Source organism: Malaya genurostris, chromosome 2, assembly GCF_030247185.1.
Source record: "Malaya genurostris strain Urasoe2022 chromosome 2, Malgen_1.1, whole genome shotgun sequence".
Classification (NCBI taxonomy): domain Eukaryota; kingdom Metazoa; phylum Arthropoda; class Insecta; order Diptera; family Culicidae; genus Malaya; species Malaya genurostris.
The window spans coordinates 279,689,251-279,977,608 of NC_080571.1; the positions used below are offsets into that span (position 1 = coordinate 279,689,251).

At 37.7% G+C, this 288,358-nt stretch overlaps 4 protein-coding genes and 1 non-coding gene across 12 annotated transcripts; 2 read left to right on the forward strand and 3 right to left on the reverse strand.

Moving 5' to 3' along the window:
- Nucleotides 1-18,426: 18,426 nt before the first annotated feature.
- On the reverse strand, nucleotides 18,427-21,608 carry LOC131430263 (translation factor GUF1 homolog, mitochondrial). Of its 2 annotated transcripts, none has more exons than XM_058595082.1 (4): nucleotides 21,280-21,608; nucleotides 20,492-20,591; nucleotides 18,669-20,433; nucleotides 18,427-18,609 (listed from the first exon to the last, which is right to left on the reverse strand). In XM_058595082.1, the coding sequence occupies exons 2-4, from the start codon at nucleotides 20,545-20,547 to the stop codon at nucleotides 18,484-18,486; spliced, it is 1,947 nt and encodes a 648-aa protein (XP_058451065.1). In that variant the 5' UTR covers nucleotides 20,548-20,591; nucleotides 21,280-21,608; the 3' UTR covers nucleotides 18,427-18,483. The 2 variants fall into 2 exon arrangements, with proteins under 2 accessions (XP_058451065.1, XP_058451064.1); XM_058595081.1 differs by having other exon boundaries at nucleotides 20,492-20,612.
- Nucleotides 21,609-32,578: 10,970 nt separating this feature from the next.
- LOC131430264 (protein MON2 homolog) lies at nucleotides 32,579-68,837 on the reverse strand. The gene is made up of 8 exons (XM_058595083.1): nucleotides 67,975-68,837; nucleotides 41,735-44,494; nucleotides 41,245-41,670; nucleotides 40,474-41,168; nucleotides 40,032-40,409; nucleotides 34,317-34,799; nucleotides 34,179-34,261; nucleotides 32,579-34,120 (listed from the first exon to the last, which is right to left on the reverse strand). The coding sequence occupies exons 1-8, from the start codon at nucleotides 68,092-68,094 to the stop codon at nucleotides 33,894-33,896; spliced, it is 5,172 nt and encodes a 1,723-aa protein (XP_058451066.1). The 5' UTR covers nucleotides 68,095-68,837; the 3' UTR covers nucleotides 32,579-33,893.
- A 4,805-nt stretch (nucleotides 68,838-73,642) lies between these two features.
- Nucleotides 73,643-75,463, forward strand: LOC131430265 (DNA polymerase delta subunit 3). The gene is made up of 4 exons (XM_058595085.1): nucleotides 73,643-73,872; nucleotides 73,937-74,226; nucleotides 74,283-75,142; nucleotides 75,199-75,463. The coding sequence occupies exons 1-4, from the start codon at nucleotides 73,804-73,806 to the stop codon at nucleotides 75,420-75,422; spliced, it is 1,443 nt and encodes a 480-aa protein (XP_058451068.1). The 5' UTR covers nucleotides 73,643-73,803; the 3' UTR covers nucleotides 75,423-75,463.
- A 5,648-nt stretch (nucleotides 75,464-81,111) lies between these two features.
- On the reverse strand, nucleotides 81,112-206,853 carry LOC131430266 (uncharacterized). Of its 7 annotated transcripts, none has more exons than XM_058595090.1 (11): nucleotides 206,790-206,853; nucleotides 205,775-205,933; nucleotides 92,050-92,309; nucleotides 85,453-86,113; nucleotides 85,006-85,392; nucleotides 84,459-84,949; nucleotides 84,263-84,398; nucleotides 82,522-84,201; nucleotides 82,310-82,456; nucleotides 82,090-82,246; nucleotides 81,112-82,019 (listed from the first exon to the last, which is right to left on the reverse strand). In XM_058595090.1, the coding sequence occupies exons 2-11, from the start codon at nucleotides 205,807-205,809 to the stop codon at nucleotides 81,753-81,755; spliced, it is 4,221 nt and encodes a 1,406-aa protein (XP_058451073.1). In that variant the 5' UTR covers nucleotides 205,810-205,933; nucleotides 206,790-206,853; the 3' UTR covers nucleotides 81,112-81,752. The 7 variants fall into 7 exon arrangements, with proteins under 7 accessions (XP_058451073.1, XP_058451074.1, XP_058451070.1 ...); XM_058595091.1 differs by having other exon boundaries at nucleotides 206,766-206,846; XM_058595087.1 differs by lacking the exon at nucleotides 206,790-206,853 and adding an exon at nucleotides 206,441-206,752.
- On the forward strand, nucleotides 192,655-192,793 carry LOC131433368 (U4 spliceosomal RNA). Its single transcript, XR_009230178.1, has one exon. It is a non-coding gene; the product is annotated as a U4 spliceosomal RNA (small nuclear RNA).
- Nucleotides 206,854-288,358: the final 81,505 nt, after the last annotated feature.

Below are 288,358 nucleotides of genomic sequence, written 5' to 3' on the forward strand. Positions count from 1 at the left end.
ATCTGTCAATTGATATGATTTTTAAACAATACGACAAACGTACAAAATATATCAAATCAACATATATAACGATGCATTAGAATAAATATTTTTAATGCTAATATGTTTATGAAAACCCATGATGCTATCGGTAATTACCTTCAAATAAAAAGAAAGGCAAAGTCGATAGCAATAAAGCTTTCGACCATTTCTTATCGAGTTTAGTCGTTTTCGAGCTCGATTGTTTTGGTTTCATAATACCAAAACTACGATAATCTAATACCTCTTCGAGTGAAGTCGAACGCAGCTCGATGATCGAGTTTGAATCGAGAACCATAATACGAAACATGGTCGATTCGAAAAAATTTGAATCGAATCGAGATACATAATGCCACCCCAGATTTAAAGCGTGAAATAGCCCTCTAGAACAGCCTAAAACCCACTGGCATCAGCCCTGTAGTACCCAGTAGAAATTATCAACGAACATTTCATAAAAAAACCTAATTACTTTAATTATTCGCGTTCTCATTTAGTGTGTAATCCGTGAAAGGAAACCATCCCTGACGGATAGATGCTTTGATGTAATGAGAAAGTTAGCTCATTCACTAGGGATGGGTATCGAGAGGTAAAGTATCGATACTTGATATCGCGATACCGTTTTGTAATTTCAGGTATCGGTATCGATACTATAGGAAGAAGTATCGATCGGTATCGATCGAAAATGCAAGCTAGGCCGATTTTGATTAAACTAGTCTTCAAATAATGACCTCCCCAAAAATCCAAAACGCTGATGATTAGTTTTGAGATCCTTTGTTCACCTTTTGAGTTACAAACAATTTCAGTTATTTGAGAATATCTTTTGCAATTGATCAAGAACTCTTTTTTATATTTCAATACCTCGCGAGAATACCTTTCCAACGAGATATAGATGAGTTTTATCAAACAAGTTCGCGCTTGCGGAGTTATTAAAAACGGTATCATCTCACTTCTTAGTTGATTGAGTCTGTTTCTTCTATGAAAACCAAAATTCGTTATCCAAACTGGATAAGAACACTCATTGAAAGTGAAAGTGAAAGACGTCAAACGACAACTTTTGTCGCACATTTTCCTACTGGCTAATGAAAATAGGCGTACGGATGGTACTGAGGTCCCCAATACTGAAGTATTTTTTTGCTAATTGATATTAATGAGGAAACTGATGGCAAATCGATTCCCATGTATGCAGAGGGTTGCAAGTTCTTGGTACCTGGTTTCTGTTAAAAAAAACTTAATTCAAATTATATGTTTTAATAGTTAGGTCGATTATTTTAAATTATATGCTCTTACAGAACTTCGATACATACTTACATCAGAAATCATTCGAACAATGGGAATGATCTTACTAAGAGTTGTACACTTTTCTTTGGACATTTCTTTGGTTGCCAGACAGAATGGGCGCTTTTGGTGTCGCTGGTTGCTCTTTGATTGACTATTAGAGTGGGATCTAGATAATGTTTACTTTAAGCTAGTATCGACAGGTATCGACCATGAAAATATCGATACCACGCGATACCACTTTGCACGGTATCGATCCTAAAAAATCGATACTTTAGGCTTAAGTATCGATACCTTGAAGTATCGCAGTATCGATACCCATCCCTATCATTCACTCGTGTAAGCTTGGACAACACAGTCGTACATACGCAATTCCAAGAATTAAATAAAAAACAAAATGGATACCGATCAAGAAAATGATTACGACAATGGCGCAGTCGGTAAATTGCTTAGGTAGGTATAAAGTGTACTTGATGAAATATGTTTTATATGAACTGGGTGAATTTTGAAAGTTCTTTGATAAAATGGCGGTGTTATAGATAACTTTGATTATTCAACTTTTAGACGGAAGGGCTAACAGTTTTTTCCAACAAAAGAGAATATTCGATTCTTAGACGAAAGGTCTAATGAGTCATTTTAATAAAACAGTACAATAATGTCACTAATGTGAATGATAATCCCGAATAAAAAATATTGTAGAAAAACAATACGATTTACTGTTACAAAACCTGCCACAATTTTGATTTAACCATTGAAAAATATTTTAATGTATTGTTATACACTATCCAATTAAATGTGAACATGCTTTTTACAATAGAATGTATAAGTTGTTAAGTATCGTTACAATTCAAATCATAAAATTTTCTCATACATGTTTTCTTGGAAAACAATCAAATGTACAGTTTGCATATTCTTTGAAACACCACGTGTACAATAAATTCGATTGTAGAATCGTAGAAACAATATATTGAATCGTTGGAAATGAAAAAAATCTTGTCACGATACAATAAAATATATTGTAAGCCATAGATCTAGTTGTGAATCAATTGTTTTTGCTGTAAAATCAATGGTTTATTTTTTTACGGGATTCCCGACGGAAGGGCGGAGAATATATTGAAATCTAAAAAACAGCTTTTAATATACAAGTTACTCATAAGGATTGAATTGAATTAAATAGGAACAGCAGCAATGCTCAAGGTAGTTAGCAAACTATCATTAAAACAAAATGACTGTCAAATAACTATGGCTTACTGAAATGTTCATTTCTATATTATGTTACATAGTTAAGGAACTTTCAGACTTCACCCAATGTTACGGATAATATAAATTGTCGAAGTTGTATAACGCTGAAAACGCTTATTTAGAGCTGCACACTTTTGCAAGATTGCACCTAGAAAACGCAAACTGTTACGAAAGCTTTCCAAATCTAAAGCAGAATTATTGAAAGAGTTAGAAAAGGAGAGAAATCGGAGTGCAGTTTTAGTTGGAAAATTAAAAAGGATTCGAGAAAAGAGAAATAAATCCAGGGCATATGCTGAAAGTTTAGCTACCAGATCAGATGTCGAGGACAATTTCAGTAGCGGAGCAGGACCGTCTAATACTCTACGAGAGGAGCATTCGTCAACATTGGAAGGCTCTCGATTTGTTTCTTCAATCAATCATTTATCTGTGTCATCGGTAAACATTCCGGAATGCAAACCTCCAGAAGGAGATGAAATTCACAGACATAACTACGAAATGTGGAAAGATCTGCTGTTGGATTCGTTGTCTCTATCTGGCATCGTAGATGAGAGAACTAAGTTCATTATTTTCAAACTAAAGGCTGGTACCAAACTTCTCGAGATTTTTCGAAATACTAAATCGACTCCGTTAGCACCAAATGCTGAATCATTTAAAGATAAAAAGCCTATTATGGCTCAGCATCCGATATCATGTTACAACGTAGGAAGTTAGCATTGATGACACAGTTGGAAGGAGAAACTGATTTAAGTTCCATCACCAGAGTAGGAACAATAGCACGTCTCTGTAATTTTGAAGAATGAAAAGAGTTATAGAAATCGTTGCTGCCGTGGCAGGACACGCCAAGAGTAAGGATGTTCGTGTTGCAGCACTTAAGATACTCAACCGTGGCGGTACATTTATCGAGCTCATTGATGAGATTCGTCAAATCGAAGCGGTGTGTATCAACGGGTCAAATCAGCGATATGAAGGTGAACCAGACGAATCCAAGCGAAACCCTTTTCATCCAGGACAGCGAAGACTTTCAAAACGTACCTTTGCTGGTAGCAAAGTCGGGCTCGACAATCGCTTTAAAAAATCCATACAACCATCTGAGCAAAAATGCTGGCGATGCTTCAGCTATTATCACACTCAATCAGATTGTCCCGCTAAAGACAAAGCCTGCAGAAATTGCGGTCGTATGGGCCATTTCCAAAGAGCGTGCCGGTCCAAAGCAGCCGCCCCATCATCGACAAATCAATTGTTGCCCGCAGCACCGACTGAATCGCAACGAATCTCAGCTGTAGAAGAGGCTGAAAGTGTATAACCAGTTCACGATGTGGGTGCTTAAATATGACCTTGATGAACAAAGACACGAAAGATATTTTCTCCACGTAATACTTTTCTTTTAGTAGTACCAAAGACATCATATTAACAAGATATCCAGCTCTCACATTTCCCGAACAAATAATTGGCAACATCCTTTTTTGCGAGTATGTCGCCCTCAGGTGAGTCCGCATCGAATCTCATACATAGAAGTAGGGGAGAGAAATGTCAAATTCGTGCGCGCCAAAATAGCAGGGCTGCGCACCCATACAATTGACATGACATGTTGAATGAGACGCCGGGCGATGGCGTTGCTGAACTGAAGATTGAGATCGCTCCAAGCTGACAGGGTCTGGTAGTACTTACTTCTTTATTTTGAAAATTATTTACCGAAATTCTTTAATAAGAGTGAATCGCAAAGATGCCAGGTCATTTTTTCAAAAATCTGTGATCGAACCCAAAACCTGCCTGTGAAAATCTGTGACCGTTTTCCGTACCCCTACAGCAATTCAAAATCAAATTTGGCGAGCAAAAAAAAAATTTATTCAATTTATTCAATAATCTGTGAAAATCTGTGATCATTTTCAAAAATCGGTGAAAATCTGTGTCCGTTTTAAAATCTGTGCAGAAAACTCAAAATCTGTGAAACACAGATTAATCTGTGAACCTGACATCCCTGGTGAATCGTTTTCTTCTCTTTTGATCAGAGATGCCAGGTAAAAATTTCAAATATCTGCAGACAGCGTCTGTAAATCTAAAAAAAATCTGCAGTCAGCAAGTATGTCTTGCTGGCAGCAATTTCTCTATAAAGTATGACACGCAAAACTAACTTGGCGAGCAAAAAAAAAAGGTCTCGGAAATTTCAAAAGTCTGGAAATATAGACGAAAGTCTGCTAGAATTTCAAATGTCTGCAATAGTCTGCGAGAATTTCAAAAGTCTGCACAACAAAAAATGTCTGCAGCACTATACCCCAAATCTGCAGATTTACAGACAAATCTGCAGACCTGGCATCTCTGCTTTTGATAATAATTACGTCAAATCATAGATCATGGTGTGTTCACTATGACGTTGCCAGTTCGATTATAAGATTAGGGAATTCGAACTTCATCCTAGTAGTAGTTTTTCTAGTCCATGTTGATTAAAACTGAAACTGAACTGTCATATACCAAGGACTGATATTATAAAGAAAATATATGTTAATATGCGAATAAAAGATTCTGAACATGTTCGTGTCTTTGTTCTTTACTACTTAATAAAAAAAAAGTTTTACAAATAAATAGCCAAAACATCGCGATTATTCGAAAGAGAGTGATATTCTTGTTGTGCCAATTAGAGACTTTCTTAAAGGGGTTCCGTCCGACCAAAGCTCCTACTGGGTCGCTACCATTAAAATGCAGCGGATGGGCTGATCTTATGTGAAGTTGCCGGCAAGAGATGTCAATTTCTGATCGATTCGGGTGCACAGGTAAACACGCTTACGGAGGATCTCTTCAAAATGTTAATTGCTGATAAAAACTATAGGGAAAACGTGTACAATATTCAAGATGGTTCTAACTGTTCGGTTCGAGCATATGCAGCTACCGTAAACACGACAGTGCTAGCCACTTTTGAAGCAACTTTGTTCGTCAGTGATGACAGACCTGTATACATAGAAAAGTTCTATGTTGTGAAAGAATTTCGTTCGCTATTGAGTAGAACTACATCTAATAGGTATTTTATCCTAATGCTGGGTCTTAGCGTTCCAGTAAATTCTACAATTAGTATGGATAGCATAGCTATGGTTACAGGAGTTCAGAATAAGTCTTACGTAGATTCTATCACTAAGTCAGAAGTTTTTCCGAAGTTTAATGTACCCCCTGTTAGAATTTCATACAACAAGGATGAAGTTCCATGTAGAAATATTTTTGTCAATGTTCCTCATGCTCTGAAACCATTGGTGAAACAAAAACCAAAGCAATTGGCAGAAACAGGAATAATTGAAAGTGTTACTAGCGACATGGATACATCATTCTGTTCTTCCATGCTGGTTGTACTAAAAGGAAAAAATGACATCCAGTTGGTTATCGATTTGCGGGGACCAAATCGATATATAAACAGAACACCCTTTCCGAAACCAACATTATAAAAAATCTTAGTTGAACTCAATGGCGCGACCTGGTTCTCTACTATAGATTTATCTAACGCTTTCTTTCACATCGAGCTACATAAAGATTCCAGACACTTAACAAATTTCTTCACGGAATTCGGCATGTACAGATTCGTCAGATTGCATTTGGTCTTTGCAATGTGTCGGAATCCTCCATTTTTTTCTTATTGCAATACCAAATTGCAAATACACCACCACTTCTTTCAACTTTAACTAATGTCGTTTTCGTTTTTAAATTGCACTACACCGGTGTAGCGAAAGCTGCACCTAAACCGTTCGTTTTTACCAATTGCACTACACCAGTGCTACACTGTTTCTGCACCGATACCACTGGTGTAGCACTCATCAAAAGTTTGGTGTAGCTCTGTGCAATGGAATCGTTAATTGTAGTCAATGGTTACTGTTTATGTTTTCGTCATTTTTGTTCGTTTATTCATGCCTCAGTGTAGCACTGCACCGGTGTAGTGCAAATTAAAAACGAAAACGCCATAAGAAACTGACTCGCAAAACCGTTGTTCAGAAAATTTCAAAATTTCCATGCCTACCTAGATTGAATCAATTGAATGGTTAGAAATTTTCAAATTTTCGTGCCTTCCTAGATTGAATCAATTGAATGGTTAGAAATTTTCAAATTTCCATGCCTTCCTAGATTGAGTTATGATCCGTTTCTTTTTTTATTTTGTTTTTGATTGTTCATGTATCATTCGGCTCTAATTGCATTATTATTTCCATCAGTTCTTATGTCTACATATGCCTCTACCTCTACTCTTGATTTTTTTTTTGTTTCTTTTTTTTGCAAAAGGAAATTATATATCCAGAAACAATGATCACTAGTTCGATTTCAAAGAAAACAATTCACAGTGTGAAAATAAAATATGGTAATAATATACCGAGCCATGTTTTGCTCTGATGTTTACATGCATTGCTCCTATCCTATAACATTATTATTGAAATTATAAATAACATAAAGTTTAGAATTTATGAATCAAGCAAAAATCAATTCTATCACATTTTTTTCAGTTTAAATAGTTTTATAATCATTTTAAATGCTCTCTAGCTAATGTATAATTTTTCGTTTCAATATTCTTTAAATCATTGGCCCTATGCGGCTCGGAAAAATTCACTGGGTAGCTACAACACATTTGCACTAGTATTAATCACTCTACCTATTCACGAGTGGATTGGACGATGTCAGTCTTGTGTTAAGCCAAGCAGAGATGTCAGGTTCACAGATTTTCAATGTAGCACATATTTTGAAATTGCACAGATTTTTGAAAGCGATTACATACCAGAACCGCCATACAAAATCTGTTTTTTGAAATAAAAATCTTCTCACCCTTTGTGACGAACGAACATCAAATTCTGTGAAAACCTAAATGTATAAGAAAATCTGTGACAGAACCTGTTTAGCAAGAATTATTGAATAATATCTGTAGTTTAACAGAGAAATCTGTGCATATGGTAACACTGTCACTGACAGGTAAGGAGCAACGTTGCCAGGTATATCGATTTATCGGTATTTATACCAGAGATGCCATTTATACAGATATATCTGTATTATACAGATTTTTACATGGGCATACAGATTTCATACAGAATACAGATTTTATACAGATTCTTTAAATTCAATACAGATATATACAGATTTCACAAAAAGTAGGAGAAAATAAATTAAACTTTTTTGGCTGAGTTCTTTTTGGTATGAGTGGCGAGAAAGAAGTGTCATAATCAATGGGCGAATCATAAATTGATCAAAAAATATTAACATTAAGTTGTTATTTGATTATAAGCCCTTAAATATAACGATAATAATAGTTGAAACTTAGACAAATTTAAATCGAGCATCACGAAACATAATTGCAAGACTAAGAGTTGGATGACATGACTTAAGGTTGAACGTTAAGCGCAGAAATCCCACGTGAGCTTACGAAGTCAACATTTTGAAAGTATATGCAATAGAAATTATGTTATGTTAATTCCGATTGTTGGAGGATTTCGATTTGATTGTGAATACCAGCCCGTTGATAAGGCTGTAGAGCTCCAGCAAGTGCTATCGTAGTCAACATCTGGAGCATTTGGTGGGCAATCAGAGCGCTCAGAATATGATAAACAAACAATAGCGCATTTCAAATCGAGTAGTCTTAATTTCCTTATCGTAGTGTTGATGTTCTGATCGATAATTTGTAAGGGAGTATGGTAAAGGGTACTGAAAAAAGTAGTGATATACAATTTTTTGTTAGCCATTCTTCATCATTGTTTTGGCCTTTGCAGAAGGATGTTGACCAAAGTTACATGACTTCCTAGCAGGGAGTTGGTGAATACAGATATATACAGATTTTTTATTCCGAGCAATACAGATTTTACATGAAAATATCTGGCATCTCTGATTTATACAGATATTTGACCTCAATACCGCAATACAGATATTTACTTCCAAAATACCGATAATTCACGAATCGTACATATTGTACAGTTTTGCTCACCAAAATGAGCATTGGTGACATTTCCGTGAACTTATGTTGACGAGATTCTGATACCGATATGGTACATATAGCTTTTTGCACCGAATACAGATTTTTTGGGAAAAATGACCTGGCAACACTGGTAAGGAGTCTGTAAAAATCTAGTCTTTAATTTTCAAGACAAGGCACACACCAGGTCCACTGCAGAGATGTCAGATCTGCAGATATTTCTGTAAATCTGCAGATTTCGCACATAGTGCTGCAGACATTTTTTTTTGTTGGGCAGACTTTTGAAAATCGTCATTTTAGTCATTTTAGCGTACCATACTTTATAGAGAAATTGCTGCCAGCAAGACATATACTTGCTGACTTTTACAACCCTGTCTGAAGATATTTGAAATTTTTACCTGGCATCTCTGGTCCACTGTCAGTGGAAACAGATTGTTGAAAAAAAAATGACCAGGCATCCACGGAACCAAGAAGTTTCACAGCACAACTGGATTGGTAAAAATAAAGGTTAGCAGTAAAAAAAAAAACAAATAATTTCAAGTTTTAACATTCTTGTCTGTTTATGATCTTTTTTTTTACTTTATTTCATCATAGTATGATGATTTTATTTACTACATAACCTAGGACGGAACATATTTCGTTTACACAACAATGGGCACTGGAAGATTATTCAACAGTGTTTTAAAGTCGTTTGTAGAATCTAATCCTCAAGCTGGATGCTATAATTTGCACGTTTTGTAATACGATAATAACTTCATGCCACAAGTATTGTTAAAAACATCTGTTGTTACCTTATTTCAAAAAATTTATTTCTAGGCGAAATCCGATAATTATTTTCTATTCGCGAAGAGATCGAAATTAAAACGGCAAATTGCCAAATGGGACAATCAGTTACAGATTCACGTCTAGAGAACACGAACATCGTACAAAGCAAACTCATTACTTAATTGACATATTCTTTGCTGGAAGTTTGGTAAGTATTATTCATATTATTAATGATATTAGTGAATCGACATTAGGTAAAAACTGTTGGTAAACTAAAGTTGTTTATATTTTACAATAAGTTACCGTGTATCTTCCCATGGTGTAACTTATTTTTATGTCATATTTGAAGCATCAAAACTACACTATTGAAATATGTTGTACATAAACATATCTTTGTATCTCTCTGGTTTCTTAATTTTACGATGAGGTCTTGTTTCAGTTGTTTCTTCTATTTTATTGCTATTTGTTAAACTCTTACTGTCTTGTGCAATGTATAGGGAATCATTTAGTTTCGGAGCTCGTTTAATATCTTGCACGTTACGAGCATATTGAACACCGCGTTCGCTCCTAATGACAACTTTAGCTCCATCTCTCACTAGAACAGTAAATCGTTCAGTGGAGAAGTTAGGATCTATTTTATTTTTTTTAGGAACCGCCATAAGTACAACATCTCCCGACTTTATATCTGACGGCTTTGCTCCTCTTCGAACGTCTGCATACTTCTTACTTTGAAGATTCGTTGTTGCATCTCTTTCTTGAATATCTTCACGATCCACCGTTTTGAGTTTAGATTCCCAGAGTGCTGGAAACATTCCCCTGTATTTTCGTCCTACCATCAGCTCAAATGGTGTAATGCCAAGTCTAGCATGAGGTTTCATTGTGTTGTGAAAATGCACATAATCTTGCAGTGCTATTCGCCAACTGACTCCATCTATTTTGTTTTTGATTGTTCATGTATCATTCGGTTCTAATTGCATTATTAATTCCATCAGTTCTTATGTCTACACAATGCTCCAGATATCTTCCAGGAGACCCTGCAAAGGCAGATACTGGGTGATTGCAAAGGTGTAAAAAAAGAGAGGATGAGTTCAATTCATTAAGATGTGAGACATTAAGGACAATTAAAAAATTGGATTACTACAAAACTACAGATAGACTGAATTGTTTGTTGATGCATCACCTGTAGGTCTAGGAGCTGTCTTAGTACAGTATGATGAATCTGGAGCTGCTCGTATAATTGCGTGTGCGTCTAAAGTGCTTACGTTAACTGAAAAAAGTAATCTCATTCACTTAAGGAAGCTCTGGCGGTCGTTTGGGGTGTGGAAAGGTTCTCATTTTACTTGTTGAGCAGATCTTTTGTAGTTCGGACTGATGCAGAAGCGAATGAGTACATATTTAATTCTTATCATCGCCTAGGCAAACGAGCCATTTCTCGAGCAGAGGCGTGGGCACTTCGCTTACAGCCCTGTGATTTTGTAATGAGGCAAGTGCCAGGTGAGCAGAATATTGCTGATGCTCTATCGCGGTTAATCAAGGAAACACAAACACCACCACCGTTTGAAGAGGAGGATGAGAATCATTTTCTGTTTGCTCTAGATGTAGGATTTATGGACATCTCATGGGAAGAAATAGAACGCCACTCTGATGACGATGAAGAACTCCAACAGGTTCGAAAAGCTATAGCGTGTGGACATTGGCCTGTCGAACTAACAAGATTTGAAGTACAAAAAGACAATCTTCATGTGGTCGTCAAATGGTGAGATAACTAAGTCCTCACAAGTCCCTATCTCATGCCTCCCCGAGCGTCTATGATGACATTTGGTCAATAGAACGGCGTCGACTGGGTGCTATCGCCTTCTGCGTTAGTAGCAGAATGAGAGGGTGCGAAATGGCTTGTAGGTTGAAGCCCATCCTAAAGTGCAGTGTTTATCATAGTATATTACAACATATAATTCTGTTGTTTATAACATCATGTATTATTATCATTTTTATTATTATTATTATTATTATTATTATTAGAAGAACGTAACTTACACTGCGACATTAACTGTTATATTGTATCATAGCATATTATTTCATATATTATCGTCTTACACTATTTTATGTTATTATATACTATGTTGTATGGTATTATACTGCATTGCATTATATCATATTATATTGTATTATATTATATTATGTTATATTGTATCGCATTATGTTGTATTATATTATATTATATTATAGGGTTTATTATGAGTAGTACTACGTACCTCTGCGCAAAATAAAAATTTGTTTTCCTTATAAGTTATCATTTCAAAGTAACTTTTAACTAAATATCAAGGTCGTACCAAGGTGAGCTTGGTCATCACTGGTTCCAGTTTCATGCCTACACTGTGTCTGTGGTGACAATTGGTCGATGGAATGCGTTGATGGCAGAATGAGAGGATGAGAAATGACATATATATTGAAGTAATATAATATCATAGCATATCGCAACATATCATTTTATTCATTCTATTATTTAATATATAATTCATTGTACTATATTATATTGTTTTTTATCATTATTTTCATTATTATATTTATTGTTATTATTATTAATTTGTCATCAACAATAATAACATATATTATTTTTATAGATGTGGATATTATTATTGTTATTAGAAGAGAAATATTCTACCAAATACAAATTATAAATTTTCAAGGACACATTTTGCATCGTGCGGATACACTGTCAGAGTGACAATTATTGATGTCGGAAATTTCGAATTACTCGATTATTGAATAATCGAATATAATTTTGAAACTAATCGATTGAAATTTATTCGATTACTCGATTATTCATTCGATTATTACTATGCAATTTTTTAATTTATTCGATTAGCTCAATAATCGAATATTAATTTTAAGGTAATCGATTAAATATTACGAGATTATCTAGATTATTAATCGATTACTCGATTAATCGATCGATATTACGACATCCCTAGTGACAATGTACTTTAACGAGTTTTCTATAAAACTAGCAACACTGAAGGATAAGAACAAGTTCACCATTGAGGTTTCTATGCCCGATGAAAAATTAACGGCGGCCCTAGTGAAAAATGGGAGGCCAATACGTTTCCTGATGAAAACAAAACAATATGTAAAAGCGATTCACACGTAGCATCAGGCGCCTATAACCGGCATGGAACGGTCACGGAACAACAACATTAATTGTAAGCAATTCATATGGAGGGACACTGCGTCAAGTTCACGGAACATATTAACGTCGGGCACGTGTGCAATATTCCGCTAAAAAAATTAATATATTAATCTTTACGTCGACCGAAGTTGAATGATCGACTGAATCGTGTTTAAGGCATGCGTTTCCTGATGAAAACAAACCAATCTAGTTTGCATTTGTGATTGTAAGTGAGCTGTCAGAAAGCCTAATAGTTACTGTTTATTATAGTGAAAAATAAATAAACAAACAGTTTTTATCTGATAATCAAGATCACAAGCGAAATGTAAGTTAAACAATAATCTAGAATGGTTAAGCCACCATGCATATACTTTTAGCTGTATTGATATTTGTAGATTCGTGGGTGTTTGTGTTCATTTTTCATCTTTGGTGCTAGTGCCGGTGATATTTAGACTGATTGTTGCAGTTTAATACAGCAACGATTGGCATATTGTCGCAAAACGGAAATGTAGAGGCGCTGCTTGCTTAGAGGTGATACTCTCAGCAAGAGCTGTCAAATCGGTAGGAAAATTTCTAATTACTCCACCTTTTCAACAATTTCTTATGAAAACGGGCAAATTCATTTGAAAGATCATAGTAGAAGTTGAAGAAAAAGTTTTTACTCTGAGGTGGTAATGTTGATCTTAGTTCATTGTGCGAAATCAACCCTTTATTCAGAATAGAGCATTAAACTTGGTTTGATACCATTTTTCAAATGTTTGGAAATAACAAATAAAGTATCCAAAATAAATAGTACTCGATCGCTATACATTCTAGTACTTGAGAAATCAACATTATACTGGTTTCTGTTTAAAAAAAAGGTTGATCCGAAAAAAACTAACCTTACCCAATTTCACACATTTCTGAAGATTTTCCATGTTTAATCGTAGTTTACACTAAAAAAGTAGTAGTAATAACTTTGAAATCGATTTTCTTCTACTCCGAGTGTACTTTTATTGCTGATATCTATTTGTACTATTGAATAAACGATAAAAATGTTGCAAATCACTACTGCCGATATGAAAATTTCCGAAAGAATCCTCCTTTTCTTGGTTCCATTTTTCATTGGCAGGTGTCGCTATCGGTAAATCAGCTTTGCGACAATGTGCCAATAAACATAAACAAACAAGTTTGTTTTGCACCGTAGCCCACATTTTCAAACTATCGCAATGAAAGGGAGTAATTTGCTAGGCTTACTTGTTCAGGCTGTGAACCAAACATTGGCGGTTCGTTTGTATGGGACTTAGGGGTGTTATTATTTGTATTTGATTCTACTTCCTGCAGTATTGCGAAGATAGAAGAGCATAACTAACACCACAGACTAACAGACATGACAGTATGAGTAAATTCTTATAAAAATAATTTTTCGTGATGCACTAGTTCCACCTATATTGTACTGCGCGAACTATTTACTATCGGTACACCCCTTGTGTTATGTAAAAGTTAATTTACTAGTTGGTTCCCCCTCGTTTGTCAACACCGATCAGCTGCTTGCAGGGATGCCTGATTTCATCATAATATTTGGAAATGAATCGTCACAGTAAATTATTATATTACGTTAATAATATATTAAACTTTTTAGCGATGTTGGAAGGTAACCATTTATTTTTCTCAACATTGTTCATCTAGACTATTTTTTATTGTGTTGGTAATTTTCACCCGAAATTAAGTGGCGGCAGATCAGAAGCAAGTAAATATTGCCACTAAACGGGTTCGATTTTGTATTGCGTTGAAGGATGAGAGGTAGGCACAATTTTGTATATAGTTTTGGCAATATGTATTAAATCTGTATCCTGCATGAAATTCGCATACAAATGCAAATACATATCAATACATTACAGGTTACATTCTGTATAAATGGCAACTCTGTTGGTAAATGAAAAAAATAAACACAGTCTAGATGACAGACAGGATGTTTTTGATAGGGTAACGTGGCGCCATCATGACACATGTGAGTACTGTCCCAAATAAAGGAATATTCGAAATGACAGTTAAAATGATTGAAGAATCTAATTTGAGTGTCCTGTCTGTTAGTCTGTGCTAACACTCTACATTAACTGTTATTTTATATATTGTTTTATAATATATTATATTGTACGACATTGTATTATATTATATTAAATTAAAATAACTATATTATATTATGTTATATTATTTTGTAATCTATTATATCATTTTATGTTATATAATTTCATTACACTATGTTTCATTGTATTTATCAATATAAAACATTTTGCACGGGGGCGTAAAGGGGAGGGAGCATCAGGGCATCGGACGAATTGAAGACTGGACGAGGGATTGTAGATAGCCAGCCCAAGTCACTTGAAGGAAACTTGTTTCCTTCTGAAGGTTTGAAATGAGTCTGACGCGCCCTCCTCAAACAAACCATCAGGTGGGTTCAAGCATGTATAGCGATATGCTTCATCCATGCACTGAATATTATGGTTGGAAGAGCATCTTTTATTCCCGCGGAATACGAGTAAGTGACTCTACTTACATATCCGCCCAACCCTTTTTGTTCGCTTTTCGGTAACAGCTATAGTAAGATGGTGAATGGATGAGTCATATCGTGGCTAATGTAAGTCTACCCGCATCCACTGGCAAGTCCTTGAACTGATTGTGGCTTCACTACACATCACATCACAAAAGACAATCTTCATGTACTAGGATCTCTTGTTTTCAAAAACGATAAGTCAATACTACCAATCGGATTACGACTAAAAGTGATGCAGTTAGCTCATTCCGGTCATGCGGGAGAATCAGCAATGAAAAGAAATCTTCGTGAGTTTGTCTGGTGGCCAAGAATGGCTTCAGATGCTATAAGATTTGTCAAACAATGTAAGACTTGTGCTATGTTATACAGAAAGAATCCTTCAGTTCCACTGTCGAGTCGTGAATTGCCAGATGGACCGTGACAAATAATACAGATTGATTTTCTTTCCATTCCTGCATATGGTACAGGACACTTCCTTGTTGTAGTAGATACGTATTCTAGGTACCTGTCAATAGTACAAATGAGGCTGACAGACGCGGAAAGTACCAATGCTGCTCTATGTGAAGTGTTTAAAACCTGGAATGTCCGAAAATTATTCAAAGCGACAATGGATCCCCTTTTCAAAGTCAAACCTTTATAAAGTTTTGGGAAGAAAAATGAGTGCGAGTTAGAAAATCCATTCCTCTCTGCCCACAAACGAATGGATTGGTGGAACACAATCAAGGAATAATAAAAACTATTGCTGGATCAAAGATTGACGGCACAAACTGGAAAGTGGTCCTACAACGCTATGTACACCACCATAACACGATAATACCTCATTCCAGGCTGCTTGTCACCACTTTTGAGTAAATGACAGGATCGAAGTTTCGTGGTACGTTTCCAAGTCTCTGGGACGGTACTTATAATGAATTGGACAGGATTGATATAAAAGAGAGTGATGCTCAATCTAAATTATTAAGCAAAAAACATGCAGATTCAACCAGAGCAACAAAGAATTCCTATATTAGGGTTGGTGATAAAGTGCTAATTTTGCAGCACAGGTCGATTCAAAATTTTTCCTCAGAGCAATATACCGTCGTTTCAAGAACCGGAGCAAAAATCGTGGTAATAAGCGGCAACGGGGTACAATACACACGAAATGTAAACGACGTTAAAAAGGTCCCTGATGAGTCATTTACTTCTGATATTATTGATTCAGCATGAATTACCGATACAGTTCAAATTCAGAAACCTGACTCGTGTTCATCAGATACGCCGGATGAGAATCCAAAATCACAAACCAGAGCCCTTCGCCGTAGAGATAAAATCAAGAAACCATCTAAGTTTGACGATAAATTTGTTTATTTTGTTTTTAATTAGAGTAGAGGACGAGGATAATGTAGTACCCAGTAGAAATTATCAATGAACATTTCATTAAAAAACAAAACCTAATTACTATAATTATTCACGTTTTCATTTAGTGTGTAATCCGTGAAAGGAAACCATCCCTGACGGATGGATGCTTTGATGCAGGGATGCCAGGTTCACAAATTAACCTGTGCTTCACAGATTTTCAATTTTCTGCACAGATTTAAAAAATGACACAGATTTGCACAGATTTCGGAAAATGATCACAGATTTTCACAGATTTTTGAAATCGAGCAGAGTTTAGCACCAAAAAGTACAAAGCGGTTGAAGAAAAAGGTACAGAGCGTGTTGGTAGTGAGACCTTTTTTTTGCTCACCAAATTGATTTTGATCTGCTATTATTATACGGAAAACGGGCACAGATTTTCACAGACAGGTTTTTGGCCTGATCACAGATTTTTGAAAAAATGACCTGGCATCCTTGCTCTGATGTACATGAGAAAGTTAGCTCATTAGCGGCCCTTACACGTGACAATATTATTGTCAATCCAAAGTATTGTCAATACCGTGAATCCAATTGGCATGGTAACTTGAGTCCGCGTTTTTCGAAAAAATCAAGCGTTTGGAGCTTTAAATATTGCAACTGAATATTGTAACATTCAGAGAAAAGGTCATTGTACATATTTAACTGTTTCCTCTCTGGAGAGAAAGTATTGTAGGATTGATGAGCAGTTTTGATTTTTTGACAATATTTTCGTCAATCCAATGAAGTTTCCACTACACGATCAAAAGTATTGTCAATACTCCTTGTATTGACAATAATATTGTCTCGTGTAAGGGCAGCTATTCACTCTAGAGTGCCTATAACCTGAGTGACGACATCTCATCCGTAAAGCTGGCAACAATTAAAAACATTCCATTGGCTTTACATTGAATTGACAGGTCGTTTGCTCGTTTGGAACTGGTAGCTGTCATTCCAAACGAACAGCTGTCGCCACTCTGATTATAGTCCCTCTAATTCACTCGTGTAAGCTTGGACAACACAGTCGTATATAGGGATGTCGGAATTTTAGAATTACTCGATTATTTGATAATCGAGTATAATTTTGAAACTAATCGATTGAAATTTATTCGTTTATCTGGGTTATTAATCGATTATTCGATTATTCGTTTGATTATTACTATGGGATTTTTTAAATTATTCGATTAGCTCAAAAATCGAATATTAGTTTTAAGCTACTCGATTATTTGGGTTATTAATCGATTAATCGATCGATTTTATGACATCCCTAGTCGTACATACGCAATTCCAAGAATTAAATAAAAAAAACAAAATGGAGATCGATCAAGAAAATGATTACGACCAGGGATGTCAGGTTCACAGATTAATCTGTGTTTCACAGATTTTGAATTTTCGGCACAGATTTTAAAACTGACACAGATTTCCCAGATTTCTGAAAATGATCACAGATTTTCACAGATTCTTGAATAAATAACAGATTTTCACCGATTTTGGAAATCGAGCACAGTTTAGCACCAAAAACTACAGCGCGGTTGAGGAAAAAGGTACAGAGCGTGTTGGTTGTGAGATCTTTTTTTTTTGCTCACCAAATTGATTTTGAACTGCTATTGGGGTACGGAAAACGGTCACAAATTTTCACAGACAGATTTTGGGTTCGATCACAGATTTTTTAAAAAATGACCTGGCATCCCTGATTACGACAAGCCCTCAAATGTAATTTTTGTTCATAGGGATCGGCAAAATTACGAAACCCTTTTTGCTATACAACTATTGTAAATAATACATCTCATTCCAATAATCGATACGTTCGCAGAGCAGGCTTGTTGTAACCCCAACAGCAAGAGATTGTTGGAGTTTTGCGATCATAGTTTTTCTAATTACTCCTCGTACGGAAAATTGAGTTCTGTCTGTTGCGCAATTATCTTTTTCGTTTGCTTTCGAGCGGTGTCAAACTAGTCATTTTTTATGCCCTCATACCTATATGTTCCGTGGGTAGCTCTAACTCCAATGTCACATGCCAAACCGTAATCTCAAGCATTCGTGCCCAATGAAAATTCAAGGCCAGCTCTCGAATTCCATTCGAGTATTCAGGCCATTATTTCACAAGTTCAAAGAAATAAAATTCAAAAACAAAAATCCGATTTTGCCACTGTATATTTACAGATAATCTAACGTAAAACGTCGTAGGTAAGACTATCGCTTTAGCACGTTGATGAACGTGTCCTTCGGAACGTTTATATTCGCTATGGAACGCATCTTCTTTTTGCCATCCGATTGCTGCTTAAGCAACTTCATTCTACGAGTTACATCACCACCGTACTGAAACGATAAGAAATGATTAGTCGTGATTTTTAACTTAATCAATGTCCTTCACCCACCAGTTTCGCCGTCACATCCTTCCGGTAGGCTTTCAGTGTTTCGCGGGCTACAACCTTCCCGTTAACGACTGCTTGTATAGCGATTTGCACCATTTGTCTAGGGATCATTTCTTTCAGTTTCAACACCAGCTCTCTGGCATGCAGATGTGCCTTGCTGATGTGAACGACGGAGCACAGTTCTTCCACCAACTGTCCGTTCAGTAGAACATCCATCCGTACCAAAGCGCTAGCAACGTAACCATGGTCTTCGTAGTCGAAACTGGCATAACCGGAGCTGATTGACTTGAGCTGGTCATGAAAATCCAGAACAATCTCATTCAACGGCATCAGATAGGTGGTCATAACACGATCGTTGTCAATGTTGATGGACGTCTTTTGGATGGCCCGTCGTTCCACGCACAATCCAATGATGGGTCCGGTGCAGTCCGTGGGCGCAATAATCGTTCCTAGCACAAACGGTTCATAGTACTCCTCAACTAGTGACTTCTCCGGAAACAAAGCAGGGTTGCTGACATGAATTATTTCGTTTCCTCCATGTGCGGCGATTATTTTGGCACCTTTCAATTTAATCTTGTATGTAACGGAAGGAGCGGTCAGAATTGGTTCGGCATCGTACTCCTGCTGAAGCCTCTGACTGAATACATCCAAATGCAGTAACCCAAGAAATCCCAATCGCCAGCCTTGACCTAGAGCAGGACTAGAATCAGGAGTTACGGTCACAGCCGAATCGTTAAGCATCAGTTTTTCAATGGCACCTTTAAGATAAGGATGCTGCGATTGGTCAGAAGGATAAACTCCAGCAAACACCATTGGTTGCTGTGGTTTGAATCCTGGCAAAGCCTCACATGTTTTGTCTTTCTTTAAAAAGAGTGTGTCGCCAATGTTAGACTCCTTACTGGTTCTCATGTTGCATCCCAGCAAGCCAACTTGACCGGCAACCAATCGACCAACTTGCTCCTCACCAGGCCGTAGCAGAGCTAAACTTCTCACTTCATATGCTTTACCAGTATGGCAGGAAGCAATTTCTTGTCCTATGCAAACACTCCCATCTTTTACGTAAACTAAATTCAATGCACCTCGATATCGGTCAAACCAACTATCGAAAATCAACGCCCGTAAATTTGCATCTCTCCTGGCATCCGGCGCTGGAAGTCTCTTGACTATAGCTTGCAAAACTGCCTCACATCCCGTACCAAGTTTAGCGGAAATCCTCAATATCTCTTCCGGGTCAATTTCAAACAGTGTGAACAATTCTTGTGCCACAGCCTCAGGCCTGGCATTTTTCAAATCTATTTTATTCAACACCGGGACTATCACCAGTTGCTTCGATTTGGCCAAATGGAAATTGGCAACCGTTTGCGCTTGTACACCTTCGTTCGCATCAACGAGAAGAATGACACCGTCACAGGCCGAAAGTGATCGCGAAACTTCATTTGAGAAATCCACATGACCCGGAGTGTCGATCAGATTCAAAAGGTAACTCTCACCGTCGTGTTTATACAAGAGCGATGCCGTTTGTGCTTTCACCGTGATACCTCGTTCCTTTTCGACCTGAAGACTATCCAAAACCTGCTTGTTTCCCGCTCTCGCTGATATACAACCAGTCAACTCCAATAACCGATCAGCCAGAGTACTCTTGCCATGATCTACGTGGGCAATTATGCTGAAATTACGAATTCGGGACACTAAGATCTGATCGTAGTCGACGCTATCTGAGTGCAACCGGACGGATATACTCAAATGCCGAACGATAGTTTGAGTTTTCCTGAAATTGTATCAACAAATGCACCTAAGGTCGTCATAAAAACTAATGTTCTACGTACCTGCACCCAAGGCGAATATGGAAAAATGCTGTTTTAATTCGTGAAAGAGAAATCATTTTTGGAATTTATTGTCTTTGCTCGGATAAAAGATACATTTTAGCTTTGAAGCGATAAATTAAAACTAAAACCAACACGCTCATTCAATGTTACTCTCAAGTGAGCTATTTGTACTCACTTTTGTTTATTTAGTGCAAATGTCAAAAAGTGAGTAATATTGATGTACAAGACTGAGTAACTTTTACTCAGTTTCTAAATTGACAACAAGTTTTACTCACAGGACTTTGAAAACGTTGCGTGAAAATTTACGTTCAATGATTTTTGAAGAAAGGAAATTTGAAAAAAATGGAGCAGGTTGGAGCCAAGGTAAATTAATACTATCGAAAATTAAAAGGTAATATTATTGTACCTCCTAATCCTTATAATGATTGAAGTTTTTCGTTGCCACATTTGTGCAATCTTCGTTCCAGGATACGTGAGGGAATTTAGAGAACATTTTCAACTTTCTATGAAAAAACTACAAAATGTAAATGAGGGAATTGAGAAAATATTTAAAAAATGTTGCATTTTTTTATTTTACACGCAGTATCGATTATAATAAAGAATTCTTTAGATAATTCGAATGATAGTGTTTAACATTTACTCACCCGAGCTAATTTTCCCATTTATAGCACTGAGTAAATGTTACTCAGATTTTGACAACTACAGTATTCACTCAAAAGTGAGTAAAGAAGCTTCACTCACTATAGAGTAGTTCCACTTTTAACGAAAGTGAGTGAAATTGTACTCACTTTAGAGTAACATTGAACGAGCGTGAATGACTGCGTGAATCTTCTTCTTCTTCTTCTTCCTTTCTGGTTGGCGTCACCTCACTTGAGATGACGCCGAATTGATGGCACAGCAACTAAGGCTATATTGCCAGTTAATTTTCGTTTATAGTCCAGTGGACTTTCTTTTCACTTGACTACAAGCGAAAATCTCGCTGTGTGGCTGCGTCGAATCGTCAAAGTACGGCTGAAAATCCTTTCTTTCTTGCGAAATACTCGAATTTTCCCCGGACTAACACGATGCAACGTGCTCACCCGTTGAGAGTTTCACCGGAAGTGGACTGCGTGAATCAATCGGTACCGTAAGCACAGTTACATGTTTTGTAAATATTCTAACAGCAACATGTGTCAAAGTCAGCTGTTTACACGCTCGTTCAATGTTACTCTAAAGTGAGTACAATTTCACTCAATTTTGTTAAAGGTGGAACTATTCTATAGTGAGTAAAGCTTGTTAACTCATTTTTGAGTAAATATGGTATTTGTCAAATTCTGATTCACATTTACTCAGTGCTACAAATGATAAAATTAGCTCAAGTGAGTAAATATTACTCAATATCATTCGAATTGAATAAGGGATTCGAATAAGGAATTCTTTGCTTTAAACAAATACTGACTTACTTCTATCCCACGAATGAAGGAAGCCGCAACCTATTCATCGGTCATTGGAAAGGATCTGTTTGCCTTCCTCCAAAAATAGTCTAGATGAACATCGTTGAGTCAAAAAAATTGTTACCTTCCAACATCTCGAAAAAGTTAAATATATTATCAACGTAATCCAATAATTTATTGTGACGATTCATTTTCAAATATTTTGATGAAATCAGGCATCCCTGCAAGCAGCTGATAGGTGTTGACAAACGAGGGGAAACCAACTAGTAAAAAAACTTTTACATAACACAAGGGGTGTACAGATAGTAAATAGTTCGCGCAGTACAATATAGGTGGAACTAGTGCATCACGAAAAAATATTTTTATAAGAATTTACTCACACTGTCATGTCTGTTAGTCTGTACTTCCACCACCGACAAAGGGAAAAGTACAGTGAACGTAGATTTTCACACAACGTTTTCAACGCTCTGTGCACGCTTAAAAATAGTTACTCAAAAATGAGTAAGATCTCACTCATCTACAGAAAAAGTGGAACAACTCTAATTTAGAGTAACTCCGAAGTTACTCAAATTTGAGTTCTTCCACTGGAAACGATATTTGGGTAAAATCTACTCATTTACTGAGTAATACTTTATTCGTACATGTACAAAAACAGAGTAACTATCACTCAAATTTTGTGTGAAATTTTATTTCACATATACCAAATTTGCAAAAAAATTGCTCCTTTTCTGAGTGTATTGTATTAAAATGTTAAATAATTGAACTCAATACTATATCAAGTGGTGGTCACTTGGAGTAGTGTGTTATGCTCAGGCACCAATCATACACTTATTCCTCATAAATGACATTTGAGCATATTCGTTTCCATTTTAAAGCACAACACGAAGCTGATCATTCCGGTTTTTGCAGACACAACACCGTTTGTGTTGATCGACTCACCCTCGAAATACGCGTCTCACTAACAAAAAATACAACCTGTTGCTACAAATGGTTATTGCAACTTTTAGACTTATCGCGAATGCGAATAGTAACTATAAAACGAGATTTTGCGTTAAACTCAAATTTAGAGTAGGAGTTACTTAATATCATTGATGATAACTACTCAATTTTTGACGTTTCCATGTATCATTTGAAAATGAGTAACTAGTACTCAAACTTTGAGTAACTTTTTCTAAGCGTGTGAGTAAAACTTGTTGTCAATTTAGAAACTGAGTCGAACTTACTCATTCTTCTAAATCAATATTACTCACTTTTTGACATTTGAACTAAATAAGCAAAAGTGAGTACAAATTACTCACTTAAGAGTAGCATTGAATGAGCGTGTACTATAGTTAGCTACCCTCTTAGAAAAAAAAAACGTTGAACGGTGGTCCTTCATTGGTCCAATACGTTGGATCATTGGTCCAATGGAAGTCCAATCAATCGTTTAACGGGAGGCCAACACGGGACCTTCGTTTGCCGATTTTGAAACAGACCGTTGAACCGAATGCCATTTTTTTTCGTTCAACAAACCCGGCAGACAGAGGTCCATTGTTGAGCCATTTTTAACATGAGGAGTTGGGGCTCCTTGGACTAGTTTTACTGCAAAATTTCTGAAGTTTTTTCTACTTATTGTTTAAACTAACAATACATACCTGCATAATACTTCTACTTCACGTAGAATAACAACAAATTTTCTTTGTATGTAAAGGTAACACTTAATTTTCACACTATTTTTGCAAGACAAAAAAAAACAACAAACCGTTCCAGCAAATTGAACGAATATTTCGTGCAATATGTCGTTCAACAAGCGCTCAAAGACCAACAAAATTGAACGGCCTGCTAAGAGGGTATTATAGCTTGAAAGAGTTTCCGGCAGCCGGCAGGATTTGGACTAGACGCCGCCCACTTGCACGCGGCGGGCGGATTTTCCCCCATACGGCTGGCTATTGAGGTTTCTATGCCCGGTGAAAAATGAATGGCGGCCCTACTAAAAATGGGTGGCCAACACGTTTCCTGATGAAAACAAAACAATATGTAAAAGCGATTCACACGCAGCATCAAGCGACTATTACCTGCATGAAACAATTACGGAACAACAACATTAATTGTAAGCAATTCATATGAAAGGACACTACGTCAAGTTCACGGAACATTTTAACGTCGGATACGTGAGCAATATTCGGCTAAAAAAAATTAAATTAATCTGGACGTCGACTGAAGTTGATTGATCGTCTGAATTGTGTTTAATGCATGCGTTTCCTGATGAAAACAAACCAATCTCATTTGCATTTGTGGTTGTAAGTGAGCTGTCAGAGAGCCTAATGTCTGCCAGCCATTTTTGCCGGAATTCTGCCAGAATTCCGGCAAAAGTCTGGCAACAATTTCGCCTAGCGGTTATTACGGGTCTTTTTCTGTCGGATTCTCGCCATACAAGATTGACAGAACCGTTTTGAATCGGTTCTACATTTTTAGCGTCTTGGTTCTATTTTTTCATTTAAAAGTACATATGAAAGGCAATAAGTTATTGTCCTTCATATATACTAATTATGGAAAATGTTATTGTCAATAACATTGCTTTCTCACTACCAAACATACCCATAGTTTAATCTTATTTACCTCGTCTCAAGCTTCGTTTCATGCGGGATTGACGAATATCAAATGAAGTCGAATAAAAAAATAAGGAGGAGGAAAATAAACAAGCCACGTACGGCGAGATAATGACGCAATTTTGCTTGGACAATTTTGACAGCAGCCAGAATGCAGCCAGCCTTCTGCCGGTTGCCAGAATTCCTAACAAGCGGGCGGAGGCGGCAATGCAGTGATAGCGGAATTGTGTAATTCGTTTACCAGTAATGTCTTGAGAACTCTTCTGCTTTAATTTAGTTTATTTTAGACCCAGGAATTTTATCAAAAATGGGTAACCCATCATCAAAACTGGTAGTTTTCTGATGTGTCCGATTTTTTTTTCAGATAAAATTTTATTGGGCTCATTTGCTTTAGCTTAACGTGGTCGATTGTCTGGTTGTTATGGAGAGAGAGGCCCGAAGGGAACCTATGAGTTGGGACCAGGCATCACAATACTCGACACACATCCAAAACAAAACCCGTGTCCGATTTTGTTATATTAACAACTTCCAACATACCAGTTTAATAAAAGTTTTTTTTGTTTGATAGTAACACAGATAACAGATATACAGGCTCGAACTAATTTTTTCAAATCCTTTGTAAATTTGTAAATTGCTATACGTTGGAAACACTACTGCCACCTATTCGACTATTCACCGCGACCATTACAAACGTTCCAATACGTTCCGCAATGATAACAAAATCCTCCTACCTGTTGAACAAATATTCCAACTAAAACAATTTTAACACTTCCCTAAACAAGTTTATTTCCATGTCGAATAAATCACACGATCGGAATAAAACAAAAACAAACTTGTCATTTTAACCAACAGCCAAACAAAAATCTAGCGTTAAGTGAACTGCCTATACTCGCATATTAGTCCCATATCGATTTTCGCCAATATTGAGTTAGCTTGAGGAATGAAATATATCCTCAATATACTCTCAGAAATTGCAATAACAAATTTTTTCAGTGAAATGTGAAAAAATATCAACTCATGTCTGTCCCATATGCAAAGTATCCGCATATCAGTCCCATTCAGTGCAAATTTCAATAATTTAATTTGTTGCAATATTTGAATAGCAAAGATGTAAAAGCAAAGTCTTGGCTTTACATTCCTTTTGTGGAATTTGGCCTTTCTGTTTCAACAGACTTCGCAGCCGATTCTTAGTGTACAGAATCATTGCATGGCTAGTACTATGGATCCTACTGACACTAAGAACCCTTCCAGGTCGGGGCTCGAACATACGACAACTGGCTTGTAAGACCAGCGTCCTATGCACTGAACCGACAACCCGGGACATAGCAAAGATGTATTACCGATATTTCATGTAATAATATAATAACAGTAATAGGTAGCACAATAAATCAAAAATTCGGAAATAAAATTTTAATCGTCTTTTTCTCGACATGCCGATTTTCCATATGGAACTAATATGCAAGTATGTACAGTGAAATTGCAAGTATTGCACCCAAAATTGTGTCTCATGAGAAAGCGGAACCCAAATCGTGGTGGCACCAAATACAAATAATAATACCCCTAAGTCCCATACAAACAAACCGCCAATGTTTGGTTCACAGCCTGAACAAGTAAGCCTAGCAAATTACTCCCTTTTGTTGCGATAGTTTGAAAATGTGGAAGGAGATCGTTTCTAGCAAGGCTTTATGCTAGTTGCTACGGCGCAAAACAAGTTTGTTTGTTCATGTTTTCCGTTGCTGTATTGCAACAAATTCAAAGGTACACTCCAGCTTATCGATGGATGAAGAATTGCGATATATTTTGGCAGTGATGGGACTTTATTTCATAAACGGGCCTTGGTGTGGAACATGGGTACGATTCGTATACGTACCACGGAAACAGCGATTAACGCTCTACACGATAAAATAAAAGTTAAAAGAGAAACAAATGCAAGCTGTGTATGCGTTTTCCCAATAGTCACTCATCTATAGTCCAATCCACGTGCGAATGTGTTGGTGTGGCTATTCTCAGCAGTTGAAAGGTTAATGCTAGTGTGAGTGTGTCGAAATAACCCAGTGAATTTTGTCGAGCCGCATCGTGCCAATTATTGAAGACATATATGCAATAAAAAACACTGCAATGCCAAGAGAACAGTTGAGAAAGACATAAAATCGTTCATGAAACTCTATACCACGTAATGGTACTGTCTTCTACTTGGTTCATTAGTCCATAGCTTACGAAATTCTATATGCATTTTTCGCAGTGTATGATTATGAGTCAAAAATGTTTTTCCTCAGTGTAAAATTGAACCCACAACAAACTTTGACTTCGGCTCGCACACATTCCAATTTCGTATATGAATAGATCTGCGCAATCTGCATCGGTGTGAGTAACTAAGACGTCAAATTGCTCAATGCGTGACCCAGACAAATTGATTATACACGCTTAAAAATAGTTACTCAAAAATGAGTAAGATCTCACTCATCTACAAAAAAAGTGGAACAACTCTAATTTAGAGTAACTCCGAAGTTACTCAAATTTGAGTTCTTCTACTGGAAACGATATTTGGGTAAAATCTACTCATTTACTGAGTAATACTTTATTTGTACATGTACCAAAAATAGAGTAACTATCACTCAAATTTTGAGTGAAATTTGATTTCACATATACCAAATTTGCAAAAAAATTGCTCCTTTTCTGAGTGTATTGTATTAAAATATTAAGTAATTGAACTCAATACTATATAAAGTGGTGGTTGCTTGGAGTAGTGTGTCAATCGCAAATTAACATACATGTCAGTTATGCTCAGGCACCAATCATACACTTATTCCTCAGAAATGACATTTGAGCATATTCGGTTTCATGCTAAAGCACAACACGGAGTTTATCATTCCGGTTTTTGCAGACACAACACCGTTTGTGTTGAGCGACTCACCCTCGAAATACGCGATCTCACTAACAAAATATACAACCTGCTGCTACAAATAGTTATTACAACTTTTAGACTGATCTTGCGAATAAAAAAAAACGAGTTATTGCGTTAAACTCAAATTTAAAGTAGGAGTTACTCAATATCATTGATGATAACTACTCAATTTTTGACGTTTCCATGTATCATTTGAAAATGAGTAACTAGTACTCAAACTTTGAGTAACTTTTTCTAAGCGTGTAGCCCGAACGGTGGCAGACACAGCAGTTTTTCTCTCACGATGGATGAACTTATTAATTGAATTATTTTTTATTAGTATTATGACGTAAAGGTTCCCCGCATTTAGCAGTTGTTGGAAAAATTCCTACTTCTCTGACGGGAGTGATTTGCAATGAGAAAAACCACCCATCTGACACCGGCATGTGAGCACCAGCCATTTGAAAGTATACCGATTACGTTGAGCCCCTCGCGTTTCGAGCCCCAAACACTGCGATGTTTTGATACTCATCGCGACTCTCAAATTGTAAAAATTATCTCCACTTGATGTCCCAAAACACTGTCTGCTGTATTTTAGGTAAACCGACAAGTTATTGGGAGAGAGTCGACAAAAAATTCACTAATTTTCGTGCACTAAACAAGGTAAACGCGTATAACAAATGTATTACTGTTTGATTGTTTACGTTGCAATCAGCAGATTTTGAAGTTTCGATTTTGATCTCTTCAAGATGGCGTCGTGACAGGGGGCCGAGAAAAACGGATGGCTACCATAACGATTCGATGAACTTGTTCTTACCCTTCAGTGTTGCTAGTTTTATAGAAAACTCGTTAAAGTACATTGTCACTCTGACAGTGTATCATGACAGTGTACCGCACGATGCAAAATGTCCTTGAAAATTTGTCGAAGTATTCCGTATTATAATTTGTATTTGGTGGCACCTCGTGTCAATCGTGGTGACATCTGCAAATGTTTTGCCTAGCAGATTGAGAAAATTTAACACACAGTTCATAAGCGAGCCTGTATATCTGTTTTCTGTGACCTAGTTAAGATAGTCGTTGATTAGATAGGATTGGTATTCATTCCTTAGATTAGAATTGGTATTCATTCCAATGTTGCCAGGTATACCGAATTATCGGTATTTATACAGATATTTGACCTCTATACCGCAATACAGATATGTACTCCCAAAATACCGATAATTCACGAATCGTACAGATAAATACCGGTTTTCGTTGATAGCATGGAGAGACAGGAGAAAAGGTTGGTACGAGACCTTTTTTTGCTCACCAAAATGAGCTTTGGTGACATTTCCGAGAAGTTATGTTGACGAGATTCAGATACCGATTTGGTTCAGATAGATTTTTGCGTCGAATACAAACGCTCATTTATTCATTCCGCGGTATTCACTATCGGATTACTCGAATTTGAGATTGTGAGAAACTGATGGCTCTTGGAAGAAGCTTTGACGAACCAGGCTGAAAGTCTCTTAAATAATAAAAAAAATTATTCTAAACTATTGAAAGAGTTCCATTTTGGAGTAGAGTGACCCTTATTTCCGGTACTTCTGACTTACGGACACAGAATCCGGGGACTAACGTGCCTTTATCAAAACAGACGAACGGTAACCGTCTCGGTGATGAAAACAAAGTACAGTCAGTCGCAAAATCGAGTGCACACATACAGTTCCAAATTCCAAAGTTCCATACAGTTTTAAATGGCATTAATTATAGTTTGATAATAACTCTATTTCTTTTTCATACGAATAGCGATCAAAAGAAGAATAATAACAATGGAATTTATTAGAAATTCGTTATACGAAAGCAAAGATTTTGATGCTGATCTTGCAAAATTGAGTGAACAGTCAACTTATTGTTAATAAAAACAAGTTTGAATGTCGCTAGTCATAAAAAAATCTTATTAAGTATTTGGTGTGTGTCCCTTTGGTATGTATCACGGTTTGTAAACGACGCGGCATCGATTCCACCAGATTTTTGGACACTGTTAGTGGAATATTCTCCCAAATTTTTTGAATTGCCGTTTTGAGGTTTTTCTTATTTGTTGGGTAACATTTTTTAGTCTGTTCTTCACCTCACACCACCAATACTCAAAAGGATTCAAATCAGTTGATTGTTTCGGCACATTATAGAGCAACCACTTGCTGGAAGCAATAACCCTGTGATAATTTCAATTTTTCCACCGAAGGTTGAAGATTGCGTTTTATTATGTTTAGATTTTTCGAATTCCCTTCGAATTTCCATTTTTTATGATTTTGAATACTGTAGAATGTGGTCTTCATATGATTGCTGTAATTTCCACAATTTTCCACGACAGCAAAGACCTGAGTTCGCGTGGTAATATCCGTTTTCTTTCTTTTCATAGCCATTTCGATTCTTTTTTTTCTTTTTTTGTATGATTGGAACGGTTACAATGACCATACATCCAGCGGTTTCGTTTATAGTCACATGGACTTTACTAATTTTGACTACCGATGGTACCTCGTGGCGTCGCACCGCCAAGCCACTTCAGCACGAAAAAACTTTCTTTCTTCTCTCGAATTACTCGAATTTCTAACGCACTATCCGCGAATCAACGTGCTTACACGTTGAGAGCTCCACCGGAAGTGGTCATTTCGATTAAAACAGTTTATTTGCAATTAACAATGAATTTGATCACTGACCTAGCAGCTGACCAGGGATGTCAGGTCATTTTTTCCAAAATCTGTAATCAAACCAAAAACCTGTCTGTGAAAATCTGTGCCCGTTTTCTGTATCATAATAGCAGATCAAAATCAATTTGGTGAGCAAAAAAGAGATCTCACCACAAACGAGATTCCAGACATGACAGTCACGATCTTTTTTGGCGCACATCTACGGTACTCCGTGAAACTGGCACCAATGGTGATAAATTGGTTGCCCTGCTGAGTTCCCATCATACATCCATAATGCAAATGTCAAACCGTGAGTACTCTTTCGATTCGGTAGCTCATTTGTATATATTGAGATTTTATGGCACACTTTGGTTGAAATGATAACAATGCAATTAACCAAGCGGTGAGTGCGGTCATTTCAGAAGGTACCGGGAACGAACCACATTTTTTAAAAATATTTATAAGCACGTACATGTCTTTATTATCTATCTTTGGTCTCACTACCAACATGCTCATTGCTCTGTACCTTTTTCCTCAACCGCTCTGTACTGTTTGGTGCTAAACTGTACTCGATTTCAAAAATCTGTGATTTATTCCAGAATCTGTGAGAATCTGTGATCATTTTCAGAAATCTGTGAAAATCTGTCATTTTTTAAATCTGTGCAGAAAATTGAAAATCTGTGAATCACAGATTAATCTGTGAACCTGGCATCCCATCAGCTGACAGATGTTAATGTATGACACTGATATAAAACACCTCGAAAATTTTTTTCGATTAACAAATGTATAGAATAGAATATGTTGAAGACATGAGTGTGCAGGTGCACTCAATTTTGCTACATTGAAAACGGCTCATTTATCATATTTTCGATATTATAAAAATACTTAGAAACATTTGGCATACTTTGTATGTACACATTTTAAGCTGAGAAATATATTTATTGTACTCCATCACAAATTTCCATTCATAGTGATATTTGTCTTGGAAATGTTGGAAAAAGTATGAATTATCAGGTGTGTGCACTCAATTTTGCGATAGACTGTATAGTATAGTACAGGAAACAATAAGACGATAGATAAGACCAAGGTCAATTCGGTACTAACATGTGATTAAACATATCGTACGATAGGCTTTTAAGAATGTTACAAAATATCCCAATCTAAGAAATTATGCACAATATGCTTGAATGCCATGTTTAAAACTCGAGTAATGAGCATTATTTATCGTAATTTTCAAAAGGACCTATCGCACGATATGCCTCAATCTCATCACCGGATTGTTATTAACTTCAGCAAGAGCAATATTCGACCTTTAGTGAATAAAATTGAATTCTTTAAAAAATTTACCTCGACATTGAAATCTTTCAAAAGCTATAGTTGAATAACGCCATATACATATTGTTCTTTCCCAAAAACAAAGCGAAAATAAGTAAATTCGAGGTGTCAAATAACAAAGCCGTTGAGTTGAGTATAACAATACCAACTTTAACATACACATGTACTGCCGTTCTTCTCATAATTATCCCATATTCTATAGGATTCCCTCTAGATATGGGATAATTATGCGTGGAACGGCAATATACGTGAAGGACAATGACATTGATGTGTGCATGCGTGATCTTGCCCCGTATTTCAAAGGTTTCTGGATACAAAGCCGCACGGTGATGTTCCCTCCATCGAAAAGGAATTGAAGAGGTTTTTTTTTTCTGGCGTACGCAATGGCACTCGGGTGTGAGATTTAATCATTCTTACTTGGTTATCAATAGCGAAAGAACCAATGACAATCGCTGATCACAAACGAGGGTCAACGGTCTACATGACAATACTGTCTGAAACCTATCTGTAGTATATTACCCTATATAATATAACCCGGACAGCAAGTATTCCTTACTCACCGTGTAGCGACAATCTGACAGGGACATTCATGAATACGATGCGTAGGCGGAAGCAGACCCTGTCAGCTTGGAGCGAAATCAATCTTCAGTTCAGCAACGCCATCGCACGGTGTCACATTCAACATATCACGTCAATTGTATGGGTGCGCAGTGCTGCTATTTTGGCGCGCACGAATTTGACATTTCTCTCCCCTACTTCTGTGTACGAGATTCGATGCGGATTCGCTTGAGGGCGCCATGCTCGCAAAGCAATGTTGGTGCCAATGATTTGTTCGGGAAATGTGAGAGCTGGATATCTTGTTAATATGATGTCTTTGGCGGAAGGAAGATTGCTTGAGAGAGTGCAGACGCTCTGTTACACTATCCGTTTCAGTAAGCCCTGCGAGAAATAGGACAAACGAAAACATTTCTTTGTTGACTCCAAGTACGTTTGAAATAAAATTTTATTTCAAGATATGTCACGAAATACATATATAGAAGTCAACTTTCCGTAATACAAAAACCCAAGTGGTTTTGCTTTGATAAATCACTCTACCTTCATAAAAAATCATACACTTTCATAAAAAACAGTTTACTCAAAGCAGTGATATTTTCGATAGTTGATCTAAACATATAGGATAATTATGCATAAGAACCGTTTTATTCTCAGAGAAGCCCTCATTCAATATAAATTCGTTTCCTTTTTTTATTGTATCCGCGGTTCTCAGTGCGTCTGGTTTTTAGTTTAAGTTTTTTCCCTACAAGGTGTCTGTGTGTGTTCTGTTTCATTCTCACAGGAGTGCCAATGAACTTTAGTACCTCAAATATGATACTCAATTGCGTGCTAAAATACGATTACAATTCGGTTTTAGTAGTACTACGCCTTCTTCATTTGAATTCGTTTTGTAACTCTGGGATTTGCGAAAAGATTTGTAGTGCTTTTGGGCTTACTCAGCAGCCTACCTCAACAGTAGAAGGAACAGAAGATTGATTCGTTTTCCGCGATTGAACGTAATGTCCTACAAGGGTTACTTTTATTTTGATGTATTTTAAAAACGAACGATTTTAGTAGAATTTATATTTAGATTAACACAACCAGTATGTTTGTGAATATTATCTTTTGATTATTTGATCTTAAAAAGTTCATACCTATCATGGACCAGTTTTAAAATGGATTCGCAATTTTTTCCTAGGAGAATCGAACGACTGAACAAGAAATAACTGTAGTAATGTAAGTTTACTGGGCATCCAAAATGTCTATGAACATGAAATAAAAGTTCCGCAAATGCGTATTCAGGATTTCAATAGGAAGTCTAAACGTTATTGTTGGCACTATTACTGCTAATAAGTGGAATTGTTTACTACGGCAACAGATTACGCTGCAAAACTACGCTGTTCGATTTATAAGAATAATAGGATACTAATGCTTCTGAATACTATTGAAATACATATCCTATTGTTTCCCTCAGAAACTATCATAGTGGCGGGGTGAAAGTTATAAGATTTGCCGGTTTGTTTTTGTAGAAGAAAACGAAATCGAATTTTGGTGATGATGAACGAACGATTTTTAGTTGAAGTTATTATTTGCCTACATCGAAATCAGACAAAAAGGAAGGAATCAATCACAATTTTTGCATTCTAACATTTTGCACATGAGTTTCCTACAAAGTAAGTGTTCTAATTCTAAAATTTTTTTACGATAAGAGTTATCAAGCTGACATTCAACCAGTAAAAATATAAATAATTTATGTTTATACAAATACATATCATTCCTGTCTCGCAACGGAGCGCGGGTTGATTCAGTATGTTTTACTGTAGTATTGCGGAAAATGAAGCATTCCGTTCGGTAACGGACTTTGTCGCGAGGACGCGAGCTTCAAAATACTATCTTCGCCAGCAGACCGGAGTCGTACAGTAGTAAAAAGTAAAAACTTCCGGCCGGAAAGGAAACTAGCTAACAGTGGCTGATGCCGTTGCTGTTAACCAGCACGTTGTTGTTGGTCGGAGAGGATGAACTGCTGCTGCTGTTGTTGTTGGTTGCCGATTGCGGAGGCCGCAGCAAATCACAATACTGAAGAAGTGCCTCCCGAAGCGAGCGGGAAACCTCGGCGGACGATGTTGTGGTACATTCCACCAGGTATGGATAAAGGCCGATCAGCTGTTCCCAGGCGGTTGTGCCGACTGTTGATGGAAAGGGAAATTTGAAATGTTACAGGAAGGGTGATGTTAACTGAAGTACCTTTCGCAGGTGGTGCTTTTTTCATTGATATCACAAGGGTAGCGACAGCCTTTAGCACAAATGATATCTCGGACAGTCGATATCTGAAAATGAATTATATTTCTGGTTAAAAGAATTCTCGAAGGTTCTCGAACATACCTTGGCAGAGGAAATTTTCCACTCAATCGCTCGTCGTCGTTGAACTTCCGCAGAACCTCTTCAAAGCGATGCAACAGTGCCGTGATGGCCAATCGTCCTGCGATGCCACCTTCGTTCACTCCACCAGCGAGAGTCGTAGCAGTCGCGTCGGAGTTGTTGTTCGTTTTATTGCTTCCTAGATCGGGTCCAACTCCAATTACCCCATCGTCCAGCAAAGAAAACTGCAATAGTGTTTCGAAGCAGGTCTTTGCGAACTCCTCTCTTAGCTTCAGTTCCGTCTCACACCCTGCGAACGGGGTACTGCCCGTAGTCGCCGAATGGATAGAGCCTTTGTTCAGCAAAACCACAGCATCCAGGATGAACTGCTGGGGAATTTCGTGACTGTAGGGAAGCATCTCATCTCGTATCAGTTCGATCACCTGACAATCGATCGTTTCGTCGAGCACCAGCTCGTCCAGACCGCGATCCTCCACCACACAAACACTGTGCGAATAAGATAGGTTTACGTACATTTATTTATTTATTTATAATCAACAGACACAACATGGATTCAATGATAATTCCTAATAATATAGAACAATTTTTTAAATTTTTTTTTATTTCTAAGTTTCGCCTTCGTCTCATTTGCGCTTTAGCAGTTCATATTGACAAAACGTCAAAATATATACTAAAGACGTGCTTAATCCACCTAGCAGTGCGATGATACTTTTTTTTATCAATCCGCATGTGTTTTTTGCATGTATATTTTTCGGCGTTTTAGTTCTCATGACATTATTTCAATGACTGTCATTTTAAGCGGGCAATTTGAGATTTTCATCACTCATTACCCTGTAATGTCGAAGCTGAAAATTAGATAGAATTTGCATCTAAACGCGTGATAATCAACTGAACATTCCATGAAATGTCGAAGTAAGTTCCACTTTAGAGTTTACGGTAATTTAAGGTACTTCCAGAGCCGGTAGTCAGGAACCAGCATAACCCAAACCGATGGCCATATGACGAATAAATTGCAATAGTTCGACTTTAACGCTTTTCGGGATTGTCATCTTCTATATCGGCTTGAATTTTAAAAATTCATCATCCTGTAATTCCAGAATCGGAAGTCAGAATTGGATAGAATTAATTAATTTAGTTTTTGTCGATATGGATTTTTTTGAGAAAACGATTGAGATTTGAGAAACGATTCGATACTGGATTCAGAAATCGGTGTAGTCGAAGTTAGATAAATTCACCTGAGTAGCTGTGTAGTTTACTTTTCTTTCAACATGTTTGAAAATTAGTGTAGACATCTTTAACAAATCGTAGTGCGAATTGAATCCGAATCGAAAACTGGATACCACTAAAACTGATTTAAGTTTATCGACTATCCAAATCTGCAAACCCGATAAACCTGATTAATTCTCGGTTAACTTTTCAAAAGGGCGCATAAGCAAGTGACAGTTTCTCTTTGTTTACTTTCTCTGCTATTAATTACCAAGCGGTTTCCACGTTTATCACTCAACTCTTTGCATGAAATGATACCCGAAACTTTCGACTTTCAAACACAATATTGATATCAAAGAAAATCGTTTTAATCACATCACAATAATCGAAAGAGAGAGTGATTAAAGAGAAACTGTCACTTGCTTATACGCCCTAATGAAAAATCAACCGAGAATTTATGTGAAATAAACATTTTTATATCAATCACCCTGTATCCCCTAAACCGGAAGTTGGATCTGACTGAAGAGCAAGATGTTTAATAGGATCTTAAAACTTTTCATTTGAATCTTAGGTGATTCTTAGTTTTAATTTGAATCTTAGATCGGTTCAGCCATCTACGAGATAAATGAGTTACATTATTTTAATTTCGTTTCACATATCATACTGTAGATCCGGAACCAGAAGTCGGATCCAAACTTAATTCAGGAACCTTGTGTGGCAGCAAATTGAATGAAATTATTTATCACACGCATTTGCTGATCTTGACGAACTGATTCGAATGGTATATGGGTGTTATGTTCTTCCAGCATTTATTGCTGTAAGTAGTTTAAATCGATATAATTAAGGAATTGCTTTCAACTTGAAAATTCTGCCATCATCTGATTTACTTATGTCATATTCGAATGATTATGTTGCCAAAAACGAACCGTGCTAAAATCGATCCGAGGCAAAATGTCATGAAAAAGGATGCTGTACACAGTCTTTTTGGTACTTAGAAACAATTGTATAAAAAATCGTGTTCTACGTTGCTCCCAAACATTGCTTTGTCATACAATGCACAAAACTCCTACTGCAGGAATAGGGGGAAAAGTCGCTTACACAGAAATATCGATATCTCCGTTAAAAATGGACGGAATTAAACAATCTATATCTTGTTGGATAGCTTTTACCGTGCGGAAGTCTAAAAACATATTCTGTTTTCAAGGTCAATTGTGACAAATATTGTCAAAAAACTGAAAATTTTGACATAAAACTTCGTATAACTCAAAAAGTATACATTCGGTCTCAAAACCATTCTGAGTGACGGGGAGACCTTTCATTTGCGACTAGTTTGATCAAATTCGGTCCAGCCATCTCTGAGATCTCGACCTCTTTGTTGACAACACACATACAGACACACACGGACATTTGCTCAGTTCGTCGAGCTGAATCGATTGGTATATGACATTTGGCCCTACGGAAAATTTTTAAAATATGCACTCGGCCTCGGAAATTTTTTCTAGATTTTAAGCGATTTCTATTATCATTGAATATATATATATATATATATATATATATATATATATATATATATATATATATATATATATATATATATATATATATATATATATATATATATATATATATATATATATATATATATATATATATATATATATATAAAGGTAAAAATTCATTAAAAGGCACACACATTTGCTCAGTTCGTCGAGTTGAATCGATTGATATATGACACTCGGCCCTCTAAGCAATCTAATCTGCATCCAGGATCTTGATTATAGGCCTGGACTACGGAACTAAACTTCCAAAATAAATTCTGGATTTAAATCTGAATTTTGAAACTGAAACCTGGAGCTTAAATTGAGGTTCAGACCTGAGTCGGCAATTGATGGGGCAAATTGATGCCAAAAGCCTTAGAATTGCATGAAACGTGAAAATTAGTGTCAAGTCGAAAAAAAAATTTTTTTTTGAAAAAATCGACTTTCTGGGACATCTAAAGTCCCAGATACTCGATTTTTTTCAAATTTTTTTTTTTCAAGATGACACTAAATCTCAACGTTTCATGCAGTTCTAAGACGTTTGGCATCAAAAAAAATTTCGATTTCCGAAATCTCATGTATGGTGATTTTTCAAGAATGAAAATTTTGAAACCTTAACCGCCGGGTAGCATCTCTTACCCATATCCGATTTAGTTCAAATTTTTCATGGGGACTTTTTTCAAAGTGCCTAAACTTTTGAGTACTACCGCTTTACGAAATTAAAGGTGATCCCAAAATATTGGCACCCTTATATGCATTAGAGCGGTAAAAAAAGTTTTGTCGGTTACGTCACTTATTCCATCATATTTCCGGAATCAAAAGTCACAGCCATATTATTTTCGAACTTGATCAATGGCCCAATAGTAGCTTTCAAACGAGCCTAAGTTTGTTAAAATCGGTTTAGCCATCTTTGATAAAATTGAGCGTTAAAAAAATCATTAAAAGGCACACACACACACACACACACACACACACACACACACACACACACACACACACACACACACACACACACACACACACACACACACACACACACACACACACACACACACACAGAGACATTTTCCGATTTCGTCGAACTGAGTCGAGTTGTACATTCCTTTGGTGGTGGAATTTTTCTTTTCTGTTTCAACACAGACTTCGCAGCCGACTCTTAGAATACTGAATCATTGCATTGCTACTACGATCCTACTGACACTATGAATCGTTCCAGGTAGGGGCTCGAGAACATATGACCACCAGCGCCCTATGCATTGAACCGTCAACCCGAGGTAAATGGTACTCGTCGCGATTTTAGTGCTTTCCAAGCGGAAGATTGGCTTTGACTGAATTATGGGGCGCCTTTTCAAAATTCGCCCTGTGGTATTTCACATGGATAGAACTTAATCGTGAATATCCCTGGTTGTACTTAACGCATCAACATCATTCCTGCTACATTCCATCAAAATATAATTAACAATTTGTAATTAAGCTTTCAACAGTGTGAGAAAACCATAATTACAAACTTTTGATTACAATGAGGAAAACTCGCCACACTTAATTGCCTTTTTCGCACTCGATCTATGGTTTTGAGCTAGTCTCAGTCCCGATATTCAACTGTACGAGTATAGGAGGTAAACCATAATAAAAAATCGATCATTTCTTTTTGTGCGTTAGACGGAACTAGACATCGTGTTGAGGAACTTACACCAACAGCAGCAAAAACAGACCTTCTGCACTCAGGTCGCGCTTTTTGGACGTCGTGGCGAGCAGTTGCCTTCTCAACCAGTAGTGAAAAACAATAACAGATTGTCAGTAATCACATTTATCCTCTGAATACAGAATCTGGAATCGGGAACTGAATTTTGAATTGGATTCTGGAACTGAATTCTGAACTTAATTTCAGATTTAGAATTCAGGTAAAGAATTCTATGTCAGAGCTTAGTTCCAGAATACAGGTCCAGAATTGAAAACTAAGACTCTGGAACTGACTCCTTATTCGGGATTCTAGATTTTTTGAACTGATTTTCGAGTAGATTTGGGTTCCATAATTTATGTTCGGAATTCGAACCAAGAAATCTGATTCAGAAATTCAGTTTCATAAATCTGGTACAAAATTCATAATATGACTGGGGTACAGAACTAAACTTAAGATCTGAACTCGGAACCTGAATGTTGGTTCTGACCTTTAACCCAGAATTAAAATCCTGAATTCTGTTTTAGAATCGACTTGAATTCAGTTTCGTAATCTAATTCCAAATTTCAGATTTAGTATTTTAAACCTACATGCTGGAACTAAATTCGGAACTAAAATTTAGGAACTAGATTTTGGAACTGATTGCAGTTCTTCAATTCTGGTTCGAAATTCGAGTCGTGCTAGAATTGAATTCGGTACTTGGATTCGGAAAATGCGTTAAGGTCCGAAATTTTGAAACTAAATTCAAAAAATGATTTCCAAATCTAAATTCTCAACCTGAATTTTGCAACAGAATTCGGAGCATACATCAGGAATTTAGTCCTTGAATTCGATTCCTAATTCCAAAATACTGATACAGAACTTGGGTTCTGGTGTAGATAAATGAATGATAACAAAAAGTAATCAAAAGTTGTTAACATCGAATAAACTCCACGAAGCGTTTCTTTTTAGAACCATTGAAATATTCTTAAAGTACCATGCGAAGTTTTCCTCTTCAGTTTGTATGTGAATATATATGAATATTTTTTAAACTCGTTTGTTCTGCGTTATTTAATTGTGTGGTAGAATATGTTTATCGACAATAAGTCAAACTTTATTATAGATGTACCGTTACAATTCTGGAAGCGAAGCAGTAAAAGTTGCAAAATTTACGCAAACATTAGATGACTGTTGATGAACGATTCTAGATATAGGAATGTGTAAAAGAATCTTGTAAATTTTGTTCGTATTCACGTCCTCCAATTATGGCTGTGAATTTGTTTTCGCTCGTCACGCTATAAAACAGTATTCACTTACCTTTTCGGGAACAGAAACTGATCCAACGTGTCCGACAAATCTTTCCACAAAGGTGCGAACGGTTTGGGATGCTTCCGAGCCACCGGTAGGCCGGTATGCAGCACAGTCATTAAACTGGAAATTGCCAGCTTCCAGGTACTGGCCGACATACAGTTGTACTTCAGTGACAGTGGCAGGTGTAGCGCTTTGATGATTTCATGTAGAATCTGACCTTCGATGACCGTTTCGTCGGCTGCCGTTCGCTGGTACAGCTTGACCGCAACCGTTAGTGCTTTCTCTCCGAAAGGAATGTAGTTCATGCTGACCCATTCGACTCCGTTACTAGTCGGTAGCTGATGAGCAGTTCCGCCGCTACCGGAACGGGTGGATTTGATAGGCCTACAATAAAAAGAAGTTGGTTTCGAAATGATTTTCGAAAATTAGACCGATTCTGTTTGCAAACCTTGTCTCAACACGATCGAAAGATGGCGGTACGCAGGCAAACTTACTAAAGCTCAACAACTGTTTGAAGATGGCTGATATCATGTGTTTCAAGTTGGTTCCATCTTTACCGCCTCCGATTGCTTCTTTCTGCAACAGCTCCATACAGTCCAGAACACCGTCGTGCAGCGGAGTCAGCAGAGAATCGGAAATAGTGGACATTATGTAGGGCGTCGAATCACTGTGAACTGGTACAGCCACGGCATTCATCAGTACCGTACACAACTGGGTCAGGTCCTTGTTAGTGAAGCGCGTTCGAATGTGCTGAAACAAAGCCGGAAAGATTTGCACCAACGCCGTCAAAAACGCCTGACTCGGTATGTAGATGTCATCTCCTCCTCTATCCGGCCCGTCCGTGGACAACGAAGGTGGCTTGGTGCTTTCGGCTCCTATGGTCAACCAGACTCGCCAGGCTACGTTCCAGATGTCAATTTCTTCGTTAGCTGTCTTTTCAGAATTTTTCGTCGTTTTGATTGATGATTCATCCGTCGGAGGCAAAGGTCGATTGTACAGAATTTCCTGGAATGATTTCAGTGCTGCTAGCGAAACTTCATTGCTTTTGCTAAGGGCAGAGTTTTCAATGAACTCCAACAACAGAGCCCAGGCTCGCGGGAAATCTCCCAACATCTGAAGCAGGGTACGTTTGGTGTTAAAAACCTACCGGAAATAAAAGGGGCAGAGTTACAATCAATAAACATATAAACAACGAATAACACTGGGTCGCGTTTCTCACCCGGGACACACCGGACAGCGTCAGAACCTGCGTTTCGGCCCACTGCTTCTGTGCCGTGTTTCGCGAATGGTGGATCAGTATGTTACCGCTGGTGTCCACCTTTTCGTTGCTTGCACAGCTGGACAGGGCCCGCACCTTGTCCAACAGTGGAAACAGCACCTGCCAGAGAACCGCCTGCCAGGTGGGCGGATTCAGTAAATTTCCGTGGGCGGAAATTGTCGAAAACAGAGTCTGCCCAGCCGACTTGCGGACCGCTGGTCTCGGATCGACGCACAGATCGCCGAGCCGCGCGTACAAACACATCCACAGACGATCGAAGTGGGGCATGTTGAGCGTCCCGGGGAAGTCCGGCAATACCGACGTGTCGTCGCAAACCGTTTGCGACAGTTTCTCCTGATTTTGATTGAAGTAGTCGGAGATGTTCCACTGAAACGATTGAAGCTTGTTGGCAACATTGACTTAAAAATGGTTATGCTGACCGGAAACTTACCATCAAACCAACTGCAGTCAGCGAGATATTCAACTCTTGTGTTTGCGATCCGAATTTGGCAGCCGTATTTACGCACAGTGGCAAACAGCGCCAGGGCATTACGGGTAGGAAATCGGTAACCACAAGTTGTAGACATTGAAAGGCAATTCGGATGAGGGCTTCGCCATGATGATCGTTAACGGCACCGATGATTCCCAAAACGAGAGGCCAACCATGGGACAGGGTTTCGCCGGCACCGTTCAGCACTTGTAGAACACACTCCAGTTGCCGTTGGCGAACGTCACCGTGCGGAACGGAGGAAAATTCCGACAATGGTCCCAGCAGTAAAGTCTGCAGCTTGAGGTTTTCCTTCAAAGGTTTCTCGTATTTGTACTGCAGGGCAGCTTTCACCAGATACGTAATGGCTTCGACGCCCCATTCTCGCATTCGGATATGAGGATGTTGACAAATTTCCAGCAAGTGGTTGGTCAGTGGTCGCCAGAGGACTTCGATGCGTGACAGATTGACCAGTCCGGTCTCGAGCAGCTTTGCAACGGCAAACAACGAAGGTTCACGGTTGTTGTAGGCCAGTTCCATGGCTTCGTGGGATAGCTTACAAAGAGCATCGATCAGATGGTGTAAGGCGACATCGTCCAAGTACTGACTGGACTCAAACAGTTGACTCAGCATCTGCGACAGAACCGGAAGATCTGTCATCACCTGAGTGATTGAGTTGGCATCGGTCGGAGGTTTCTGAACCGCCTGTAGGCTGCCTCCGGTCGATGGTTTCAATCCCAAGATCCAAGCCAGATGTTGAAGAGTTGTCAGTACGATGTGCCACGAGCTACCGAGAATTCCTCCATGGCAATGAGCCAAATGAAGAACTGATCTCATACATTGGAGATTTTTGGCAGTCAACAGAACAGGACCCTGATGTGCACCAACTGGAAGTGATGACGTCGGTAGGGGCGTACCGACGGCAACCACCGGATGTCGCTGCTGTTGCTGCTGATCGGCATCCCCGTATGATCCCAGGAACACGTTTCCCATATCCTGGCTGCCACCACGAGAGTGACTCTTGAACTGGCTGCCCTGGTAGTTGACGTTCAGCACCGATAAGGCATAGTGTGGAGGAAGCGATGCTCGACAGAGCGCCGTTATGAAGGCATCCCGTGGAGTGTGCAGTTCCAGTAGACCGCAAAGTGCGGCATAGTTCTGAATGGCCTTGAGTACATTTTCCGTCGTGGATTCATCGGTGGCTGCATCAATTAGGGGTCCAAGGGCCGACAGCAGTCCCAACCAACTGGAATAGATCAGCTGAATATGCAGCGCCTTATCATCTTCGGTTACGCGTTTTCTGTAGGGGATTGGGTTTTCCACTCCCAGCTGCGACGGTCCTTGTATCGACAGAGAGATTGATCGTACTATGTCGAGCAGGCAAGCGTACGCAACCGAAATCCCATAGCCATCCGGAATCGGAGGTGGTTCCATTTTGTCCAACATTTCCAAGAACATCGATTTGGATTGTCCAGCAGGGAACGTGACAACCAGCGGAAGGAATACACCACGAAACAGAAAGCCCGGTTGTGGTGAAATGCCTGGTCCAACTGGAAGTCCTCCAATTAAAGCTGCCGGTTGGCCTTGAGTTCCACCAACGGAACTATTCAACAGCGGCGTGTTGATGAACAAACTCTGCACGTAGGTTCCGAGAGAATTTATGATGTCCTGGAAAATGTTGGTGGCATGATCTTTCAGGTCGTAGCAACGGCAAAACGAAATCAGCAGTTCCGGTTGAATGGTCATTTTGTGGAGCACTTCCAGTGCCAGAGATCGTTGCCAGGCTGGTTTATCGGGGTCTAAAAATTTCACAATCAGCGACAGAAATATCTCGCACTCCGTAACCAGTAAGCTATGATACTTTTGAATTAGAATTGAAACCACCCTCAGCAGTCGCATGCTGATAGGAAAGTACGGTTTATCATGGGGAGCCGTCGTTTGGGCATTCTGTGGTGCCATCGTTCGGTACTTGATGTTCGGTGAAAACAGCTTAATGACTAAAGCACAGACGCGTTCCTTCAGTAGGAACGAAAATTCCGGGTTCTTGTAGAACACCGACGTATACTGAGTTAGGACAGACTCTAGCAGCTCCAGTCCGAAGGTGCGTGTCATTTCGGTCATCCCGAGCAGCCAGTAGGGTTGATCCGCGTTGACAAGCTGAACTAAATCCTGAAACAATAGATAAGCATCTGCCGCACACGGGCGCAATCCTTTCGGGGCAACACCCGTGGCCAATTTGAGCTCTTCTAAATTCACTTCTCGTTTTTCATCCTGATTGGCCTCAGCCTCGCCTTCTTCGGCGACTACCCTCTCGAATACGAGAGAAACCAACTGCCGCACAGTCGCTCCTGCCGTGTTAATAGTCGTTGAATCCTTGGTAAAATGTAACCTAAAGCACAGAACCAACGTCTTTGCCAGCGTTTCCCCGTGGACTACGGTGTTGGTGGTCAGAAGCAGAGTGACGCTTTGTAAAATTTTCACCTCTTCGGTTCCATTTTCCATCAGCATCCACAGGGTATCGGTGATGTAGCGTGCTCCTTTCTGATCCACAACCTGCTGAGTTATCAGACGTTGCATCATCCCGAGGCAAACCTTGATGATTTTGATATCCTTCGACTCGCAGCCCTGCACCAGCGGATACAGGATCTGGTTTACCACGTAGTGAACCGGAGTCTGGGGGTTGGCGGCAGCCGCTTTCAGCTTCAGTATAGCTTCCTCACATGACTGCAAAGAGAATTGACGAGAAAAATCTGGGTCAGCGAAGTATTGTTCGGTGCCGGTGGTAAATTAGCATATGCAAAGATATTAAAAAAGGGGGCAACCGACACGTGACAGCATTTCAGATTTGATTACTGTGATACAGGTTGATGCAAATATGCGCGGTTATATGGCAGAATTTTTAAATTTCCCCCGGAAAAAAAATAATCACCACTCACCAACAAAAGCCGGCACATGAATAATAAATATTCTCAATTTCAAAGTTTGCCAAGTGTGAAATATTAATGCCGTCAACTTTCACCACGTGCAGCAGCATCATCATCATCAAGCACCGGCTTCCCCGGTGTCGGTGTTGGAATTTTGCAACGGGGCGCTACTGATTCTTGCGATTTACTTGACGGGGGTTTGCAGCAGCTCCGGTTCGGGAAAGCATTCATGGGGAGGGGAAATGGTATCAACAAACGCACCTGATTCCCTGTCGATTAATAGAAAAGCAAAGTGTCGTGGGCCGTGGTGATTTTTACCAACCCCGATCCGTGGATGAAAGACCCCGTCATACACCCGGGTCGGTCGGTGCTGTCGGTTAGTAGGGGAGAAATACCGGTGTGAACATTTCAGAGCACACGTAAGCAGCAAATTTGCTTGCAAGCAGGGGACAGGAAACGTTTAAGGAACGATGTGAGTGGTGGGTGTTTGCGAAACCGTAAATTGAATGCCCCAGAGATTAAATCACGGTCGGGTGCCGGCGGTCCTGCAGCGGAGCATAGCTGCAAAATGGGCGCAAACAAAATGTAGACAGATTTTCACGCATCATCTATTAATTATTTCGCATATTTGCTAATTAACGTAATAAAGTTCAATTGATCCGTCGTAAAAGAACCAAAACGAGTCTGGTTCCGTCCCCTAGTAAGAGGTCGATGTCGACTGCAATTGTTGAAAATCATAACCATCCATCTTCAGCGGTATGTGGTAGGCACTAACAGCCGAGCATAATCTGATTTAATATTAACGATTAGTGGTGCCACTGTGAGGGTCGTAAACAGTAATGATAATTATATTAATTAACATTAAAACGATTTCAATTGTGGTGCGAACCCAGGTTACGGATAATGAATGTCATTTATTCAAACCAAACATAAAGTTTCTAGAGTATATAAATTTGATATGAACTTTATTTATTTTGCCAGGGAACGAGGAACAAATTGTGATAAATAGAAGAATGGAAGCATGTTTCAATCCACCTAGTGGTGTATCATATCCAGAGATGCCAGGTAAAAATTTCAAATATCTGCAGACAGGGTCTGTAAATCTGAAAAAAAATCTGCAGTCAGAAGTATTTCTCTATAAAATATGACACGCAAAACTGACTTGGCGAGCAAAAAAAAAAAAAAAAGGTCCCGGAAATTTCAAAAGTCTGTAAATATAGACGAAAGTCTGTGAGAATTTCAAAAATCTGCAAAAGTCTGCGAGAATTTCAAAAGTCTGTAAAAGTCTGCACAGCAAAAAATGTCTGCAGCACTATACCCTAGAGTGCCTATAACCAGAGTGACGACATCTCATCCGTAATGTTGGCAACAATTCAAAACATTCCATTAGCTTTACATTGAATTGACAGGTCGTTTGCTCGTTTGGAACTGGTAGCTGTCATTCCAAACGAACAGCTGTCGCCACTCTGATTATAGTCACTCTACTATACCCCAAATCTGCAGATTTACAGACAAATCTGCAGACCTGGCATCTCTGATCATATCACTCATATTTTCACCAGGTCTATCGATATTAGAGATGCCAGGTAAAACATTCAAAAATCTTAAGACTTAAGGGTTGCAAATGTCTGTATATCCGAAAAAATATGCAGTCAGCAAGTATGACTTGCTGGCAGGCATTTCTCTATAAAGTATGATACGGTAAACTGATTTGACGAGCCAAAAAAAAAAGGTCGCGACAATTTCAAAAGTCTGTAAATTTTGACGAAAGTCTGCGAAAACCTCGATTTTCAAAAGTTTGCACAACAAAAAATGCCAGCAGCACTATGTACGAAATCTGCAGATTTACAGACAAATCTGCAGATCTGGCTTCTCTGATCGGTATGAAGTTTGCGTTAAGTTACAAAAGTCTCGATAATGAACGTTTGGTGTGAACGAGCCTTAATTTTGTTTGGTTTGGTTGGTACACTGATAAAAATTCATATTGTAAACAGCACTTCAATTTAATATGCATTTTCATTTCTATATATAACCAAAGCGATTTCTGTTAAGATTTCATGTGCAAATTCACTAAAATGCGAGATTAGATTATTTTTCATTTAGTTTTCATGTCTTTTCCTTTGGATGTGATGTGTTTTGCTATTGAATCGAACTACATGTGGTCAAAAACACCACATTTTCTAGTGGAAATGAGTACAGCACAAATGTATGGGCAAAACACTTGATTCGGTAAACTGTGCTTCAATTGAAAGCTATGAGGAAAACAATGTGACATTTGTATGAAATTCATATAGAATCTATAGGTAACGATATACCCTCTAGTTTTGATGTGCATTTTATATAGGGTAACAGAGGTATTTTGGCCCACTTTAGGATCGATTTTATTTTGGCCCACTTTGTAAAAATATCCAACAAATGTTGTAATATCTTTGAAAAATCCTTCCGCAATAGGTAATTTAATGTTATTAGCTTCAAACTGATGCAACATGGGTTACCTAAGATCGATTGAATCCATAAAGTTTGTTAGGTGGGCCAAAATATATGAACTGGCCAAAATACCTCTGTTACCCTAAATGTTGCATGATTTCCACTAAATATCAACAGTTTACACTGATTTTATGAGTTAAGTGTATATTTTGATGAATTTCATGTGTTCTACAAGTAGTGACAGTTCATATGCTTTGTACACACTTAATTTTTTTAGCTGAGTCTCGGCAAAAAAATGCCGAGATTCGCACAGCCGAGTAATCAGCAATCATCTCGGCAAAAATAAAATTACTGAGTGTCTCGGCATCCTAAAATTTGACAAACGTCAAATATTGCCGAAATCGTCAGTATAATGGCGTTTTCGTTTTTAATTTGCACTACACCGGTGCAGTGCTACACTGAGGCATGAATAAACGAACAAAAATGACGAAAACATAAACAGTAACCATTGACTACAATAAACGATTCCATTGCACAGAGCTACACCAAACTTTTGATGAGTGCTACACCAGTGGTATCGGTGCAGAAAAAGTGTAGCACTGGTGTAGTGCAATTGGTAAAAACGAACGGTTTAGGTGCAGCTTTCGCAACACCGGTGTAGTGCAATTTAAAAACGAAAACGACATAAGATTTACTGTTTGCTCAGTGAAACGTTCACTGAATATTCGGCAATCCAATAAAACGAAAAAATGAAAAAAATAAATTACCGAATCATCAGTAATTAAAAATCTAGTCAATTAATTTTGTTTGTATTTATTCAGGATAAAAAATTCATTTTATTAACACTTAAAGGAGGCTTACAAATTGGTTGCAAGTAGTGCTTAAAGCCTACCTGAAAACATGTAGCATAAATAAAAAGCCACCTTGAGTCGAGCTGGAAATATGAAAATTAAAATATATATTGATTTTTGGCTTACAAAAATGTTCAATATTTAATGATGCATATACGGTATTGTTCAAAAAATAAACTTACTTTGATCTATTGAATTATTCCATGCATTGGGTTATTTTTTCGCCTATCCCCCACAGTTTTGTCTCGAGGACGCTTTGAGCCCCGTGTTGGGTGTTTTTCCCTTAAAATCGCGAGTGCTCTGATAAAGTCGCTTTTTTAAAGCGAAACATGTCACTATATTTATTCGATATTTTTACTTGCAAGTGGTTCCACGCTTCTTCCCATTTTTTCACTCGAGAATTTCATTAGAAAATAATCGCACAATTCGAAGCGAAAATGTAACGCGGCAATAAATGACAGCTGTCGTGCTGAATCTCGGCATCAGCTAGCGCATATTCCGAAATCTCGGCAAACGTCTCTGCTGATGTCGGCATATCTGTTGTTTACTGATAAATTCAGCAAGCAATTATGCCAAATTTCGGCAAAGTGAAGCATTTTACCGAAAAATCAGTGAATGCATTTAACGAAGTTCAGAAACATGCGTATTGATTACTGAGCAATCAGCAAATTTACGTGTTGTTGATCAGTTTCGGCATTTTATTATGCCGAGCTCAAGAAATGGTTTTAAGTGTGTACTTGATGCACTTAGAGTGCAAATTATTTTCAGTGTATGACATCTGCCAAACATGTTTATACCCCGTTTACACTTCTGCTGGCTGCCAGCATGCTTACAACATAATGTAAACGCTTGCCAGCTGCTGGTTGTTGCCAGCATGAAAATTTCTGAACGTTCTGAATTTCATGCTGGTGAAGAAATTCAAGACGGCGACGGAATGAAAATATTGAACATTTCGTACGTTTTTCATGTTTTTCTCAGTTGAAAGCATTCGTTCGTATGAAGAGGTTCAATATCAAAACTAGGAATGTTGATTTAAATATTTAGAAGACATATTTCATTGTTTTAAACCAGTGCGTAAGTTCCATTTCTACACTGCGGATGCATTCGGTGGGCTCCACACAAAAAGAAAAGAGCACTTCTTCTCAGTGTCCATTAGAGAAACTTGTGTGTGAGTGTGTGCTTGTGTTAAAGGTAGCTGGTGCGAGAGAACCACATTCTCTTCGCTCTCACGTGCTCTCACCTAAATACACCTAAGTGATCACTGGCGCTATGAAAATCTTGCAAGGAAAAACGAAAATTACTCCACGCTTTTTCTACACAAACCGTACACCAGAGTGCTCACCGACGTGTACACCTCTGTGAAAATATCCGCATCCACCTCAGAGAATTTGATAGCTCTGCTCTAGCACTTTGGTGCGATTCAGTGCTAGAGGTAAAAGAAAATAAATACGCGCACTCACTTTATACAACAATGGTGTACATATGTAAAAGAGAAGAGCTCTCGTTGAAGTTGTCAGTGCGCGGGGAGAAATTTCGCTTGCTCTTCGTCACACAGAAGAGATGGACATATTTGGTTGTAATAGATGTTTTTCTAGACCCCAACGTTTTTGTTTCATATTTTTGGTGGTTGTTTAAGGAGTGTATCGATAATAAGCTATCCACAATTTTTTCTTTTAAATTATGATAAAGAACGATATTTTATTCAAACTAAAAATTCATCCTTTATTGTACCAGGGTAAACTTGAGCATAATGAAAACAAGTGTTGCATCGCATTGCATCATTGTTCGGAAGCGATGTCCGTGTTGCATCGCATTTTTTGGACGCTTGAGCCCAAATTTTGTTGAACTCCTGCATGTTCCCAGCTGCCTTACCAGTCTTCTTGAAGACCCTCGTCACGATTGCCCAGTAACGTTCGATGGGTCGAAGCTGAGGGCAATTTGATGGATTGATATTTTTCCGAACGAAATTTATACCCTTTTCCGCAAGCCAATTGAGAGTGGTTTTGGCATAGTGAGCTGACGCTAAATCCGGCCAAAACAGTGGAGGTGCACTATGCTCCTTATATAAAGGCAGCAATCTCTTCTGGAGACACTCACATCGATAGATTTCTGCATTTATAGTGCCGGTAGTGTAAAAATAGTTTACTTCAAACCACAGAAACATATTTCTTGCCATACCAGTACCTTTCAATCGAATTTCTCCCGCTTGAATCGACTTGTCCTTATCGCTCACATCCTCCCCAACGACGACAGTAAAGTATTGTGGACCTGGAAGGGTTTTTGAGTCCTTCTTTACATAAGACTCATCATCCATCAAAACGCATGCATCCGGACACGGCGAAAGACGGGAATACAATTTCCCCCAAGTAACAATTTTTGTTACGCTAGCTTGTTTGTGACTAGTTTGCAACTAGATATTTGAGTGATTGTTACTATCATCTCACCACTTGCATGACTCAAAAAGCGCAGTTTCTACTAGTTGTTAAGTCGGCTAAAAATAAGTTGTCGCTACGTTGTAATGTCATACTGAAAGAACTTATCTTTTCATAACTTGAAAATAACTTGTTTTCAAGTAAACTAGTTGAAACTTAGTCACCATCGACATTATAAACATTGAATGCATACAGAACACTTTTCTATCATCAATAAAAAAGCAGAAGAGTACTTTAAATCACAAACTTGATACAAGGTGCAAATTTCACAACGATTTTGAAACTGTCGAGCGGAATTAAATTTTACTCAACTGTTTTTTATGCGCCTCCAATCAAAATCTGTTCATAAAGATATAAAAAATAAACAGCAAAATAACACTATGTTCAGAATGCTCAAAATTATTCCAAGTAGAGTGATTTCTCATCATTTTAAATTCATATATCATGAGAATTATAATATTATCACAATCGATGTTCAATCCCTATATTATTTTCTTCGTATTTATGACAGTGCATAGAACAAAAATGACTATTCTGCCTTTCACTATTTTCGGCAAAAAGTAGTTTTGAAACAAGTAATATCCTGGTTTTAATTATGTTTCATACACTTCTTGAGACTCCATATTGTGTTCGCCATATTCAGGCCAACAAAGGTTGTTTTGTTTGCATTTTCGTTACCATAACGTTGGGAAAACCTACCGATAACTATCAGAATCAATGAAGAAATTATATGTTATAATCTTATAGTATCTAAGTTATTACTACATCAATTCACAGTAACGATTTACATATACGCTTACGTATTTATAATGGTTTCGCAACGGAAAATAAACCTTTTTTCAACTAGTAGCTAAAAACATAGCTGTAAGTAAAGATATGTTAGAATCAAGTAACGATAACTTACAAATGATAGTTAGTTTAATGTTTACGTTATAAAGAAACACTGCTGTCACCTTGTTTTAACCAGTATAACATAAAACACATATTCGTGCTCTTGTTGCAACATAGTTTGGACTTTGTCGTATCAGAACTAGTTGTGGATTGCTACTTGGGCCGGGCCCTTGTTGCTGCTCGCTTCTTCTGTTCTACACTTTGATTCGAGATTTTTTGTTTCTTGTAGGTCTTCAGGTGATTTCGCCTCTTGATACGCTGGATCATTCCAATACTCGTTCCTGATTGTTTTTACCAAATCACATATTGACACATTGATTTGTTCTTCATGATTCAAAAGTTCCAGTGATAACTATCGCAAATTAAACGCGGGGTTGTACAAATCCTACGTTATGCGGGTTCAAACTGATCTTCGTCGGAATCCCAAACATTTCTGGACTTTTGTAAACTCGAAACGTAAATGCTCATCAATTCCTTCAAAAGTTTGTCTCGATGGTGTTGAATCCAGGTCATCCTTGGAGTCATGTGATCTGTTTGCAAAGTTCTTTGCTTCGGTGTTTGCAGAAAAAACAGCCTCCGGTATCAATGCGGAGACCGCCGCGGTGGATGTTCCTGAGAATTTAGTGCACATTGACACATTTTTGGTTACTTCCGATATGATTGTTGCCGCAGCGAAGAAGTTGAAACGATCGTTCTCTGCCGGACCAGATGGCATACCTGCAGCGGTGTACAGTCATTGCGCTTCTGCTTTAGCCGATCCTTTGTGCACTATATTTAACAAATCATTTGAGCAAGGTATTTTTCCGATGACTTGGAAGCAGTCTTTCATGTTTCCTGTATACAAGAGCGGTGATCGTACAAATGTTAGAAATTATCGAGGCATAACCAATTTATCAGCTGCATCTACATAAACTGTTCGAAATAATTGTGAGCACTGAGGTACTTTTTCGTACTAAAAATTACATCTCTACTGATCAGCATGGATTTATGCCAGGTCGTTCCGTCAGCACGAATCTCTTAGATTTCACTTCCAGTTGTTTTTCTAGTTTGGAGAATAAAGTACAAATTGATGCAGTATACACTGATCTGAAAGCAGCTTTCGACCGAATTGACCACCGAATACTCTTGTGCAAGATGTTGCGGCTGGGCGCCACACAAAAGTTTACTGACTGGCTACGCTCTTACTTATGTGGTAGAGTCCTGCGAATTAAGCTCGGCTCTTGTGTATCATCTTCGTTCTCAAATTTATCAGGAGTTCCTCAAGGCAGCAATATGGGTCCACTTTTGTTTTTGCTGTTCTTCAACGATGCTGTTTCGGTGCTCGGAGTTGGCTGCAGATTAGTATATGCCGATGATTTGAAATTATATCTTGAAGTTCGCTCTATTGACGACTGCATCCAGCTTCAAAAACTTCTAGATACATTTGTCGCCTGGTGTCGTAGAAACTGGTTGATTGTCAGCATTTCAAAATGCCAGGTCATAACGTTTCACCGAATACTGAACCCAATTCGATTCGACTATGCAATTGATGGACAAACGCTCCAGACACAAACTCGACTCACCGAAGATTTTGTCTCAACTCGATTTTCGTGCTTCACAACGATCACTGCGCTCTTCCAGTTTATTTCAGCCGAGATTTCATCGAACGACGTTCGGGTATTACGAACCGATAACATCATGCTTGAGGACATTTGGCACCGTTGAAGACCTTTTTGAATTTGATGAACCATCACACAAATTCGTGCAGAAAGTACAGCGATCTACAATTTTATGACTTGACTAAACCAATTCATTAAGACTATTTTATTGTCAGATGAATAAATTTAATAATAAATAAATAAATAAATAAATTAGAGATACCACTTTCTGGTCTAGTTTCGGGTTGAAAGAACCAGGTTTTCTGCCTCTTCCTGATAGCTCATTCAAGGAATAGCGTTCCCTAAACTTATTAATAATTCCAATTTAATTGGTCTACGTGGTTTATGAACGGTCCCTAACATCGACTATAATAAGTTGAGCAATAATAACAATAACAGCAGTTACAACAACAACATCAACAACGACGATGATAAAATGATCGAAGATGAGAGGATTTGATCTTTAATCAGAGATGCAAGGTCTGCAGATTTGTCTGTAAATCTGGCGATTTGGGTTATAGTGCTGCAGACATTTTTAGTTGTGCAGACTTTTGAAATTCTCGCAGACCTATTATCACAGACTAACAGACAGGACACTCAAATTAGATTCTTTAACCATATAAACGGTCATTTCGAATATTCCTTTATTTGGGACAGTACTCACATGTGTCATGATGGCACCACGTTACCCTATCAAAAACATTCTGTCTGTCATCTAGACTGTGTTTATTTTTTTCATTTACCAACCGAGTTGCCATTCATACAGAATTACCTGTAATGTATTGATTTGTATACCCCCATGCGAATTTCATGCAGGATACAGATTAATTACATATTGCCAAAACTATATACAGAATTGTGCCTACTTCTCATCCTACAACGCAATAAAAAATCGAACCCGTTTTGTTACAATATTTACTTGCTTCTGGTCTGCCGTCACTTAATTTCGGGTGAAAATTACCAACACAATCAAAAATAGTCTAGATGAACAACGTTAAGTAAAATAAATGTTTACCTTCCAACATCGCTAAAAAAGTTAAATATATTATCAACGTAATCCAAAAATTTATTGTGACGATTCATTTTCAAATATTTCGATGAAATCAGGCAACCCTGCAAGCAGCTGATCGGTGTTGACAAACGAGGGGAAACCAACTAGTAAAAAACCTTTATGTAACACAAGGGGTGTACAGATAGTAGATAGTTCGCGCAGTACAATATAGGTGGAACTAGTGCATAACGAAAAATTATTTTTATAAGAATTTACTCATACTGTCATGTCTGTTAGTCTGTGCTATTATCGCAGACTTTCGTCTATATTTACAGACTTTTGAAATTTCCGCGACCTTTTTTTTTTGTTTGCTCGCCAAGTCAGTTTTGCGTGTCATACTTTATAGAGAAATTGCTGCCAGCAAGACATACTTGCTGACTGCAGATTTTTTTTTTCAGATTTACAGACCCTGTTGAATATTTTTGATATTTTTTACCTGGCATCTCTGTCTTTAATGCTTACTGGAAAGCGATGAGAATACCTCTCTCTCTCTCTCTCTCTCTCTCTCTCTCTCTCTCTCTCTCTCTCTCTCTTAAAAAAGCGGATTACAACAAGAGCCAGTAAAAACCTTTTTAATCCACCTAGTGGTGTAACATTATTACTTACATTTACAAAAATATAACTAGAAGATTCTGCCAAGAGCTTTTTTTTTGAAACTTGAATAAAAAAGATTTTTCATCGTGAAGTCACAAATGAACAAGCATTCGTACTTGACAGTTCAGCGGTACTGTTTATAAACAAGCGTATACAATCATCTTTACTTCCGGTGAAACTCTCAACGAGTGAGCACGTTGTATCGTGTTAGTCCGGAGAAAAGTCGAGTATTTCGCAAGAAAGAAAGGATTTTTATCCGTACTTTGACGACTCGACGCAGCCACACAGCGAGAATTTCGTTTGTAGTCCAGTGGAAAGAAATTCCATTGGACTATAAACGAAAATTTACTGACAATATAGCCTAAGTTGCTGTGCCATCAATCGGTGTCATCTCAAGTAAGGTGATGCCAACCAAAAAGAAGAAGAAGAAGAAATAATCTTCTTTACACTTTGCAACTAGTCACTTTTATTTAATAAATCTCAAAAACAAACCGTATCCAATCGTGAAAAAATAAAAAAAAAAATTTAGGCGATATGGGCCATAAATGATCTCATCCAATTTGTCAAACAGTACTGCTGAACTACCAAAAATTTTTCATCCGATTGAGGTTAGCAGCGACAATAAAAAACCTAATAAGAAACTTTCTTTGGGTATTAACCTTTCCAGTTTTTAAACAGTTATGTCAATTTAGGGGTTAGTCAAATTTTGTGCTAGGGCACATAACCGTTTTTATTATAATAAGTTATGTCAAGCTAATTAGAATTTTTCGTCATTCTGCATCTTCGCACTAAATGCACTAAACTCACTATACCTTATAGTTCTGGGGCCGGAAGTCGAACCCGGATGGAGTTAAACAGCAACTAATGAGACTATAGAAACATTCATTTGAGCCTAAGTTTGTGGAAATCGATCAAATCATCTGTGAGAAAATTGAGTGAGTTTCGTTTTAGAGTTTTTAATCACTATTTCCGGTACTTCCGAAACCGGGAACTGGGAACCAATATAGCCGAAGTCGATTCATTTAGTAAGTAACTAATATAGACTACCAATTAAATAAGTTTTGAGTCAAACCTAGAAGAATTTTACTCTGTTTCGCACCATCGCTCTAAAAAAGGTGTGCAATTTCAAACACACTTTACCCTATGAACACTTGATGAAATTCAATAGTATCCCATGAGATTTTATATAATGAGTGACATTATTTGACACATACTCACAGACTTAGACCTTCTGGGCCAATGTTCACTAGTCAATTTTTCAAGTGATTGCATGAACTTTCTATCATGATTTTGTGATAATACCAACGAGTATACACATTGAATAAAAGATTCATAGATTTACACATTTTTCACTTGAAAAATATAGATTTAAATGTGGCAACCATTTACGCTATACGAAATCGAACAAAGTACGCTTCGAACGAAGCCGGTGGTATTTTCTTCTTCCGTACCAGCACGTATCGACGCGTACCGGTTTTGCATCGTCATTTTGAATGACTATTTTAATGTTTTGACACTCATCGCTCTACAATTTCGGAACCGGAAGCCGAATCTGGATGAAATTGTACCGTATCTTTTAAGACAATGAAAGCTTTGATTTGAATCATGATTTGTGAAAATCGGTTTAACCATTACTGAGAAATCAAAGAGTTCTGTTTTAGAAGCATTTCTTGATTATTACTTATGCTTTCGGAAAGGGGAAACCGGGAACTGATAGTCCCAAAGCAGTTTTATATATCCACTAACTAACAATGTCTGCCAACTAGATGAATTTACCAGTAAGTTTTATAAAAATTTGCACCTCGTTTTGCCATCACTTGTGAAAACATACTCATGCAAATGAAAGTTTTTCACTTATCGCGCTGTAATACCGGAATCGGAGGTTGGATCTGGATCAACTTTTGGGGACTTTTTATTTGCATCTTAGTTTGTGAAAATCGTTTAACGAATTTCCGAGAAAATCAAGTGCGCATTTTATCAAAGATTTGCACATACTACCTTGGAATTCCGGAACCGGAAGTCGGATCAAAATGAATTCAACAGCAAACTATGGGACTATAAGACCGTTCATTTGAAGCTAAGTTCATGAAATCAATTTAGCCATCTTCGAGATAAGTGAGTGCAAAAAAATGTTACACTCATACAGACATTTTGCGCACCCTCCGGGCCTCGGTTCAAAATCGGTTTTCACAGTCATTGCATAACCTTTTTATATGAGAATTAAAAAATAAAAAAAATATTGTGTTTTTTTTTAACAACGGCTGCGTTACTGCAAAAAAAAACGTTTTTCAGTTGTTTTACATTTATGTTGCATTACACCAATACAAGAACATAAATAATAAATAAAGCACAACTGTTTAAATTTTTACATAACAAAATTTCATAGATGTTATTCCTAAACGGAGAAGTAAAATTGATGTTTCAAACAAAAACCAGTGAATCGTATCTAACAAGGCAATCTCCTTTGTTCAATGTATCAAACGTCATGTTCTAGTGGTTAGGACCCATCAACTATTCTAGAGAAATGTATCGACAAAATAAAGCATACAAAAAAAAACTGTTGTTATAATCTTGGCGCCAGGGGATGAGATCCTTCGAAAGGGTAAAACCGAACGGACGACGAGCTCTCAGTCTCGGGAAGTAAAAAGTGCCACAATCCCACAATTCGTCTGGTGAACTGTAAAGTGCTGCGAAACTTTTGTCGGAAACGAATAAATATAATCACATTAGTTTGTGCTTTTCTTCGACGAAACACGGATTTTTCATCTGCAACATTTCAATCCGAACCGCAACAGCCCGTAATGTTGGATGTGTTGGAATGTTTGTGCAAGTTTGTTCAGTTGGTTGCCTCTCAAAGGCGTCATCATCTTCAGGAGCAGGAACAGCAAAAAAAAGAACACGAAACACATGTCTTCTCTATTCATATTTGTTTGAAAGATTGTTTGCTTACGATGTTGTTATTCAAAGGCAAGCCTTTCGGAAACGGTGGAAGGATTCAGCTTGATGGAAATTGAGCAGTAAGACGAGATCCGGTGTCATTTATCTAACATATATTTCAGATTTCGTGGCAGACAATCGCATTTTTATTCTACACACGGAAACCATCGCGATTTCAAAACTGATAATACTTAATATATTATTCTGAGTAGTATAAACTTTTAAATTGTTTTTTTTTCTAGTTTAATGCAGTTATCTAAATTGTAACTAATAATGTGTAATAATACCTGTATATTATAGGTCTCTTGTTCTGAATATTAAATTTATTCAAGTGTCTGTTGCAGAAACCTTTGCGCAATAAGTGTAGATGTAAATCTTATTGACACATTTTGTCTTAAAGTAAACTGGACATTTTGAAAAATTAGAACAACAAATCTCATTTCATTTAGAATTGTCTTCTTTCGCTTCGATGAAATGATTTGCACGACTTAACAAATTTTCTAATGACGATTTTGGGTGTGTAGTCAGTCGGCATGTCTCGGAAGATGTCGATACTAGCTTTTTGAATGACCGGAATGTCAACATATCGTTCTACCGACAATGACGTTTTCTGAAAATATAAAAATCAAGCAAATAAGGGGAAGTTTCTGTCCTTTGTCGATACTGAGTGGAAACATATATTGGAGAAGCCAAATGAATGAAAAACTAACAGAAAAGATGATTTATTGGAAAATGATACGCTCAGAGACAGGACTCGAACCTGCGTTCTCATGCATTCCGTGCATACGCGATACCATTTCGCCACCCTGAACCTTGTTATAGACGCAGTTCTAAAACGCAGTTAGACATGGGTAGAACGTACATCGAACATGGTCTACATCCTGGCCGTCACCCGACCGATACCATACATCCAAACATCTTCTCTGTCCATCAAACATTAGTGTTCTTGCTTTATACCTATTATTTCGCTCAAGCACTGAGTAGGAGAGTGTATTTATATTCGCTTGTCACCTTCTTTACTGGTTCCGGCCGCTGGCTGGACATGGTAGCGCGTATGCACGAAATGCATAAGAACGCAGCTTCGAGTGCTGTCTCTGAGCGTATCTTTTTCCTATAAACCATCTTTTCTGTTAGTTTTTCATTCATTTGGCTTATCCAATATATGTTTCCACTCAGTCATTGCAAAAAAAACTGAACTTAGTTATGGTGCCATTACGTCAAACAAATTAAAATTAAATCGTTGACTATTTTTGTTTTAACATCCAACATTTCAACGGTTTGCGTCTCTTTAGGGAAAACAAAAAAAACCGGTTATCGTTACTGTCTTTTGTTCGGGCAAACTTCTACCGTCATCAAAGCCAAAGTTTTGATTTTTTGTTTGCTAACATTTTAAATGTGTAATTCTGTCACTATTTTATACCAGATTCACCAGCGATGCCAGATTGTAGTTCATTTCCGTAGATTGGCATTTTGGTCAAAAGTTCTCGCGGTAGATAGCGTCAGACAAAACTAGTTCTCCGTTGATAAGTTCAAATTTCCGTAGAAAAAATCCAAATTCCAAATTAGATTTTGTCTACGAACCAGTAGGTCTGTAAAAAATGTTCGGATCCCTAGATCCGTAGATCTGACATCGCTGCTATTCACATCTACTTATTGTCGTTGCAGCCCAAAGATGTCAGGTAAAAATTTCAAATATCTTCAGACAGGGTTGCAAAAGTCTGTAAATCCGAAGACATGTCTGCGGTCTTCAATTTCTCTATAAAGTATGATTCACAAAACTGGATTGGCGAGCAAAAAAAAAAATTAAAAAACAGCGACAATAGATGTAAATTATGACAAAAGTCTGCGTAAAGCTCCATTTTCAAAAGTCTGCCACAACAAATGTCTGCAGCACTATATAAGAAATCTGCAGGTTTGCAGACCAATCAGCAAACCGGGGATGCTAGGTCATTTTTTCAAAAATCTGTGATCAATATAAAAACCTGTCTGTGCAAAATCCCGTATGTTTCCCGTACCATAGTTGCTGATTGGAATCATTTGGTGAGCAAAAGTAGTACTTTTTGGTACTAAACTGTGATCGATTTCTGTGATAATTTTCAGCAATCTGTGAAAATCTGTGCCATTTTTCAAATCTATATATAAAGTTCAAAATCTGTGAAACACCGATTAATCTGTGAGCCTGGCATTCCTGCAGAAGACCTGACATCTCTGCTGCAGCCCTAACGTCAGTTGAACTGTCATTTCGACAGTCCCACGACAGAAGGGCCTTACTGCAAATGACAATTTCTCTTTGCTTACTTTTTCTTTATATTATATTGGAAACTTTGGATAAATAGCAGTAATGGCTTCGTAATAATCAAAAGAGAAAGTGAACAAAGAGAGGCTCTCATTTGCAGTTAGGCCCTTTTATCGTGGGACTATCGATTTCCCGTTAACCACGTTCCACGCCGGTGATAGTTACCTGATGCCACGTATGAACCGCTCTTAAATATTGTTTTGTTTTCATCAGGAAATATATTGGCCACCCATTTTTCACTAGGGTCGCAGTTCATTTTTCACCGGGCATAGAAACCTCAATCTGGTGTCAACATTTCATAAGGTGACATAAACCAATGAGAGTTTCTTTTCGTTTACTTTCTCTTTTGTTAATATCTCCTTAATTTTCAAGTGTACTTACAAAATATTCGTATAAAATGAAAGACAATATTCCCATGATTCTAACAGTACCAAATATGTTATTACATTCGTATAATAACGCAGACATAGTCAAAAGAGAAAGTAAACAAAAAGAATCTGTCAATTGTTTTTTTGCCCTTTGGAAATGTTGACGTCGAATTCGTCAATTTGATAAAACCATGTTACATCATACATTTTTTGTGGTCTAGACTATGAACCACGTTCTTTTACAGAAATGAATAAGTTTTCTGGCATCCACTATCGGAGCTAATATTGTGGTTTTCAGAGGGGCATAGAATGCGACGGAATCGCCGCAGAACAACGAAATAATGATCGTCAGAAATACAGGTGCCAGGTTGAAGATTTGCATGTGAATTTGCCGATTTCTTTTGTAAGCAGTCTCTGCAATTTTGCAAACTTTTTACAGGTTTTTGAAACTTTCATATAAAACCGCCAAATTTACAGACTATCGAAATTGCGTTGGGCTTCTTGTTAGTTTTTTCTCGTCATACTTAAAAAATTTAACAATTGCATTGGAGGATTTCCAATATGCAGACTTGAAAATTTTACCTGGTATCTCTGCCAGAAGTTGAACAGTTATTTTAACCCCTTTGCTGTCTATTGTACTGAAGTTCATAGCATTTTTATATCAAGCATTAGAGAGAATAGAGAAATAAATTGTCTGTGATGGATTAGAGGCGACTACAGATTTAAAAGGTAAGATTAGAGGCGACTACAGATTTAAAAGGCTCTAGCGACAAGAATTGTTTATTTTGTACACTAAAAGTATCAAGAATCTGTCAAAGACGACTGAATTTTTAGAGTAGACGATTTACAAAGTTTTAGGTAGTATTGATAATGTTTCGAATGAAGCACGAGATTTTGAAGACAGAGACGTTGATTAATACCACGTGTCGTTGTGTAATTAGGGTAACAGAGGTATTTTGACCAATTCAAATATTTTGGCCCACCTAACAAACTCTACGGATTTAACCGATGTAAGTTAATCCATGTTGCATCAATTTGAAGCTAATCACATTAAATGACTTCTGAATAAGAATTTAATTTCTAAATTCAATTTTAGAATTAATTTTTCGAATTCAGATTCAAAATTCGCAGCTCGGGTTCTGGAAATAGACTTTGGAACTGGATATGGGCGCGGAATTCAAGCTCTGAACTCAGTTCTAAAATTAAATTGGGAATCTGAGTCCTAAAAATGAGTTCAATTTCAGAACTCTAGAAATAAATGTATGAACTGAATACTTGACCTGAATTCTGATCCTGAATTTGGCAACTGGATTTTTAATCAGTCCTACTTTAGCTCTTGGTTCCGAATGTAGTTCCAGGTTCCAAATTTAGTTAGTACCAGTTACTAAATAGGTTATGCAAAATAGTACTCAACAGTTGCAAACATTGGATAAATTCCACTGTTCTTTTTAGAACCATTTAAATATTCCCAAAGAATTACGCCAAATTTTCCTCCACTAACTGTATGGTGCTATGATGTTTTTCTCATATAGCTCATATTTTCTTTAATATTACTAAGAGATTCTTCAAAAAACTTTTATTTGAATATCGAATAGAAACAAACAATTTTGTTTGGGCCAACATTGGCATAACCTTTTCAATTTTTAACAGTTATGACCCAAGTTAATAGAAGTTCTTCGTTTTGTGCATTTTCGCTTTCAATTACGGTTAAATTAAATTAAAATTTTAAACACATCTCATCCGGTTGTTCCGGATACTGGAAATAATATCAAAACAGAGCTCAAAAGCAGTCTATTTTTATATAGGTTGACCCTTTGATTAGAGTCTAAGTTTGTAAAAATCGAGTTAGATGTTTCAGAAAAATATGAAGAGAGTTCCGGGTTTTAGTTTTCGACCACTATTTCCGGAACTTCCGGAACCGGGGGCTGGAAATTTAGAAGCATTTTTACGTTTTTTGCATTATCGCTGCAAATGACAGGTTGCAATTTCATAGCCACTACCCTGTATTTCCAGAACCGGAAGCCGGATCAGGATAAAATTCTACATAAAACTTTTCATTGAAATCTGAATTTGCAAAGATCGGTCTAACCTCTGGTTTCTGAGAAATTGGAGTGATTTCCGGTTTGCACTTTCCCGATACCTCCGGAACCAGGAACGATTATCCGATATACCCAAAATCAACGTCATCAGCTACTTTTTTTATTTGCGTACTCGACGAACTGAGTTGAATGGTATATGACACTCGGCCCTAGCCTTTCTATATAAGAAGGGCAAAACTACAGTCTGTTCCACCAGAAAGAATGCACGAATATTTCGAATGAGGTGATAGTCTTTACAGTTCAATACAGTGAAAATGTTTCAACGCAATCAGCTGGTTAACAATGCCTTTGAGAATGACCTGTCATCTTCGAGGCATGTCGTTTTCGACGAGGTTCCCAGCGTAACAATTGAAAAAAAACACCAAATCTTACAAACTTTCTAAAATAACTGCTTGAAACTGGGAACAAATTTTCTTGCAAGTTGGTTTTTCGCAAACCCTGTCAGCTTGGAGCGAAATCAATCTTCAGTTCAGCAACGCCATCCCATGACAACACATTCAATACAATACGTTGTATGAGTGCGCAGGGCTGCTATTTTGGCGCGCACGAATTTGACATTTCTCTCCCCTACTTCTATGTACGAGATTCGATGCGGACTCGCCTGAGGGCGCCATGCTCGCAGAAAAGAACGTTCCCAATGATTTGTTCGGGAAATGTGAAAGCTGGATATCTTGTTAATATGATGTCTTTGCTTTTCGTTATATTATGTGAAGTGATAGGAAGATACTGAGAATAAACATTACGAATTGTGGCTGTTGGAATACTGAATTAAAATTTGCGAGCCATCTTTCAATTCCTTGATTTTTGCAACCGAGCTGAGTTGCGCAATCCTAATAACGACGATAGTTTGCAGTTTGAATTTCTATAAAAAAAACATTATTAAGTTTAAAATTAAAAATATATCTTTCTATAACCCATCGATACTGAGCATCTTATCTTATTTGTGAAAGTTGTAAAATTCGTAGCAATGGGAGCTCATTTCTCATTTTTTTTTATTTCCGACTTCGTAATAATACTAATGTCGTTTTCGCTTGATAACCAAACCTAACCCAGTTTCCGCCCTAACTGCTGTCAAACCGTTTGTTTGTAGCTAGTTTCGAACCTAGTTTCAACGTTGTTGAACTGAAAATTGAGTCAGTTTCGAACCTGATGGTTATATCAGGTTTGCTAAAACCCCCGTTGCTAAGTGCGAAATCAACACAGTTTCGCGAAAAGTGTTTGTTTGAAGAAACTATCCTGGGTCAGTTTCAGTTTTCTCAAGCGAAAACGACATAAGTATATACCTCAACGACGTTAACTGATTTTACCAAAACTTGACATTTATGAAAAAAAAACTGCAAGGATCAGCCCCATGGGATTGTTCGAGCTATTGATGTGGAACAAGTTTGATACGCGGTTTTTTTACGAGGATTTCCGAAGCTACGCTGTTTTATATGCAGATTGCAGAATTTACGCGGTGCGTATCTCCCGAGCAACAAAAGACCTCAGTGTATTAAGAACCAACATCGAACACGCGAACCCGCACTCTGTTTGCCTTGTATCCGACCGTAATGTAATTATGTAATTACCGAAATTACATTAATAGCCTAAATATATGCAATTATACCTACGTGCATACTAGCGTAACGGATTTCGATATTTAAGCTTCTTTTCGCCAAGCTTGTATTCAAATTTTGTATGCATGCAGTCATTTTTATAGCGTTCAGTTCTCTACCATTACTACCATTCTGCGATTTCGATAATGAATCGAGTTAATCTTTTTTTAATTAGAAATTAATCTTAAGCACCTAAAATTTACCCTGAGATTCTTGCAAAGCGAAATAACAAATAATTTCATCCAAACTCGCATGACACAAGATCAAAGCAAACCAATTAAAGCTTCAAGTCGTTTTATGGCACATTTTGTCTTGCTGTCTAGCAACAACCTACCTCTAGCATGCTACACGTAGGACTAAAACGTTAGTTATAATTTAGCTTATATTTATAGATTCGCGTGATACCAATAGCTTCGCTTTTGCATCGATTGACCAATCAGAGCAATGCTTCCCCATTGATGTATCGCGTACTCCTTCAAAACCGTCGTCTATGGCAGGGAAATCCGGTATGCCGGAGATTTTTAGCAGACAAAATATGACATTGGTAGCTATTAATCAAAATTTCAATCATACATAATTGAAAATACGTGTCTTGATACATTCAAATCGAAATTCGGAAATATTTCCAATCAAATGATGAAATAATATTAACAATTGATGCAAAATTGGCTAAGCTGTAAGTGTTTAAAACCTGACCACATTTTTACGTTTATTTTTCTTGAGTTTCTAATTTGCACCCCTGTATAGAAAACAAAGATGTGTTCCACATCAAAATTCAGAAACGAAGACAGTTTGAACTTCAAAGAAATCGTCGACTGCGAGGCAAACCTCGCACTCGTTAGATATGTTCTATCAAGGAAGAAGCGGATACAAGAGTATGGACACCTATAAAAAGACGACCTAAGATCGAGAAATATGTATACAGTTCGTTCGATTCTGGAGACATGAGAAGGTATTTTTATGATCAAACAAATCAAAACTATTGACATTTCCGACGGCTCACTTACAACCACAAATCAGCCTTTTTTTCAAGGAAAGGTGAATCTAACATTGACAGCAAATGGAGAAAAACATCGATGAATGTTTCGACATTGGTTTCGAATCGTATTTAGAAATTATCGTATATTCTCAGATCAATTTATGATTAGTCGATGAATTGTTAGTTTGTCTTCAAAAGGCATGCAAATTTTACCACTTTACTTCTATATCCATTGGATAAATCAACAAAAAGAGTTTCGCCCTTTTCGATTTGTTTACTTTTATGCTTCCTGTGTGAATTATACAGATACGCTCTTGCGCATTTTTTGTGAAATTGACTGGTTTTCGCGACTTAGACAAATCTGCAGGTAATTTTATCGTCTCATTTACTATTTCCAGTGGTAAAAGGTTCAGAAACCATCTAAAATAAAGAAAATAATAGTTTCGCCCTTCCTTACTAACAATTGAAGAATCGTCCTGTTTGCATCAATTAATTTTTAAGTACGAATCAGACGATCAGTCAGTTTCCGTCAACGTTAACGAGACTTCACTTTTAATTTTGATAAGTTTATAACCTTCATTATTGAAACGAATACACATTTCGGACGTAAAAACGTTCCGCGAGGTTGACATAGTGTTTTAACAAGTTTTACAAACAGCTCCTTTCCATTACCATTGCTTGCTTGTAACGGTCACCTGATATAACGTGTGAATCGCACTTTAGCCGAATGACATGTCAGCTGTTTTTCAAAGAAGGACGTATCTTACAAAAGTAAACAAATCGAGGTTCTCTCTCCTACCAATAAATGCTTCAAAATCCTGCAATTTTGTCTGAAAATTCGTATTCTACAAAAATCTCAATCTTAGTAATACAAAGAGCTATAAAAGGCGAAACTGTCATTCCATTTGTTTACGCAAGTTTCGCCCTCCGTGTTCCATGCCAACAAACAGGGCGATACTTCAATTGCTAGTAAGGAAGGGCGAAACTATTTATTTTCTTTATTTTAGATGGTTACCGAACCTTTTATTACTGGAAATAGTAAAAGAAACAATAAAACTACTCACAGATTTGTCTTAGTAGCGAAAACCAGCCAATTTCATGAAAAGTGCGCAAGGGCGTATCTTTATAATTCACACAGGAAGTATAAAAGTAAACAAATCGAAAAAGGGCGAAACTCTTTTTATGTTGATTTATTCAGTGGATATAGAAGGAAAGTGGTAACATTTGCGTGCCTTTTGAAGATAAACTAACAATTCATCGACTAATCATAAATTGATCAGAGAATATACGATAATTTCTAAACACGATTTGAAACCAAAGTCGAAACATTCATCGATGATTTTCTCCATTTGCTGTCAATGTTAGATTCGCCGTTCTTTGAAAAACAGCTGATGTGGTGTTTGTTTCCATCACGAAACGCCATATGGTTTTCTCTCTTATTATAATTATTTACCACAAGGGTATAGAATCAACATAATTAGGCTCTCTGACAGCTCACTTACAACCACAAATGCAAATGAGATTGGTTTGTTTTCATCAGGAAACGCATGCATTAAACACGATTTAGACGATCAATCAACTTCCGTCGACGTCCAGATTATTTTTATAAATTTTTTTAGCCGAATATTGCTCACGTATCCGACGTTAAAATGTTCCGTGAACTTGACGTAGTATCCTTTCATATGAATTGCTCACAATTAATGTTGTTGTTCCGTAATCGTTCCATGCAGGTGATAGTCGCTTGATGCTGCGTGTGAATCGCTTTTACATATTGTTTTGTTTTCATCAGGAAACGTGTTGGCCACCCATTTTTCAGTAGGGCCGCCGTTCATTTTTCACCGGGCATAGAAACCTCAATATTGCATGCCTACTTTCAGGCTAGATCGCCTCTAAGCATAATTAAAATCGCATTTAAGAGAAAATTTTGAGAAAAATGACCTACAACCAGAGTTGCCAGGTTATTTTTTCAAAAATCTGTCAAAACTCAAAAATTTATCTGGATTTGTCTGGGTCTACTACATACAAGGAAATTTTTGCTGGCTTCATTTTCGATGAGCAAAAGAAACGGTCTCCCACCTATCGTAAAGATGGCAAAACCGTAAAAATCTAGCAAGATCTGACAAAATATAGGAAAATTTTGAATATCTGGGAAAATTTTGAAAATCTGGCAGAAGATCTGGTTAGTTTGAGTGTCTGTCGAAACGAGAAATATCTGGCATTTGCCAGACAAATCTGGCAACCTGGCAACGCTGCCTACAACGATTCATTATTTAATAGTTGACCGGCCTTGGGGATGATAGGAAAGAAATTCCAGTCAAAATTGAAGGCTTCCGTCATGAAGGCAATTTTTTCGCAGTTTTGCAATTGTTCAGAAATGTGATAATCGAACAATTCAATAAACTGATATGTAATTATACTAATCACACTAGCCGGAAAGCAAAAATGCTGATAAATCATGTACACATGCAGAGCACTGTAAAAATTATCTTCGTTCATCTGTGATCTGCTTTTCGTCCAAATGTATTGGCGGTGTCAATGAATTATGGTTCAGTTTACTCAACAACGAAAGGCATCGGATGGTCGATTTTTGTCAATATAACTGTTATATCAGCAAAATTCATATTACCTTTTGCTAAAGTATCGACCGCATCTGGCAAAAAATAAGTGCTAAAAAAATTGGATTTGCAAAGTACTCAATTAGTATGTCTGGCTTCCAGAAAACCGATCCGATTTTGAGCTGACAAGGCTCATAAAACGACAATACTTTTTTGTCATGGTCATTTGCAATCCTTTATCGTTCGATACGGTGGTGTGGTGAATCGTGGTATGAGAAGCGAACGAGGAAATTTGTCCTTCGGGCAATTTAGTCATTCAGCAAGAAAACTGCAAGCTATTCAGCGACTACTGAAGGGAAATCGTTGAGTGGCAAATCGACGGATATTGATTCCAATTTTTGAAATCTAATGGAACCCACTTCAGTCTTCTGGCAGCAATAAAAATTACAGTTCGAACGAGCTGTGCTACGTGACGCCACAATGAGCAACCTTATCAGAACAATCGAACGGGACATGGGTGTACAAAAAAATTGAAGACTAGTTCCTACCATTTGCTCCCCTTACTCACCTCTTTGATCTGAGGATATTTTTTCTTCGTTTCCAGCGACAGAATGCGAAAATCATTTTGCAACGTTTCCAGAAACTTTTGCGCCGCCTCGTTGTCTGTGGTTCCGCTCACGAAAGACATCTTTCCCAGATTGTGGTTTTGTTTTGCGTTACGGAGCTCAAACAATCCTTTCACGAAAAACCACAATTAAGCCATACAAACTATAGCCAGCCTTACGTAAGATTATGCCTCTAGCGACGATAAAACTTTATCAGTATCTATATTCGTTGTGAAGGGTTCTTTTTTTCTATCTAACAGCATGCACTGTTTCACCGGGGGTGAAGTCACATCACTGATAAGATTTTCCTTTTTCTACCACTTTGAACAAACACTTCGTGCTGCTGCGATACGTTTCACAATCCGCAGTGCATTGTTTTTTGTTTCTCTCTATCGATATTTACGATGACACGTCAGTGCAAAACATTTCTGCAAATAGCGAGCTGCACGTTGAAAAACCAAAATGTAAATTTTATGCAAAGTAGGCCAGATCTCAGTCGTTCCAGTAGATCGAATCAACAAAACACAGTAGCAATTTATTCTGTTTTTGTTCAAATCTTTTGCAATCACAATTCACGCAATGAACGAGGATTTTCACTGCACTTGCAAATGGGAGAAAAAAAAAACTCTTCACTTAGGGGGCACTTGGACTATCGTTTATGACGACACTGTCACTGGAAAACATTGTCTGACTGTCCGAGATATGTTTCCGTGCACACCTGAACCGAACCGAATGGAAACTGGAAGTGTATTTTCATCCCATGCAGATTTTTTCGGCAATTTTTCACCCAAATCCAGACGTACTGCTTCAGTGACGACTGAACTGACGTTGATGATTGATGATGATGTCGATTTGCTTTTGTGGTAATCATTCGTTGCAACATTGCAACACACAGAATGTCAGTAGTGAACTGTCAGTGTGGAATTCAATACCACACAAAAGATTTCGCTGTGGGGGGAAGGAATCAGATGCATTTTAAATAAAAAATAGCAAATCCGTCACGCTAAATAATTGGGAAAACTATGAGCTTTGATTTAATTCCTTTTTGTCGTGAATACGACTTACTTTACTATGGGGCGCCTTTTAAAAATTAGCATATGGAAGAATAAGCAGAACTTAATCGTGATCGTATTAATAGCGGCCCTTACACGAGCATTAAAATGTCATTTTAAATGATGACTAAGTAATGATGTATTTCAAATTTGTTAGAAATCTCGTCATTAGTGCACCATTACACGTTCATTAAAATGATATTATTTTTTAGTAATTGTTATATCAGCTTTCAGATGATTATTTCTTTCAGTGCATATTCGATTTAGAACTTATTTCCTGAACATAAATTAATGTAACTAGTATGAATTTACAGTGTGCTTTGACACACTCACACTATGTTAATTTATAAGCATAAAACTATTTGGAAATAGATGAGCTGGCTCAGTTTTAGTTTGACTTCCAACTTACTTACAGTTTTTGTATTTCATTCAGACGAAAGCCTTACCACAGCTATTCCATTCCTGTGAAGACGTTATAAGTGGCGACGAGAAAAAGTTCAGGTGCACGTGATTTTGTTGGCTGATATTAGGCACGTGGCATCAAGGTTAAAGGGCGGTGTCTTCATTTTGTCTTGGAGGAAACGGGTTCCCCAGCAGCCCGTGTAAAAGTAAAAAAAACGTCACCGTGTGTTAAGAACTTTTTTTGGATTGACCAGTTTCGTGGGTTACAACAATTCTTGTTGGAAACGTCGTTGTGCTGGCGCATCGCACCCAAATACGAATAGACATGAGTAATAAGGCAATGAGACCGAATGTGGTTATTTCCAATTCGGATTTGAAACCAACGATGGAAAAAAGACAGGATGATAGCGAAGAGGAATTTAAGGGATTCGTGGAGGAGGATATAGGAAGAGGCATCAAAAGAAGACTAGAAGAGGTGAACTCACCTATTCGCCAAACTCGGCGATCGAAACGAATAAAGACGAAAAGGATGAACGAAGATTTTGTATATTGATTTCGCTGGATATAAGGTCAATATTAATATTTGTTAATATCTATTGCCTTAAGCAAACATTTAAGTTTAAGACTAAAAGGAAACTGTCGATTTATGTCGATCTCGAATTTACAGTTTTGTAGTTCAGGCAAATTATTGAATTTTATTTTAAGGGAAAAGAGCTGTAATCTCAGCTTTCAGATGATTATTTCTTTCAGTGCATATTCGATTTAGAACTTATTTCCTGAACATAAATTAATGTAACTATTATGAATTTACAGTGTGCTTTGACACACTCACACTATGTTAATTTATAAGCATAAAACTATTTGGAAATAGATGAGCTGGCTCAGTTTTAGTTTGACTTCCAACTTACTTACAGTTTCTGTATTTCATTCAGACGAAAGCCTTACCACAGCTATTCCATTCCTGTGAAGACGTTATAGTAATGACATTTTTAATGACTCGTGTAAGGGCCGCTAATGGCAGCAACATAATTCTTTCACTATTTCATCAAAAATATGATCAGGAATTTAGGATAATATTTTGAACAGTGTGAGATAACCACAAACAACTCAAAAATTAAGTTTTCTGAAAATTTTCAAACAACGCGGAAAACTCTTTACTTTTGCTTGGGTTTTTCGCGCAAGGACGACGATTTTGAGGTAGTCACGCACATATCTTCAACTGAACGTTATAAAAGGGAAACCGTGGTCGAAAATCGATCATTTCTTTCTGTGCGTTGGATGAAAGCAGACGTCGGGGCGAGAAGACGCATTCAAACAGCGACATCGGAGAGCGCACCTTCTGCGTGGTTAAAACCCTCAAACGCTCAGGCAGCGATGTCAGATCTACGGAAATCTCCGTAGATCTACGGATTCGACCATTTTCTACGGATCTACGGATCCGTAGACAAAATCTACGGAAATTAGATTTTTTCTACGGAAATCTACGGAAATCTAAATTTATCAACGGAGATCTACGGAAACTAGAGCAAAAAAAAAAAGGTTTTCACCGTGAGAGTTTCTGAGAAAAATGCCAATCTACGGAAATGACACTACTACTATCTGGCATCGCTGCGCTCAGGTCGTAGTTCTCATTTGCCTTCCGGTCGCCAAGGCGAGAAGACGCATTAAACCAGTTTTGCATCATTTGGCACTGCGAGCGGATGTGTCGGTTTGTACGCAAAGCTAGTTTCAATTCAAGCAAGAACGATTGCATCAGCTGCTGGTGCTTTGCATTGAAGAGAAAACAAGAAACGAAAGTGGACAGCATTATATAAAATCTGCCGTTCTAATGACTCTAAATGTTATTTGAAGAACTATTAAGATTACTTCTTTGCAAATCGAAAGTAAAAATCATCAGTTTAGTGAAATCCAAGACAATTTGATTTGCTTCGTGCACTTTTCGCTGTGCGAAAATCGTTCGAGAAAAATGTTCCGAACTGTGCTGAATATCGTAGATAATTCCACAATTTGGTCCTTCGAAAAGGCAGAAATGAATCCTGTACAGCATCATGATAGTTTCTTTCAATGAAATATGCAAATCAGAAATGAGATAATCGACGTCAAAAATCGTTGAAAATTTTAGTTATGAAAAGGGGGAAAGTTTTGCAATTCACACAATCGATCAACTATCAATTCGTATTCAAAAGTGTAGAGAAATCGTGTCAGTTTTATTCGTATTCAAGACATCCAGTTATGTCTCTGACGTTGCACACCCGTACTTTTTTTTAATTCGATGAATCAACGATTTATAAGTTATTCTTTTAAAAGTATGCAAATTTTTCGTCTGCGCTTCTATTTGAACTGATTTATATCAATAAAATTTCATTATTTTTCGATTTGTTTAGTTTTATGCTACTTGCGAGAATTGTAAAGGTACGCCCCTATGTAATTTTTGTGAAATTGATTGGTTTTCGCGATTAAGACAAATCTACGGGTAATTATATTGTCTAAATTATTACATCCTAAACTGAACAGTTCCGAAACCATCTAGAATTATGAAGAAGAAATAGTTTCGTCCTTTCGTAATAGCATTTGAAATGTCGCTCTGTTTGTTGGCATGGAACATGAAGGGCGAAACTTACGAAAGCAAATGGAATTATGAGTCTCGCTCTTGATAGTTCTTTCTATAACTAAAATTTATATATCTGTAGAATCAATATTTGTTTGAACTCGAAGTAATTATCAGCAGGAAAAAAAATTATTTTGCTTACGCTGTTCTTCCTAAAAAAACACAGCTGAATTTTAGGTAAATGTTTTTATATACTTGTAGAATACTTCTACTTCGGGTAGAGAAACAACATAATTTTCCTTTCAAATGGGGAAAACACCTAATTTTTACACTATTTTTGAAAGAAAAAAGCAACAAAAAAACGTTTCAACAAACTGAAAAAGTCGACAGTCCCAACAATTTTGTGGATTTTTATATGTTTTCTGGTTTTACCGCCTCATTTGGACGTCAAATGCGTTCTGCATCATCGGTGTCTCTACGACCACGTTTGAAGTCAGCAAACCAACGATTTATTATTGTTTCTGATGGAGGGGAGTCTCCAAAACACTTTTCACACCATCAAGGAGCAGTGTAAAAATTGTTCTGAAAATAACAAAAGTAACATCACTCTTAGCACAAAAACTCACAAACTAATCAATATAATGTTATGACATCTCAACAGCATTCTTTCAAAGGTTAGTATTAACTGAAAAAAGGTGACTGCAATAAAGCCTAGCTCCATCTATGTGCTAGGCCCGGGACTTTTCAGCCCTTGTGTTAGACGAATAAAATGAATTTCGATCATATATTATGAATTAATCTCAAAATCCTTGAATGCTCGGATAGAATTTACTAGATTTGACAACAGCACTCAACCACAGAAAACAAATATCCAAGTAGAGATTTGATTTCAATGTGTGTAAGAAATTCAACGGTTGTTTGGCAAAGTGATCACCATGTAGCAATTCGCCTATAGTGGCACTTCGAGCAGCCCATCAATTACTTATTGGTTCTTGCGTTCGGCCTTACATGCAATGGTAATTCATGCGGGCAATATCGCACAATCGATAATTATAAACTGCTTTACACAGCTTTTTCAAAGAAGTTTGTACTGACTCAAGTGGTGAACTCAATTAATCATTCTGAAAATTTCACAGAACATTTTCAACTAAATTTCAATGACCAGATGGATTTTTCGATATTCATTAACGTTTTAAACAAAGACTTTGATTTGAATCGGGAATATATGAAAAAAACATACGTATTAACCTTACTGTCCTCAGCCCTTAAATCAACATATGATCAAAATAGATAGAGATGGGTAGTGCTATCACATTCGCATGCGGTTTGCATGAATAGCAAAGAATTCGAAAAATATGTTGATTTTTTCTTGGAATCAAAAAAAGGTAGTTTTTCGTAAGGAATCCACAAATTACCAGGAAGGTCAAATAATTGTTTATTTTTTATAGCTCAATGAAGCTTTATATACCTGATATGCCGGTCCTAAATTCATAAGAAGGTTGAAATCTATCTATTCAGATTCTTCCCCCGACGTGTTAATTAAAAGTACTCAGTTCTTCAGCATGTATTCAGTTCCGTGTACTTGTTTAAGAAAAATTCCCGCGAAACAAACGTGATCCACACATCAAATTGAGTTGTCAAACATGTTTTTGTACGATAGCTGCGAGTGCGAAATATTCTCGAAATAATTTTCCGAATTATATTGCTCATACTATTACATATTACGTTTAGTTGAACCTAGTTATATCTTTCTCAGTTGAGACGAGTTTGCAAATTCGTATTTCGTGAAAATGGAGCCAGTATTAGAAAAAACCTGCATGGAGGAAATCAGTCATACAGTTCTAGATTCTCAACAAAAGGTTTGCTATTGCCAAACTGTTCTGCAATTCCGCCACTTTGTTTATCCTACTTTTCAATTCGCAGATGTCTGTTCGAACGATATCCAATAACTATGGGCTGAACTTCGCGGAAGCGGTTGCAATCTTGCAGAAATGGATCGAAAAAAATGCCAATAAGACAAAACTCATAAAGGAATTCATTGTTCGTGGTATTGATTCTCAGAAGGGATGTGCCTTTATTACTGTGGCTAGTGAGAGGAAACTTAAAAGTATCCAATCCAAAGCCAAACAGGTTAACAACTCACTCTACTCAGTGGAAGTCGCTTCGGAATCGTCGCGAAAAATAACAGTTCCTGAAGACCAAGAATTCAAAGTGTATGTTATCGACGATTATATTCCTTTAATCTTTACTAAAATATTATTTATTGCAGAATTAATCTTCCTTTGGAGACGGATAAGCGAAACATCAAAACGTTCGTCCCCGCTGAACTTCCTCCGGCCACGATTAAGAAAGAACCAAAGTCAAAGATGAATTCTATGTTTACGGCTGGACCATCTAAATCTGTTACAAAACAGGAGCCTCCTAAACCGACGATCAAGGAAGAGAAGCAAAGCTCTCCACCGACAACGGCAAAGAAACAGGAATCAACACAATCGTCCTCTCCGAAGAAATCACCAACAAAAGGTTCTCCCAGTAAGAAGAAAGATGCCAAAAAGCCGGTTACAGGAAAAGCTTCCATTGCTTCATTTTTCTCCAACAAGCCGGCTTCTTCGAAACCAGCTGCAGCTTCAACAGTGACAGTGAAAGAAGAAAAAGTTTCACCAACGGAGAAATTAACAGAGGAGAAGAAACTCAATGGTAATGGTCATCAGGACGAGTCACTGCGTTGGAAAAGGATGATTTCGGATGAGTCGGATGATGATGATGTGGTGCCAAATACGCCACAAGACAAGAAGGAGCACAAGAAAGGCGGAAGTGTGAAGAAACCGTTAACATTCAAAAAAACTGCAGCGAACAAGAAGGGAGCCAACCCAAGCAAAAAATCTAGAATCTTGCAAATCGAAGATTCTAGTGAAGACGAAGCCGATGAAAAAAATCTCGAAGAGCCGAAAGAGCGAGAGATCCAGTTTGATATTGGAATATCGCAGGATGTGGATATGAAGGAAGATGAGGTAACGAATACGAGTCCCGTGAAGACATCAGAGAATGATTCGAACGAAACACAACGGAAAAAGGCTAAGGTTAAGAAATTAGTCACAAAGACGTTCCAAGATGAAGAGGGTTATTTGAGTGAGTATAATTCTAGTTTTGTAATTTTACAGACTGGCAATTTTGTTATATTCTAGTTACCGAAAAAGTCTACGAAATGGTTTCCGCCTCGGAGGACGAAGCAGATGATGTGTCTAACAACAATGCCGCCACGAGGAAAGATGTTCCGAAAGAATCTTTACCAAATGGTAGAAGCGATAAAAAGCATAGCAAAGCAACAGATGAAAAGGTTGGTAAGGCTACACCACCCACACCTAAAACTAAGCAAGGCTCGATTATGAGTTTTTTCTCTAAAAAATAATTGTGGTTGAATATCTTTAAAATAAAAAAAAAGTACATACACATGCATCGTTTTATTGATACTACAATCGAGTGCTGCAGAAGATCTCTTCAAACAAAGTATGTATGATCTATTCGCAAGGTTAGAATCCGCATGTTTCTCTTTTTATAACAAAAAAAAGTCGAAAATATGTTGATAAAGTTCCAGGGTTGACGCCAAAAACAACCGCAGATCATCACATTTCCTCTTACATACTTTTTTACTTACCATGTCTTGAAAGTGGTGCTACGTAAATGATTCACCCAATCTGCATTATCCAATTCCATTGCTTTCAATTAAACACCTGAAGTTTGATTACCAAATTTTAGTCGTCGGGTTTATCTTGCTCAGATGATAAATGGGCACTTCCGGGTAACTTTTCTATTCGGGTTCTAGCTATATTTGAGCTCTCGTACGGTGATAGCCGGGTTCTTTTAGACGTCGCGCTTGGTTTTGGAGTCCGCTTCAGCATCCGATTTGAGTTTTCTCAAATATATTATATATCAATATACAATCACTCTTACGATGGACATCACAGTAACACTGCGGTGGCAAGAAAGTAGGGAAGTTTTTAATTACTCCACCTTCTTAACGATTTCCTATAAAAACGAGCAAGTTCATTCAAAAAATCATAGGAGAAGTGTAAGAAAAAGTTTGTACTCTGAGGTGATAATGTTGATCTTGATTTATTGTGCAAAAACTAACGTTTATTTAGAATTGAGCAGTATGCTTGGTTCCATACCATTCTTCGAATGCCCGGAAATAACAAATAAAATATCTAAAATAGATGGTACTCGATTGCTAAACATTCTAGTACTCGAGAAATCATTATTGCACTGGTTTCTGTTTAAAAAAATGCTGGTCCAAAAAAACGCAACCGAAAACCCAACTTCATACATTTCTGAAGATTTTCCATGTTTAATCGTAGTTTACACTAAAAAAAGTAGTAGTATAATTATTTTGAAATCGATTATCTTCTACTCCGAGTTTGTTTTCATTGCTGATATCTGTTAGTACTATTAAATAAACAAAAAAATCCTTGCAAAACACTACTGCCGATTTGAAAATTTTCGGGAGAATCCTTCTTTCCCTGGTTTCATTTTTGTCGTGAATACGACTTACTTTACTATGGGGCGCCTTTTCAAAATTTACCCTCTGAGAGAGTGATAAGTTTTTGATCGTGAATATCTCTTGTTGTATCTAACGTATCAACATAATTTTTGCTACATTCCATCGGAAATATGATCACAATTTTATGATAAAATATTCAGTTGTGTAACACAATCTCAAATAATTCAAAATTAAACTTTTCTGAAATGTTTGGTATAAACGAGTATCAAAGAGGATAATTCATAAGGCGCGTTTGCCTTTCTCGTATTTTGAAAGCTCATAGCTCAGTGATCTGTGAAAGGATTTATATAATCTAACTACCAATAGAATCGAAATTTTTCAACTTAAACGTGTATAGCAACAGCGTTGAAGTATTTCAATAGTACACTATTGAATAACCTGTCTCATTTGACCCATGTCAACACCAGCCAATCAGAACGCGTTCTGAGAAAAAGAACAAAATACAGCCTGAGAAAGAGAACAAAAACAGTGCTTAATATCTTAGTAAGTTCCACAATTTGGTCCTTCTGAAAGGCAGGAATGAATCCCGTATAGCATCCTGATAGTTTCTTTCAATGAAATGAAAATCCGAAATGAAATAATCGAAATTAAAATTCTGTATGCGGCTATTTTTATAGCCGTTAGAACCGCCCATTAGTGAAAAAACTTCAAACGAAATCACGTAAAAAGAAACTTCTTTACAAAAATTGGATCAGTTTGGATTCTATCGCCACTGCGAGCAGATGTATTGTGTGTCGTTTGCAAAGCTAGTTTCACTTCCGACAAGAGCGATTACGTCACAGCTGCCAGTCGTTTGCATTCGTGAAAAAACAACGAGAAGAGGACAACGGTGGGGAACATCACACAAAATCAGCCGTTCTAATGGCTCTAAAAGTTTTCTAAAAAACTATGAGCATTTCTTCTTAACAAATCGAAGGTAAATATTCTCAGTTTAGTGCAAATCTAGAACAGTTTGATTAGATTTGTGCACTTTTCGCTGTGTGAAATTTACAGTAATCGAGATCAAGTCTTCTTTGATTTTGCAAAAAATGTGAAAAAGGAGAATGCTTGCATAATTCATACAATTGATCAACTAATCGATTTATTCGGAAGTGTGAAGGAACATGTCAGTTGTTTTCGTATTCACGACATCCAGTTATGTCTCTGACATTATCCACCCGCCTTTTCATTGGCAGTTTTCGATTTTGCTACAATGTGCCAACACACTACAAATCTTTTTATGCCCATGTGACAGCTTTTTCAATCAGTAAACTGAATCAAACAACCCTAAGGGCATGTTCAGGAGTGTTCCAGTTCTAGATGCATAATTATTGTCAGTTTTAAAATTTAAATCTGAAAATTGTAACAAGAAAAACTGGCATCCCCAGCAGCGTTTTACTCTTGTTTCGAAAATACAAAAAATAGAACGGCAGCGTATATCAGTTTTAAATTTGACAGTAGAACTGTAAGAATAAATAAAACAAAAACGATTTGCTGGAGATACGTTGTTCCAGTTTTAGTTCTATTATATATCGCCCATATAAAACTTCCAGCCGCTGAACGTGCTCTAATTATATGAAACAAGAGAGAATACATTGTTATATGAAAAATTTCTATTGAAATAAATGTATGTGATATTTACTTTTAATCTATGTAAATGAAAAAAAAACAGAACTAAACAAGTTCATATTAAGTCCAGAATTTTGTCAACAATTTCAGTAAAAAAGAACACCATTTTATTACATTTGAATGTGAAGACGATAAGTTTAATTCTAAAGGGTGATTTTTTGCTGGTATCTTTTTGACAACACAGTTTTTGAAAGATCATGCATGAATCGTTTCTTGTGTCAATGTCAAATCTGTTAAGTTTGGTTTATAATTTAATGATGTATCGGCTTACAATGTCTAACATTTGGTGAATAGGCGCTGGCAAAATTGGAGCAAGATCCACTTTTTCATCGAAAAATTGTGTTCAACGACGAAGCTCATTTCTGGTTGAATGGATACGTGAATGCGTCGTTTTTCCGTATAAGGCTTGACTGTCAGACCGTCTAACTGCCTAACGTCTGCCAGTGGGCAGAATATGACTGGCAGCCCATCTGGTTTACGGCTGCCATCATGATTTCACCTCATCGGTTCTGAGCAGCGATGTCAGATCTACGGAAATCTCCGTAGATCTACGGATTCGAACATTTTCTACGGATCTACGGATCTACGGAAATTTGATCTACGGATCTACGGAAATTTGATTTTTTTCTACGGAAATCTACGGAAATTACAATTAATCAACGGAGAACTACGGAAACTAGTTTTGTCTGGCGAGCAAAAAAAGCTTTTCACCGTGAGAGCTTCCGAGAAAAATGCCAATCTACGGAAATGACACTACTAGTATCTGGCATCGCTGGTTCTGAGGGAAACCATACTGCTGACAGCCTCAGTGACCATAACCGCATGTGAAGATGTCGGCTCCCTGTCACGACGCCATCTTGAAGAGATCAAAATCGAAACTTCAAAATCAGCTGATTGCAACGTAAACAATCAAACAGTAATACATTTGTTATACGCGTTTACCTTGTTTAGTGCACGAAAATTAGTGAATTTTTTGTCGACTCTCTCCCAATAACTTGTCGGTTTACCTAAAATACAGCAGACAGTGTTTTGGGACATCAAGTGGAGATAATTTTTACAATTTGAGAGTCGCGATGAGTATCAAAACATCGCAGTGTTTGGGGCTCGAAACGCGAGGGGCTCAACGTAATCGGTATACTTTCAAATGGCTGGTGCTCACATGCCGGTGTCAGATGGGTGAAAGATGTGCGTTCTTTTCCTTATTTTTTTCAGGAAATTTATTTTAGATCGAAAAAAATGAACTAATTTCAGTCCTAAGGCTTTACTTATTTATTATTTTTCATCTGGAAAATACCTCTATCCTGTTTCAAAACTTTTCATTGATTCCACTCGCTCGATGCCAGTGTTTTGCCTTGAAATTTGATCAATGGAACAGTTTTTTAAAGTTTGCACTGTTATTTGTTAATTTGATACTCGGAAAAGAGAAAGGGGAGCAAAATAGATGATGCGAATTGCCCCGAAAATGCATTTTTTTTCGTGCTGTGCAAATCAACGAAACACAGTGCTTGCTTGATGTGCTGATTGCTGATGTTTTGATTGCTTGACTGCACGAAAAGTGGCCATGATGTGACACTCCACGAGTGTTTTCAGTCAGCGAAACCGCGCAGATGACTAGATGACGGGCGAATGTTTTGTGTCATTTTGGCATTGACAGTCGTCATTCAATCGGTCCTGGCAGCCGTCTGTTGTCCATGGTATACAAAACGCTATGCGGGTTCTCGGGAAAACGATCGATTATAACCACATGAAGATCTCACAGGAATCCAGTATCGTGAAAGTGCTGAATCGATTCGACATAAAAAGTTGCAATTCTACGAAGACACCAATGGAAACAATCTTACCGAGAGCCTGATGTTCATCATGTTTTGTTCTAGACTAAACATTTGTTAGTTTGTGGGTCACCTCAGTCATTTCCAACCGAAATCGTTAACCGTTCATTGGAATGCGTCGAAAAGCGGAGGAAGGAAGGCCAAAGGAGTATCGGGCCATTTCAACGCCTCCAGTAGTTTCGACGAATGCCATTTCGCCGGAGGTCTTTTTACCGAATGCTATTTCGTCGAACGTCATTTTGCCGAAAAGAAAGCTTCCAATACATTATATTATTAATTAAAAAACTTCAAATTCTGGCTATACATAAAAAACATTTCTGTTTTTATATTTCCTAGATAATTGATGTGACGCAGCGGATCAGGATCATTTCGACGAAAGCCATTTCACCAAAAGTGTCAATTCGCAGAGCCTTAATTGTCTTAATATTGTAGTTGGAGTTGATTCAAAATAAAGACAAATGAATATTTAAATTATTTTATAAATTCATTTTTCCGTGTTTAATTCAGAAAGTCTACTCTTTTGAATATTTTTTCAGATTGCTTTATTGGCTACTAAGGACCAAAGCATTATCTATAAGATTTTGTAGTTTACTAATAAATATTGTGATGTATTCGAACCACATAACCGAAGTTCAGATGGCCGTTGAAGATATGAGATATTTTATAAGTACAATTGTAGGTGAGCAAAACAGGCGTAAACACTATCATCTTTCATTTGTTCATTTCTATTTCAAATCAGTTCCAATTATGATATTAAGGCAATTGTACGATTCGGCAAAATGGCGTTCGGCGAAATGGTCCTTTCGGTGAAATGGCCTTGTCGGCGAAACGGCTTCCGACGAAATGATACTGACCCGTAGTGAAGTACAAGAATGTGGCCCATATATGAGAGGAGGAAGTATGAGTCTGGTGTGCAGATTCTAATCTTGTGGACCGAAAATCGATCAGCGGTTTCAGTTTAAAAATCTTTGGATGTGCTGTATCTTGGAGTGGCACGAAACTATCCTCGGTCGGTCGCTGTCATCAATTGAAGCCGAGTATTTTACTCTCAGAACGGCAGCAGCAGAATCGGTATGGATAGCTAGATATTAGAACTTAAGCGATTGAGTTTTCATCATAAATACATTTATTTTAAATTTTGTTCCGTTCTTCTCAAACACTATCGTAAAGTCACTACAACTCTTGCACATCCCAACCGGTGAACGCAGTTTCCACATTGGAGGATTTTTCGTTACTGGGGCCTTAAAAACTTTTCATCTCTGTGTCCTAAGCCTAATGGTAGTTCTAAAAGTTTACTTACATACGTTAGGAATATCACTAATTATTTTTTTCACATTTACGTTCGTTGCTCGTTGATTTCTTCTGTACCGAAATGGTATTCTGCAGTTTACTATACTTAAAATGTTCGCTCATTAAGTTTTTAGTCAAGTTTATATTGGAATGATCGTCTTTAACTAGCTATAACCGAGGTTTGAATAGGTAATGTATCTGAGACGATCAGGGGAAAAGCTGGTTTGTACTACACTCTAATATTTACAATAAACATAGATCACTGAAATGATTTCTCCATCTAGAATGCTACTAATACGTTTAAGAGTAAAATTATTTAAAAAAAACAGAATCATTCTAAAGGCAGTTTGAGAGTCAGAAAAAAAGTAACGGATATATCAAAATATCGTAAAAGTTAGTAATATGGCCGCTCAATATGTACAACTTTAAGAATATGGTAGTACCGGGAATAGGTTTAACCGATGAACTGCGTCAAATCGGGAAATTGGAAGCCCTGGAAGGTGAGCGGAATTGCAGACTGCTGCTGAACGACTCGCGAACGTGAGACTCGCTGTGGTTGCTGGCGCAAGTTAATCGGAATTTGCCGTCCTTGGGCGTTGCCACCGTTCTGGAGCACCAGGCCACACTGAGCACTGCACACGTCATCTCGCAGTATCACGTCACGAGGCCATTCCCGGGCTAATTGAGCACAATCGGTAATACGCAGCGATGCACATTGTGGCTAAAATAAGCATTAAAATAAATGTTCGGGTGAAATGTTGTGAAATAGTGAACGAAAAGTTTCTACTTACGCCTTCGTTTGTACAGATACAGCTGGTGCAGGGCGAAGGGAACGCAGAATCACCAACGTTGACTTGTTTTCCGCCGATATGGCAACCCTGAATAATATTTTCCCGCCAAGCACTGAGATCGATTTGTTGCATGGAACTGCACGGTACACGTGGATTACTGAGAATAAAGGTTAGAATGAGTTACAATTGGTCAGAGATATTGAATTTTTTCGAATCTTACAGGAAGTTGCTCGGTAGATCGAAAGCCGCACGCTGCATGTCTCCTTGAATGTCCAAATTCTCGCAAAGGATTCTGGACAGTGTAGTCTTGCGAATCTCAGCTAGTTGAGCTTCCGTGAATTTTACAACTGGGTCATCGGTTTCATACCTAAAATAAAAACGAGTTCATTCAATTAGATAATTTGGAGATTAATTTTCATTGACGAAACTAACCAGAAGCGATCGCACTTTCGCACTTGTCGGAACTGGATGGCTATGATACACGCAAATGTAGGACCAACCAGACCACCTTGTAACGGCCGTTCGGACATTCCACCGGGGAACAGATCGATATCGTCAACGCTGTTGTAGATTCGTTTCAACCGTGCAATAACCTCCGGTGGCATTTCACGACTCAGATCTTCCCAGTTTTGGGCACGCTTCAAATTGCAGAGCGCTCGGTAGTTATTGTACGCAGGAATGCCATGATCCCGAGCACGCTGAATGTTCAATGCAACCAGATCAATACCGGAGAATGGAATACGACGATCCTCGAAAAGATGGTTGGTAACTTCGCCGGTGATGAATTGATCCAGGGTCTCCATTGGTGTTGCTACCAGACCTCGGGCAATTTCATCCATCAGACCTGGTTGTTGACTGAATAGATCCATCTTGAAGAATCCATCTCTAAGCAGAATTGGAGGATCGATAGGTTGATGTTGAGGACTAAGCCGGGGAATGTGTGGCCGTAGCAGTGAGTGCCCGATGCGGAAGGCAGCAGATGCAAACTCGCTGACAATGGCTGGATTACACGTTGGGTTGTAGTCTTTGTAGTATCCTTGCGGTAGCAGCTTGAGACCGTACAAATTCACGGCGTTCCAGCTAAGGATTCGCGGTAGGAATTCGTTGAATGTAATGTGTTGGTTTTGCGCAATCACAATGCGACGAGCGTGCTCGTACAGCTGATCACCATTCCAGTGTGGATTGACACCTCGTAGTCCTTCGACGATTCGATTATGCTCACGTAGGAACAGCGTATGGATGACGGTAAGACCCGGTTGTTCCGATGCTCGACCGTCACCGGCTGCGAAGCAGTATCCGCTTGCTGATTTACACTCTGGATGAATGGGAGTCTGGGGAAGCATTTCCTTTCCGCGAATCGGATGAATGGTAGAGTTCAGACGACCGGAGAATCCACGTAGACCCTTTCCAATGCAGCCATTTTCACCGTAAATTTGAGATCCATCCAGGAAGGCTGTGTTCTGATTGATCTGTTCACGTGGGCCTAAGGTTTGCTGTCCCGGAAGGGATCGCATGAAGGGGAAGCATAGCCGTTCGCCACTGGTCACATTCAGTTCCGGATAAAAATGATCTCTTGGTGGGATCGGAATCGGGTGGCATTCTGGGTGAACCGTTCGGGGCGAATCGCATGATCGACAGCTGGGAATCGACTCATGAAAACCTTTGTGGATAGGAGTCATGGTTAGATCGTGATCCAAGAATTGGGCGTACTGCATAACCATCAACGAATAGCGAGTATGTAGATTCGAAATGTCAGGGTGAATCAAAGAAGATATCGTTCGCGGGTTTGGTAGGGGTCCACCGGCGATGGATATGGAACGGGGCTGCGAGATTCCATCATCATAAACTGGCGGCAGCAAACGGGCAAATACTGTTAGTGATTGTCCCAGCTCAGGACTTCTGAGGTTGTTACAATGACCGGTTAGGGTACGGAACGGTGTCGTTGTGTCACACGGAGCTTCCAGATTTTCACACTGTGGCTCCAAATTTATTGGAGAGATCGATCCGGTGATGAATTGGTTAACATCGATGCTCTGTAAGGCGTTATTGAAGTCATCTCCGCCGAATGCTCCAAGATTGTTGTCGAATATTTGACGTTTGCGACGACGAATGCTGAAAGGTTTGATGATTTAAGAGATACAGCTTAGACAAATTTTATTGTATAAATACTTACGAGTGCAATGTGCCTAGAATTTCGTTGGATGCCAGCTCAAATAGTAAGGAAGTGTTGGCAATGATCAGTGCGTTTTTGTTGGCTTTACTGAAAGAAGCAGCTGTTCCGGCAGGGGACTTGGCATCGATTCCGCCCTCTGAAAAACAAAATCCGGTCTTAATATTCTTTCATCTCTCCCTAGAACTAATCAGCTTACGTTTACTCCAAGCTTCGTACTCGAACTTTTTTCGCTCGTTCAACTGATCCTTTGCTTTATCGATTGCCTCTTTGATCACTGCAGCGTCCAATTCAGCGAGCTCCGGTGGTGCTGGTGTTTGTGTTGCAATGACTTCTTCGACTTTCTCGGTCGTCTCGGAACGCCAAGCGGTAACATCTAGTCCCGAGAGTTGATCACAATTTAGCCGGGCATTTAGGTATGGGTCCTCACGGATGAACGCCTTAGGTTGTGCTTTGGAAACTCCGTTAGCTTCACATAGAAGTCCCGATAGAGTGATTCGGCGAATGGCTTGAAGCTGCGGAAGGTTCAACGATGACGGTGGCAGATCATTTTCATACCAGAAGCGATCACTGCTGCGCAGGTTTGCAAACTGGATTGCCAACAAACAGGTTATCGTAGGCCCAAACACCGTACCCAAGGTGGCAGTTTCCGAAAGTCCGCCAATCAACAGATCGATGTCTTCAGCATCTCTGAAAATATGAAACATCAAAATGGTTGCCTTTTGAAAACCATCGTTTATACTAACTGATAGATGTTTTCCAAAGCTTTCCTCTTGGTAGGAGACAAACCAAAGTACTCCATGTCATCGAAAGTCAGTTTCGAACCGTACGGTATTCCGAAGCGCTTCTCGCATAGATTGAGAGCCTTGTGGTAGGACGGAATGCCATGATCGCGTCCTCGCTGAATAGCTAGCGAGATCGGTGTCCACTCGTCGTTGAAGCTGGCGTGATCAGGAACAAACGTTTGTTGCATAGCCGGACTCGAAATTAAAATTTCCGCTGAGGCCGATTCGTTGTACATATCCGGTGGTAGCATAGTTAGGAAAGCAGGAATCGCTCCGACTGCGATTTCATTGAACACACCGCCTCGGTTGCCAGAGTAATAGCCACTGTAGTGTTTACCGCCTACGAGTCTGAGAAATGGAAGATACACCGTTATAGCATAGCCCTATACCAATGTTCATTTGGATTACCTTAGGTCAGAACTGCTGACGATTTCGCTACCGAGAACGATGGGCAGGAACTCGTTGTAGGTTATGTGCTGAACTTCCGCTATAACAGCTCGGCGAGCTTCGTAGAACAGCGTTGTGTCACTCCATTCTGCATTCAATTTGTACATTTCGTCAGCAATTCGGTTGTGTTCTTTAAGCAGTATCGTATGTAACGCCCCGATTGCCCCAGGTTCATTACACCGGAGACATGCTTTTATGTCAACTTTTCCGGTCGAAAATGTCCTAAGTGCAAGAATTTCCTTCTCCGTCGTTCCGTACAGTCCAGACCCATCTAGGAAGCCGGAAGCGGCATTCATTTGATTCCGATGATCGAACTGACAGGATCCGGGATCATGCGACGGAATAGATCTTTTGTACTCCTTACAGCCGGCTCCGGTCCGAACGTAGCACTGAATGATCTCATCGGTTGCAGTAGATGAATCGTTCCGGCAGCAACGGAACGACGAGTATGGTGACAGTATCTGGACTAGATCGTACGCCAGGAGCTGTCCCCAGGCGGGTAACATTGCGGTAACGTGCGGATGAATTGCATTCACCGGAATCGAACGTTGCAATTGCTCGATTATGCTGTCCGGTGTCGGTAGGGCATGGGAACCGACCGAGGTACGAGGTTTGATGCGACCTGAGAATAAAAGTAGTTTGGATTAGACGAAAGAATTTATTTGCTATTGTAGCTTTGTTACACTGTTTGGGACATACTGTGACTGTTAAATAAACTCCAAATTCAACGAGGGGTAAGTTCTTGTATCAAAGGTTTGAACGGGTCTATCACCATGTGCTTCAAAATAACCCCAATCGAAATTTTTAGAAGCAGTGTAACGATGTACGTTTTAGTTTGTAATGACGTAAGTTGCTATAAACATAGTTTTACTTGTTTCAGTACTCAACGATATGCATATTGGAGAAACACTAATGAATGAAAAGTTCGAAATGAAAGCTTGTAACGGGTGGCAACTAAAATTTTGGAATTTTTTCGAGGCCTGTATGCTTAACAACAAACGAGCTGAGAGAGAAAGAAGAGTGTGTATGTGTTAGCTCTCTCTCTTCTCTTTCTGCTAGTATTTTCTGTTTTGTTTATGCTTGCTCATTTTTGCTCAAAATGCCGTCGAAACAAGAAGTATTTCGCGAGCGCGTTGTACAGTTCTACGAACTGCACAGAAATCTCGGCAAAAAGTATACGGTACAACATTTTAAAAGCAAAAATGTTGCGGCTTCGACAATTACAATATCCTAAGATCCCCAATAACTGCTCGCAAGAAAGTTAGTGGAAGACCAGCTAAAATTATGGACCCGGCAGGACCGTCGTTCTCTTTCTCGTGCCTTCAACAACAAGGATTCACTGAGGCAACGGGATGCCTCAAGAAAGTTCAATTGTTCTCACCAGTACATCTACAAAACATTGAAAAGAGTCGGAATAAAGTGCCGAAAGAAGACACGAGCACCGGAATATACTGACGCACAGATTTCAACGCTGAAGCACAGACTAACAGACATGACAGTATGAGTAAATTCTTATAAAAATTATTTTTCGTGATGCACTAGTTCCACCTATATTGTACTGCGCGAACTATTTACTATCGGTACACCCCTTGTGCAATGTAAAAGTTTTTTACTAGTTGGTTTTCCCTCGTTTGTCAACATCGATCAGCTGCTTGCAGTGATGCCTGATTTCATCATAATATTTGAAAATGAATCGTCACAATAAATTTCTGGATTACGTTGATAATATATTTAACTTTTTTAGCGATGTTAGAAGATAACCATTTATTTTTCTCAACGTTGTTCATCTAGACTATTTTTGATTGTTTTGGTAATTTTCACCCGAAATTAAGTGGCGGCAGATCAGAAGCAAGTAAATATTGTAACAAAACGGGTTCGATTTTGTATTGCGTTGGAGGATGAGAAGTAGGCACAATTCTGTATATAGTTTTGGCAATATGTATTAAATCTATTAATTAAAATTCGCATGGACGTATTAATTAAAATTCGCATCGACGTATACAAATCAATACATTACAGGTAATTCTGTATGAATGGCAACCCTGTTGGTAAATAAAAAAATAAACACAGACTAGATGACAAACAGTATGTTTTTGATAGGGTAACGTGGCGCCATCATGACATATGCGAGTACTGTCCCAACTAAAGGAATATTCGAAATGACCGTTAAAATGATTAAAGAATCTAATTTGAGTGTCCTGTCTGTTAGTCTGTGGCTGAAGTCCCAATGCCGCTGGTTGATCAAAAATTATTCCGGAAAAGGTTTTGTTTTGGACGACGAAAGTTATTTCCTTTTTTCAAAGACGTAGATTCCCGGAAACTATCGATACTATTCAATGGATAGTTCTATTGCACCTCCGAACTTGAAATATAAGTTTAAACAGAAGTTCGAACAGAAGGTGATGTATATTGCCATTTCCGAGAAAGGTATTTCTAAGCCATGGTTCAAACCCTCTGGTTTGCAATTAACCAAGATGTGTACCAGAACGAATGTTTGAAGAAAATTTTGATCCCGTTTCTTCAAAAACATCATGCTGATGGACAATACGTGTTTCGGTCGGATAAAACTTCATCGCAGTACGCCAAAAAAAAAACACAATCGTTCCTGAATACCCATTCGATCCCATTTGTACCCAAAAACCACAACACGACAAATCAGCCTCAGTGTCGCTCAATCGAAGATTTCTTTGGGGTTTTGTGCTCCTTGGTGTACAAAAATAACTGGAGAGCCACGAATGGCAAACAGTTGATTGGTAGAATCAAGAAATGCATTCGCAAAGTTGACATGAAGGCCGTACAACGCTGTTTACTTACAATCACAAAGAATAATATATTGTTTTACACAGTTAGATTTTCAAATCAAATAAACCTAACGAACAAAGGCACCGATGCTAACACGAGAAAAAATTTATCGTTGCTGACTTCAAACGGGTTTGTTTTCGACCTTCGATTCTAAAAATTGAAACTTTGCCCAAAAAGAAAATACACCTCGATCTAAATCAAGTTCATCTGCTTCAACTGAATAAAACTTATAGTGTTAAATACGGTCATTTATACTTGAAGTACAGAGCTATTGTATTCGCCAAAGACAACTCGGTCGAACATAAAAACATCAAGCATAACATAATAGAATATTCGAAAAAAGGTGTCCCAAAAATTGGCTTTCGGTATACTGAATGGCGTATGTTTGTTATGCATGCGCTTAAAGAAGTCTATCTCTACCTGCTTGTGCAATCTTCGGTTCGGACACAAGGATCCTACTGATCACCTACGACAATCAATAGATTATATATCGAAATTGTCACTCACTACGGTATGCACTGGCTGATCCTAAAATTGTCACGTATTTTCAATAAAACAATCCAATCCAACAGCCTTATCGTGGTTTGTTTACTGTCTCATTTGTGATCGACAGCATTCGAAACAAACGAGGAGAGACGAAGCATTTTTGTCTTTTATTTCAACAGAAGAGAGTATCAATGCCAACGCCACTCGTTACTCTACGACAAGATGAAACCAAAATATCCTCTGTAGCTATTTTTACCTGGAGCTGTTAGAGGAATATATTCAATAGTTGCACTATTTATGTACAATTTAATTCCACTATTTCACTGTCACGTTATTACACTTTCACAAAGTCACTATACTTTAATGGGTACTAGAAAATATTGGAAGAGACAATTTCGTTGGGTACTAGAAATTATTGGAAGAGACACGGGCTAGACCGGACACGTGGTTAAACCCGACAGCTTAAATGTCTTATAAACCTGCTATTATTTCGATTCATGGATGACTTTGTAAGCAGGAATCGCTCCGACTGCGAAATTTATTTTTCTGGGTACGTACCTGGCCATATGTAATTCGTTTTTTTTCAGAAGAAAGTCATATCTGCTTCGGAGTGAATAAATCATTCAAGGACTCTAATTCTATTGAAGTGAACATTGAAAAAATAACTACTAGAATATAAGGTTCGAATCCGTTAATTTTCATCTCGACAATGCTCGGTCTTTTGTTGCTAGTCAAAAACTATTTGGATAAGTTTTGTAGTTCGACAACAACTTGTTTCGATTTATGTATTTCGATTCTAATTTCCCCCTACCGAGGAACTGAAACATTGGTGAGAACAACCAGTGTTAATTGAAGTTTTTCGTTTCGAATGTTAGAGGTCACTGAGAATATGCGTACATTTATATGATTCTGCATACGTATTTTTTTTTCAGTTGACAGTAACCTTAAAAAGTACACAAGTACGCGCATTTGCGACGCATTATTTTATTGAAAGAAAAGGGCACAAGATTTCGATGAATATCCTGGATCTGTGAATAATCACGAAAACGGAGAATTGCAAGCATTGTATGATGGGGATCCAAACCAATCGCATCAATAATTGGCCGACACACTATATCCATTATCGCTGTTAAACGTTTTCTCGATCGAAAACACGGTAAATTTACATATGGGAGAATGTCGCATATTTTGACGAACAACACTTAGAATAACAATTTGTTATAGTTTTTTTTAATGAAAGGTGGAATAAATTCGAAGAAAGGTCTAGCTAACGTCCCTTGTTCGAAGCAAACATCGTTTCAATCTCGGTGGTAGAAAAAAAGTAAAGAAAGAATACAGTGAAGGAAATAATTTTTCGATCTGGAGATGAGTAAACCTGAAAAATTACAGGCAACGATAGTGACTTTTTCGTTAAGGTCAATGATTATTGACTTTAAAATAATAGTATTCGAACGTTAAAATTTTGTTGAAATTTTGTTAAAGAGAAAAGGAGCCTCGGCATATAAAAGGTACAAGAACTGCAGTTGAACAAATCGGATAATACAATTTATGTGCAGTTCACGAGGGAACACCGCGAATGCGTGTGCTTGATATTCCTCCATGACTTAGCGATAGCTTCATTCAAATACAAATGACGCAATTCAACTAGGTTCTTTCCATCGAGAGAGGAGTATAGTGGAACTTTTTCCCTTGCGTACCGAACTGGATTCGTGTATTACGTATGCGTTGTTGTGTTCAATTCCTGCTTACTTGTATTCCAAAATCAGAAGACACAAATTCAAATCGTTGATCACATTCAAGAATCAACTGACAATATACCAGTGCTGTCAAAAACCTTTCTATTTTGATGGACTTTGCAAGATGTTGGATAAAAGAACAGCCCAAGGACACCGAAAAATTTCCAATACCGGCTTCAAGTAGCCCCAGCGCTTCCGTGATGAGAATTGACAACAATAAAATACTACAACAAGTCACGTCCACTTCTTTTTCTTCTTTCTTTTGGTTGACGTCACCTCACTTGAGATGACGCCGATTGATAAAAATAGGCTTTACTTCCATATAATTTTCGTTTCTTTGCACTGGACTACAAGCGAAAATCTCGCTGTGTGGATTCGTTGAGTAGCCAAAGTACGGATAAAAAACCTTTTTCTCGCAAAATACCTGCCTTTTCACCGCACTTACACGATACAATATGCTCACCCGAGAGAGTCACCGGAAGTTGTTACGTCCACTTCGGCTAACAACGTCCAACTTATACTGATGTTATGACCAACACAAACTAACTAAGAAAGTGGAACAGTAATGTAAACAACAACAACGACGACGAACCAATGGACAAAGGCGTAATTAGCTAACCAATAGCCACACAAGTTTCACTGAACAGTAAAGAAACTGCTTTTCCACCAAAGAAAAGGGTATCCAAGAGACCAGGTTTGTTGTGATTTCGATTACACACAAAAATTATATCATATGCTTTTAACTTTTTACCCTCCGGTTAAGGACCACAGAGGTTTAAACCAGGGTTAAGAAATTGACAAAACATAACAAATGACTTTTTCAGTACACAAAACAATTTGAGATGTATAATGAACACAATTATTTAATTTCAACAATACCTTTAGATTGTCTAATCCCATCGTTAGTTCTTTACATTAGACATTTTACCAGAATGCTATTTTTGTGTGCTTGATAGCATTCTTGAAATATAAATTTTACAAGAAAAAAAAACGCGTACATACATTGTAATGAAAGTAAATATGAGGCATTCGAAATTTAAAATTCGATCTGGTAATTGCCAATATTTAAGAACATCTAAAGGCTAGCATGAGTATTGCTTTCTGTTTGAACTATTTGGATGGTTGTGTCACAGGAAACCTCGAATCGGATTGATTGTTTCTTTAAAAACAGGAATTATTTGCTTCGATTTCGAATAGCGCTTTCGGATGTAATCAATGCGTAACCGCTTTCCGTAGATCTTAGACAGCCAGAACTGTCCTCCAGTAGCCCAAAGCCTGACAGGCTTACCTTTTCGATCACGTAGTCAATCGTAGTCTGCCGTGGCTTGTAAACTCAATATACTCCATTGTGGATTAACTTGATCAAGTGTGTGTTGACAATCTTCAGTTTATTCGGCTAACTGCTAACTAACCCATAACTTTTGAACAATACCCCGCATTCTAATGTAATTCGATAACAGTTTTGTACAGTCAGTTTTGGTTTATAATTTAGCTAATCGAGATTGGATCATCATGTTCAAAGTGCATAACTCACCATCGGCATAGTCTGGCTCCAGCAACCGCAAGAACGGGTCCCCTCGAGCACCCCAGTAGCGATGGTTGAAGTTGTTGCACTCGCCGGAGGCGGACCGGAACTTGCTCGGCGGACAGGGCAATGGATGGGCCGGCTGGCATTTGGTCTGACCGGGAATCTGAGTCCGCTCCAGTAGCAGAGCGGCACGGGCTCTTTCCTTCAGTTCGGCACCATGTGTGCTGTGCTGGTAACCAATCGTGACCAGTATGACTAGAAATATACTGCGAAGAAAAAAGAGAGGGAGAGAGAAACAGAAAAAAGAACGATTGAAGATGGTCAACAGGGTGATTCTAGATAAGGCGAAAACATATTTCGTATGCGAGACGGTACAAATCCGGTTGGCAGATTTTCGGAGATGCCAAAACAAGTTTCAGCATCCAGGCAAACAAGCAAACGACTGTGATGTTGGATTACGTTGTTTTTTTTTAATGGAATCCATAAGCGGATTCCGTGTCTATCAAAAACTAATTTGTCTCACAATAATAGTTCTAGGAATGCAAATCTTTAGGATTGACATAACTTATCTTGTCCGAATGTCAGTCGAAACTCGAACATGGAATCCTAGTCACGCTGGTCAACAATTGAGCAGTTAGTTTAAATAATTAATTATAGAAGACAGCGATTGCTACCACACTGTGGATCCGCAAATTGCTGTTACTTCGGAGGAACTGCACCTGAATGGGGGACAGGTCATAGCAGTTATTCGATGGAACTTGATTTGTCACCAATCGACGATTCGATTCGTGGTAGCGGCACCGTTGCCAGTAGAACGTGATTCGCTTGATTTGATAAGGCTGCAAGTGCTGATTTACGGTTCGTCTCATGGCTCATCGTTTGTGTGTTTGTGTTGTTTATAGTATTCGGTTGGAGGAATCCGGTTCTGATGGTGCCGCTCATCAGGCCATATTTGCATTGGAGGGGTTGCTTCGAGAAGGGAAGGTCAAATTTTTTCGCGATGATTTTTGCTTTATGATCAGCACTTAGATATTCGTTATGGGTCTGAGCCGTTTTATGCGACAGGCGCGGGTCTAAGAACTCTGACCGTCGATCGAAAGGTTACGTTTTAGTAAAAAAAATTAATCTTCACGACTGCAGTAGCTTATAGAATTACAAAAAGGCTGATAACCATCGATCTGAGTTCAATTGTCCGAATATTTGGCATTTTACCCGTGTTTGTTATTCGAGTCTCTCACATTTAGAATTATGATGACGATTGCAAATTATCAGTGTTATAAATCACCGGGAGTCGGAAATGTGGCAAAAAGTCTAGCTAATAAAAACTGATGAAGCGTTAATTAGAAATTCCACCGGGGGTTTTCGCAGGTTACTCAGAGGTGATATCAGAATCGAATCGATGGAATAAACATCGAGCAACTTATGACGTGGAACTAAAACTTGTTCCTTGGTGTTTCCTTCTGTTTAGTAGCCATTTAGATAAGATGATGGTTGCCAACCCAGATGCATCTCTCGTCCGGGAGCAATTTTTTATGGGAAAAATGACCCAGTACAGGAAAGCGAGAAGGTTCAGATTCAATTCTGACTGATAATTCATCCCAAACAAGTAATTTTTCAAAGTAAAGATTAAAAAAGAAGCAAAAGGCCACGTTTCAGGATTGGCCGATTTTAAAAATTCGAATTTGAGAGGCTTTCTGACTTTATGTGCGGGGTTGGGAATCGAACTCAGGAGGGCTGCATGAAAGACATCGACTATCCCATCACGCTATACCCGACCTCCTCTACAAGGATTATGAAAATATATTAAATTTTGTAATTTGGAAAAGTCATGGAGAATTTCGAACCACTTCGTAAACCAAGACAATTGGAACAAATATTCATGTAAAACGTTAATAAGAAACAAAAATATCGATGATGTTTTTTTCGGAGCGCAGTTTCTGATTGATCATGTTTTGCAACTACCTCGGATTGGCCGTGCAAGGCATAGGGCACTGGTCTTACAAGACAGTTGTCGTATGTTCGAGCACCGTCCTGAAAGCATTCTTAGTGTCAGTAGAATAGTAACATCAGCCTTGCAATGAATTGACTGCGAAGTCTGTTGAAACAAAACGTCAAATTCTACAAAAGGAATGTAATACCAAAGCTAGGTCTTTATTTGATTTTTTCGTGTCTGATACTGAAGACGAACATGAGTACTGAGTATACCATTATTATTGGGAGATCAATTATGCGTGGGAGATGCTCATTGTTTTCCCCTAGTGAGTTGACTCTGTTCTAAACAATTTTTCAGCTCATGGATTATCTGCTGGTTGATGAAAACTTGACTTGAAATGTGAGTTTTGATTCCGCATTGAAACGGAAACCTCACTTATTGACATAGTGCGTGATCTTTACTTACAGAACTAAGACATTGCCCGAGTCAAAAATGAACTAAATCGCTGTAAAAGAAATAAATTCCATTTGATTCCACTATTTTAAATAATATTTACAATTTTACCACTTAAGCCACGAAATGGTAACAGATACAGATAGTAGTACAGGGTGCTCCATCTTTTATGTCGGTAGGTAAACGATGAATAACTTTCGAATTTACCAACCGAGCGATTAGATCAGATATGTTTTGGAAACTGTAATTCAGTAGAAATTCGCCATGGATCGCTCCACACCTAAACAACGCGTTGAAATAGTGACACTTTACATCGAAAACAGTCTTTCCATTGTGTTCGCTCAACGTGCATATCGGAAAAAAATATCGCGGCAAAAGGCACCACCTGACAATCACATGATTTAAGGCTCCCCCCACTGCTGCATTTTTTTCCGATTGATCAAATTTCAATACTGGAATCCCATTATGATGGTTTGAAAGGAATATTTTTGCTTCATAATTTCCAAGACCGAAATATTTACAAATTCATATCAAGTTCGTCGGATTATTGACAAGCTCTTCATGATAATTGTGTATATTGCCAGAGCCAGAGCCAGAGCCAGGGCCAGAGCCAGAGCCAGAGCCAGAGCCAGAGCCAGAGCCAGAGCCAGAGCCAGAGCCAGAGCCAGAGCCAGAGCCAGAGCCAGAGCCAGAGCCAGAGCCAGAGCCAGAGCCAGAGCCAGAGCCAGAGCCAGAGCCAGAGCCAGAGCCAGAGCCAGAGCCAGAGCCAGAGCCAGAGCCAGAGCCAGAGCCAGAGCCAGAGCCAGAGCCAGAGCCAGAGCCAGAGCCAGAGCCAGAGCCAGAGCCAGAGCCAGAGCCAGAGCCAGAGCCAGAGCCAGAGCCAGAGCCAGAGCCAGAGCCAGAGCCAGAGCCAGAGCCAGAGCCAGAGCCAGAGCCAGAGCCAGAGCCAGAGCCAGAGCCAGAGCCAGAGCCAGAGCCAGAGCCAGAGCCAGAGCCAGAGCCAGAGCCAGAGCCAGAGCCAGAGCCAGAGCCAGAGCCAGAGCCAGAGCCAGAGCCAGAGCCAGAGCCAGAGCCAGAGCCAGAGCCAGAGCCAGAGCCAGAGCCAGAGCCAGAGCCAGAGCCAGAGCCAGAGCCAGAGCCAGAGCCAGAGCCAGAGCCAGGGCCAGGGCCAGAGCCAGAGCCAGAGCCAGAGCCAGAGCCAGAGCCAGAGCCAGAGCCAGAGCCAGAGCCAGAGCCAGAGCCAGAGCCAGCGCCAGAGCCAGAGCCAGAGCCAGCGCCAGAGCCAGAGCCAGAGTCAGAAGCCAGAGCCAGAGTCAGAAGTCAGAAGCCAGAGCCAGAGCCAAAGCCACGGTCGTCATGGGTGGGAATCCAAACAAATAGTGAGATTCATGTTTTATGTTCAACTATTCAATACAGTTGAAATTGTTTCAATCGAAAAAGTAGATATTTACATTATATCTGCATTAATAATGCGCAATTCCTTCATCACCTGTCAGATGCTAGAAGAGTCTAATAATCGCTCTTTTCAGATTTATAGTAGCATTTCGAAAATGTTTGTAACTCTATTGCATTTAATCATTTTCTTTATTTCGATTTTTAAAGCTGAAATAATGTTAGGTTCAAATGCGTCATGATTACTTGGGTATTTCGCAAATAATTAATAAAATATTTTCTTTCATGGCAAATCGGCAATTTGCACATTGACTTTGTACGTCGTTCGCAGTGCTCACTCTGGTGTGGGGAAAAATACGGCGGGATTTATTTTGTGCATATTGTGTTCAGTGGATTTGCATTGAATTTGAGATAATTATTCGTATTGACATTAATCCGGTTATATCTCTGACATTACTCACCCGCCTTTATTAAATTAACAGTTGAAAGATATACAGTTCTATAAAATCTTGTGATTTCACAACTTATAAGATGCACATAAATGGAGCGTCGTATTTCACACAAAAACATGTTTCAAGAACATGTAAAATTGTGTGATTTGAAAATTACATGGCTTGAAATAGAATGAAATAAAAAACAAAAGATCATAGGCAACAGCGCGACATACCTCTGTACCAAGTTATATTATTTGTACATCCTGAATCCGGGAAATATCACATGTTGTTTACATATAAGAAATCCAACATTCGATTTTTAAGAAATACCCGAGCATTTATTCTACCTGCATTGGAAAAGACGAAAAATACCTCAGTGCATCTCAGAGTAAACAGAAAACCGTAAAATGTATTACGTAATTACGAAACAATGTACAAGTACTTTCTCCGTACGACGACAGACTATGTAACCACGTCGAAGGTTCCTTCCTACCAAAAACTCGTTCAGATCCGTGAGCCCTCTCAGCTCTTTTATGCAGCGTAGGCGCCACCACCACCACCGTTAACAACAACAACAGATGATAATATCACACTGAGAAAAGAACCATAGTAACCGCAACCTGTTTTTCATTGTCATTTCAACTATACGCTAAAATGGTAGCAAAGAGCATGATATATGACTATTCACCATCTGTATTGTATAAATTACTAGACAACAAAGACTACGACTTGACTAAACTATTCGTATTTATGACTTTTCTGGCATGGTCATACTGACAATGGTAGTCATCTCAAATATAAGAACAAATAGTTAAACTCACAATTTCTAGTAAGGTGAAATTGCTCTTGAGCCTTGATCTATGAGAAGCGAAATAGTTATTGCTACCATGTGAATATGTTCACAGTATAATAATGTTACCATAAATAGATACACGGTTTGATAGACGATTATGAAGTTTGAAAACACTATTCATGTAGTCCATATCAACAGAATTTATGTAGTAATCACATTATCGTGTATTTATTTTAACCGACTATGTATTTCATTTGTGCTGACTATACAAATTGTCAATAAACGAATGTTCTATGTTTTTGTCACATAAAGTTACAATATAACAGAAAATTTCGTACGTGGACAACACATCAGTGGTTGATATGAAAAAAAATATTTTATATGATAACTTTGTGTAATTTGGTAGGTCTTGCAGGTGAGTAAAGTTTGTAGCCTCACTAGTTTCCGTAATTGAAAATCAATTTTGCAAACATTTTTCCGGCAACGGCTACGTTTTCCAGTGAAATCAACGTCTCGTATACGATTTATTATTCATTATCGGTCACTGTAGAAACAACATCCAACATATCGCAGATGGGTAACGAGGTTTACATCTGGACTTGGCTATTAATTTCTTTCATGCTGCTCATTCCTGCTTCAGGAAAAAATCCACCGGACATCAGAGCCTTTGATCAACTGCTGCTACCGAACAATGCTCCTCAGTGTCTACGTTGCTATTCAACATTTCACTAGTCATGTCATCATTTAATATGATGTGAAAATAAAATAAAATTCCATGAAACTATTTTGTTGTTCTTGTTCTAGAATTCAAATTCATAAAACTTTTTAACATTAGCTCATGTTTTGCTGATCTTCAGCATTGTTGAATCAACCACTGCCTTTAGTTTCGAAATAACTAGAAGTGAAATGTTAAAAATACCATGGCTCTGGTTATAGCGAAAACTACAATGTAAATAAAGATTCGGTCATGGTTAGCCTAACCATCTCAATCGTATTAGTTATTCATACAATATACTGTTCAATATTACTATTCTAGAACCGATACCATTTATAGTAAACATGAACTTGACTATTGTTGAAATCATCTGATTTAATAGTCGGCTGAAAACCACTATACTCCCATGGTCAGGTTGGCCCTCTATATAGTAACTGTTACCATAATATTTTTCTGAGTGCAGATATAGATTCACGACCCTCAGACAGCATGTTGTTGCTTTTCTTCCTGGCCGCTTGCGGGCGTTTGTCTGCGCAATATGATGTAAAGTACAGTGAAACCCCATTAATTTGGAAACCATTTTTTTATTTAAAAAAAAAAACAAGTGCTTATTATGCGTTTCGGTTGTGCCCAGAAAGATTCGATCCGAAAAAATCCGTTTGGCCGCAATCGGATGTAAGAGCGATTGAAAACCGGTCTTTGTCTGAGGATGTTGATTCAAGCTCAAGAAGGTGGTTTACGAAACTCGTAGCCGGTTTACGGATCACGACAAGCAAAGAACCAATGAATTTCAATATCGGATACCCGTTAAGACCGTTGCGGGCTGCTGTTGTACGTAACCAAAAACTAAAACCCTATCAACCAGCGCCATAAATTTCTCGACTAGACCTGTCCTGCAAAATGCGAGCTAACTATTACCTCACCGGAAGACCTGACACCAAAATTTGACCAACATAAATATTACAGCATCACTTTCGCTGATGTACCTTCGGAAACTGCTGGTTCAAGGCGACATCGGCAAGGATTGCCGGCGGCAGGCGATGACGTGACAATAAATGGTCGTTTCCTTTAAGCAGGGCCTACTTACTGGTGAAATAACTTTCATCTGGGAACCGGTTCGGCGTCGTTGGATCGGTGGTACATGCAACTGTTCACTCGTTTTGGCATGTATGCTAACAAGAGGATCTCCAATGGGTAAGGTGGTTATTTTACCGATTGTTGCGTGTGTAGGAGAATTGGGGCAAACGTGAACGTTGTGGTTATTCAAATTTAATGAAGATTGAATATGAAGCTCATTAAACCGTAGTGGAAAATGAACATTCTCTTATGAATAAGAAAATTGTCATGCAAAAATTCCTGAATAAATAAATCGGAATGAATTCGGAAGTTATTCAATACAACAAGCGATTCCGAATGAAATCTAACCACCGAGCTGAATATCATTGCGTTCTTCCAACCGGATCAGCTTGGCTGCTAGAAGGTCGGCTAAAGGCTGCCAGTGGAAAAAAATTGACTGGCAGCCATTCTGGTGTCCGGCTGCCTACCGCTGCCAGATATACACCTCACACGATACAATCGTTTCCACCCAGATCGGTCATGTTAGCCGTCTGGTGCCCTTCAGCTACTTCAAAGAACAAACCTACTAGAACCCCTACTAATTCCGTCGAGTTTTTCAGTATTCTTGTGAGCTTGTTTGCAAGCAATCCAGAAAAATTCCTCTAAATATAATTGCATGCTCAAATTCTTATGATTCCGATAATAATTTCAAGTGATCTGACAGCTATCTAGACACCAATTATTTCATTTTTCGGTTACTAGATCAGGCAGCAACACCTATATTGCTATGATTCCTTCAAGCAAAGATGCCGTTTGGGTAGATTAATTGCTTAATACCGATTTTATACAGATTTCCTAAATTTAATACAGATTCATATAGATTTCACAAAAACGAGGAAAGAAATAAATTTATTTTTTTTATATGTACACAAATTTGAACTGTTACAGTCATTACATTATAAAAATTTATTGTCAGGCTGAGAGATATATGATCTGACTTGAGGTTGCGTATCAACCGCTGAAGTCCTATGCCTATGATTATGAAATCCTAGATTAGTATATGGAATTGAGATTCAATTGTTTCCCATTGATGATAAAAAAATTACAAATGTATGTCTCTGTATTTTTTTGAAAGCGATGTAGTGAGATATGAAGATGTCAAACATTAGTGCTTATTGAATTTCACTTACTAGAACGAAATCATTTCATTGCAAAACAATCGTTTCATAAGTGAGTGCAGATAGATTCAGATTTTCTATGAAAAAATATGTTTCATCTCTGCCTTCGAGGAATCACGTTGCAACTATTGATTTTTTAATATCTAACACTGCTTGAAACACTGACAGCCAATCCATCAAAAGATAAATTTCTTGTAGTTTCAATTGTTCTTATTCCACATTATTTCATACCATTCTAAAGGGTGATTTTTTGCTGGTACCTTTTTGGCAACACTGTTTTTGACAGATCACGCGTGAATCGTGTCTTGTGTCATTGTTAAACTGGTGTAATTGGAGGAAGATAAACTTTTTCAACTCATTTCTGGTATACGTCAATAAGCAAAACTGCCGCATTTTCCATAGTTTTCATTTATGGACTGGAAAATTCGTAAAATTTTTCGAAACTCGTAGATCTACGAAGATTTGCTTATATCCAGCATCGGCGGCGTACGTCGCTTCAATTCATGACGAAAGTAAAAATTCAATAGCATTTGAAACGTCAATGTCAAATTTGACCCGAATTTCAGACCGATAACTGCCAAATTCTAGATTATTGTAACATTATTGTTTATCGTGCAGGATCCAAGCTCTAGCCTTGCAATTGTCTTATACACTTACAAGTCGGTTGTTAAGTCTGTTATAATAGAATTCTTAGTAACGGTGTTACGAACAAAAATTTGTCAATTTTAACTTGAAATTTTTTTCTCATCGTGCAATAATAAAACCAGCACAACCCTAATTTTCAAGGGCCTAATTTTCTAACGGATTGAAAAATAAGCTACACACCTAGAGAAAAGACACTGCTATTGCGAATTTTTCTAGAGCTATAGTTTGAAAAAAAATATGTTCAAATCTTTGGCATTTGTAATTTTTCGGCAGGAAAATATTGAAAAATAAGCTACACACCTAGAAAAAATCGTGTAAATTTACGTCTTCTGTGACCGGCATATATGAGCGTCAAAAAATAACTCAATTTTATAGTAACTATAACTTATATTCAATTCTTTCTGCATACTTTTAAGTGCAAAAACATGTAAATATAGACGTTTGCTTGAAATACGGGCGTATATTTATATCATTCTTGTAAAATTCAGTCGTTTCACGGATTACGCTCTATGAATTGTGTCATATGTAGATTTGTGTCATCTGTAAATTTCATAATTTTTTGCTGTGTAGAGTCGAAGTACTTTCGTCCTATGCATCCGCCGTCGGGACGATTCAATCCTGCTATATCTTTATATCAAGAAAACAATTGGTTAAATCTATCAGGTGTACAACTTTGCTTCCGCCGTTTTCCGATAGGTGGCTGTACCGGCTGAGGCTGGTTAAAATACATAGATGATAATGCCTAACAAATAGATGATAGATGATAATGCCTAACAAATTGTCATCGCCGTTTGAGTGACAGTTGTTCTTGTTTTCGTATTATTTACGTTCGAAAATGTCTGTTTATGTGCCCAATTCTCGCCATTTGCGGGAAGTTTTACTTTTCTGTTACAATTCGAAAAAAAATGCAACTGAAGCGCATCGAATGCTTTCAGAAACTTACCGTGATGCTGCTCTGAGTAAAAGAACGTGTCGGGAGTGGTTTCAACGTTTTGAAAATGGTGGCGATTTGATTGTGGAAGAGAAAAAACCTTCAAAGATGAATAACAATTTACTACAAGCTCTTAAAACCGGGTGAAACCATCACAGGAGATCGCTACCGAACGCAACTGATGCGCCTTAGTCGCGCGCTAAAAGAAAAGCGGCCACAGTATCAAGAGCGACATGGCTAAGCCATCCTGCAACACGACAATGCTCGGCCTCACGTCGCAAAAGTGGTCAAAAAGTACCTGGAAACGCTGAAAGGAGAAGTCTTGCTCCACCCGCCGTATTCCCCAGATGTCGCCCTTTCTGACTTCCACTTATTCCGTTCGATGGCACATGGCCTGGCAGATCAACATTTTCAATCCTTCGAAGAGTTGGAAAAATGGATTGCTTCATGGATAGCGTCAAAAAAGAACTCCTTTTTTCGAGCCGGGATCCGAAAATTTCCGGAAAGATGGGAAAAAGTTGTCGCTAGCGACGGACAATACTTTGAATAATACATCTGTAAGCACTTTTTCGCAACAAAGTTTTAAATTTTGGAGAAAAAAAAACGGCGGAAGCAAAGTTGTAAACCTAATATCTATGATCTATTATTTGTGTTATGATACAACAAAATTTACTATTCGAATGGACCATATTAAGTTTATTTCTTAAAAACCAGAGCAATTTTTTTCCGTGTGAATAAACATCATATCTCTTACGCGGATAAAGTTTGTGCGTGTTTTGAAAGTAAAATTTGATATGCTCCTTCCATTCCATAGGGGGTTGAAAACAATCCAAGCATATGTATTGATAATTTATAATATTTATGAAAATTGCATATCATTACATAGCACATTTTTTGACAAAACAATTATTTGATGCAGAGTTTTTGACCGGACTGATGAAGCACCAAAACATACTAATTAAAATACTCGGGGTTCGATGTGGTTTTCGAATAATTTTCAAGTGTTTGAAAACGACCATAAAACGAAATAAAGTAGTACCAAAAATTACCTTGCAAATTAATTTAAAAGAAATCATTTCATTCCTAAAAATAAATAAAAATATGTAATTATAACAAACAAAAGCGTAAGCTGAAATAGCTAAATTTAAATTAATTTATTTCAACTAAAAAGTGCTTAAATGTGCTCAAAATAATTTAACTTAAACCAGAATTCGTTCATTTGAAATTAATTTTTCAATATCAACCCAGATTGTCACTATTTCAATAAAAAAAATCGTTGTTTGAAACCCTAATTTGGATATTTTTACAATATTTTTCTCTGCGTGTATAAGAAATTACAGTGAGGTGTGTGTAGCATGTAAGTGATTCTTACATTTATTCTTCTGTAGCGAAAATATTGTAGCAAAATTTTGCTTGCGTATCGCGAAAGCCTGAGCTACTCACACGCAAAGTTGGCGAAATTGTTAAATGTGGTTAAGTCAACTGTCACCAACGTAATTAAGGTGTTCAATGACAGCTCGAAGGCTTGAATCGCCAGGAGGAAACTGAAACCAGAGGCCGCAAAAACCGTCAGATAGAGTGACCAGTTGCTTCAAATAGAACCCCAACATCTCTAGGCCCAAGATGTCGCAAGCAGGCTACGAGTGCCGTCTACAGCCATATATCGAGTTCAAACGACTGCCGATTAATATAAATGTGATGACTCCATATCGTGACGATAATCAAAACCAGTCGGTCAGAGTACGGCCGTGGAAGCTGTACATAAAGATGCTGTCGATTGCGGGGTATAATATGATGAACGTCAAACAGCTTCCGGGATAGGAATACTGTACGGAGACTAGAAGGGGAAATATGGTAGAGACTATAAAACTAATTAGGATGTAAAAGTTCGCAATGAAATTTCTCCTGTGATAGGCCATTTCTCGTTGTGGTGATATTTACATCGCGACCAAAAAAATTATGTGCAGGAGAGCTTGCCAAAATGGTCTGTGGCCTTTTTTAGCAAATACAAATGTTCTGTTCTGTATTGGTAGGATTAGGCATCTAGCCGTTATAGAAATGAGAAAGGCAAAAAAGCGTCGGGGGTAATTATATTTTTGAAATAATATCTAGTGAATATTTAAAGTATTCTCATGTTGTTACAATACTATTTTGAAAGCTATTGAAACCCAAATTTTAAATTTGATTGTACGTTATTGTTTACACCTGTTGCAAAAAAGTATAGTTAATCGAATTAAAAATCAACGGCCAATTTTTTTAAGATACAATTAGGTAATCACCCGCCACTAACTCATGTCATTTCGTGGTAGTTGAGGTTTCAGAAAATCGTTAAAAAAAACAAATAAAACAATTTGTTTTATTACAACCGATCACGGCTCCTACTTTTGGGACCGAACTGATCCGATCGGCATCGTAACACCGTCAAGTGGCATTTGATCGTAACTTTGATCACACAGACCAACAATTCACATGCCGGTCACATCGGTTCAGACACTTCTTTTGCCCGTGCGTAGTTCGAATACCGCAGTAGCCAACCATACCAGGAGTCTGGCCTACTAACCTGCATGTTTTGGTGCGCACATGTTCCACCGACCGACCGACCGACCGACCGCACCTTCCGTCAGTCTAAGTTTGACGGTTTTGCGAGGAGATTCCACGCAACCTTGCCGATCGCGAATTTTACGATCGGTACGTCATCGACGAATGCAACACGCGGTTGCTCGTACTTACTTTGTTTACGTGATAGTTTTGCAATGTGCTACCAGGTATCTTTGCGTACTGCTACTACTATTACTACCACTATTACCACGATAGCAACCACTACACCCACGAACTAAACTGTTTGAACCGGAACCGAACTCGGCAAAGCCGGCGTTTTCGCACCTTCTGCTACATGATAGTTATCCTCGTCGCACACTTACTCACTGAGAGAGCAGGTCGAGGCCCGATAGCAGATTGTTGTTGAGTAACATTTTTCGTCGTCACGTAATTTTTAGCGTGCTGCGTTCCGTCAATTGATCTGCTCTTGCTTTACAAACTGTGAGTTAATCTTCGAGCGGCGAGTGGCGCTCAAATCTGACAGTTGCGTACGCGTTTTTTAGTACAATGATTAATGAGTAGTTCAATTTCGACGGAATTGATCGTTGTGTGCGCACAATAAATCAACCGGTAGTTAGAAACCGGAGACTTTCAGTCTGTGTTGGAATGTTTATTTTTAACATTGATTACTAATTTGTTTATTTGTTTATATGATTGGATGACATTTGAAAACTGATTTTATTGCATCTAATAAATATGAATGAGACTCAGCGGTTTATCTAAAAAATGCATTCTATACAAAAATAGTCCAAATATCAATTTGGTCATCTACAGCCGATACGGAAATTTGGGGCGATTATTAAATATTCAAACCAAATTCAAAAGCTAAGGAAATCCATCCAAATGAGGTCAATACATAAGACTTTGTTTTGCCTACATTCGAACCGTAGACCCGGTATTAAGCCTTTCCCCCTTCAGTGCATCGAGGTTTCCTTTCCTAGACAAAGCCAGCACTGGTGGTGAGTTCGTTGGGGTTTGACACTAGTCACTACAGGCACGCATGTGGCCTCCATCCATCGATGATGCATCTTCGCGCATTTCAAAGTGATGATAGAAGAAGGCGTTTTATCTCTTGTTCTTTATTTATGAAGTGCGCATACGTTACCGGAGTGGAAGATCGTCTCGAAAGCCGGCAATTTATGTTGTTTTTTTGTGTGTGCTGCGTTTGTGAGCCCCCCCCCCCCACTCGAATGCCAACTGGTTTAGCCTCGGAACTGTCGGCAAAAGTCTGTATGATTTATTGGCAATGTGACTCCGGTTGATGGCGGCGGCGGGAAGGCCTTCACGTTCCGCACAGCTATGAAACGTTTCGGTATTTGCGGTTAATGTTGGGATCAGCGAATGGATATTCTAACATATTTTGCTATGGTAGATGATCTAGGCTGAGATCGAGCTAATTGTAAGATTTAAAAAAATGCAAATGTTGGATGAAGTCATACTGTCGGAATGGGACTTAATAGGACATCTTTAACGCTTCAGGTTCGTAGGTATTCCGTCAAGGCTATGTCAGTTAATTATTCGTACAGATGGGGTGCTCTGTACTAAAGTATAAAAAGTAAAACTATTTGATTACACTGGAACCTCAATCTATGCGCAAAATCGGGGGTGTGTTAAATAAAACATCGTGTTATTTTAAATTTTTCGCACAAAAAAAGTTTATTGATGTGGAACACATCTTTATTTTCTATATAGGGGTGCAAATTAGAAACTTAAGGAAAAATACACGTAGAAATGTGGTCAGGTTTTAAACACTTACAGCTCAGTATATTTTATATGTATGCAAGCTTGGATGAAATTCCATGTTATGTCGTTTCGCCTGAGAAATTGACAACTACCCCAGAGTAAATTCTGAGTGCTTAAGATTAATTTCTAATTTATATCAGATGAACTCGATTGATAATGAGAAAAAGTTTATCGCTTTAACCGAAATCGCAGAACGGTAGAGAAACTTAACGCTATAAAAATAACTGCTTGGATACATAACTAGAACACAAATTTGGCGAAGAGAAGCTTTAATATAAAAATCCTTATCGCAAGTATGTACAAAGATATAATTGCATACATTTGGGATATTGGTGTAATTTCGTCGGCTATAAAACAAACAATGTTCGGTGTTGGTTCCTAATCAAGATCAATCTAGGCAGACTCTCGTGCAATTGCGGATTCAAAAGTGTGACGATTGATTGAACTGTTTGATTGTAGATCATTAGAAAGTTTGGTTGCCTTGTTCCACATCAATGGCTCGAACAACCCCATGGGGTTGATCCTTGTAGTTTTTTCAATTCAATTCGATTTTAGTATAAATAACTTGAAAAATCTTACCACGTCCATACGCAATAGCATCTTAGACCATCTGAGTATATTCTGATACTAAGAAGATCCGTAAGAGATATTCCAAGACCCAATAAAAAACTTGGAATATTGTCTTTATGGATACTATACTGTTCCACAGCAAGAACTACAACGGCTAATGTTTATTTTTTGATTGCTGATTATATTGTTAGAACTACACATTGCTTACTTGTCTATTTATAGCTATTCAAGGTATGTTTTCAGTAGTCCAAGAACATCAGTGAAAACACATCTTAAGATCAAGCAATCCGCAGCTTATGTATAATTGTACAATACTGTTTATAGTCGTGAAGCTACATACTGCTTATTTGTCCTTTTTGAGATGATCCAGTCTTTTAAGAACTTCAGTGAAAACAAGTCTTGGGATCTGCACGAGCAATCCGCAGTTTTTGTATGATTTTCCGATTCTGCTCTCAGTCATGGAGCAACATATTGCTCACTAGTCAACGCCGGTGGAGTTTTCTTCTTCTTTAGTACCAGCACGTATCGACGTGTACCAATTTTGCATCGTCATTTTGAATCATGATTTGAATGTTTTGACACTCATCGCACTATAATTTCGGAACCGGAAGTCGGATCTGGATGAAATTTCACAGTATATTTAAAGACAATGAGAGTTTTCATTTGAATCATGATTCGTGGAAATCGGTTTAACCGTTGCTAAGAATTCGAAGTGAGTTCCGTTTTGGGAGTTTTTCTTCACTATTATCGGTGCTTTCGGAAGCGGAAACCGAGGACTACTAGTCACAAAGTAGTTTAATATATTCACTAACTAACAAGATCTAACAATTAGATTAATTTAGCAGTAAATTTTATAAAAATATATAAAATATATACCGGATGTCGGATCCGGATCAACTTTTCGGAGACTTTTTAAAAAATTCTTTGACCTTTTATTTGCTTCTTAGATTGTGCAAATCGGTTAGGAAATTTCCGAGAAAATTGAGTTCGCATGTTTTCATAAATTTGCACATATTATCTTCTAATTCCGGAACCGGAAGTCAGATCCAAATAAAATTCAGGAAAATTGTATGAGGCTATAAGACCTTTTATTTAAATCTAAGTTTTTTCGGTTCAGCCATCTCTGGGAAACGTGTGTGACAATTTTTTCCTTTTTTTTATGCAAATCACCCTGTAATTCCGGAACCGGAAGTCAGTTCGGGATAAAATTTAATAGCAGTCAGAGCAGAGCATCTTCTAAAAGCCTCCTAGTTTTAAGTGGTATCACGAGTATAGACCGTGAACAATAAGTTCGTTAATGCACTCTGGTTCTGGTAATTGAATATGATACCACGAGTATGAACCACAAAAAGACACCAATGTCATCGGTAACGTAGGTATCCCTTAAGGACTATATAGTGCTCATTGGTCGCAAACCATGAAAACCGTTAAAAAGTTATACAATTTACTTTTTCAAACACAAAACTTCAATTTTACAATATTCGCATATTTTTCCTAAGATTTATAAACATTTTTTGACAACTTATTAAAGTTATTAAAAAAATGTATTTTTTTGTTATACAAAAAAATATGTATTTTTTTGAAGAAATTCGAAAATAATCGATTTTTTGATTCATGCTAACGGAATGGAGAACGATTCCTCCAAATATTACGAAATTCTAAGAGATCGTATATCACTTTCTCATGGAATTGCTGCATAAATACAATATTCCTTCATTATGCCAAAACTTTTTATGCAATTTTTGCGTAAATTAAATCGAAAATCGCGTTATTTGAAATATAACGCGTTAAAAAAGTAGAGCAAATTTAGTATAAATTAAGGTTGCATAAATTGAAGTTTTAGTGTTTCTGTTTCTGAGACTGATACAAAAGCAATAGGATCAGTGAAAAGGTTTTGCAATTTTTTCGTGATTAGGTTTAAATTTATGCTATGGACGTGTCGAGTATGTATTCCACGCTCATCAACTATTGCTCGCTGGACACACACTCATGTAAAGACTGAACATCAATAATAAAACTTTCTAAGTATGAGTTCGAATTAGGTGTGCCTGGTTTGGAAACAGTACCAGCGCACTGTCAAATTAAAAAAAAAAGATGCCTTTCTCATATATATAATATTGTGGTATTCTATTCAAAAATTTTCTCTCCGATTTTTCAAAGAAACCAAGGAACTGTTTGTGCATTAACTAGTATAACATACAGAATGAAACAGTGCTTTGCTTGCGTAGAAAACAAAGTGGGTTCAATATTATATGCACTTCCTGCACCGGAGCCCGGTGTAATCGAGGTACGGCCACCAACAAACAAATTTCAAAGATTTTAAACAATTTTACATTCGTACTCTAAACGACGATTTGAATTTTTGTTGCATCCAAAAATATGCAGTAATTTTTGGTAGAACCATAAGACCTTTCATTTGACCGTAAGATTGGGAATATCGGTTTTGAGTCCAGTTTACAACATTTTTTTACGGTATTTGTTTCGCCGGTTTATGTGACTGTGAACAATATTCAGGAATTCCGTATGGGACCGTGAGACCTTCCATTTGAATCAAAGTTTGTGTAAATCGGTCGAACCATCGCTGAGAAAAGTGAGAGAGATACATTTTGGAATATATGACCACTATTTCCGGTGCCTTCGGAACTGGAGACCGGGAACCAGGATAGCCGGAACCGGCCTGTTTAGTTACCACTGATAATGACGGTCGATTTGTGTAGTTTTGAGACCAGTTTAGAATTTTTTTTACAGTTTTTGTTTCGCCGGTTTAAGTGACCTTTTTATACGAAATATTCAAAAGTAACCGAAGCAAGTTTGCGATTTTGGAATGTCTAAGAATTGATTTTCTAGTTTGAATCCTTCCTGGCCCTATACTAGTTTTTAAGACCAGCGTGCGTTGGACCAATTAACAGAGTTATTAATTTCCATAAAGACTGTCCCAGAAAGTACGGACAACAAGCAAGATCTTGCCAGAAGACAACAGGATCCTTGTGGCTTCGAATCATGGGTAGAAGTCCCTTTTTGTAAACATTCCTTGATGTATATTTCGCTGTTCATTGAAGCAGTGGTGATGAAGGGTTTCGAAATCTTACCGCTGCTACGAATTGCTTGCCAGACCATAGCTTTCTTACCAAATTTTTCGACTTCAATCGATTTCTCGGACTGGTTTAACACTTGCCCTTCTCGCACCGTATAATATTGTGGCTCCGGCTAGGATTTGTAATCGAGTTTCGCGTAGGTTTCGTCGTCCATGATTATGCAGTTAAAATTTCCAGCAAGAATGGTATTGTACAGCTTTCGAACCCTCGGCCTGATCGATGCTTTTTGTTTCGGACTACGTTTTGGTTGTTTCTGCTTTTTATAGGTTCGAAGATTCAAAGTTCTTTAGCACGAAGAACATTTGACTTTGAAGTGCCCACTTTTTTGGTCACATCCCGAACTGAAACCTCCTTCTTTTGCTCGAACGCCTTCAGTATACGTTTATCCAACTGAGGGTTAGCAGGACCTTTTTTTCGACCCGTTTTCGGTTTATCCTCAAAGGTGTTATCCTCGCCGAACTTCCTGATTGCATTTCGCACGGCTTTTTCACTTACTCCTTCCATTTTTGCTATCTTTCTCAGTGACAGTCCGCGTTCTGTGCACCATTTGTACACAATTTTTTGACGTTGTTCTGCGCATTTCGAAACAAACTAATGAAAACGAATAAACAACTGCACAAGTGGTTAGAGAAGAGTGTAAAGAACAGGACGCAGTCATAAAAATTGACAGATTCTGAACCATTGCAAAATGGCAGCGGTTTTTTGATTGCGTCCATACTTTCTGGGACAGTCTTTGTATATAACATGACATTATGAGTAAATTTTTCTAAAAATATTTTTTTTGTGGAACTAGTTCTACCTATATTGAACTGCGTAAATAATTTACTAGGAGTCCCGAAAAGAAAAATTTTTTCACAGTGCGAGGTAAACTAGTTACTAAACTAGAATCACATTTCTGAGCAGTTTACATTGTCAGACAACAAGTCCTAAATAGCAATAACAAAAAATAATAGTAAGAATGAACATCGAAAGATCGATCTTCCAGTCAAAGAAATTATAGTTAAAGTGAGGGCCGAAAGACTCGTATCCCCCAGTATTAAACTCCGCAATACGACAGGACAATGACACGGGATGACGGATCACTTTAACTAACATCTGTCCAACAGTGTAGGGTTTTGATTTCGAGTCCTCCGGCCGGCACCAAAGATGGAATCGAAATAAATTAACCACCTGTATCTTATCCATCTTTCGCATTATAACATTAAATTTGTTTTTTGTTTATGGCTAAAGATTAGCATCATTCGAATAGCGCACGCTTCATCGGTACCGGATCCATTTGTTTTAGCGATTTCGACCGTTGGCATCATTCGCACTTCGATTGGCTCTGAGTGCTACTTTGTGTGCCATCAATGAACCACGGTAGGAAATATCATTGTGTGTACAATGAGTAAATTGGCGTTCGGTATTAAAAAAAAATACTTTGTATTTTATTCCAGATTTACAGAATAATAAACATGACTAGTGTTAGGTACTATTGGTGGTACAGTGATTTCCGGAAATAATTCATCTCAATAATTTGGAATAAAAATCTTTCGGGTCTCAATGGTTTCAACTCCTTACACTATAGAGAATTAGAAAAGTGATTACTTTGTGGCACATCTCTTGTTGAACATAAAATTGAACATTAGGTACAAAAACTGGACACAGGTTTTTTTTAAATACAAAACATCTGTTTTGCAAGAACTTGAAAAAAAATGAATGCAAAACCTGAATAAAAACTCAGTCGATTTTTTCCGAAACAAAAATGTTTTTATGTGACATTCAAAGTTTTCTATTGCCGACTGTTGCTGTAAAACGAAGTAAGGACATAGCTGGTCGTAGCAAACAAGCAAACTATGCTTCGTCCGCAGTTGGCAAACGGGTTTGTCAAACTAAGTTGTTTAGTTTAGGAGACAATTATACAGTTAGTTGGGTCTAGACTACGCTGATTGGAATAACTGATGCATTATAGAATAGAAAATATTTTGGAATTTCGGTTTATTTCTGTCTTACTGCCAATGATGACTGGTAAAAAAAACTTCTCGTTCTTAATTGGCATTTGCATTAACGCAGCAAATTTCTACTGATTCTGCTGAAGTGTTCACCCAAACTTTGGTCAAACTCTTCTCAACAACCAGCTACAATATATTTCTCAGCAAACCGATTCTCTGCATGGTTACATCAATGCCTAAGATTTCCTTATTAAGATACACGATCGGTTTTATGTTTACACACCTATTTGTAACTTATTTATGATGTGATGGGATGTGAAGTAAAGTTGCCTCGACATGATTCATCCATTCACCTTCTTACTATAGCTGTTACCGAGAAGCGAACAAAAACGGTTGGGCGGATATGCAAGCAGAGTCACTAACACGCATTCAGCGGGAAAAAATATTCCCTTCCAGTCATAATATTCATGCTTGAACACGCCTGATGGTTTGTTTGAAGAAGAAGAGCGCTTATGAACAGATGAAAAAATGACAGCATTGCTCACAAATCGCTATTTAAAAAAAATGCGACAAGATCCGCATACGAAGCAAGCTCACCACCATTACCTATTTGTAACCAGAAATTGGCTACAAATCGCATGAAAATTCAAATATTTTCTAGCCATCCATTTCTTCAAGTCGTGGCTACATAAATGTTAAGCCTAGAAAGTTGTGATCCTTCCGAACAGTAGTATTCCACAGAAAGAATTCAGTATCGTTGTTTGCGTATTGCCTTAGGTTGCATGCAGTCGACTCATACGATGAGTCTCGAAGTGCTTGCGGGCGTCTTACCGTTGAAAAATCGATTCTGGGATCTCTCATATCGTTTGCTAATCCGATGCGACATCTTGAATCCGATGGTGATTGAAAACTTCGAAAGGCTTGTCGAGCTCAATTCTCAGACCCGTTTTATGTCCTTGTATTTTGATTACATGGCTCAGAATATTAATCCTTCTTCGTTTGTTTCCAACCGTGCTCATTTCTTGGATACTTCTGATTCTACTGTGTTTTTCGACACATCCATGAAAGAAGAGATTCGTGGAATTCCGGATCACATACGCCCTCAAGTAGCCCCTAATATTTTTTATAACAAACTTAGAACAGTCAACTGTGAAAAATTGTTTTACACTGACGGATCTGTGAATAATGGAATTTCCTTTGTAAACGGAATCACCCAGAGTGAATCACTTCTTACCTGTGCAGCTGTCCGTGATGCAATGAATGGTCGATGATTCGATTGACCTAGTGCCATCGTCCCCACTGCATTTGTCATGGCATACTATGCGTGGATTTTTATAAACTCATTTGTACCCACACATCCACCCTCTTCTTAAAAAAAATATATTGTCACTGCAGCACTAACCTGAAATTCGCCGCATAGAAGCGCTCAGCGAGAATTTTCAACGATGTCAGTTAAAACTATAAAAATGGCTTGGCTGGTTACCAGTACATTCTACATTGTGGATTATTTTTTTCTGGATGCCATGTGCTAAAAAAATAAAATATGGTCCTCTTGGAATAAAAAATCTGGCAAAAGATCCGGTTTGTTAGTGTCTATCGAAATCAGAAAAATCTTGCATATATTCAGATAAATATTGAGCATTGGCAGCTCTGTTCTGTTTTTGTTATTTGTTCTAGAAATGTCGGATTTTTCGACTTGCTCGATTATTCAATAATGAAGTATAATTTTCAAACTCATCGATTAAGTTTTAATCGATTATGTAGGTTAAAAATCAATTACTCGATAAATTGATTGTTGTTAAAAAGTGCAACAAAGCCATGAATTTTCCTCTTATCAATAAACAGGAATACTTATTGTATTTGAAAGAATGATCGTACCAGTGGACCGAAAGGCACTGTGCACAATAATACATTTCTGATATACATTCCCCGTGTTATCCAAACACTTGTGTTGAACAATTTAATCTCATGCAAATATAACGATTTTTCTCAGAGGTACCGTGGCTGCAGTTCAAAAATCTGCAACATTAGTATAAGAACTTGTTTGTTTGCCATCAACCATCTACTGATCCAGCAACGATCGGATTCTCACTGTGTTATTAGTCAGAGCCCGGGGCTAACTGAACAAAATTACACTCCATACAGTGGCGTAGCGTTTTTAGGGGGGCGGCAAACCTTTTTTTTTTTGCCCAAGTCACCTTTTCGGAGATGCTTTGTTGGATCACTAAATCTCTTTTTTTGCTCAATCATCTCTTATTTTTCCCCGGGTGCCAAATTTCCTCGGTACGCCACTGACTCCATGGTAAGGTAGAAAGTGTTTTAGTCCGTGCCGTGAATTGCACGACGTTATTGCAACGAATTCGTCAAATATCGGTTCATCATCTGAATCGCTTCGACAGCCAACCGATCGGGAATATATTCCAACATTCGCTATGTTTTTCGTTTAGGTATCATGTATGATTAATCAGATGTGCGCAATCTGAAGATTCACTTTGAATAGCGTGATTATTAAAATCGGCTTTTTTCATTTTGCGCGCCCACGTGGCTAGTTTTTCTTGTGCGCGACGTTTACAGTCCGCTTACTCAATTATTTCCTGGTCCGCTTCCAATGCGTGACCTTCCTGGTCCGCTTCCAATGCGCGACCTTCCTGGTCCGCTTCCAATGCGCGACCTTCCTGGTCCGCTTCCAATGCGCGACCTTCCTGGTCCGCTTCCAATGCGCGACCTTCTTGGTCCGCTTCCAATGCGCAACCTTCTTGGTCCGCTTCCAATGCGCGACCTTCCTGGTCCGCTTCCAATGCGCGACCATATTGATCCGCTTTTCTAATAATTTAATGTTACGCAATCTCTCGTCGGCTATTTCTTTTCTGCCGAATATCTATATATATTTTGCGATCTGGGTGATTCCGTTGATTTTGAATAACTGAAATAACTCCTGGCAGGATCGCCATTGTGAATAATGGAATTTCCTTTGTAAACGGAATCACCCAGAGTGAATCACTTCTTACCTGTGCAGCTGTCCGTGATGCAATGAATGGTCGATGATTCGATTGACCTAGTGCCATCGTCCCCACTGCATTTGTCATGGCATACTATGCGTGGATTTTTATAAACTCATTTGTACCCACACAGGATCAAACATCAACGAGTCCACAGGCTTCGGTATCTTCAATCAGAACATCACCGCTTCGTACAAACTCAGTGATCCGGCTTCAGTTTACGTCGCAGAATTAGCTGCCATTCAGTACACCCTCGAGATCATTGAAACCTTGCCCAAAGACCATTACTTCATCATCACGGACAGTCTAAGCTCAATAGAAGCTCTCCGGGCAATGAAGCCAGGAAAGTATCCCCCATATTTTCTGGGGAAAATACGGGAACACTTGAGAACTTTATCTGGACGGTCTTATTCAATATCGTTAGTCTGGGTCCCTTCGCATTGTTCCATTCCGGGCAATGAAAAGGCAGACTCATTGGCTAAAGTGGGCGCATTGGAAGGTGATATTTATGAAAGACCAATCTGCTTCAATGAATTTTTCAGTATTTCTCGTCAGAAAACTCTCGAAAGTTGGCAAACTTCATGGAGCAATGGCGAACTGGGACGATGGCTGCATTCCATTATCCCTAGGGTATCGACGAAACCTTGGTTCAGGGGGATGAACGTGAGTCGCGATTTCATTCGCGTGATGTCTCGGCTCATGTCCAATCACTACACATTCAACGCGCATCTCCGGCGTATTGGGCTCGCAGAGAGCGGTCTCTGCGCTTGTGGTAACGGTTATCAGGACATCGAGCATATCGTGTGGACGTGCGTGGAGTATACTGACGCCAGGTCTTTATTGAAGGACTCCCTCAGGGCCCGAGGTAGACCACCTGATGTACCTGTTCGAGATGTGTTGGCAAATCGGGATATTTCATATATGATGCTCATATACAAGTACCTTAAACACATAAATATACAAGTGTGATCCGTTGCATCTGGCATAGAAAGTTCTCCTTTCCTTGGTGAGGTTACGAATAATCTTCACCTACAGGTTCGGCACTAACATCCGCTCGATTCTCCCGATCCCCTGCCTGTCTACCATCTCTATCGAAACTAACAAGATCTTCTTGCTGTCACTAACTTTTTCGCATATCCCTTCCCCCGTCTCTTCACCATCTCGATGTAAACTAATTAGATCTTTGTCGTTTTTAGTCATTCGTTCCCATACCCTTTTTTCCACTCCGTTTTCCACAACATTTACTTCCCCATGTTTTTTTTTTCATTCTCTTCGGCAACATCATTATAAACGCACACGGAAAGCCGCCCCAGTCAACATGCGGGCCACCCGCCGGGTTCTCGTAACCCGGGGGTGTTTACCGCGGACCCACAAAAGAATACGGCAACCTTTGAAATGTTTCCATGTCACGAGAATTATTCCCATGTTTCCATCACCACCGCCACGAAGAACCACTCCCATCGATGAGGGACACACGCCGGATCTTCAAGAGTGTTTCCTGAGGACCCACAGGGACAAGCCCTTGGCATCATAAACTTTAACAGATTGTGCCTTAATAAAATATATCTGAAAAAAAAAGTAGTATTCCACTAACGGACCACTTGGATCGCTGCATAAAATAAAGTAAGCAATACGTCCAGTTATCAAGTGAACTGAGCTTTACTCGTTGTTTCCCTTTTTCACAACACACGACATTATTAGGGGAAAGTATCATATAAAGCGTCCCTGTTGGCCATAACGCCCCCACCCCCCTTTTTTTTAAGTTTTCAAGACTTTTTTAAACAAAAGTTTTATCACTAACACTATCTTTCTGCTATGCTAGTTTGGCAGTTGTCGTTAGCTGGAAAAAAACTGAAAATTTCATTAGACAGCATTTCCATGTAAGGTTTTGCTTCGACTAAATAAGCATTTTAACCGTGTGAAACGTCTAATAGTCGGTTGCTACTTACACAGTTCGAAAAAATCTTGTGATTTTACATCTTTACATGTGCATCTTCATAATTGGAGCTTCGTACTTGTGTAATTGTGTGATTTGAAAATTGCATGGCTTGAATTCAAATGAAACAAAAAACAAAAGATCGATAGCAAACAGTGGGACTTGAACCGAGGAACATTAGATCACAACGCACATCGATTAATCGACTGAACCACAGGCGCACATATCTGCTTCTTGAATAATTGATACATATGAATCCATACTGCGCAAATTATCTCATAAAAGTCACTCTACGGACATTATGCCCCACCTTCGATTCAACAGTATGCTTCGAGCTAAAATATTGTTTTCAAGATTTATAACGATTATTAAAATAAAATGTAGCGTTGGGAGGATAAAAAATGTGGTTTCCAATTGTAATTAGTTGATTATGCAATTGATTTCTGATGCACAGAATACCTTCTTGATCTGCTTTTCTTCTATATCGACATTTCATGGGGCATATTGCATCATTGTTGTGGGGCGTAATGTCTTTTGTTGTGGGCCATACCACTGATTTGTTGTGAGGCATATTATACGATTGCTGGGGCATTATGCCTACGGCAAGCGAAAAAACTGAGAATGTGGTCGTTTTGGAAAATGTGTTTGTATCAATCAATTCTCATCACTTCTACCGAAATCATTGAAAATTATGTTCCCCAGGCGTATTGCAAAGAAATACCCACATTCTCGAAGAAAATATATCCGTACATTTAGAAATATCTCAATGTTTTCTTAAGGGGAGCATATTACAACACTTTACCCTAGTAATTTGACAGACATGAAAGAAAAAAAAGGTTGATCAAAACAAACTGATCAAATATATGAAACCACAACAAACCCAACACTTTTCTGCTCTAAATCGTCACGACGAGACCCAGTGACCAGACCAGACGATGCTGCACCGCTCGGCTCTCCGATCCGCGGTTCGATAAGCGTAGGGCGGCTTTTGTCTTTTTGTTTTCGTTTCGCCTGAAAGAGGATTCACACGATGCCAAACGATAGCGAGAATGATAAAAGAATCATATGCACGATTTTTCGTTGAAGTTCGCTGCAGCCGCTAATTGCCTGTCGTCATCCAGTCATAGCCAATTAGTGCTGTTTGTTATTTGAATATGTTTTGTGTGATCATATGTTTGGGCACGTGATCCCGCATTCCTCGATCCGGTTGTTCGCCACAGTGAACCTCTTTGACTTGCACTGTTTGATAAGGTTTCACACGTGCATTGCATAACCTCACAAAATTCCAATTTGAACGCGTGTCATTAGTAAGATTCTTTTCATGAACTTTGGTTCATGTTTGCTTCATGCTGAATCAAGAGTGAAACGAATGTGAAATGTAAACCAACATACCACCGCTTCATTCATCCCGCGTTCATTCGTGGCAGTTTTAAATGACTGCTCTTGGGATCTTGGGATCAAAAGTTTGTCACCGAAAAATTCCCAGTTCTTATAAACAATATGTGTGAACTCTCAGAATGATTTAGCTGTAGTGCTAAAAATTGGATAAGCAAATATGGTAACCACTAATTAAAGAATCTTGATCAAATATTACATTTATCAGTTAATAAAGCCGTTGGTTCGAACAGATATGGCAGATAGTTGGCAATTACCGTACTATTTGAAAACCTTCGATAAAAGATTCGCTTTGAACGATGACCAAGAAGCAGAATTATCGCAGCAAAAAAGCACTTTAATGTGCAAACCAAGTGATGATTTTGTTGCGACGGAGTTCCATATAAAACGTAGTTCAACTACACACTAGTACCGACACTAGAAACAGTGCAACACAGACGATTACCACGAAAGCTTGCGTAGTCTCTTACTCTCCATCGCCATTGTTCGCGCAGTTTCAAAATAATAACACCCGCATCGAGGGTTTCGAAAAATGTCGCAAATGGATGCCTTTCTTGTTGGGGGTGGGTGGGTGTGCACCGCTAAAGTGTCTTGCCTTGCCAATGGCACGTCTCATTTCGTCGTAAAACCTGTGGTTTTGTCACTTTCAATGACTGTAATTTTGCTATCTTTGTCATTCAGTATGTCAGGCATTGTAGGACACGGTGCTCTCTCGGTGCTCGGATATTGTCGGACTGTAATGGAATGGATGCGTGAATAATTTACTGACTGCATCAACTAACCATAGATCGCCAGCAAGAGTGACTTCATGTAGGGATCTTCACGGATTCGGAATTCATTGTGATTTCCAAATGGATTCTGACCTGTCGTTAAAGAAGGCGATGCGAAGACATAGAACATTAGAACTGATGGAATTCTTAAATTGTTTGTTGATTGATTTCTCAGTGATGGAGTATACGATTTTCGCAACATTAGCCTCAAATGAAAGATCTTATGGTCACATATGTTGTTATTGAATTTTACCCGGAATCGACTACCGGTTCCGAAATTTCACAGTGAAGTATGTTTGAAACTGAAAACCATCGTTAAGAGCGACGATTTGAAATACGCAAAAAAATCTGATAGTGCTAAAATTGTTTCCATTTGAAGGTTATGTTAGTTGCTGTTAAAAAAATCTCTTATTGTTATTCAAGAGCCAATGAATAGTATTTTGAAGAATTCCATAGTCATGAGTATGAGTATGAGAGAGCCGTTTCTAGGTGAGCTGCATGGAAGGCATCGACTAACCCATCACGTTATCCCCGTCCCTCGCATAACTTTTTTTTCCAATTGCTAACTTAAAGTCTCATGTCTACACACTTAAAAAAAATCCTGTGATTTTACGTCTTATTAAATGCACATAAATGGAGCGTCGCAGCTCACGCTAATTTACGTGGGAGAACAATAAATATTGTTTCTAAAACTTCATGACATAAAATTCATTGAAATAAAAAAATAGAATACTGATAGCAAGCGCCGCGACATGAATCAAGAATCATTGGATCACAAGTACGTCTGTTAATCGACTGAGCCACATAAGCATGCATCTGCTTGGCTGGTAAAAGGTGCATATAAATTCATACAGTAGCAGAACGCAAGTTACAGCGAAACCAGTAAAATTCAAGCTCATCAACATTAAGTCATTACAAATGAAGTTTTCCATCATTCGACAAATTAGGTCTTTATGAATTACATCGTATGAGGGATTAAGTCACCTGTAAAATTCAAGTTTTTTCGGAGTGTAGCTAGCTCATGTCATTTCGTCTTAAAATGGAGAAAACTATACAAATTGTTCTGAAAATTCATGAGGCGACCAAAATTATGAAGGTTCAGCCGAAAATCTGTGACCCTTTACTGTTGGAAAATTGTTCACTATTATTCATTAATTTGATTATTTATGTAATCCAATTCTAAAGTATTTTGACAAACATTATTCAGAGCATTTGCTCCCATTAACATGAGTTGATAACTTTGACGATTATTAAATTTAATTGCAAATACATTATCAGTGTTCGAGCTGATATTAGGAAAATAGAGGGTTGGCACAGAAGAATACTGGTTACATAACTAAAATCACATTCATTACTCTGGAAAATTACCAGGAACGAGGGAAGACCTCCGCTGCTGCGACTCATTCTTTACGTCATAAATTTTAAAATAATATTTCTGGCCTCCAAATGTTTCAACGGATTTAGGTTTTACGATGTTTCATTGTATTGTGATATTTTTGCCCGATTTTCAAAGGCCCAGAACATAACAAAAAAATGTTTGTTTGTAAAAATTGTTTAAATATATATTTTCATCAAAAATTTTATAGATTAAGGAGAGATGTTAGGGTGCAACGGTTTTAAAAACATCATTTGGGAGATTTTTTAGGAGCTGTCGATCAAAAAATAAATGGAAATGTTTTGCAGCCCAATATAATCAGAAGTAAAAAAACAACAAGTAACATAGTTGTATTAGATGCTTCTACAGACCCCAACGTTTTTGTTTTTGAATTTTTACTGGTTGTTTAAAGTCAAAACTGCGAAACCTCCTTGAAGCAACATAAAATGAAAAAGAAAAAATTGCGGAGTATTTTATATGTAGAAAGTTTGTATAAAATTTGAAAACGATTGGTGGATAGCTTTGACAGTAGCCTAATATTAGTTGGATAGTTTTGATAGTAGTTTTGACAGTAGCGTAATATTCTTGAAATGATTTACAATTTTCAAAAGTGTTACACCCTACCCGCTCCTTAAGTTTAAGTTTATTGTATTTTCTGTGATATGACACAGTTTGATTCGTTTCATTCAATATGTTCATTTGAAAAAGAGTTATGTTTTTGTTGAGAAAGGTACTGTAAATTTCATTTTACAATAACTTCGACAAACATTTGTTTTCCGACATATTATTTTAACGATGGAATGGAATCAAATTATTAATGTATGAATCAAAATTTAAATGGTCATTTTTTTCTGGGCGATTCTGATCCCAATGGATACGCAAACATGGAGCCTTTCTACGTTAAATTTCGGACACAAAAATAATACCAACGCATGAAAAATTACATATAATTCAACATAAACGGTTGATTTTTTCATATCAATAGAGTTTTTATGTAAATTAGAAACAGTTTATTATGATGCAAGTTATCGTTAATTTATTGAACTATTTGAGATATACCGGCCATTAGGTTCCGTACGATATACTCAAGTACGTCCACGGAGACAAATCTCAATTTTCTCTCGAAATTATCGGTACCGGTTTGCATTCCATTGTTTGCATTGCATAGTTTTAAAGAGTTTTCGTTTAATAACAACGTGTTTGTGATTCATAGCAGTGTTTCGCCATGTTAACGCCATGTTAAATCAGATTTTTTGCATCGATATGTGACAATGGATGAAACATGGATCAGTTCCCTCCGAAGTCGAAACTATCATCATCTGAGTGCACTGCAGCGTCCAAAACATCAAAAGGCACAGTAGTCAGCGGGGAAGGTTATGGAAGTAAATTATTATCAATATTTTGGGATGCACATGGATTAATTAATAACGAATACTACATATCGTTGTTAGATCGTTTGAACGTCAAAATCAAGGAAAAATTACCTGATATGTCGAAGACAAACCCACTTTGTCATCAAGACAATGCACCGATTCACAAGTCAGTGATCATGCTGTTTGAATTGAACGAAAATATTCAACTCGAACGAAGAAGCAATTGCTGAATATAAACCCTATTTCGAGGCAAAAGACAAATCTTTCTACAAGCACGACAGTAAAAAGTAGATTGCACTGATGAATAAAATCTTGAAGGAGATTACATTGATGAAAAAAATCGACTTTTGGCAAAAAAAAAATGTTTTTCTAAGTTAGTCACCAGATTTTTTGCCTTTTTCATATAGAAAGGTTATGCAATCCAATCACATACGACTCAGTTCGTCGAGTACGCAAAATGCCTATTTGTATGTGTGTGTGTGTATGTGCGTATGTATATACACCCGAACCTCCATTTACGTAATAATCGGGACTACGTAAATCGAATTATGACGTAAAAAAAGTTTACGTTATTTGGAATTTTCGACGTAAAAAAAGTTTACGTTATTTGGAATTTTCGACGTAAAAAAAGTTTACGTTATTTGGAATTTTCAACGTAAAAAAAGTTTTCCTTATGTATATGTATTCATGGATATGTATAATATATTGGATAGTTATGGAACGAAAATTACGAGTATTTACAGGAAAATGATGTTCTAAGCAGCATAAATTTCCAAGATGGCGACTTCCGGTTTATTGATATTCCTTGAAAACCCTTACAATATGGGTATTTTCGGTACGGGTTTGATAAGTAGATGTCGAAATACGATGTTTGAGGTGTTTCTGAATTCTAAGATGGCGACTTCCGGTTTATTGATGTTCCTTGAAAACCCTTACAATATGGGTATTTTCGGAACGGGTTTGATGAGTACATGTAGGAAAACGATATTTGAGGTGATTCTGAATTTCAAGATGGCGACTTCCGGTTTATTGATATTCCTTGAAAACCCTTACAATATGGGTATTTTCGGTACGGGTTTGATAAGTAGATGTCGAAATACGATGTTTGAGGTGGTTCTGAAAACCAAGATGGCGACTTCCGGTTTATTGATTTTCCTTGAAAACCCTTACAATATGGATATTTTCGGTACGGGTTTGATGAGTAGATACCGGAAAATAATGTTTAAGGTGGTTCTAAAAACCAAGATGGCGACTTCCGGTTTATTGATATTCTTTGAAAACCCTTACAATATGAGTATTTTTGGAACGGGTCTAATAAGTAGATGTCGGAAAACGATGTTTGAGGTGGTTCTGAATTCCAAAATGGCGACTTCCGGTTTATTGATGTTCCTTGAAAACCCTTACAATATGGGTATTTTCGGAACGGGTTTGATGAGTACATGTAGGAAAACGATATTTGCGGTGATTCTGAATTTCAAGATGGCGACTTCCGGTTTATTGATATTCCTTGAAAACCCTTACAATATGGGTATTTTTGGAACGGGTTTGATAAGTAGATGTCGGAAAACGATGTTTGAGGTGGTTCTGAATTCCAAGATGGCGACTTCCGGTTTATTGATATTCCTTGAAAACCCTTACAATATGGGTACTTTCGGAACGGGTTTGATAAGTAGATGTCGGAAAACGATGTTTGAGGTGGTTCTGAATTCCAAGATGGCGACTTCCGGTTTATTGATTTTCCTTGAAAACCCTTACAATATGAGTATTTTTGGAGCTGGTTTAGTGCATATTACGTAGAAAATAATGTTTGAATATTAGTGGATTGCTGATTGTATCCTATATTGTATTAATATTTGGGAAGAGTCGCTTAAAACAAACTATGTTGTGCCTCTACAAAACACGAAATATACTGTGAGTCCAAGTTTTTCACTTTGTTCTCTAGTACTTTCACACTTGATGATTTATTGTAATCCGTCCAATGTAATGTAAAATTCAATTGGCTATATTTTGCAAATATTATTTAATTTAATTCTCAATTTATTGAATAACTAAGGTTTTCATTGTTTAAATCATAGTCCTCCATTGATACCTTCCACTATCAATATATGTAACACATGGTGACTGGTAATAGGTGTTACACCCGAAAAGATGTGATTGTAAACCTTTTATATAGCCAAAAATTTGTACAGGAAGGTAGGTCCGAAAATCATCCTCAATGAGTTTTTGCCAAAATCAATTTGATTATTGTGTTTACTCTCTAATACAGTCGTCGCATTTCAAACATATACCGAACGCTTTTGGATGGAAAACTGTGGTTATATAAAATTTTTCTTAAATCGGTCAGTCCAAACCGGAGCTTTATTGTTTAAGTGTAGGAAATGTATTTGTGAGATTGTTTTATGCCTCACCGCCTTTATAACAGGAATTCAAAATTTTGATTATGCAAGCCGACTTTCTATCCGAGGGCCGGAGGGCCATGTGTCATATGCCATTCGACTGAGTTCGTCGAGTACGCAAAATGTCTGTGTGTGTATGTGCGCATGTGTATGTAACGTTTTATTACGCTAAATTTTATAGGAGATGGCTGCAACGATTTTCACACTCTTAGATTCAAATGAAAGGTCTCATACAAAATGTGAAAATAAGTACGCCTTATTTCCGGAACTTTTTCCGGAGTTGAATAAACCGATTTTAACACACTTGGATCAGTTAAAAAAAAACTCTTCAGGTCTGATACAAATTCCTGAATTTCTCAGAGATGGCGCGACCGATTTCCACAAACTGATTCAAATGGTCTAACAGTCCATTACAAACTTTCTCAAATTCATCTGGATCCGACTTCCAGTTCCAAAATAATTGGGTAAAGTGTGTCAAAAAAAAGTGCACACCATTTTTGTTTCAAATGTTTCGCGTATGAAAGTACGTCGCCATATGCCATTAGTGAGTGTCATTATATTTGAATCTTAAGCCTGGCCATGCTGATATGGCCGATTCGTGCATAAGAATGAATAACAGTTCAGGTATTGAAATCAGTCAACGAAAACGAAAACAAAAGTTTTAACAGCAGTTCAAAACTTGAAACTATTCAAATAAATCATATTTACTACAATACTGAAAATAAAATATTACCATTTCTTTCACCAAAGAATGAACCTTAAAATATTTACATCGAAGCATATTCATCAATTTATGTATTTGTTTGACAATTTGATTGTAAGTGTCAAGCTAATATCATATTGAATTTGGAATAAAATTCCTAAAGTTTATTTTAAACAACTTTCTTCCAAATATTGACTCGTAAAATCCATTCCAAAAGTAACAATATTATAAAATATTCGACAGTAAGTCATAATTACTCAAACAACGTTTAATAAGAGCTGTTCTTTAAACTCGTTCCGAAAACATTCGTTTTGATACGGGTTTCGAGAAACACCATCTTGGATTTTGAAATGACTTTAAACATCATTTTCCAACATCTCACCAATCCATATTAAAATTATTACCGTTCCAAAAATACCCATATTATGAGGGTTTTCAAGGAATATCAATAAACCGGAAGCCGCCATCTTGGAATTCAGAATCACCTGAAATATCATTTTCCGACACCTATCCATCAAACCTGTTCCGAAAATACCCATATTGTAAGGGTTTTCAAGGAATATCAATAAACCGGAAGTCGCCATCTTGGAATTCAGAAACACCTCAATCATCATCTTCCGACATCTACTCATCAAACCCGTACCAAAAATACCCATATTGTAAGGGTTTTCAAGGAATATCAATAAACCGGAAGTCGCCATCTTGGAATTCAGAACCACCTCAAATATCGTTTTCCGACATGTACTCATCAAACCCGTCCCGAAAGTACCCATATTGTAAGGGTTTTCAAGGAATATCAATAAACCGGAAGTCGCCATCTTGGAATTCAGAACCACCTCAAACATCATTTTCCGACATCTATTCATCAAACCCGTTCCGAAAATACCCATATTGTAAGGGTTTTCAAGGAATATCAATAAACCGGAAGTCGCCATCTTGGAATTCAGAACCACCTCAAACATCATTTTCCGACATCTACTCATCAAACCCGTTTCGAAAATACCCATATTGTAAGGGTTTTCAAGCAATATCAATAAACCGGAAGTCGCCATCTTGGAATTCAGAACCACCTGAAATATCATTTTCCGACATCTATTCATCAAACCTGTTCCGAAAATACCCATATTGTTAGGGTTTTCAAGGAATATCAATAAACCGGAAGTCGCCATCTTGGAATTCAGAAACACCTCAATCATCATCTTCTGACATCTACTTATCAAACCCGTTCCGAAAATACCCATATTGTAAGGGTTTTCAAGGAATATCAATAAACCGGAAGTCGCCATCTTGGAATTCAGAACCACCTCAAACATCGTTTTCCGACATCTACTTATCAAACCCGTTCCGAAAATACCTATATTGTAAGGGTTTTCAAAGAATATCAATAAACCGGAAGTCGCCATCTTGGAATTCAGAACCACCTCAAACATCATTTTCCGACACCTATTCATCAAACCCGTTCCGAAAATACCCATATAGTAAGGGTTTTCAAAGAATATCAATAAACCGGAAGTCGCCATCTTGGAATTCAGAACCACCTCAAACATCGTTTTCCGACATCTACTTATCAAACCCGTTCCGAAATTACCCATATTGTAAGGGTTTTCAAGGAATATCAATAAACCGGAAGTCGCCATCTTGGTATCCAAAACCACCTCAAACATCGTTTTCCGACATCTACTCATCAAACCCGTTCCGAAAATACCTATATTGTACTAATTTCCATGGAATATAAATGAGCCAGTAATGAATTTCCTTGTATGCAAAAACTTCTTTTTACGACGTATTTTCAACGTAAAAAAAGATTACGTTATTTGGGATTTATGTCGTAAAAAGAGTAACGTAAAAAGAGGTAACGTAAAAAAAGTTTACGTAAACGGAGGTTTGGGTGTATATATATATATATATATATATATATATATATATATATATATATATATATATATATATATATATATATATATATATATATATATATATATATATATATATATATATATATATATATATATATATATATATATATATATATATATATATATATATATATATATATATATATATATAAGATTTTTTGTAGTAATTTTTCTCGGAGACCGATTTCCACAAACTTAGATTCAAATGAAAGGTCTTGTAGTCCTGTACAAAAATTCTGAATATTATTTGCATCCGGCTACGGAATTATGGAGCACAATGTGCAAAAAATTGTGAAAATAAGTGTACCAACTTTTTTCGAAGATTTTTTTCACAAACTTGGATTCGAATGAAAGCTCTTAGGGTCCCATACAAAATTCCTGATTTTTAACTTCCGGTTTCGGAGTTCCGGGGTAACCGATTTTTACAAACTTAGATTCCAATGAATGGTCCTATAGTCCTTCACAAAACTTCAGAATTTAATCTGGATCCGACTTCCGGTTCCGGAATTATAAGGGGATTAGTAAAAAAAATACCAATTTCAAATTACTTACTCGCTTTTCTCAGAGATAACAGGACCGAATTCAACAAACTTAGATTCAAATTAATGGTCTTATGATCCCATACAAAATTTCTGAATTTCATTTGGATCCGATTTTCGGTTCCGGAATTTTAGGGTAATGTGTGTAAAAACTTTTATGCCACCACTTAGAGGGGCGAACAAAGTTTTCTAAATTGACTTAAAAACTGCAAGGATCAGCCCCATGGGGTTGTTCGAACCATTGATGTGGAACAAGGCAACCCAAATTTCTAATGATCTACAATCAAACAATTCAATCAATCGTCACACTTTTGAATCTGCAATTGCACGAAAGTCTGCTTAGATTGATCTTGATTAGGAACCACCACCGAACATTGTTTGATTCGTAATTGTTTTATAGCCGATGAAATTACACCAATACCCCAAATGTATGCAATTATATCTTTGTACATACTTGAGATACGGATTTCGTTATTTAAGCTTCTCTTCGCCATGCTTGTGTTCAAGTTTTGTATGCAAGCAGTTCATTGCTTGCATACAAAACGTGCTTCATACATTCAAATCGAAACATAGAAATATTTCCAATCAAACGATGAAATAATATTAATAATTGATACATAATAGACTGAGCTGTAAGTGTTTAAAACCTGACCACATTTCTAAGTGTATTTTTCCTATTTTGTCCAAAACTACTCCATTCGTTTGTCATTTTAGGCCAAACAAACTGATTTCGGCCATCCTGGTTCCGAGCTTCCGATTTCGGAGGCACAGGAAATAGTGGTCATATGTATTTTCTTAAATGGGTCTCACTCACTTTTCTCAGTAATGGTTTGCCCGTTTTTCACAAACTTATATAATAATGGAAGGTTCTGTGGCCTGTGCTCGGAATTCCTGAATTTTATCCGGATCCGACTTCTGGTTCCGAAATTAGAGGGTAAAGTGCGTTTAAAATTTTATACCATCACTAAAAGGGGCGAAACAAATTACGTAAATTCTTAGTTGGCCTCGAAACTACTCAAATCGGTATTCATTATCAGTGAACGGTCAACTAATCCGATTCCGGTTATTCTTTCAAGAATTGCTGAAAATTATTCTGAAGAATAGCACAGTTTGATATGAGAAAGGCACCATTACACCATTAGGTGGATTAAAACAGTTTTTTTGTAATGTGTTACCATCCCAGGTCGCATTTATGACAAAGGCTTCAGATAGATGGTAGCAAATTCTAATAGTTAATGCCGGTAGAAACGAAACCATTCGATTTTCGACCACAACTACATATGGCCCGCCGAAACATATATTTTTCGGGATTTTTTTTTGTCCGAAAATGCTCGGCAATTTCCCAGACCCAGAAAACTGTTTAAAGTCTTCGACCACGTATTACGGTATCAGAAATTTTTTGCAAAAAAATAAAAAAATGGAACATATACTGGAGAAGCCAAATGAATGAGAAATTTACAGAAAAAATACGTTCAAAGACCATTTCGCCACCCAAAGCGTTGTTTTAAACACAGCTCTAACACTCGACTGGGTATGGCAAAGCGTACATTGATCATGGTCTAAATCCTAGCCGCCTCACGACCGGTATCCCATATCGAAACATCTTCGCTGTTCATCAGACAACAAAACACTAGTCTTCTCGCTCTATACCTCTCCTTAGCATGACTTTTGCTGTGAAATTTTGCATGTCATCACAGTTGGACACCTTTTTAACTTTGTATGCCTTTAATCCTTTCATCTTCATTGTTCATTTTTCTGTACGTAGAATTATGACTTCCTATCTTTGCGAGTCACATTTGGCACATAAAGATTGGGGGTTTTCTCAATTCTTGTTCATGTGTCGAGGACATACTTTTCGGTTTGTTAAAATGATTTGCAACAAATCGCGGTAGTTTTCAGTAGTTTCAGTTTCTTGTCAAATCACATACCGATAAGTTAGAATTTTGATTCCGTTTGTACAAAATGCGTTTGCAAATTTACACTCAATTCGACGTAATTTTACTGAATGTAACAAGAATGTACTACTGTGAGCAAAAAGTAAACGATTTTCTGATGCGGAAGCTTTATTCGTTGAATTTTCATTAGTGTCACTAAGTTACTAAACGTCAAAATATTCATTAGTGTTTAGTATAACTCTGTCTTTCTGAAGTATAAGTATTAAAAATGCAATCGGCGATTTTTACAATGAGTGAAAATATTGAACAAAGAAGTTACATTGAATTTTGTGTGCGAAATCAAATTTCTGGTGCCGAAACGTTCAGAAAGTTGCAAAAGGACTTCGTTGATAATTGTATGTCGCAAACAATTGTTTTTGATTGGTACAAGTTGTTCAAAGTGGGTCCATAACGCGTTGACCAGGACAACCATCAACATCAACTGATAATGAACATGTCAATAAACTCAAGGAAATGGTACTCGAGAATCGACAATTAACAACCAGAGACCTTACTGGGATCGAATATCGGAAGGATCAGTAAAAACCGATTTGCACCGTCCCATACTGCATTGATTCTTCGTGAATTTTTCGCCAAAAATTCAACCAGTCAGTTGTCGTATGTTCGAGCACCGACCAGGAAGGATTCTTAGTCAGCTTAGACCTGGAAGGATCGTAGCACCAGTAAACATGCAATTGATCTGTACGCTTTGAATCGGCAGTGAAGTCTTTAGAAACAGAAGGTCAAATTCCACAAAAGGAATGTAATACTACGAAACAAAGCAAAGAGTTTTAGCTACAATATATGTGAAACGTTCTAGCTAGCGATCCGTGAAATAATTCAGAACCCTCACTGGAAGAAAAGTGTGCATAATTTAACTTAGACAGGCGTTAATCAAATATACAATGTTTTGGGATCCGAAGCTGCTTTCTGCCCCCACAATAAAAAATGTTACTTTTCTAAATGGAAATTTTTCCATAAAAGTTCCCAAAAATCCACAACATAATTTAAACAGAAAGAGTTCACCATAACAGCCTATGTTGAAATGTAATCCTCATCATAAATGGTAGAATTAGTATCGCGTTAGATTTCCAATTGGGAAAAATGTTGGTCCGTGTGGAACAACGAAAGTGGCTCGTTTTGAAGTAATGACACTCAATACAATTTTAATTGGTTGCAAAAATGGCATGTTATTTTATGAGTGAAAATTGAATGACGATAATTGTCGGACATTTGTTTTACAAATAATAAACTCGTACCCATCGTCATGTAGTCATGGCTGAGCAAATGTTTTTTTGTATGTATTCACCATGTACCAACCGAACGGAACACACCTCATTATTCTCCATGCACCCCCGCCAGCTATGTTAAGTAGCAAAACGGATAAAGTGCTGTTGCATCGCTGATGACTGCACGTACTTAGGAGGTTCCATCGGATATGAGCCATTCTTGCGCAAGACTACCGAAGGATGAGCTAATCCGGATTACCCGTGCGGTTCAAATCCAATTCGATCCGGCATCATCTTCGGTGCTCCCGGTTAACAATTTCATCGACTTTTACGCAAGCATAAAAATAGCCTTGAATCAATCCGAAAACCATGTTTAATCAGCACTTGGAATCGATTTGATGGTCTATTGGCGGCTAGGTTTCTTCTCCTCACTCGCGGCGGTTTTAATTCCTAACTTTATTTATTCACCATCAAAACGCGTTCAGTTTGTTTGGTGAGCAAAAAAAAATCCGCATAAAGGCATATAATTATTTCTGAAAGCCCAATGTTTGCATCGTGATAGGTTTCAGCACTCATTGCACAGTGGATTAGTTTTTGTGTGCAAAGATGTTGTACTTGCGTGACTGTTCAAAATGAAGAATGAACAAAGTCGGTGGTATGTGATTTGATTTGTACTTTTTTTTGGGTTTTGTGAAAGAGACGTGGAATTAGTGTTTATATTTTTCGTTCAACATCCGGGTGGTTTCCGATGACGTAATAAAGGAATCTCCGGGACTATCGGTTATTCCATTGGGTGAAACGTTCTGGAACCAAGCTCACGCTTCTCTCGGACGGAAATCGAATAATTCATCATGCTAGAGAGACGTTTTACAATTGAAACTTTTTTTATTGCAGACTTGTTAATAATTCATTACCTGAACACAATTAATCAGACTGATTTGGAAATGTTTTTTTTTCAACACGCTGTACCTCACATTCAAACCATCAGCAATGCCATTCTTCTCCACACTTTGATATGCATAATTTTCCTAGTTCACATAAATTAGCAAGACATGAGACACCCAATAAATCTTCCGCCAGTCGACAAGCTATCAATCAAATTTACTTTACACAACAGAACCGTAAAAATTGCATCCATTCATTCGTTCGCGGTTTACAACAATTCCGCTTCTCAGGCCGCACATTGACATCGGTGGAGTACATAAAATGTGGCGTGTCGTTCGTTTCTAGTGTTCCGACGATTCAGCTAAAAGTGTATAATTGCCGGTTTTTATCTCGCCACCTCCCGGCATCGAATGTAACTGACCAACCCAATAAACATGATGCTAATCTCAGTTGTCCAATTAATCTCTTCTTCCGGGTTCATTTTTCTCAACACCGAGTACTGAATTTCGTATGTTCTGATGCGAACACACGAATGTACAAATCAATCGAATGGAAACGGAGAACAAGTGTATTCCTGCGCCGTCAGTGATCCGGGAACGACACAAGGTTCGTCGTTTACTGGACGTACTACTTTGTCGGTCTCCTGTCGACAGTATTCAAAACAACCGTAAATCAACTGTTTCAAACTTCAACTAAGATGATGATTTAATTAGGCAAATAGTCTAGGATCAGATGAAGTTGTAAATTATGTGGAGATGACAACTGATCGCTCAGGGTTTTGTGCTTTTTTTTAATTCTAGGCCAGCACACAAAGACTTCACTCTTTAGGCTTCAAAATACATTTCAATATTTTGAAAATACACTAGTAAGAAAGACGTCCAAACAATTCGTCAAACAGTTCGAGCAACAGGTTGGTAACAAAGTCACCGATTGTGATTCGAAGCACGTTTCTGAAAACTATGCGAACTACAGTGAACAGGATTTATTATGAGTGACAAGGGTGTTATAAATTGCACAATGTAAGCTCCGGCAGTAGAGTAGGGGATAGGTTTGATTGGGGTTAAATAAGCCGCCCTGCTACTGCCGTTGATAATGATCTTGCGAAGGGTGATGAGATAATCGTGCCAGACGGGATCGGGCCAGCAGGATTAGCCTCCGGGTGCGGTGACACCACAGCAAGCTGTTAGTTTATTATGGCTGATGATTGAGGGATGATCTTGTGTCAGCCGTAGGCGACTAGTTGGGTCGTCGATTGCTGCTGCTTCTGGCGAGCTGTCAGAGTTTTGTTCGAAGTGATGAATGTGGAATGTTTGTCAAAACTATATTGATGCTAGCTATGTCGTTGTAGTTTCGTATGGAAATAAATAAAAACCACACGACGCTTGAACCATGAGCATGGCATGCTGGACATTCATCGCGAATGCCGATTGAAACATCAGCCATACTCATGTTAAGTAAAGAGACTAGAAGAGGTATTTTTATTCAGGCCTATTTGCGTACAAGCTTTACGTGGCCGAATTAGCCGATTTTTTAAATAATACATTTTTTGAAGTGGATCTCGTTGTCACTCTTTTTCTAGGAGGAGAGGAGCTTCCATTTCCCTCCTGCGAGGGTTGAGGGGCACTTTGTTCGTGACTCGTCTCGTCATCCACTGCCGCATCGGTGGTTTTGTTGTTGATTTCCGTCTTCTTTTCGTTTTCCTTGATGTTCGCAGTCTTGAGCTCGTTGCTAGTTGCTGTAGATGCGCCTTGTTGTACATTGGTTGCAGTTGCTGATTGGTTTGATGGTGAAACAGGAGTACTGCGCTCACTAGTTTCCATTGTTGAACGGTTTGTCCTTGACTTTGGTTGAAGATGTCCTTTTCGCAGTTTCGGTCCAAGGTTTACCGTAGTGTGCAGGTTGTTCACAAAACTGGCATGTAACCAGCTGATTTTCTTAGGTAATCAGTGTTTTACACGGATGTGTCCCACCTTGACCACAAATGATGTACAAAAAACGTACTGATCGGTGACCTGCGGGGGGAGGTCATGCACGCGTACTTCTATGGCATTGTCCACCATGTGCACAGGGATTTTGTATGTACTGTTATCACACTCAACACTGTGCACCTCGTTGTTAACTGAAGCGAATGCAATTGCATCGCTTTCACGTTTAAACATAATGTACACACAGTTAGACGCCTTGTTGAATTGAATCTCAGTTACTTTATTAGCGTCTAGATGCATTCGTTCTTTAAGTAAGATTTCAATTTCATTTGCTGCTGGTCTAACTTTGCAACGCTTGAAATCTATACAAATTGAATTTGGTCTTGTAGGCCAAGATTCCGGCTTTGTTAAATCGTATTTGACCATTCCGTACACTCTATTGTTCACTGTACTGTATTGTCTTTTTTTTTTTTTTATTCAATATTATAGTATAATTTTAAGGCACACTGCTTAAGCTCTAAGATGCCAAGGGTATTTACTAATCTTAATTACGACTAACTTAAAACTAGAAAAGTATCATTATGTAATGTAGCGGTAGCGGATTCTCGAGAAGCTATCGGTAGTGGCCGGTGAATTGAATATCGCATGAGGGTCTTCCATATGCCGTTGGCGAAGATCCATGTTGGCCGCATCCTTCGGTCCGCGTGGGTCCGCGGGAAACACCCCCAGGCTACGAAGGCCCGGCGGGTGGCCCGCATGCTGGTTTTCGACTGGGGCGGCCTTCCGTGGACGATGATGGTGATGTTACGGAAGAGAATGAAAAAAAAAGTAAATATTGTGGAAACGGGGTAAAAAGGGGATGTGGGAACAAAATGTTTGAAAACGATAAAGATCTAATTAGTTGCCATCGAGATGGTGAAGAGATAGGGAAGGGGTAACGAAAAAGTTAGTGACAAAAAAAGATCTTGTTAGTTCCAATGAAGATGGTGGACAGGGACGGGGATCGAGAGAATCGGGCGGATGTTAGTGTCGAACCTGTAGGTGGAGTTTATACTTTCTGAGCGAGGGATAACACATTACACTTGTATATCAATGTGTTTAAGGTACTGGTATATGAGAAGCATATATAAACTATCCCGACTCGCCAACACATCCCGAACCGGAACCTCAGGCGGTCTACCTCGGGCCCTAAGGGATTCCAGTAGCTTCGACCTGGCGTCACGATACTCTACGCACGACCACACGACATGCTCGATGTCCTGATAACCGTCGCCACAGGTGCAGAGACCGCTCTCCGCAAGCCCAACACGCCGGAGATGTGCGTTGAAGGTGTAGTGATTTGACATGAGCCGCGACATAACACGAATGAAATCGCGACTCACGTTCATCCCCCTGAACCAAGGTTTCGTCGATACCCTAGGGATAATGGAATGTAGTCATCGTCCCAGTTCGCCATTGCTCCATGAAGTTTGCCAACTTTCGAGAGTTTTCTGACGAGAGATACTGAAAAATTCATTGAAGCAGATTGGTCTTTCATAAATATCACCTTCTAATGCGCCCACCTTAGCCAATGAGTCTGCCTTTTCATTGCCTGGAATGGAACAATGCGAAGGGACCCAGACTAACGATATTAAATAAGACCGTTCAGATAAAGTTCGCAAGTGTTCCCGTATTTTCCCCAGGAAATATGGGGGATACTTTCCTGGCTTCATTGCCCGGAGAGCTTCTATTGAGCTTAGACTGTCCGTCACAATGAAGTAATGGTCTTTGGGCAAGGTTTCAATGATCTCAAGGGTGTACTGAATAGCAGCTAATTCTGCGACGTAAACTGAAGCCGGATCATTGAGTTTGTGAGAAGCGGTGATGTTTTGATTGAAGATGCCGAAGCCTGTGGACCTGTTGATGTTTGAACCGTCAGTGTAAAACACCTTTTCACAGTTGACTGTTCTAAATTTATTATAAAAAATATTTGGGGCCACTTGAGGGCGCACATGATCCGGGATTCCACGAATTTCTTCTCTCATGGATGTGTCGAAAAACACAGTAGAATCAGAAGTATCCAAGAAATGAGCACGATTGGAAACAAACGAAGAAGGATTAATATTCTGAGCCATGTAATCAAAATACAAGGACATAAAACGGGTTTGAGAATTGAGCTCGACAAGCTTTCGAAATTTTCAATCACCATCGGATTCAGGATGTCGCATCGGATTAGCAATCGATATGAGAGATCCCAGAATCGATTTTTCAACGGTAAGACGCCCGCCAGTACTTCAAGACTCATCGTATGAGTCGACTGCATGCAACCTAAGGCAATACGCAAACAACGATACTGAATTCTTTCCAGCTTGATGAAATGAGTGTTCGCCGCGGATCGGAAGCAAAAGCATCCGTATTCCATCACGGACAATATCGTTGTTTGGTATAACCTGATCAGGTCTCCTGGGTGAGCACCCCACCATGATCCGGTTATTGTACGAAGAAAATTGATTCTCTGTTGGCATTTTTGTTTCAGATACCTAATGTGACATCCCCAGGTGCCTTTGGAGTCGAACCAGACCCCGAGATATTTAAATGTGAAGACCTGAGCTATGGTTTCACCCCTTAGTTGAAGCTGTAATTGTGCTGGTTCTCGCTTCCTTGAAAATACAACCAACTCAGTTTTCTCTGTAGAGAACTCGATACCCATCTGAAGAGCCCACGATGACAAGTTGTCGAGAGTATCTTGTAATGGTCCTTGAAGATCGGCAGCTTTGGGTCCTATAATAGACACAACGCTGTCGTCGGCAAGTTGTCTTAGCGTGCAAGATGTGTTGATACATTCATCAATGTTGTTCACGTAAAAGTTGTATAAAAGGGGGCTTAAGCATGAGCCCTGAGGAAGACCCATGTAACTGAATCGTATTGTCGACAAATCACCATGCGCGAAATACATGTATTTCTCGGACAACAGATTATACAAAAAGTTATTCAAAATTGGTGAAAGACCATGCTGATGCAACTTCTCAGATAGGATGTTTATGGAAACTGAATCAAAAGCCCCCTTAATGTCTAGGAAAACTGACGCCATTTGTTCTTTACGAGCAAATGCCATTTGAATTTCGGTTGAGAGCAACGCAAGACAATCGTTCGTTCCTTTACCCCTGCGGAAACCAAATTGTGTATCTGAAAGTAAGCCATTAGTCTCGACCCAATTGTCTAGACGAAACAGAATCATTTTTTCGAACAATTTCCGGATACAGGAAAGCATAGCAATCGGCCGATACGAATTGTGATCGGAGGCAGGTTTCCCTGGTTTTTGAATGGCGATAACTCTTACTTGTCTCCAGTCATGTGGGACAATATTATCCTCAAGAAGCCTATTGAATAAATTCAATAAGCGCCTTTTGGCAGAGTCAGGCAAATTTTTCAACAAGTTGAATTTGATTTTGTCTAACCCCGGAGATTTATTGTTACACGATAAAAACGCAAGTGAGAACTCGACCATCGAAAAAGGTGTTTCGTTTCTGTTTGATGAAGCGACGCGCATGATTGTCTGTTCCGGAACCGAGTCAGGACATACTTTTTTAGCGAAATCGAATATCCAGCTGTTAGAATATTCCTCGCTTTCGTTTGTGGTGTTTTTGTTGCGCATTCGTCGGGCTGTGTTCCAAAGAGTGCTCATTGATGTTTCTCTCGATAATCCGTCTACGAATCGACGCCAATAACCGCTTTTCTTCGCTTTAATCAAGCTTTTCATTTTAGCGTCTAATGCCGCGTAGTTTCTGAAATTATCAGGTGTTCCGTTTTTCCTAAACTCGACAAATGATGCAGTTCTCTCCGCGTTTAATTCTGAGCACTCTTTGTCCCACCACGGGTTGGGGGGACGGATGTTAGTTTTCGCGCCGGGTACACGTTTCGTCTGAGCTTGAGTCGCGGTGTCGAGAATCAAGCCAGCCAAAAACGTGTACTCTTCCTCCGGAGGAAGTTCTTGTGTTGTTTCTAGATTCTCAGATATCAAATTTGCGTAGCATTTCCAATCAATGTTTCGTGTGAGGTCATACGAAACATTGATTGTTTCCGATGGTCTTAATCCGGTGGCGATTGAAATTACGATAGGCAGATGATCGCTACCGTGGGGATCAGGGATTACCTTCCACGTGCAACCCAACCGTAACGATGTCGAGCAAAGGGATAAGTCTAGCGCACTTGGTCTTGCTGGTGGTGCAGGAATTCGTGTCATTTCTCCCGTATTCAAGATTGTCATATTGAAGTTGTCGCAGATATCATGGATCATAGTTGATCTGTTATCGTCGTGAAGACAGCCCCATCCCGTACCGTGTGAGTTAAAGTCTCCTAAAACCAACGTCGGTGCGGGAAGAAGCTCTATGATATCATTGAGCCGCCGATGCCCAACCGAGGCTCTTGGAGGAATGTAGATGGAAGCAATGCAAAGGTCCTTGCCTTTGATTGTAACATGACATGCGACAACTTCAATACCTGGTATCGAGGGGAGGTTAATGCGATAGAAAGAATAGCACTTTTTGATCCCCAAAAGTACTCCTCCATAGGAATCATCTCGATCCAGACGAATAATGTTAAAATCGTGGAAGTTTAAGGGTATTTCAGAAGTTAGCCAAGTTTCGCACAATGCAAATGCGTCACATTTCAGATTATTTACTAGAAATTTGAAAGGATCTATTTTTGGGATGATACTTCTACAATTCCACTGTATAACAGTGATTGTATCCGTGACCTCGGTGGATGTCTTAGCCATCGAAGGATACGATCGCTGAAAGAAGGGGCCATTTTGCAGTCAACTGCTTCAAGAATGTTTTAACTGTAGGAATAAAAGCCATTATCAGGCATTTAAGAGGTTCAGAAATATTGAAAGTAGACATGATCCAGTCCACAATATCAGAGAATTTAACAAACCCAGTATTTGGTAAATTTTCTGACTGATCTTTAGGGACTTTCGGGGGTTTTGAAGTCCCAGGAAGTGATGGAAATTCTTGCTCGGAATTTAATTTTCCAAGGCCTGGAGCTTTTTTCTCTGGTTTTTTGCCATCACTACCAGTTGTTGTAATTTTTCGGAACCCATCAGAGGACATCTTCGAACCCTTACTAGGGAGCTTTTGAGAAGATTTATTTCTTCTCTTTCTAATTGATGAGCTATGAGGGACAGCCGAAGATGTACCTTCGAGGGGGTCATCATATTCGCTCTCGTCAGTTGACAAGTAAGCGTAAGGATTTTCGGTAGGTGGCGTAGCACATTTCAACATTTCTGCAAAAGAGCGTTTGGAATGTTGCTTGAGTGAACGCTTCATTTTATCCTTACGCAATTTGTACACGGGACAATCAGAGAGGTCATGCGGCCCCTCCTTACAGTAGAGACACTTTTCATTGTCTCCACTGCAGGAGTTATCCGCATGACTCCCTCCACACTTTATACACCGGGATTTATTGCAACAATGGGATGCTGTATGTCCCAATTGTTTGCAATTGGTGCAGTTCATGACCCGCGGCACAAAAAGACGAACAGGTAAACGGACTCGGTCCAGGAGGACGTAATTAGGCAAAGCCGAGCCAGCGAAAGTCACCCGATACGAGTCTGATGGGATATAGGACTTAGTCCCATCCTCAGCGGTCGATACTGAACGCAATTGCTTGCAGTCCAGTATCTTAACGTTCTTGAGTAGGGGGTTTTTAAAACCGCCTGCCCCATGCTTAAGAACGTCCTCGCAAGTCAGACTCGGATCGGTGATCACGCCGTCTATCTCGACTTCGCGAGCTGGTACGTATACGCGATACTCCCGCGTGAAATGCTCACTTCGAACGATCTCATTAGCCTGTTTTGCACTGGCTAACAAGACCCTAAGCTTGTCCGGGCGTACTTTCTCAATTTTTTGTACAGTATTGTATCGCGAGGACAGGTCATTAGAAAGTTTTAGAAGGTTCAATTTTTTACCATTCGCTTTGGTCCGGATGTAAACCGCATACGGTCCGGCCGAGAGTGCAAGCCCATCGGGATAGCTTCTAATGCGAGATTTATTGCCATCAGAAGCATCCATTTGATCATCTAGGGGAAGGTCAGGCAATTCTGTGCCTTTTGTCATGGCACGGAAATGTGTCCGTGCGGGTAAATATTAGGGGGCAATAAAAATCTAATGGTACTGAACAACAGGGAAAAAGAAAAAAAATACTTAGCTTTAGCTCTCGAAGGGTGATCGGCCGACAAGGCCCGGTCCTAGGCGACCGGTGAATACTCCAGTTCAATAAAGTGCAAAAAACCTCTTTGAGGAAAAAGCACTTTGTTTTTAGTCTCTCACTACACTGTCCAATGAAACCAATCTTTTTATCACTATATATATTTACCACTGTTTCTAATGTACAACGATATATACGCAGCGCCCAGCGCTGGCGCTGGCTAACGGTACCACACGCAGTGCTGCTTTACACAAGCTCACAGTCGGCCTTGAGAACGGATTAATTAGAACTATCACTCGACCGCACTGATGCACACAATAGAATACGGAATGACCTTGATAACGGAATAAAACAATTCACCACGCGATTGGAGAAAGCAGAATTTACGTCCGATCGATCCGATAGTCACGAAACGAATGACATTGTATTGTCTTTGTTTCTGTTATTTCGACCGTATATGATTTGCGACCGTAAATGATTTTCGACTGCGTCGTGTGAGATGCGAGCACGAACTGGGGGCACGCACTTGTTCTTTCTTTTATTTGCTTTTGCAGTCATTTTCGGTGTAGAATACTGTACAGTTTCGATATTCCACCAAAGCTTTAAGAATAGATAATGACGATTCACAATGATTTTTACCTGTTGATGCTCGAAGTATCTGTAGTAGTTTTGGTTCCATAGAGGTTCTGGGGTATAATTATATCGATTTATTATATTTTAAACACTTTTTATAGCCCAACGTAAAAAAATTTGAATATTTCAATGAGAATTGAAATTCCACTGATTCACCCTACAGAGGTTGGTTTGTTTTCGTCTTGTCATAGAGGAACGAGTGACGTTGGCAGTTACTCTTCTCTTTTGTTAGGATGAGAGACGAAAATATTTCGGCTCTCTTCTATTGTTTTGGAGGCGGTCATTTACGAATGGGACAGTGAAAAAACGAACATGAGGTTGTTGGAATGGATTCTTTTATTCAAAATGCGAGACAATGTTAAGCTCTGATTTTGACAGCAGTTTGTTTTTAAAATTGGATTCAAAGACGTTATGCCAAGTGGTGTACGAAATCAAATTGCGTCACTTTCAAATGGCTGTAACTTTTTACCCATTAGGTATTTTAAATAAAAATTTTGGATGAAACTAGTTCAATGCGCAATGTTTACATTGTGTAAGTGACAGTAGTAGTTTTGCAATCGTTTGCAATGCGAAGATGGAGTCGGAAGAACACCAGCAGTGTCAAGTGTTGCGCACGATCCTCGAAAGTCCGAATATCTCTCATTGTGCAATCGGTAGGGGTGCTGAGAATTGCACAATCTTTGGTACCTTGCATTTTAAATCGGTACAAAGCAAAGTCTTGCCCAGGCACGTACCCAGAGGGGGGCCCGAGGGGCCCTGGCCCCTCCCGAAATCAAAATAATAATGAATGACACGAAGAGAACAGTGTCAAAACTAAATGAACTGGAGGTTAAATCCAGGGCACAATATACGAGAATTATAAAAAGACATTAAATTGTACTGGGTGACCGGAAAGAGAAAGTTCGCGAACTTACCATAGTTTTGCAAGATTCTGCAGATAAGGAAGTTATCCTGCAGCTGGATGCCGCATATGCTTATTTAGGACTTAAAAGACGAACGCAAGTGCACTTCTAGTACATGTTTGGATGGATACGCTAGAGAACAAAATGATTACTCGACAATGGACCAAAGTCGTGCTTCGAAGCGGCACGAGTGCATGGGTCGGAAAGATTACAATGCTGGGTTTCTGGGATTGTCATAGTATACTTTTGGAGGATTTCCGATTAAAGACCGAAATCGACCTTACATGAAGTACATGAGCATCGCTGCTACGGGTAAAATCAACGGTTTAGGGCTCCAGTTACTTGCCCATCCACCTTGTTCACCTGATTTGGCTTCTTCGAACTATTATCTGTTCCAAAACCTCAAGTCAACTCTGAGAAATCGATGTGAGTTTCGTTTTGGAATTTTAGACCGCTACTTCCTCGACCTGATACCGAAACCTCTATAACCAGAGTAAGTTTTCCGTTCTCCACGAATCTGAGTAAGGGAGCAATCTCGGATCACTTCCCGAAATCTTTCACAAGTCTTGTGGATTTTTGTGCTCTGGAAATGGATATTTAGAAGATCTTAGACATGTGCGACTGAAATGGCATGATAATAAATGTTAAGAAATGTAACACAACAACCTTCTCTCGGTCACAGTTACAAATTTAATTTAAATACTTAATAATGATAGTTCCAGTGTCTGTAGGAAACACCGGTAAAAAGCGCACCGAAAATTATGTACATAAGCAATACTCAGTAACATAATTTTTTTTATCTTTGGGCCCCTCCCGAAATGAAATCCTGGGTACGGGCCTGGTCTTGGCATTACATTCCTTTTGTGGAATTTGGCCTTTCTGTTTCAACAGACTTCGCAGCCGATTCTTAGTGTACAGAATCATTGCATGGCTAGTACTATGGATCCTACTGACACTAAGAACCCTTCCAGGTCGGGGCTCGAACATACGACAACTGGCTTGTAAGACCAGCGTCCTATGCATTGAACCGCCAAATCGGTACAACGAACGTTTAACTGCTGAACGGAAGGAAACAGCTGAACAAAAAAGGTGGATTTCCCTATACTGAAAATGGTCACAAGCGGGTAGTTCAAACTTTCAAGAGAAATCCCAACAGTTTTGTTAAAATTGTGACAAAAAAATTGCATTTGAATAGAACTTTTGTTCAATAGACATAGAGGGTCCGCCATGTAACTTTTTTTTTTAAACATGCAATAAAACACAAACGGTTAATCCGATTTCAAAATTTATTTTTGCATATTAAAGTACAATCCTTCCGGTTAATTGTGGAATATAATTTCATTCAAATGGCTGCCTCGGTTGGCCTTGCAGTACGCCATACGGTCGGTTCAGTTTTTTAGTACATTTTCGATTGTATGCAGCTTTATTTCAGCTATGGCTGCAAAAATGTTGTCCTTCAAGGCTTGAATTGTTTCCGGCTTGTCCACATAACACTTATCATTGACAGCCCTCCAAAGATAATTTGTCTAACGGCGTCAAATCGCAGCTCCGCGGCGGCCAAACGATCGTAGCGTTGGCTGTGTGGCACGGAGCGTCGTCTTGTTGGAACCAAATGGTGTCCAAGTCTTTCTCTTCAAGTAAAGGGAAGAACCAATCGCTAATCGTGGCGCGGTAGCGCTCGCCATTGACCGTGGCGGCGGCTCCTGCCTCATTTTCGAAGAAAAAAGGCCCAATGAAGCCGCTAGACCAAAATCCGCACCAAACCGTCACTTTCTGAGGATGCATCGGCTTCTCCATTATAACGTGCTGGTTTTCCGTCCCCCCAATTTTGCTTGTTAACATACCCGCCGAGATGAAAATGTGACTCATCCGAGAAGATGATTTTTTCGCACACATTCCGCAACATTACCATGATTTTCAACGTAAAACTGCACTATTTTCACGTGTTCCTCAAGCATATACACAACAATTTTCGTTCAGCGGAAGGATAAAAACAAAGTTTCTGTCAAATCAGAAGTGACATTAAGGTTACCGATGTCGAAATAACCGCTGGTTAAAAAAAAGTTAGATATCGACCACTTTGGGAACCCTGTCCTAGAAGATATCAAAGTTTTTCAAAAAAATACATGATGTGGCAATTAATTTGTTCATGTGGAAAACGGAGCACTTCATTTGTGACTACCGGTACAATCCATTGGCACGTATACATAAAGGAATGCCTCCACAAGCGTCTATTTTCACTTCTAAGGCTGACAAAATGGTTCTACGTTTTCTGGTAGGATTTAGCCTCGTGCTATTACTCAATGCCAGATGTTTTAGAATGTTACAAGGCCAATGAGGTCAACTTCGTACCGAAGGTCTTCAATTTTTCGAACACACCGGAACTTCGGAATTATCCTTAGAAAGTAAAATAGGAGGAAGATATGAAGAACAAATGGATTTCCAACCAAAAAAAAATATTGGTCCCTATGTTGGTCAAAAGACCTTATGAGTAGAATATGATATTGAAATTGATTGAAGTGTACAAGGAAAAAGTTAAATAATATTTTTGAATTGATTTCCTGAAAGATTGGAGATGATCGGATTGAAAGGGTAATTTTTGCCGTATATTTACTGCCGGACCAGGGTTATTTCGCCGAAAGCCGTTTCGCCGAAAGTCATTGTGCCGAATGTACCACTTTGCCGAATGCTATTTCCCCGAAAGTCATTTCGCCGAATTCTGCAATTGTCTTAATATCGTAATTGGAATTGATTAAAAATAAAGATCATAGCGCTAACGCCCGTTTCATTGACCTACAATTGTACTTCTTGAATAAAGATTGCTTCATGAATCTCAGAACGGAATTCCCAAGAAAATTTGTTGACTTTGTTAGCTACTAAGCATCAAAGCATTTGCATAGGTATATCTACCTGGCAAATGTTTGTGGTATTTTGCGTCCACTGGGTGAAAATGGCTCACCACATCGTTTTGGCTCGAGTGCTGTCCGTCCTTCTTGCTGCTCCTTCGGACATAATTCAAGCAAAAAAACCTAGCTTTGAGTAGACCGGGCAAACGAGGCGGTTTGTATGCGAGAGGCCGTCGCTTCTGCTTCGGTTATATGGCTGCGTCACATCAATTATCCAAAAGACATAATAACACGAAAAAATAATAATATAATAATATGATGTGTTCGAAATAACATTTTCGGCGAAATGTCTCTCTCGGAGAAATGTCCGTTTCGGCGTAATGATCGTTTCGGCGAAATGATCCTTTCGGCGAAATGATCTATTCGGCGAAACTACTTTCGGCGTAGCGACCCGCTCTCATATTCATTTGTGGTGTAATTTAAGTCCATTTTCTCTTTAATTGTTCAAACTTCTATGCTGTTGTCACAATCATAACGATGATTCTATTGACGTTTAATACTGATGGCTTACAATATGTACAATCGGTCCGAAACTTACGTTTTCAGGTATAATTTACCGTTTCCCACCTCTATGTATTGGAGTTATCATAGAATGTCATATTTGGCGAAAAACTTAAGTAAGTAATTAGGCTACGAAATGGCTTATGAAGATCTCTTTTTAATCCTCTCTCTTTTCCATCTTTCACGTCTCTTTCCGGCGCTGGTTTGAATTCTGAAGAAAGCTTTCGAAGAATTCAGTTTAGTCGCTTACTAGACGAAATATTGAAATATTGGAATCAATATCGTTGCTTCGATCCTATAAAGATATTTCTCATCAAAATGTGTGTGAAAATGAATAATACTTTCGTTATGAAAGCGACGCAAAAATTCGATACTAATTCACCCATTTCCATCTTATCGTTTAATCCAATGCATTGAACAGAGATAGCTAATCTTACTCTTACTACAGTTACTTTTTTTAGAAAAACGGAGATGCTGACATGATGAAAGGAACAGATACTTATGTGTTATAAGTACGAATGATGATCAAGATTGATGCATTAATTTATCGGCGTAAAATGATGAGACATCATCATAGGTTGTATTGCAAGAAGTAGACAAAGCAGTAAAACTGGATTCGAAGAAAATCAATGGCTTTGAATTCTGACTTTGAATGGCCAGAATGACTTTAGGAATGTGTTTAATCAATGTTCAGACAACAGATTGTTGTTTATTATAATAGAATGCTTTTTATAGCAAATCTTGTCTTGAGTAATTATGTGCTAGCTGCACTCTTAGAATACCACCTTCGATACTTGTTACCGCAAATTTCAACAGCGTAGTGCTCGGTAATAAATTCGGCAAAAATAAGCTTGGGATCCGAAAACAGAAATGCTGTCAAAACGTCAGAACATTTCATTGTATTGTAAACCACAATAAACGTCAAATACACTATTTGACGTTGTAATATTTGTAAGCGGTAAAAATATAAATAAGTTGTTCATAAATTTTGGTATCGTTTCAGTAAATATCATTTGTAAAGACCGTTCCAGAAAGTGAGGACGCTTACGGAAGCCGCTGCCATTTCACACTAATTAACAATCTGTCAATTTTGATGGCTGCGTCCTATTGTTTACACTTTCGCCACAGGTGTAGCCATTTTCTGACTTCATCAGTTTGTTCAAAATACGTGGGCAGAGACGTGACGTGAGCAAATCAACGTCGAAATGTTGTGCACAAAAGGTGCACAGATCCAGATTTAAAACATAGATTGGACTAGTTTGAATAACAAGTAATATCTAAAACTTTTTTCTTTTTTCGAAAACTTTCTTAGACTGTGAACCATTTCGCGGTTAATTTTAACTTTCGGTTTAAATCTGACACTCGAGCGGTTAATTTAATGTTGTCAAAAATAACTCTGATCGAGAGCATAGTTGTTTTTGACAGATCGATGGTTATTTTCCGACACTGAAAAAAATCTTGCGATGCAAATTCTAATATTAATTCTGTAGTTGAAATTATTTCCTGTGGAAAATAAACCCAAATAACTTTCCGTCCGTCAAATTTTAAAATGGGCCGCAGTTTCAGTTGAATTTAACAACTCGACACAAAATAACCACTCAAGTGCCAGATTTTAACCAAAAGTTAAAATTAACCGCGAAATGGTTTACAGGCTTAATAATTAAACCATGATGTCCAGGACTGTCACTAAGAAATATAGCAAAAATGGGAGGAGTAAAAGAGAAAGCAGTCCGGGAAGAGCGATCGGGAAGCTCGGTGAAGATAACACTTTTGAGGATAAACTGAAAGAGATCGAACGAAAAAGTTTTGCTGACCCTCTTTTAGATATATTGAAGCCGTTCGAGCAGAGGAAGGAAGTTTTAGGGCGGGAAGTGGCTACTCAAAACCGTTGACACATCGAAGACAAATATTCTTCGGGCGTTGAAACGTGAAACTCTATCAAAAATTCTTTCAAATTATATGGTGTGAGAAGAGCAAGTGTTGAACCTGTCCGAAACATCGATTCAAGTCGAAAGCTTTGTTTAGAATGTTATTGTCTTCCGAGCTGTTTGTGCCTGCGGTAAAATTTTAAATTTTTCAGATCTCATTCTGTTCGATGAATGGATCTAGCAATTCTCATAAGCTCTGTAAAGGGCTCTGAACAACAATCATAAATTTATTGAGTAACAATTCCGCAAAGCCCAGACACGAATAATTGATAACCAATGATGACAGGTCGAACCGATCAAGCGACCAATCGACCAAGCGGAAAGGTAGATGAATGAAATTGCAAAACAAAAATGAAAATTTGTTAAGAAAGAGTCGCCCGAGGAAAGACTAGAAGCAATAAGCTTCTACTTACCGTGGAGATGCTCTGTCAATTGAGCTACCTTGGGATCACATTCCAGAAGGCAATCCGATTAGGTTGAGCGAAACAAGTGCATGATACTTTGTACGCTTGTAGACTGATCACTAATTTTTTCAACCTAATTTCAACCATTCATCTCCTTATTCCACTTATTCTTTACTCCGTTAAATTTTAGTGATCGGTGGCTCCGTCTGCGAAACGGGTACACACATTCTACAGACTTGCAAATATTTTACCTTTGGTCACAGTACGGGGTGATGATTCCGAAAGGTTTAAATTACTTTTCACATATAAATTACCTCGAAATCGTTCGAACAGGCAGGAAATCAGCAGCTGCGGGTTCCAAATTATTAGCAGCAACAGCAGACTCCAAGGCATTAGTGAGAGAAAACTTATTCTATACAAAAAAACCCCAAAGAGCCAACGATGTGCTAGCCGAATTTGCAAAGTGCAATCACATGCCTATTCTCTAAACTTTATTTTCCGACGGCATGTCATAAATGGATAAATTGCGCAGATCGCGGACTGTCACTGAGAAAGATAGCAAAAATGGAAGGAGTAAGTGAAAAAGCTGTGTGAAATGCAATCAGGAAGTTTGGCGAGGATAACACCTTTGAGGATAAACCGAAAACGGGTCGAAAAACAGGTCCTGCTAACCCTCAGTTGGATAAACGTATACTGAAGGCGTTCGAGCTAAAGAAGGAGGTTTCAGTTCGGGATGTGACCAAAAAAGTGGGCACTTCGAAGTCAAATGTTCTTCGTGCTAAAGAACGTTTGAATCTTCGAACCTTTAAGAAGCAGAAACAACCAAAACGTAGTCCGAAACAAGAAGCATCGATCAGGCCGAGGGTTCGAAAGCTGTACAATAAGATTCTTGCTTGAAATTTGAACTGCATAATCATGGACGACGAAACCTACGTGAAACTCGATTACAAATCCTTGCCGGGACCACAATATTATACGGTGCGAGAAGGGCAAGTGTTATACCGGTCCGAGACATCGATTGAAGTCGAGAAATTTGGTAAGAAAGCTATGGTCTGGCAAGCAATTTGTAGCTGCGGTAAGATTTCGAAACCCTTCATCACCACTGCTTCAATGAACAGCGAAATATACATCAAGGAATGTTTACAAAAACGACTTCTACCCATGATTCGAAGCCACAAGGATCCTGTTGTCTTCTGGCCAGATCTTGCTACGAAATCAAAGCGCGTCCATACTTTCTGGGTTTTCACGTCGTATGTTGTGTTTGAGTTGAGCTATGGTTCTTGACTTATCAGCGTAAATCTTGAATTTCAAATAGCCCCACAAAAAATCTGATTGCGTCAAATCGGGTGATCTCGGGGGCCAGTCAAAATCACCGTTTTTCGATATGAACAATTGTCGTAACGAATCGATTGTTAGTTGAGCTGTATGGTATGTTGCACCGTCCTATTGAAACCCGTAGCCATTCGCACCATTTTCGCGAACAATGAGCATCACAACAACATTTATCATGGCTCGATAACGATCACCGTTAACAGTTTTCGTTGCTCCATAATCGTCTTGGAAAAATAATCGAGATCAATCACCATATCCGCCCAAACACCACACCAAAACTGTATGTAATATATGAAACTTTTCTCTTTTTTCGTAAGCCTTCTTCAAAGTTAATTCCACAATGATGTTTTTGTAAAAATAATCGCCTTAAATGTTATGCTCCGGGAATTTGACGGTTGATGAAATTCTGTTTTCTTTTGTTTGCTGAGACATTTGAGCTTTATGTTGTCCCGTTTGCTCTGTTCGAGATGTTATTTACTTCAGAATTGTGATGACAGGATAAACTACCATTTAACAGGTGACAAAAAAATGACTATACGTGAATCGTAAAGTAAGTTAAGTAGACATTGCACTACGGTGCAAAACAAAGAGCAGAGACTATATGTTTGCTTACCGGTTTATGTTGAACTGTCCAGGGGCATAACAGTACAACATAAACTGATATGAACTGACGAGTCGAATAAAATTAGATGATGAATTGTTCCTAGTTAACTTGTAGCAAAGATAAACTCGTTGAAACATATAACATATTGTTGTTGATTTGTTCAAAACAAAAAACATTCGTGGAATTATTTTCGAATCCTAATGGACTCTAAAACGAGCTACTCACGATGACAGTATCATTAATATGGAAAGATAATCCTGGTTACACACCTGAAACAAAAGAAAGAAATAATCCCGATTAGATTGAGGCAAGGTGTTTGAAATTTTCAAGGTTATATCGCAAATCGTAATTCCATGTTAAACCAACAAACAAAGTGTAATAAAAATCGACAATGTCAACGATGAAATTAATTATCATCGGTACCGACGACGGTGGAGCGGTGCAGACCTACATGCTCACTGACTGACTCGCCGAGTCATTTGGAAAACAGTTTCTGCTCCCTGCCCGGACCTTCCCGAACTGAACCGAACCGATCGAACATGACTGCAATGGTTAAGTGATTTTGTCCAGCTGCAATGCCGGTGCAGTTCGAAAATTTACCGTCTCCAGAGTATCAGAGCAGAGTCAAGTTCATACTTTGTTCATGGTTGTTCTCAATAGATATGAATGAAGTGAGTGAGAGCGGACCTAGTCGATGCAGGTAAAAAATATTTAATTATACCAGATCGGATGAGTGTACCTCAAATTCTTGCCGCCTACTGACGCATTAGATGTGGGCGTATTTGGCAGAAAATAAAAGGGGGTAGTAATCTAAACAGTATAATTGTATCTCACAGTTTTACAACAATTACGGCAAAACAGCGCACATCAGGTCTAGGTTCTTCGATTCGGGACGAGAATGGATAGGATTGCGATCGCATGTAATAGCAAACTGACCTTCATCTTGACGACCCCCGTCTGTCTTATTAGCCCGGTTAGTATGATGGCACTAACTACGGAATCACTCGGCACCGTGGTTGGGCTGGGGTGCACGGTTCGAGCAGTTGATGGCTGCTGCTACTGGTGCTACCTGTCAGAGTGTCCGATGAATTCTAAAGCGATAATTGGTCATGGAAGCTATTAATTGGTTGAAAGACAATGCGGTATGCGGATTTTTCTCTGCTGCACCTTCGATCGAGTACAAACTAATGTGGAGTGTAGATACATACTGTCAAGTATGTTGTACCCGGAGCTGGTTCTCGAGCTTCTTTGTAGCTTCGACTGTTTATGTGGTAACAATATCTAAATAAGGAAAAAATACATTTTCTATCGGCGAAGTTGGTTAATGTCGAAAGTGTAGCAAAGAGGAACAATTACATAAGAACTGCTGTATTTTCCAATTTCCAGGAGTCATTATGATGTGTGCTCGGTCACCTTTCTGGAACCCTTTTCCCACTTTTTTTTGACAAAATCTTTCCCATAATATGCCTATCCTTTTGATTTTGCCTAATCTATTTGTTTTAATAGGCACGCAGATATTCAGAGGATTGTAATCCTTTGGTACAATGTTGATGATGACGCCAAATCAGGCAGAACAACCCAGAACTCGCAGGCTTCTGAGAGAATTGCGATATCCGTTTTTTTCAGACACCCTTGTTGGTTAATCGTAACTGCAGTTATAGAGATTTTGCTTTTCAAACCACAACTACAAATAGCCCATTAAACCATGTACTTGTTTGGGAGCTTCGACAACTTCGTTGAACCCCTTCTTTAGAACATATTGGTTTACTTAGTTTCGAGCAAGAAACATACTTTTATTTTATGTTGAACATGCGGAATCAAGAGAAAAAAAGCATCAGAAAGTCAACCATCAGTTCAAGATCGAATGGTTTTGGGAAAAGACACACGGAAAGACCGAAATCAGCATTTTGGCGAAAAAATAGTTGATTTTCTGAATTTAGTTAGTTATTTTTTGAGACAACTAAAAAACCTTACTTTTACTAATTTAGATTTTTTAATTCTAATTCCCTTAATAATAATAAAATATTTGTTGAAATGGCTATTTTTTAGTTGAATTCACCAATTAAACGTGCTGTCATTTCTTAGCTAAGGCACATTTCATATCCATTCAACTATTTTTTTAGTTGAATTAGAGAAATAAAACGTTGTTTTCAACCAACATAAATGGTTGAATTGGTTTCTGCAATTTGCAGCTATATGGCGCTCTGTCACCGAAAAAACGTTAACACCGTAATGACTACTAGCCACTAGATGGCACACGACTACCGAAAAAAAATTTCAGTCACGATTATCTTTTGTATATTGGCAGGTATAAATACGATGTTGTATTGGAGAAAAAGACATAAGCGAAACATAAACTTCTTTTTGAAAATTTTTCTTCACAATTGCTGTTTTCTTCATTCGACTTCGCGAAATTGACTATCTCACTGAAAACTTTGAGCACTCGGTACAAGTAGTACACCGGACAGCGTAGCCCAGAAGGTTGGAAGATACAAAAAACATCATTTGACATATACAATTAGAGTGCACTATTCGAAACTCACTTCACTGTTCCCCGTAAAAACATTATTACGCACAATCGGTTTAAATGCGCACAAATTCTGAATAAATACACTTTCCACTAACAGTTTACGTCATTTTTACATATCGGTTTAGAAATTTATATATGGATATATCGTAACACATGCGAAAAACAATTTATCACATTGTAGGCGCGGTTCGATGCCAAACAAGTGATTGTGGGTTATTCTAGTATGTCCGGTTCTGAGCCGAGATAATATTCGTTCGGTTCTGTTATTCCTGTCGTCCCATTGCATTGTTGTTCCTTTGATTTTTCTAGTGAAGTGGGTGTTTGATTGATACCAAGTGCGTTCCCACGAAGTGTTGATTTGTGCGCTGATCCATTTTTTGATGTCCTGGCTTGGTAAAATTCTTTTCCATAGCCGACTTGTGATTCCTCGATTAGCTAGTAGGTCAGTAGTAACAGTTGAACACATCTTGATACACTCGAACTCATAAACTAGCAACATCAATCCGGGACATCTTGTGCAACGACTCCGATGCCGAAGAAAAACTCATTCAGTTTCTCAGAGATATAGCCATGTATACCCAAATTTAAATAAGAACATATAATGTAACGTACTCGTCTTCTCCACCTATCAATCTTTCTTTATTAAAAGAGGCGAATGCACAAAAGTGTAAAACCTCCTAAATAAAAATCAATCAATCAATCAAATCTAAATAATTTGCAAGCAGTTTCAACAAGACTGTCCTTTTTAGCTTTTTAATGGATTGTTTTGCTTTGACACTTCTCATGAGTTTTTAGCTAATAAACTTGTTAATAAAACCAATTTCATTTTTGTAATGATGGTGATAGATAAATAGAAACAAATTTTCTGATTTTAATAACAAAATTTGTTGTCAATGAGAATTTCGTACTGAATTGAAATATTGCTGGTTTGTGTCCAGAATATTCGCCAACTAAACACCTTCTCTAAAAATAAGAGTTTTTTTCAGCAAAGTAAATTCTCAATAATAAACTTGTTAATAAAACCAATTTCATTTTTGTAATGATGGTGATAGATAAATAGAAACAAATTTTCTGATTTTAATAACAAAATTTGTTGTCAATGAGAATTTCGTACTGGATTGAAATATTGCTGGTTTGTGTCCAGAATATTCGCCAACTAAACACCTTCTCTAAAAATAAGAGTTTTTTTCAGCAAAGTAAATTCTCAATTTTTACTAATTTTATAGTTATTTTGGAAATTTTGTTGTTAAAATCAACTAATTCAAAAACAGTAATACGAATTAGGCGCATAGCTAATTTCGGTCGTTCCGTGCAATGCTATATGTGTGGTGGAAACAGAAGGGCGTAGTGTATAGTGGGTTTCTTAAACCCTGTGAAATAGTTAAAACCAACCGCTACCGTGAACAGATGGTCAATTTGAACAACGCAATAACCGAAAAATAGTCCGAGAAGGCTCAAACCCAGTAAACTCGCACATTAGACGAATCGCACATGAAGCTTACGATTACATTTAGCCTAAGATTGACGTTCACACGGTGTCTCGCTAGAGCAAAAGAGTGGAGACGATAGCATAACAAGGAGCACGATACTATGATCGGTCCGATGATCGGCAAAATTCACTGGGAGGACACGGTAAAGTGACAACGCTCTTGCACATTTAGCCAAAGCAGTCAAAGAAACAATTTCTACGCTTGGTTGGAATCTCATATCACATCTAACATGTTCACCAGACCTGGCGCTCTTTGATTATCACTTCTTTTCATCGATGGGATACTCACTGACTGAACATCACTTCCAAACTTTGGAGGATGCGCGAAATCGGATTGATTAATGGATGTCAATGAAAGGTGACGATTTCTTCAGGGATTTTATCTTTAGATTGCCGAATCATTGATCCACTTACTGAAAAACTACCTACCTTTCCAAACATAAATGTGATGGTGGTGCAAATTTTCACAAGATTTGCCTTTCTTAATAGACAGGAAATAAAGGGAAATTTTTATGCTGGTATCTTGTTGGCAACACTGTTTTTGACAAATCACACGTCTCGTGTCAATGAAAAAAATGGTTCAGTTTGGTCTATAATTTAATCATGAATCGTCACTTGGTTTATAATTTAATCATGGAATATCCACTTTTTTATCGAAAAATTGTGTTCAGCAACGAAGCTTATTTCTGATTGAATCTGGAGTGAATACCAACCAGAAGAATTACAAGAGCTACCAATGCATCCCAAAAATGTTGGTGTGGATTATGGGCCGGTGGCATTATTCGTGAAAACCGGCCGATATGTTGGAGAGAGTGTGACAAAATTGTACCTTGTGCATGGGCCATCTAAAACGAAGCCGTGATCAACATTTGCATGAAATCATCTTTAAACATTAAATTATATTGATCGTTTTATCGATTTCATAATTTTTTTTTGAAAATCAAAACAATCAATTCTATCAATTGAATTGATGAAAAACTCGACTTCTGATTAACGCTTCGATGAATTATATTTCATTCGCATCAGCTAGACGATATGTGCATGTGTGTGTGCTCTTTTCGAAGATTTTTCACTCCCGATTCTGGAGATATAACTGTGTTTCCATAGATATAGGACTATAATTGAATGCTGTGGTGGCCAAGTAAAGTGAAGCATGCTTGGTTCTTCTAGTCAATTAGGCTTTCTCTTACTGTGTTTACATATACAGGATAGTTTAATTGGCAAATCGATTTCCCCGGTTAGGAGCTAGCTACGAGTTCGAGTTGCTTCCGTCTCTGCGGTAACATTTTCGCGGTCTTCATTACATAGTTGCTTTCACATGTCATTTTTTCTATCTGATTTGCCCGTTAGATACTAATCAAATTTAAGACTTTTTCACGACAAACATATTCTTACACAAAAATAAGAAGCAAATTATCTGGTCGCAAAGCAGCGCACGGTGAGAATTAATTTAATATTGTAACTAGCATATTTACGAAAGAAAACTCCAAAACATTGCTCTTTAGAATCTATTTTAGACTCTTGAAAATCTAAAAAGAATCCAAAGCTTCTGCTGCTGAATATAGTCCAAAACTACTGCATAATAACTGCACATAACTATTTTGCAATTTTTACTTATCGTCTTCGACTCATCAGTGCATACGCAGTTTATATTGAACTGCTTACTCAACCTAACGGTTCAACATAAACCGCTAAGCTTACGAAAAAAAAGTAATGCTATTGGCAAAACACTTTTGCATCAAAGTTCCATGACTTTACTGAAGTGCCGAAAGAACGAAACATTGCGACGGCTTTATGGCTGTCAATAGATAGTAGTTATTTTAGGGATTAGGAACCGCATAGGTACCGGTTTATGTTAAATTTTGCCAATAGCCTTGATTTTCCGTCTATTTAGCAGTTTATGTTGGACCGTTAGGTGGCGTTAGCAATCCAACATAAATGTAACGTAAACGTGAAAATTATCGCAGTTGAGACCATTCAACAATGCTTACGGACTCTCCTCGACTACATAGCGTAGGATCAGTGCAAATCGAATCAATACTAATGCTGGTTTCGTGAAAGTGTTTTAAACTTCGGGCGCAAAAATATAGTTTCATCGATCGAGCTAAAATGTTGCATAGTTCTTATGAGAACCAGAAGAAACACGAAAAGTTTGGTGGATCGAGAAAATATATCTTTTCATCCTTTTCCCATTCAACCTTGTCCCACCCTAGTACCCAAGCTATTTTTTTGTTTCGATTATAGAGGTTTTGACATTTAGGTCATTCGTCTCTTCGCCCTCAGCTCGACGAGATCGGAAAGTGTCTGTGTGTGTATCAATTTTCTCGTAGATGGCTGAGCCGATCTCAACAAACTTAGGCTCATATGAAAGCTCTTATAGTACTGTGGATCAAGTTCTAAGATCACTTCTGATTCCGGAGATATAATGGTATAAGTGACGTAACCGACAAAAAGCAATTATTTTTCGCCACTCAATTTTCTTCGAGATTGTTAAACCGATTTTTCTAAGTTTAAACGAGTTTGAAAGCTACTATTGGATTGTGAATCGAGTTCGAAGATCAATAGAGCCTCCGATTCCAAAGATATATTGGCATAAATGTTTTAACCGACAAAATGCGTTGTTTTTCTATCCGAATTTTTTTCTCAGAAAGTAACCTACGATCAAGCTCATATCTGTTATCGCTGTCACTTTTGATCTCGAGAATGTTGTCGAATATGCAACGTAAGCATTGAGCCATGCTTTTCTGAACTTACCGAAACAATCTGAATGAATTTGTGTTGAAAGCTCAGCCCAAATTCGTGTCAGAAATAATCCTAACGAAAAAAAATGTTTCAAAGTGGCTGTTTAAATGACAAGAGAAAGGCATTCTTAGATCATTAGGTACGGAACTACTTCATTGTATTGCAGTGCTACAAAATCCTACTGATATTATGAATCCTTAGCGGTTGGGACTCGAACATACGACAACTGACTTGTGAAATCATCGCTATATGCATTGAATCACAAACCTTAACAGTCGGGTCCTTTATTCGAGCTTATTAAATTTTAAAACAATTTAAGTTTATTGGTGTAATGTAAGAATTCCAATAAATCTGTTCCACATTGTTATTAAGACTTCGATGCAGAACAATGGTCACTTTCCAAGGTCATGTTGCTACCAACTTCAAGCACACACTGACACACCGGAGGAGGTTTCCGTCGTTTTCAATCATGGAGTAAGCAATCGTGACTTAGAAACTGATCGGTTTAATTACCCTCCATGCAACGTACCATGTAATTTCGTTTTTTTTTCTGTAACCCCACGAGTCGTCATTACAGAAGCTCCTACCAATCGATGCACGTGAGGGAATTTGTACAGCAGGTGCTTTTAGTGACGACCCCTACCACCAGTCCAGTCCGTAAAGGTTTTTCGATTTGGTCGCCGTCGACAACGGAGTCCAAACCGTAGTCGGAATAAAGTTCAATGTCAGACAGGCGATGGCGCGGATGGCAAACACCGTCAACCGGGTTGTTAATATTCAAATTTAAATTCACTGTTTTGCTGTGAATGATGTAATTTTTTTGTCATTCGAAGCGTACCTGAAATTAATTGATTAACCACTGCCTTGACCTTACATGAAGAAGTAATGCTTTAGAAAAGTTCGCTTTCTGGTGTATCTTGTTAGTAAATCGAAACGTTGTCGTCGATTAGTTTTTAATTGTAGAAGAAACTCATTTTAGTTTGAGAAATTAAAGAAATAACAAATTCTCTGCTTTGTATCAATCCTCCAAACAGTGATCGCTTACCGTCGAGTTAACCTTCTAGAGTTCATCCATCCGACCCAGCCGACAATTTGCTTTATAGAGCCAAGTGATGTCGGCTTTTCCACGATGCTCCAATTGGACAGCGTTACAAATCTTCTACTTCCGTGAAAATTATCGCACGCAAACACGCTACCCGAACATACAATGATCGCAATGATCATCCGCGGCGGTGTACGATGCCTTATCAGCGATCCGTCGAGATTCGAATCGCGATTGAGTTCACTCTCATCTGAGCCGTTTCAGTCTCGGTCGGCTGCCATTAGTTTTTTTTTCTTCTTTTGTTTGAATCTCGAGAGTGAGTGACGTTTTCATGTTAGACCGTTAATATTGGTACTTGTTCTATTTGGATGTTTTTCTTACACATTGTAGCTAGTTCTAAATTGGCAAATACCCTTTGATTATCTGGACTCAAACAGGGTAACCCTCCGATGATCCCCACTGCATACGCTCGTGGTGACGAGGTTGATGAGTGACGTTTAACATGTTTTTACAATAACATCTACTAATTGCCGAAACATGTGCGTGCATAATGCCATGTCTCCCGGGCCCCGGTCTGTTCTTGTTTAATACCGCGAAACTCTTCCCAGGCACCCACAAACACTATCTATTTCTGACAAATTGTCGGAATCATGCAGTTTGCAATCAGTTGTAAATCCACACGCACTTGTCTTGGCATTTTCACCCCCCGTTTCATCATCACCGCTGCGAAAATAGTTTCTCGAGTTAGTGCCCCAGAGCACACACTTTACAATCAATCGCGATGCTGTCTATCGGGGTTACTCTTCTCTAATAGAGCCTTAAGGGCTTGATTTAGTGAGAAGGAAATGCTAGTCAATTACAATGTATTTATTATCTAAAGCTAACCGCTCGCGGTTATGCATAGAAATCGGTGGCTGGCAAACGCGCATCTCAGTCAGGATTATGTTGCTGACAGCTCGGTTACCCCAGCTGCCCTGTAAGCCCTGAGTGCGCTACTAAAACAGATTACGCAAAAAACAGTAGAAGAAAAAAAACCATTAACTAGCTACAATACAGGCTAAGTAAAACTAGTCAAAGAAAACCGAAAGTGAACTTACAGGCACATGCAGTCGGCTGACTAGGAATGCTGAATACTGTCGGTTATAGTCATCATTCAACGTAACTCGGACTGGTTATGATCGTTAATACCCATGAAATAGGTTACATGAGGCTGAGTTTTGGATGATTGCTACGTGTGAAGGCTAGAATGTGCAGGCTTTGAAGTAGGGTCTTTTATGTCGAGGAGCATATATGCCGTTGTAATTGCTGATGTAGTTCAGGAAATCGTATTTGAAAGTTGAGGTGTTCGTAAAAGATTTGCGGTTTCTGAGTTCCGTCCTCGTGAAAATGGTTTTTCAACCCATCTTCAGTCATTCAAAAACAACAATCGAAAATTGTTGGGGGCCGACGGGCCCTGGACCCTCCCGAAATCAAAAATAGATATAGAATTATCTAGAAGATCTTAGACATGTGTGAAACGAAATCCTGGGTACGGGCCTGGTGGAAAAACTGATTTCACTTCGAGTTATCAGCAATGGTTAAACCGATTTTTGCAATTCATGATTGAAATTAAAGCTCTCATTGTCTTAAAAAATACTGTGCAATTTCTTCCAGACTCGACTTCCGGTTTCGAAATTATATGGCTATGAGTGTCAAAACTTTCAAACCATCATTCAAAATGACGACGCAAAACGGCTACGTGCTGGTACGGAAGAAGAAAACACCAGCATTTGCTGCGTTCGCAGCGAGCTTCGTTCAATTTCATGTAGCGAGCAGCGTTGCTACATTTAAATCTATATTGGCTAGGAGAATAATCTGATAATCCGTATAGAGATGGGGATCAAAATTTTATATTTTAAATCTGTATATGAAAATCGATTTGACAAGCTCAAATGAAAGGTCCTATAGTCTCATAGGTTGCTGTTGAGGTTCTTTCGGGCCCTGGAGTGTGTTTGAAATTTTAAACCGTATTAGAGTGTGACGAAAGCAAATGAAGAAAAATAATTATTAACTTGACGTAACTGTTCACAAATTGAAAAGATTATGTTAGTTTATACTTAAGGAAAGTTTCAAATTTTATTCAAGTTTGAAAAAAATCTATCCTAACAGAATCTTATAGAGATAATTTTGAAAACCTAGGTGGATTAAAAAGATTTTTTTATATTTTCTTCCATTGCAGTTATTGTAATTCGTACCGTATGTACTTCTGCATTTTTAATTTATTTTTGGTCCTGTACCATGTCCTCTGATATTACCCACCCACTTTTTTCGACGATTTACATCTGGTTGCTCTAGAACAATTCCATGCGGAATCGGCTGACTTCCCCTTTCGATTTGCATGAAACTTTGCATGTATGTTCGCTATAGAAAATGAAGTATTTTTCACTGGTCGAGAGATTTTATTTACTCAAGCTTTTTTTTCTAAAAAGCGTAATGTGACTAAAAACACATTATTTTCAAACGATTATAACTAGAAATCTATAGCTTCTACGAAAAATATTTCTAAGAAGAAGTTGTTGGCATCAGTTGAACTTTCTAAAACCTGTTTTAATCCACCTAATGGTGTAATGATGCCTTTTTCATATCAATCATACTATCATATATAATATTGCGGTATTCTTCAAAATAATTTTCTTCGATTCTTAAAAGAATAACCGAAATCGGTTTGTTTGACCGTCTACTGATAAAAACTATCAATTGGAGAAGATTTGAAAATTTTTTGTACGGGTTTTCGCCCTTTTCAGTGATGGTATAAATTTTTAACACACTTAACCCTATATTTCCGGATCCGGATGAAATTCAGGTATAAGTTTGTGAAAATCGGTCACGTCATCTATGAGAAAAGTTAGAACATATATCTTTTTGCTCATTTTACCCCATAACTTCGTAACCGGAAGTCGGATCCAAATAATATTCAGGAATTGGACCACAAGACCTTTCATTTGAATCTAAGTTTGTGAAAATCGGTTCAGCCAACTCCGAGAACAGTTATTGCAAAAAAACGTTACATACATACATTTGCACTTATACACACATACACACATAAACATTTTGCGTACTCGACAAACTGAGTCGAATGGTATATGACACTCGGTCCTCCGGGCCTCGGTTCAAAAGTCAGTTTTCACAGTGATTGCATAACCTTTCTATATAAGAAAGGCAAAAATATTTAAACTGAAAAGGAAAAACGTCAGATTTTTCGTGAATTTAAAGGTAAAATTAATTTTTCAAATTTTCAGTTATTTTACCGTACGATTTGCAAATTAAATTTTATATCACAATAAACTTCAAGTTACAAGGAATGTTTTGAAAAGTTGGAGAGATGATAAATAATAAAGTTTCCCGAGAAAAATTGTTTTTATAGTTTTCAAAAAACGATGTTTTTGAATAGGAATAAACGTATCTGAGCAATAAAATATTATTCTACAAGCTAGGTTCATTGAAAAAGTCCATAGCTACTTCCTAAATACAATCATTTTTGAGATATATAAGGAACTAAATCGAGAAAGTTGATATTTCATGAGAATAAGCCCTTTTTAAATTAGTCTGGAATCTCCATCGCAAAATTTATTAGTATTGTAATCTTCACGAAATTTCGAATAAATTATTCTTTTACATCAAGACGATGCATTTTTTTTAAAATTAGGTGCATTTTTCATAAGAAATACCAAGGCTGTATTCAAGTTGCAAAGTAAAGTACTATCTGTATTATAACGTCTGATACACTTTTGTGAGAATAGTGACTGTGAAAATAGTGATTTTGTGAGAGTGTAATGAGCTGAGCTGAAGTAGATCGCCCGTAGTTGCACTTCGTGATTAATGAGAGGAACCAAGAAAATGAAGCTTGGGAGAAGCAAATCATTTTCACTGTACATACCCACTCACTCCTAACTTTTTATTAAATGATCAATAACGACGCTGTCTACGACCAAAGGCTGTGCTACTGAGGGAAAGGAAGGAATGTTAGTCCGATACTCGTTGTTTCTAGAGACCGCGGGTACCACTGTATCTCTACGAGTATCACGGGATAGAAGATTTGTAGGAAAGAGATCCGGATAGGTTTTGGTAAACAATAGGGAGGGAAAGAGATCCGGATAGGTTTTGGTAAACAATATGATCTCAACAAAATCTGATTTGCGATATGCAGGAGAAATATAATGAGCAAGAAAAATATAAAATATCTCCAAGGAACGATCTCACCAGTATCCCTTTTCTCCTGCTCGCTCTGCTGTCAGCAACGCGAGATGAAGCACGACCACTGAAAGAATAAAATAAAAACACTCGCGAGTGGGTTCGCTACAGACCAACTCTAGACCTTCAGTCTAAATGACACGATCGACTTGTAAACTTCCACACATTCCATAGAAATCCGACAAAACCGACAATGACATACAGACGGCGCTATGATCGATTAACAGGTTAACATCATTGAATTTTGGGACGGCAAATTCACAGTATCTGCCGCTTGAGCATCTTTAGTTTCGCGGATCAATATTATTCAATAAATAGCATTCTCACTACTAAACAAACGCTTGTCACACCTGCACTATCACTCAAAATAACTATTTCAACCAAATTCCTAATTATACGTATCTAAAAACACATTAAAATTATACTTTTTTGAGAGCAGCACCAGCACACCGCATCGCACTCCCAGTGGTGCCAACTCTCCTCAGTGATTTTGTGAGAGTGTAATGACGGAACAAAGTAGAATTCAACAGTACAACAACAATACTATTAGTGGTGAATTATCTCTTCCTTCAACAAACAGTTAAAAAAACAATATTCTCATAGTTTTGCGACAAAACGGTTTTTTGTTTATTTCCATCTTGCTTCTGAGAAACGATTTATTTGGAATTTTTCTTCTTTCATGTTATTGCTTGTCTTTCAAAATTACAAATTAAATGATAGTAATCAACTATTACGAAATCCGTAAATATTACAATGTTAATAACAGAGATAACATAGATCGGCATATTGAATAAATAGTAGAAAAATACACGTATGTTTGATCACCAATAAATGTTTGATCACATAATTCCTGATAACCGATAGGTGATCCAGATTTAAAGTAAATAATTTAATATTTTTTTCTTGGTAGCTGGCTGCCCAGATCAACCAAAATAACCAATTGACCAATTTCGTAGTAAATAGTAATGATATAGTGGAAATGATAAACAATTAAGACGAGCGTGAAGTCTGTTACCTTTGTTTGGTAATTTTCACAAAAGTCTACGTTTGTCTACGAGAGTGGACAAGGTTTTCGTTAAAAATCTACGTGGTCTCTATTTTTTATTGAAAAAAAATTAATTACACCTAGGGTTGTCTATAGCAAATTGTTTAATTTGAGATATTTTCATGGGCCCCCAAAATATTTGCCGAAGTAATGCTCTTTCAGGGCCAAAACAATAATTGATAAGAAAGAGCCCATTCGGGAACCCTGGAGCACCGTCCCACCTCCCCTATGCTAGTTACGATCCTATTATCAGCTTAGCTTTACTTAAGGAAAGATAAATTCGAACAAATGCGGAAGTATAACTTTGCAAAAAACACACCTTAGAGGCTGAACACACCTCAGAGTCAGAACGAGGAGAAGTCTACGAAAGTCTACTAGGGGAGACTGGAAGGAGGGTTGGAGTAGAGGGGGTTAGAAAGTTACAAATTATAGTCTACGTGGTTTATGGATAGTCCCTAATACATTTCAAAGGAAAAAATTGTGTGAAAAACTTGGTATATCTGTCCAACGAAAAAAAAAAAATACTGAGAGTTGTAAATGTTTCGCCTGTTCGTGTACCAAGATGCAAAAAATCTGCAAACACAAACAAAAACAAAAAGGTTTTTATTCACCTAGTGGTATGATGATACCTTTCTCATATCACTCATACATCAACTACACGGATACAAAACCATTGCCGGTAGCATGATTAGGAAATCATGGAAATCACTAAACATGTCTTCAGAGATGCCCATCTCCTCTGTGTGACGGAGAGCAAGCGAAATTTCTCCCTTCGCACTGACAACTTCAACGAGAGCTCTTCTCTTTTGCATATATACACCACAGTTGTATAAAGTGAATGCGCGTGTTTATTTTCTTTTATCTCTAGCACTGAATCGCACCGCAAAATCAGTAAAAAACAACGTTTTTCCTTGCAAGTTTTTCATAGAAAGGCCAGATCCACTCTCTATTAATTAAAGTTCACAGAAGTGTTCGCTCACCATCACGCGCCAGTGCACAGTGATGCCAAGGTGGCAGAAATCCAAAAAATAAATTTATTTTTTTCCTGCACTATATTAATTTTTTTGAATTCTCAGATAAGCGAAGGATTACAGTTTAAAGTATAAAAGTTATTGAATAAGAAATAATCTCTCTATATTCTCTCAAAGATAGGGTATTACAAACTTTCTTTTCATCCTTCCATACAAAATATATGGCGCAATGATGATGTTTACTTTTGTAAATAAAGTCGGTGCGAGTAAAATTTAAATAAACGGCTATATGATGAATAAAATCAGAACATTTATAACATACATAACATAAAACACCTATAGAAATGTCGTTAAATAAATCTATTTATAATATCAGGCGTTGGAATAAATTAGTAGCGTTTTTTCTGCCAAGTTTCATGATTTTTAGTTAGAGTATCATTGCAGTACCGTTTTTTTTGTCAAAGTATAGTCCGTCATTATGTACCACTTTCTGTCATCTTTCTGGTAAGACTCGGATACCACGTTTGGAAAATTCCTTTTTCTCAGATTCAACGAATGAATCGATCCAATTTTTGATGGTGTCGTAGTTTTTGAAACTGACCTGACAAGTTATGCGCCATGGATTGGAACAAATGGCAACCGCATGGAGCAATGTCTGATAAAAATGGCGACTGGGGCCGAACTTTTCATTGCAGCGATTACAAAATAAAAGCTTTTACAACTTTCGAAACATGGAGTATTGCATTGTCATGAAGCAAAAATACTATGCCATGAAGATCTTCAAATTGCGTCCGCTTTTCATGCAATGCTCTGTCCAAACGCAGCAAGTGTAATATGTATATGGAACCAGTGATGGTGTCACCAAATTTGAGTAGCTCATAATAAATAGCGCCCAGTTGATCCCACCACATGCACTTTTTCTGTTGTCCGGAACTTTCTTGTAGTCCATATAAAAAATTTCCAAATTTGAACCACTAAAACCACTTTATGCATGTTTGCTCAGCGTCATTTTTCATTTTACATAGTTTAATAAGATACTTTAACATAATAAAAATCCACTATTATTAGTAAAGCGGTAATATTCAACCAAATTTTATTGTGTACTTGTGTTTGTGTTCTTTCATAAAGTCGAAAAATTTAAAAAAATGCGAAATGCAGTGCATTTTTCACAACTTAATATTTTTGTTGAAAACAGAAAAAAACACTTTTTTGATTGTTACTCTCCCATCTTTAATCATCAATCATATGTTGTAACATACAACTACATCAGTTGTATGTTACAACATATCAGAAAATCAAAATATTAAGACAAGCCCTTCTGGAGAAAATTGATGTTTTCAAGATATAAGGGAAACAAAATAGAATAGGTGAATACTCCTAATTACTGATGATTTTATGAGAAAAATGATTCATATCATGGGCTGTTGTTCATCTTGTATAAAAATGTCTATGATTCAAATAATTGTGCTAATAATATAAATAACAATAGGTATGATCTCATGAGATGATGCATGGTTTTCATGATTTCCTGATCATGGTAAAGGTAATGAATTTTCATCCGTGTAATATAACACATTGAAACAGTTCTCAGATCGGTTAATCTCTGAGAAAACTAAGTGAGCTTCATTATATCAGGCGCATCTGGATGCCCATCAACTAATATGACATGCAAATTGAATTATTTTTTAGTTAAATATTAAACATTGTTCACAATTTTTGTATCGTGATGAACGAGGGTTTGAAATTATCATCATGTAATTCTGGAACCGGAAGTTCAATATGAACATAATTAATAACTTTTGTATGGGACCATGAAAACTTCAATTTGAAACAATATTTGTGAAATTTAGTCGTATCCGAGACATTGAAGTAAGTTCCTTGTTGGTGATTTTGATAAACCGCTTGAAACTTGAATTTGGAAAAACTTCAACGAGTCAAAAAATTATTTATTAATAACTAAAAAATCCAAAATCGAAAGTGTAGAAAAATATGTTTCTAAATTTTTATGTACATTAAAGACTCTGACAAAAAAAAATATTAAAATATTAAATTATTCCAGTTTTATTCAAATCTTCGGTGGATCGATTGCTTTAGAAATCAAATAAAATTAAAGTCTATAAAACGACCCTAGCTCCGTCAACATGGCAATTGAAGGGTTGATTTTTTGGGAAAATTGTCTCCAGCCCAAACTCTTTCAGGTATAACAATATGGATTCTTTTTGGGGCTGTTTGAATCGAAGTTTATAAATCTCTGAGGAATCGAAGTGGAAACGGTACTTCCGGCCCGGAAATTAGGGACTGATATAACTAAAATAAAGTTACTTAAATATCAGCTTACAAGATCAAGTTTCTGGTCGTGTTTCAAACAATTCAGGATTCATTTTCATTTGCTGTCGGTCGGCGATCAGTATTTACAATTTCGCCTGGGTTGAGAAGTTGGTAGTACACCCAAACCTCCGTTTACGAACACTTTTCATACGTTACCTCTTTTTACGTAACTCTTTTTACGAACCAAATCCCAAATAACGTAATCTTTTTTTACGAACCAAATCCCAAATAACGAAAACTTTTTTTACGAACCTACTTCGTAAAAAGAGGTTTTGGCATACATCGAAAGCGATTTCCGACTCCATGGAAACTACTACAATATGGGTATTTTTGGAACGGGTTTAAAGAGTAGATTCCGGAAAATTATGTTTGAGGTATTTTGGAAATCCAAGATGGCGACTTCCGGTTGATTGATATTCCTTGAAAACGGTTACAATATGGGTATTTTTTGAACGGATTTAAGGAGTAGATTCCGGAAAATTATGTTTGAGGTATTTTGGAAATCCATGATGGCGACTTCCGGTTGATTGATATTCCTTGAAAACCCTTGCGATATGGGTATTTTCGGAACGGAATTAATGAGTAGATGTCGGAAAACGATATTTGAGGTGGTTCTTGAATCCAAAATGGTGACTTTCGGTTGATTGATATTCCTTGAAAACTTTTGCAATATGGGTATTTTTGGAACGGAATGATGTTTGAGGTGGTTCTGAAATCCAAGATGGCGACTTCCGGTTGATTGATATTCCTTGAAAACCGTTACAATATGGGTATTTTTAGAAAGTATTTAATAAACAGATGTCGCAAAACTATGTTTGGTGTCGTCTCGAATTCCAATATAACATTCTCCGGTTTATCGATATGTTTTATAAACCCTCAAAACAATGAAATTTCCGAATCTTATTGGATACCAATGAACGATGTTTGAGCTCGTTTCAAAATCCGATGAGGTGACTTCCGGTATAGTGTTTTAAAGGAATACCTAGTTCAAGGAAAATGGCAAAAACTTTCAAAAAAATCCAAAAAACCGGAAGTCACTGTTTTGCATTTCAAAACCACCTCAAATATCATTTTCCGACGTCTACTTTTCAATCTCTTTTCGAAAGTCGCCATCTTGGATTTAAGAACCATCTCAAACATTGTTTTCTGACGTCTACTCATCAATCCCGTTCCGAAAATACCCATATTGTTAGGGATTTCAAGCAATCTCAATAAACCGGAATCCGCCATCTTGGATTTTGAAACGAGCCCAAACATCATTTTCTTGCACTTACTCTTCACATCCGTTCCGAAAATAATCATATGATGCGCGGTTTCCACAATAATTACACAAAACTTTTTTTTAAGAAGTAAATTCCAAATAACGTAAACTTTTTTTACGAACAAAATCCCAAATAACGTAAACTTTTTTTTACGAACTACCTCTTTTTACGAGCCCCCGTTTAGTTCGGTGTATAAGATACCTTTTAGATCCCACCGAATGACCAGCATCGTATTCTTTCCGAAGTGATTGTTTTTGCAAATGATGTCGATTTGATTATCAAAAAAATCCATTTCTCATTCCTCGTCACGAACCGAAACAGAAAACCCGTTCTTTCATATCGAGAAGGCAAAACTAAAATCGTTTCTCACTTTTGCTACTGTCTATCATCCAGCTCATGAGGAACCCATTTTTCCTCCATAACATGTTGATTATCAAAAATCGCTTGATACTGTTCTTATTTTATTTTTGAGTTTGGGTGTTATCTTCGTTAAACAATCTCTGCAATTTGGCATCTTCAATTCTTTTTTGGATGACCTGTGCGTTGTTTGTCTTTTACACTATGATTCCCACTTTGAAATCGTTTACACCAATGTGCACAAATCGCGTAGTTCACAAATTCAGTAGTACTTATTCTTTCAAAACAATGTTATGAATCAAAATTCAACGCAAATTAAAAATACAGCAAAGGTTTTTTGGAACGTAATGTTACTGCAAAAAATAGCGATAAAGGTTCTGTTTGCAGAGATATCTCTTAAGAAAAAACCCGCATTATTCTATGTGAGAAAGACAAAGTGTCACAAGAGGCACATCATTATAGCACTCCACATTTGAGCTTAAATAGCTCATTTTTTGGTTTATGTTTAAGCTGTTGTGTGACAAACCCCAAATTGGATTAGTAAGTTGCTGAATTTTGAGTTGTTATTTGACTTACACTAAGTAGAATTTTGCACGTTTTTGAGTAATTTTTTTTAATCTTGTGACTCATTACAATCTGATATTTCTACACTGGTGGCGTCATCTTTTGTTAAATACGCGAAACTAACTTTGAAATGATCCGGAATGCCGGTCGTAAGTAAGTAAAATACATTTGGGATTCATTCGGCCTCTACCTTTGGTAGTTAGAATAAATAAGATATAATGATTGTACCCTGACAATCATTATATCTTATTTATTCTAACTACCTGGTTGGAGTAATTTTAGTAATTTAATTTAGTAGACTTGCACCGAAAAAGAGACAGCGATTTTTTTTCTACTTCGAGAGTAGATGGGAGGATGCCAGATTTTCAATTTCGGCCGACGTAGCTTATGGATGAATTAAACAGGCTTCGAAAACATGTAGTTGAAAAGAGAGTTCCTTTCTTTTAATTACTAAAAAGCAATATAACTTAAGATTCCAATTTTTATTACAAAGGACATCTCACCAGCAAGTGAAATTACCAACAGCCTCTGACTGTCACCCACGCTGCGGAAAGTCAAAACCCAGAAACCACTTGGTCTTCGAAAGATAGTGAAAGTTTGTCGATGTTTTGCAATATCGAGTTTTGCTTGATGACAATTGAGGAAGGCAATAAGCGAAAGTCGGTGTGTCCAGAGTGAAGTATGTTTGTATGTGTTTGTTTGTATGACTTGTTCCTTGCATGCATATCCCTGCTGCGTGATGATGCATAAAACTTGTCACTTTCCAAAAGGGATCTCTCGACCCTTTTAGGTGTCTGCGCCCGGTGTGCATTTGCATAACGCGGCAAACGAGAAAGTACTTCACATGAATGAAGGTCTGCATGAATTATGATGCTTCGATGTTTTGCACTTTATATGTTTGTTGCCACATTCCATCCGAAGTGCGATGGATTGGTGATCGTGACTTGTTTGACCTGGACCAAAACAGATCCGTTTTCCAGTGTGTCGATGTATGTTATATGAGCTGGAGTTTGGATTACAAAAAAGCCGGAGTCGTTACGGATCTTTTGATTATGTAACCGGGAGTAAGCGTTGCACTCTCGGTACGACTATAAACCTGTTTCAAACCACAAAGAGTGGTTCCTTCCGAACTTGATTTGCTTTGGGTAAATGTTTTCTGAAATTTTTTTTGTCATGCTGTCGATCATTGCATTTGAATGCGCATTGCATGCGCAAACCACCTTTTGTTTATATTTACATAAACTTCTGCATTCTTGACCACAACATCAATTTGGTGGAGAATCGTTATTTTGTTTTGCGAATGTCATTCGGATGAGTCCAAGTGCTTCAATATTTTTAAATTTTCAACCGCAAGTTTCCGTGATTGGATTGCAAATTCTATTGTTTTTAAATGATCGGTTAGATTTTAGATTGGTTCCCAGAATAACTAGGTATGATGGAATCGTCGAGACCGGGCACAATAATTACGTAGTGCTATGTGGCGGCGGATCGTGAACCAAATAGGAAAACAAACTGTGATAATAAATTGTTGTTTTGTTGTGTGTTGTGCGATTTTACAGGAAAGGCGTCGATTTCATGAGAGAAACAATTTTGATCAAAGTGGGAATGAAATATTCCAGTTATTTAATTATGTTGTTAGTTAGTTGATAATCGCAATCGCATAAGAAATGGACCGCTATTCATTGCATTGTAGGAACAATAGAAGAAAATACGTAACATCGTCTGTGCTGAACCGGTTATCGCCAAATCAGCCATTAGACACCGTCTGTCAAAGTTTCAACACTGTCATCAATCAACCTCTCCGGACCCGGACAGCAAAGGTTACGTACGGATTTCCCTCTTTTTCTTCGCGACTGTCTGGCTGGCTGATTGGACTCGGGGGTGGAATGGATGAAACTTTTGTATGTTAATTATCCCGACGAGGAAATGATTTCTTGCGCAAGGTGGCAGCACTTCATCATTCACCGAAGGTCACTCAAAACCCGTTGCGTCGTGATGGTGTTCGATTGGGTACCCGTTTTCGCCATTTCGATAATCAATGTACCGGCGTGGGAGTATCGGACATTGTTATCTCACAATCTGTGTCTGTACTTGTCGATAGGAGGATGTTCGTATGAGATCGTTGTCACTGCTAGTAGAAAGTGCAATATGACGGATGGTGTCTGGTTTGGGTTACGATGATGTCATGTTGATTCAATGCTAGCAAGTAAGTGTGCGAAAATCTTTGTGGGGATTGCATGTCATTGAATAATATGTATATATTTTTTCACACTTGACCGTATTTATAATTTTTTATGCTTTATCAAAATTTACCCAATTTTGGTAAGTTTCTCTTTAGAGTGCGTTATTTATATCCATTCATATGTGCAGTTACCAAAGAGATTCTGGTTGAGATAGAAGGAAATCAGTAAATTCTAGTTTCTCTCTTCTCATCGCGTCTTGGGAAAGCTGAGTGACTCTTCAAAGCTCCCTGGAGCATGTTTATTTGTTTATTTGTTTATTTGTTTCTTATGATTCATCTGACATAGTTTGTCTTATTGAATAAAAATTAATGAACTAAGTACACTAAATTTAATTTTCACGATACACAATATGAAAAAGGTCAAGTAGACGTTGATGAAACACACGGGACGACACATTAAAATCGAAATACTGGAAAAACTCGTTGAATCTCGTACAGACAGAGCGAAAAGGTTCGTGCTGTCCATAAACCGTATTCCTTGATTCCAGGAGCAGAAAGTTGCGTTGACGAAGTGATCTTTCCGGTGCGTAGAGATTTAACCGCATTAGCAAAGATGGGCAGTCAATATCCCCCAAAAGCAGTTTAGCAGCAAATGTAGCTTGAGCAATGATTCGTCGTGTTTCCAATGGTTCAAGATTCAATAGACGACATCGATCGGTATAGGGCGGTAAATTCATGGGGTCACGCCACGGTAGCAGTCGCAGAGCGTATCGCACAAATTTTCGTTGAACAGCTTCAATCCTAGTTTTCCAGAGAGCAAAGCACCACAGCGTTTGACTCGAGTATAGAGCGTACAAGTGAGCAATACAAAGATCTCAAACACAACGGATCCCGAAACTCTGAGGCAATCTTCATGATGAAACCGAGTTGACGATTGGCTTTGGCTAAAATTTCGTCATAATGAAGTCTAAAAGTCATTTTTTGATCCAGAATGACACCAAGATCCTTTATATTCTTCACTCGTGTCATAGATCTTCCCGCAATGAAATAATCGAATATGACAGGATCAGTTTTACGATGGAAGGAGATGATACAGCATTTCTCGATACTTAAACATAAATAGTTCTTTGAGCACCATTCAACGTACGTTTGAATCATTTCTTGTAACTCAATGCAATCCAGGAGACATTTGACAACTTTAAAGATTTTTGTGTCATCGGCATAGGAGAGTCTGCATTCCGGTGGTAATAGTAGCAGAAAATCGTTCATGAAAATCGAAAACAGCAGCGGTCCAAGATTACTGCCTTGCGGAACTCCGGACAGGTTTGAGAAAACTTCTGAAGTCGAGGAGCCAACTTTTACACTGACATAACGGTTTGTTAGGTAGGATCTGAACCATTTCACGCTCATCGATGAGATTCCCAGTCGTTGCAATTTTGATAGAAGAATTCCATGATCCACTCGGTCAAATGCTGCTTTGAGATCCATATATGCTGCGTCGATTTGCCATCCGCCTTCCATACTCTGCACACATTTCGAAGTGAACAACATGAGATTAGATGACACCGAACGTTTCGGATAGAACCCATGCTGCTCGTTATCTATGTAGTTCCTACAGCTGGCAAAGAGGGAATCGTTCACAATAATTTCGAACAGCTTTGAGCAAGCACACAAAGACGTTATTCCTCGATAATTGGAGACATTGCGTTTATCACCTTTTTTGTGAACAGGAAACAGATAGGAGAACTTCCATCGAGAAGGAAACTCACATTGTAGAGTTGGAAGGTTAAACAATCTTGCTAGTGGATAACTGAGAGCGCCTGCACAACGCTTAAGCACAGATGAGGGAATACCGTCGGGTCCAGCAGCGAACGACAATTTGTTTCAATTTGTTCAATGCGACTCTAACCATTTCTTCGGTTACAAGCGGAATATTGAAATTAAAAATATCACGAGGCACATCTGTGACTGCTTCGTCTATTTGCATCAGTGTAGCAGAACTTTCGTTGAATGTTTGTTTAAAATGACGGGCAAATAAATCGCACTTTTCCTTTTCGTTGCGGGCCGTTTCATCGGTTAAGTACATAGAGTGCGGAAGGCCAACCTCTCTCCTTTTTGAGTTAACGAAGGACCAGAAACGTTTAGGGTTTCGACGAAGATTCATTCCAATACGTTTAATATAGCAACGATATAGAAAAATGTTGTAACGGCGATACTGTCTAGTTACTGTATTCAGTTGTTGTTTGATGTACTGCGAACGAGTGTTACAATATTTTCGTAAGGTGGCAGAACGTGTTCGCTTAAGAGCACGTAAACGTGGATTAGACCACGGCGGTTTTAGCGGTGGACGACTAGCTGGAACAGCTTGAGAAACAACACTTTCTACAGCATCGCAGAAACATTCAACAGCGTCATTGACATTAGCAGTCCTTTCAATGAATCGCCAGTCGATAACGGAAAGTAGATCGTTCAGTTCGGCATAATTGACTCGACGAAAGTCAAGAGAGAATGAGATAGATGGTTCGTCGTACTCAATTGGCGTTGGTATCCTAAACTCAACGCCTAGAGCGGGATGGTCCGCGTCAAGGTCAATCAGTGGCTCAACTGGCGAGAAAACGTTTATGACCGGTAAAGCGACATCATTTGCGAGTATTAAATCTAACAGACGATCGTTTCGATTCAGCAATGTATTAATCTGGGTAAATCCATTCAGGTTGAACCCATCGAGAAGAGCGCTGCAGGCAGTCGGAATTTGCGACAGCAGTGGATCAACGAAAGGTAATCCGCCTTCAGGAAAACACCATCGTAAACCGGATTGATTATAGTCACCGAACAATAGCGCAGGAGTGCGGGGGCTTAATCGGAAAGATATCGAACTCAAGGAGTCTATGTGCTCATTGATACTCACCGAGTCGTTTTTACGATCAGGGGGCAGGTAGATTACTCCGATACTAAGCGAATCTCGTGGGAGTTCAACCAATACCCATAACTGCTCAAGCGATACAGATATGATTGTTTGATCAATTGAACTGCTAAATTTTTTCGATACTGCGATCAGTACGCCTCCTCCGCGTGTTTTGTGGCTGTTCAGCGGGGAGCGATCACTCCTGTAAACAGCATACAGGTGACCGAAGAGTTGCACAGAGAAAATTTGATCATTCAGCCAGGTTTCCGTTAGGACGATAATGTCGTATTCGGCATCCGAAACAGCTAGGAAGAATGCATCAATTTTTGTCCTCAATCCACGCACGTTCTGGTAGTAAATGCGTAAACCATTCGAAAAAGTAACACTAGAAAGCGGAAAATTGTGACAGTGCTTCACAAGCATGGATCAGGACGATCAGAAAAGAGACGGGTGGGTCATGTCAGAGACATAACTGGATGACGAGAATACAAATCAATTTTTTAACAAACACATTTTTTACTATTTTTCTGTAAGGTTGTTCCTTCAATTTTAGTTAATACTTGTAGCAGTCATAAATGTTGCATTGAATCTTCAAACTTCACAAAAACCTACCGAAACCATTTAAGGTAAAATCAATATTTAAATGTATTTCGAAATGATTCAAAATTTAAGAAAGTTCTAAAACCTACCGAACAATCAACATAAAGTTTATTCGGGTGGATTCCATAGTAGGAATTTATTACCGAGCTGAGGCTCTCTCTGAATTTAAAAAAAAATATGCGCTTTCATTTTAATCGTGAATGTAGAGATAAAAATTGAAATTATAACTAATCGTCTTGAAATAAATGCGCTTCTCACAAAAGTGCGCATGATTTGTAAAAAAATCTTTTTTTGTGATTCATCGTCGTTTCTGTATAAATTAGCCTCTTGGCGTCAAAACTTGTGCAGACGTTCTGAAAATGAAACATAAAAGCTAATCGTGTTTCTCTTTTTTTTTAATTTTGAAATTTATTTGATGTCAGTAAACGCTACGGTGGAATATTAAAATGGCGGATATTAGTAATAAATCCCACAGCAAATGTGTCATAAATGTACTTCAAAACCATCACATTTGCTCTGAGTGAAACTGTCGTCTAATGCACATTGACTCAAAACTAGTTTTGTGAAGGAATTGAACGAACAACAATGTTTCAACGAAGGAGTTTGAAAGCAATATCGAGATCTAATTATCACCAGCCACGTACCCAGAGGGGGGGGGCCAAGGGGCCCGGGCCCCTCCCGAAATCAAAAATAGATATATAATTATTTAGAAGGTCTCAGACAATAATGTAATACAATAACAGTTCCAGTGGAAAAGTTTAAAGTGTATGTTAAAAACACTCGTAAAAGGCACACCGAGAATTAAATACATAAGCAATCTTCAGTAACATTATTTTTTTATCTTTGGGCCCCTCCCGAAACGAAATCCTGGGTACGGGCCTGATTATCACTCTAGTTATTTAATTTCTGTTGACTTACTGTTGAAACCTACTATGGATGTAAACAACATTATTTGTCTTATTGCATTGAAGTAAATGCACACGTTTAATGTCAAGATGCATTTGCTCCTTAAGCAAACCTTCAAGTTCTTATATCGAAGGTCGAATTTTGCACTGCCTGAAGTCAACAACAATTGTATTCTTTCGTGTAGGCGGTAGCTTTTGTTCGTTTGGTTCACTCATTTCGAGGTCGTTCTATTATTCACTACAAAAACTGAACTTGGTTTCTTCTGTCCCGAACGTAAGCGGTTTTGTTTTATCGACTGACTTGGATGAGATGTAAAAGCGAACTTTATTTGCATGCATGTTTTTGATCTAATAAAACAATATTCAAAAGTATTTTCATGTTGAGTCTTTTCATTTTCTCACAACAGTGACCACGCTCTTATCTAACAGACTGTAAATTGAGTCATATGTTTATTTGCGTCATCTGTAAATTTAACAATTGTTTGCAGTGCAGCTCACGCCAAAGATTTTGATCTGTAACAAATAATGAGCAATTTCGCTATGGGCTAGAAAATCAACTATAAGAGCATTTAGGTTATAAACTGATAGACTAAATAGACCGTCATGCACATACATGTCTTCCTTATATTAGTCAATTAAAAAAGCTCATGGTTTATAATCATCTTTTTTACTAGCGAACAAAACGTGTCGTAAGCCCACAGCACTCAATCACTGAAAATATTCCGTATTTCTATGTGTCGGTTTTGCACGATACGCTTTGTGCGATGATTCGTTGAAATTTTGCGCGCCTTATTTTGGTACTGAATTTCACCTTAATGCTTGCTCATACCAAACATTTTAGAAATCATAAATTTAGAATTATTTTTGACTATCTCATACTACTGAAAATTTTATCATAAATTGCTGAGCATATTTCCGATGGTATGGAAAGGAAATTATATTGCTGCCACTAAATACAACAGGAGCTATTGAGTCGAATTAGTTTATCCATACGTGCAAAATGCTCTGCTAAAAACACCAAAAACTGACCCATCTTCATTTGAAAGTGTAGATGGTCGCAACCTAGTTGGGTTGTTCATTTGCTTTCGATTTTTGGTTTTGCTAACAAGCTAGCCTGAGCTTTGCTCGAACACACCGTCGTTTCTCTAGTGCTGTGCGGTGCTGAACGGTATTATGAAACCCGAGGCCCGGTCTCCAGTCCCGGCTCTTTCACGTTAAGCAAATTTGAATTTCACCTTCGCTCTGGTCGCAGCAACCGGGCCAGAAAGCAAAGACGGCGGCCATCGCGCATCGGCCGCCGTGATAATGTAATCGTGGTACAGATAATGCCATTATAGTCTGGCCTGCTACTGAACCCAGAAATTTATTAATGCCGGGGCTGCGTGGTGTTTGCTGTGATTGTTTGTATTTTGCTGTAACGGATTGCTTCATATGGGAACGATGCGCGCATGTTTGTAATTGTTTGCCTGTTATTGGTGATGATTGTTCAACGACGAGAGCGCGCGCGGGCGCTAAAGAGAGGAGCCAGCGGGCTACGGTCAATGATAAATTGAAAAGTTTATTTACAAGATATTCCTCAACACTGTTTTCTCTTTTACTATGAGAAAAAAGCTGGTCTGGGAATTTCTTTCGGCAACTCCCATACTTTGTGATTGGATTGTGATTTTCCGAGAAATAATATCTTTTGTGGTTTGTGATGTAATCGCCTGGTTGCAAAATTCTTGAACGTTATTTTTTTCTTTCTTTGTTAGACTTCTACTGACTTGTGACGAGGAATATGGCACCGTTCGGAGGTTAGTCCCTCGCTAAAACAAAAACAGCATTCTACAAGTTTATTTCTTCATTGATCTGCTTATTGAAGAAAGGATCATTTTAAAAATCGTCTGGTTGGTTCATAGACCGGTTCGATTCAAACACTATTTGCATAACTGTGGCAACGCTTGACACTTAAACCGAAGGACGACCAACGTAGAACTGCTTTTTTCATGAATATTCGCATATTTAGTTCAGTCTACCGGGATCGGAATTTGATTTGTATCACAACTTACTTGAATTGGATTTTTGAGGATTTCGAATCTCTATAGAATTTACGTACCTGAAACGAAATGAAACATATTTTAATTAGTATGATATTTTAATGAACAACTCTTATATACTAAAGAAAACGTAAAAATGTAAATTTACATTGAATATAAACGAAAAACGATAAATGATAGCAGTTTCTATAATTTTCAATGTTCATTTTACAAATTCTGTTTAAACACTATCAGATATGAAATACAAATTAGTCCTCATTTTGTACCAAGCCTAAATAACATTTTTATTTGGGTTTTATTGCACGAAAATATTTTTATTGCATGAAAATAAATTAAGTATAGTTTTTAAAAAATTAGGTGTAAGAAGAATGAATGTAAAATTTAATCTCTCGATCGAATTTCTCTCGATGACCCGTCTGAGCATCACGAGTTAGCACGCTGCTGTGGGGATTTGCTCTGAAGCAACAAACGGACGCTCATTCTCGTTTTGCGGTCCAATTCTATACGGGTAGTGGAAAATTGCGATAGAATCATTTTACTATTGCCGCTTATTCTAACTATGTGCATGTAACATTGGTATAAGTTGTTTCTATTAAAATGTCTGTGAATGCTCCACACAAGGATTTTGAAATATTGTAACCCAGTATGAGAATTATCAAGTCGAATCCTTGATTCGATTTTCTGCGATAATTGACAACTTGCGATTTTCTCTTGTAGAAAACTTCTCCCCCGATTTATGCATGGAGAGGCTGCGAGTTCTTGTAGTATCATCTTCCAGATTGACGATGTTGTATACAATATAGAGGAATATCGAGCCGCTCTCTGCCAAATTATCGGCGATCACCAACACTGCTTGTGATACTCATATGTAGGTAGATTTTAACCGGGTGTTGAGTACAATATGATGTTTCATTTATTAATTCGAAGCTCATTATCTGATTTTTAAATTTTGCATTCGAAGACGAAAAATAACTCACGTTAAATTGATGTCTATTTTTAGATTTCAAGTAAGTCATAAAATTATAGATTCGTATCTCTTATTTAGATTATTCCGGACTTTTTTATCTCAAAAAGCAGAACTGAAGAGTCAAAACATGTATTTCCGAAATAACAAAAATCTTACTCAATCTTTCAGTAGATTAATAACAATGTATACCGCGGACCCACACGGACCGAAGAATTCGGCCAACATGGATATTCACCAACGCCATATGGAAGACTCTCATGCAATATTCAATTCACAAGCCACTGCCGATCGCCAGCAGAAGGGTGGATCTGCCTAAGTCGACCATTGCGACCCAAACACGACATTACCCAATGATACAACCCTAGTTTTAAGTTAGTCGTTAATTAAAATTAGTAAAAGCCCTTGGCATCTTAGAGCTTAAGCAGTGTGCCTTAAACATTATATTATTGAATAACAAAAACAATGTATTATCAAAAAAACTCGTTTTAGGGTAAAGTTTTATAATCCCAAGTAGCAACTAAAACTTGTTAAAATTTTCATTTTCACAATTACTACAGAACGGTTATTTATGTCAGATATTTTCGAAAAATGATTTTACATGTTTTTGTAACGAATGTGAAAATCATTCATATTACTGCTTGTGAAACCAAATCAAAAACCTAGAAGGATAAAGTTCCACATCGGTTTATTCAACTGATTCTACTAAGTTCATTTGAGCAGTTTAATTTTCGGTTTCTACTTAACAAATATTACTGCCATTAAACATATCAAATAAGAAACTTTTTTTTTGTTTCAATTATAGAGGCTTTAACATCTTAGGTCATTCGCCTCTTCGGACCAGAAAATCTTTCTGACCCTTTGTGCGGGGTTGGGAATCGAACCCAGGCGGGCTGCGTGAAAGGCATCAACTATCCCATCACGCTATACCCGTCCCCAGAATAAGAAACTTGTTGCACATCATACAAGCAAACTGCGCTTTTTTCAATCGCACAATCGCTGCGAGAAGAGTGAAGAAATACAATGCTAGAACAATGTTTGCTACTTGGAATATGCCCCCTTGGTGAAATGTAGTTCCCAAAATTGGGCACAAAATTTTAGACCGCTGCCTATTTTTTTCAAAAATCGGTATATTTTGGGAAAATCAATCGTATCTCGAAAAATCTATTTAGTGAGAACTGGTTTTGCGAGCAAATACTATGTTTCTGTATCGAGTACAAAAATCAGTATAAACACCAATAAAATGGTATAGTTGGCAGCACTGACCGACACATAGAACCCAAGAATATTTTCAGTAATTGAGCACAGTGGGTTTACCATACGTTTTGGGTGCTTGTAAAAGAAACTTATTGATTCACAATGGATTTGTGAATATTTAACAATTCGAACATATCCTAATTCGATCTTTATTGTTATCGGTTACTTTTTCACTAGAACTATAAACCATTAGTATTTATCATTAACTAACATTAACTACATGTACTGACTAACATGCTAACTATTTATAAACCTGAGCTTAGTAGCAAGAATAAATTCTCTTTCTGAAGAACTATTAAAAATACGAAAACATTCCAGTATTTTCGGTATCTTTGCCAGTACCGAACAGTAATTCACGGCATGAGAGAGAGAGAGCGGTCGAATTTCATTGTCGATTGAAAAACTGTTGAAGTACGAAATTGCTGCACATTCACTAGACAATAAATCTGTCTGATTCTGGATCCAGGTTTTATGAAAGTTATATGTCTCAATGTTTTAAAGGAACGATAATACTTGGCTTGTATTCATTTCATTCGGTAGTAAGTCTAGGTTAAATATTAAGCTTTGCTAGATCAACATTGAGTTATTTCAACACAAAACTTAATGTTGCATAGATTCGTGTCGTTATTTTGTTTGTAATTTTTGCTCACGATATAACGCCAACGAACCCACCGTGCATATCTCACACCAACAACACATTTTCATTTTATGATCTGGAATTCGTGATTAAATTTTCAACAGCGTGAGATAACTATGAATCATTGGAAAAAAGCGTTTTCTAAAACTTTTGAAAATAATGAGGAAAATTAATCACGCTTGTTTTCCTTTTTCGCACCGGAACGACGGAATTGAGGTACTTAAGCACATATCAGTTTCGATTATCTATTGGACGAGTATAAAAGGTAAGCTTTGATTGAAAATCGTTCATTCCTTCTAGTGCTTCAGACGGAACTGGAGATTCCCCCACCAACATCAGTAAGAACAAACCAAGTATAAAGCGTGAAACGCTCAGGTCGTGCCTTCATTTGGACTCCGATCGTCGGGAGCAGCAGTCGCCAGTAATGAGAGCAGAAATTTTGCATGGTACAAAACTCCAAACGCACAGGTCGTGCTCTCATTTGGACTTCGGTCGTCAGGAGAAGTAGACGGCAATGAAAATGCAGATCTTTTGCGTGGTACAAAACCTCAAACGCACAGGTCGCAGAGCCAGTTTCTCTTCAAAGAAGGTCGATTGTATCATCCTGCTTCTGGTCGTTTGCATTGGACCAGAATGCAACGAACAATGGACAACAATCGGCAACATTATGCAAAATCAGCCCTTCTAATGGCTCCAAATTTAATCTAAAGAACTATAAAGATTGCTTCACTGCAAATCGGTAATTAAAACCATCAGTGTAGTGCAAATCTGGGATATCTTGATCAGCTTTGTGCAATTTTTGCAGTGCAAAATTTGCAACAGTGCTTAATATCGTTTCTATCCAAACAGTATTTAATATCTTAGACCAGGGGTTCCCAAACTATTTTGGGTCATGGACCCCTTTAATAAAATTAACTTAGGCCTCAGACCCCCATCAACAAATTCCTTTGAAAATCCAATTTCTTGCTTTTTTAATATTGATGTAAAATACTTAGCGGATGGTCAAATAAACACAACTTTTTAGCGTAAATATTTCAAACAACAACTTATATCAAACAATAGGGGGTCGATTTCTAGACCTCGTAGAACTCCATAGTCAGTTTAATAGTTTCATTCGCTGTAATACTCAAATCCGAAATGAAATAATAGACATTAAAATTATGTATGTTGTTATTTAGAACCATAATAGTATACCTAAAGAATTATGCGAAATTTTCCTTCACTATACTGTATACGGCCCATTTTCCAAACAGTTGTGGTGTAGTAGAATTTTCTGCTGATTTGCTCTGTAAAATGCATATTACCGACTCAGAATAGATTCTAACTCAACTCGTCACTCTCTATCACGAACGCTTTCATAAAAGGTTCTTTTCAGAACAATCATTATTTTATCATAAATTTATACTGGTTATTTCGTTATATTTAATTGTTGGTCAGAATGTTCATTGTAACTAAACTGTGTTTTTGTTTAGGTGTACCGCTTCAAATTCTAGTGTGAAAAATGGGAAAGCTTGCACAGTTCACACAATCGATCAACTCGGAAGTATAAAGAAAGGGTATCAGTTTTATTCGTATTCACGACATCCAGTTATGTCTCTGACATTACACACCCGTACTTTTTCAAATTTCAATTATTTCGCCTAAAGTTTTATAATTCTGAATTGCCTGAAAATACTTGTGAAATGTTACTTCCAACACAGTTTCAGTTCTAAAATCATTTCCGTGGTTCGGAACAGTTATTGTTTATACATTTAAAAACCTTTTTTAAATGTATAAACAATAACTGGTGGTGTAATGATGCCTTTCTCATATCAATCATACTGTCATATATAGTACTGTGGTATTCTTCAAAATAATTTTCTTCGATTCTTGAAAGAATAACTGAAATCGGTTTGTTTGACCGTCTACTGAGAAAAACTATCAATTGGAGAAGATTTGAGGTCGATTTAAAAAAGCTTTTTTTTACGGGTTTTCGCCCTTTTCAGTGATGTGTTTGTAAAAATCGGTTCAGCCATCTCCGAAAAAAGTTAGTGCAAAAAAAACGTTACATACACACATACACACATAGACATTTTGCGTACTCGACGAACTGAGTCAAATGGTATATGACATTCTGCCCTCCGGGCCTCGGTTCAAAAGTCGGTTTTCACAGTGATTGCATAACCTTTCTATATGATAAAGGCAAAACCAATTATTGCTGGGCAAAACAAAATTTAAGAATTCTAAGAATAAAAGTGAAACATTTAATTTCGAATTCATAAGTGTTTTGGTTTTTTTGAAATTCTGTCTAGTTTTTGAACAATTGATCAAAAACGCGATGCGCGCATTTCGCAACATTTCACCTTAAGAAAACATTGAGATATTTCTAAATGTATAGATATATTTTATTCCAGAATGTAAGTATTTCATTGCAACATGGCTGAGAAGGTGGGGCATAATATCCGTAAAGTGACTAACAATCTCAATATTTTGACAACTGCAATAAATGTTTGAAAATTTACATATTTGCAAGGAATATTCTTTGATACAATTCTTTTCTCTGTTATTCCCATAATTAGTCTCCGTAATCGCTCATTTCTTTTGTCTTATTTACTATAGTTTTTAAACTAATTTACTATAATTTGAAAAGTGCTATACTTTACCACTTTCGAATCTTGATTATTACTGGAATATTAATAGAAATGTTTGTGATTGTGTCACAACATTCCCTTTGAAAAATTAAATGAGCTTTAGTAATAATTTTTACTATCTTCCAATATTTTATGGAACTTACCGCTCCTTGTCGAAATCATGAAAATTGAATTGCAAGTTTGAAATCTTGTTAAGGACTTTCATATAGAAAAATCTCAGAGAAGATCGGAGTAAATTTTCCTGCTGTTTGGAAATTTGGAAAAAAATTAACTACGCGATTCGATGGCCGATAAATCCGGTCGTGGAAGGAAATGCTCTACAAAACCTAGGTAGGACGCTTGTATCGTGAGAGAAGTTTTAAAAGATTAAAAATAAAACAAGTCGTTCCATCAGAGAAACACGAACTCAAAAAGAAATTTGCTGTGCGTCGACCTATTTTCAGCAGTTTTCAGAGTTTGTAAAAAAAAACCATTGTGATAATTTGCTTTCTGGAAATATGTTTTTCGGTCTGATGAGAGTAAATTTAAGATATTTGATACCAATCAGTGATAGCTTTCATGGGTAAAATCTGGCAAGGCCCTAGGTCTGATAAGGACATTAAGAATTCTGTAAAGCATGGCGGAGACAACAGCATGGTGTGAGGGTGTTTCTTGATGGTTCTGAGTTAGAGAATTGGTTCTTATCGATGGGATTAGGAATGCAGATAAGTGCTTTGACTTTTTCTCTGAAAATTTGGAATCGTCCTAACTGAAGGTTAAGCTCGAAAATTGCTTCTTGTTCCAACAAGACAATGTATTAAGTGTAAGTCAATAGTCCGAAACATTTATGTGTTGCATAAAGTTCATTTTTTACTGGCTAGGATAAAATAACGAATTTTTTTTTTTAATTTATTAATATCCCATATTAAAAATCTGAAGGTCTCCATTTAGTCCTAAAAAGCCGATGTCAGAAATCGCGAAGGTAGCTGGAAAAGACTGATGTGCAATTTATTTTCGCCTGCACTGTATATACTAAATAAGTAGAAAAAAGCAAAATGCTCAACTTCTGTTCTCTAGAGTAGAGGACCTGAATCAATCAGTTGGCAAAGAAAATTTGTTTCGAGAAAAGAAAAATAGTGAAACTTGGATTAAACTGTCGCTAAAAGCACCCGAATTTAGGATCTTCATCACGGCTACTACCATTTGTATTGCACTTGTACAACTTAATCAGACATTAGACGAAGGGCAAATCTCATCGCAGCCGCGCGCAGACTCTTGTCTACGGTTCCGTCGAGTGCAACCGATTCGTTCGTCCTGAGATGTGCCAGTCAGTCAGTCAGTCAGTCACCGAGTCAGCATGGTTATGAACACACGCGAGCCGCCTACCGCTACCGCGACAGAGGGACTCAAAAATAGACGAAAAAAAAATTTATAGCTCTCTGTCACGTGAAAGTTGAGATGTGAGAGGTTTTTATAGGGAAATTATGCACTTCATAATGACACTGGTGGCCAGCTACGCAACAGTCAGCCGACAGACTGGACCGGTGGAACACCGAAAGGTTATCGGTTAATGGCGAGAGCCGAGTTGCGGGTGACGGTAGAGGGAACTGCTAGAGATGTTATAATGGGCTCGGTGGCCAATTTCTAGTGTTTTGTAACAAACGATATTTAATAGACTCGACGGAGAGGAAAAAAAACAAACCGGACAGTCTGCTGGTTAACCTGGTTGATCCGGTTCTGCGGTTAAGCTCGAACGAAAGTCAAATGGAAGCTGCAACAATGGTCGGTCAGTCAGCAATATGGTTATGTACTCCGATGTGATCATAATCTCGACCTCGATTCGCCAAATTGTTATACAAATCCGATCGAGTATTTCAGGTTGGCCATCGTGTGGATTGATTTTGTTCGAACCAAGTAGTAGTGTTAATCGATAAGCGTTACGCTATATCGATAGGAATTTGTTGTTTTGGTTAGTAGATTCATACGGAAATAGCTTGAGGCTTATCGGCCCTTACTTAAGTTTTGAACAACTGTGTAGTTTTCAAGTAATACAATGATAATTAGAGTCAAGGTTCTACCACTGTAAGGGAGATTTGTTCGAAAATATAAGCGAAATGAGTAACCTGATTCCATCTGGACTGAGCGTAAACTTTGATACTTTTTTATATTCACTTTAGGAGACAATATTCTGATTTAAAAAACACCGTATTCATCGTTTCTGAGTACAACAGCGAAAGCGTAGTTCGTGTTGACCTTGCGCAAACCTGAAATCTGCTTTTAATAAACAACCATAACCGGCTTCTCGGAGCATCAAGAAGCTACTTTGAACCACTGCTGGGTATCAATTTTTTTTTGATGAGTTTAACCGATAAGCTCTGTCTGGCATTCAAGGTCCCAAGAAAACATTACCATTTGATATTGTTTTGAGAGCGTTGTGTTAGATCCAAACTAGATTGTGACATTCCAGGTAAGGTATTACTTGTAACCAGGCTCTTTATGTTATGTTGCGTTTATAAAACTTATAGTTAGATCTAGTTGACATTTAATGACAAATAGTAAAAGTATTTGTTCATGTTCATAAAGCAATTTCGAACCATTATGTGACCTAAACCCGTAGAAAACTTCTGTTATTGTTTTATCTCAGCTTCGTCTATTTTTTATTGGCTATGATAGTCAAGCGATATTTTAGACTCTAAAGGTGTTTTTGTATTTTCAAAACTCATGGGCAGCCATTTTGTAGAACATTACTTGTGGAGAATGTCGAATCACTATGTAATAAGCAAAAAATAATCGATCGGAAACTGCACCTCTGAAAAAACAATATTTGTTATCTCTATTTGTCATGAAAATCCTATTTTTTTAAATAACGAAGTCAAAAATAAATAATTAACATCAATTTTTGTTCGAATGGTCTCAATTTGCAAAGTGATCCGAAATTCCCCACGATTTTTGAAAATGACAAAATCGAGTGTTTTTTATAATGCTTATAATTTTGAGATAAATTGGCATTTTCGGAGGAGAATTGTAATTTTTATACTTAGCTATTCGTTCTGAAATTCTATTTTTTATACTCAGCCTATAAATCCGGAAACGGAAGTTATATCTGGATAAAATCCTAAGTGGTTTTATGAGATCTTTCATTTGACCTTATGCTTATGAAAATTGATCGAACGGTCTCTGAGAGAATCGAGTGCAATATTTTCAATTGCTGTGCATTTTACCTCGTTACTCCGGAATCGGGAGTCAGCTCCGGATAAAATTCAATAGCAGGTTTCGGGAACGGGCGTAGGGTGATGGGTAAGACCATCGCCATTAAAGCAGCCTACTTGAGGCGATTCTCAATCTCGCACATAGGGTCAGGAAATTTTGCTGATTCGAGAGGCGAATGACCACAAGGTCAAAACCTCTATAATCAGAATAAAAAAAATGCAGACTATGGGAGAGAACTGTTTCACAAGGCTTACAGCCCTAATATATTGTATCTTCCTATAAATAAAAAAAACAAATTCTAGGCAGCACTATATATGTATTGACAAAGGGGGAGCAAAAAAATACGCGACCGCCACAACTTGAACAGAGAATCATAGGATCACATAATACGTCCGCTAACACTCCGAATATCAAGGGGGTTTCGACTGGCTATATCTTAACTATTTTTGACCGATTTAAAAAAATATATCACCATTAGAAATATAAATTGATTAAGAATGCAATGTTCCAAGAGTAATGGATAATAGAGTTGTCTATTCGAAGCTATCTTAAAAACGTGTTTAATCCACCTAGCAGTGAGATGATACCTATTTTTATCGATCTGCATGTGTTTTTGCATGAATATTCTTCGGTGTTTAAGTTTTCATGACATTATTTTAATGACCGTCGTTTTAAGCGACAATTTGAGATTTTAATCACTCATTACTCTGTAATGTCGAAACTGCAAATCGGATCACATTTGAATCTAGAAGTGTGATAATCGATTAAACATGCCATGATATGTAAGTTCCACTCTAGAGTTTACGGTAATTTAAGGTACTTCCAGAGCCGGTATTCAGGAACCAGCATAACCCAAACCGATTCGTATGGCCATATGACGAATAAATTACAACAGTTTTGAGTCCAACTTTGAAGCTTTTCGGGATTGTCATCTTCTATATCGGTTTGAATTTTAAAAATTCATCAAGTTTGTTTTAATTTGAATTTTTGTTTCTGAAATTTGATTAGGCTTTTTTTGAGAAAACGATTGAGCTTTGAGAAACGATTTTATACTGGAACCGGAATTCTAAAAGCGGTATGGCCGAAGTCAGATAAATTCACCTAAGTAGCTGTACAGTTTACATTTGTTTCAAAATATTTGAAAATCAGTTAAGACATCTTTGAGAGATAATAGCACGAATTAAATTTTTAGGTGCCTTCTGATAGACAACTGAGTTCCACTAAAACTGAAAAAAGTTAATTTTTTTTATCGACTATCCAAATCTGCTAACCCGATAAACCTGATTAATTTATGTGGAATAGACATTTTTATACTATCCCCGAAACCCCGGAAGTTGGATCTGACTGAAAAGCAAGATGTTTTATAGAATTTTGAAACTTTTCATTTGAATCTTAGATGATTCTTAGATTTCATTTGAATCTTAGATCGGTTCAGCCATCTACGAGAAAAATGAGTTACACAATTTTGATTTCGTTTCACATATCATCCTGTAGTTCCAGAACCAGAGGTCGGAACCAAACATAATGCAGGAACTTTGTTTGGGAGCATACGACTTTTCGTATAAATCTGAATTTGTAGAAAAGAAATTTTCCGAGAAAATTAAGTGAAATTATTTGTCACACACGCATTTGCTGATCTCGACGAACTGATTCGAATGGTATATGGATGTTATGTTGTTCCAGCATTTATTGCTGTAAGTAGTTTAAAACAAAATAATTAAAAAAAATTCTGCCACCATCTGGTTTATATATGTCATATTCGAACGATTATGTTGCCAAAAACGAGCCGTGCTAAAATCGGTCCGAGGCTAAATATCATGAAAAAGGATGCTGTACACAATCCTTTTGGTACTTAGAAACAATTGTATGTAACAGTATAAAAAATCGTGTTTTCCGTTGCTCCCAAGCATTTCTTTGTCATACAGCGCTCAAAACTCCTACTGCTGGAATAGGGGGAAAAGTCGCTTACAGAAAAATTTCGATATCTCCGTTAAAAATGGACGGATTTTAACAATCTATGGCTTGTTGGATAGGTATTACCGTGCGGAATCTAAGTCTGAAAACATATTCTGTTTTCAAGGTCAAATGTGACAGATACTGTAAAAAAATTTTGACATAAAACTTTGTATAACTCAAAAAGTAAACATCCGATCTCAAAACCATTCAATAGCGTTTTGAGTGACGGGGAGACCTTTCATTTGCGACTAGTTTGATCAAAATCGGTTCAGCCATCTCTGAGATCTCGACCTCTTAGTTGACAACACACATACAGACACACACACATACACAAACACACACACACACAGACATTTGCTCAGTTCGTCGAGCTTAATCGATTGGTATATGTAATTCGGCCCTCCGGGCCTCGGAAAAATTTTCTAAAGTTTGAGCGAATTCTATACCTATTTTTTATCTATATGAAAATAGGTAAAAATGTAAACCAAAGTATTTTGAAAAAAGTTGGAACTGGGAATGCCGGAATGTTGATAGATTAATCGAGAAATCGATTGAAATTACTCGATTGGTTTGAAACTAATATTTAATTGTTTAACTAATCGAAAATGGGACAAATCTAATACTAATTATCGAAAAATTATTCGAGAAATCGAATAAAAACTCTGTTAATCGATTGAAATTTGATCGATTAGCTAAAAAAATTATATTCGATTATTGAATATTCGAGTAATTTGAAAAATCCGACATCGCTAGTTCAAACGCTTACTTTGACTGGCTCTCAGCTCAAATATCTCAGCGTCCAGTTGATCGATTCTGAAAATTTGATTGCCATTAGAAAAATACATAATACATAATAAACATGAAATGTTTCCCAGGTGAAAATGTATTTCATAAAATCAATATGACATCTGACGTATCTCAGGGCGCTCATCTAGCACCTCATCTTTTCATACTGCATTTTCTTCATACTCAAATATCGAAAGGTGCTTATATATGCTGACGACATGAAACTCTTCGTGGAAATTAGAAACATCAACGACGCCGCGATATTCCATAATGAAATCAATCTTTTCCACATTTGGTGCAGCGAAAGTCTGCTCAAGCTCAATGTAAAGAAAATTTAACTTAATAACATTCAGTAGGAAAAATTAAACTTGTAGAAAACTATAAGATAGTACGAGTTCTAAGGCGTTCACTTTTGTGGAACACTACTAAGCATAATCAGTAAAGCAAATAGTATACTGGGCTTTATCAAACGCTTCGGACTTTCAGGACAAATATATAATCAAATTATTATATAGTACATATGTCAGACGTATTGCGTATGCAATCCATATAATATTGTTCACGAAGAACGCAATAAATCTATAGTACTTGAGTACTATGGCTCTATAATTTTCATATAATTTCTCCTCTCACAATCTCTAGTTAGTTTGATATCGTTAAAAACCAGAAAAGTATAAATCCACAGCTCGAAAAAATCTTGTGATTTTACATCTTATAAGATGCACATGAATGGAGTGTCGTATTTCAAACTAGTTCATATTCAAGGGTATGTGGCATTGTGTGATTTGAAAATTGCATGGATTAAAAACAAATGAATTAAACAAAAAAGATCGATAGCATAAACGCGACTTGTACCGAGAAACATCAGTTAATCGACTTAACCACAGAAGCCCATGACAGATTGATGGCTAATTGATACATATAAATTCGTAAAGCGGCACTCGGTAGCCGTAGTGTAGTGTGAATCTCATTCGGAGCCTGTAAAATTCTGTACGAGTGGAATCGGACAGCCTTCCGCCATCTTTTGTGAAGAAATGCTCGTCTGCTTCGGCTTTGCCGGCATCTCGTATTTTTAGTCGTTCTCTCGCTGAAGGCTATTTTCCTGCGAAATGGAAAGAAGCTGTAATAGTACCAGCTCACAAATCCGGAAACGTACATGACGTCACGAACTACAGAGGCATTTCTATCCTTAGCTGCCTCCAAAAAGTTTTCGAGCGTTTGATGTCCCGTTTGACCCGTCAGCAAAGCACATCCTCACAACCAATCAGCATGGCTTTGTCAAAAAATGATCAACTACTACGAATCTAATGAGCTACGTTTCTACTCTGATTGACAAGCTTGAAAAACGACAACAAGTTGATGCGGTGTATCTCGATTTTTCTAAAGCTTTCGATTGTGTTCCTCATGTACTAGCTGTTGAAAAATTGAGACGAAATGGATTCCCTGACTGGATAACAAACTGGATTTTTTCGTATCTTACAGATCGTAGTGCTTCAGTTCGAGTCGGAACTGTACATTCTGATCCTTTTGATGTTACATCAGGTCATCGCAAGGGAGTCATCTCGGACCACTTCTGTTTGTGCTATTTGTGAATGATCTTTGCAATGAACTGTCGTTGTTTAAAGTAATGTATGCCGACGATTTAAAAATTTACCGAATCATCAAGCCTTGTAGATTGTTGTGCGCTACAAATGGACATTGAATGTGTCATAGATTGGTGTGATAGAAACGGCATGAGTGTTAATGTTAATAAATGTAATACCATAACATTTTCACGAGTTCAGTCTCCAATTTGAATACTCAATGATGGCGAATCCAGTCAAAAGAGTTTCTTCTGTAAAAGATTTAGGTGTAATTCTCGACCGTAAGTTACTCTTCACCGAACAGCTTTCGATGGTTATTGCTGAAGCTTTTCCCGTCCAGGGACTTCTCAAACGCAACACTCAAGACTTTAACGACGTTTATTATCTCAAGGCAGTTTACATTACTCTAGTGCGCAGTATTCTAGAATACGGAGTTGTAATCTGGGCTCCATACCACAACTTTCACATCGACCGAATCGAACGAGTGCAGAAATATTGTGTCCGATTCGCGCTTTGAAAACTTCCTTGGCTTCAGCTTCCACGTTACGAAGATCGCTGTGTTCTTATCAACTTACCCACGCTGCAAAACCATCGGATATTTCATCAACGACTTTTCGTTTTTGATTTGCTTAATAATAACATCGACTTCCCCACACTTCTGGCAAGGATTCATATCAATGTTCCTGGAAGATCATTGCGAAGAATGGACTTCATACGACGATCAGCTCATCGCACTCTGTATGGACAAAATAATCCAATGGATGTTTGCTGTAATCAATTCTATAGAGTTTATCATCTGTTTGATTTTACTATGAACAAAGACACATTTAAATCGAGAATGTTGTTAAGTTAATGTTTTAAGACTAGATAGATAATAATAAGTCTGTGCGATAGTTTTTACTCTAATCGAAGACAATAAATAAAAAAAAATATTGCGTCATATGAAAAGTTAAGTAGTTATGAATTGTATCGTTTATAGAATTATGTCACCTGAAAAATTCATATTTTTTTCTATGTACTGTCAGGTCTAACATACACTGTTTTTTTTTTTTCAAAAAATCATCTTTCCTTCTTCTTTTTCCCATTCATTTGGCTTCTCCAATATATGTTTCCACTCAGTCATTACAAAAATTGAACTTAGTTATGGTGACTTCACGTCAAAACAACTAAAATGAATATATCGATACACCAACTGGTTTTAGAGACCAGTAGCTCATTTACAGATAAAAAGATGTGATTTTACAATAATTTTCATGCAGCAGGCAATAGAATTAAAAGCTACTTTACAGCTTCATTTTTCAATATACTTTGAATACAAAACTAAGCGTTTTTTGTGATTTGCCACTTTAAGTTTCCATCGATCATGGCTGTAAATCAAATTTTCGATTCCACTGATGTCTGTTTCTGATAGTACTATTGATTTACATGCCGTGTGGATTTTTTATGTTTTTCTGTGTACTCTGAACTATCACCCTTGCGATAAACCGAACAATCTCAAAATTTACCCTGCTAACTCGAGAGGGAAAGGGCCGAGTACTGTCTCTGGTAAATACATTTTCTATTTAATTTGATTTCTTTACGTTTCTTGAGCGGCTACAAGATGCAGACGTTTAGAAAAGTTATGATGATGATGATGATATTTTTCATCAACTGAATCTTACAAGTCCGGGTTTTAAACTCAAAATTTCAATACGATACAGAATCAAAGTCTTGAGTAAATGGGGATTGTAATACCAAGACATTTTTTAGGTTTGCATAAATTAATAGTAAAAGTTTTTATCCGGTTTCAGTTTATTTCATTTACTTTATTTATACATCAAGCAGATTCAATTATCGAAATGTATTCTAAGAATAAGAAGGAAAATTTAATAAATGTTGCTACTGGTACTAAAGTCTATTCCGATTTTAGAGAACAAGAAATGGTACCGTACTGTAATATTGTTAGGCGAATTTTGTACCAAAATACTCGCTATTGAAGTTATGTGATTTTAGTATAACACCAAAAAATGGGAGGAGGAAGTTATGGTCCAAAAATATTACAAGCATAAACAATAGGCGCATGAAAAGGTTAAAATTACGAGCTATTCTGGGCATAGAAAAGGTGAAGGCACTAACGTGGAAGTAATGGCGCCTTTAAACAGATTTAATGATGGAACTAAACTCCCCCAGCAGTAGATCCCGATCGACTTGCTCACTGCCAATTGCGTAATTCACCGCCGAATAATGCATAACAGCACAACCTAACCCAATCATCTCTCCAATAAGCTTCCACTTTAGCCACGAACCCCACGTACTTTCAATAGACCTCTTTTTGCTTCCTTATCGTTCGTTTGGTTCGTTTATACATTTTGTATGTGGTTGTTGTTGTTGTTGTTGCTTCAGTGGCCACATCAAAATTTACATAAATTTATGGGCTCTTCTGTAATCAGATTTGTAAAAATCTTCAAAACACAGCCCCATTCCCATGGTGAGTGAAAAAAGGTACAGTAAGCTAGAAAAGCTGAATGAAGCAGCCCATCTACTTCAGTGCCACACACACCGGTACTGGTCCTGTTTGTAGTAAGTAACAGCACCCAAAGCCATCGGCACACGTTCACCGAAGGTAAGAAGGCACCGGCGATGACTGCAAAAACAAATCGCTGCCAACGACGCAAAACCACATTACATAACAAGCCCAGCATTTGCAATTTCTTCGCCACGCCATAGATGAAGCATCCAAGCACGGTGTGTGTTTTTCCGCGTACGGATGCTGCAACCGGCTGCCCTTTTTTTTGCTTCGTGCTATTGCATTGATTACGCTGATATGCCCGGTGATTCGAGGGAAGAACTTTGTCCATAATAAATAGTAGCGATCGGACTGACAGCCTCAATCGGAGTTTGCCCTTCGTGCCGACCGACGCCGACAATTTTTTTTTTGCTGCTTTGCTCGGTGGTTGGGAAAATTTTCACGCATCAAGCGGAAACATCAAAAGTGACATGCCGCCATCCGGCGGGGTGGAAAAAAACGACAGTGGAATCATCTCGAATTTTCGGCATTTTCCACCTTTTTGGGTAAGCAAGCGGTCGATTAACGCACGATGAAACGACTGTTGATATTTTTTGCTCTGTTGAATTAAACATAAAACGTTATCGAATGTTTCATTTCGCTCCCTACCGACTGGCGATTGACTGGTTTTGATTTGTTTTTTTTTAGAAATTGAGAGTGAAAACTAAGCGCCTCACATCATCGTGTGTGCGTTTTTTAATCTGCCGAATAATGTGAGCCAGTTTTTCGCCTCCGAATGATAATAGCAAATTATTGAATGTTTTCTGCAGCCTTACGCCGACGTTACCTCGATGCTGGTCCAAATTTGACTCGATCATGGCTCCATGCGGCTTTTTATTCAATTTAACTCAATCGAATCGAAGTTTGAAGATCGAGGTCCGTGCTTTGTGGGATTATTTCTTCGTGGTGTCGTTGACCATGGTTCGATCTACTTTTGTGCGTTGTTTTGATTGATGCACTGGACGTTGGTAGAAAGCTGATTTGGAGTGTAATTGTTGCTTTTTTCTTCTTCAGGTGGAAAGAAAGTTGATTTGAATTTGCTCATCAACTGCTTCGAACAACCGTACGACTGAACCGAACGCGTGTTACACGTTTTAAATTATAACAATTATTTTAAAAAGTTATTTGTTCAACACGAAACAATTCGTATCCGTTCCATATTGCATATTACGTTAAATTAAAAGTATTAAACATTATTGATTGTAGGTCGATATTTATAAACCTAAAAAAGCAATGGAACATACCATTTCAATAAGAACAACTTCACCATGAATTTCGAATAACATATAGACATAGCAGTAGGTATTGAGTTGAAACTTGAATTCTTGAATTCAGTTTTTCACATGGCTTACCATAGACAACAACTTTTTGGCAATATTGCCATGTGGCCATCTGATTGTCATAGGTAACAAGTAATCCTTGTATTTTGGCCGAAATTCACATAAAAAGGTATAGGTTTCTTCGAGCGCATGCGTAAGCAATTTAGAATACCGGGGAAAAAGTTCTTCCACTTTTTTTTTCGGTGGAAAGAATCTCTCCGTACTGGGACATAGTTTGCGAATATAAGGATCGCAGACGCTTGAGGGTAGATCACGCACACGCACTTCTATAGCACTATCGTCCATATATACTGGCATCAGCTTTGCGCAGTGGTGATATCGTAACCAATGAGGTACAACCGAGGTGCGATTATTACTAGTTGAAAACTAATATATACTGGCATGTTTTACTTGATTTTTTTTTTTAAATAACTATTCATTGGAATATGAGTTAAAATTAAATTATTAAGATTTAAATTGGGTGTTCAGCCACAAGTGGTGACTTTTCAGCCCTGTTATATATATGTGATTTGGTTATTACCATGAAGACATTATTTGCTTCCGCAATTCTGAGATTTTTGTGTAGGGAAAATTCTAAACCTACTTGTATTGTGTAATGGGGAAAAGGAACTTATATACTAACTTACTAACTAATACAGAGAGCGAATCGATTCAATTGAAGATTGCATCGATTTTTGTCGGAATTTGCTTATAATATTATGTGACATTATATCTAATGGTTCTATATTTGTGAGTCTGTGTAACTCATTTGTACTAAATCAGGGAGGACGCTTCAAAATAAGCGTTTTCTTCCTGGTGGAACAACAACTTGACCAAATTGGTACCGCATAAAGCATGGCTGGTCTGAAAATTTGTTTATAAATTAACAATTTGTTTTTTAGACAGAGCTTAGAATTTCTGTTTATAAGAGGATATAAACATTTAATATATTTATTACACTTTGCCTGGATTCCTTCAATGTGATCCTTGAAAGTGAGTTTTTTGTCATACGTTAAACCTAAGTATTTAGCTTGATCAGACCATGTCAATTCCAAGCCATTCAATTTAAGAATGTGATTATTGTTTGGTTTAAGAAAAGAAGCTCTTGGCTTGTGAGGAAAGATAATTAATTGCGTTTTTGCTGCATTTGGTTTAATTTTCCATTTTGACAGATAATCACTGAAAATATTTAAACTTCTTTGTAGGCGACTGCAGATCACTCTTAGATTTCTACCTGTGGCTAACAGACTTGTGTCGTCACAGAATAGCGATTTCTGACAACCAACGGGTAGATTTGGAAGATCAGAAGTGAAAATATTATACAAGATTGGAGCTACGCTCGAACCCTGCGGAACACCGGCTCGTACGGGTAGCAATTCAGATTTACAGTTCTGATAGCTAACCTGAAGAGTACGATCAGTTAAATAATTTTGAATCATTTTGATCAAATAAATAGGAAACTGGAAATCGGACATTTTTGCTATTAAACCTTTGTGCCAAACACTGTCGAATGCTTTTTCTATGTCTAGAAGAGCAACTCCAGTGGATAACCCAGAAGATTTATTTGATTTTAGCATGTTCGTTACTCTGACAAGTTGATGAGTAGTTGAATGTTCATGACGAAATCCAAACTGCTCTGGTAAAAAAATTGAATTCTCATTTATATGAGTCATCATTCTCAACAAGATAATTTTTTCAAAAAGTTTACTGATAGAAGAAAGTAAGCTAATTGGGCGATAACTTGATGTTTCTGCTGGATTTTTATCAGGTTTTAGGATAGGAATTACTTTAGCGTTTTTCCATCTTTTTGGGAAGTAAGCTAATGAAAAACACTTGTTGAAAATTTTAACCAGGAGTCTCATGCCAACATCGGGAAGATTTTTAATAAGAATATTAAAAATTCCATCATTACCAGGAGCCTTCATGTTTTTGAGTTTCCTAATAATTGATTTAATTTCATCAAAATTCGTCTCAATAATGTCATCGTGTGATAACACTTGGGTTGAAATATGATCATATTTCAGTGAGACTTCATTTTCAATTGGACTCACAACGTTTAAATTAAAATTGTGAACACTCTCGAACTGCTGAGCAAGTTTTTGAGCTTTTTCACCATTTGTAAGAAGTATTTGATTTCCTTCCTTGAGAGCAGGAATTGGTTTCTGAGGTTTCTTAAGAACCTTAGAAAGTTTCCAGAAAGGTTTAGAATATGGTTTAATTTGTTCAACTTCTTTAGCGAAATTTTCATTTCGCAAAAGAGTAAATCTATGTTTAATTTCTTTTTGTAAATCCTTAACTATGTTTTTCATAGCAGGATCACGAGAACGTTGATATTGTCGTCGACGAACATTCTTCAACCGAATGAGCAGTTGAAGATTGTCATCGATGATAGGAGAATTTAATTTAGTTTGAGCTTTGGGAACTGAAAGATTTCTAGCTTCGATAATATAATGATTCAAATTGTCAATTGCTGTGTCGATGTCCGCAGAATTTTCTAAAATAGTTTCATGATCCACATGATTTTCAATGTGAGATCTGTAATCCAACCAATTAGCTCTATGATAGTTGAAAATAGAACTAATTGGATTAATTATAGCTTCGTTGGAAAGTCTGAATGTTACTGGAAGATGATCTGAGTCAAAGTCAGCATGAGTAATCGGTTCACTACAAATGTGACTTTGATCTGTTAGAACCAGATCAATTGTAGACGGGTTTTTCACCGAAGAGAAACAAGTAGGATTACTGGGATGAAGAACTGTGAAGTAACCAGCTGAGAGTTGATTATGAAGTATTTTACCATTACTGTTATTTTGCCTACAATTCCACTGGACATGCTTAGCATTTAAGTCCCCTATTACGAAAAATTTCGATCGATATCTTGTAAGTTTTTGCAAATCGCCTTTAAAGAAATTTAATTGTTCGCCGGTGCATTGGAATGGCAAATATGCTCCAGCGATGAAATAAATTCCATGAATGGTTTCAACTTCGATTCCCAAGCTTTCAATAACTTTAGTATTGAAAGAAGGTAAAATTCGATGTTTAATTTGCCGTTGGACAAAAATGGCAACTCCACCACCCATTCCAGTAAACCTGTCAAATCGATGAAGCACATAATGTGGATTACTTTTCAATTTTACATTTGGTTTAAGAAAAGTTTCTGTCACAATGGCAATATGAATTTTGTGAACTTTGAGAAAATTATAAAATTCATCTTCACTCGATTTCAAAGATCGAGCATTCCAATTTAAAATATTCAAATAATTATTTAACATCACTGTTAAATTTTAAATTCATTATAATATTATTTGCAAATTTCCATCCGATTTGAAATGCTTCAAAAAGTGATGAAGTTGAATTCATTTGGATGATCATTTGAAAAAGTTGATCTTGTAGGTAGATCATTTTATTTTCAGTTATATCGCCTAAATTGACTTCATTTAAAGAAGCGAATGGCATTGAAGGAATATTTGTAGGTAGGCTGCCATTAGAAGAAGATGATTTGGCCGGTCTACCTATTAATAAATTGTTTTCGTTAGAAGAAGAACTGCAAGGCGGTCCTGTGTTTTGATTATTTACATTAGAAGAAATAGGTGATAGATTTCTACCTAATATACCAGCATAACTGACATTAGAAGAAGATGATGACGAGGTCGATCTACCTGTCAATAAATTGTTTTCGTTAGAAGACGAATTGGCAGGCGTACCTGTTTTTTGTTTCGAAGAAATCAGTGCCGAATTAGGCGTGGCATTTGTAACGGTTTTTTGATTTTCAGGTATGTTCTGTAAATTTAAGGTCGTTGATTTGACTTGTTGTCGAAGCGAACGAGCGTTTAAAATTTTTTCCCTGACAGGACATTTCAAATAATTGGATTTATAATTTCCATTGCAATTTGAACATGAAAATTTATCAGTGGTTTCGTTCATTGGACAAACGTCTTTCGAATGCGATTTACCACAATTCAAACACCGTATATCCATATGACAATTTTTGGTTCCATGACCGAAGCCTTGGCAACGACGACATTGCGTTAAGTTTGCAATACGATTATGCCGTTTATAATGTTCCCAATGAATTTTAATGTGGGAAATGAAACGTACTTTTTCTAAAGTTTTCAAATTGTTTACATCACTTCGATTGAAGTGTATTAGGTAAGTTCATGGGAAATTCCAGAGCGTGGTTTAGAAGTACCATTCGCTCTTTTTTTCATAAGTATTACTTGGGAAGGGGCAAAACCAAGCAATTCTTTTAGTTCATTTTTAATTTCATCAATACTTTGATCATTTGATAATCCTTTCAAGACAGCCTTGAAGGGTCTGTCTGATTTTATATCATATGAATAAAATTTATGAAGTTTCTCGGACAAATATCGAATAAGACGTTCGTAATCTTCCAATCCATCAACCAAGACTCGACATTCTCCTCTTCGTCCGATTTGAAATGAGACTTTTACTTCCGGGAGAAAAGTAGAAAGCTCAGTACGGAATGCTTTGAAGTCGGAAATCATCACCGTCACTGGTGGCATAGATTGATGTTTCTTCCCAGAACGACAAGCGTCAATTTTGGGAATTTTTGAAGAATTTTCTTCTATGTCGCTACAATCGGATTCAGGAAGAATCTCGTAAATATTGTTAGACGGCATAGAATCAACGGAAGGGAAATCCGTCCGTTGTCTTTTATTTTTACATTCAGATTCTATAAGATCGTGAATGTTATTAGAAAAATGTTGAATAACGGATTGTGATTTATTCCGTATTGAATTATTTTTAGCCTTAGGCTTGTTGCCTTTCCGGTTGGACGCAGGCATTTTTGAAATTAATGAAATTTTAAATTAAATTAACTAGGCTAAATTAGTCTTCGATTAGACTCCTAGCTAGCCTTAAAAAAGGCTGATTAATTTCTTAGTCACTCTAATATCACTCTTTGTATCACTTAGTCACTTAGTTAGTGATTCAGGTAGCCTTGAAAAAGACTGAAGCCTTGAATCAATGAAACTCTAGGTAGCCAGAAAAAAATTCCAGGAGCCAAGAGCTATACGCGTGCGGTGCGAACGACTGTTCAACACCGACTGATGTTTTACTTGATGTTTTCATGCTCCACATAGTGTGCATTGTTATTGTCTTTAGCAAATTGAATTGCATCCAACTCTTCGTAAAACTAGATGTAAACAACATTATTTGTCTTGTTGCATTGAAGTAAATGCACATGTTTAATATCAAGATGCATTGTTATCAAAAACTGCTCTGAAAACGGAGTGTTTTTGTGATCTTTCAAAATTATTTGGAAACATAATGCGATGACATGAAAATTGTCAGTTCATTAAAAACTTGATCTTATTCTGTGGAAAACTTAGAAAACTGTACAAAACTAACATTACTCCGTATATGAATTGAATTAGTAGGGAAGAGTGTTTGGTTATCGGCACTCTTTTATTTTAAGCTCATAACTTCTGACTTGTTGCATATTATACGGACATATATACATCAATGGAAAGCTAAAGTCCCAGGCTAACAACTGATTAATAAATTGAGTTGATTCATTTGATGGCAAGAAATATTATTATTAAAAAGATGTACGGTTACCGGCACTCCAAGAAAATTCATAAAAAACTTTAAAAAAAGGAAGGAAAGCAAGCAATTATTCAAAGAAAAACCGAAATTAATTATTTTCGGAGGCGTTTTGGACAAAAGTCAGCTAGATGTTTGACGAAAACTTTGGTTTGCTTTGTCTCTCTGCATATCTGCATATAACTGACAATTTTTCACGATTTGTCGAAAAAAATGGGGTAATTGAAATCGTTAGACATTTTGGAAATGACAAAACAAATTTTTGGTTGCGAAAATTTTAATAGCATCCGGTATTAACCCTTATGCACTCGAATGGGTACCCGGGTACCTTTTCGAATTTCAAAATAAGAAATTTCTGAGTTAGGTTTAAACTAAGATTCTGCAATTCGGTCAATTCCAAGAACTAGTTGGACCATAACTTCTCATGCTTTGACTTTTCATTTTACAGTAAGGGGGGTCGAATGGGGGGGCTCAAATTTTTTTTATTACGTAAACACCCGAATGGGTACCCGGGTACCCACAAATAAAAATGCTTGTAACTAAGGCAAATTCCATCCGATTTGAATTTTTTCAGTACGGGTAAATTCAGAAATTTATCCACTTTTCGATGGCCGTGTATATTGCTGTAGCAGGTTCTTCTGGTTCCCGTTAATCCGGATTTCCGTAGAATGTTCCGACACTTGTGTTTTCCACCATAAATGTCATTTACTAATTTGAAACTTTTCCAAACCAGCTATTTGAGAAAGGCCGTACCAAAATGAAACATATGTAGAATACACAACGCTGCCAACTGTTGCAGGACATCTCACTTATACATATTTACATCGCCTGAGGCCGAGGGGCACGCAGACCGAATTGATTACATGTTCAATTTCAAAATTTATTGTTTTTGTTACATTTTCATTACACTCCTTATATTTTTATTACCTGAAATTTACTACTGCTTTCACTAATTTTGATTGCATTTAATTACATTGCATACATAACACAAAATTTGGTATTGCGTGCTCCTCGCAATAGGCCTGAAGTACATAATAATTTTCAAACTGAAGATGAGAAAGTGAAGTATATAAGGGAACATACATAAAGTACGTCACGCGTTAAGGGGGAGAGGTTTCAAAAATACGTGACAATACATGGTGAAAAGATTGAGAAATGCTCGACAAAGGGGGAAAGGAGTGGTAGAAAAATTCAAAATTTTATGTTACGTACATAACGGATGCCCCCTGAAATATATAAACATAACAACTCAGCATAGCACTTGATTTCATATAGCAATTCTTAGATAAGATTACAAAAATACGTGAAATCCGTGTATAAATGCCTCGATGTCGGAACTCATTTAGGATATCCGGGTTCCTGGGAACCAGGAGCACCATGTCCATCTTTATGGGTACCAATCCCAAAGAGCTTAAGTTCCTGAATCCAACAGTGCTAAAATTACTTCAATCGGTTGAAAAATGCTCAACTTACAGCGATTTAAAAAAATGGGTACCCGGGTACCCATTCGGGTGGTTAAAGGTGTTTTTTTTTTCGAGTGCACAACGGTTAATAAAGAAATAGATCGATTCCATCTCATAAATATTCAATCCACTCACCTTTCCGATTGATGCTCTTCAATTTATGATACTATAAAAAAGCCACACAAAAATTTTGTGTTGATTTTCACGCAATTAAAATTTGTTTTGAACGCAGCAAAACGTACAAGCGTCTGTTTGCTTCTGTATTCGGTACAAAAAAAACGTTCTGCTATTATACACACATGACATTTGTCGGAATGACGCTATCTGCTTTCTGTCAAAAGTTACGATGGGGTGCCGGCAACCGAACACCTTACCCTACACTCGATGTTTTCATGCTCCACATAGTGTGCATTGTTATTGTTTTTAGCAAATTGAATTGCATCCTTTATAAAATTGGATGTAAAAAACATTATTTGTCTTGTTGCTTTGAAGTAAATGCACACGTTTACCATCAAGATGCATATGCTCCTTAAGAAAACCTTCAAGTTTTCGTATCGAAGGTCGAATTTTGCACTGCCTGAAATCAACAATAATTGTATTCTTTCGTAGTGGCGGTGGTAGCTTTTGTTCGTTTTGTTCACTCATTTCGAGATCGTTCTATTGTTCACCACACAATACTGTACTTGGTTTATTCCGTCCCAAACGTAAGCGATGTTGTTTTATCGACTGACTTGAATGAGATGTGAAAGCGAACTGAAACTGTAATTTGACACTAACGTATATTTTTTTTGTTTCATTACGAAAGATGTGCACTGAATCAAATCAAGTATTTGTTACTTAGAAAACTTGCTTGGCAACTTTCGGTAAGTCGCACTAGCTCTACTTGAAAATAGAAAATTTAACAATGTCAAACTGTGTCAATCTTTACTGCTGCTATACAGCACAAATAAAACATAAATAAAATTGGTTCCTTTGACAAGTTTTATTACACAGAAAGAAAAGAACTAATTTAACTTTCCATTCAATTGCCTGCTCCAAATAAATATGACAATAAATGTAAATTCACAAAATATTTATATCTGTGTATTGTCATGAGAAGTGCCTATGCGACACAATAAATTCAAAAAAAAGAAGGATAGACTCTAAATCATTCCCTAAAAACTAAGAACTTCCCAGATTTGAAAACAGCACCAAACCTCACTTCTGTACTAGTTTGATATATCATTTTCCGATTTCCCACGGAAAGTCACTGGAATTAATTAAGCGGTTTATCGAATTTTTACATACTTTTATATGTAAGTATTCGAGTAATGAAAAATATTTCTAAAAACCAGCATTTTTTTAAAATCTCCAAGCAAAATCTGAAAATGTAGGCATTGTATTTCAACTTAATTACGTATCGTTTCAGCCAACGTTTGGGTTAATATACTACTGTGGGCAAAAAGTAGTAAGACTTTTGAATTATATTTCGCGCGGAAACCTTAATGTCTTATTTATTTTTTTATTACTTAAAGTTTATTTAGACCCGGTTTTAACCTTACTGTGGTCTTTCGCCGGGTTCGGTTCCCTTAATGTCTGTGTATGTATGTGTCAAATAATCTCACTAGGTTTTCTCGGAGATAACTGACCCGATTTTGACAAATTAAGATTTCCATGAAAGGTCTTATGGTCGCATACGGAATTCATGAATTTCATTCGGATCCGACTTCCGGCTCCGGAGTTGTAGGGTAGAGTGTGTTCAATATAGTTCACCGTCACTTAAACCGTCGAAACAAAAACCGTAAAAAAAATTAAAGCTGGACCCAAAACCGTTATTCGCAATCATAGAGGCAAATGAAAGGTTATATGGTTCTACCAAAACTTGCTGCATATTTTCGGATTCAACAAAAATTTAAAGGAAGAGTGGGGGGTGGTGGTAATAGGGTGTAAATGATGAAAAAAATTATCATTTTTGCAAATTTTTTCCAGAATTATCGTTCAACAAAATAAATTCAAATGTTTAGCATGATAAAAAGCATCATTCGAACAACATTTTGTATTTCTTTCGTGGAAAACTTTTGAGAAATAAGTCGGTGAAGAGGTTTTGAGGACGCTTCTCAAAAATCATGATTTGCAGTGTCCACTGTATCTCAGCACAGACTAATTAGAAGTGAACAAATGAACGCAGCATAGTTAAAGTAGAAGTTTTTCTAGACCCCAACGTTTCTGTTTGATTTGTTTTAATTTTTTTTAATTTTTGGTGGTTGTTCAAAGTGAAAACTACGATTTTTCACGAAAAAACCCGCGTTTTTGTAGCTGTAAAACCTCTCCAAAGTAACAAACAACGAACAGGAAAACGTTGGGGTCTGGTTTTTTATATGTAAAAAGTGTGTGCAAAATTTGAAAAAAATGGTACAGTAGTACTACATATAACAGTGAACCCACTTCGTTTTCTAATGGATGGCCTAACCGATCAGAGAACTGTTTTATTCTTTATGTTATACTAGTTAACGCACAAACAATCCCTTGGTTTCTTTCAAAAATCGAAGAGAAACATTTTAAATAGAATACCACAGTATTATATATGAGAAAAGCATCATTACACCACTAGGTGGATAAAAACAGGTTTTTTTTGGTTGATATGACTGTTGGTGACATCTGTGCCAAGTGTCACGTCAAAATCTTTAAGGGGGATGAAATAGATTTGGAATAATAAATAAAGAATTCCGTAATTATGAATAAAATCTTACTATTTTTTGCCCACAGTAGTAGAAACAAAGATTAGAGTGCAGGAAAAGTAACAATTGATCAGTTTTACCGAACTTTAACCTGTCGATTTCAGTAATTAACTAACATTTTGGTCAGCAAATTATGAATTTATGAATACCTTCTATTGTATTCAACCACTGGTTGTGAACAACATTAGAACATTAGTTGAATTAAAATGGATTTGCTAAGAAATGGCAGCAGGTCAAATTCGCAAATCCTGCTAAAAACGTACTTAATCCACCTAGCGGAGAGATGATACCTTTTTATTTATCAATCCCCATGTGTTTTTTGCATGAATATTCTTCGGTGTTTTTAGTTCAGATGACATTATTTTAATGTTCGTCGTTTTAGGTGGCAATTTGAGATTTTAATCACTCATTACTCTGTAATGTCGAAACTGCAAATCGGATCGAATTTGAATCTAAAAGTGTAACAATCGACTAAACATTCCATGATATGTCGAAATAATTTACAGTTTAGAGTTTAGGGTAATTTAAGGTACTTCCAGAGCCGGTATTCAAGAATCAGCATAACCTAAACCGATTCGTATGGCCATATGACGAATAAATTGCAATATTTTTGAGTCCAACTTTAAAGCTTTTCGATATTGTCATCTTTTATATTGCTTTGAATTTTGAAAATTCATCACCCAGAATTCCAGAATTAGATTAAATTGGATTTATTTTAATTTGAACTTTTGTTTCTGAAATTCGATTTGGCTTTTTTTGAGAAACGGTTCGATACTGGAACCGGAATTCGAAATTTGGTGTAGCCGAAGTCAGACAAATTCTCCTAGAATCTTAAAACTTTTCATTTGAATCTTGGATTGGTTCAGCCATCTACGAGAAAAATGAGTTACACAGTTTTAATTTCGTTTCACATATCATCCTGTAGTTCCGGAACCAGAGGTCGGAACCAAACATAATTCAGGAACCTTGTTTGGGAGTATACGACTTTTCATATGAATCTGAGTTTGTAGATAACGGTTGAGTCATCTTCGAAAAAAATTGAGTGAAATTGTCATTTGGCATTTGCTGATCTCGACGAACTGATTCGAATGGTACATGGCTGTTATGTTCTTCCAGCATTTATTGCTGTAAGTAGTTTAAATCAATATATTTATGGAATTGCTTTCAACTCGAAAATTCTGCCATCATCTGGCTTACATAACGAATTATGTTTCCAAAAACGAAACGTGCTAAAATCGGTCCGAGGCAAAATATCATGCTGTACGCAGTCTTTTGGGTACTTTGAAACAAATGTATGTAACAGTATAAAAATTCGTGTTTTATGTTGCTCACAAGCATTTCTTTGCCAGACAGCGATCAAAACTTCTACTGCTGGAAGAGGGGAAAAAGTCGCTTACACAAAAATGTCGATATCTCCGTTAAAAATGGACGGATTTTAACAATCTATGGCTTAGGTATTACCGTGCGGAATCTAAATCTGAAAATATATTTTGACAGATACTGTCAAAAAACTGAAAATTCTGACATAAAACTTCGTATAACTCAAAAAGTAAACATCCGATCTCAAAACCATTCAATAGCGTTCTTAGTGACGGGGAGACCTTTCATTTGCGACTAGTTTGATCAAAATCGGTCCAGCAATCTCTGAGATCTCGACCTCTTAGTTGACAACACACACACTTTGCTAAAAATCTGATTTCAATCTTTGCGTGTGAATACGTTGATGAATGTTTAAAACGGTGAAATGTACCATATTTTCATCGTTGGAAGTAACAACAATATTTCAGGGAGATATTAATTCAATATAGCCATTAACTATACTTTGATATAAGTTTACTATCACTTTTTATTCGTGTTTCCTATTGATATTTTCCAACAGTATAGATGTTTAATGAAGGTGTTGAAGGAAAAACTGTTTCAGAAGACGTTGAAAGAAAAACGATCTTCATACGAGATCCAGCACGTGATTTTTCATCACCGTAACGCTCGGCCACATGTTCCGAAACCGATGAAAAATCTATGTGGATAATAATGGATGAAAAACTGTTCAAACATGGAGCCATCTCACTACCACTTGTTTCGACCGATGCAGAATGCTCTCGCTGGAACTCACCTTCCTTTAGTCTTTTTAAGCAAAAGTTGACTCGATTTCTTTTCGGACTAAAAATCGAATAAAAGTTTGTTGGTCTGCCCTTTTAATAACAATGAATTTTCAACAAAAAGGGTGATAGCCAAACATGGGAAGAAATAGAGCCTTCACGTAATTCAAGACTCAGTATATTGGTTCTATTGGTGCAGTTTTTGATATTCTAATTAGATAAGTAGGAATGAAACGAGCTAATGTTCTTTCAATGTCCTCAAATTGAACAAGACGAACTCGAGCTTTTTTTTAATAATGTAGACAATTTTAAAATTTAAAGCTCATCGTTTGACCTTAGCAGTAAGAATTCGTGAAATTGATTTTCACCGAACCAAATGCCAAAGAAATTAGTTCTGTTGTTACCGAGCGCCAACAATAATGATCAGGTAATAATACCGCGATCGGTTTGACGTGGAATGCAGTTTAGCTCACGCTTCGACATTGAACGAGCCTGCCGACAGAAAATGGCTACCAGGAATTGCGAAAATCTACTTCGAACGTTCAATGCCAAGTATGTATGCAGTAGTAGATTCGTCCCCGGAGGTTTGAGACCCGAATGCCAAAAGTGCTTCCATAACCTGCATCGGTGCATCAAAGCCAACGGATTTGACTGGTTTTGCTGTCGTGAAATATTAGATTTTGTCCGAGAGCTGTGTTGTAACCCTTAAGCAGCGGTGGCGTTCTAGTATGGCCTTCGACCTCAGAACCGCAGACGATCTAGCGCATCGATTCGCGGGAATCCGCTGTACTACTTAAGGTTGCCATTTCTTTGTAACAGCAGAAATCGTGCTTGGCGATTGGTCGTTATTTAATTCAAACACGTAAATTAGCAATCGGTTGGATTCAGGCGACGATGACGATCACGGGGCTGTTTTCGTCGGTTCTTGCCGAAGACTGGGATTTTTGTGATTTTGCGCGCGTGACTTTGTAACTATACTGGTGGGCAATATTTACCATCAACACTGCCCTGGCAGTCGGCCTAATCAATAATGCATGACCGCTCGCTTTTTTTCGCCGTTGTTATGCTGTTCGAATTTTTCTGTTCGTTATTTCTATTGTATTTGCGGTTTTTGGTGGAATGAGTTTAATCAAAACAATATTATGTGGCTAAGACAGAAGCCTTTTTTTTGAGGGGTATAATCGTGAAATGCAATGTTATGAACATGTTCGAGTCTTATCGAGTTCTAGGGGCTATTTCTATGAATAATCTGTTCGAGTTAATTTCATTGCATAGCATTTTTTGCGATTCCTTATACATTCCGTTTTTTGATGTTGAGGTTTTTCGATGACGATAATCGAAATAATATCCAATTAGTGTACTGTCTGAAATCTACAGATTTGAGACACAGAAGAAACGAATGAATTAAAAAATGAGCTTAACATCTGATGCAAAAAAAAAGTAAATGTAAATAGCAGAAACTTTACGTTTGCTAGTTGAACAATTAGGTAGCGTTGAAGGCGGAATGTAAAAATAAGATCATTTCAATATTTTTGAACATTCTGATGACACTTTTAATAGTACAACTATTCAAAGATTCACTCAAAGTCACTTACCTTAAGCTCATTAGTTCCACTTTTCTCGTAGCCATCTTCTACGGTTGCTTCAGCAGCCCTCAGTTAGAATATACTTTTTGCCAATCACTATTCTTAATTTTTTTGAATTCCTTTCTTAGTACGCACGAAAAAAATCACATTCAATTTCCAAACAAAATCCTAAAACATGCAAAAAATAATGGATTTTCTGAGAAAGTTGGAGCACGATTTCGAATTGTTAATTGAAATCATGTAAACAAAATTTCCACTACAGATTCCGGGTGATCAATTGCCATCGAATAACTACCAAAAGCATCGATCACAAATCTCACAGCCCGACGACACCTCACTGCTTCGGTCACTTCGGATCTCACTACGGTTTTAGGTGTTTACTGAGAAAAACGAGCCACATTTCAGCTTGTGACTTCCGTTGCAGAATATCCTCTTAGCACAATCCACTCGAAGACAGAAATCACCACAAACTGGATGGGAAACTGAACCCAGCTGGTGGTTTTTCTCTCAATTTTCAAAACACCTTTGCCACACTGCACTGCAAACGGCACACATACACACGGCAACACCAACGGGACGACTTCTGTGGGTCTTCGGTTCGGAATTTTCCGAAACTCCGAACCCTTTGTTGATCTTCCTAGCGAAAGGGAACCACACCCTACCGCCAGTACTCACTGATTGACACCGTTCCGGGGGAAAGGAAAAGCAGTTTGTGGGACTCTGGTTGTCCGTTAACAGCACAGCTAGACGGTCAAGTACGCGTGCTCACGCTGCGACGGCTTCACTGCGACTGGTCTGCGAGCGAACGTTTCCTGGGTGCTTTAACGAAACCAAAAGTTCACCACCGAAAGTAAAACTAATATTTTGCCAGGCGTCCTTCTGCGCGTCACGACACCCACCATCACCACCACCACCTCCTACCAGAGAGATTCACCAGTGGGAACTGGTTTCACTCATCCGAAAATGGCGAGTAAACTATTCTGCAAAGTTTGTGAGAGACCTGGGGGGCTGCTAGACGACGAACCTTATGTTGGCTGCGTGAATCTCCTTACCATCCGGGTGGTACGGAATGAATGACCGGTTTGTGAGTGCCACGTAGGGGTTTTATTTAACTTCGAGTCGCAACTTATCGGCGCGGCTAGATTCGCGAGAGCAGAGCGAAGTGCGATTGTGAGTGACGCCACGCTGCACGGGGCTTCGCACGGGGCAGCCGGCTGGAGTAACCGGAGAAAGTTTGATTTTTGTCACGATCGCAGCTGGGACTTCGAGTGGTTGTTTGGATGCTGCATAAGCGGCACAGATTGGCAAACAGACGGGTTGCAACCGTATTGCAAGATTGACTTAATAGGAAAATGTTTTCTTTGTACGTGTGAAATAAATCCGTTCTGAAATTTTATTCAACTTCGACTACAACATAGGATAAGGACTAAGCATTAAACCCCATTACTTGATTTTTTGACGTATATGAAACATTGTTCATGGATAGTGAAAAGTAAGTAATTACTGTTTTAATTCAACATGAAAATATTTTATTCCACCTTGTGTCAAATGGATAGTCGTAGGTGACAATCGATTTACATGAAATCCTCGTATAGTGTTCATAGGTTACATAAAAAGGTTTTTTGTAAGGCTAATAAAATGCAAATATATTTTCATTCTTTCTTTCGATGGAAAGAATAAATATTCTTACAACTACAGCTTCATGGTCCTTCGAATATACAAATCCTTAGCGACTGGAGGCAAATCATCAGGGTTTGAAATATTCATTGAACGGTGAATGAACATATAGTTTCCATTGCATTGAGACCGCACCATTCCATCGCTCACAAAGAGGATACCTTGGCAGCCAAAAAGAACCGCAATTATAAAAAGCTTGTGGAAGCCATTATAATTCACATATACACAGATGGTGCAGCGTGCTGGTATTAAAGTCTTCATGAGGCACAGAAGCCGTGAATATAATTTTCTCTCACGTAGTCTGAACGTCGTTCCTCTCACAAAACAATTCATAGCAAGCAACTATCTTCTCGAGGATAGATAATGCTAAAGATTAAATATTTAGCTTTCGCCAATAGACTGATGACTGTCGAATGTTTCTGCGAGTTCCGATCACTAACTGCTGTTAATGATCACTTTATGACACGAAAACTGTTGCATATCACTTATTCAATTCGGGCAAAGTTAATAGAGGGTACGAATTCATAGTTCTACTGGACTTAAATAAACAGAAATAGCAGGAGCGCATGATAAGCGATGGTAATCTGACGATCTAATCGAACACTGCGAACAAACAAGTTCTTCGTCTCAGTTCGGGTTTACATCTCATCCAAGTCAGTCGATAAAACAAAACCGCTTACGTTGGGGACAGAAGAAACCAAGTACAGTATTGTGTAGTGAACAATAGACCTCGAAAATGAGTGAACCAAACGAACAAAAGCTACCGCCGGTACGAAAGAATACAAATATTGTTGACTTCAGACAGCGCAAAATTCGACCTTCGATACGAGAACTTGAAGGTTTGCTTAAGGAGCAAATGCATCTTGACATTAAACGTGTGCATTTACTTCAATGCAATAAGACCAATAATGTTGTTTATATCCAGTTCTATAAAGAGTTGGATGCAATTCAATTCGCTAAAGACAATAATAATGTGCACTATGTGGAGCATGAAAATATCAAGTACAACATTCCGGTATATATGGAAGATAGTGCTATAGAAGTGCGTGTGCATGATCTTCCCTCAAGCGTCATCGATCACTATATTCGCGCAACTATGTCCCAATACGGAGAGATTCTCTGTATCGAAAAAGAAAAGTGGAAGAATTTTTTCCCCGGTATTCTAAATGGCGTACGTTTATTACGCATACACTTGAAGAGGCCTATACCTTCTTATGTGATTTTCGGTCAAGATACAAGAATCCCGTGCAAATCACTTGTTACCTATGACAATCAGATGGCCACATGTCAGTATTGCCAAAAAGCTGTTCACTACGGTAAGCCATGTGATAAACCGGACAAGGAGACAACTATACCAAAGGACAACGGTGCTTCCTTCACATCAACCCCAAGCAACCCCAGTACACCTGTGACAGTCACCAACAACAGGGAAGTATCCCCTTCAACGAAACCATCCAACGCAACCCCTATAGAACAAAGTACACCAGCTGCAGTTAACAGCTTACCATCCAACCAACCAGCAACTGCAAACAATGTACAACAAGGCGCATCTACAGCAACTAGCAAACGAAATCAACAACAATACCACGGCAATGGATGACGAGACGAACCACGAACAAACTGCCCCTCAATCCTCGCAGGAGGAAAATGGAAGCTCCTCCCCCCCCCCCCCCCCCCTAGAAAAAGGATGACAACGAGATCCAATACAAAAAAAATTATCTAAAAACTCAGCTAAATCGGCCACGTAAAGCTTGTACGCAAATAGGCCAGAATTGAAATATTTTTTAAATAAAATAGTTCTTCGTCTGCTGGCTGCTAGAGGGAAACTAACTCCTGCTCTCACCAGTCGGTGTTGAACAGTCGTTCGCAACGCACGCGTATAGCTCTTGGCTCCTGGACATTTTTTCTGGCTACCTAGAGTTTCATTGATTCAAGGCTTCAGTCTTTTTCAAGGCTACCTGAATCACTAACAGTCTTTTTAAAGACTAACAATTAGTCAGTCTTTCTCAAGGCTATACAAAGAGTGATATTCTAATATAATCAGTCTTTTTCAAGACTAAGGAATTAATCAGCCTTTTTTGAGGCTAGCTATTCAAAGAACTATTCTTCGAATTAATCAGTCTTTATTAAGACTACCACAAAATCAGTCTTTATCGAGACTTTTCCATACTAGGAGTCTAATCGAAGACTAATTTAGTTTAGTTAATTTAATTTAAAATCTCATTCATTTCAAAAATGCCTGCGCCCAACCGGAAAGGCAACAAGCCTAAGGCTAAAAATAATTCAATACGGAATAAATCACAATCCGTTATTAAAAATTTTGCTAATAACATTCACGATCTTATAGAATCTTAATGTAAATATAAAAGACCCAAAATGGACGCTTCTCGTTCCGGGAAGAAACAACAATCTATGCCACCAGTGACGGTGATGATTTCCGACTTCAAAGCATTCCGTACTGAGCTTTCTACTTTTCTCCCGGAAGTAAAAGTCTAATTTCAAATCGGACGAAGAGGAGAATGTCGAGTCTTGGTTGATGTATTGGAAGATTACGAACGTCTTATCCAATATTTGTCCGAGGAACTTCATATATTTTATTCATATGATATAAAATCAGACAGACCCTTCAAGGCTGTCTTGAAAGGCTTATAAAATGATTGTAAATTTTGCATCCAATCTTGAACTCGGTCGTGCGAAGGAAACGACCCTACTGAGTTAAGATGGGACACTTTTAACTTGAAGCAAATTGGAAGTCTGTCAAGTCACGGTAGAAACTTCTTTGAACGGTTAAACCCGCTGCCTTCGTACAAACTCCACTAAGGAGTGAGTATGGAACGGAAGCTTGGAAAAACACGTTCTAGAACTATCTGAGCGAGAGGATCAACGAGGATGAATAATTCCTGAACTCCGTGCGCAAATCAATTGATTATTGCAACGAACGTTAGAAATCTTCAAAACTGAAGAACTATCGTCAGATTGCCAAGAAGGGATTTTCGAAGTAGTGACTACGAGAACACTCTTCCAAGGAATGCTTGACTTTATTCAATTTTCTTGGGTTTTTATACAAGTTTTCAGCTTACATATCTAATAACAAATTCTACAAATCGCGTATGATAAAATGAGAAGGAATGAATCCAACTTTTATTGCACCTCTTGCTGATATAACCTATGCTCAAAACGTTATCTGCGCCAGAATGTCTGGCCTACTCGATCGGTGCTTTATCTTTTATTTATTTAGGTTTCCTGCTTTACTTGGTAAGAAAATTCTTCTGATGCGTTACAATGATCAATGTACTGATGAAATTAAAAATGAACTAAAAGAATTGTTTGGTTTTGCCCCTTCCCAAGTAATACTTATGAAAAAAAGAGCGAATGGTACATCTAAACCACGCTCTGGAATTTCCCATGAACTTTACCTAATACACTTCAATCGAAGTGATGTAAACAATTTGAAAACTTTAGAAAAAGTACGTTTCATTTCCCACATTAAAATTCATTGGGAACATAAACGGCATAATCGTATTGCAAACTTAACGCAATGTCGTCGTTGCCAAGGCTTCGGCCACGGAACCAAAAATTGTCATATGGATATACGGTGTTTGAATTGTGGTAAATCTCATTCGAAAGAAACCACTGATAAATTTTCATGTTCAAATTGCGATGAAAATCATAAATCCAATTATTTGAAATGTCCTGTCAGGGAAAAAAATACACGCTCGTTCGCTTAGACAACAATTCAAATCAACGCCCTTAAATTTACAGAACATACCTGAAAATCAAAAAACCGTTACAAATGCCACGCCTAATTCTTCTAAGGCACTTATTTCTTCGAATTTAAAACAAAAAATAGGTACGCCTTCTAATTCGTCTTCTAACGAAAACAATTTATTGACAGGTAGATCGACCTCGTCATCATCTTCTTCTAATGCCAGTTTGGCTAGTATAACAGGTGGAAATGTACCACTTAATTCTTCTAATGTAAATAATCAAAATACAGGACTTCCTTGCAGTTCATCTTCTAACGAAAACAATTTATTAATAGGTAGATCGGCCAAATCATCTTCTTCGAATGGCAGTTCTAATGGCAGTCTACCTACCCAGTCCTTCAATGCCATTCGCTTCTTTAAATGAAGTCGATTTAGGCGATATAACTAAAAACAAAATGATCTACCTACAAGATCAACTTTTTCAAATGATCATCCGAATTAATTCGACTTTATCACTTTTTGAAGCATTTCAAATCGGATGGCAATTTGCAAATAATATTATAATGAATTTAAAATTGAACAGTGATGTTAAATAATTATTTGAATATTTTAAATTGGAATGCTCGATCTTTAAACTCGAGTGAAGATGAATTTTATAATTTTCTCAAAGTTCACAAAATTTATATTACCATTGTGACAGAAACTTTTCTTAAACCAAATGTCAAATTGAAAAGTAATCCACATTATGTGGTTCATCGATTTGACAGGTTTACTGGAATGGGTGGTGGAGTTGCCATTTTTGTCCAACGGCAAATTAAACATCGAATTTTACCTTCTTTCAATACTAAAGTTATTAAAAGCTTGAGATTCGAAGTTGAAACCATTCATGGAATTTATTTTATCGCTGGAGCCATTCTAATGCACCGGCGAACAATTAAATTTCTTTAAAAGCGATTTGCAAAAACTCACAAGATATCGACCGAAATTTTTCGTAATAGGGGACTTAAATGCTAAGCATGTCCAGTGGAATTGTAGGCAAAATAACAGTAATGGTAAAATACTTCATAATCAACTCTCAGCTGGTTACTTCACAGTTCTTCATCCCAGTAATCCGACTTGTTTCTCTTCCGTAAAAAACCCGTCTACAATTGATCTGGTTCTAACGGACCAAAGTCACATTTGTAGTGAACCGATTACACATGCTGACTTTGACTCAGATTATCTTCCTGTAACACTCAGACTTTCCAACGAAGCTATAATTAATCCAATTAGTTCTATATTCAACTATCATAGAGCTAATTGGTTGGATTACAGATCTCACATTGAAAATCATGTGGATCATGAAACTATTTTAGAAAATTCTGCGGACATCGACACAGCAATTGATAATTTGAATCATTACATTATCGATGCTAGAAGTCTTTCAGTTCCCAAAGCTCAAACTAAATTAAATTCTCCTATCATCGATGACAATCTTCAACTGCTCATTCGGTTGAAGAATGTTCGTCGACGACAATATCAACGTTCTCGTGATCCTGCTATGAAAAGTAAAGTGACTTTGTGAAAGTGTAATAACGTGACAGTGAAATAGTGGAATTAAATGGTACATAAATAGTGCAACTATTGAATATATTCCGCTATCAGCTTCAGGTAAAAATAGTAGTAACAATGACTTTACGTCTGCTTAGCGGATTGTGTGAGGTGGCATTAGCAGTTTAACATAATCTGCTAATGCACCGATGAACTGAATGCGAAACGTAAAACTGTTAAAACAGTCATGTGCACTTTAGCACAAACCGGTACCCACGAGACAGCAAAACCTAAATGATTACTTTTATTTATATCCGTTGAAGTCTCATGAAAATTAGACATTCTACCCGGATTCTCGGGCTTCAGAAATAGGCCACCTGTGGTAACTAATTAAAAACGTCTTTTAATACTTGTACATGTCTGTGAAATTATTAGGTTTAGCTTGTTGCACAATGATTTTCTTCAACTAAAAAACCGATATCATGTTTTAATGAAATCTAACTAAACGAAAATTCACTGTTAATATTTTCGATTGAGATGAATGGTTGGCTGATTTTATTGTACCTGCAGATGGCTTGCTATACGAGATAATTTTTCGCAAATTTTTCTTCCTTTTGTTCTCTGTCCGCCGAGACACACGAAAAACTAAATTTTAACATTCAATGACGTAATTTGGGAGTTTATACCTTTGTCAGAATTCTTCGTGCTAGAATTACCTATGGCTTTAATGAACCGTTTTCGAGTAACTCGTCTTCTCCGAATCTTTACCGGCTGGTTTTATTAAAATAATTAGTCGATAAGAACAGTTGTTAGTTAGCTTTGTAGTTAAACTAAGGGTAATTAAAGAATTGGTTATGTATCATGTGGACAAATGTTATTTGTTGATATAAAAGATGAGAAGGTTTTATGCCTGCTGGAGAAGGAGAACAAAAATTTCAGATCCATCGGGCTTTCCTCTTGCTCCTAAATAAATAAATAAATAAATAAATCTAGACCCTAGGCTTAAGACAGAGATTTCATTTGTTTCAAGAGAACGGCGAATTGACATTCTCGGTGAATTGAACTTTTCGACGAAAAGGCTCACTCCTGTTTCTTCAGCAATGTAAAAATTTAAATTGTATAGATTACAATTTGCTATATATTTCTTCCTGTTTCCTAGCAAAAGTTGCATGGTTAAAGATATAAGACTAGCCCAGAATGACTTTTCTATGCCAATATTCCAGTACTGGAAGATGTTAGGATTCTACATATAATCTACCGGCGAACGACCGTAACTAGGTTAAAGCCGGGTATAAATGAACGATATAATTACATACAATCTATGGAAAGTAGACATTGTTAAGAAACGCATAATTACCATTCCATTTTCCCACAATGACTGTTTTACTAAAATTGGAAGTTTCCCCCTGAACGTGGACCAAATCTCAACGGGCGAAATTCAGATAACTAGTGAAGTAAATTGTCAACTATTTTCTAATGGATGTTTGATAATTATGCATATGCATTTATTCGTTTCCGCGAACAAATGTCACTAAATACTCGAACATGTCTGTGAAATTATAAGGTTTAACAACACCTGTTTGCACAAAGTTTCCCGTCAACCACAGAACTGATTTTATGTTCTAATAAAAGCAAACGGAACGAGATTTTGCTTCCACCAGTCTTGATGAGTTTTGATGAAGCTCATTTTATTGGTCCGCAAGCTAAAATTTTAACAAGAAATCGTAAAAAATAACGTTTTACTTTGATTACTAGCTTCAAAATTGGTACTAGGAAAAAATATGATTGTTTATGTCTGTGAGAAGGTCACGTGTTTTTCTTCCGAATTTACATAATAACCATTCGACAAAATTTGTGACGCGAATTTTTGTAGTAATCTTTACAATAAACAAAGCTTTATTAGCAACCGGTCACTAATCGATGGAGTGCATAAAACGTGCAATCATGGCGACGCCCAAAAAGGAGAATTCGAACTGCGCGTCACTAATCCGGTTACCGAGGATTTAGTCACTTCGGATGTGATAATTCAACCTTGGATACTTGTTCACAATATTGATCTTTACTTTCGCAAAGATATTATGACATTCACGCGATAATATGTTGATGCAGGTGCAGACGTTGTACTTGATACGTGGCCTATCTCAAAGTAAACAATTTTGTATTTGATTAGCTTGTCATTTAACGATGTGGTATGATTACATTTATTTTGTATCTTATATTTAAAAATTGACCACTTTTGACGTGCTTTGACTTGCTTTTGTTTGAAAAGAAACAAGAAACAAGAAACAAGAAACAAGAAACAAGAAACAAGAAACAAGAAACAAGAAACAAGAAACAAGAAACAAGAAACAAGAAACAAGAAACAAGAAACAAGAAACAAGAAACAAGAAACAAGAAACAAGAAACAAGAAACAAGAAACAAGAAACAAGAAACAAGAAACAAGAAACAAGAAACAAGAAACAAGAAACAAGAAACAAGAAACAAGAAACAAGAAACAAGAAACAAGAAACAAGAAACAAGAAACAAGAAACAAGAAACAAGAAACAAGAAACAAGAAACAAGAAACAAGAAACAAGAAACAAGAAACAAGAAACAAGAAACAAGAAACAAGAAACAAGAAACAAGAAACAAGAAACAAGAAACAAGAAACAAGAAACAAGAAACAAGAAACAAGAAACAAGAAACAAGAAACAAGAAACAAGAAACAAGAAACAAGAAACAAGAAACAAGAAACAAGAAACAAGAAACAAGAAACAAGAAACAAGAAACAAGAAACAAGAAACAAGAAACAAGAAACAAGAAACAAGAAACAAGAAACAAGAAACAAGAAACAAGAAACAAGAAACAAGAAACAAGAAACAAGAAACAAGAAACAAGAAACAAGAAACAAGAAACAAGAAACAAGAAACAAGAAACAAGAAACAAGAAACAAGAAACAAGAAACAAGAAACAAGAAACAAGAAACAAGAAACAAGAAACAAGAAACAAGAAACAAGAAACAAGAAACAAGAAACAAGAAACAAGAAACAAGAAACAAGAAACAAGAAACAAGAAACAAGAAACAAGAAACAAGAAACAAGAAACAAGAAACAAGAAACAAGAAACAAGAAACAAGAAACAAGAAACAAGAAACAAGAAACAAGAAACAAGAAACAAGAAACAAGAAACAAGAAACAAGAAACAAGAAACAAGAAACAAGAAACAAGAAACAAGAAACAAGAAACAAGAAACAAGAAACAAGAAACAAGAAACAAGAAACAAGAAACAAGAAACAAGAAACAAGAAACAAGAAACAAGAAACAAGAAACAAGAAACAAGAAACAAGAAACAAGAAACAAGAAACAAGAAACAAGAAACAAGAAACAAGAAACAAGAAACAAGAAACAAGAAACAAGAAACAAGAAACAAGAAACAAGAAACAAGAAACAAGAAACAAGAAACAAGAAACAAGAAACAAGAAACAAGAAACAAGAAACAAGAAACAAGAAACAAGAAACAAGAAACAAGAAACAAGAAACAAGAAACAAGAAACAAGAAACAAGAAACAAGAAACAAGAAACAAGAAACAAGAAACAAGAAACAAGAAACAAGAAACAAGAAACAAGAAACAAGAAACAAGAAACAAGAAACAAGAAACAAGAAACAAGAAACAAGAAACAAGAAACAAGAAACAAGAAACAAGAAACAAGAAACAAGGAACAAGAAACAAGAAACAAGAAACAAGAAACAAGAAACAAGAAACAAGAAACAAGAAACAAGAAACAAGAAACAAGAAACAAGAAACAAGAAACAAGAAACAAGAAACAAGAAACAAGAAACAAGAAACAAGAAACAAGAAACAAGAAACAAGAAACAAGAAACAAGAAACAAGAAACAAGAAACAAGAAACAAGAAACAAGAAACAAGAAACAAGAAACAAGAAACAAGAAACAAGAAACAAGAAACAAGAAACAAGAAACAAGAAACAAGAAACAAGAAACAAGAAACAAGAAACAAGAAACAAGAAACAAGAAACAAGAAACAAGAAACAAGAAACAAGAAACAAGAAACAAGAAACAAGAAACAAGAAACAAGAAACAAGAAACAAGAAACAAGAAACAAGAAACAAGAAACAAGAAACAAGAAACAAGAAACAAGAAACAAGAAACAAGAAACAAGAAACAAGAAACAAGAAACAAGAAACAAGAAACAAGAAACATGAATCAGTATTTTGACTTGGAAAACAATCAAACAAACGACTAACAAAATTACGTAACCACAATAATAATAATTACATGGGGTAATTCAAGATAAAAAATATTCCAAACTCTATTGTGTCAGTAAACTAAACCTCTTCCTGCATGATATTGACAAATACGAATAAAGTGCAAGTGCCTTTTAGGGAAACTCACTTTCCAAATGGGTCCAAGCACCGATTACACCAGTGACACATATAACACGTACCAGTTTCCGTTTGCCGGACTTTGCTAGCCTTTTCTGTTTTCCTTACCAACAACAGACGGTTGTCCGTTCGCCGATTGCACAAACTCTCCTCGCCGCCAGCGGTTCGATCGTGACCCCAAGAAGTACAGGACGGAAGAGGTGGACGCCGACATCATCACATCATCACAAGACAGCCAACCCGCGCACCGGGTCGTGAATCGAGGCAATCACGTGCCTCGGTGGTGTGGTGCAAAACATCAGCTGACAGCTGAGACAGCTCACAAAGGAAGAGATGAGAAAAAAAACTGTCATCGGTGAAGATGTAATTTATGTTGTAACCACACCGCTCGCTCCTGTAATGGCATAATAATGGCTACTGGCAACAAGTGGTTCCTTCTACGACAGATCATCTGCATCAGCTTTTTTTTTCAGTGCGACTGAGTAGTAAATATCGGTTGCCGTGATGATACTCACGAAGGCGGGCGAAGACGTTGTTTACTGCTTTTGAAGTTTAGCAGACACTGGACAGCACCCTACTGAGTGTATTGAAACTTATTCGATTTTTTTTGCATCATCTCTTTTTCGTGGATTTTATTTTGTTTTGTTGAGTGAATACATTGCAATTGATATTTGAAGTTCTCTAATCAATGATTCGATTGAAGGTCCAACTGAAAATTCGTAAGGTTATCTTTGATGAAAAATTCGGATGCATTTAAGCTCAAGATTTTCATGTACGTAACTTGAACATTATTTTCAATGAGAAGGAAGTGTTGGTGTTCACTAATAAATATATTGTACACACTCATAAGTCTCCCTTGTCAACCTTAGTCTAGAGGAACGTCGCCAATTAGATGCTAGCGTTTTCTGAGGTGGTAGCAAGAAGAGAAAACGTACGTTGATTTGCGCAATATCGTTGCTTTGCGATATCATCACTGTTTCTGTCGGCTGACAAATAATACCTAGTATGTAGGTATAGTATTTTGGAACTAAACTATTCCAACTCAAAAAGAACACCTCGACTGCGTGATAGCTCCCATTATTGACAGCCTCGTCTCCATCGTTTACACCAACGTTTATATGTCACCTACTTTCCGGTAGGACGACGACTCTTCATTCTCTTCCATAGGTTTTATGGTGTTGTTAGTTTGGTCGGTTATAAGGTCTGGGATTCCCTCTAAGCAAGCGATGTAACATGTAATTATGTTGTACATTCAATGGTCAATCGGCGGTTTGGTTTTTTATAAAGAAAGTTAAGTACTACATCAAATTTCACGACAGAAAAAAAATCAAGAACCGTGGAACAGCCTGTGTTTGGATATCGGCACAGTATCGACTTGGACGTGTTGCAGAAGCAGCAAGCAGAGCAGAGACGTTTAGTGTTGATTTTTCCGGATTCGATTGGATCGTTACCTCTTCGGAACATTGTTGTTATCGTTCCTGATCATTTGGATGAGAGTTAACAAAGCTAACTCACCGTGACTGGAAAACGAATCAAATTCAATTTAGTGTATCTTTAAATAAGTATTCTTTGTTTCCTTATTTTTGTGTTATCTTTAAGTTTAGTATTTGTTCTTTACTTTCATTTTATTAATTTCACGTGAATTACTTTCATTTTAGTTTTTTACGTGAATTCCTATCTAAATCCATGCTAAAATCATTGTAATGGATTTAGATTCAATGGAACCGATGGATTCTATTAAAAAACCTAGACTAAAAATTTATCCCTCTATATCAATCGGACCATGGGTGGTGTATTTCCGGACCAAAGGAAAACCATTGAACATTTTGAAAATTTCGCAAGATCTTACGAAACGATTTTCGGCCGTGACCAAAATTGAAAAAATCAGACCAGATAAATTGAAAGTCGTTGTTTCCAATGTACAACAGGCAAACGATATTGTTAGATGCGAGTTGTTTGTTCCACTGTACCGCATATACGTGCCCGCTCATGAAGTGGAAATAGACGGGTTGGTTACGGATTCGACGCTGACATGCGAGGATTTGTTGAATTATGGAACTGGTGGATTCAGTGATTCTTTACTTCAGAAAGTGAAGATACTCGATTGCAAGCAATTGAGCTCAGTATCAATCACTGAAGACGGAACCAAGTCTTATCTCCCGTCAGCGTCGTTTCGAGTAACTTTCGCCGGGTCTATTGTGCCTAGAATTTGTAGGAAGCGAAAAAATATTACGTCCAACAAAGGCTTCCCTGTAAAGGCCCGAAGATATCTTCTCAGGGACCATCAAATACAACATCTAAACTTAGTGCTCCAAAAAAATCAAAGCAAATTGCTCCAGGTCTAGGAAATCTTAGATCCGACAAGGAGTATCCAGCACTTCCTGGAACATCGAAACCCCTCAGTGTTCCACGAGATCAGTCAGAGAATCAGACCAGTGCTGGGTTTATAAAATTTTCCGACATCGTGGAGTGGATCCTATATACTTTCAACATACCTGATCCTTTTTAAAGCTTTGTGATAGCTGTTATACCCACAGTTGAATCATTTTTGAAGCAGTTGACTGAAAAATGGCCCCTCCTTTCAGCGATCATATCCTTCAATGGCTGAATCATTGAAAGAGGTTAAGGATTTGATCACTGTTCTACAGTGGAATTGCAGAAGTATCATTCCTAAAATAGATTCTTTTAAATTCTTAATAAACAACTTACAATGTGACGCATTTGCTTTATGTGAATCATGGTTAACTTCTGTAATACCCCTCAACTTCCACGATTTTAACATTATTCGCTGGGATCGAGAAACCCCGTACGGAGGAGTACTTTTAGGGATCAAAAAGTGCTATTCCTTCCATCGTATTAACCTCCCCTCGATACCAGATATTGAAGTTGTCGCATGTCAAGTCACAATGAAAGGCAAAGACCTTTGCATTGCTTCCGTCTACATGCCCCCAAGAGCCTCGATTGGGCACCGACGGTTTTGCGACCTCATAACTCTCCTTCCTGCACCAACGTTAGTTTTAGGAGACTTTAACTCTCATGGTACGGGATGGGGCTGTCTTCATGATGATAACAGATCAACTTTGATCTATGATCTTTGCGATAACTTCAATACGACCATTTTGAATACGGGAGAAATGACACGGATTCCTGCACCACCAGCGAGACCAAGTGCACTGGATCTTTCCATTTGTTCGACATCGCTAAGGTTGGATTGCAAGTAGAAGGTAATCCCTGATCCCCACGGTAGCGATCATTTGCCGATCGTAATTTCAATCACCCGCGGATTGAGATCATTGGAGACAATCAATGTTTCGTATGACTTCACACGAAATATTGATTGGAAATACTACGCAAATTCGATATCTGAGAAACTAGCTACAACACAAGAACTTCCTCCGGAGGAAGAGTACACACTTCTGGCTGACTTGATTCTCGATACCGTCGTCGGTTCGTAGAGGGATTGTCGAGAGAAACATCAATGAGCACTCTTTGGAATACGGCCCGACGAATGCGCAACCATAATACCACGAACGAAAATGAGGAATATTCTCACCGCTGGATATTCGATTTTGCTAAAAAAGTATGTCCTGACTCTGTTCCGGAGCAGAAGATCACCCGCTTCACGTCATCAAACAAGAACGACACATCGTTTTCAATGGTAGAGTTCTCACTTGCGCTCCTGTCATGTAACAATAAAGCTCCGGGGCTAGACAGAATCAAATTCAACTTGTTGAAGAATCTGCCTGACACCGCAAAAGACGCTTGCTGAATTTATTCAACGAGTTCCTAGAGGGTAATATTGTCCCACACGACTGGAGACAAGTGAGAGTGATCGCCATTCAAAAACCTGCCTCCGATCACAATTCGTATAGGCCGATTGCTATGCTTTCCTGTATCCGAAAATTGTTCGAAAAAATGATTCTATTTCGCCTAGACAATTGGGCCGAGACTAATGGTTTGCTTTCAGATACACAATTTGGCTTCCGCAAGGGCAAAGGAACAAACGATTGTCTTGCGTTGCTCTCAACAGAAATTCAAATGGCATTTACTCGTAAAGAACAAATGGCATCAGTTTTCCAAGATATCAATGGGGCTTTCGACTCAGTTTCTATAAATATCGTGCCTGAGAAGTTGCATCAGCATGGTCTTTCGCCAGTTTTGAATAACTTTTTGTATAATCTATTGTCCGAGAAACACATGTATTTCGCGCATGGTGATTTGTCGACAATACGATTCAGTTACATGGGTCTTCCTCAGGGCTCATGCTTAAGCCCCTTTTTATACAATTTTTACGTGAACAACATTGATGAATGTATCAATACATCTTGCACGCTAAGACAACTTGCCGACGACAGCGTTGTGTCTATTATAGGACCCAAAGCTGCCGATCTTCAAGGACCATTACAAGATACTCTCGACAACTTGTCATCGTGGGCTCTTCAGATGGGTATCGAGTTCTCTACAGAGAAAACTGAGTTGGTTGTATTTTCAAGGAAGCGAGAACCAGCACAATTACAGCTTCAACTAAGGGGTGAAACCATAGCTCAGGTCTTCACGTTTAAATATCTCGGGGTCTGGTTCGACTCCAAGGGAACCTGGGGATGTCACATTAGGTATCTGAAACAAAAATGCCAGCAGAGAATAAATTTTCTTCGTACAATAACTGGAACTTGGTGGGGAGCTCACTCAGGAGACTTAATTAGGATTGCTTCTGCTTCCGATCCGCCGCGAACACCCATTTCATTAAACTGGAAAGAATTCAGTATCGTTGTTTGCGTATTGCCTTAGGTTGCATGCAGTCGACTCATACGATGAGTCTCGAAGTGCTCGCGGGCGTCTTACCGTTGAAAAATGGATTCTGGGATCTCTCATATCGATTGCTAATCCGATGTGACATCTTGAATCTGATGGTGATTGAATACTTCGAAAGGCTTATCGAGCTCAATTCTCAGACCCGTTTCATGTCCTTGTACTTTGATTTCATGGCTCAAAATATCAATCTTTCTTCATTTATTCCTAACCGTGCTCATTTCTTGGATACTTTTAATTCTACTGTGTTTTTCGACACATCCATGAAAGAAGAGATTCGTGGAATTCCGGATTACGTACGCCCTCAGGTGATCCCCAATATTTTTCACAATAAATTTAGAGCAGTCAACTGTGAAAAAATGTTTTACACTGACGGATCATTTCTCAATGGATCCACTGGCTTTGGAATCTTCAATCAGAACACAACCACTTCTTACAAACTCAGTGATCCGGCTTCAGTTTCCGTTGCAGAATTAGCTGCTATTCAGTACACCCTCGAGATCATTGAAACCTTGCCCAAAGACCATTACTTCATCGTCACGGACAGTCTAAGCTCAATAGAAACTCTCCGGGCGATGAACCCAGGAAAGTATCCCCCATATTTCCTGGGGAAAATACGGGCTTTATCTGAGCGGTCTTATTTAATATCGTTAGTCTGGGTCCCTTCGCATTGCTCTATTCCGGGCAATGGAAAGGCGGACTCATTGGCTAAAGTGGGTGCATTAGAAGGTGATATTTACGAAAGACCAAACTGCTTCAACGAATTTTTCAGCATTTCTCGTCAGAAGATACTCGAAAGTTAGCAAGCTTCATGGAGCAATGGAGACCTAGGACGTTGGCTATACTCTATTATACCAAAAGTAGACGAAACCTTGGTTTGAGGGGGTGCAAGTGGGTCGCGATTTCATTCGTGTGATGTACCGACTTATGTCTAATCACTCCGAGTTGGGTACGCATCTCTGGCGAATTGGCCTCGCTGAGAATGGTATCTGCGCTTGTGGCAATGGTTACCACGACATCGAGCATATTGTGTGGTCATGTGCCCTGAATCGTTTCGCAAGATTACAGTTAAGAGACTCCCTTTGGGCCCGAGGTAGGCCACCAAATGTGCCGGTGCGAGATGTACTAGCAAGTCGCGATTGCACTTATATGTACTCGATTTACATCTTTCTGAAAACTATTGGTTTATCAATCTAGTTACTGCTTTTCTTTATTTACATCCTTTACAGTTCATCTTTCCCTAAAATGCCATATGGTGACGTACTGATTGGTTTTTGGTAACCACACATCGGAAATTTTGAGCCAAAATGAAACGAAGATTACACGAAGACTTTGAAGTTATTGCATTATTATTATCTGTTTTGTGTTATTGTATATTGTTTGAGTGTGTATGTAACTATTTGTTTTTTTTCATACTAACCTGGAGTAACCGCCAGTAATTCGGCTCCCTTTTTTAACACTAACCTTAAATTTTCTATAGTTTAAACATAATTGTATTCCACACTCTTTAACTCTCCCACCAACCTTGTATGTGTATGTATATATGTTAAATAATAATTGTAATTATATTGTACGAAAAAATACAATACAGACTTTGGCACCTCTGAGCTAAAGCTATGTGCCATATCAAATAAACTATCTGAAGAAAAAAAAAGTACTACATAGAAAATAATAAATCCTGACTTGATTGTATCGCTGTTTTGTCTAAATGGTCAAAAATTGATTTTTTTTTAGTTAAGCGTCAACTTTTTTGCATTCATTAGAAGATAGGATTTGTTTGGGCTGTGAACCATTCGGAAGATTATTTGAAACCTTTGTCGTAGGTAAAATCTAGATACGCCACTGACCACCGACTCACTTTTTTCAATAGTTATTTTGAGATCCCGAAAATTCGACAGTAAGGGAGCGAATAGTTACGTCCAACAATAAATCACATTTTCTAAACACTTCTCATGTCTGGATCGAGAAGAGGAAAAATGTAATAAATATCGAAACAATATTGGTTGTCTAGTTTTAGTTCATAAATAGACTTTCAACCGAAAGCATTATTTTAAAATCAGCGGCGTAACAAAGATGTCAGTGTTGGAGGTGCACAGATCTATATCAAATAACGTAAATTTTTCGATACCAGTGAGTTAAAAATCTTATATTTTTTTTATTTTCAGTTGTCACTTATACGGTGGATTGAAATATTCAAAATTTAGTTTTGGAATGACTGAAACATATATTGGAGAAGTCTTAACTTAACAGAAAAGAAGATTTGTTGGAAAAAGACAGGACTAGAACGTGCGTTCTTATGCATTCCGTGCATACGCGCTACCATTTCGCCACTCTGAACCTTGTGATAGACACAGCTCTAAAACACGATTAGACATGATAGAACGTACCCTGGCCGTCTCCGATCGGTACCATGCATCCAAACATCTTCTCTGTTCATAAATCACTAGTCCTCTCGCTTTTTAGTATGTAAAACAAGAGTATGTTAACTAAAACACCTATTATTAATAATGATGATTGACAGGTTCGTGTCCTGTCTCTGAGCGTATCTTTTTATGGCGGCTTTATGTCAAACCAACTAAAATTAATAAATTGCTCAAAATTTATCACCTGAAACATCGAATCAATAGTCAAGGTCAGACAAAAATCAATAGCAACCGATGAGATCTTAAGATCATTTATTTGGAACGAAGTAGTTTATTTTTTTCTACTATAAAACAAGTAACAAACAAGTTAGTTTGGTGTTTGACAAAACCAGCATCGCACCTTTCTACGGGATCACACTTGAACTGAAATTTATTCATTCATCCGTACAAATGCTCTTCAGCCAGAAACGAAATCGAAAGCAATCGGTTCACGTTTATGCAACAACTGGTGACGACGACTTGTTATCACCTTTCCTATAATGAAGCGTGTTGTCCTGCTTCCCTCTCTTTCTCTTAGGATCACTCTGCAGTGAAACGGTGACCATTCTGAGAGGATCATTGCATTGATATTTGACGCAAAGGTTTTCTGAAGGTTGAACTTTCCGGTTATGAAACGGAGGACCCGTGTTTTTTTCCCTTTTTGGGGTCAACCACAATAAGACCTGCTTTTCTCTAATGGTAATCCGAGTTCGGTGTCTCGAACGTCGCACACTTAAAGGGCCCCTTACTTAAAGGGCAAAGCAATTCGATACTCGGCAAGGTGGTCTCCGTTGCACGAAGTTGTTGGCCCTATCCAGCCCATGCCCGCGATCAGTACAGGTGCCGGTATGTGTTGTTTGCATTTCATGATCGACGACTGTGACTATTGTGCGATTGTGTAACGTGGCTCAGTGGTATGCTCAATGAACGATTAAAAACACTTGTAACAACACGACTGCTAAGTTGAGCGCATTCATGGCATTCTTCTGGGTCGGAGTTCTCCGGTGATCCTCACAATGGCACCTAGCGCACGCCTGCAGAAGGACAGACACGTGTGTAACCGAGTGCGTAATGGGCAGCTTAGTTCCCGGCCTAACTCGTTTGAGCGCTTGTATTAGCTAATGTGTACGCTATTTGGCGTTTATGGACTCTAAAGTGTAGTTAGTTGTTCAGCGCAGCTTTTTTGGTATGTGGGATTTTACAAAGTCGAGTTCCACTATGTATGACACTATTTGTTGAATGCTATTCTCAAGTAGCTTTATTCATGTCATTTAGCTTTTTTTGGTTTTCACGATGATGTGATTTAATTTCATTTTAATGATGCAAAAATTCCTGCTGTATTTGAGCAACTTTTTGGTGTGAGTTGGGTTACGGAGTGTAGATACCAACACGAACTCACCCGCGATTGCAATGCTTGGTTCAAAACGTATTGCGAATTTTGAATTTTCGTGACCTTTGCGATTTTTGATTTTTTTGTGACGTTATTTTAATACTCATAACCCTCACTTAAGTTGACAATTCCGGCAATTTTTAATACCCAGTTAGTTTTTGACAGTTATTGTGCGTGAACGTATTAAAGCTTTTCTTCGATTTTCGTATATCCAAAAAAAATGGATGGAATGGCAGCTTCCATTGGGATGATTGAACTTTGGTTTCTACGCCATAACAAAAACAAAAACATGTGTTTATTTATCACTGCTCCCTGATGAAAGAAAAAACGTTGAAAGCTCAACAATGGATTCAAAGTTGTTATCCGTAGGGCTGGCAATAATCAACTCCGTACTTCATCATCACCAGAGATGTCAGGTAAAAAATTCAAATATCTTCAGACAGGGTTGCAAAAGTTGGTAAATCCGAAAAAAAATCTGCTGTCAGTCTGCGGTACTATATATGTACAAAATCAGCTTCTCTGATCATCACTGAGTTCAGCTCACCTGTAAATCGGTTTCAGAAGCATCACTGAGCGAGTTGAGTAACTGGGTAACCATTTAGATGGAGAAAACATCGTCTCAACATCGTAGTGTCAAGCAATCAGCAGATGAGCGCTGAGTGCACATCAAATATTAGAACCCACTGAGAGACGATTTGTGAGTTGTGATTTGATATGTTTGTACATCAACACATTGAATCAGATTCTTATGACAGTGTCTCGCTTGTATTCCTCATCCACCAGAGTTCCCATGTGGCGGCCAACGTTCGAATCGATGCCATTTCAATGCAAATCTCAACACATGTTCTCGTATGCTGGAAAACGCATTCGGTTCAGCTGCCAGTTATGTTTAGCTCGAGACATGAAATTCAATCGTTTATGGTGTACATCACGTTACGGTTCGACTTTTGTCGACCAGCAAAAACATTACCGAAAATCTGGGTTGTGTTGGCAGCTCTGTGGTTTAAACATACACTTACCGGTGTAGCTCAGTACGGTGATGCCAAACTCAGTGCTCACTTTTAATGTGGAACACAATTTTGTTTTCTATATAGGCGTGCAAATTAGAAACTCAAGAAAAATACACGTAGAAATGTGGTCAGGTTTTGAACAATTACAGCTCAGTCAATTTTATATAAATTATTAATATTATGTCACCATTTGATTGGAAATATTTCTACGTATTGATTTGAATGTTCATAGGCATGTATTTTTAATTGTGTATCATTGAAATGTTGATTAATAGCTAGCAGTGTCCTATTTTGTCTGCAAAAAATCTCCGGCATACTGGATTTCGCTGCCATAGTCGACGGTTTTGAAGGAGAAAGGGAAAGCATTGCTCTGATTGGTCAATCGATGCTAAAGCGCAGTTGCTGGAAGCACGCGAATCTAAAAGGTGATTTTTTTGAGGTTAGGATTTTCATGCATTAGTATTTGCTCAGATTTTTTGAGGTTATGATTTTCATGCATTATTATTTGCTCAGTATGCTCTGACATTTCATCATGAATAGACTTACTAACGAGCAACGCTTGCAAATCAGTGAATGGACCCTAGAAAAGTTGGCAGAAAATCCGCTTTTTTATCGACAAATTTTGTTCAGCGATGAGGCTCATTTCTGGTTGAATGGCTACGTAAATAAGCAAAATTGCCGCATTTGGAGTGAAGAGCAACCAGAAGCCGTTCAAGAACTGCCCATGCATCCCGAAAAATGCACTGTTTGGTGTGGTTTGTACGCTGGTGGAATCATTGGACCGTATTTTTTCAAAGATGCTGTTGGACGCAACGTTACAGTGAATGGCGATCGCTATCGTTCGATGCTAACAAACTTTTTGTTGCCAAAAATGGAAGAACTGAACTTGGTTGACATGTGGTTTCAACAAGATGGCGCTACATGCCACACAGCTCGCGATTCTATGGCCATTTTGAGGGAAAACTTCGGAGAACAATTCATCTCAAGAAATGGACCGGTAAGTTGGCCACCAAGATCATGCGATTTGACGCCTTTAGACTATTTTTTGTGGGGCTACGTCAAGTTTAAAGTCTACAGAAATAAGCCAGTAACTATTCCAGCTTTGGAAGACAACATTTCCGAAGAAATTCGGGCTATTCCGGCCGAAATGCTCGGAAAAGTTGCCCAAAATTGGACTTTCCGAATGGACCACCTAAGACGCAGCCGCGGTCAACATTTAAATGAAATTATCTTCAAAAAGTAAATGTCATGTACCAATCTAACGTTTAAAATAAAGAACCGATGAGATTTTGCAAATTTTATGCGTTTTATTGTTTAAAAAAGTTCTCAAGCTCTTAAAAAATCACCCTGTATAAATATATGCAAAATTATAGCTAACGTTTCAGTCCAACGAGTAGCATGCTAGGGGTAGGCTGTTGCTAGACAGAAAGTTAAAAAGTGCCATAAAACGATTTGAACCTTTAATTGGTATGCTCTAATCTTGTGTCATGCCAGTTCGGATGAAATTCCATGTTATGTCGTTTCGCCTGAGAAATTGACAACTACCCAGGGTGGATTTGGAGTGCATAGGATTAATTTCCAATTTATATAAGATGAACTCGATTGATAATAAGAAAAAGATTATCGCTTCAACCGAAATCGCAGAATGGTTGTAATGGTAGAGAAACGCTATAAAAATAACTTCTTGCATACAAAACTTGAACACAAACTGGGCGAAGAGAAGCTTAAATATCGATGTCCGTATCGCAAGCTTAAATATCGATATCCGTATCGTGAACAAACATATAAATGCATACATTTGGGCTATTGGTTTAATTTTATTGGCTATAAAACAAATACAAATCACGACAAATAAAGTCTATATTCTGGGTTCGCGTGTTCGGTTTTGGTTCCTAATAAAGTTCAATCTAAGCAGACTCTCGTGCATTTGCGAATTTAAAAGTGTGGCGATTGTTTGAACTGTTTGATTGTAGATCATTAAAAATTTTGGTTGCCTTGTTCCACATCAATTTCTCGAACAACCCCATGGGGCTGATCCTTGTAGTTTTTAAAACTAGGAATGAGAATTAGATGCTATGAAATCAAATTTGATGTCAGCGGTGCTCTGTATAGGTGAGTGTGTTTGTTTAAATCAACGATTGCATCGCAAATCATGAGGTGAGCTGATGAATAGAAAAAATCGAGCCTCATGAGAGAGTTTTTGCCACCCTTGGTTATCCGTACTAAGCTTCTTCGAAAAAAAAAACATTTTTATTGGTTTGCTAAATTGAAACGTGGTCGTACAGACGCTGATGATGGTGGACGTGCTGGGCGTCAGAAAAGTCCACGAATTAGTAAATTAAAATTGCGTGAGATAGCTGAGGCTGTAAAGATATCAGAAGGCAGTGTGTTTACAATTATGAATGAACATTTCACCGTGAGAAAGCTTTTTTCAAAGGGGTACCCACAAACGATCAAAAACAACAACATATTAATAATTCAGAGCAGTCTTCGATCATGTGTATATGTAATATATCGGATTTTTTGCGGAAATATGTGACAATGGATGAAACATGGATCCATAACTTCACTCCAGAATCAAAACGATCATCATCTGAGTGGACTACAGCCGGTGAACCACGTCCGAAGCGTCAAAAGGCACAACAGTCATCTGAGAAGGTTATGATTTCAGTATTTTGGTATATACATGGTATAATCTTCTCCAACTATCTTGAGAAAAGAAAAACAATCAATAACGAATACTACATAGCGTTGTTACATCCTTGGAATGCAAAAATTAAGCAAAAACGTCGCTCACATGTCGAAGAAAAACCCACTGTTTCACCATAACGGTGTACCAATTCACAAGTCGATGACAACGATTGTTGAATTGAATGAATTACATTTTGAATTGCTTCCTCACCCACCGTATAATCCAGATCTGGCCCTCAGTGGACAAATTTTTCTATGTACATTTTACGGCAATCGGTTTCGGAATTACAGGGTGAAGATTGATAAAAAAATTTATTCTGTCACTTAAAGTAATGAAGTGAAAAATCTGAAAAATTATTTAAACTTGCCTCAAAACTACTCCAATTGGTAGTCATTGTCAGTAGACGGCCAAACAAACCAGTTTCGATGAATGTTAAAAACCGTTATAAGGGTGAAATATTTGCGGTAAACGAGTGGCGATGCGTTACTTTTTGGGAAGTTTTAGGTGTTACTTCCTTGTAAGTTATATGTGTTACGAAGCGTTACAAGCGTTACTGTTTTGTAAGTTATAGGCGTTATGAAGTGTTACATGCGTTATTTTTGTGAATCATAGGCATTGCGAAGTGTTACATGCGTTACTTTTTCGTGTGAATCATAGGCGTTACATGCGTTACTTTTTTTAGTTACTCGTTTGTAAGTTACAGGCGTAAGTAAGTAGTTTTAGTAAGTTTTAGGCCATACGAAGCGTTACTTTTGTAAGTTACAGGTGTTACGTAGCGTTGCTTTTTGTAAATAACAGGCGTTACGAAACGTGACATGCGTTAGTTTTTTAGGAGCTGTAGGCGTTACAAATCGTGATATGGGTAGTTTTTATGGAAGTCTTAGGTGTTATAAAACGTTACATGTGTTACATTTTTACAAAGTACAAGCGTTACAAGTCGTTACATCCGTTACTCTTTTGTAAGTTTTATGTGTTACGAGGCGTTGTATGTGTTACTTTTTGCAAGTTTTATGTGTTTTTCAAAAGGGTTACAAGAGATTTGACATCCCAATTTTAACATATTGAAGATGGAATACACTGATCAAAATTAGCCCGATGACATATCTTATCGAAACGAAAATTTGTATCTAATTTTGAAGGAAAATGAGCATAAATATAATTCAGATGAATAAATTGTTTTATTCTATCCAAGAAGAATTCATTAGTCCTGTTCTTTAAATGAGGGTATTCAGTAAATTGAAGCAGAAACAGAAACGAAAAAAAGTTCGAGAAATGTTATGGAGCTATTGAGCCTGTACATTACACCATGAGATAGAGGTTTTGAGAGTTACGTGATGGTCAAAACTCCACTGCTGATAAAGCACGTAGCGGCAGGCCCTACGAAGCAGAGTCAAATTCACATAAAATGGAGGATGAAAAAAAATTGAATAAAAATATATTATAATGATAATAATAATAACACATAAAATTGTACTGGACGACCGGAAAAAAGGCGGGTGGGTAATGTCAGAGACATAACTGGATGTCGTGAATACGAAAACAACTGACATGTTCCTTAACACTTCCGAATATCAATTAGTTGATCAATTGTATGAATTATGCAAGCATTCCCCTTTGCACATTTTTCGCAAAAACAAAGAAGGCTTCACTTTTTGTTGAGAGGCTTGTTTCAACCTGATTTCGTTTGTAGCTTTTTCACTAATGGGCGGTCCTAACGGCTATAAAAATAGCCGCATTCAGAATTTTAATGTTGATTATTTCATTTCAGATTTTCATAATTTATTGAAACAAACTATCAATATGCTGAAGGGACTCGTTTCTAGCATTCAGAAGAGTCAAATTGCGTAATTCTCTACGACATTAAACTCTGGAACATTTTTCGCGAAAAAAGGCTTTACTTGATCTCGATTACTGTAGTTTTACACAGCGAAAAGTGCACAAATCTAAGCAAACTGTTCTTGAATTGCAGTAAACTGAGGATATTTCCCTACGATTTGCGAACAACAAATCCTAATAGTTCTTTAGAAAACTTTTAGAGCCATTAGAACGGCTGATTTTGTGCAATGCTCTCCACCGTTGTTTTTTCCCAATGCTAATGACTGGCAGCTGTGACGTAATCGCTCTTGTCGAAAGCGAAACTAGCTGTGCAGACGACACAAAACACATCTGATCACAGTGGCGATAGAATCCAAACTGATTGAATTTTTGTTAAGAGATTTCCTTTTATGTGATTTCGTTTGTAGCTTTTTCACTAATGGGCGGTCCTAACGGCTATAAAAATAGCCGCATACAGAATTTTAATGTCGATTATTTCATTTCGGATTTGCATAATTCATTGAAAGAAACTATCAATATGTTGTAGGGATTCGTTTCTAGCATTCACAAGGACCAAATTGAGGAACTCACTGCGATCTTCACCACTTTTCGGAACATTTTTCCCGGACGATTTGTTGTACAGCAGCAGATATTTTGTTCTCTTCCTTAGAACGCGTTCTGATTGGCTGGTGTTGACATGTATCAAATGAGACAGGTTTTTCAATAGTGTACTATTGAAATACTTCAATGCTTTTGCTATACACGTTTAAATCGAAAAATTTCGATTCTATTGGTAGTTAGATTATATAAATGCTTTCACAGATCATTGAGCTATGAGCTTTAAAAATACGAGAAAGGCAAACGCGCCTTATGAATTATCTCTTTGATACTCGTTTATACCAAACATTTCAGAAAAGTTTAATTTTGAATTATTTGAGACTATGTCACAAAACTGAAAATTTTATCATAAAATTGTGATCATATTTCCGATGGCATGTCGCAAGAATTATGTTGATTCATTAGATACAACAATAGATATTCACGATCAAAAACTTATCACTCTCTCAGAGGGTAAATTTTGAAAAGGCACCCCATAGTAAAGTAAGTCGTATTCACGACAAAAAGAAATGCGCGAGCATACCTTAATTAAGCAAGATTCTGCAGATGAGAAAGATATCCAGCCGCTGGATCCTGCAAATACTTATTTAGAGCTAGAAAAACGAACGCAAGCGCACTTCGAGTACATGTTTGGCTGAATCCATTATTATACGACAGAGAATAGAATGATTACCCGTCAATAGACTGAAGTCGGTACGAGTGTTTCGAAGCGGCACGAGTGCCTCGAAGGGCGTCGCTGTGAAATGGCCTAACATGAAGCACATGAGCATCGCTACCATGGTTAAAATCAAAGGATTAGGTTTCAATTACTTGAGCATCACGCTCATTCACCTGCTTTGGTTTCCGCGTGCTATTATCTGTCTTCAAGCGTTAATTTATATCTGAGAAATTTTTGTGAGTTTCGTTTTGGAATTTCAAACCACTACTTTCGGAACCTGAATCCGAAACCGGTATAGCCGAAGTAAATTTGTATGACTATCTACTAATATGACTTAGAAATTTAGAGGATTTTTGCCGTTCTCCACGAATCGGCTGTGCTACTCTATGCAGTGAATTATCGTCATTTAAAGTAGGATAAAAACGTTCTCTGAATATATGGAATCATCACAAGTCCTGTGGGCTGATGTGCTATATAAATATTTAGAAAGTTTTAGACATGTGTTACAGAAAAAACATGACAGTAAACGTACAGATATGTAATACAATAACCTTCTCTCGGGCACAAATTTTATTTGAATACTACATAATAACAGTTTCAGAGGATAAGTTTAAAGTGTCTGTAAAAAAATGGTATTTTAACCTTAAGTTTGTTTGTCCGGTTGCAAATATTTTGAAAAGACTGAAAAAACCAAATTTATTTTTCGCACTCAAAATTTTTATCCGGTTTTATTAAATTGTAATAATTTTAATAATAATTTAATGGTGCACATCCCGTCTTCGGAACATGACCGAACGAATTGTAGATTTCCAGGATACTCGATCTTGAGCCGCCGTTTTCCAGTCGCTCTGTACTCCCACTGCGCGTGCATCCTCTTCGATTGCGCACAGCCAGCGAGTGTTAGGTCTACCCCGCAGTCGATGATCTCTCCCAGGTCCTCTGCTGAACATCACGTAGGCCATTCTCTCTTCCGGTATTCTTGCTACATCAGCCCACTGTAGTCTGTCGTGTTTTATAAGCCTTCTAATGTCCGCATCTTTGTATACTTGGTACAGCTCATGGTTCATGCGTCTGCGCCATTCTCCATTCTCTTCTTTGCCACCGAGTATTGAAACTATTTAATTTGACATTATCAGAAGGTATTCCCTGAATGCTGGATTGGGAAGAGGGAATATATAAAAATTGAACCATCAACACAAATGATAATAATATCCGGTGACGCGATCAAAATATCAAATTTTTCATTGAATGTTCCGGTGTTACAAAACTGTCGGTGGCGGTTTATTTTCCGTGTTTTGAATTCACCCGCCTATATACAAAACAAAAACGTAGTTCTACGTCAAAAAAGTGAAAGTTTGATAGTAGTGACAAAACCATTCTGCAACAAGTTTATAACCTAGAAATCTTGACTAGGTTCATTTAGGGGTTAGCCAAATTTTGTGCTAGGGCACATAACCGTTTTTATTATTTTTACGTTTCGTCTTTGACTCATCAGTGCAGAGCAGTTCAAATTGAACTGCTTAGTGCTAAACTCGGTTAATAATAATAATGACTAGGTTAATAAAGATAGCACCGATTCTGAAATATACTCGATTGTTAACTTAAGCAGATTCACAAATTTCCATCAAATGTCCATCATACCCCGACTTTTCGACCATCCAAATTCACACGCCTTTGATAGCTAAGCCGACAATCATAAATTACCTGAAAAAGAAAAACAATTTCATCACCGATCATGCAACTAATTGTTTTGCAATGATGACAATTACCCGCTTTGTGACAAAATAAAAACCATGGATTCGGATACAATTGCATAACTCAACGGTTCCCTCCTCCTCCTCCTCCTCCGGCCAAGTCAAGTCGGTCTTAGTTTAGCACTCGGTGCTAACCGCCAATCTCGCGAAATTCTCGGGGCCATTAGCATGAACTTCTTCGCATCTTCCGAATCAAGACCACGCCGAAGCGAAACATGACATCACACAAAAACAAATCCACTGGAAACTTGTTTTGCTGTTTGCTAACTTCTAATTAGTGTCTTCGGACCACGTTTTTTACAACATTTGCAGGTGACTGAATGCTAATACCTTAGGGTTGAATTATAATTTCTTTGCAGTTTGCAGCTCAAATCAACCCTGGCAGAAATGAGAATTTACCGTGACCATGTTTCGTGGTGCAGTGGAAGCGGTAAGCGTTGAATTTGGGTCGTTGGACTTGTCGCGTAAACCACTCAAATCGTGGGTGATTGTGGCAAAGGTTTTATTCCCGATTAGACTGATCCGTTGAAGGTCTGTTACCCAAAAAGTGGTTGAAGGTGCACTGTTAAACGCCGGCTAGTCAAAGACGATACGAAAAGAAAAGTTAAATGATTGAAGTAACTAATTATGTATTACGATTTGATATTAATTTCCAGCAAGAAATCGGAGAGCTTGATTTGAACCGGCTTTGACGATATTGAAAATTTCATCAGAAATCCTAAATTCTGCTGAAGTAGTGTTCGAATCAGTCACGACCGATCGTATCTGACAGCATTGCAAAGACAGTTTTTGAATTGTTCAATTTACGTTGCCTACATTCAGGACATTAGCTTGATGAACTCAACGAACGTGATGGCTTCTCTCGTTCATTTACTTCCAAACAATTCCAGCAGATGACGCAAACCCCCAAGCGAAAAAGCTTCGTACAGCTGACGATGAATTGAAAGAAACTTAAAGCTTCGGAATAATTTAACCGTAGGGGTTAAGATATGCCTGCTCGGTCATCTGCATAATTTAATTACTTTACAATATCATTTCCTTCTTTAATCGTACATTGCTGTATTAAACTGCTGGCGAAAAAAAAACTGCTACAATGAACTCGTTGCGGAACGACAAGACTGGCAGGTTGCGTCTGCCTGCCGGAGGACGAACGCGAAACGCGAAAAAGAGTGATATGGCCTCGCGGCGGGCCATAAATTCAAAATTAAATTATATATTTTTTTTAAATATTTTGGATGGTAAGTCTTTGGCCAGCGTACCGATTAAATTGGAACCGGGCAAAAATTTTGCGCAGAATTTATGACCATAGTCAAATTTGCAAGTTGATCAAAGATGGTTACGGAAATTGATTGATAACGATACGCGTAATTCGGTTAGTTGACTGTTAATGGGAGAAGCAGCTATCAAGCAATAATTTTGTTTGCAGGTTCCTGATCCTGCACATTCTCCTTCGGGCGGGTGACGACATTGCAATTTGAAGACCAGATTAGTTGTGTTGAGCGAGCTTCGGTGAATCCTGCTGAGAAGAGATGGAACCAACACCAAGGAATCACCACAAGTGTCACTGGATGGAGTGGTGACAAGATTTTTTACTCTGATAATTTGACATGCACCAGAATCGTGAACCTGGAACTTGATCCTGATTTTTGGTTCTGAACCTGACCCTGGATTCAGGAACAGAACTCTGGACTTGGATTTTAGGTCCAAATTAAGGACTTTAATTCTGGAACTGAGTTCTGTACCTGCATTCTGAATAAAGATTCTGACTTTGGATCTGTATTCTGACCCTGAACCAGTATTCTCTGCTTGGATTTAGAACCTGGACCTGAATGGAGTAACTTGACTTAACTTCTGAATATGGTTTCGAGATGGACATGGACCTGGATTCTTATGCGGAAATTGTGATCCGAATTCTGGACCTGAATTTTGGGACAGAAATTCTTAGATTTCCGTGACCTGAATTCTAAACTTGGACCTGGAATGCAGTTTTGGACATGAACTGTTATCCCAGACCTAGATTCTGGATCTGAATTCCTGCAGAAATTTTGGATCTTAACCTAAATTCTGATCCGGGAAGCAGGATTCTGGACCTTTATTCTGTATTTGAACAAAATTTGGGCTCCAATTCTGAAAATTCAACAGAGAAACGAGGCATAGCTCTGAATCATGAATGTGGACCTGGATTCTAATTCTGAATTCTGATCCTGGACCTGATTTTCTTTTCTGTATTTTGTATGGATTGAATTGGTAATTTGGAAAAAAGACATGCTTTGAATTTCTAATGAAACATTTGAACTATTCACGCTCATTCTTATTCGACCAATTTTTGGCCGTAGCACTTTCATTTGCTTACTCACGAATCTCACAAGAATTCAATGATTTACTAATCACATCATTCTTACATCTTACAGTAGATTAGCTTGGTTCTGGATTGTATTTCGCAATGATATATTGAAAAGTTTTCCACATTTACTCAGGGCCTATCTCGAAAAGAAGATTTTTTTAACTAGTATAACCCACTATTTGCGACTCATTGCTCATTGTTGTCAATTTTGAGTTTACTACCCACTAAAATGAACTAGGGCCCACCAGCGGGCTGTAGAGACCACTTTGGGAATCACTGCTTTAAATCTACCGAGTTACCATGACCGTAGTAAACTGTTTGGTCTAGATTTATTATCTGTCGTCGCGATGCTTGTAAGGCTGCTTTTGTGGCAGATTTATTTCAGTTGCATATCGATTGCCCCGAGATATTACAATGTTATCAAGAAATCGTTCCTCGGGTTACTGCTTAATTAGTTTTATTTTCTATAGAATTAGATGTAAGACAAATGTATCTTTTGGATCATCCAAAAGATACATTTGCCTTAAATCTGTTGATGCAAATATAAAATAACTCAAGTCGGCTTTTCTCTAGTCCAAATAAATAAATACACTGATAGGCATCTTTGTACCAATGCATCAACACAAATTTTAACTGAGTTTATAGGGAAAAGTGCGGCTGAAACCAAGGATGGCTTCATTGTATCAAAGAACGTTCACTGGCAACTCTTCAAAGATTGAATCAGTGCCATCAAAGAGAGTTGGAAATCATCGCAACAACAAAAACCCGGCATCATTTAACATAGAATCGACACCAGTGCGAGAGCGAATTTCTCTCGATGACATTTCTGAGAATCAAAGGTTAGCAGGCTGCTGTGGGGATCTTCTCTGAAGCAACAAACGGTCGCTTATTCTCGTTTCGCGATCCGATTCTATACAGGCAGTTGATAATTGCAATAGAATCATTTTACTATTGCCGCTTATTCTAACTATGTGCATATATCTTTGTGTCTATGAAAATGTATGTGAAAGCTCTACACAAGGATTTTGAAATATTGCAACCTAGTATGAGAATCATCAAGTCGAATCATCGATTCGATTTTCTGCGAAAATTGTCAACTTGCGATACTCTCTTGGGAAATTCCACACAGCAACGATCATTACCAGACTGTACATTTTTTTAAGGGCCGTGAAATACTCAGAGTATGAAGTGGAGCGAAGAAATGTAGGAAAATTTTCTCACGGTCCATGCATTGAGAGACTCGAGTTCTTGTAGCATCTCCTACCGGATTGAAAATGTTGTATACAATATAGATAGCAATATAGCAGCTTCTGTCAAATTTTCGGCAATCACCAACACTGGCTGAAACAGCTTTACCACCTTCAACTAGTCAAGATAAAGCACAAGATTCGTTATTGGGCTTCATCCAAACATGCCAGCAACTGGCGCAACTTGCGAACTTGTGCTCAGACTACAGTATTTTACCAGGTTTGAATCTGAAAATGTCAGAATGTCAACTGCATTTTTCCAAGCATCATTGCAGTATTCTGGTCAGAGCTCTAACTGGACATTGCAAACTCAATTATGACATGGCTACTATTCAGCGTGCTGAATATTATTCGTGTGATGTGTAACTGTACCGCATCGACGCAACTTCGAATCCGGGTTTTTGGTTCTCCATACATGGTTGAGTCTGTGTATGCGGAGCTAATATTAAAGCATATTCTATCGTTCCTCATCTATAGTCAGCGGGATTCATCGTTCTTCGTGGAGTGAATGAATCCTTTCTGTATTGACTGTTAAATTTTACAAAATTCTTTATAGGGCGTTTTAAAATTTGTGACTAATTGTGACCAGTGGAGGAGGGGGTTATCGAGATTAGGCGTTTCGTAATTTATGCATGACACCTACATAAAAAAACTATGTATTGAAACAGTATTGATCCAAATTTAGAATTATACGGCTGTTTGAATGATTTGCATTTTCGCTCTATATGACGGGCAGTGCGGTAAAACTTCATTTCAATTGAATGTTATTAGACGAAAATGAAATTTATAGCCGTTGACTGTCAGCATATTCCTTCTCATTCACTTTACTTTTGATGTCGAAGCTCCCAGAATGCATCGTCAATGGAATAACCGTACCTAGTGACTTGAAGTTTTGCTTGCTCAGTTTGTAGTGCCAAGTAGTATACCTGTTTCATTGTCTTCCTTGTTTTAATTGTGGGTAGTGAGCAAGTACGAATGAATACGAATGAAGTACGACCATAATGATAAGTAGGCAAGGTTGCGGCTCTCATTTGAGTTTTCAATTATCACCAACAAGTTCAAATCAATAATTTCGACTGTTTGAAATGTATTGAGATGTGTTTCGAAATATTAAAAATGAAAACTGAAAGAGGTAACAAGTAATTCGTGTATATTTTGTAATTAATATTTCATTTATCGTGACTAGTATACCTTTCATCCATTATCTTAAACCAATTCCAATGTTTACATGAATTTTACTTGAAGGCCGCTCTCTCATTGAATTGTAAAAGATATTTTGTTACTTGAAGAGATAAACTGACGGTGGTTTAACTGAGCTTCGGTAGAAAGAGAAACGAATGATGGACGGTATGATTCCCATTTGGTGCGACAGCGGAGGCTTTGTGTTAGAATGTGAAATTTATAGCAGTAGAGTGATCGTCACACACATATCCCAAGTAGCAAATGTAACTTATCGAAGTTTCAAGATGTTCTACAATTGTTTTAGAATTATTATTTATGTTACCAATGTTCAGAAAGATTTTTAAACATATTAAAATTGATTGTGCAATTTATCCTTGTAAAGTTTCACAATACTACCGACAAAATCACTGTAGAACTACTTTCAGTACGTCTAAATAAACTGTGCAGCAGATCACCATTTTGTCCATATTGCATTAACAGTTCTAGAAGCTCTGTAAAAAATTTCACATCGTCATGTAAAATGGAAGTAACTACACCAATTGTGCAACTTACAAACAAATTTCCAAATTGTATTGGACACAAAATATGTCGAAATGATTATTAATCTCTTGTGGAAGAAAAATTAACAAAATGAATGCTCTCCTGAAGATAAAAATTGATACGCCGAATTATAACAGTACTGTGAAAGAAAGTTTCTGTTAAGTGTGCATAGTTTTGGCTGCCTCATAAAACTGTAGGTCAGTGTGAGCAGTTTTCTTCATTTTTAGAAAAACAATGATATGAAATCCAAAACTTACAAAACCGTTATGCAAGATTTATCTATTTGCAAAAAAAGAAACAAAATTTACAAAGATGAGAATATTATCATAAATATTGCAGAAATACAACATTACATACGCAATGAAAACAAAACTCAATCAGAACAATTGTGTTTGCTTTCATCTTGTTGAAATAATGAGCAGATCTGTTTGTGCAACTTGTTTGTACAACTCCAACACATGGGCTTGTCAAAATAATACCTACAGTGCGTATCACAAATGTCGGGCCCGTTAAGAATCTTTATACTTTATTGTTACTTAATTCAACTAGTTTGTTTAAAATAAAAAAAAAATTTTAATATTTCGCTCTGAAATATTCACATGTTAATGTATACCGTTGTTTAGATAATATAAATCATTACGTTGCGTGAACCATTTTCTATTCAACTCACTGTTACCATCGATGCCATATTAGAAAAAAATGAAGAAAAACTCATTTCGAGATTTTCCAGGTTCAATAAAACATTAGTGTGATCAAAACTGTCTGGAAATTTTAAGTATGCTTGAATATACGTATTTTAAACACCATTCCGATGATTCTCTTTAAAAATAATATATTGTTATTTTCACAGAAGTTGGTGTACAATCATCAAAACACGTCAATTCAAAGGCGCTTGAAAATTTCATGCGTATGAATACATGTTTCACCATAAAAAAGCAGTTCGTTGTCGATTTTTCATTTACAAAAACCCAAAAGATCAATTCTACAATATGTAGCATTATCATTTTTCATGTGCAGGTTATTTTACAAGATCCATGTTTGTGTTAAGAACAGTTGTATTGAAAATCAAATGTGAAACTTGTTTATTAGAACTAAGGTTTGTTATGTTTTTGTAAACGTCATTCCATTTCTTGTTTACAGTAGGTAGTAGTTTTCATGAGTTTCACAATTGTTTTTTCGCTGATTTTATGACTGCCTCTGTGATGGGATCGACGCATGAGTTTTGTATCAGTTGCACAATAATTGTGAATAAATGTTCGTAATAACGGAAGAACTTAAAGATATGCTGCACCACACAGAAAATTGCGCTTTTTCCATAACACAACAGTTACAAGATTAGTAATATAAACTTACTTGATAAATTGCACAATCAGTAGAAAAATACAGGACAGCAACTTAACATGCTACTTGGGATACGATTTCAATTGAATTGACTAAAGTTTTCCAACACTGATGACAAGTTGCAATTTCATACACAAGCAAAGCCTTGGTATTACATTCCTGTAGTGGAATTTGACCTTCTGTTTCAACAGACTTCGCAGCCAATTCAGAGTGTACAGAACCATTGCATGGCTGGTGCTACGATTCTATTGACACTACGAATCCTTCCAGTCTGGGGCTCGAACGTACGAAAATTGGTTTGTAAGAACAGTGCCCTATGCATTGAACGGGACAAATTGAACTATGCTGAACCGTCAACCCGGGAAATTTCATACACACTACCCTGTATTTCGGGAACCAGAAGCCAGATCTAAAAAGAAAATTCTACATTAACTTATGGACATATAATATTTTTCATTTGAATCTGAGTTTGCGAAGATCGGTTCAGCCGTTTCGGAGAAATTGGAGTGATTTCCGGGTTGGAGTACACGAGTACTTTTCCGGTACCAGAAAGGATGAACTGGTATACTCAAAGTCAACTCAACGTCAATACCTGCCTAATTGAAGAATTATACGGCTGTTTGAATGTATTTGACTTGATTCTTCCTTGTCATGTATAAAAACAGGCTCCTGAAAATGGAATTTTTATACTTATCAACCGGTAATTCCGGATTAGATGAAATCTAATAGCACGTTATGAGACTACAAGACTTTTGATTTGAATCTAAGTAGAAGAAAATCGGTTGAGCGATCTTCGAGAAAATCCTATCAACTTGGGTTGAAACTGTTTAAGATTGAAAAGGTTGGGTTAAAAAAAATCTTTTTGGTCCTATTAAATATAGAAAGGAAAGTTTTTTGAATAATCCCTCAGTATTAATGATAACATGAGTTATATGAGAAAGGCATTGTAACACCACCAGATGGATTGTGAGAGACTTTTTTCTGATATAAAAAGGATACGAAAATACTGTAAAAACCAACTTTAGAAGTGTCATGTAGAAGGGATGTATAACTTCTGATATTTTTAACATATTAACAAAATTGAATGATATAAGCTCTGAATGGCGGTGTTCTTTTAGTTGCGTGAATCATTTACAATTCACTATTTTCAGTGAGTGAGGATGATGAATAGTAACGAATCTATTAAAACTGGTCAAGAATTTCTTCTAGTTTACAGATCTAATCAGTTGATGATTGTGTTGAATGGTTAAATAATCTACGGCTGTACGACAATCTGGTTTCCGATTCCGGATGTGCTGTTAATTATGGACAAAAACTGTAATCGTTTAATGAGAATCAATGCACAATTAAATGGAATAATTAAGGTTTATTGTGTAGAGCACAATAAATCGTGTTATGTTGCAATATATTATTATCATCGTACTTACGAAAACGCATATCTAATTCGAAATTTTACCAAATGCCATCCGTCGATAGGGATCATCAATAAAACATAACTTAAGGGCATTATTCCATTCATCGGGAGTCGAGAAATGCTTTCCGCAAACAACAGAACCGATAGCCTTCCATTATCCTAACTGTAACTAATGAATATCATCTGCAAAGGGGCAAAGCAAAATGCAAATGGCACAGACCTGTGAGGGGAAAGCAGAAAACAACCTACAAACGAATGTTATCGCATTTTAATTGAGACATGTCTACGGTGCTGCAAGTGGGCACACACGGAACTAGGCTGCATCGTCGCACTGCTGTGCTGGCTGCTGTTAAGGACTTGGTACGAACCCATTTAAACATATCGACACCTTGACCTTTGGACTGCCTCAGTTTTTGGACCGCTGACTGACACAGGCTGACTTGTGGCAACATACGCCGCTGGTCGGCAAGGATCAACCATGGGAGGGTCAAACGAGCTTGTAGAAATTTTGGAACTGTTGTTCGTTACTGCACTTCACCAAGCGCGAACGCCGGTGTTGGCGATGATCTGTAATTTGGGCACGTTTGCGAATGAGGGATGCTTCAATCCGTTTGCCATTATTTATAGCGATTCGCTTGGATCAGAAACATCGAACCATAAGACATCTCTAGCTGCTAATTTCCCTCTATCCACAAATGAATAGCTCAAGCATATGTTCTGCTTTTCTGCTGAAATTTTTAATACTCACTTGAAAGGAAAATTTATGTTGATCATGTCTGAAATTTACGTTCAATTCTGCTTAAATTCCCTCATTTGCGTAGAGGAAATTGATTACAGTGTTTACGGCGGAGGGATCAAGCTGGTAGCAACGTTCCCTCCCCGATGGTTAACCATGAGACGGAAGTAGATAATTCTATGCCTGTAACACCCATTCAAAAGTCAACACTTCAATTCAAAAGGAACGGGTCGCGAAAAGTTGAAGTGGTGCAGAAACAAGTGATGAGTACCAAGCGAAAGGAATTGTTTTTCATTTTTTTTGCAACCTTCCGATGGCTTCGGGCAGTTCGATCGCGTTTCAAATATTATAATATACAAGCGATGTATCGCACCTTCTCGTTGCTTGCTGCTGCACTGTCGGAAAACAGGAAGCCCCTCGAGCACATTGTGTGTGCAGTGCATATAATCGTAATAGCAAAATTACCATCATCATATCACACACCTCCCGATACGAGCACGAGCGAGAGGATACTTTCGGGTGGTGGGGTTGACTGATTGCCGGATGGCACCTCGTTGAAAGTGACAAATCATAGCCCATTATTTCAGTTTCCATATGGGTAGCAGTATTTTCAAGACACGGCAAGAGTTTTGATACTAGTTTGATCACAATTTTGCATTTTGATCCCGGGATTTCTCGAAACCATATCCATGTTTATGTAACCTATGTTCATTCTGGTAGAGCACCACAGATAACTGGTATCAGGATATTTCCGGATTTTTTGGCATTAAAATTGCCTTACTCAAAAATCAGTCGCGTGACCATCACAATTTTGAACGCTCTAAACTCATTCATTCGAGGATGAAATAATTTTATCTAACAGCCAATCGATTCAGAAACATTTAACAAAAAAACACGTATTGCATCGTCGTTTTAGTATTTCAATAGTACGCCATTGGAAAAACCGAGTTGAATTGACCTATATTTTCACGAGCCAACCACAGCTTATCAAAATGATGCCATCCTTTTGATTTCTTTTTCAGGGTCTACGATTTTGATCGTTGCTTCACACTTCGCATTTCAATCAGCAGCAGTTCTGCGTTGATCAATATAGGGAGGCTTCGAGTCATGCATGAAAAAATACCCAACCGTTCTGCCCAACATATGGGCTCTCACACACGTTTTTGCTCAATCAACGTCTACCTCACGGAACGACCGAAATCAGCATTTTCGCGAAAAATTTAGTTGATTTGCTGATTTTAGTTTTTTTGAGACAACTAAAAAAATCTTACTTTGGCTAATTTAGAATTTTTATTCTCATTCCCTTAATAATAATAAAATATTTGTTGAAATGACTATTTTTTTTAGTTGAATTCACAAATTGAACGTGCTGTCATTTCTTAGCTAAGGCACATTTCATTTCCATTCAACTAATTTTTTAGTTGAATTAAAGAAATAAAATGTTGTTTTCAACCAATATGAATGGTTGAATTGGCTTCTGCAATCTGCAGCTATGTGGCGCCCTGTCACCGAAACGGTAACACCGTAATGACCACTAGCCACTAGATGGCACACTACTGCCGAAAAAATTTCAGACGCGGTTGTCTTTTCTATATTGGCAGGTATAAATACGATGTTGTATTGGAGAAAAAGACATAAACGAAACATAAACATCTTTTTGAATTTTTTTCTTCTAAATCACTGTTTTTTTTCATTCTCACTGAAAAATTTGAGCACTCGGAAAACAAAAACCGAATACAAGTAGTACACCGGACGGCGCAGCTCGGAAGGTTTGAAGATACAAAAAAACTTCATCACAATTAGAGTGAAACATTCGAAATTCACTTCACTGTTCCGTGTAAAAACATTATTACGCACAATCGCTTCAAGTGCGCACAAATTCTGAATAAATACGATTTCCACTAACAGTTTACGACATTTTTACATATCGGTTTAGAAATTTAAATAAAGATATATCGAACACATGCGAAAAACATCAAAACAATTTTCAAGCAGTTTCAATAAGACTGTCCTTTTTAGCTTTTTAATGGATTGTTTTGCTTTGACACTTCTCATGAGTTTTTGACTAATAAACTTGTTAATAATACCCATTTCAATTTTGTTTTCTTTGTACTGTCCTTCAGTAATGATGGTGATAGATAAATAGAAACAAATTTTCTGATTTTAATAACAAAATTAGTTGTTAATGAGAATTTCGTGTTGGATTGAAATATTGCTGGTTTGTGTCCAGGATATTCGCCAACTAAACCCATTCTCTAAAAATAAGAGTTTTTTCCAGCAAAGTAAATTCTCAGTTTTAACTAATTTCATAGTTATTTTGGAAATTTTGTCGTTAAAATCAACTAATTCAAAAACAGTAATACGAATTAGGCGCAGAGCTAATTTCGGTCGTTCCGTGCTCAATGCAGATCGGGTAGGTGAAATATTTGCTTTGTCATCCGCTCGATGAATATTCAACTGCTCGGTTAGCGCTGTTCAGTATCGAACCGACTTGCACTCGCTTTGGTTCGATAATACCGTAAATTTGATAGCTTGTGCACATCAGCAACAGGGTTGCCATATAAAACTATATTTCACAATACTGACAGATTTTTAAAAACGTTTATCGCAGATTTAAAACACAAATATGCATCATAGATGATAAACAAATTTTTACGGTTGAAACACAGATTTGAAAATGATAGCTTGCACGAGCGACAATGATTTTCAATGTGTGTGCTCGTGTATAAGAAAGTCGCCCCCACAGAATTGATCAGTATCGAACCGACTTGCACTCGGTGCGGTTTGATAATGCCGTAGGAAAGATTGCCTGCATCTGCTTTTGCACATCAGCATCAGAAAAAAAGCATTGTACGGGTTTATGTTATGTACCGTTCCAGGGTTACCAGATATACGGGTTTCTTGCAGTATTCTACTGATTTTCAAGTACAATGGTAAAATTTACTGAATTTTATAAGGATTTGGCAAAAAATACTGATTTTATGCAGATTTTTAGGAAAGTCGGATTTTTTCACCAATGTAATTAACCGTTGAACTTTCAGAATGCACCCAATGTTTGTAGCACATGTACAAACTTTGTGAATTCTGCACATTCAATACACTCATGTGTGCTATTTGCGTCAGTTGCTCTTTCCTCTCGACAGATTCTGACAGATTGTATATAATAATTATATAATTAACATATTTATGATAATTCTTCATAATTTCTTTCATCATTGAAATTTTGAATCTTACTTTTTCGACCGATGTTTTCTCCTGGGTGTATTCAGGCGCTTCAATTAATGCTATAAAGATGGAGATATTTCATTCTAGATTAAACTACATTTTTTTGTGTTAAATAATAAAAATTCGCTAGAACACAAAAAAATCACTCTAACATAAGTTACGCATTAATTGATATAAAAAACATGTAATCAATTTAAAATAAGTTATACTGATTTATACTGATTTTGTTCATCTACCACCACCCCGATACAATATAGTATACAGAAATTCAGCGCGCACGATCTGTCATGCCGTTTGCTTTGCACGAGCGCGTTTGTGTATTTTTAATTTTCTGTAGCTATTGATGACATAAGGCCAGAAACAATTGGAAATGTACTCAAAAATTGGGTGTATCGGATTGGCTACTGCCAAGCCAACCGTAACACATTAGAACAAAATGATTTTTCGTGAAATTTTCATGAATCAGCCTTTCAAATAAATGTAATTTCCACTGAAATCTATCAAACCGGTTTTTTATTATTGCATTTTTAAATTCGAAATTTTTCGTGGGACACCCTGTATTTTATTGTTGTCAACTTTTGTCTCAGAAGTACTGGGGTTGCTGGGAACCGGCATGAAAGGGCTTTCGATTTTCTTGGGTGTATGTGCTTTTTGTTAGATTTCTCGTAAGGCTCTTCAAAGTGGTAGGCTTTTAACAGTATTGACATGTGGCCAGTTGATTCTCGTATGTGATCACCGATTTGATTGAGAGCCTTCCATATTAACTGAAATTATACTAAGAAGGAATAGGTCTATCCAATTGCATATCTTATACGAATAAGATGCACTCTGTACGGCAAGAAACAATAATTTACAACACTTTCCTTGATAGAAAGAACCTCGCTTTACTATTCCAAGTGTTTTTGCGAGGTTCTACCCATACATATGGATATGATATACTCGACATTATTTTGTACAACACGCTCAGCTTTGTTATTTTCCGTCGGGAATAAAATTTCTTCTGCTTCGTGTTTGGAATGGAAATAAATGTAAATTGTGTCACCAAATTTGTTCAACTGCAACTATTATACTCAGTATATGTCAAGAAGCATATTTTATTTCAGCAATGTTAAAATTCCGATATCTGAAGGTCGAAAGCTGCTTTTTTTTGAAGTCGATAAATATTGACCTTGATTGTGAAATCAGCATTGCTGTTCCTTTTTACCTTTCTCATATAGGAAGGTTATGCAATCACTTTAAAAACCGATTTTTTGAACCGAGGCCCGTAGGACCTAGTGTCATATACCATTCGAGCAAATCTCTCTCTCTCTCTCTCTCTCTCTCTCTCTCTCTCTCTGTGTATGTGTGTATGTAAGTGTGTGTGTGTGTTTAGATATGGTTAAACCGATTTTCACAAACCTGGATTCAAATGAAAGGTCTCACGGTCCTATACAAAGTTTCTTAATTTCATTTGGATCCGTATGTAGAATGAAATGAAATAAAATGAAAGGTCTTATAGCCCCATATAAAATTCCTGAATATCATCTAGATCCGAATTCTGGTTCCGGAATGAAAGGATGATATGCACCAAAAATGTGAAATTAATATCACTTAATTTCCTTGAAGATGGTAGAACCTAGTTTTACAAACTTAAAGATCTCGTGGTTCCAAACAAATTCCGGAATTTCATTTGGATCCAGCTTCCGGTTCCTGAATTACAGGGTGATATGCATAAAAATTTGAAAATAATGCACAAAAAATGTGAAAATAATGTCACTCACTTTTCTCGGAGGTGGAAGTTTTTAAAATGTCATATGAATTTGCCAATTTTCTTTCGGATCAAACCCCTGGTTTCGGAGATAGGGTGCTCAGTATGAAAACGTCAATTTCAGGAAAACTTCATAAGTTATCTTTTTATATTAGCTAGTGAGTCTCTCTATTTTGCAGACCATGAGACTCTGTAACCAAATAAACCATTGATAGTCCCATAAATGATTTGCTAAATTTTATACAAGTCCGACTACCGGTACATTTTTTCCCACATTCAAATCGTTACAGAGAACCGTAAATAAATTTGTAGTTTATGTTAGTGTATAGTTGAATGTACCGAATGTCACTATGCCGATATCTAGCTTTCGGTTCCGGAAGTACCGGCAATAATAATCAAATATGATAAAATGGAGCTCACTTCACTTTCTCACATATGATTGAACAGATTTTCACTAAATTAAATTCAAATGTAGTGTATCAATGTAGTAGTATTATGCAACAGAAGTCTTCAAAACTATTTTCCAAGCTTTTTAAATTGTAGTGTTTCGGGGAATTTCTTCAGGAGAAAATGAAAATGAGAAAGGCACCACTAGGTGGATTAAAACAGGTTTTATCTTTGGGGTTGTTCATTTCGAGATTGTCTTTTTGTTCACTACACTGCATTGTACATTTCACTTTTCCCAATGAAAGAATAGAGGCATACAAAGTTTATATTCTTCAACAATATCCGGAAAAAAGAACAGTCTTGTAGTTTTAGTAATGGGTAGACCCTACAGGTAAGACATTGTTTGATTGAAAACCCAATAACGACATTGAATTAAATTGATCCGAAAAGAGAATTAGAGTTCGTTCGTTCATCTCCTTTTGGTTGAAGTATTTGGCACAAACAGTACTTTTCTCGATTAAAGAAGTTTTAACCTTGTAATCTATGCCTCACGGGTCAGGAAAACTTTCTGACTCTATGCGCGTTGTCAACGCAAGAAACCGCTGAACTGGGCACACTGTCTACTGAAGCAGATTCTAGAAATGCACCGACCTGTCATCAAGTACCAATTGTCAATCGATAGCAGAGGGGAAAACGTCATCGGTAAAACAACATTTTTTCCACGAAAAGTACTTTTTCAGTCCAACGTTGTAGTTAATGAAGTATAGAATTTGTAGTTGTAGTTAGTTAAGTATAGAATCTGAACGCAAAAGATTAATTTGTGGGGACGTGTTAGATGATGTATTTCACGCAGCCAAGCTGGGTTCGATACCCAACCCCGCATATAGGGTCAGAAAGCTTTTCTGGCCCGAAGAGGCGAATGGCCTCAAGGTTAAAACCTCTATAATTGAAACAAAAAAAAAGTTTAATTTGTTGAAAATGCTTACGTTTGTTCTTACATTTGTACTAATCTCTGAACTTGCCAGCAAAATGTTTTGAAAATCTGGAAGAAAAATGCAAGACTACCTGGAAAAGATGTATAAATTATTGAAATTTTTGTATAAAGTTTCCATAAAAAGTATGTAATTAGTACGCGCAGGAAGACTGGCATCATAAAAAAACGAAATTGTAAATTTAGAGCAATTTTTATGCATTTAATAATATTGTTTTTATTGCAGTTGAAGCATTAGCAAATAAAAAAAGCAAAGCCTTGTTGTAGTGGAATTTGACCTTCTGTTTCAACAGACTTCGCAGCCGATTCAGAATGTACAGAATCATTGCATGGCTGTTGCTACGATTCTACTGACACTACGAATCCTTCCAGGTCGGGGATCGAAACACATTCGCAAGAAACCATCTCCATTTTAGATACTTCTGTTATAAATCCCGTATAGCGTCTAATAGTCATCTCATTAGTAGAGTGGCCATGTTATTTTGCAGAATGCTCCCCTTTCAATCAATTGATACATTTGTAGAGAAAAAAAATGTGTTTTTTGTCCGCAGTTTCAAATCACTTGTGAAATCAAAAAACTTCTAGTGAACTCTACTCCGGTTTCGTCCTCCGTCATTATGCTTCCTGGATTCCCCGTGATCATTCATTTTCATTTCACTGTCTAGATCAAGTGGAAGATTCTATTTATATAATTCGTATTCTATGATAATGTAGCCATTTGAGAGTCTTACTTTCGTGATGTCGCACACTCCATGATTTTAAATCGAAACTAAGCGTAACAAATCATACAATTATTGTAGAAGAGCTTCCAGAACAATCTGCTTCACAATACAAACCGAACATGCTGAAAAATATATAGAACAATTAGATATTAAATGTAATATCAATATTAACTATTCATAAAAAAAAATCATAACTATCGAAATTCAATGAAGCCACCAAAAATTCCATTTCAAGTACAATCGCAGCTCACATAATATCAACTTAACCAACAGTATTTACAGTAAAACAAGCTTAAAAATAAGAAAAAAGCACATTAACGGCAATCAACTCGTTGGAATATGATAAATGCTTTTGCCTACTCGATCAAATGTTGAGCCCTTCAGTTGCAATGCTAACAAATTGAATGTTTTGAGTCGATACAGATGAAGTTCCTTCAAACAACATGCTTGAGGGAGCAGAACAACAACAACCAGGATCCCCGTGAGTAACCAAAATCGAGAGTAATCCTCTTTAGATGATTGAATCAGTCAGTTTCCTTCGAGCGAACTCGGGTAAAGATCCTCGCTGTTCGCCCGGTCCGTTGTGCAGTTCTAATGTCTTTAATGAGAATGTGGGTTTTTATGTGCTAGGTGGACTGAATGAATGACTAACTGACTAACTGACTGACTGACTGACTGCCAGTCCCGGTTCCGGTCCGCTGAAATGGCAAGCAATACGTATTCGACGCGCGATTATAAATGAATTGTAATTTATTACACTTTAAATTGCCTACCGCAGCGCCGTCTCCGGCCCATCAGCTCCGACTGCAGCGGAACGCTCGAGACTCGAGAGATGAAAAATGGGAAAGGCGAATCGCGTAATGTGGGGATGTTGTTTTACGTGCGTCGCGTCGTGCTGCATGCAACTGCCTACTCTCATCAGGCGGACAGCGCAAAGTGAACTAACGTTTCGTATTCTAATTAGTGATTGATGGAGAGTAAAATTGCATTTCGTGCACCCTTAATGAGACTGCTGTGAGTGTGGTGCGTTTCCAATAGTTTTCGATGAGCCGAAATTCCACGGCGGTTTCAACAACAGGGGCCTAAAGATTCTGAAAATTGTTGCTTCGCCGAAAATAATCTGAGCGAATTCCTGTCTAACCTCACAGTAAAAATTAAGGTGAAAGGCGGCTGATTTAAGGCACTTAGAAGAGAATCAAGAACATATATTCGCATCAAAACGAAACACCGCAGAATATACTCGTGAGAAGGCTAATGGACTTGTACCGAAAAAAAAGAAATAATTGATAGGATTTAATCAATAAACAAAACTAGAACCGTAACAGAATTTGGAGAAAAAAAAACAAAATAAGCCGATTATTGGCACGGCTAACCATATTCATTTCTAGTAGCCCACTGCCATCGATAACCAAACAGCTGAACAGGTTGCTAGTCGGTTCTGTTATTCAACTGAAATCGTAAGACTTTTTCTTGTTCTCCATTGGGCGATTTGTTGGGCAACGGTTGCTTGTCACTGCCGTAGTTCGAATATGTAGTTTCAAATTTAATATTAATTGTTCTGAATCGGGAACGTATGGTTTGAAATTATTACCAATTGGAGCAAAATAACTCTTTCAATTAGAGATGGATACCAAACGATTTTCTGATCCAATAACAACTATTAGATGGCCTCCCAAAATGCAAAACATGAAAAACAAAATGCTTACAAGACGTTTCTAAAACCTGAAGGAATTTGGAAAAATTGTTGGTACAGTTGAGGGTATAAAATATTCGGTCCCTTTTTTTGTCCTAAATTTGAAATTAAAAAAAAAAATGGTAACAAATTCAATATTCAAAGTATTGTTGGTCGCTACTTTTATCCCATCTTTTTGGCAATTCACGGATACCCTTTTCAAAAATTCAACCGGTTTGGTCGCAATCCATGAACCGATGCATTTTTTGACTTCATCATAATTGGAAACGTGCTGGCCAATCAGGCCTAGCTGAATCGGAATGAGCAATACCTGAGTTATACGACGGGTGGGCTAGTACTTCTAATTTGAACGTTTATTAGAATGTTTCTACTTCGTCGTATCTATCGGGGTCTCAAGCGCATCCATTGTCGACGTGATCGTTTCACTCGGTCGCAGTAGCTCATAATACTCCAGACCCAGCAGGTTCCAGCATGTACAGAGCATAACCTTCAGGCCATGTATATTCAGAACTGCAGTCGATGATGATGCATTGCCGGTGTATCCTTACGTTGCCCGACGTTTTGGATTATCGTAGTGGTCCCACTTTTTATCGCCGGTAACAATTTAATGAAAAAAAATATTTTTTTGTACCGTTGAAGCAGTTTTACGCACATGAATAACCGGAGTTGGACGTCGGTTGGTTTCGATTCATACGGTATCCAATTGCCTACCTTACGGATCATTCCCAATGCTTTTAAACGTTAGCAAATGACTGACTGAGTAACTTCGAGTGTTTTTGCAAGTTCTTTTTGCGTTTGCGACGGGTCTTGATCGAGTAATTCTTCCAATTTTTCCTCTTCAAACTTTGGTGACGTTTCGGCTTGTGCTTCGTTTTCGTTAGCCTCTAGCTGAGCTACCATACGTTTCCACCAAAATACTCTTGAAAAACAAAACTTGAAATTTTCATAGTGAAAAAAATATTGTTGTTTACATTTCGTTTATTGAACACATACTGATTCTGAGACTGTATGACGGTAGATTTCCAACGTATATTGGGAAAGGTAAATCACTGGAATAAAAATAGAGATACGCAATCTGTAAGAACACGACACGAAAATTTTTATACACCTATTTGAAGCCATAAACCAAGACCATTCTTCGGACCAAGAAGTGTAGCATTTTGGAGACATTTTGTCGAAGGTTTGTCAAGAGAAACCTCAATACAAAAATTTTTCGGCCACAATAAAACTTCAAGAACCTGCATCTGTTTATACAACAGAGTTTGCAGCAATTTATCACAGCTTGAATGTAATCGTCACATAATCTTCAAACTATTATTCCCTCCTCACAGACACTATCTTAGCGAAACTGAAGCTATTCGCTTAAACACGGTTTGCAAGAATGGCAATTTGTTTGCTTCGGTACAAACACAGTATTTGCAACATATTGAGTAATACTTATAAAATCACTATATTCTGGGTTCCAGATCATTGCAGCATTCCACGCAATGAGTTTTAGCTATTTTAGCTGATAATTTAGCCAAATGTGTTGCTCTTGAAGGTGGAATTTATGTGCGACCGATTGTTTTCAACGAATACTTTAGCGCGCCTTGCCAAAAAACACTTGCCAACTGTCAAACTTCTTTGGATGAGGATGATCTGGGTCGGTGGTTGCACTCAATTATTGCTAAAATATCGACAAATGCATACTTCAGGGGTCTGGGTGTGAGTAGGGATTTCATTCATAGGATGTCCAGACTCATGTTCAATCACTACACGTTAGACGCACATCTCCTTTTTTGTTTCTCTTCCATGAGTTCAACATAAAGCTTTCTGTATAACTTTGAATAAAATAAATGTACTGATACAAACAATCCAGAAATAGTTTAACGGTCATGAAAGGAAAATACAAAGCTAAATATTTGATAAAAACAGTCTTTTCTGAGTAGGTTCACTAATAATGTATATCGAAATACTAATATGATATTCAAGGAAGCCAGTTGCAGTATATTGTCTTAAGGTTCTACTTACAATCTCAGGAAAAAAAACGATTTTGTTAAAAGTTCTAAAGCGATTTCCTCCGCTACTGCTTGATGAATCTTCAAGTGTAAAAAACATCAGTTTGTTTAGAAAAATGTTCCAAACAAACTGATAATTCTTTTTTAAAGTTCCGCTCAACGACTGCTTTTGCGTTTGGCTAACGTGTCGGAAGTGATTTGCACGGTTTAAAAGTGATAATTTTGATTTGGAAAACGAAGCACAAGCCGAAACGTCACCAAAGTTTGAAGAGGAAAAATTAGAAGAATTACTCGATCAAGACTCGTCACAAACACAAGAACTTGCAAAATCACTCGAAGTTACTCTGTCAGTCATTTGCCAACGTTTAAAAGCAATGAGAATGATTTGTAAGGTAGGCAATTGGTTGCCGTATGAATTGAAACCAACTGACGTCCAACTCCGGTTATTTCCCCCTAAACACGAATCGTTGTGACTGTATTGGAGTTATATTCAGTATGAATGACGCTCGTATTTTACAGTATAGTACTGTAATTTCGACCCAAATACTGCTTACTGTTTTTACCCTAAATTTTTTCTGTATTTAAATTTGTACTGTATCTATCTATTGAAATGTACTTTATTTTTCACATTAAATAATAAATACAGAGTTTTCCCGCAATACAAAACGTTAGATAGAACAGTGACAACACTTAGCGAATAAATATACATGCAAACAAAAAATAGATTGGTCTCCTTCTTTCCTTTTCATCATGGTGTTTTCATTATTCATTTTTGTTTAGAATGCGTCATGAGAATTTTGCTTAAATTTCTTGATTCAAAAAATAAATCCACCAAAAACAGAAGTTTTCAACAAAAACAAACGAAGAATTCACCTAATTCAAATCATTATCAAAAATATCCGTTTCTCAAAAAAAATAAAAATAAAATGTATACATTCTTTGTGCAAAAAAAGTTTGATGAGTTTTTATTGCACTAAAATGCCTTAAAGATGGGAAATAAAAAAAACTATTGAGATTATGAAAATAATCCATCTGATCATTATTTGCTTTTATATTTTGTTCATAATTGTCAGATAAAATGCGTACTGCAAAATGTACAGTTTTTTCTAAGTCGATGTACTTTATTTTCTTGATTTTATTAATTGAAAATTATGAATTGATTTTATTAAGCCTCAGCAAAGAATACGTTGTGTGAATTGCCTACGGAAATAATCCCTCTTTACGACAAAAAATCAAAGTTGTCTGGAGTTTCCAAACTTTAAACGCGTTTTTTTCTCGAAATCATGTTTTTTTTCACATTTGTGGGGAAAATTGAGAAATCTACACAACAGATTGACTTGAATTGTTATTGAGATAACTGAAGGTACTCACGAAGCGGTTTTTCGAAAAAGAAATGATCTTTGCAGTATATATTGTATCGCATAAAACAAAAATGGTTTTTTATGAAGTGTACCGTCAATTAATTGAAAAAATTCTTCGAAATCGTACGTCAGTTCCTCGACAACATAATTAGAAATAAGATTTTGGTTTTACTTTTTGAGTTTTAGCTATTTGGTTCTAGCTGAATCTTGCTTACAATTTCGGTTTTCCATTTTGAAGGAGTCATTTTCAATGTCCTTGATTAATACAAGCCTTTTGATTACACTGTTGGAAAAAAAAAACACTATTATCAGGGTTTGGATGAACGAAGCAATGAAGATGAGTATATATGTTTCGCGGCGTATGATATTCATGTATATATCTGCTTTATGAACTATGTCGCTTTTGAGGAAGCGTGAGCTTTGTTATTTCATTGGAATGTACGAGCGAAAAATGTTCACCCATACTACTGTTTCTTCTTCTTTCGGTAAGAGAGAATGTCTGACCCCATAATTCATAGCAAGCAACTATCTTCACTGAACTAGATAGAGCTAAAGATTAAATATTCAGTTTTCGCCGACAGATTGATGACTGGCTCGTAACTGTCGAATGTTATTTGAATAAAGGTTTTGTTGTGAGGGGGACATTTGGTTTTTACAGCTTTCAATAAGCCAATGTAATGAAAATTCAATGAAAAAATATTCCATTTTGAATATTTATTACAAGACTTATTTTTTATCTCACGATTAAACCCAATTATGCGTTATTTGGCAGGAATTTAATTAATATAAGTAACAGGAGAGCAAGAGTTAGTTTCTCTCTAGCAGCTAGCAGACGAAGAGAGCCAGTTATCAGTCTATTGGCTGAAACTGAATATTTAATCCAGCACTATCCAGCCTCGTGAAGATAGTTGCTTGCTATGAATTATTTTGTGAAAGGAACGACGTTCAGACTACGAGAGAGAAAATTATATTCACGGCTTCTGTGCTTCATGAAGACTCTAATACCAGCCCACTGTACCATCTGTTTATATGTGGAACATAATTTCTTCCACAAGCTTATGGTATGTGTGGTTCTTTTTTGGCTAGCAAGGCATCTTCTTTGTGGGCGGTGGAATTGTTCGCTCAGTATGCAATGGAAACTGTTCACTCACCGGTGAAAGAATATTCGATTATTATATTATTATTCGTTATCCTAACCAAATTATTGGAAAAATAACCTCGACATTAACGTAGAATCGAGGTCGAACTAATTGATAGTTCTGAGTCCTCATATTACTCAAGTTCGTGCAGCTGATAATTAGAATATTTCGAATACGTTCTATATGGGATTCTAAAGAGGACCTAACGACCGTAAAAAGCATTGAACAAAATATTGTTTTTAATTACGTTGTATCGGATTTGCAAAAAAAACTATCATAATGCTATACGGGACTCATTTCAGGATTACTCCGAGCACAATCCAAACTTTTGGTTCGAGACAAGATCAGAAAAGGTCAATTCGTTCATCCAATAGGCAATGCAGCGGACCTAGCTTCATGTCTCCAAGGTTCCACCGAATCAATAAACAGAATACGATGACCAAATCTCGCGTCAGGAAGTTGTAACGCGAGTTATTGGATCAGTCGAAATGCATCGTTATGGACTACCAGACGTACATTAAAGCGAATAACAAGTATATCCCGACCTGTAGTTTTTCGAGGGCAAGTCCCGCCTGGATGTACTGGAGAAGCTGTGTGTTTAATTCAGCAAGCCGTACGTAACGACATATAAAGGAGAAATATATTTTGGGTGGATCTGGCATCGTGCCATTACACAAAACCGACGATTCAGAGGTACGAAGCCAACGATGTTGTTTTCATACCGATGGAAGCAAATCTGCCAAACTCAGTCAGAATTTCTGGGCGATTATTAAGGAAAAGCTTCGAAAACAGGGAAGATCTCAAAAACTACAAGGTAAGAACGATGGCGCAAGTTGTGGGCATTTGCTCTAGGAGCGAGGATTGAATAAACCAACTGTGCAAATTTAGCTAATATAATAATTGTGTAGATCCAATGAATGTACCTGGGTTTGAGTCCCCATGATTTTCCAAAAGCTCGTCTGCATTGGCCGAAAGCCATGCAAGCTCTTTTAATCCTGAAGTCAATGTGAGCAGACCAATTCAGTTTTGAGTCAAGAATAACCCCGACATATTTAACTTGATCGACCACAGTGACCTCTGAACCGAAGAACTGTAACGGACGAGCTCCTGTGATTATCCTACGAACCATTAATGTTTTGCCCGGATTTACAGATAATCCAACCTGACAACACCATTGCTCAACAGATCGCAGGGCTTGCTGCATTAAATCAAAGAGAGTGTTAATGCTTTACCGGTCATCAATATAAGATAATCGTCGGCAAAACCATAAGTCGGAAATCCAAAGTTATTTAGTTTCCTTAACAAACCATCAGCGACTAGGTTCCATAAAAGTGGGGATAGTACAGCACCTTGAGGACACCCACAGACACTCAGCTTTTTAATCTCTGCTTGCCGAAGCGATGAACAAAGAAGTCGATTGCTAAGCATTGCGTGTATCCAATTTGTGATACTTGAAGGTATGCCCTGACCACGGGCTGCTTCCAGAATTGAATTGAAAGACACGTTATCAAAGGCACCTTCAATATCTAGGAAAACTCCCAAGCAAGATTGCTTTTGTGAGAAGGCTTTTTCAATGTTGTACACAACATCATGTAACAGGGTTGTAGTGGACTTTTCACGCTGGTAAGCATGTTGCATTCCATGTAGCGGGCGCACGCCCAGACTAACATTCCTGATATAGTGATCGACTATGGGTTCCACTGTTATAAGAAGAAATGAGCTAAGACTGATAGGCCTGAAACTCTTCGCTTCCTCATAAGTGTCTCGACGACCGCCTTTGGGAATAAATTTGACAATTATTTCCTGCCAGGCTCTTGGAATATATCTTGTCTAGCAAGTTCAGCATTCCACCAAGGAGTTCCTCTAGTAGCTCGCACAATCCGAAGTGGACAAGCCTCTTCATATGCTGCAACTATGAGTGAGTTTGTCTCGTCGACAACATTTTCCAAATCAATTGGGGTTTAAATTGTTGGTTGGTATCCGTAAAATCTAGTCGCCAAGCCCTCTTTATAGAGGTCCCAGTTTGTAGATTTGGGATTACGATATGTGATAATATCAAATTTAACGTTTGAAGGTCAAAGAAGATGTACTTATGATCAGACAACGAAGGTTCGAGCTCATCGGAGACGAGCCAATTCACCAACTCATGCGCAATTCTATCAGAGCAGAGAGTTACGTCCAAAACCTCCTCTCTTCCAGATCTCGCAAAAGTTGGACGGTTTCCTGCATTGACTATGTGCAGGTTTGTACTGCTCACAAATTCCATCATATCAGAACCTCTCAAATTTATATCTGTGCTGCCCCAAATGATATGGTGAGCATTTATGTCACTGCCGATTACAAGCGGTAAATCACTTTTGCAGCAGTATGATACAAGCTTTTTGAAGTCATCGCTTGGCGAAGGTTGGTTATGCGGTAAAAATGCCGAACAATAGACATATTTCCTGTCTATGCCATCAATAGTCATACTAACTGTGACAGCACAAATATCCCGAGTTGTGAGCTCCGATATGAGAGAAACATCGAGAGCACTATTTGCAAGTATGCATGCTCGAGGCATTTCACGTGGATTAGTCATACCGTTCTTGTTGAAGGCAACAAAGACTGGGTTTAACATTTTTCCAACGTAGAAGTTTCCCTTTTGGAAATATGGCTCTTGAACCAAAGCTATAGAAGCTTTACCTTCTTGCAGAAGTCTGGATAGATTTATAGTTGCTGTACGTTTATGCTGGAGATTGATTTGTGCTACTCTAACCATTATCAATTAGAGTAATGAACACTTCATCTCCAGCCCTTATCGTACAACAACTAGAAGAAACTAAATATAATGGCTTATAATCGCATACAGCGAACCATGTAAGGATTTTTTTAAATGTTTTAATCATTTAAATCCCACGAGTTGCGAAGAAAGAAGTCGTCCACTGTGCCAGAGCTTCGCTTAACACAGTAAGGGAAAACCCCAAGATATTCCGTTCACGACTGCATTGTTTAACCTCCTGCAGCCATTCAGTCATCGGCACGGAAATACACCTTGACCTAGGAGTTCCTATTTTTGTGGCCTTTTACGACATGGAACAGGAAACCAGTGGATCAATTCTTGGTAGAAAATAATTCCGCCGGATGCCACATGGCTTACCTGTTTGGTGGACTTATATGTTCTTTTTGTTTTTCCCGGTACTTTTCAGCCCATGTATTAAAATAAATTAAAATAAATTAATATGTACGTCAAATGGTTATGTGAATAATTCATATTTTTTGTATGCACAATATCCCCTGAGGATGATGCAAATCTAGCATTGAAACGTCGGAGACAGACAGACTAAACCGAAAATTACACCCTACTACATGAAGATAGGTACAGCAAAGAACACTGCAGGACTAGGCGGATAGGAAAGGTTTGAGTAGAACTGCTAAATAGCAATGGAAGTTTAACTTCTATTGATAATTTACTGATGAATCGAAGAGGAACAAGAAGTGAATTCAAGAGATATTTACCAATTGGAAGTTGATGCCAAAGAGTAATTGAGGAGTGAGATGCAATCAGGGTTCAGATAATGTTCTTCCCTAAATTTTCCACTAATTCCGGGTCCGTGAATCCAAACTCATCTGATTAATTTTTGTTGTGGTTCGTTTCTTACACCTGATACCTATCAGTTTGTGTGTGGCGAGCATTCAAGTTCATTTCACGAACGTTAGTCGTAAGCTTCCCAGTACAACTTTGTATTTTAAATTAGGGTAAGCTTGTTTACGCATACATTGCGAGATAATACTCTCCAATTAGAAGCATTTTTCGGACCATGTTAAAACTTACAATTTTCCTGGAAAGTCAGAAAAAATATGCAAATAACTGGAACTCAACACACAATGCTCGTAAGCGCCAAATCATCGTAATAGAACGACTCAAAACCTTTCGGACCGGGAAAGCCGACTCATTTTTTTTGCGGCCCATCTTTCAAATGATACACTGGCTGGTTTGCTCCGCGAAAATTTGAAAAAAAAAACAGAATCGAAATCGAATTCATACATACAATTATGGAATGATAAGTTCAAATCGATCAATTGGCAGTTATGCATTCCCAGTTCCAAGATCGTGAGCCGCTGGGAACCATTGTCGTGATTGGATTATGATAGGCTTTGAGAAACGATTCCGCAACGAAACTTCAGACAGGCTGCCAAAGTACTATGCGATTGCAGTTGAAAAGTTTTAGTGTTTGTTAATGTGCCATTCGTGTTTTTACGATAAAATTCAGGCGGTTTTTAACGGATATTTATGTGAAAATAATGGACACTAAATTGAAGACTGGACTCATAATTCGATTACCGTTCTGAAACTAGTTTAGACGTAGGATGCAGTCGGGGAGTTTCACGCGTGCCCTCGTTTGTTTCGGTGAATGTTTCGTTTACGAATCTAGTTTCTAGACGTTACAAGAATGGTACCCACTAACAGAACACATTTTCTTATCGGTTGTCGGTTCTTGGTTCTACACACGAAAACAGAGATATGCACTAATGACATTTCATTTGTGTTCTCCGCTGAGGCTTCGTAGTGACTCATCTGAAAGTGAATTTTACCATTCAGTCTATCAACAAAAGCGTGTATCACAGAAATTCCGTACCACAGGTGAATGAGACAATAAAACAAAAAGCTTATGCTCTTTCATCTTGAAATGGAATCATTCTTGATTGCAATGGAGTCGACAATTTTACAGAACTGAACTGCAAAATGGGTCCGCGGCCCGGAATCATGCATCTTAACCTCTTTGTGAACCGGATCGGAAACAACAGTCACGTAGTCAGGGAAAAGGCAAGGATTCAAGACTCGGACATTCTCGGAAAAAATATTAAATTAGTGAGATTGCATGGCACAGAGTGCGTAATTTTGCGTTTCAAATTCGTCTGCCCGTCAATCAGCTCTCAGGCACACTGAAATCAGCCTTGGCGCAGTAAAGCCCAAAAAACAAAGAAACATTTTCATTAAATTATGTCTGCGTTTGTGGCGGAAAATCCGAAAACGAATCGAAAAATATCATTCCGACTGCGCTCGGGTAATGTACGAAAATTATCGACAATAATTCAATAATGGAAGGATGCTGATTAAAGGGGATTTGATTTGTTCGGTTCCGCACGAATGGCTCACGTCCGGTCGAAGGCAGTAATTTTCATAAATCTGAAGAATGACCCCCACAATGTGCTCCGTTCTGCGAGTCTGGACGTAAAACTCGTCTAATTGGATGTCGAGTTAAGAAAGAAACTTGATGTCCCTGCCGAACTCGGGTAGACGATGCACGGTGCATAAAAAGATCATCACTATTCTACTCACATATGGCACAAGGAGTCAGTGACATTTCGGATGATTATAAAATTACTTAATTACCCACCGCAATTAACTCCAATCGTTCGAGCTGCTTTAACCTTTTGCGTTTTTTCACACCGTACGGCCGTCCCGACTATCGGGTTTAATAAAAATTAAACTTTTTTATGATCGCCTACATTAAACTTAACTAAAACTTTAACGCACTACCCGCCCGGACTGCATACTTGGCCGGGCGAGTGTCACCGAAGTGCCGTCAAAGAAAGGATCGTGAACTTCAATAACTTTCGCCAATCAGCAGCGGTGGTGGGACATAAGTAAACTGAACGATCCATTAGTCGAAGCACCTTCTTCTTTTTTAATCGTCTGCTCTCCCACATGCGTAAACGCTAAGCCTAAGAACCGTGCTGATGAAATCAATTATGTTTCAATGGAAGTAATAGTAAAATTTAATTAGCCGCTCGTCACCTGAAATTGATTAGCTCGTTAAAGTCACCGAGCTGACCGATGGTGATCGAGAGGGCAGTTTGATATTAAGAAAATGGAATTACGGAGCGTTTGTGTTGGTGTATTAGTCATCGTATGATGCAGGATATTTTATCGTGTTTCTGTTAACACGGAAATTTATCATTGAAAAACTACCTTCATGGTTTTCATCAAAGTGTTCCCCATGCCACCGCTATTGCAAAAAATAAAGAGTATACGGACTCAAATGGCATTGCTTTCAAATGGCTGTAGCTTTTCACCCTTTAGGTATTTTCAAATGAAATTTTGGGTGAAACTAGTGTTGCCACCTGCACGGAACTTCCCCGGCAGTCTCGGGCCTAGAAGAAGCTCCCGGGCTGCCGGATTTATAAAAATTCTACCGAGTTGCAGTACGACCGATTTTTCTTACGATTGTCACGGCGTGAAGTTATCATTAACTTAGTTCAACTTTTAATAAATACTATATAAACCACAAATTGGGAATCACCAAATGATTAGATGGGATTGCAAAAATACAGTGTGTTAGAATAAAAATAAGGACTCGAACTTATAAGTCTTCCCCAATCACTGAAACTGGAACTTCTACCATTTTAACAGAACAGCTCAGAAGATTTTTCTATTGAACAGAACATTTATTGTACTTCTCATGACCGATTTGGATCTATCTATAATCTTACCCGTGTTTCCTTGTAGCGCAAGTAAAATTCACAAGCAAGGCGCAATATTTGATACGATTTCGTTCCTATTTTGATTTTTTTGGAAATTCCATGGCTTGAAATCGAATAGAAGAAAAAACAACGCGTGACTCGAACCGAGAAACATTAGATCACAAAGCTCGCCAGTTAATTGACTGAGCCAGAGAAGCACATATCTGCTTGATGAATAATTGATACTTGAGCATTTCCACCGCAAATAACTGATTTTATTTGAAATTTAATTTTTTTTTTTTTTTTTCATAAATACGTTTATTTCATAGGCAATATACATAAGTTTTTCTTCGCCGTGGCATCTACAATACATAGTACTTTAAACCTAATACATTTCGAATATCCTATTAGTATGTTGGTATTCATTAGTTAATCTAAACACTGTTTTTATCAAGCGAGTTGCTATTATAAATTACATTAAATGAAATACATTTATTTTGTACATGATCTTATAACTATTTCAGGTTTGTTTGTATCAGTTCATCACTTTTATTTAATATAAGATAGCTGGCTATTGGTTGAGCTCATGGAAGAGAAAACAATCTAACATAAAATAAAATTTAAATTGGAACTCCAATGGACTTAATGAAATAATAAAGAAGTTTCATGTAAGGAACGTCACGACAAGCAAGAATGTCGCGAACTGGGACATTGGATAGTCTACCTTGGGTACGCAAGGAATTTATTAGTTGAGATCTGACATCACGATACTCCACGCATGTCCAAACAACATGGTCAATATCGCGGTAACCTTCGCCACAAGCACAATGATTAGTCTCGGAAAGTCCAATTCGAAGGAGATGTGCATCTAACGTGTAGTGATTGGACATGAGTCTGGACATCACACGAATGAAATCTCTACTCACATCCAGTCCCCTGAACCATGCCTTTGTCGATATTTTAGGAATAATTGAGTGCATCCACCGACCCAGATCATCTTTATCCCAAGAAGCTTGCCAGCTGGCAAGTGTTCTTTGGCGAGACGCGCTATAGAATTCATTGAAAGCAATTGGTCTCTCATAAATTTCACCCTCAATAGCACCACGTTTGGCTAAAATATCGGCTCTTTCATTGCCTGGAATGGAGCAATGAGCCGGAACCCAAACTATTGTGATTTGATAATTATTATTCAATATGACGTTCAGGCACTGTTTTATTTTGCCCAAGAAAAAAGGTTCATTTTTGCCAGCAGCCTTTGAGCGAATGGCTTCAATTGCACTCAGACTATCTGTGAAAAGAAAATAATGGTTTGGAGATAATGTGACGATTATACTCAAACTATAATGAACTGCTGCTAACTCTGCTATATAAACAGATGCAGGTTCTTGAAGCCTAAAGGAGACCGAAACATTATTGTTGAACATACCAAACCCTGTCGCTTCTTCAATTCGCGATCCGTCCGTGTAAAACATTTTCTCAGAGTCGATATGCCTGAACTTACTTGTAAATATTTTTGGGATTTCCAACGAGCGTAGGTGTTCCGGAATTCCACGCACTTCGCGCTGCATGGATGTGTCGAAAAATAAAGTTGAGTCAGGGACATTTAGGAGGCTGACACGGATAGGAATATATCTTGAAGGGTTGATTTCCTGTGACATATGGTTAAAATATACAGTCATGAATCTTGTTTGAGATTGAAGCTCAACTAGCCTTTCGAAGTTATTAATAACTAGGGGATTCAGTACCTCGCATCTTATTAGCAGTCGCGACGAAAGCTCCCAAAAACGATCCTTCAATGGAAGAACTCCCGCCAGAACTTCAAGACTCATTGTATGTGTCGAATGCATGCAGCCTAAAGCAATTCGCAAACAACGATATTGAATTCGCTCTAATTTGATAATATGAGAGTTTGCAGCGGAACGAAAGCAAACGCATCCATATTCCATCACTGAAAGTATCGTTGTCTGATACAATTTTATTAGATCTTCCGGATGAGCACCCCACCAAGATCCGGTTATTGTTCGAAGAAAATTTACTCTTTGTTGGCATTTTGTTATCAGAAACCTAATGTGTCCTCCCCACGTGCATTTGGAATCAAACCACACCCCGAGGTATTTGAAAGTCAAAACCTGTTGGATCATTCTTCCCATCATATGGAGCTGAAGCTGCGCGGGATCATGCTTTCTTGAAAAGACGACTAACTCTGTTTTCTCCGCAGAGAATTCGATACCAAGATGAACAGCCCAATCGGACAAGTTATCTAAGGTGTCTTGCAATGGTTTATGCAGATCAATAGCTTTGGGTCCAGTAACTGAAACTACGCCATCATCTGCCAATTGTCTTAGTGTACATGGGGATACTAGACAGCTGTCAATGTCATTTACGTAAAAATTATAGAGGAGCGGACTGAGGCAAGAGCCTTGCGGTAGACCCATGTAGCTAGTTCTGAATGTTACCAAATCGCCATGTGAAAAATGCATGCGTTTCTCTGACAAAAGGTTGTGCAAATAATTATTTATAACCGCTGGGAGTCCATGTTGGTGAAGCTTGTCTGAAAGAACATCAATGGAAACTGAATCAAATGCTCCTTTAATGTCTAAAAATACAGATGCCATTTGTTGCTTTTGAGCGAAGGCAATTTGGATGTCAGACGAAAGTAATGCAAGGCAATCATTCGTCCCTTTATTTCTACGGAAGCCAAACTGAGTATCTGACAACAAACCGTTCGTCTCGACCCAAGTGTCGAGACGTCGTAGAATAATTTTTTCGAACAATTTTCTGATGCAGGACAACATCGCGATGGGTCTATATGAGTTGTGATTGGAAGCTGGTTTCCCCGGCTTTTGAATGGCGATAACTTTCACTTGTCTCCAGTCAGGTGGAACAATATTTTGCTCAAGAAACTTGTTGAACAATTCCAACAAACGTCTTTTTGCGAGGTCGGGCAGATTCTTCACCAAGTTGAATTTTATTCTGTCCAACCCAGGAGCGTTATTGTTACAAGACATGAGTGCTATGGAAAATTCCATCATAGAAAAGGGGCTATCAATGGAACCATTATTTGAAAAAGATTCCCTAATAATGCTATGCGTAGGAACAGAATCTGGACAAACTTTCCTCGCAAAATCAAATATCCATCGGTTCGAGTATTCCTCACTCTCATTTCCTACGTTACGATTCCTCATTCGTCTGGCCGTATTCCAAAGAGTGCTCATTGAGGTTTCTCTTGACAAACCTTCGACAAAATGTCTCCAATAGCTACATTTCTTGGCCCGAAGTATGCTCTTGTACTTGGTTTCTAAAGTCAAGAATTTTTCAAAATTCTGAGGAGTTCCTCCTCCTCGTTTTAAAAACATCTTGAAGGCATTTTGTTTCGCGTGCTTAGCATCTGAGCACTCTTTGTCCCACCAAGGGTTTGGAGGCCTTCTGTTAGACGATGGACCAAGAAATCGTTTGGTTTGGGCTTGTTCTGCGGCCTCCAGAATCGAACAAACGAGGAAGTCATATTCTTCAAGTGGGGGGAGCTCTTCCATTGAAGTTAAGGCACTTGAAATATTACTTTGGTATTTAATCCAGTCAATATTTTTTGTCAAATCATATGGAATATTAACTGAATTAGCAATGCCTTTGTTACTGCTAATTGAGATGATGATTGGTAAATGATCGCTACCGTGTAAATCAGGAAATACTTTCCAGGTGCAATCTAGTCGAATTGAAGTCGAGCAAAGAGATAAATCTAATGCACTTGGACGTGCAGGAGGTCTTGGGATCCGTGTCATGCTACCCATATTTAGTACCGTCATGCTAAAATTGTCGCAAATATTATATATTAAGGATGATCTGCTATCATTGTAAACGGAACCCCACATCATTCCGTGCGAATTGAAATCTCCTAAAATCAAACGTGGAGCAGGAAGGGCTTCGACAATTTCATTAAGCTGTCGTTGTCCAACTTGAGCTCTTGGAGGAATATATACTGAAGCAATGCAAATGTCCTTTCCTTTAATGTTTATTTGACAAGCAACAACTTCTATACTAGAAGTCGAAGGAATATTTAATCTATAAAAGGAATAACATTTCTTAATTCCTAAAAGCACTCCACCATACGGAGAGTCTCTATCGAGACGTATAATGTTAAAGTCATTAAAACTTAAGGCTATGTTTGATGTAAGCCATGTTTCGCACAAAGTAAATACATCACATTTTTGACTATGCAACAAAACTTTAAATGAATCAAGTTTTGGCATGATGCTTCGACAATTCCACTGCAGGACAGTGATTGAATCATTTGCGGCGGATGATAAATTATCCATCAAATGATACAAAACCTGAAAGAACTGGCCATTGAGCTGATAACTGTTTCAAAAAAGTTCTAGCTATTGGAAGGAATGCCGTTATGATAGTCTTTAGAGGTTCAGAAATATTGAATGCTGCGAAAATCCATTCTACAATTTCCGAAAACTTAAGTAATCCTGTTGGTGAATGTGAAACGGAGCCCACTGGATTATTGTCTTTCCTTGAGCTAGTTTCTGGATTGGTTTGTGAATTTGACAAACCAGGAGGCACAGTTTTTGGTTTTAAATTTGGCTTTTTAGCTTTAACACGGGGATCTTTTTTTGAAGATGTAATTTTAGGTGTCTTTTTAGGTATTTTGTGGTTTGTTAATCTCCTCTTAACAGACCCTTGAGGAGTGACAAACGAGGTATCTTCACTATTTCCGTCGGAGTCAGATTCCTCTGGCTCCATAAGATTTGAAAAACCGTTTTCGGTTTCCAAGGGGGAGACATGTATGACCGTTTTAAGCATTTCTGCATATGTGCGCTTAGACCGTGCTTTTAAAGAAAGCTTCATTTTGTCTTTACGCAACTTAAATGCAGCGCATACTGAAAGATCATCATGAGGTCTCTCCCCACAATAAACACATTTTTCAACATTTTTATCGCAAAGATTATCCTTATGAGGCCCTTGACATTTGATACATTTGGACTTATTACTACAGTAAGTAGCTGTATGCCCGAATTTTTTACAGTTCGTGCAATTCATAACATGCGGTACGAAAAGCCGAACAGGAAGACGAATTTTATCGATATAGACATGGCTAGGCAACGCAGATCCGGCAAATGTTACACGAAACGAATCTGAGGGACGATACGACTTTTTTCCATCGACAATAGATGCTGAGTACAATTGCTTGCACTCGAGTATCTTAACTCCCTCAAGCATGGAGTTTTTAAAACGACCAACTCCATTTTTAAGTAAATCATCGGCCGTCAGACTTGCTTCAGTCACGACACCGTCAATTTCCACCTCCTTCGATGGAATGTAAACTCGATATTCAACAGAAAATAATTTACAGGTTACAATTTCGTTCGCCTGTTTCAAGTCATTGACAACAACTCGAATTTTATCTCTATTAACTTTACATATTTCTTTAACTTCAGAGAAATGTGATGTCAAATCTTTGGTAATTTGCATCAAATTTAAAATCTTTTCTTTTTTTCGAAGATAGACTATCCATGGCCCAGTGGTACCCTGTGGATAATGTTTAGCCCTCGGAGTATTTAAACTCTTACTAGTATCCGGAATCGGATTCGGATGATCTTCCATAAGATCATCCATTACATTAAATTTTTTTGTAAATTAATAATACCAAAATAAAAACTTATGTTTAGTAAAATTTCAGATATAAGAAATAAAAAATAAATTAAATTAATTCTACCTTGTAGCTGATGTCTCTGTTCCTTTATCGTGAAGAACGACGTGAAGCTCTTCCAACGATTTCCAATTGGCAGTCTTCTGCTGTTTCCAATTGGCAGTCTTCTGTCGTTTACTGCTATCTCAGTTGCTCTGCCGTCGTTGTGAACACCACTGCACTTGCTGTGCTGCCTGTACCTGACCCCAGGTACAGTGCTTTTGCTCTTGGTGGCGATCAAATGCGATGCTTGCAGTGTAGCACCTCGCGATATATGCCGTCTCTTTTGATCCTACGCAGCGTACAAATTCTGGTACCTGGTAGATCAGCACTGGGTTGCTTTAGCACCTTTGTGCCTTTGCACCCCTTCGTCTTCGCACCTTTATGCGATGGCACCTCTGTGACTCGTCACTTCTATGCTCTCGCACCTCTGTGTTTCTACACCTCTGTGCGTATGAACGGGATGGCCTTCGTTGCTAGCTTTCCAGTCGGGAAACGCCCCGAATATTACGTTTGCTATGGGCAGTTTAACTACCTGAAGCTTAGAATTGTCTCGGTATCAGCCGTTAACTCACGAGCCAGTACAATCGAAACACAACCTCTTCGCTTGAATGGTTTTTACTGAATCAAAAATTTAATTTTTGTATTGTTTGATTTGGCTCAAATTTTGTATAAGCGTTATTGACGACCAAACGGAATGATTTGCATTATCAGTTTGTTATTTTAACTATAGGCTTACTTTTGAGAAGGGACTAAGAAAAAATCCATAGAAAATTTTCTGTAATATATATATCCCAGGAACGGTGGGTTCAATCGATTCGGTATCTTCTATAATATTTCAGATAATCATAAGAGCTAAATATTGACCAGTTCGGTTTTACATCTCATCCAAGTCAGTCGATAAAACAATGCCGCTTACGTTCGGGACAGAAGAAACCAAGTACAGTATTGTGTAGTGAACAATAGAACGACCTCGAAATGAATGAACCAAACGAACAAAAGCTACCGCCGACACGAAAGTATACAATTGTTGTTGACTTCAGGCAGTGCAATATTCGACCTTCGATACGAGAACTTGAAGGTTTGCTTAAGGAGCAAATGCATCTTGGCATTAAACGTGTGCATTTACTTCAATGCAATAAGATGAATAATGTTGTTTACATCCAGTTTGATAAAGAGTTGGATGCAATTTAATTCGCAAAAGAAAATAACAATGTGCACTATGTGTAGCACGAGAACATTAAGTACAACATTCCAGTATATATGGATGATAGTGCTATAGAAGTGCGTGTGCATGATCTTCACGCAAGCGTCACCGAATCTTATATTCGAAAAACTCACAATATGAAGAGATTCTCTCTATCTATCACAAATGTCCCAATACGAAGAGATTCTCTCTATCGAAAAAAGAAAAGTGGAAGAATTTTTTCCCCGGTATTCTAAATGGCGTACGTTTATTACGCATACACTTGAAGAGGCCTATACCTTCTTATGTGATTTTCGGTCAAGATACAAGAATTCCGTGCAAATCACTTGTTACCTATGACAATCAGATGGCCACATGTCAATATTGCCAAAAAACTGTTCAATACGGTAAGCCATGTGATAAACTGGAGAAGGCGACAACAACACTAAAGGACAACGGTGCTTCCTTCACACAAACCCCAAGCAACCCCAGTATACCTGTGACAGCCGCCAACAACAATAAAGCATCCCCTTCAACGAAACCATCCAACGTATCCCCTATAGAACAAAGTACACCAGCTGCAGTTAACAATTTACCATCCAACCAACCAGCAACTGCAAACAATGTACAACAAGGTGCATCTACAGCAACTAGCAACGAAAAGAAGACGGAAATCGACAACAATATCATCGATGCAGCAATGGATGACGAGACGAACCACGAAGGAAGTGCCCCTCAATCCCCGCAGGAGGGAAATGGAAGCTCCTCTCCCCCTTTGAAAAAGGGTGACAACGAGATCCAACTCAAAAAATTATTATTTTAAAAATCGGCCCTATCGGCTACGTACAGCTATACGCAAATAGGCCTGAATAAAAGTATTATTTAAATAAAAAAATAAAATCTGAATATTAATATTAAGTACTGTTGAAAATGTTTTTTCTTTGCATCTTATTTTAAAAATAACACTTGAAATTCACATATCTCAAAAATTGTATTTTCTATATTATTAATTTTTGCTTTTTTCATATAGAAACCGGCTTTTCGACTCAGTTCGTCGAGTACGCAAAATGTCTGTGTGTGTATGCGCGTATGCGATACATTTTAACCATTTATGGTCAATTTTGAAGCACTTTCGCGTAAAGTTAATGTTGGATTCTTCAAAACGGGTCACACATCACTTTTTCGTCTTTTTCCGACAATACTCCGACAGAGCCGCGATTTGGAAAGTCGTCGACATTTTTCACCTCTTTAAAACGATTCACCCACTTACTCACAAACTGTTTTTACTTTTTCTTGTATTTCGCCGCTCCAGCTTGGGTCGTTTTGGGACCTTCCGGGTGCGAGCACAAAAAAACTGCTTCCGTTGTCAATTGTATGTGTGCGCAGTGCTGCTATTTTGGCGCGCACGAATTCCACATTTCGCTCCCCTACTTCTATGTATGTATGCTATTGCTATTTGCTATTTCTTTTATAGATTGAACATTCCTTCGACTTCTAGTATGGAAGTCTTTGCTAGTCAAATAAATATTAAAAGAAAAGACATTTGTATAGTTTCGGTATATATTCCTCCAAAAGCTTAAGTTGGACAACGACAGCTTAATGAATTGGTAGAAGCCCTCCCTGTTCCACAATTGATTCTGGGAGATTTCAACTCGCACGGAATTATTTTGGGTTCCGTTTACAATGATAGCAGATCATCTTTAATATATAATGTTTGCGACAATTTTAGCATGACGGTACTAAATATGGGTAGCATGACACGGATCCCAAGTCCTCCTGCACGTCCAAGTGCACCTGGAAAATATTTCCTGATTTACACGGTAGCGATAATTTGCCAATCATCATCTCAATTAGAAGTTACAAATGCATTACTAGTTCAGTTAATATTCCATATGATTTGACAAGAAATATTGACTGGATTAAATAATTTATAATAATTTATGGATAATATTTCAAGTATCTTAAATCCAGTTATAGAACTCCCCCTGCTGGAAGAATATGACTTCCTCGTTTGTTCGATTCTGGAGGCCGTAGAACAAGCCCAAACCAAACAATTTCCTGGTCCAACGACCAACAGAAGGCCTCCTAACCCTTGGTGGAACAAAGAGTGCTCAGATGTTAAACAGGCGAAACAAAATGCGTTTAAGACTTTTTATAAAACGAGGAGGAGGAACTCCTCAGAATTTTTAAAAAATTCTTGGCTTTAGAAACCAAGTACAAGGCATACTTCGGGCCAAGAAATGTAGCTATTGGAAACATTTAGTCGAAGGTTTGTCAAGAGAAACCTCAATGAGCACTCTTTGGAATACGGCCAGACGAATGAGAAATCGAAACGTAGGAAATGAGAGTGAGGAATACTCGAACCGATGGATATTTGATATTGAGAGGAAAGTTTGTCCAGATTCTGTTTCTACTCATTGCATTATAAGGGAGTCTTCTCCAAATAATGGTTCCATTGATAGCCCCTTTTCAATGATGGAATTTTATATAGCACTAATGTCTTGTAACAATAACGCTCCTGGGTTAAACAGAATTAAATTCTACTTGGTGAAGAATTGGCCCGACCTTGCAAAAAGACGTTCGTTGGAATTGTTGAACAGGTTTCTTGAGCAAAATATTGTTCCACCTGAATGGAGGCAAGTGAAAGTTATCGCCATTCAAAAGCCGGGGAAACCAACTTCCAATCACAACTCATAAAGACTCATTGCAATGTTGTCCTGCATCAGAAAATTGTTCGAAAAAAATATTCTTCGACGTCTCGACATATGGGTCGAGGCGAACGGCTTTCGAGGAAATAAAGGGACGAATGATTGTCTTGCATTACTTTCGTCTGACATCCGAATTGCCTTCGCTCAAAAACAACAAATGGTATCTGCATTTCTAGACAAGGATGGCTTTTGTCGTATCAAAGAACGCTCACTAGCAACTCTTCACACGATTCAATCAGTGCCATCAAAGAGAAACGGATATCATCGCAACAACAAAAAAAACCGGCATGGTTCATTTAACATAGAATGGACACCAGTGCGAGAGCGAAATTCTCTCGATGGCCTGTCTGAGAATCAACGGCTATCACGCTGCTGTGGGAATTCTCTCTGAAGCAACAAACGGTCGCTTATTCTCGTTTCGCGATCCGATTGTATGTACATAGGCAGTTGATAGTTGCGATAGAATCATTTTACTATTTCCGCTTATTCTAACTATGTGCATATAATCTTTGTATAAGTTGTGTCTATGAAAATGTATGTGAATGCTCTACGCAAGAGCTTTTAAATATAGCAACCTAGTATAAGAATCATCAATTCGAATCATCGATTCGATTATCTGCGATAATTGTCAACTTGCGATTCTCTCTTGGTAAATTCCACACAGCGGCGATCATTAGTAGACTGCAATTTTTTAAGGGCCGTGAAATACTCAGAGTATGAAGTGGAGCGAAGAAATGTAGAAAAATTCTCTCACGGTTCATGCATTGAGAGACACGAGTTCTTGTAGCATCTTCTACTGGATTAAAAATGTTGCATACAATATAGATAAATCTCGAGCAGCTTCTGTCAAGCTTTCGGCAATCACCAACACTGTTTTTAGACATTAAAGGAGCATTTGATTCAGTTTCCATTGATATTCTTTCAGACAAGCTCCATCAACATGGACTTCCAGCGATTATAAATAATTTTTTGCACAACCTTTTATCAGAGAAATGCATGTATTTTTCACATGGTGATTTGGCAACACTCAGAATTAGCTACATGGGTCTCTCGCAAGGCTCATGCCTCAGTCCGCTCTTCTATAATTTTTACGTCAGTGACATTGACAGCTGTCTAGTAACCCCATGTACCATGTGTATGTCGGCCTCATTTTGGCTTCAAGAAACATGACTGGCAAGAAGGAAACGTTTTTTTTGGGCAAAATAAGGCAGTACTTCTTTCGACATATTGAATGACAATTATCAAATCACTATGGTCTGGGTCCCAATGGCAATGAAAAAGCAGATATTTTGGCCAAATGTGGTGCTATTGAGGGTGAAATTTATGAGATACCGATTGCTTTCAACTAATTCTATAGCGCGTCTCGCCAAAGGACACTTTACAGCTGGAAAGCTTCTTGGGATAAAGATGATCTGGGTCGGTGGATGCATTTTATTATTCCTAAAATATCGACAAAGGCATGGTTCAGGGGACTGGATGTGAGTAGGGACTTCATTCGTATGATGTCCAGACTCATGTCCAATCACTAAACGTTAGATGCACATCTCCTTCGAATTGGACTTCCCGAGACTAATCATTGTGCTTGAGGGCGAAGGTTATCGCGAAATTGATCATGTCGTTTGGACATGCGTGAAGTATCGTGATGTCAGATCTCAACTAATAAATTGCTTGCGTACTCAAGGTAGACTATCCAATGTCCCATTTCGCGACATTCTTGCTTGTCGTGACCTTCCTTTCATGCAACTTCTTTATCATTTCACTAAGTCCATTGGAGTTCCAATTTAGATTTTATTTTATGCTAGACTGTTTTCTTTTCCATGAGTTTACCCAATAGCCAGCTATCTTATATTAAATAAAAGTGATGAACTGATACAAACAAACTTGAAATAGTTATAAGATCATGTACAAAATGAATGTATTTCATTTAATGTAATTTATAATAGCAAAAATAATAATGATAAAAACAGTGTTTAGATTAACAAATGAATACCAAAATACTAATATGATATTCGAAATGTATTAGGTTTAAAGTACTATGTATTGTGGATGCCACGGTGACGAAAAACTAATGTATATTGTCTTGTGAATTAAATGTATTTATGAAAAAATATATTAACAAGAATTAATGATATCAACTGTAAATACTGTTCACTTTGTCATTCAGTGATGCATGGTTTACTGATTCGAGACACTAGCTTTATGTAACATGACTACTCTACGTCGCGCAATCCAAGATAACGTTCCCACCCATCAAAGACTACCTTTATCGAAACACTTAAAAACAAACACCCAGCTTACCATTTGTAAACAACCTTCTTGACATCACAAAATAAATACGGACATAAAACAGACACCAATGTTCAGATTTCAAACAAAAACGCTATTCAAAGCATAACAAACAAAGTACCGTACGACAGCAACTCGCCGATCTAGGTCAAGTACGTCCGTACACTCACGATAGGCACTCATCCGCTCTTTAGAACAAATTAAACGCACGTAAAAATACTCGTTTCTGATTCTCACACTCTTCTCTCGCGCTCTCCCTCTGGTTAGAATAGGAGAGGAGAGGTTAAGTATAAAAAGGAGAAGTAACTGAAAATAAACAGGATTATGAAAATTATATTACAATGAGTATCCATCATTTCAAATTTGGTCGATATCGATTAGCTCGATTAATCGATTAGTAGACTTGATAAACCTACGGTTATATTTTCAAGCTTCCAAAAATGAATGGATTACTAGAAAAAATCAAATATCATACATTACTAGACATCTACGCTCTATCAGTTTCTCTGACTACCGTAACAAACTTAACTGATGTGTAATTCCAACTTGACACCTGTTTTTTTTCAAGTTTTCTAATACGTATAAATATGTAACATTAAATAAATTTTCAACAGCCGAATTGCCGAAAATGTCAATTCTACCAGTATTTCAGCGAAAAGAAAAATTTATTGATGGCAGTATCTGGAGGTACCGCAGCAACAAAACGTCAGATTTTGCTGAGAGCTAGTGTGAAAATTACTTTCCAAAATTTCAACAGCTGCCATCGGCAATTAAATTTAAGTATGTACACACTCAACTTCGTAGCTCGTAAATTTTTGCATCTTCTAAATTTCTGAAACCAAATATTTTTAATCTTCTGAAAAATCAGAACACATAAACATTTACTGACAGCAGAATCTTAAGGTACCGCTCCGATGAAACGATATTTTTACCTAAAAAAAATTTGCCGATATTTGAAAAGCTGAGATCGGTAATTCAATTTAAGTGTGTACTGTGTGATTGCATATTGTTCGTTTTCGCAAAGTGTGCAGCTAGTTCACCAGTCTTTTAATCTCAGCTATGCGTACTGTCACCATGGAGGATTCAAAAAGTTGGTCATATTCACCACAGCATTGGAATTTTCAATGATTTCATACCCTTCCATGCTTTGACTATCGTACGACAAAACGATACAGCATTAAGTTCAAAGCACGGCCGATACGAGGAAACGCAACTGCGAACAAAGGAACTAAACGATGCGACTAAAGTATACATAATGTAGTTAATATGGTCGCAAAGATAGCGTAAATTAATTTAAACGCGTTTTAAAAGACATTTAAAACTCTGATAACGATGTAGCGCTTTTATTTATTACATTAGTACTTACTCGCTTTCGTGTATTTTCGCAACCTGTTCTACCGGCGACCTGGTACTGGTATCTGTTCACTCGGAAGCATATTCGAAGCATAGCGGTATCGAAACGGATTCAAATCGGTTTCAGATCCGGCTGATGTATCTTATTTAAATATGCACTGATCAAAATTGATCAAATTTGTGTTGTAAAATTAAGCTACTTGAATTGATAATTTTGCATTATAACGTTGCATCTAAATTCTGGCTAAGTTTTCTTTTCAAATATGAAGCAACATAGAAAATTTTTATATTCGATTATTAAAATATTTTTCACTGTGGTAGATCATGCGTATTTATTATCATCTAACATACACCTGGTAGTTAATGATTTTGACTTTACATTACAATACTATTACATATTAATTCTATTGCAAACAAATTGGTTTCAGCACAAGGATTTGCAATTAAATTGACCGAAACACAGTCAATCAATAACTTTTGAGTCAATCTTTGAAAATCCCGCCTAATCGGGCTTTTATTTTAACTAGCTACCCGCATAAACATCAACTCTGCGAGTATCCCGTCCGAGCCCTCTCCTCGCCGACAAATTGCTGGCACGGTTATAATTTAATAATATTAAACGGCGCCAGCAGGAATTATCACATGGCAGTAGGGCATCGATCTCCTTCTCTCTCTCTCTCTCTCTCTCTCTCTCGGATTTTCGGTGCCGGCGTTTTCGTAAAGGGATTTTCAACCGAATTCTTCCGTCCACACATGCTCCCGTCCACTATAGAGAGTCAGTCCACTGCTGTGCTTGTGCCGAGCTTGCTTGAAAGGTCGACTATAGAAAACGCACATTTGTGAGTGAATGAGTGAGTGACCGAACGAGCGGATTTCATGAGAAAGGAAACCTCATCGTCGGAGGGGGGCCTTCGGGGTGAATCACAGATTATTTAATATAGAGGAGGAAAGGAGCGATTAATTAAATTAAGCCTCATCAAACGCTGTGCTTGCCGCCTGACATACCTACAGCAGTGAGCATTTGAGGGATGGAGAAAGGTTCTTGGTTTGTCGGACCTGGAGAGGTCGAACAGGTTGACAACTTAATACCGGAAGTGTCTGAAAGCGGTCAACATCCTGGTGAAAAGTTAGGAAAACAGCACGAATAAAAATCTTTTTTTTGTTTAGAGACAGATGTAGTAAGGCACATCTTTGCGGCAAACCCACTTCTTCACTATCCTTATCAGGTGTGCCAGTTCATAATGTGGGATTTATTCAAGAGATGTCTCTCCAAAACATAGTGAATCAATAGTGGTGATGTAGGGTAAGGGCTCCCTATTTCATCTCATTTGTAAGGACGTCGCCTTCAAACCCCGATTTAGCCACTAAAATCACTATAACTATTTCATATTACTGCTTCATTCGCCTTGCTCCACATTGAGAATTGATTCACATTTCTTGAAAATTTAACAAATATTCATAAAACAGCTAAAAACACTTATGATGTGTTCACTACTCTGCTCCTAATTCCATCTCAATGGATTTTTATCCATCCTATCGTTGATCCTTTATTCATCCTATAAATTAGCAATGGCGACAGCAATCAAAACAAAATATTCCACTATTGCACTCTCAGGTTCAAAATGTCAGAATTCTTCTTAAAAACGTCCTAACGCCAACTAGCAGACAACATACGATATTTCTAGAACCAGTTTGAAATCATTTCAACATTGAAAAATTTTTCGGTCGTTTCCGTTACCTTTCGCTTTAAATTTAAAATTACTGTAAAGTTAATTTGGTGAACTTTAAATAAAAACTAAAATGTAATTGTTACTATTTATTCATTCCTTCTTAAAACAAAGTGTAGAGCCAGAGATGCCATTTATACTTATCTGTATAAATCTTATCTGTATTGTATAGATTTTGGCGTTCGCATACTGATTTAAATCAAAGTACAGATTTTATACAGATTTCCTTAATTTAATAGAGATTTGTACAGATTCATAGAAAGTGAGAAGTAAAAAATTAGACTTTTTTCTTTGAGTATCTATTAGTATTTGATTGCAGTGATTCTTTAAAAGTTTATTAATCAACGGACAAATCACATGTTAAAGTGGAAATCTTTTATACAGATAATAGATTATGATTAACATCATTCTATTAGTGAAAACAGATAGAGCAGATATAAACTTTCTATGCAACGTAATACATATTTTCTATGAAAATACCTGGCATCTCTGTGTACAGCCGATGAAACACACACACTTCACAGCGTTATGTTGACGTATAGCGGAATGAAACCAGTGCTACTAGATTTGCCACAATGGTTATTTCATTAGTATTTAACACGCTCTTTCTGGTAATATTCGAAGCTAAAACAGTTTTATTTAAATATTAATATCAATAATATACTTAAACTAATGTCACGGATACCAAAAACATACTTTTTGATAATAATTTGAAGAAGAGAAACAATTTATTTTTTGTGACAATATGAGATAACTTGGCAACTTTGCGAAACCAAATGAGATGAAAACAAAGCGCAACAAAGTGAAAAACTTTCATCTCATATTTTTAAAGACTTTTATTGTTTGTCGGGTAATTTTTGAAGTTTTAAATCGTTAATTAAACAAGTGGCAAGTGAACATTACTAATTATGAACCCATCCAGCATTCAATGGTAGTGTAATTTTGCGAAATAGTGATCATGTTTTGAATAGATATTCAGAAACATGACGAACTGTAAATCTTGAGACGAAAATGTATCCTAAATTGAAAAGTGAGTTTATTTAAATGAAAAAAAAAACGATAACCGATGAACTTAAAACCATTTCTTGCAATAGGAAAGTGTGACAATAGATTTTATAATCTTTTTAAAACATTTCGCAGTTTGATTCAGGTAGGTTGTAAAATATTATTCATGTTCAAAGTAATGAGGTGAAGGGATGAGATGGAAATAGGAGCTCAGATGAAATAGGGAGCCGTTACCCTATTTGATATTTATTCGGCACTACCGTAATAGTGGAGTGATATCATCAATAAAACAGCAAGTGCTGTGATAATAGTTAGAATAATAAAAACAATCACAAATCATGTTATGCAGCCGAATAAAAAATATTAACCAATTTAGAACGTACGCAGAAGTAACAGGAGCGTAGACTACCGCTATGTCAATTCAAACCTGCCGTTCAAACACTGCGCCTACTGTGTGTTCGAGACATGATGACAATGCTGCGCTCCTGTTACTTCTATGAATCAAATTCAAGCTAAATAGCATTTATTGTGTTTAATGAATAATGAACTGAAGCGTAGTGGAAATTCTGCATCGAAATATCATCGGAGACTCTTCTCACTATCGATTATCTCTTTAGTGATATTTCTGTGGGTTTTCGTCATCAAGTTTCGTTGATAGTAAAAATCACTTGTGAACTTCGAGGTTCACAAGTGATTTTTAGATTCTTAAATAATCGGAGGTGATTTTCTCAGTCACTGAGTTTTTCTAGAAAATCTCTTGAACTGATTTTTTCACGAGTGATAGTGAAATGAACTTCATCTGATCTAGATTTTCCCATCACTGATCGTAATCACTTAGTTTTTGCAATACCTATATTGAAATAAATACGTTCTCATGAAGGTTATGCAATCACTGAGAAAACTTACTCTTGAATCGAGGCCCGGAAAGCCAAGTGTCATTTTACCATTCGACTCTGTTCGTGGAGTACGCAAAATGTCTCTGTGTATATGTATCTTTATAATGCACTACCTTTTCTCGTAGATGGCACGTGTTTCATTGATTTTTTTATCTTTTTGATTTTTTGGGTATATTTGATTTCTGTGCTTCGTAACGACGGTCTGTTTAGTACTTTAAAAATTTTATTTCGTACTGAATCCAGTGATTATTGAGCGCTATCTATTGCGCGCAAAATAAAATTATTATTGTATCTCGAAAATGAGTTGTCTGTGCGAAGCTAAACCGGACAAAACATGGGGTTTATCAAGCCACAATTTTCGACTTGAAATTCGGATAACGGGTTTTTGAAATATACTTTAAGATGGATATCTATATATTTCTATTTCATTTTATATTACTTATTAAAACTATATTTACTAAAATTTTATGCGGAACGTTCATTATACGTTGCGAAAGAATCAAATAGCCGTTAATAAGGACCAGAGCTAATAAAAATTATTTTCATAGACTCAAAATGGACGAAAATGACGAACAATAAATGTCACTCTCAGCTCCACTTGCAAATTATGAGAACGGAATCCATTTACATAAGCGGAACAGTAATTTCAAAATGATGTTCTTTCTTACATTTACCCTTTAAGTCATTTTCGTTTTTTTTCACGGAAAGATCGAAATCAGCGTTTTGGCGAAAAAGTTAGTTGATTTTCTGATTTTAGTTAATTATTTTTGGAGACAACTAAAAGCTTAATTTACTAATTTAGACAATTTCTTATTCCCTTAATAACGATAAAATAGTAGTTGAAGTGGATATTTTTTCAGTTGAATTCACCAATTAAACGTGCTGTCATTTCTTAGCTAAGGAACATTCCATCTCCATTCAACTAATGTTTTAATTGAATTAGAAAAATAAAATGTTAATTTCAACCAACATGAATGGTTGAATTGGCTTCTGAAAGCTGCAGCTATATGATGCACTGTCACAAAAAAACGGTAACACCGTAATGACTACTAGCCACTAGAAACTACAACCAGTTGCGATATAGGTTATGAGATACAATGAATTTCGTTTGATATACACAATTAGAGTGCATAATACGAAACTTTCTTCACTGTTCAACATAAAAAAATTGTTATATACAATCGCATCAAATGCGCATAAAAACTCTGAATATGAATGTTTTGTTGGTGCTGGCATTCAGCAGTGATGGTGACAGATAGAGAAAGTCAAGTATAGCTGTAACTTCTTCATTTTTTAAAAGGCACGGATGGGATAACCATCAATCTGTAAGTTTTAATAACATCTTTAAAATGAAAATTATCAAAAAAAATTAAAACCACGCTTTTTTTTAATTAACTTTTTCGGATTATTTTGTAATTATTGATAATTCCAAATTTTGTTCAGTGTATATTTTTTTAGAGTGTCCAATCGATCCCCTACAACTTCTTCCTGAACGCCATTGTTGTACAATTAACGGTTTCCGAGTTATAACGATTTGAAAAAGGCAATTTTTGTGAAATACAAAAATACATACGCCTTTTTTAAAACTCAGTCGTGAGTCCGACTGACCTCTCAATCGGTTCAAAACTTATGGTTTGCCATACTGAAGCCATGTGCAAAGTTTCATCCAAATCGGAGAAGGTCGATTATGATTTTGTCACTTGTTCGTCTACTCATTCCTGGAATTGCTCTAACGCGTATGCACGGAATTCCTAAGAACGCAGGTTCGAGTCCTGTCTCTGAGCGTATCTTTTTCCAAAAACTCAACTTTTCTGTAAGTTTTTCATTAATTTGGCTTCTCCAATATATGTTTCCGCTCAGTCATTGCAAAAACCTTCAAATGACTATTCTGGACGTTTCTGGTTAACCACTCTAGCTTTGAAAGGGTCAGTTGTTGACAGTAGAGCTCAAACTTTAAATAGAGAAACAACTAGGGGAAAGTGTTATAAAGCACCCCAGCTGGCCAAAACGTCCCCCTTCCTTTTTTAAGTATTCAAGATCTTCCTACACAAAAGTTTTATCACTAACCCTAATTCGGCACGTCAGCAAAGACATTGCACTCCGTTGCAAAACAGAAAGTGTTCTGTAAATAGCAGAAACTTTACGTCTGCTTAGCGGTTCAAATTGAACTGCCTGCCGAGTTTAGCACTAAGCAGTTCAATTTGAACTGCTCTGCTCTGATGAGTCAAAGACGAAACGTAAAAGTAATAAAAACGGTTATATGCCGTAGCACAAAATTTGGCTAACCCCTAAATGATAATATCATAAGGCAGCATTCCGATGTAAGGTTTTACTTCGACTAAACAAGCATTTTTACCGTATAAAACATCTAATGGTCGGTTGCTACTTAGTAATTACCTTTAAGCAGTGCCTAAAGCCTCTATTTACAGTATAAAAATCCAGAGATACGAAGGCATTTCTTTGATATACGAATTTTCCCATAACAGTCACTCAACGGACATTCAACAGTATACTTCGAGTTAAAATATTGTTTTAAAGATTTATAACGGTTATTAAAAGAAAATGTAGTGTTGGGAGGATAAAATATGTTCGTTTCCAATTGTAATTAATTGATTATGCAATTGATTTCTGGTGCGAAGAATATCTACTTTATCTGCTTCTCTTCTATATCGACATTTCAAGGGGCATATTGCATCAATGTTGTGGGGCATTCCACTGATTTGCTATTAGGAATATTATACGGTTGCTGGGGCATTATGCCTACGGCAAGCGAAAAAACTGAGAATGTGGTCGTTTTGGAAAATGTGTTTGTATCAATCAATTCTCATCACTTCTACCGGAATCATTGGAAATTATGTTCCTCAGGTGTATTGCAAATACCTACATCCACGAAGAAAATATATCAGTTATATTATCAGTACATTTAGAAATATCTCGTTGTTTTCTTAAAGGGGCTTATTATAACACTTTACCCTATATTTTTCAGTGTTAATTGATGTGGCGTCCAAGGATCAAGCTTCCTTTTGAATCGATCTTTGCGCAAATGTTTCTTTAGCTGTTGGGTTATCCTACGACTACTAACATGTCGGTCAACTTCGATTGTCTAATTACAGACGATTGGGAGAATTTTCGAACATTTACACTTATAAATTCTGTAAGAAATAAGTATATTTTCCGATAAATTCTCAGTTTCAAAAGCAACAAACATAAAACTGATCATCAACACTTCCTTGAAAGTAGCACAATTCTATTGTTTTCACATCACCTTTATCATTGACGAAAGACCAATTTTCGATCGGAATGATATGGACTCATAAATTTGAATATAAATGACTAATGATGCAGCTGAAAACCGGCTCAGTTCCGACACGGCGGTGAAGGTAGTTTTTCTGCGCTATCGCGATACGCTGATTTTGGGACGCGCAAATCGAGAAATCAAATGCGTTTTCGCCTCGGGGGATGTCAATTATGCTGATTGTTTTCCTCTTTACAAATCGATCCGATGGGATGCTTAATGGGTACGTTTCGGCACGACGGTATCGCCTCCGAGACGGCGGATAACGGAACGGAACGGAACGGAACGGAACGGAACGGAATCACCGGCAAAATCGGCGCCCAGCCAAGCTTTCTGCGTCACTGGGTGTGAACCGCCCTTAAATGATTCGATTTAATTTAATTCCCACACAGTCGTGTTCGTTTCGGACAACGCCATTTCCAACGCAACGCCCCGCAGGAATGTTTTCGGCCACTAATGAGTTTAATTGGTGAGTGTGGAAGTTTTGGCTTTCGTCATTTTGTGCTGTGCAACAAACTGCCGGCAGTTTAATGGCGGAGTCCGATTTGCATGCGACGCGCATTGACCGAATATGGCACTAATTAGCAGCTGGAGCAGTTGGTGGGCCAATTGCAACCAAGGCTTCGTGTTCGTTTCGAAATAAATGTCTGACAAATTGGCAGGCCAATCCTAGACGAACTTCGTTCAGATCAGTTTTGAAATTCGGAAGAGTTGAAATACCTAGAATAAAATAAACATTCACCCGCTGGATTGTGTATGGAAAAATATGCATTACTGCTTAAGTTTGCCAAAAAATAAAACATAAAACCGGCGGACAAGACAGCGGATCCTCTGAAAAACCGATCAGCAACTAATTTCGTCTGTCACGCCCCTTAATATTCTTCCAACGCGACCTTGTTTATCACTGTTTCAGTAAGCCGAGTTGTGTCATGCCCAATTCGTTCCGCAGTTCAGCTTTCTCGGAGTATCGCGTCTCGTTGCGGAGCGGACAGATTCTTTCTTTAATGAAATTTGTTCCGATAGTCATCATTAAATTAGCCATGAAAAATGTGCAATTACCGAGGGGCGTAGCCGGCCGTATCGGTTGGTTGGGGCCTTAAGCCGGAGAGGTGGCAGATTTTCCAATGCATAAATAGGTAGCCGAAGCACTACTGTCTTGCTAACTGCACTTTTCTCTCGTTGAATGATTTTAAATCTTCATCTGAGCCCTCACGGCACGCACGGGGTCTTTGGTAGCCATCTACTGAAGCCACTAAATCATCCTTCGGCCGTCGTTGTGCTGCCTAACAATGGACCTACCTATAAGCAACATACCATACCAGGATACTTTTTGTCGTTCAGACTCGTGGAGAACGTTTATAATCATTAAGAGGTGACGCCCCCTCTACGGCCGGGTGCATGGCAATTTCAATGGATTTATGAAGTGAAGTCGTTGGCTTTTGTGAGGGGCAAGTTCAAAGGGTCTATCTTGCAAATTAAATCTCCCATCTCTCATTGATAAGTTTGAAGTATGTGCAACATAGTCCGGAGAGCAGCGTTGAATCGTTCGGAAGATAACTCGTCAGTATGTCTGTCTGTCTGTCCGATGTTCGCATCGACTACCAACAGAAAAGGATGTTAGCGTGTTTTCCATGCGAATTGCGAGAAGTAGTTTCTCACAGTTTAAGAAGCCGAAACGATTCCGTTGCTCGACAAAAACAAAACTTCCTAGAATTTGTACCCAATTAACCTACTTTTGTGCTGTTGATTTTTATTTCTTTGTTCATACATCCGAACAAGCTCGGGCGCCCTTTTGCTCAGTTCCCAGCTTGACGTAATGGATTCGTTGGAAAATGATTTATGACTCTTAATTGGAGGATGGTCCGAACCATGCGTCGCAGTATCATCGCGGCAAAAAAACGGCAAAAGGGATGCAAGCAACAGAGGGTGCACACGACCCGAAAACCTAGATGCAACACAACAGGTCAAACCGCAAAATGGATCCGGCCTTTTTAATTGTATCACACTTAGCGGGGTGGCATCTTTGCGTTTACGATGCTCGTTTATTGTCTAGATCCTGCGAAAGTGCATCAGCTGTCGAAAAGAAGAAGCTGGCTTATAAACATTTTTGGTTCGTTGCGACGATGGTCAGGATGGTAGGATGGCAGAAATAATAATGCAGGATGTTTTCCCGAGATGTTTCTGCAAGCAAGGATTTAGTTCACCGTCGAAACTATTGCGTCATTTTTTTTCTGTAAAATCAGGTTCCAAAAAACCATTGCTGTTATTTTTCAATCGCAAGATAGTATCATATACAGAGCTAATAAAAGTAATTTTCATTGAATCTAAATAGACGAAATTGACGCAACATAAATGTTACTCTCAGTGCCAAATTTTTAGAACAAGATACATGTCCAGTCGACAACAAAAGTGCAATAGTAGTTTTAAAATTGTGTTCTTTCTTTCGTTTATAATTTCAGTCATTTTCGGTGTAACGTGAAAATCGTATACTGTGCAGTATCGATACTCAACTGAAACTTCGAGAATCAATAATGACAGAAAACGATACACAATGATTTTTACCTGTTGGTGTTTGTATCTATAGTAGTTTTGATTTCCAAAGACTGTAGTAACTTTGATTTATCACAGTTTTGACAAATTTTATAGCCAACTTCATATATTTTCAATATATTGAAGAAAGAATGAGATTGAAATTAAACTTAATTTCCATGCAAATCGTATTATTTGGTATCGCCTTGTCGCAGTCAAACAACCATCGATATCGACTGCAAAACCCAATCGCTTCGGTAAGAAAAAGATACTATGTATTTGGTAGAATCCAAAAATGTGACTTGTACTGCAAACTTCTCAAACTAGAAGAAACCATTAATACTAACTGCTAGCGATTGAAAATGATTAAATTGGATCAAGTATTGATCGAAAAACAACCAGAGAGCTCCTCAAGACATGAGAGTTATTTTGCAGCACAATAACCCTCTTGCACAGCAAAAGCGATCGAAAACCCCATTTCTGAACTTGAGATGAGAACTTTTGCCTCACCCGTCATACTCCTCAGATTTGACCCCTTCCATTTAGAATTTGTTTTCATCGATGTCTCACGCACTTATTTCATTAGGTATGAATATGTGGAGAGATAGCTCCACGACTGGATCGCCTCAAATGATGGATTCCGCTGGCAACTACTTCGAATAAAGTATCTGTGGGATTTGTCAGTCTTATTGTTTCTTTTTCTAGGTATTGAATTCATTGCCAGCAGAAGCTGATGTACCTTGTTGAATCTTGGCTACAGATGATTGTTTCCTTGATCAGCGAAATTTGTTGGTGTTAGGCTCTGTTGCAAAACTACTAACGTTGCTTGTGGCGAGTGTTGAAGAATCGCCGTTTTTCTTTGGCGAAGATGAATTCTTGTTCAGTTTCTTACAATGCTTACCGTATTGAATAGCTTTTTGCTAATTTTGATATGTGACGAGTTGATGATCGTATGTGGCAAGCGATTTACATGGGATCCTTGTATCCTTAACGAACGTCACACAGGATGGTACAGAATTCTTCAGGCGTATGCGTGAATCTTTTGCACATCATTTTCGAAAATTTGTTGATTCCAAAATTCTTAAAACTGCATGAAAATCGAGATTTAGTGTCATCTCGAAAATTTTTTTTGGAAATATCGACTTTCTGGGAGTCGAAAAAAAATGTTTTTGAGATGACACTAAATCTCGACGTTTCATGCAATTTTAAGACTTTAATTTTCGTTTTCGGAAATCTCATGTACTCCCCCCTGTGGTGATTATCCCTTATCCGCCTGACAGCATCCCTTACCCATATCCCATTAAGCTCAAATTTTGCACGGGGACTTTTTACGAGGTGCTTAAACTTTTGCCAGTGCTCACGAAACGAAATTAGAGGTAATCCCAAAATATTGGTACCAGAAGTCGCAGTCATTTGATTCTCAAACTTTATCAATGGCCCTATAGTAGCTTTCAAACGAGCCCATCTCCGAGATACTTGCGCGGTAAAAAAAACAACGCATTTCGTCGTTTACGTCATTCATATCATCATATCTCCGGAACCAAAAGTCACAGCCATTTGATTTTCAAGCTTGATCAATGGCTTAACAATAGCTTTCAAATGGGTCTAGGCTTGTTGAAATCGGTTTAGGTTTAGTTTACGTCATTTATACCATCATATCTCCAGAACCAGGAGTCACAGCCATTTGGTCTTTGAACTTGATCAATGGATAAAAAATAGCTTTCAAACCAGTCTAAGTTTGTTGTAATCGGTTTAGTCATCGCTGAGAAAATTGAGCGGTAAAAATATCATCGAAAAGTGCACACACATACACACCCACGGACATTTTCCGATTTCGTCGAGCTTAGTCGAATGGTATATAACACTATGGGTCTCCGAGGCTTCGTTCGAAAGTCGGGTTTTCCAGCAATTCTAATACCTTTAAATAGAGAAAGAAGGCAAAACCTGTCCATCTTGTGGTGTAAGAAAGCCTCATTAACTATTTCATTAGAAATCGATGCAAGTTCTGACCGTCACAGTCGTAAAAAGTTTTTACTACCATCAAATAGCTAAGCCTACATGTTCGAACAAAGCACGCTGTGTGCTTTATTTGCAAAGGCGGTGATGTTTTTTTTTCTGTACCAGCACGTATCGATGCGTACTGGTTTTGCATCGTCAGTTTATATGACAGTTCAAAAGTTTTGACACTTATCGCCATGTAATTTAGGAACCGGAAGTCGAATCCGGTTGAAATTACACAGTATCTTTTAAGATAATAAGAGCTTAATTTTGAATCAAGATTTGTGCAAATCAGTTTAACCGTTGCTGAGAAATCCTATTTTTGAGTTCTTATTTTTTAATTTTCCTAAACTATTATCAGTGCTTTCAGAACCGGAAGCTTGGGACTAGTAGTCTCAAAGTAGGTTTATATATACACAAAATAACAGAAGCACTTCCAGTTGATGTACTGACCATCTCAGTACATCTTATTTTACATACCTTGAGTTTGCATTCATGATTATCAAAACTTGCTACATTTTTTTCTGATGACAGACTCGTTCAAAATCGGAATACCACAAATTTTTGTTTTTAATGGATCGATGAGCGGGCTGGAACATTTATGGATTTGTTTTGTGCGCCGTTCGATTCACGAGACACATTTTGATCGAAATTCGGCTGTTTCTTCGTATTCTACAAAATTCAGGATGATCTCAATCATGGAGTACTGGATGAACGAACATCAACCCCATAGTAAGGCATCGAAAGAGGTAAAAACTAATGTCATTTTCGCTTGATGCCAAACCTAACCCAGTTTCCACCCTAACTGCTGTCAAATCGTTTGTTTGAAGCTAGTTTCGAACGTAGTTTCAACGTTGTTGAACTGAAAATAGAGTCAGTTTCGAACCTGGTTTTTAAATCAGGTTTACTCAAATCCCCGTTGCTAAGTGCGAACCCAACACAGTTTCATGAAAAAAAGTGTTTG

Excerpts from the sequence above, each read along its gene's own strand:
- LOC131430263 (XM_058595082.1), bottom strand. The coding sequence starts at position 20,547 with ATGATTTCTCTTTCACGAATTAAAACAGCATTTTTCCATATTCGCCTT. Across the intron at positions 20,434-20,491 it reads CATATTCGCCTTGGGTGCAG|GAAAACTCAAACTATCGTTC; the intron begins GTACGTAGAACA and ends ATACAATTTCAG. Across the intron at positions 18,610-18,668 it reads AGGATGTGACGGCGAAACTG|TACGGTGGTGATGTAACTCG; the intron begins GTGGGTGAAGGA and ends TTATCGTTTCAG.
- LOC131430264 (XM_058595083.1), bottom strand. The coding sequence starts at position 68,094 with ATGTCTTTCGTGAGCGGAACCACAGACAACGAGGCGGCGCAAAAGTTT. Across the intron at positions 41,169-41,244 it reads CGCTGTCCGGTGTGTCCCGG|GTTTTTAACACCAAACGTAC; the intron begins GTGAGAAACGCG and ends TATTTCCGGTAG. Across the intron at positions 40,410-40,473 it reads TTCGATCGTGTTGAGACAAG|GCCTATCAAATCCACCCGTT; the intron begins GTTTGCAAACAG and ends TTTTTATTGTAG.
- LOC131430266 (XM_058595090.1), bottom strand. The coding sequence starts at position 205,809 with ATGGCTACGAGAAAAGTGGAACTAATGAGCTTAAG. Across the intron at positions 84,399-84,458 it reads GTACGAAGCTTGGAGTAAAC|AGGGCGGAATCGATGCCAAG; the intron begins GTAAGCTGATTA and ends TTTGTTTTTCAG. Across the intron at positions 82,247-82,309 it reads GATCTACCGAGCAACTTCCT|TAATCCACGTGTACCGTGCA; the intron begins GTAAGATTCGAA and ends CTTTATTCTCAG.
- LOC131430265 (XM_058595085.1), top strand. The coding sequence starts at position 73,804 with ATGGAGCCAGTATTAGAAAAAACCTGCATGGAGGAAATCAGTCATACA. Across the intron at positions 74,227-74,282 it reads GAAGACCAAGAATTCAAAGT|AATTAATCTTCCTTTGGAGA; the intron begins GTATGTTATCGA and ends TATTTATTGCAG. Across the intron at positions 75,143-75,198 it reads AGATGAAGAGGGTTATTTGA|TTACCGAAAAAGTCTACGAA; the intron begins GTGAGTATAATT and ends GTTATATTCTAG.